The sequence below is a fragment of the Hyaena hyaena genome, unplaced genomic scaffold (genome assembly GCF_003009895.1).
Source record: "Hyaena hyaena isolate Hyena2069 unplaced genomic scaffold, ASM300989v1 scaffold_11, whole genome shotgun sequence".
Lineage (NCBI taxonomy): Eukaryota > Metazoa > Chordata > Mammalia > Carnivora > Hyaenidae > Hyaena > Hyaena hyaena.
In genome coordinates this window covers 7,772,882-8,061,239 of record NW_024080643.1, presented here as the reverse complement: position 1 = coordinate 8,061,239, position 288,358 = coordinate 7,772,882, and the positions used below count along the sequence as shown (strand labels likewise).

Below are 288,358 nucleotides of genomic sequence, written 5' to 3'. Positions count from 1 at the left end.
AGTCCGTTTATTACTTGGAGTCCATTTTATTCCTTGGAATACGTTATCTTCCTGGTTTAGTTTGTGCTGGAGGCTTCACAGTTGGTCCCTGATGTTCTGTTTTTATTGGGTATTTCCAGTTGCCTGGCTCTCTTTTTCTTTTACATTTCTTCCCTCTGTTGCAGACTCAGGTTTTTCTTGGAGTTCTCCCTTCCATAATCTCTCTCTCTCTCTGCTCCATTTTCTGTATGACAGTTACTGTCTTGGCCAGGTGTTAAATGTCATCTTGGGATTACTGTTGTTTCTCTTTTGGTTTGGATCCTCTTTCTTGTTTAATACTTTATTACTTTTTCCTCAATTTCATCCTTAATTAGCCCCCTTAATGTTTTTTTTTTCATTGTTTATTTCTGAGAGAGAGAGAGAGAGAGAGAGACAGCGTGAGCAGGGGAGGGTCAGAGAGAGAGAGAGGGAGACACAGAATCCGAAGCAGGCTCCAGGCTCTGAGCTGGCTGTCAGCACAGAGCCCAATGCAGGGCTCAAACCCACAAACTGTGAGATCATGACCTGAGCCGAAGTTGGACGCTTAACCAACTGAGCCACGCAGGTGCCCCTAATTAGCCCCCTTAAATCTTTCTGTGCATGTCTGTAAATGTGTAATTCTGTTATCATTCTTGGTTAATCATTTATTTGATTAGGTAAATAATTTTAAATTTAAGGTGTAACTTTCTGTTAGAAGTTTAAAAGCATTTCTTCGTGGTGCCTGGGTGGCTTAGTCGGTTAAGCGTCCGACTTTTGCTTAGGTCATGATCTCGCGGTTCGTGGGTTCGAGCCCCGCATCGGGCTCTGTGCTGACAGCCAGCTCAGAGCCTGGAGCCTGTTTCAGAGTCTGTGACTCCCTCTCTCTCTGACCCTCCCCTGCTCACACTGTCTCTCTCTCTCCTAGAAATAAAAAAACAAAAAAACATTAAAAGCGTTTCTTCATTGTTAGCTAGCATTGCAGCTGATTAGAAGTTGTCTAATCCTCCTCTCATCTTTATCATTTGTAGATGACCTCCGTTTTCCTTCCTCTGTAGCTGCGTTATTCTGAACTTTCATAATGGTAGGGTTGTCTCTTTTCCGCCTTCCTCCTAACCACTTGTTGAGTGGACCCCTCAGTTTGTTGTCTGTTGTTTCCTTTCAGTTTGGGGAAGTAGTATTAAGTTATTTCCTTGATAGTTTACTTCCTTCCTCTCTAGTTATGAGATTCTATCAGTTGGGTTTTGGACTTTCTTACCACTTCTCTTTCTCCTGTTTCATCTCTAGCTTTGCTTTCTTTGTGGGAGACTTTCTTATCCGATCCTTCCATCTAATTATTTTGTTTGTACATTTTTATTTTGTATTTCCAAGAGCACTTCATTGTCTCTGGTTGTTCCTTTATCGTTGTTGAGGGTAAGGGGAGCCTGTGGGGCGCTCTGTGGTTCCTTAAGAGCCCTGCAGTCTCCCCATCCAGCCGCCTTCCCAGCCCTGCCCCCCACGTGCCCTCCCCGAGTCCCAGTCTCGCCTGGATTCAGTGGGGCAGGAAGCTCTCCCTCCGGTGCCGCTCTCTTAGCGTAGCATTCTTCTCTCTGCCGGGTAAGTGGCCTGTCTCATTCTTCCAGAAGTTGTATTTGCTCGTGGAGGAAGGAATGGGAGACAAACGCGTTTGTCTCCAGCTGTTTTGAATCAGAAGTTTTGCCAGTTATTGCCAATTATGATGGAAGGATTTCTTCAGAGTGTTTTCTCTTTTCAGATATACAGTTCCCGTTTCTTTACCCATTTCAGATATGGTGTGTTTTTCTAGAAAAACTGGTTTTCTACCTGACCGGTTGCCTGCTTAATTTATAAATGAGTCCCTTACAACGTGTCCCTGTATGTGCACACAGTGCTCCACTTGTGTGTTGACCAATGTGTAATTCAACAGAATCACTATATCCTTTTTCGTGGGCATCAAACTGGTTGTAACCAAAGATCTCCTTGATTCGGGGGCAACCACCTCACAATAAATGAACTCTGTTTCTTTATCTTTAATTGTGCCAAATAGTATATATTATTTGTTTTACTATTCTTAAATCTAACTGAATTCTCTTAATGTTTCTAGGTATAAATATTAATTTTTAGTGTGTTTACCTTTTCAAAACTAATTATTATAATCATGTTTTTGCAACCTAGCAGTTGAGTGAAATTTTGAACATTTATCAAAAGCCAACCAGTTTGACTGACATTTTACACCAAATGTGTTTTTTAAAATATTTATTTTTAAGAGAGCCCAAGCGGGGGAGGGGCAGAGAGAGGGGGACAGAGGAGCTGAGGCAGGCTCTGCGCGGATAGCAGCGAGATTGATGTGGGGCTCAAACTCACAAAACCGTGAGGTCATGACCTGAGCTGAAACGTAAATTGGACATTTAGGGGCGCCTGGGTGGCTTAGTCGGTTAAGCGTCCGACTTTCGCTTAGGTCATGATCTCGCGGTTCGTGGGTTCGAGCCCCGCGTCGGGCTCTGTGCTGACTGCCAGCTCAGAGCCTGGAGCCTGTTTCAGTCTGTGACTCCCTCTCTCTCTGACCCTCCCCTGCTCACGCTGTTTCTGTCTCTCTCTCTCTCTCCTAGAAATAAATAAAACATTAAAAAAATTTTTTTTAATTGAAAAAAAAAAGGGAATCGGACATTTAACCGACTCACCCACCCAGGAGTCGTTAGGTTTTTCTATATAGAATATCATGTCATTTGCAAACAGTGAAAGTTTTACTTATTCTTTACCAGTTCGGATACTTTTTATTCCTTTTTCTTGTCTGATTGTTGTGGCTATGTACTATGTCGAATAAAAGTGGTAAGGATGACATCCTTTCTTTTTCCTGATCTTAGGGGGAAAGCTTTCAGTTTTTCACCACTAAGTATGGTGTTAGCTATGAGTTTCCATATGTGGCCTTTATGTTGAGGTACCTTCCCTCTAAATTTGCTTTGTTGAGAGTTTTTATCCTGAATTTGTAAGTGCTTTTTCTGCATTTATTGAAATGATTACATGGTTTTTATCCTTTCTCTTTTTGATGTGGTGTATCACATTGATTGATTTGTGAATATTGAACTATCCTTGCAATCTAGGAATACATCCCACTTGATCATGGTGAATGATTTTTTTTAAAGTTTATTTTTGAGAGAGAGATAGACAGAGTATGAGCAAGGGAGGGGCAGAGAGAGAGGGAGGCACAAAATCTAAAGCAGGTTGCAGACTCTGAGCTGTCAGCACAGAGCCCAATGCAGGGCTTGAACCCACAAACTGCGAGACTATGACCTGAACTGAAGTCAGATGCTTAACTGTCTGAGCCACCCAGGCTCCCCAAATGATTCTTTTTAATGTGTTGTTGGATGGGTTTGCTAATATCTTGTTGTGGAGTTTTGCATCTATGTTCATCAGAGGTATTGGCCTGTACTTCTCTTTTTTTATGCTGTCTTTTCCTGGTTTTGATAACAGGGTAATGCAGACTTCATAGAATGAATTTGGAATTTTCCTTTGTCGTCTATTTTTTTGGAATAGTTTGAGAAAGATAGATATTAACTCTTCTTTAAATGTTTGGTAGAACTCACCTGTGAAGCTGTCTGGTCCAGGACCTTTGTTTGTTGGGAGTTTTTTGATTACTGATTCAATTTCATTTGCTGGTAATTGGTCTGTTCAAATTTTGTTTTTTCCTACTTCAGTTTTGGGAGGTGCAGGTTTCTGTGAATTTAGCCATTTCTTCTATGTTGTCCAATTTGTTGGCATATAATTTTTCATAATATTCTTAATCCTTTGTATTTCTGTGATGTTGGGTTGTTATTTCTCCTGTTTCATTTCTGAATTTGTTTATTTGAGTACTTTTTTTTTTTGAGTCTGGCTAAAGGTTTATCAGTTTTGTTGATCTTTTCAAAGAACTAACTCCTAGATTCATTGAACTGTTCTAGTGTGTGTGGGGGGGGGGGGTGTGCGTGTGTGCGTGCCCACACACAGTTTTTTTGTGTGTGTGTGTTCGTTTTTTTTTTTTTTAGTTTCTATTTCATTTATTTCTGCTCTAATCTTTATTATTTCCTTTCTTCCATTAGTTTTGGGTGTTGTTGGTTTTTCTTTTTCTAGCTCCTTTAGGTATAAGGTTAGGTTGTTTATCTGAGATTTTTCTTCAGGTAGGTCTGTATTGCTATAAACTTCCCTTTTATAAACTGCTTTTGCTGCATCCTTTAAAATTTTGTCATTGTGTTTTCATTTTCATTCATCTCCATGTATTTTTTTATTTCCTCTTTGCTTTCTTGTTTGACCTACTCACTGCTTAGTAGCATATTATTTAACCTGGATGTATTTGCATTCTTTCCAGATTTTTTTCCTCATGTTGATTTCTAGTTTCATAGTGTTGTGGTCAGAAAAGATGCGTGGAATGACTTCTATCTTTTTGAATTTATGGAGACTTGTTTTGTGATGTAATATGTGATCTGTTGTAGAAATGTTCCATGTCACTTGAAAAGAATGTGTGTTCTGCTGTTTTAGGATGAATGTATCTGTTAAGTCCATCTGGTCCAGTGTGTCATTTAAAGCCATTGTTTCTTTGTTGATTTTCTGTTTAGATTAACTATCCATCGATGTAATTACTATCAATTATTTCTTTTATGTTTCTTATTAACTGTTTTATGTATTTGGGTGTTTCTCTGTTGGGTGCCTAAATATTTACAACTGTTATATCTTCTTATTGGATTGTCCCCTTAATGATTATTTAGTGTACTTGTTTGTGTCTTGTTACAATCTTTGTTTTAAAATCTGTTTTGTCCGATATAAGTAGTATCGCTATCCGGCTTTTTTTTTTTCACATCTATTTGAATGATAAATGCTTCTCCATCCCTTCACTTTCTTTTTTTTTTTTTTTCGGGTTTTAAAACGTTTTATTTGCATATTTAAAAAATTGTGTGTTCCAGTAATTAAAATAATTTGAGCAAAAAAAATGGCACTCTGATTAAACTGCATTTTATAGCCTGCAGGATTCCTTGGACCAGCTTGATTTATACTCCAGATTTCACTGTTGTTTTACACAGCTTCTTCCTTCACCAGAATGCAAGCTCTTTTCCTTCCCCGCTAGCCAGATAGACAGATGGGAGAGGCAGCCATGGCCTTCACTGTCAGTAGTTCTCTGTTCTTTGATGTGGAAAGGGCAACACAATCATTTAAACTTGATCCAACCTCTTTGTATTTTACAAAGTTAAACAGCTAAAAGAAGTCAAATAAGGCAGTGCTTGTGGAATGCACAGTGCATACTGGCGGTGCACACCTCACGACTCACCTGCTAGCTTCTCCTGTTTACCTGTTTCTTTTGAAGGCAGTGGATTTTTCTCTTGAATTTGTTTTCTTCAGTTTTGACTTAATTGTATTTCTCAACTTCAGTCATATTGACTTTGTCATACATGGTTGTAGAGAAGCTGAGCGAGGTGCACGAACTAGCAAAGTCCGGTCTCCACGGTGGCTGCCACCAAGTGTCCATCGCTTCACTTTCAATCCGCATATGTCTTTAGGTCTGAAATGAGTCCCTTTCTAGGCGGTGTATAGGTAAAATGAGTTCCTTTCTAGGGGGTGTATAGGTAGGTCTTGTTTCTTATTCATTCCATCATGCTTTGTCTTTTGATTGGAGTGTTTAGCCTATTTATATTCAAAGTAATTATTGATACGTATGTATTTATTGCCATTTTGTTATATGTCTTATGGCTGCTTTTATAGTTTTTCTCCATTCTTCTCTTGCTCTCTTCTCTCACTATTACTTGCCTTTCTTTAGTCATATACTTGGAATTTTTCTCTTTATTTTCTGTATATCTATTAGTGGTTTTGATTTGTGGTTACCATTAAGTATGTATATAACCTCTTTGCATATGGCAGTCTGTATTAAGTTGATGGTCACTTAAGTTTGAACCCATTCTTTTTTTTAGCTTATGTATTTATTTTGAGAGGGGGAGAGAGGAAGAGAGTGCAAGCCAGGGAGGGACAGAGAATGAGGGAGAGAGAGAGAATCCCAAGCAGTCTCCATGCTGTCAGTGCAGTCTGATGTGGGGCTTAATCTCATGAATCGTGAGATCATGACCTGACCCAAGATCAAGAGTTGGATGCTTAACCGCCTGAGCCACCCAGGCTCAGAACCCATTCTTTACTCCTCTCCTCCTTATGTTTTAGGTATATGGTGGCATACTTTACATCCCTTTATTTTGTGAATCCCTTAAGCGATATTTACAGATAACTTGTTTTATTGCTTTTTTGATTTCTACTTTTCTTATTCTTGCTTATGGTCTTTTCACTCAAAGAGTCCCCTTTAACATTTCTGGGAAACTCTGTATCTCTCCTTCTATTCCAAATGATAGCCTTGTTAGGTCTAGTGTTCTTGTCTGCACATTTTTTCCTTTGAGCACTTTGGATATATCATGCTATTCTCTTCTTGCCTGCTAAGTTTCTGCTGAAAAATCTGCTGACAGCCTTATGGGCTTTCTCTTGTAGGTAACTGATTTCTTTTCTCCTGGTACTTTGAATTTTTTTCCTTTCTCACTATTTTTTGCCATTTTAATTACTATGTGTCTTGGCGTAGACCTTTGGTTATATTTTGTTGGGAGGTCTGGATTTCCATTTCCTTCTCCAGATTCAGGAAGTTTTCAACTATTTCTTCAAATATATTTTCTGTCCCCCTTTTCTTTCTCTTGTCTTTCTGGGATCCCTTGAATGCCAGTGTTCTTACATTTGATGGTATTGCGAAATTCCCTAACTGTTCTCATTTTGCATAAATTTTTTCCCTCACCTGCTCATCTTGATTACTTTCACTTACTCCATCCTCTAGGGTCAGTGATTGGTTCTTCTGCTTTGTCTAGCCTACTGTTTATACTATCTAAGTATTTTAAATTTCATTCATTGTATTCTTCATCTCCAATTGATTCTTTTATATCTCATCATTAGGGGTCTCATGTCTTACACTCTTCTGTCAAATCCAGTGAGTATCTTTATGTTCATTACTTTAAATTCACTATCAGGCATATTACTTACCTCTGTTTCACTTAGGTCTCTTGCTGTGATTTTCTCCTTTATCTTTTCAGTTTGTCTAACTCTCTGTGTCTGTTTCAGTGTGTTAGGAAAGTCAGCCTGTGTCCTGTTCTTTAGAGTATTGGCCTTATTTTTTTTAATGTTTATTTATTTATTTTGAGAGACAGAGAGAGCAAAAGAGAGTAGGGGAAGGGAAGAGAGAGCGAGGGAAAGAAAGAATCTTAAGTAGGCTCTGTGCTATAAGACAGGGCTCGATCTCACAAACTGAGATCATGAGCTAAGCCAAAATCAAGAGTCAGATGCTTAACCCATTGAGCCACGCAGGTGCCCCTAGAGTACTCGTCTTGTAGAGAAGTGGTCTTATGGGGCGCCTGGGTGGCTTAGTCGGTTAAGCGTCCGACTTTCGCTTAGGTCATGATCTCGCGGTTCGTGGGTTCGAGCCCCGCGTCGGGCTCTGTGCTGACTGCCGGCTCAGAGCCTGGAGCCTATTTCAGTCTGTGACTCCCTCTCTCTGACCCTCCCCTGCTCACGCTGTCTCTCTCTCTCTCCTAGAAATAAATAAAAAAATATTTAAAAAAAAAAAAAAAAAAAAAGAAGTGGTCTTGTAAGCCCTGCCATGCAGTGTCCCCTATTTATGACAACCTGGTGCTTCAGAGCGCGTCTCCGGGTGTGTAATGCCCGTGCCCTGCTGTGTGGCTGAGCCACGTTCTCCTTCAGCCCAGCGTCTGCAACGGCTTTCTTTGCCTCTTACGGGCAGCTTTCCCCCTGTGGTGTAGTGGGCCAGTCTGGAGACGCCTTGGGCTCCAATCGAAGCAGAGCCAGCATTTGCCAGCAATGCAGTAGCACCAGACTGCAGCATGCTCTCCCTGTGTTGTCCCCTGAGCAGCTTTCACTGGTTTGTAGAGCCTGCAGGCGGACCAGTTGTCTGCCTCCAGCCCACTGCTGGGGCCTCCATCTGACGGTGTGTGCGTGGCGCACAAGTCGCCTTGGAGTGGCGCTGGCCACTGTAGCGGCTGCTTGCACGCTACCTGGCGTGGGGCGCCATCCTTTATGGGCCTGGCCGAGCGTGTATTGGAGAGGGCGGACGAGCGGGAGCGCAGCGGAGGGCAGAGGGGCAGGCATTCTAGCAAGCTTTGGGTGCCACAGTCGTCCGGGGGCGGGGCCTGCAGCACCCAGACCCCGTGGGGCCGGCTAGAGGGCTAGACTGGAGGCACCGCGTGCGGGGGTGGAGGCAGCGGCGTGCGCGAGGCCCGGAGGCGGGTGTGTGTTTGCGTTGGGGGCCGTGGAGGGAAAGGGCACCTGCCGCTTCCTGTACTCCCGGCGGACGGCTGGCCAGGTGCCGGCGAGGGCTGGAGGCCTGGAGCTGGGAGCTAGGCTGGAGCTGAAGTGGGGTGAAAGCTTGAGGACACACTGGTCACCCTGTGCCTAGGCCGCGTCGCACTGCCTGTGGGCGTGCAGGGCTGATTGGGAGCGTGGGGCCAACGTGCTGTCGGGTGCTGGCTGGTGCCAGGGTAAGCCTGGAGCCTGGCTTCGTGCAAGCCGGCGGGGAGCCCGAGGCCGCGAGGTTGCCTGGAGCCCCTGGAGCCTGCTGGTGCCCGCTGGGCCGGGGACTTCGGTGTGCGGGCGCCACCTGCGGCCACTAGAGCCAACCGGCACGGGGGCGAGCGGGAGGCTTGGTTGCGCGGGCTCTACCGAGGAGCCGCCGACGGACGTGGAGTCGCACAGGCACCGAGGTGGGCAGGGGCCTGGGCTCACGGGAGCCGTTCAGGGCGGTGAGAGCCCCCCTGGTGCTGGGGCAGGCTGGCCTGGAGTCGGCCGTGGAGTCAGACACTTCACTCAGCTTCTCTCACAGAAACGCTCCCTTTCTCCATGCTGAGGTGTCTGGGCTCCGAGGAAAGAAAAGAGGCCGTGTGAATCTAGCCATCCTCCTCAGTGTACCTTTTCTTATATCTCACCTTCATCCAGGTGGTGTAATCCCTCACCTAGAGTCCTTAGCTCTTGTGAACGTATTTTCAAGTATAGAGAGGTCTCAAAATTGATATTTCTGGGAGGGTACAGGCACTAGAAATTCCTATGCCACCATTTTGCTGACATCGATCCTCCAATATAAAACTAGTATAAGTAGTTTTCGCCAACAAGTACGGCGTTTGTAATATACTTCTTATCACGCTTGTTATAATCCGTGGGTATTTTAAAGACTCCATTTGTCACTTAAAATGTATTAAGTCATATTTCCTTATGTATTAACTAGGTAGGCATTCATTTCCCTAGATAGAACTTGGGCAGTTTTTAAAAAATTTGCCAGAGCTCAGGTTACATGAAAGCCCATGTTTCTAGTAACTTTGAAGAAAGTTGTGAAGCTTACATATTTTTCAGCAACTTTACTATATATGTGTCTGTGCATGTGGAGATGTATGCATATATGTGTACATTTTATGTGATTATATACATACAAAACCTATGTGTATATCTATCTATTTAATATATAAAAAATATAAAAATATATTTTTAAATGCAGGGCAGTGTTCTTTACAGTCAACATCAGAACTTCTGACTGAGGTTAGAAGATGCTTTATATCTAGGAAAACATTCCATAATGGTTATTAGTAGGTGTCGTACTCTCTCCATGTTCACTTTCTTCAAATGTCTTGTTCTAAGTAAAATATTAAAGAAGAGACTTTTTAAGACATAAATAACATCTGCTCAATGTTTGGATAATTTTTAAGACTTGAAATTAAACAAAAAAACATTGAAACTAAGCTGATTTCTGTTCCATTTCAATAATATTTAAATTACATCATGAAGACAAAACTCAGTAGAGTCTCTGTTTCACTTAGACCTATTGGCAGTTCCCTGTATTTTATTTTAAATTATTCAGTAAAAGGGAACCAGTTTTGAAGTTTAAAGACTATTATTTTTCTGTTCATTCAGACCCAGCTTTTTGAGGCTGATTTACAATAATATCATTTTTTAAATGATATTAATGTGGCTATTTAAAAAAAGTGATTGCGGGGCACCTGGGTGGCTCTTTCAGTTGAGTGTCTGACTCATGATTTCGGCTCAGGTCACAATCCCAGGATTTTGGGATTGAGCCCTATTTCAGTCTCCACACTGAGCATGCAGCCTGCTTTAAGACTGTCTCTCTCTCAATAAAAGAGATTCCCAGAGAAAAATGAAATGACCTCGTGATCACTAAACCAACCCTGCAAGAAATTTTAAGGGGGCTATTTGAGTGGACAAAAAACCAAACCAAACAAAGAAGACCAAAAGGAACAAAGATTACAAAGGACCAGAGAACATCACCAGAAACTCCCAACTCTATAGGCAACACTATGGCACTAAATTCATATTTTCCAAAAATCACTCTAAATGTAAATGGACAAGGGGCACCTGGGTGGCTCAGTCGGTTAAGCGTCCGACTTCAGCTCAGGTCATGATCTCACGGTTGGTGGGTTCAAGTCCCGCATCGGGCTCTGTGCTGACAGTTAGCTCAGAGCCTGGAGCCTGCTTCAGATTCTGTGTCTCCCTCTCTCTCTGACCCTCCCCTGCTCATGCTGTCTCTCTCTCTCTCTCTCTCAGAAATAAAAACATTAAGAATAAATAAATAAATAAATAAATAAATGTAAATGGACTAAATGCTCCAATCAAAAGACATAGGGTATCAGAATGGATTAAAAACATAACAAAACAAAACAAACAAGACCCATCTATATGCTGCCTGCTAGAGACTCGTTTTAGACCTAAAGACACCTGGAGATTGAAAGTAAGGGGATGGCGAACCATTTATCATGTTAATAGACATCAAAAGAAAACTGGAGTAAAAAAAAAAAAAGAAAACTGGAGTAGCCATATTTCTATCAGACAAACTAGATTTTGATGTTTATTTATTTTTGAAGAAGAGAGAGCAAGCCAGGGGAGGGTCAGAGAGAGAGGAGAACAGAGGATCCAAAGTGGGCTCTGCACTGACAGCAGCGAGTTCAATGCAGGGCTCAAACTCCCAGACTGTGAGATCATAACCTGAGCCAAAGTTGGATGCTGAACTAACTGAGCCACCTCGGTGCCTGCAGAGAAACTAGATTTTAAAACAAAGACTGTAACGAGATGAAGAAGGGCATTATATCATGTCTCATAATTAAGGGGTCTGTCTACCAATAAGGTCTAAGAATTGTAAATATTTATGCCCCCAATATGGAAAACCCAAACATATAAGTCAATTAATCACAAACATAAAGAAACTCATTGATAATAATACCATCATAGTAGGGGACTATTTATAGCAATAGACAGATCACCTAAGCAGAAAATCAGCAAGGAAACACTGGCTTTGAATGACACATTGAACCAGATGGACTTAACAGTTATACTCAGAACATTTCATCCTAAAGCAGCAGAATACACATTCTTTTCAAGTGCACATAGAACACAAATGAATCCTCAACAAGTACAGAAAGATTGAGATCGTACCTTGCGTATTTTCAGAGTACAACACTATGAAACTAGAAATCAACCACAAGAAAAAATTTTGAAAGATCATGAATACTTTGAGATTAAAGAACATTTTACTAAAGAATGAATAGGTTAACCAAGAAATTAAAGAGGAAATGAAAAAGTACATGGAAGCCAATGAAAATGAAAACATGAAAAAATGAAAAGTCTAGGATGACCTAGATGACCTCTAGGATGCAACAGAGGTGGTCATAAGAGGGAAGTATATAGCATTCCCAGCCTTCCTACAGAAGGAAGAAATGTTTCAAATACACAACCTAACCTTACACCTAAAGGAGCTGGAAAAATAATAGCAAGTAAAGCCCCCAAACAGCAGAGTAAGGGAAATAATAAAGATTAGAGCAGAAACCAATGATATTAAAAAAAAAAAAAAAGAAAAGAAAAGGAACAGATTAACAAAACCAGGATCTGGATCTTTGAAAGAATAAATAAAATTGATAAACCCCTAGCCAAATTTATTAAAAAGGCAAAGGAAAGAACCCAAATAAATAAAATCATGAAAGTGGAGAGATCACAACCAACACTGCAGAAATACAAACAATAATAAGAGAATATTATGAGCAATTATATACCAACAAATTGGACAGTCTGGAAGAAATGGGACAAATTCCTAGAAACATAAAACTACTAAAACTGAATCAGGAAGAAATAGAAAATTTGAATAGAGCCATAACCAGTGAAGAAATTGAATCAGTTATTAGAACTCTCCCAACAAACAGGAGTCCAGGGCCAGATGGCTTTCCAGGGGAATTCCATGAAACATTTAAAGAACAGTTAACACTGATTCTTTTGAAGCTATTCCAAAAAATAGAAAGGGAAGGAAAACATCCAAACTCATTCTACAAGGCCAGCATTACCTTGATTCCAAAACTAAAGCCCCCAGTATAAAGGAGAACCACAGAACAATCTCTTTGATGAACATGGAGGCAAAAATTCTCAACAAGATACTAGCAAACCGAATCCAACACTACATTAAAAGAATTATTCATCATGAGCAAGTGAGATTTATTCCTGGACTGCAGGACTGGTTCAATATCCACAAATCAATCAATGTGATATATCACATTAATAAAAAGGATAAGAACCATATAACCTCTTGATAGATGCAGAAAATGCATTTGACAAAATACAGTATCTTTTCTTGATAGAGACCCTCAAGAAAGTAGGCATAGAAAGAATTTGCCTCAACATCATAAAGGCCATATACAAAAGACCCACAGCTAGTATCATCCTCAGTGATATTAGGATCAGAGCTTCCCCCTCACGTCAGGAAGACAACAGGGATGTCCACTCTCACCGCCGTTCAACACCGTGTTGGCAGTCCTAGCCTCAGCAATCAGACAAAAAGAAAGAAAAAGCATACAGATTGGCAAGAAAGAAGTCAAACTTTCACTCTTCGCAAAGCGAAAACCCTGTTTTCCTTTTGGAAAACCCAAAAGACTACACTAAAAAAATTCTAGAGCTGAAACATGAATTCAGCAAAGTTGCAAGATATAAAATCAATGTACAGAAATCAGCATTTCTATACATCAATAATGAAGCAGCAGAAAGGGAAACCAAGGTATCTATCTCATTTACAATTGTACCGAAAGCCATAAATAGCTAGGAATAAACATAACCAAAGAGGTAAAAGATCTGTATACTGAAAACTATAGAAAGCTTATATAGGAAATTGAAGAAGACAGAAAAGAAATGGAAAAGCATTCCATGCTCATGGATTAAAAGAACAAATACTGTTAAAATGTTTATACTACCCAAAGCAATCTGCACATGCAGTGAATTCCCTATCAAAATAATACCAGCACTCTTCACAGAGCTAGAACAAACCATCTTAAAATTTGTATGGAACCAGAAAAGACCCTGAATAGCCAAAATAATATTGAAAAAGAAAACCAAAGGGGCCCTGAGTGGCTGTCAGTTAAGTGTCTGACTTCAGCTCAGGTCACGATCTCAGTCTGTGGGTTCGAGCCCTGCGTTGGGCACTGTGCTGACAGCTCAGAGCCTGGAGCTGCTTCCGATTCTGTGTCTCCCTCTCTCTTTACCCCTCCCCTGTTCGTACTCTGTCTCTCTGTTTCTCTCTCTCAAATAAACATAAACATTTTTTTTTTTTTTAAAAAGAAAGAAAACCAAAGCTGGAGGCATCACAATTCTGGACTTCAAATTGTATTACAAACCTGTAATCATCAAGACAGTATGGTACTGGCTCAAAAACAGATGCATAGATCATTGGAACAGAATAGAGAACCCAGAAATGGGCCCATATATATATAACCAACTAATATTTGATAAAACAGGAAAGAATATCCAATGGGGGGAAAAAAACAGTCTCTTCAGCAAATGGTGCTGGGAAAACTGGAAAGAGACTTGCAGAAGAATGAACCTGGACCACTTTTTTACACCATACATGAAAATAAACTCAAAATAGGTGAAAGACCTAAATGTGAGACAGGATACCATCATCCTATGGAGAAAATAGGCAACAATCTCTTTACCCTTGGCCACAGCAATTTCTAACTAGACATGTCTCTAGAGGCAAGGGAAACAAAAGCAAAAATGAACTACTGGGACCTCATCAAGATAAGAAGCTTCTGCATGGTGAAGGAAACCATCAGCAAAACTAGAAGCCAACTGATGGAATGGGAGAAGATATTTGCAAATGACATATCAGATAAAGGGTTAGTATCCAAAATCTACAAAGAATTTATCAAACTCAACACCTAAAAAACAAATAAGCCAGTGAAGAAATGGACCAAAGACATGAATGAACACTTTTCCAAAGAAGACATCCAGATGGCTAACAGATGCATGAAAAGGTGTTCAACATCACTCATCATCAGGAAAATACAAATTAAAACACACACACACACACGCGCGCACACACACACACACACACACAATGAGATACCAGCTCACACCTGTCACAATGGCTAAAATTAATGCAGATGTTAGAGAGGATGCAGAGAGAAAGGGGAACCCTCTTAAACTGCTGGTGGGAATGCAAACTGGTGCAGCCAGCCATTCTGGAAAACAATATGGAGTTTCCTCAAAACAGTTAAAATTAGAGCTAGCCTGTGGCCCAGCAATGGCACATTGAGGTATTTATCCAAAGGATACAAAAATGCTAATTTGAAGAGGCATATGCACCCCAATGTTTATAGTAGACTATCAACAATAGCCAAGCTATGGAGAGAGCCAAATGCATGGATACAGAAGTGATACACACACACACACACACACACACACACACACACACACACGGTGGATTATTACTCAGTAATCAAAAAGAATGAGATCTTGCCATTTGCAACAACAAGGATGAAGTTAGAGTGTATTATGCTAAGTGAAATAAGTTAGAGAAAGATAATATATGCTTTCACTCATGTGGAATTTAAGAAACAAAACAGATGAACATAGGGGTAGGGAAGGAAAAAATAAGTTAAAAACTGAAAGGGAGGCAAACCATAAGAGACTCTTAAATTCAGAGAACAAAACTGAGGGTTGCTGGAGGGGTGTTGGGTGGGCAGATGGGCTAAATGGGTGATGGGCACTAAGGAGGGCACTTATGGTGAGGAGTGGGTGTTATATGTAAGTGATGAATCACTAAATTCTACTCCCAAAACCATTATTACACTATATGTTAACTAACTTGGATTTAAATAAAATTTTTTAAAAATTCTCTTTCTCCCTCAGTCCCTCTCCCACTTGAGCACTCCATATATATAAATTTTTTTTTAATTTTTAAAAATTTAAATAAAAAAAGAAAAGTTCAGTCTTGGCATTATTTGGATTTTTCATAATAAATTATTCTGTCATTCTTACTGTATTTTTGTTATCTCATTTAATATGGGGTTAAATTATTTTTAACCTTGTGAAATATAAAGCACATAAAAATTGTACAAAATAATAACATCAGCTCAGTGATTTATCACACAGCAAACACCCATATCATTACATAGCTTAGTCGGTAACATTTAAAGAATAGAACATAGCACCTCAGACGCTCTGCTGTGCCCGTCCCAGACCCTGCCCCACCCACTCTGAAAAGTGACGGGTATCTCCATATAAATGATGAATCACTTCCTAGCTTTTCTACATACTTCAACCCCATAACCAGGCATCCCTAAACACTATAGTTTAGTTTTGCATTCTTTTTAAACATCGTATTGGTGGAATTGTACCGTGCCTGCTGTTTTGTGTCTGGCATCTTTTACTCTCTGTTTGTAGCAGTTGTTAGTGTTGTATGTAGCTCTGGTTTGTTCATTTTCACTGCTGTGTTGTGGTCTAACCATACAATGGGATATTACTCTTGACTCAAGAAACTGAGGTACGTTTATTACAGACCCTAGAGGAAGTACATAGCATACCTGGAGAGGCCACCCAGGGAAGTCGAGACAGGGTACAGGCAGAGGGAGAGGCAGGATCTGGGCACGTGCTTATTAGGGTCTGTGGTTGGAGTGTTTTGGGGCTCATGGGATAAGGCCAGATTGGTCAATTCAAACCAAAGAGTAGGGTCTTCGGTAAATTCCATGGGAGTCTATGTAGGGGGGTGCTAAGAGGAAGGCCTCGGGAGGTGGGGGAGACTGTTTATCATGAGGACTTTTGGGGAAGTCCTGTCAGGAACTTAGATTTGCTTCCATGTACCTGTGTTAGAGGCTAGTGTCCGTTTTCCGGCCCCATGGCCCCGTGGCCACACAAGATGGACGCCGAGGTAGCAGTGCTGCACAGTCGCTTAGTGAGAGTCTGAACAGTGTTTTTCAAATAATTTATTTAGTCAATTTCAATAATTTTCATTGAAATCTGATTATTAGGCAGGAGAGATCTGACATCTTTAAAATGTTTACTTTTCAAATAATTTCTCCGTTTAGTCTTTGTGATTTCTTTAAAATACTTTTTAGTTTTAAGTTGAGAGATCTGCATGTCTTTTTTTGCATTTATTCCCACGTGTTAGATGTTTCTGATGGCATACAGCATCGTTTTCAAATTTTGTTTTCTACTTGTGCTTTTCTTGTATATAGATAGACAATTGAATTTTAGATAGTGATATTTATCCACTGACCTTATTAATAAACTTACTTTTTCAAATAGTCCTCTGTATATTCTTTTGGGTTATCTAAATACACATTTATCCTATCTGCAGATAATGACTCTTTCTACACAATTTTTATGCTTCTTTCTGTTTGTTTTCTTGCTTCATTACACTGGCTGTGATGTCCAGTTCAGTGCTGAATAGAAGTGGTGATATAGTAGGCATTTTTGTTTTTTCCTGAATACACAGGGTCAGAACTTTTCACAGCCTGCCATTATGTATGATGTTTGCTATAGGATTCTTGTAAATACTCCTTATCAAATTAAGGAGTTTTTACTTTTGTGCCTGGTCAGACTATGAATTTTTATCAAAATCCATCAATCAAAAAGTCATGATTGAGGTTTGAATGTTAAATCATCTGAAATTAACTCCACTTGATTATGATGTATTAACCATTTAAAGCATCACTGGATTTGATTTGCTAACCACTCGCTAAGAATTTTCACACCTGTATTAATGAGAAGGATGAGGTTTGTATTCTTAAAAATAATGTCTCTGGGGGTGCCTGAGTGGCTCAGTCAGTTGAGCGTCCAACTTCAGCTCAGGTCATGATCTCATAGCTCATAAGTTTGAGCCCCACCTCAGGCTCTGTGCTGATAGCATGGAGCCCACTTCAGATTCACTGTCTTCCTTTCTGTCTGTCTCTCTCTGCCTCTCTCTCTCTCTGCCTCTCCCCCGCTCACTGTCTCTCAAAAATAAAACATTAAAAAAAAATAATGTCATTGACTTTGTTGACAAGGTTAAGCTGACTTTATATCACAAGTTCAGATGTGTTTTCCCCCTCTCGAGTTTATGAGATTGGTATTATTTCTTTATTAAACAATTGGAGAAATTTACTAGTAAAGCCATCTGCATTTAAAGTTTTCTGATAGGGTTTTATTAAACCTTTCTACTTTTTTAATAAGTATAAGATTATTTTGATTTTGTGTCACTTTTGATAAGGTGTTTTTTTTTAAGGAATTTGTCATTATATTCTTAATGATTTTTGGTTATTTTGGCTATCGAGAGAGGTGTGTTAAAAGTTTTTTTACTATAGAGGCGCCTGGGTGGCTCAGTCAGTTAGGCGTCCGACTTCAGCTCAGGTCATGATCTCACGGTTTGTGGGTTCGAGCCCCGTATCGGGCTCTGTGCTGATGGCTAGCTCGGAGCCTGGAGCCTGTTTCGGATTCTGTGTCTCCCTCTCTCTCTAGCCCTCTCCTGCTCACACTGTCTCTCTCTCTCTCTCTCAAAAATGAATAAAACATTAAAAATTTGTTTAAAAAAAAGTTTTTTACTATAGTTGTAGATTTCTCCATTCCTTCTTTTAGATTATTAACTTTTGCTTTATATTGTTTTGAAGTTATGTTACTGGTTGCATGAAGATTTAGAATAAGAGTGTATCCCTGGTGGATTAAGCCCTTTATCATTAAGATATGTTCTTTATTACTTCTGATAATGTCTCTTGCCTTAAAGTTTGCATTGTCTGCTTTCTTTTGATTAGTGGTATTTTTATTTTCACTTTACTTTTGATGATTCTGTGTTCTTAATTTAAGGTGTGTCTCTTGTAAGCAATACAAAGGTGAGTTTCAAACTGAGCGTAGATATCTCTAGAATACCCTGCCCCAGTCTGGTTTAGTCTCCACCGTGAATTCTTGTATTCCTTTATAAGAGTTCTTACTATTATATAGATATATACTGTAACTTAATTTACTGGTCTGTGTCCCTTGTAAGGCCATGAGCCATAGGTGGTTTTCCTTTTTTAGCTCCTGTATATTTGGGATATAATGTCTGAGATCTAGTAGACATTCAGCAAAAGTCAGTGGTTTCCAGATCATTATCTTGAAGCCCTCGCAGTCTCAAGAGCCAAGTCTCCAGGCTCCTTTCTTGGGGATGGGGCTGGGGGCAGAGGGGCCCTGGGCAGGCAGGGCTTCAGGCCCTCTCTCTCCACTGCAAGCAGAAATGCTCTTTTATAAGTCAAAGATAGAATGAAAGATTCTACCAGAAGAAAGGGATCTTGTACTTCAGTGTTTTTAAATTACTTGTCCAGGCCAATGGCTTTGCACCTCAGAACCAGAACTTCAGAAATTTATTTTACATTGTTTACAGAAACACGTTGCATGAAACAATCCTTGCCTTTGTTATGTGTGTTGCCCTTTAGTAGTTTTTGGTTCTCTCTTTTTAAATAAGGGTCATGATCCACTAAACTGATTTCAGTTGACCTCAATTTGAAAAAAAAAGTCTTGGTGAAGTGGGTTTTGCTATCCATAAAAATTGTTTTCAGATTTTCACTTGACAGTTTTCTAGCTGTGTGATCTCAGATCTTTCGTTTTCCTATCTATAAAACAGAGAACATGCCTATCTTTCAGGGTTGTTGTGAGGATTAAGTGTGATAATGCTGGGGTGCCTGGGTGGCTCAGTGGGTTAAGCATCTGGCTCTTGATTTCGGCTCGGGTCTTGCATTTCACAGGGTTGACCCCTGCATCAGGCTCTGTGCTGACATTGTGGAGCCTGCTGATATTCTCTCACTCCCTCTCTCTCTGCCCCTCCCCTGCTCATGTGCACGTGCTCTCTCTCTCAAAAAATAAGCATTAAAAAACCTATTAAGTGTGATAATGCTTATAAAGGAATTAATGCAGTGCCTGATATATAGTTAAAAACAAATGTTCTGTGTTCCTTGGGGAACAAAACTTAAACATACTCTACTAGGTCTATAGAATTTTTCTCACCACTAGAGCATATAAGATGAAAAAATATATAGAAATACTTTTACCTATTACAAATTAAAATTGTTTTAGTAGTTAAGTTAAAAATGAGACTATGGATATAAATCCAGTTTTATTTAAAATACCATAAATAATTAGAAGTGACAACAAGCTAATGAAAAGTTAGGTTAAAAAATCAGTTTCGAACTGAAGAATTTAGTAACTTACTGCCTACATTGGAAGAAATCAAGTGCTTAGCCTTAGATAGCACCAGGGACACTTTAAAAGTTTTTTGAAAATTCAGATTTAAGGAAGCAACCAACAACATAAATAGGCTAAAACGAAATAACTTTTTTTTTGCTTTATAGGTGTGTTGAAGTTGTGAAAGCCTCTCAGTATGTAGAGCTAGCGAATGATCTGGAAATAAACAAAGCAATTACATACTTGAGACAAAAGGATTTTAACCAAGTAAGTTTTTTAAAGTTTTAGATGTTTTGTATGTTAATTGGTCAAAGCAATAATATTGGGAAACCGTTTTTAGAGTATTATTTTCTGTGATTATTCTGAAGTTGAGTGGGATTTTTGTGTTAACATAATTTCCATTAATTTTACTACTACTGTTTGTCCCGTTTGTCCCAGTGCAAACGCTTTTCATGTAAAGCATGGTTCCTAAATGACTAAACCATATTCTAGTCCAGAGATCAGCTTTTCCCCTAGAGCTTTCCAGACTGTTGTCCAGACCTGTCAGGTGCTTTAGAATCAGGGAAGGCCAAGAGCCCAGCTAGCAGCGTGATGCTTCCTTCCTCCCGTCTTCACCGGAGAGCTTTCCTGCGAACCGTTTTGTATGTTTGGTTTGCTCAGGAACACCGCATTGGGCCCAGGAGGGTCCCCTGGCTGAGCCCGGTGACAGGCCTCCAGGGCCTCTCTGGCATGACTGCCGCCTTGCTGCCTTGGGCTGAGATGGACGGGTTGCCCCCCCTTCAGGAGTCTTTAAAATATTTTGTGTTCCATTTGTATTTTCAAGATTTTAATTAATTTACTTATGTTTTTAAAATGTAATTTCTGCTTTCTTTTCAACATTGCTGCTTTGACTTTGTGTTTCTTTTGTTTGTATATTGTAAGTATGATGAGGTGGGTATAATAAACCTTAGCAGAAAGGACCGCTGTTAGGTTAAAAGGGATTGGGTTGACATAACTCATAATGATGATTTGACGAGGACTACTTTATTTACAATTCAAGTAAAAGAGAAAAATATACACCTTCTAATATGAGGTTATAGTTCTGTAGCCACGGACAGATGCTGAAATCTCAGAGTATGGTTCTTTGTGATGATAGTTCTGTTTTGTAGTCACCTTTGTAGTAGAGAAGGAACCTGTTAAAAAGCCAAAGGTAGATGAAATGAAGCAGTGTGGTCTGAAGGCCAGAGAGCGTGTGTGGACAGATGCAGTGGAGTGCAGACACCAGTAGCTAGATGCCATCAGTCAGGAAGAAGGCCAAAATGGAGATACATCTGTTTTCCTCATCGTGTGTGTGGGGGGAAAAAAGAAAACACAACCCAAATTAACAATGTTTTTTTCATTATTTGTTTTGCTATTCATAGCTAAATATAATTTTATTAGGTACACTTTTATCAATTTCACTTGTAAAAGAATTGATGTATAATATTTTATTTTGATTAATTAATTTTTTAAAGATTTTTGTTCTTACATAATCTCCACACCCAACATGAGACTAGAACTCACAATCCCGAGATCAAAAGTCACATGCTCCACCAACTGAGCCACCCAGGCACTCCTGTAATCTATTTTATTTCTTTATTTTTATTTATTTTTGAGAGAGAGATAGAGACAGCTTGAGCAGGGGAGGGTCAGAGAGAGAGGGAGACACAGAATCCAAAGATAGGCTCCAGGCTCTGAGCTAGCTGTCAGCACAGAGCCCGATGTGGGGCACGAACCCACAAACCATGAGATCATGACCTGAGCTGAAGTCGGACACTTAACTGACTGAGCCACCCAGGCGCCCCTAATCTATTTTATTTTTAAAACAGTAATATTGGGGGTGGCCTGTCTAGCTCAATTGGTAGAGCATGTGACTTTTGATCTCAGGGTCATGAGTTCGAGCCCCATGTTGGGTGTGGAGTCTACTTAAAAATTAAAAAACAAATATTGCCTATGCATTCACTGAACATGTAAAAGAACAGTTTTAAAAACCACCCATTTCTGGGGTGCCTGGGTGCTTCAGTCAGTTAAGCGTCCAACTTCAGCTCAGGTCATGATCTCACGGTTCATGGGTTCGAGCCCCATGTCAGGCTCTGTGCTGACAGCTAACTCAGAGCCTGTAGCCTGTTTCAGATTCCATATCTCCCTCTCTCTCTGACCCTCCCCTGCTTATGCTCTCTCTCTCTCTCAGAAATAAATAAAACATTAAAGAAAATTTAAAAAAAAAAGAAAACCATCCATTTTAAAGCTAAAAATCCTGAGAATATTCCTTTTATTAGAATAGTTACATAGCACTTTTAGAATAGTTTAGAAATTTAAAACATGAAATATGTTTTTATTCTCTCAGATGTTTTTAAATGAATATTTTAAAGTTCAAAATATTTCTGGTATTTTAAATAATAGGGTTGCATTCTGTTTTATTTATTGTTTGAATTCATAGTAACCTTTTGGTGGGGGGGGAATAATTTGGCATTATATGTAGTCTTAAAGTCTTGTTACCAGTAAGCCACAAATTAATAAAGATGAAAAATTAAAATCTAAGATACTTTTAAAACTTTCTTTTTAAGTTTATTTATTTTAAGAGAGAAAGAAAGAATGTGAATGGGGGAGGGGCAGAGAGAGAGCGAGGGAGAGAAAGAATCCCAAGGAGGCCTTGTGCTGCCTGCAGAGCTTGGCGCAGGGCTTGAACTCGCGAGATCATAACCTGAGCCGAAACAAAGAGCTGGATGCTTACCCATCTGAGCCACCCAGGCGCCCCATCTGAGACGCTTTATTAATGATAGTCTGAATAGCTGTTTCTTAAAGGAATGATGTGAACTACTATATGAAGGTCACGACTGTAACGTTCCATTTTTTAAAAATTGTTGTTGTTGTTAGCTTGCTTTTGGTGATCTACTTATGGATTTCATAAATATCAGAAAACAGTATTTTTTTCTCTACACTTTACTTTTGAGAATTTAATGGATTCATGAGTTACATCTATTCATGTGCCTTATATTTTAAATTAACACATTTATTTTGACACAATCTAAAACTAAAATCTAAAACATCTCAATTCTTATTCAAAGTGAACTGCATCTCATAAAAGTTAGAGATTCAAAACAGCAGTGACTTTTACATTAATAGCCATGGACGTTGTATAAAGAGTTAATGAGATAACTGTTATAGGATGAGCAACGTAAGCAATAATTTCTGAGGCGCGTTTTAGGAACTTCTTGGCAAGTCTGTAGATCCTTCCAAGAAAGTAAGTGAGAAAGAGAATCTCAAAAGTGAGCATATGATGTTGGGGTCTCTTTTCTTCTTTGTGGAATTATGAACTAGTAGCCTAGAAACTTCCAGTGATTTTCTTTAAAGTCATAAAACCTTTGAAAAGACGGCCACCTAGGTGGCTCGGTCAGTTGAACATCCAACTCTTGATTTCTTCTGAGGTCACGATATCGTGGTCAGGAGGCTGAGCCCTGCGTTGAGCTCTGCACTGGGCATGGAGCCTGCTTGGGAGTCCCTCTCTCCCTCTCCCTCTTCCTCCGCCCCTCCCCTGCTCGTGTGTGTGCATGTGTGCTCTCGCTCAGAAAACAAACAAAAAACCTTGAAAAAGAGAATTACTTATATTGTAACCTATATATGTAGAAGTTAGTATTTTTGAAATATTTTATCCTTAAAAAAATTGAATCCGTGCACTTAATGGTGCTTTATGTGAGGCTTCATTTGAGGTCAGACATTTTCATGTCACACAGCAGCTTTTGAGCATTGTAAAAGCTAACGCTCGGTTTTTGGTTCGACTCAACTCTCTCTAAGAGCAGAAAGTGCCCAGAAGCCAAGCATTTTCTATTCAGTAAATGTATTTTGAAGGAAGGAAAGAAAACCCATTGCCTTCTAAAAGCAGAAGTTCTAGAATTATTTCATAAAGAGCAAATTTGATTGTGTCTTTTAGGTGAAAACCTCACTTACACCCCGTTATGCAGGATAAACACTAAACCGTGTCACAAGATCCATATTTACTACTCGCTGGCTGCCCCTACCCTGCCGTTAAACCTGTCGGTTATGTTCTTAATTTCAGTTCTTGTATTTTGAGTTTTGTTGTATCCTTTGATAAATTTTAATTCTCAAGTGAAATTCTCATTTTGTCATCTGTTTTCTTAAACATGTGAGCCTCCCCCTTTGTGCCCTTCCCTGGCATAACACTCAAGATACATCGATCTCTACCCTGACCCTAAGCCTGAATACTGTCATGTTACAATGGTAGTAACTTCCAGATATTTCATTTCTAGGCTGTAGAGACCCTAAAAATGTTTGAAAAAAAGGACAGTAGAGTGAAAAGTGCAGCTGCAACCAACCTCTCATTTCTATATTATTTGGTAAGTTTTGGGGTTTTTTTTAATAACTACGAGGGGATAATGTGCTATTTTTATGTTGCTCAATTTCCCCTTGATGAAAAGCACGGCTAGAGAGACTCTCTACAGAAGACTGGTAGAGAATGTTAGCAGAATGGGGTGTCTAGGGGGTCTGGTCATGACAAGTTCTGGGCTAGGGACTGAGTTTGTGGACATGAGCGAGAGGACCATCTCAGAAGAAGAAGGGAAGGAGAATAACTCTGGTGGGAAGCGTCACTCAGAGGATTGCACAGTGTGGATCTGGGAGGTAAGCTAGAGATCGCTTTCAGCACCATGTTAGCAGTAAAGAAAGTGATGGCTCAGGTGAAATGATTTACGTAAGGTACAGTGTCATCTGTAAGAAGCATACTTTGGGCATCTGCCGGATTCCAATCATGAGGAATTCCAAAAGTCTAAAAGCTCACTAAAAGGGAGCTTTCTTCATTTGGAACAAAGGAGACATGCGGGTAGACTTGGAGGGAAGAAAGAAAGGTGGGCTCAAAGTGGAGAACTATAATAAATTAATGTAGATAATAAGCGCTTCAGAAATTCAGAGGAGGCAAGTAACATTTTAATTTTGGGAGACTAAAGGAATGAACAAAAGCACAGAGAGGAAAGGTGGGAGGGTTTGGGAACATAAGGATCGCTATATTTAGTTAAACTACACTTGCAGTCCCTCTTGGAACTTCTGACTTGTGCGCCATCGGGAATTACTGTCGTGCTGAACTGCTGCTGACGGGAGATTATAGCCCTAAGGTGTCGTGATGGAAAAGAGATCAGGACCGCTGGTGAAGAACGACTCCGGTATTTTAAGTCTCCTGGCAAGAGAGTGCGGCCAGGTGCAGGTTTAGAGGAGGCTGCAGATTAGGGGAAAGATGCTGAGTTTATGTTTTTCTAAGATTTTTTGTAGCAACGGTGATATATTCAAATGGAAATGTCCAAGAAGCATGTGGAACTGATCTTAGATGGGAAATCAGGGTTAGAGATAAAATGTGATGATTGTCTCCATAGAGGCCAAAGCTTTGATAATAGATGTTCATGGGCTGATCGTCTATGTCCTCCTCCCCCAGCCAGATTTCTATGTTGAAGCCCGAGTGTGACTGTATTTGGAGGTAGGGACTTTGAGCGATACTTAGGGTTGGATGAAGTCATGAGAGGGGAGTCCCCTGATGGGCTTAGCGCCCTTAGTAGAAGAGAAAGAACCAGAGCCCTCTCCCTGTCATGTGAGGACACAGCAAGAAGTCTGTCTGCAAACCAGGAAGTGGTTCTCAGCAGACACCACATCGGCCAGCACTTTGATCTTGGATCTCCCAGCCTCCAGAACTATGAGAAATAAATGTCTGCTGTGTAAGCCGGGCTGCGGTATTTGCTATAGTGGCCTGAACTAAGACGGTAGAGGGCATCTCGAGGGGTGAGAGTGTAGCACAGAACTGAGAGCTGACTTGGGGATTCACATACATTAAAGGGCAAGAATAAGAATCTGATCAAGACGACAGGAAAAGAACTATAGCCTTTGAAGGAAAGGGGAAAAGAGGCACGAAGAGAAAGTATATAACACTGAACTCAGAGAGGCAGTACAAGAAAACGAAGGCTCAGAAGAGGCACTTTGGCTGGTGAGACAAGCTGGAGACCAGCCTGCATGAAGTTTACTGCGCAGATCTCTTTGGATCAGGACCTCAGTGAGAAGGGCTGGGAGCGTCACTGAGTGGAGGGGGAAATTGGGCTGTGATGCGGTCACCACAGTCCTTGGCCAGCCCTGCCAGACCCCCTGAATTGGAGGGACTGCTCAGCACGCTCCTCCCCTGCGGTGAGGGGACTGGGCCTTTGTACCCCTGCATCACGCAGTCACTGGAGGCAGCCTGCTCACCAGGAAGGGGGCGTGACTTTGGGCAACGCACCTCTTTCTCATGGGGCTCTAGTAATTCAGAGTGGACTGACCGCCGAGGCGGTGGCCAGCAGCGTCCCCGACGCTTCAGAAGGACAGGTCTTGGGGCTGAAGCACAGTCTCCATTACAGTCATTACATTTGAATTTAGAAAATCATTTGTTAATTTCATGAAAATGGTTTAATTAGTGACCAGATCTTTACCAAGTTTGATGAATGTATGGGAGGAGACCAAGAAGACTTTTTATAAAGAAAGAAAAGCATCTAGGTTTGGTTGACCTGGTAGAGCCGTCAGAGTATCTGATCAATAGTTTCTTGCACGTAGTTCTGAGGAAAATAGTCATTTTGAGGCAGAATAATGGGTCTGGTATGTGACATATATTGAACATATATCATTGGAACCTAGTGTGGGGGTTGTATCAGTTTCTATTGCTCTGTAGTAAGTTGCGCCAACGTGCAGTGGCTTAAAATAACTGCGTGTTTCCTCAGATTCTGCCTGAACAGGCCGGGCCCACTTGGGTGGTCCCGCTGCTGATCTGGCCTGGGGTCCCTCTCCTGCTGCCCTCACCTGAAGCTTGACTGAGGCTGCGTGGTCCACATGCTTCCCTCGCATCTGATGCTGATGTTGACCAGCATCTCATGCCTCCTCTCCCTTCTCTCGCGGGGGGTGCAGGCTTCTTAAACGGGGCAGGGTCCACGAGAGGAGGCCCTGGTGCGCTCAGGTGGCTCCCTGGCTCCTGTGTGCCTTGAATTTGTTGTTCCCTTACTGGGCAAAACCACCACGGGAGAGAACCATTCAAGGGCCTGAGTACTGGGAGGTGTGACCCTCTGGGGCCACTATTTTGACAGTCTGTCCCTGCCTGTATTCAGCGTATCCTTTCCATATGCAAAATGTACTTGGCCCTTCGAGGACTTTCATAGTCTCACCCGTCACAGCATCAGGCTCAAGGGCCATCGTCTGCGTGAGGTCTAGATAGAGACGGGCTTTCTCAGGTGAGGTCCTGTTGATCCTAAGGTCTGAGAACAGGAAAACACACCCTATCTCCCATACACTTCACATCCTCTGCTGGGATAAGAATGAGGTAACTGTAATAGATACTCCTGCTCGAAAGGGGCCAGAGGGGGGTGCCCCACACTCACTTGTCTGTGGTGGGTAAGAAGTCCAGCTAAGCACGTGTGCTCAGTGCCCCCTGAAGTGAGAGAAGGGAAATGACCTTGGGAGGGCTCAGCCCTGACCCCTAGGAGCCGTCCCCCAGGCCTTTGGTCTCTTGTGGCTCTTGGCTCTGCTTTCTGAGAACACTCTTCCTTTTACAGAAAAAATAACCTATATTTGCAGCTGATTAATGTTCTTAGCCTGCTTTCTGCCCTGAAAAATCGGGGACCTAGAGGCTTTCTTTCATTTTGGACTGTGTCCCTTTAATCCACTGGCAATACTTAAACTAGTACAACTCCCTTAAAGACTTGGCAGGTTTTTTAGAAATCTCATTTGGGGTGCCTGCGTGCCCCCAGAGCTACAACCACGATCTTCCCCAAGGCAGACAGACCCCTTTCCACTTCGGTGTATGAGGCTGCTGTGGAAGAGAGCCCCAAGGAGACTTGGAAGTTTTTGTCTACCTTAAAGAGGGCCAGGCCCTGCCTTCAGTCTTTCTGAGATGCTTCCAAAGGGGACTGCAGCCACACCCTTGATTCGATCTCTACACTCCTGCTGCTAAGAGAAACTAGAGACATGAAATGATTTTATTTTCCAGCCCAACACGTCCTGGTTTTCGATATTTCTGCCAAATTCTAGTTGGAAGATCTGAAGTTTTCTCTTAAGCTCCTCTCTCGCACTGTACCGTATCACACCCAGTTAAAGCAAATTAATTGGCACTTGTAGTGTCCTGCCTAGGAATCTCCTTGGCCACATGCACAGATTTACTAAGTACACTTCCTGTCTTCCAAGTCAGTGTAGGGGCCAGTTTTCCCTATTGTTTTATGACTGCAAAACATGACTTACCCTTTACCCAGCCTCTGATAACAATTCCTTCCTTCCTCTCCATCCTCCACGAGTGTGGTTCTCATGCTTTTCCAAACTTTGCCTGCCGCCGTGTCCAAAAGACAAGGTTATTTGTTTTGAGTTTTTATGACAGCAGCACCCCACTTAAAAATTTTTTAAAATATTTATTTATTTTTGAGAGAGAGAGAGAGGGAGAGACAGAGCATGAGTGGGGGAGGGGCAGAGAGAGAGGGAGACACAGAATCTGAAGCAGGCTCCAGGCTCTGAGCTGTCAGCACAGAGCCCGACATGGGGCTCGGACTCACGACCTTGAGATCATGACCTAGCTGAAGTCAGACACTTAACCGACTGAGCCACCCAGGTGCCCCATCAGCACCCCACTTTTAAGTATCAATTTTTATATCAGAGTTCAGAGTCCACACAAATACGTGAATGCTCATAACAGCATCGTTCATAATAAACAGAAGTGAGTGGGCACAACCCAGGTGTCCATCAGCAGTGAATGGATAAACAAAACGTGGCTTGTCCATACAATGGGGTATTACTCAGCTATGAACAGGAATGAAGTACTGATGCATGGTACAACACGGATGAACCTTGAAAACATATGCTAGGTAAAGAAGCCAGACATAAAAGGCCGCGTGTTATATGATTGTGTTTATTATGAAATGTCCAGAATGAACAAATCCATGGAGATGGGAAGCAGATTAGTGGCTGCCAGGGCTCAGAGCAGGTGAGAGAAGGGGGAGTGACTGCTGATGGGTACAGGATAATTTTTGGGGGGTGATAAAAATATTCTAGAAATAGATATTGGTGATGGTGGTACAATTTTTTGTGAATGTATTAAATGCCTCAAAAATGTACATTTTTATGACCTGTGAATTGTATCTCAGTTTTTTAAAAGTTCATTCGGAGAAGCAGTCACTGTGACTATCACGGGAGAAGGGACACGGGAACCAGAACGTACACGGTGGTGGAGGGGCTGTGGGTGACGCCGCAGGAGGGTCAGGGGCCGAGAGGGCCGCCCGCGGTGTGTGAGTGCGGCGCCGGGCACGACCAGCGGCCACGTGAAGGGGGACTTCTCGGAGAGACCTGTGGGAAGCGGTTGCCTCTGCACAGCTGCCTCCTCTGTGGGTCCAGAGCCAAGCCCCGTCAGGGGTCAGGACACTGTGGTCAGCAGGGACGGCTCGGTTGGGAAGAAGGGCCAGATGTGGAGTCAAAGTGAGTGAGGACAGGCTGGAGCCCACAGGCATTTCTGCATCAGTCCTGCAACTGATGACGAGAAAAAGGCCTTCCGAGAGTAAAAGCTGCCGCTCCGTGTGTGCATTGCACATGTCCTACAAGTTCCTTTCAGCCAACTCCAGACAGGAGCCATACACGGAGGGGGTTCTGGGAAATCTGGTTCCTAAGCTGAAGCAGGCTGGCGCAGATGCTGGCACAAAGGCTTCGCTGTTTGGAATTGAGAGGTCCGTGCATGGCGGCAAGGCCCTTTGGCAGAGGAGACAGAAGACGGCTCATGGCTAGAAATGCCAGACTTAGTAGGTGACGCAACCCATGAGATGGAAGGGCAGAAAGGCTAGTGACGCCTTCATAGCGAGCTCGGTGCTTTAGGTGTGGGAAGCACAGCACTGCAGTTGTGGTGTGACGTTGGGACATTCACAGTGGAGCCGTCTGACTCTTGATTCTGATTCAGGTCATGATCCCAGAGCGGTGGAATCGAGCCCTGCTTTGGGCTCTGCCCTGAGTGTGGAGTCAGCTTAAGACTTTCTGTCTCCTTCTGCTCCCCACCCGCCGCCCCCTCCCCAGCTTGCACGCACTCCCTCTCTAAAATTAAAAGCAAATAAACAAAAAAACCCAATAAAATAGAGCCACTTACATGAGGTGTTGTTATTCAAACCATGAGACTGTGGAGAAGTCAATCATTAGAAACTTGGGTAGCTGAAAGGGCATGATGATTAAAAATCTTTCGTACAGTAAGCCTGTCAAGACCAAGATATGTAAAATATTTCTGTTCATCATATTTGTAATCTCAGAAAATCTGCTTGTCGTGTCTGTAGTCCAGAACAGTCAGTAACGATATTTGATAGACCCCAAATAATTTGTGTGTGCTCTGTACTTTGTTTAGGAAAATGAACTTGCACAGGCCAGCAGCTATGCAGATTTAGCTGTGAACTCTGATAGATACAATCCCTCAGCTCTGACTAATAAAGGGAATACAGTTTTTGCAAATGGTGATTATGAAAAGGCAGCTGAATTCTATAAAGAGGCTCTGAGAAATGATTCTTCTTGTACTGAAGCACTTTATAATATTGGTAAGTAAAATAGGCAGAATCGCTTTGTTTTCTCCTTTACAATTTTCTTCTTTTCTTTTTTAAAATCGGCTTAAAGAGCTCCAGTCGATTAGTGGAGGAGACCAACTGACTTCCCAAATTCCTGCTAATACTAAATATCCAGCTTTTGCCAAACTGATAGGTGGAATAAAAACCATTTTCTTTATGAACAGTTTCAAACAAAAAAAATTGGACAGGAAAATACCTATGTCCCTTACCAACGATATTTAATACATTTTAACACTTTGTCATATTTACATCAAGTTTGGTTTTTAATCAACGAAATGTTATAAGGCCTGAAGGCGCATCTTACTCCCTTCCCTACCTGTCAAGGTCGCCTGAAATGGGCGTCATTCCTTCCTGTTCATGAGTTTGCACCGAGACAAACACATGTTGTGTTTCCGCTTCTTATCTCTTGGGTTATTAATGAAGTTTCTTTTGAAGTTTTCTCCCTGCATAGCTGTGTTTTGCTGGGTTTGGCTTGCTTGTTTGTTTTACCCTCTGTGTTTCATGTCATCAGCTTTCCTCGGATGTCTGTCTTCTCGAATTTAGGAGTTTGCAGCTAAAACCTGAGGGGGATCTCTGAGGCCACAAGTGAGATTGCTGCGTTGGCCTGCTGCCCCGGGGCCATCTGTCTGATCTGCGTGGTTGGGCAACTGCCCGTTAGCCAACTGATCCCACTGGATCCTTCCTCCCCGAGAAGAGTCTTTAATCTCCTGCCAGACACAAAAGGAAGACCTGGCTGGGTTGGGAGGAGAGGAGGCCGGGAGGAATTAGCCGTGTTAGATGGAGTCAAGGAGAATTTAAAGTCGTGTTGGAGCAAGGGAGGGTGTGACCGTTTGGGTATCTGGGGAAAGAGCAGAGGGAAGTGAATAGCAGAGGCCTTAATGCAGATTTCTTGCCTAGATATATATTATTTATTCTCGTTATAAGTTTTAAATACTTTTCCTCGTCCGTTGCTTAGCTTTTAACCAGGTCATTTCTTTTGTCAGACAGTTTTTCTAATTTTATAGAGTCAAATTTGGCTTTTTGAAAGTTTGTGGCTTGATTTGTTTATTGCTTTACAAAGCCCTTCCCTACCCCAAGATTATAAAATCATTTTCCTCTATTTTCTGTTCATATGTTTACATCTTTGTTTTTTCTGTTTAGTTTTAAAATAAGTTTTGTATTCAAAACAGGAATGAATTTAAAATAGGAATCTACGTGTTTTACTTCTTGTGCAGTCGGTTGTCCTGGTACCATTTCTTACCAGTCCCTTCATCCCGGTTGAGTTTCAGTGCCCATTAACTAGGTTCTGACCCGAGTCAGTTTCTTAACTATGCATTCTGCTCATCTGCCGATTCCTGTTTCCCCACCGCGCTTTAAAATCACTATAGCGTTACAGCATGTTTTGGTATCTGGCAAACATAGTGGAAAATCCCCTCCCCTGCCTTGTTCTTTTAAAAAAGAAATTCTCATCACCTTTCTCTTCTGGATGAATATTTACATATATTAAAAGATTTATCCTGTGACTTTGAGAAAATTACTACCAATAATAATGCTTATAGCTTTTCTTTTCCTTCTTTTTAAGGCCTTACCTATAAGAGGCTAAACCGGCTTGATGAAGCTTTGGACTGTTTCCTGAAACTTCATGCAATCCTGAGAAACAGTGCCCAAGTTCTTTACCAGATAGCAAATGTGTATCTTGTGTGAAAAACCCGAGGACAGCTATTAATTCACTCAGTTGGTGATTGAGTACCGGTCATTAAGTAACCTTAGCCAATGAGGTAATTGATGAGGATGATATTTTAAATTCTGTCAGATTAATATATGATAAAAATATTATTTGAGTGATACTGTTTTATTTTTTAATTTCAATTCTAGTATTTTATATTTTATAAGATTTTTTTATATTTTTAAAAATTAATTCCAGTATATATAACATAATATAATAATATTATAATATATATTACGCGAGTGTTATATTAGTTTCAGGTGTACAATATAGTGATTCAACAACTCTCTATATTATTCAGTGCTCATCATGGTGAGTGTACTCTTTAATCCCTATCACCTGTTTCACCCATCCTTCCCACCCACCTCCTCTCTGGTAACCCTCAGTTTGTTGTCTGTAGTTAAGAGTTTGTTTTTTGGCTGACCCTGTTTTAAAAGATCATTTGCATTATACAAGGAATTATTAAAAGATTAAAACTATTATTTCTTAATTTGGGGAGGAAATAACTGAAATACTAATTGAGTACAGATGCTTAGTACACATAAGCTGTTCATTGACTATAGGTTAGATTATATTATCTCTGAGTCTTGTAGTGTATTTTTGAAGCAGTAACTTACTGTTTAAAAGGAAAATATTTTTTATTACCGATTAGTACTGCTGTTTGAGTTTGGTCAATTTATCTTAATTATTTTAGCTGACACATAGGCTTAACCAGTATAACTCTCTGAAGGTCTTTACCCTACAAAATTAGCCAATAGTTTATGAGTTCACTCACTTATTCTGTTCATTCAGGAGTCATTTATAGGCTATGTGCTGTCTGTGCCAGTATTATGTTTAGAACTCTGGGGAATGTTGAAATAGAAAACAGTTCTCCCATGTCAATTTCTTCTACAACTCCTGGCTTTCTTTAGTTTGGGTTTTTTTCCCCTCTGCCTTTGGTTGGAAAAGCAGAGGTTTGTTAATGTTTTGAATGCCTTTGAAACTATTTGAAAAACATTTTAATTTCTGTATTTTAAAAATAATCTTTCAAAACAACATTTGGGAAGAGTTAAAATCTTCTGTAGGTTTTTAAGTTACCATTATCTTGATACAAGTTTTGTTTTTTTAATGTTTATTTACTTTTTGAGAGAGAGAGCGAGCGAGCATGAGCAGGGAAGGGGAAGAGAAAGAAGGGGACAGAAGATCTAAAGCATGCTAGACACTGACAGCAGTGAGCCCGATGTGGGGCTCAAACTCACGAACAGTGAGATCATGACTGGAGTTAAAATCAGAGACTCTCAACCAACAGAGCCACCCAGCCACCCCTCTTGGTATAACTTTTTACAAATGTTAGGGAAAAGGAAGTTATGGGGTATACCTAAGTGCTACCTGCTCTACTTTTGTTAGGGTGCATAAAACAGTTTTTAATAAAACTATTTTTAGAGCAGTTGATTTCATGCTTATTCCTTTTAGCCTTTTTGTTTTGTCCATTTAATCTCTCCGAAATTGCCACTATAATGATCTGATACTGCCCAATTCATGATCTGTTTGGATTCAGTTAAGCAATTGATATTTTTAAAGCTGTTTCAATCATTTTTTTATTTTTATGTTTCTTTTATGATATCACATTTGTCATCATTAAAAACAGAAGATTATTTTTCAATAAAGCTTTAGATTGGAATATGTTCATTTCATTGAGATATTTAATGTAAAAATAAATAGTAGTCAGTAAGTATTGGTGTGAATAAATTATTTGAGTGTATGCACAGGATTTACTGCACACTTGCTACAAAAAAAGAACACCCTACTTTGGGCTTATAATCTAATTGGAGAAAACGCAAAAGAAAATACATGGAAACTCTTCCCTTAATAATGTTCAACATATTAAGAGAAGTAGAATAATTGAACACAACATTCAGGCATTTTTATTGAAGACAAACTTTGTATGGTGCTTTGAGTAAAAGAGCAAACTATTAATTCTAGAAATTTGGGAGTTGAACTCAGTGGATAGTAATGAAGCAAAAGGAAGGGCAAGTTGTATGTGGAACATGAGTGTTATTTATGGTACTCCATTTTCATCCCCATCCCTGAAGAAGTCCAGAGTCTAACAGTATTAAATAGCACATGACTAGAGGCTAATACATATTTTCATTGTAATGTTGTTTTTAGGTTTGCTTATTTATTAATGAATTTAGAAAAATTGTGTTATCCTTAACTAAAATTGTCCCAAGATATGAATTAATGGAAGATCCCAATCAAGCTATTGAATGGTTAATGCAGCTAATCAGTGTTGTTCCAACTGATTCTAGAGTTTTGTCTAAACTAGGAGAATTATATGATAGTGAAGGAGATAAATCCCAAGCATTTCAGTACTACTATGAGGTAAGTATAATTTTACTTTCCTTTTTTACCTTTTAACCTTTTAAATATTGTTATAAAGCAGTCAGCAGAAAAGAAAACAAGTCAGCAGACCTTTTAGTTTTTAAAATTTAGAAATGTTTACTAGTCTTTAAATGAATAATGATTTACAATAAAATAAAGCATTTGTGAAATATAAAATTTTTTAATAATTTTAGTTAAAAATGAAATTAAAAGCACACATTCATTTTCCCTTGAAGCATGATTTTCATCCTTTTTAAAATTCTATTTATGGGGCGCCTGGGTGGCTTAGTCGGTTAAGCGTCCGACTTTCGCTTAGGTCATGATCTCGTGGTTCGTGGGTTCGAGCCCCGCGTCGGGCTCTGTGCTGACTGCCAGCTCAGAGCCTGGAGCCTGTTTCAGNCGCGTCGGGCTCTGTGCTGACTGCCAGCTCAGAGCCTGGAGCCTGTTTCAGTCTGTGACTCCCTCTCTCTCTGACCCTCCCCTGCTCACGCTGTCTCTCTCTCTCTCTCCTAGAAATAAGTAAAACATTAAAAAAAAAAAATTTTTTTTAAAAAAATTCTATTTATTTAATTTGACTCGGATCATCTATCAGTACATCAAAAAGTTATTTATAGATAATTAAAATGTATATCAAGTAAATGTTTTCTAAATCTTCAAAACATAAAGTGCTTATGACACCTCATGCTTTTTTGTTAAGAAATTTCGTATTGGATAAATTAACCATTCAATAGGTCAAATATTGAGGTATAAATTATACATTGCCACTGATGCTGTATTGTCATGTTCCATATTTTTTCTAGTCATATAGGTATTTCCCCTCCAACATTGAAGTTATTGAGTGGCTTGGAGCCTATTACATTGACACCCAGTTTTGTGAAAAAGCCATTCAATACTTTGAAAGAGCTTCTCTTATACAGTAAGTAATTATTCTGATTTCATGTTTACTAAAATGTCTTGTGTTGGGATTTGATTTTATCTCTAAATTAGAGTCTGATAAACGTATTACGTTCCTGAACAAATATTAATGAACATTCATGCATTATTTCTATTAAAAAAATGTTTTAATATTTATTTATTTTTGAGAGAGAGAGAGAGAGAGAGAGAGAGAGAGCGTGAGCAGGGCAGGGGCAGAGAAAGAGGGAAACACAGAATGTGAAGCAGGCTCCCTGAGCTGTCAGCACAGAGCCTGACACAGGACTCAAACTCATGGACCGTGAGATCATGACCTGAGCCAAAGTTGGACAATTAACCAACTGAGCCACCTAGGTGCTCCTTATGCCATTTTCTTGAATGATGTTCCATTTATTTGGTCTTTATTATGTTAAATATATTACTTTTTTATGCAAAAATTAAAAATATTTAAGTTATTTTTCTTTATACATTTTTCTTACATTTTAGCAAACAAGTATTATTTCTTTATCAGAAAATGACTGACTTGGTCCTAGGACAGGTTTCATTTCTGGAAGAGTCCTAATAGAAATCAGTTGAGTTGTTTCCAGTTTATAATCAATTCACATTGTATATTACAAATTAAACCTTTTTTAGAGCACGCAACTCTTTTTTTTTTTTTTTTTAATATTTTTTATTTATTTCTAGGAGAGAGAGAGAGAGACAGCGTGAGCAGGGGAGGGTCAGAGAGAGAGGGAGTCACAGACTGAAATAGGCTCCAGGCTCTGAGCTGGCAGTCAGCACAGAGCCCGATGCGGGGCTCGAACCGCGAGATCATGACCTAAGCGAAAGTCGGACGCCCAACCGACTAAGCCACCCAGGCGCCCCTCGTTTTTTTTTTTTTTTTAATGTTTATTTTTGAGAGAGGAGAGACATCATGAGTAGGGGAAGAGCAGAGAGAGAGGGAGACACAGAATCCAAAGCAGGATCCAGGCTGAGCTGTCAGCACAGAGCCTGATGTGGGGCACAAACCCACAAACCGCAAGATCATGACCTCAACTGACTGAGCCACCCAGGACCCCAAATAAATAAGTGTCCAACTGTGGCAGCTCAGGTCATGATCTCACAGCTGTAGCCCCATGTCAGGTTCTCTGCCATCAGCACAGAGCCTTCTGTGGATCCTGTCCCCCTGGGACCCTGCCCCACTCATGCTCTCTCTCAAAAATAAACATTTTTTAAAAATAATGTAAAGTTTATTTATTTATTCTGAGACCGACAATGTGCGTGAGTGGGGAAGGGGCAGAGAGAGATTTTTCTAAGTTTATTTATTTTGAACGTGCATGCGTGCAAGAGAGAAAGAGGGAAGTGGAAAAGATAGAGAATCTCCAAGCAAGCTCTGCGCTGTCAGCATAGAGCCCAACACAGGGCTGGACCCGACGAACCATGGGATCATGACCTGAGCTGAAACTGAGAGTCAGATACTTAACCAACTGAGCCACCCAGGTGCCCCAAAACCTTTAAAAATTTTTTAAAATAAAGTAGGAGTCAGCAACAACTCACTACCACCCGTTGCCTGTTTTTTATGGCCTGAGAGCTAAGACTGGCTTTAAACCTTATTAAGTGGTTTAGAAAATAAGAGTATTTGTGTCATGTGGAAAAAAAAAAGAATGGGGCACCTGGGTGGCTTAGTCGGTTAAGCGTCTGACTTTCGCTTAGGTCATGATCTCGCGGTTCGTGGGTTCGAGCCCCGCGTCGGGCTCTGTGCTGACTGCCAGCTCAGAGCCTGGAGCCTGTTTCAGTCTGTGACTCCCTCTCTCTCTGACCCTCCCCTGCTCATGCTGTCTCTCTCTCTCTCCTAGAAATAAATAAAAAAAAAAAGAAAAAAGAAAAAAAAAGAATGATGGAGAAATTAAGACATTTTCAGATAAGCAAAAGCTGAGGGAGCTTATTACCAGTACAACTACCCAACAAGAAACATGAAAGGGAGTCATTTAGTCCAAAATGAAAAGACTAGACAGTAACTAGTAACTCCAAGACCTAAGAAAAAATTAAAGAGCACTTGTAAAGGTAACTTCATAGGTAAATATAAAAGTACAACACTTTGTACTTTTGGTTTGGCTTATAACCTCTCTTTTCCCTATATGATTGAAAAGGCAAATACATGAAAGAATGCACAGAAAAGGAATGATGGGATTCAAAATAGTACACTACAAAAAATCAACTAAATACCAATAAAGGGCATTAACGGAAGAATTGAGAAACTAAAAACATGTAATACACAGAACAAGTAGCTAAATAGAAGAAGCAATCATTCTGTGTCAGTAATAACAAATAGAAATATATTAAACTTTTCCAGTAAAAGAAAAAGATTTACAGATTCAATAAGAAAATCAGTATCCATCTATAAGCTATCTACAAGATATTGAATAAACCCACAATTAGAAGAAGAAAGGAAATTATAAAGATTGTATCAGAGGGGAGCCTGGGTAGCTCATTCGATTAAGCATCTGACTTAAGGTCAGATCATGATCTCACAGTTTGTGGGTTCGGGCCTCACATCAAGGCTTTGGGCTGACAGAGTGGAGCCTGCTTCAAATCCTCTATTCTCTCTCTCTGCCCCTCCCCTGCTTGTACTCTTTCTCTCTCTCTCAAAAATAAACATTAAAAAAAAAGATTGTATCAGAGATAGAGAATAGCCAAACAATAGAGAAAATCAATAAAACCAAAAGTTGATTCTTTGAGAAGATTAATAGATTTGACACATCTTTGGGGCACCTACGTGGCTAAGCATTAGTTAAGCAACCAACTCTTGGTTTCAGCTCAAGTCATGATCTCATGGTTTGTGAGTTTGAGCCCCACATCAGGCTCTACACTGACACTGCAGAGCCTGCTTGGGATCCTCTGTCCCTCTCTCTCTGCCCTAACCCAGGTCACGCTCACTCTCTCTCTCAAAAATAAATAAATTAATTTAAAAAAAAAAAGACTTTACACATTTGTAGCTTAGATTGATGAGGAAAAAGGGAATATTTAAATTACCAGAATCAGAAATGCATGGTCATTACTACCAGTCATACAGAAATCAAAAAATTATAAGAAAACTCTATGAACAGTTGTATGCCAACAAGTTAGTTGACATAAGTAAACTGGACTAATTCCTGGAAACACCACAATCAACTAAAACTGACTCAAGAAGAAATAGAAAATCTGAATAGACGTGTAACTAGGAAGGAGATTGAATTAATTAATCAAAACTCTTCCAACAGGAGTGCCTGGGTGGCTTAGTCAGTTAAGCGTCCGATTCCTGATTTCGGCTCAGGCCATGATCTCATGGTTTGTGAGTTTGAGCCCTGCATTAGACTCTATGCTGACAGTGTAGAGCCTTCTTGGGATTCTCTGCCTCCTCCTTTTTCTGCCCCTTTCCCTCTTGTGCGTGCGCTCGCTCGCTCTCTCTCTCTCTCTCTCAAAAATAAATAAGTAAATATATCTTTTTAAAAAATACTCCAACAATGTTGGGGCACCTGGGTGGCTAAGTCAGTTAAGGGTCTGACTCATGATCTGGGTTCAGGTCTTGATCTCATAGTTGTGAGTTTAAGCCCCATGTTGCACTTTGTGTTGGGCTCTGCACTGGGCGTAAAGCCCACTTAAAAAAAAAAAAAAAATCCAACAGAGAAAATCCCCAGACTAGATGGTGTCACACTGGTGAATTCTACTGAGGTGGTTGATTCTGTGTGTCAACATGACTGGACACTGGCTGCCCAAATTAAGCATTATTTCTAGGTGTGTCTGTAAGAGTGTTTCCAGATGAGACTAACATTTGCAATGATGGACTCAGTAAAGCTGATTGCCCAGCTCAGTCTGATACTCATATGGAATCTCAAGGGATCTCGAATAACCAGAACAATTTGAAAAAGAAGAAAGTTAGAGTTCTCATACCTTCTGATTTCAAAATTTGCTACAAAGCTGCAATAGTCAAAACAATGTGGTATTGATATAAAGACAGACCTACAGATGAATAGAATCTAGAACTCAGAAATAAGCCCTTGTGTATATAGTAAATTGATTTTCAAAAAAGGTGCCAAGACCATTCAATGAAGGAAGGACAGTCTTTTCAACAGAAGGTGCTCAGAAACGTGGATATCCTCCTGGGAAGGAGTGAAGTTGGACCCTTGTCTTACACCATATGTAATTTAATTCAGGGGCATGCAGGTGACTCAGTTGGTTAGCACCCAACTCTTTATTTTAGCTCAGGCCGTGATCCCAGGGCTGTGGGATTGAGCCCGGGGTCAGACTCCAAGCTCAGCATGGAGAAGACTCTCTCTCTCTCTCTATCCCTCTCCCCTGCTTGGGTGCACTCTCCTTCTCTAAAATTAAAAAAAAAAAAAAAACCTTAAAAATGGATCAAAGACCTAAATATAAGACTTAAGTATGAAACTCTTAGAAGAAAACAGGGAGGAAAAGCTTTATGCCGTTGGATTTGACAGTGATTTCTTAGAAGTGACACCAGAAGCACAGACAATAAAAGAAAAAAATAGACTTCATAAAAATTTAAAACTTTTTTACATCAAAGGACTCTATCAACAGAATGAAAAGACACCCCACATATTTGCAAGTCTGTATCTGATAAGGGGCTATATCTAGAATATATAAAGAACTTCTATGATTCAATAACAATAACAACAAAAAACAATTTAAAAATAGGCAAAGGATTTGAATAGGCATTTCTCCAAAGTAGGTATACAGATGATCAATAAGCACATGGAAGTATGTTCAACATCATAAGTCATTAGGAAGATGCAAATCAAAATCACAGTGAGACACCACTTCACAGCTTTTAGGGTGGCTGTTATATTTGAAAACAGCAACAACAAAATAACATGTGGTGGGTGGTTGAGTACCTGGAGAAGTTGTAACCCTGTGTGTTGTTGGTGGAAATGTAAACTGGTGTTTTATGGAAGACCATCTGGTGATTCCTCAGCAGTCTAAACTTAGAATTACCATACGATGCAGCAATTCTACTGTCAAGTATATACGAAGGAATTGAAAGTGAGACTCAAACAGATATTGGTTCGCTCATATGCATAGCATTGTTCACAGTGGCCAAAAAGGGTAAACAATCCAAGTGCCCAACACTGATGAATGGACAGGCAACAAAATGTAGTTGTATACATACAATGGGATATTCAGCCATCAAAAGGAATAGCATTCTGATACATGCTACAGCATGGAAGGACCTAGAAAACATCATACTAAGTGAAAGAAACCAGACACAGAGGAACAAATATGGAGTGATCCCACTTGTATGAAGTGTCTAGAATGGGCAAGTTCATAAAAACAGATAGTATATTAGACGTTACTAGAGTTGGGGGGTGAGAAATGCAGAGTTATTACTTAATGGTTGTGGGGTTTCTGTTTGGCTAATGAAAAAGATTTTGAAATAGTGGTGATGATTGTACAACATTCTGAATGTAATTGATGCCACTGAATTGTATATTTTAATCATAATTTTTACAAATTAATAATGTGATGAGGTGCCTGTGTGGCTCAGTTGGTTGAGCATCTGACTCTTGGTTTTGTCTCAGGTCGTGATCTCACAGTTGATGAGTTCGAGCCCCCCATCGGACTCTGTGCTGATAGCATGGAGCCTGCTTAGGATTCTCTCTCTCTCTCCGTCTCTTTCTGCCCGTCTCCTTCTTTCTCTCTCTCTCAAAATAAATTAATAAACTAAAAAAATTAATGTGATATGCCAAAAACATTTGAATTATACAGTTTAAATGGGTGAATTATATGTTGCATGATTGTATTTCAGTACAACTATAAAGAGAGAATACCTACTATGATTTCATTCATGCAAAGTTCAAAACCAGCCTAGATCAGTATTAAAAAGTGAGGGTGATAGTTGCCTTTATAGATAAAGGAGGTAATGTTGGGTGTGTAAAGGAGCCTTCTAGGGTGTTGGCAACATTCTGTTTCTTGAACTGTAGGATAATTACGTGAGTGTTCACTTTATATCAGTTTTTTGAGCTGTATAGTTAGTTATGTTTTGTGTGCTTTTCCATATGTGTTATACTTAACAATAAAAGATTTAAAAATTAAAGAAAAAAGATAATATGAGCAAAGAAAGACAAGACAGCCCTACACTGAGGAGAGCCATTTGGAAATGTAGGGGGAGGGCCATTTTTAGGGTCATGATGGTGGGGAAGCACTGTGAGCACTAGGTAGGCAGCCACCAGGGTGGTAAAGAGTGATGTGTAGAGGCCTGTGCAGGGAGCTGTCTCACCCTAAACGCCAGTAGCACCTTCACCAAATGCTGCATTAGGACATGTTAATAGGGGGGCGCCTCGGGGGGTCAGTCGGTTAAGCATCCGACTTCAGCCCAGGTCATGATCTCACAGTTCATGAGTTCAAGCCCTGGGTCAGGCTCGGTGCTGACAGCTCAGAGCCTGGAGCCCGCTTCAGATTCGGTGTCTCTTTCTCTGCTCCTCCCCGGCTCATGTTCTGCCTCTCTGTCTCTCAGAAATAAATGAAAACGTTAAAAAAAAAAAGAACATGTTAATAGTATGATTTTGTTCCTGAGATTTAATCTTAAAATTCTGAAGTCTTTTCTCTGGGGCCATTCGGTGTATTCAGAGAAACATCCTCAGATTTGCCTCAGGCATATGTGCCTGGCTGCAGCCATTCCAGCAGCTCAGAGGCTGGGCTGAGGACCTCGTCCAGAAGCAGACTCTGCGTCATCCTGCAGTCCGGGCCCCTGGCTGGGGCCTTCCTGAGCAACTCCTGAGGCTGAGGGGCTATTACCTGGCTGTGCAGAGGGGGCATCCAGCTGCTTCTCAGTCACATTTCCGGTCTGTTTTCCTTGTTACAGTTTCATGCTTTACCCCTCCTTCCTCAGTGCTGGTGATCCCTGTTCTTGAACATTTCTGGTGATTTGCAAGGAAGATCTGAGCACCTCTCTTCTGTATGCTGTTTGCAGCACTTGGGTTTTACCTTTCTTTGCCCTCCTGAAGTCGGTTTCCACTATTTTTTTTTTAATCCTTCATCCGTCATTTGTATATGTTTTTATATGGTTTGAGTTCCATCTGAGATAGTGTTTGAGTTTATCTTTCTTATTCTCCTTTTTGGGGAAGGTTAATTTCCAGAGACGACATTGTGCAATAAAATCCAGAAATCATGGCTCTTATGGCATACTTATTCCAAATATGGAGATAAAAATTCTTCCCTGTGATAATTTTCAAACTGCATTCCTCATTGCTTCCTGGAAGTGTGACATAAGGGACTTATTCAGGATATTATGCTGGTAAATACTATTGGGAGAATTACCTTAGGCATAGGTTACCTGTGTCTCAGTTTCTTTTCCTTTTTTTTTTTTTTTTAAATATTTTTTATTTATTTCTAGGAGAGAGAGAGAGACAGCGTGAGCAGGGGAGGGTCAGAGAGAGAGGGAGTCACAGACTGAAACAGGCTCCAGGCTCTGAGCTGGCAGTCAGCACAGAGCCCGACGCGGGGCTCGAACCCACGAACCGGAGATCATGACCTAAGCGAAAGTCGGACGCTTAACCGACTAAGCCACCCAGGCGCCCCACAGTTTCTTTTCCTTGAAGGTGAACGGGTAGAATGAATTCCTATCTGAGGCCACTTCCACTTCTAAAATTTCATAATTCTGAAAAGCCAAGTCAATACAGATTTTAAATACATAAAATTTTTAGTTTTTTTATACTGTGGTAGGCAATTTATAACCAATTTGCTAGGTGGGGGGTGTTTTTTTTTTTTATCACTATGTCTTAAATGTGCTGTCTATAAAATAGTATTTTTTTTACTTTCAGGATTGAGGAGAGGAGTAGGCATTCATTGAAGAAATAAACTTGGCTTATTATTTATAAATTAGGCTCAGATGGTAAGACAGATAAAAAAGACAAACCAAAACAGTTAGGCTAGTTTGCTTTTGTGCAAAACTCTCCTGTCCTATGTTAATAGTGTCTGGCTCTCTCCAGTCCTATGAGTTTCAGTAGGAATGTGGCAGCTTAATTCTGAAGGTTAATAAAACAAACGTATCTCATGCCCTAAAGCCATGTCCTCATAGCTTTGTTACATTTATTATATATGAAAGCTTACAGACTGTAATAACGCATAAAATCCTTTGATGATCATACGCATAAAATCAGTGCCCGATTATGTATGCCAGTGGAAACAAGCAGCATCTGTAGTTACGATCCACTAGAATTAGTAACCCAGAATGTTTCCTAATACCTTATTAACACTAAGTCGCTGAGCCCTATTCTTCCTCTTTACCAGGCTACTTTAGTGGTTGAAAATAATTAATCCATTTTCCACATGAGGATACACACATATTCTTGCACACACTATTTTAACAACTGCTCTGGTGGCTGTTTTTTAAATTTCCCAGTAGGTGGCATTCATGAAATAAGGCTTTCCTGAGGAAGAGAAAAGAAGTGGTTGTAATAATAACTAATGTTTATTATTTAGAGACACTGTTATTTAATCCTCAACAACTACTTTACAAAGTAGGTGCTATTACAATTCCCACTTTGGAGATGAGTAAACCCAGGCATAAATTTAAATAACTTATGAAATTAACAGAATTAATAGTGTACCAAACTAAAAATCATAATCCCAACCTTTCAGGAAACTATAAAGATATGTACTTGAATTTGTAAATGAGGCATTAATGATTAATGGTCACCCCAGTATATATCAGGCATCATGCCAGGTCCTGCCCCCAGGAGTTTATAGTTTAATAAGGTGTTCGGAAACATAAATAATAACGCAGTATAATAAATGCGGTGCTAAAGAGATTCCGGGATGCGGGAAGAGGACTTGGAGCCGTCTAAACTAGTCTCGCAGGGAAGAGGCAACGAGGTTGGAACGAGCCTCCAAGTGGAGGTGACGATGTGTGCAAAGGCCGGAAGTGTAGGAAACACGGTGAATGCAGGGGGGTTTGGTCCCCGTTTGGATCTGCTGTAGCATGAAATGCTAGGCGGGGCCCCGGAAGTGGACTTGGCGAGGCGGCACAGGCTCACGGTGGATGGGCTGGATCAGGACCTTGGAGTTACCGTGCAGTTGGAGGGGAGGTGATGCGTTTTAAAGAGGGAAGTGATGTGGTTAGGTATGTGTTTTCTTTAGATTAAGGTGGATGGCTTTGTAGGGAGTGGATCTGAGGTTACGTAGCTTGACCAGGTAGGAGGGCTGTGATTTAAACAGTGAGGTAACAAGACTCCAGAGCTGGTAGGTGTGCCATCAAATTGAGTCCGAGCGAGGCTGTCTGTCTTTGAAGCCATCAGTAAATAGAAATGAGTCTAAAAATAAATGGGAAGCACATTCAATTATTCCCTAGTCTTTGACTTCTTCAAATCTTGTTTTTTTAGGTATTTGTAATGTAGTCTTTAGAAATCCTGGTCATTATTATTTATTTTAGAAAAGAAATTAGGGGCGCCTGGGTGGCTCAGTCGGTTAAGTGTCCGATTCAGCTCAGGTCATGATCTCACAGTTGGTGAGTTCAAGCCCAGCCTCAGGCTCTCTGCTTTCAGCCCAGAGCCCACTTTGGATCCTCTGTCTCCCTCTCTCTGCCCCTCCACTGCTTGCTCTCTCTCAAATAAACATTTTTTAAGTCTTTTTTTAGAAAAGAAATTCATTTCTTTTTAAGAGGAAAAAAGAATGAGTATAGTTCTTTTTTTACTCTATCTTTAGTTGAAGCCTAAGTGTTCAAACACAAGGTCAACAATTGCCTCATGGGTACGAAATTTGTAGGCCTAAATTTCCAAGCCTTAGGTACTAAGCCAAAGTATAAGATTATGGCAAAGGTAATGATAATGTTTAAAATAGAATGCAGTGGTCTTTAGCCAAACAGGTTAAGTGGTTCACACAAAATCTAAATAAAGGTATGAACCAGACTGAAGGACTCTTAAATTTTCTAAAATACATATGATAGGTAATAATGAAGGAAATTATATATATGCTATTTTCAATAATAAAGATTTAATCAAAGGTCAAAATATTTGGAAAAAACGTATTTGAAAGATAGTACAGATATGTAGCTTTAGAAAACTGATCGTCACAGATTATGTTTGTTTCATCTCTGATTTCGTGTAATGTATTTGTTTTCTAGGCCAACACAAGTGAAATGGCAGCTGATGGTAGCTAGTTGTTTCAGAAGAAGTGGTAAATGCTTTAATTTTATTCATTTTTTTAATGTATTTTGCTTCAGTCTTTGGGTAATTATGCATAGAACTGTGTTCCAACTGCACATTTGTTTATTAAAACATTAACTTTTGCTGACTAACGTATTTGAAGCCTTATATGAGAAACGGTAATTACTACATACAGAAACAAGTCATGCTTCTGAAATGGGTCTTAATCGTGGATTCCATCACCACTGTTAACAGATTCATTATTTTTCAAAGCTGACATGCAATCATTTGGATATGTTAAGTCCCAGGAAGATAGGCATTGTGTGCACATTAGTTTATATTTCCATTTTCTGTTCACCTAACTCTAAGCAGCCTGTGTGCTCTACCAGATCTCCATCTCCTACCGACAAGGCTGAGGAGGGCCCGGACTGGAACAACTGGGGCTGTATTTTTTAGACCAAATCCTATGGGGCATCTTCCTTTGTGCTTTCAGTTAACTTTTTTTTTTAATTTTTTTTTAATGTTTTTATTTATTTCTAGGAGAGAGAGAGAGACAGTGTGAGCAGGGGAGGGTCAGAGAGAGAGGGAGTCACAGACTGAAACAGGCTCCAGGTTCTGAGCTGGCAGTCAGCACAGANAGACTGAAACAGGCTCCAGGTTCTGAGCTGGCAGTCAGCACAGAGCCTGACGCGGGGCTCGAACCCACGAACCGCGAGATCATGACCTAAGCGAAAGTCGGACGCTCAACCGACTAAGCCACCCGGGCGCCCCATATTAACTTTTTATTACATCCTGTGCTGCCAACACTTGTCCTGAAGTGTTGGACTAACCGTGGAGTGAATGATAGTGTTGACTCTTATCAGAGATTAAGGAATGAGATAAACGGTAACAAATTTGTGATCCCTCTTGGAGAGGCTCCGAATGATCCAGGAAAATAAATTCCTCAGTCCAGGGGGAGCACAGATGGTGCCAGTGTTAGCAGCGTTCTCCTCCTGTTTTGTAGGAGGTTTCTTTCTTTATGAGCTCCTCTAGAAGGGCGTCAGAATATGTACACAGGCGTCCTAAAATCATTTAGCTCATTGATCTTTGCTGTTATTTCCTGTGGGACATACAACCTAACTATATATTATACATTTTATTTATATCAGCATGAGTTCTGAATTACCAGCGTTTGTTTCTGGGTCAGTCACATGTAAAGTGTGCACATATAAGAGGTGTTCTGAGTGATGTAAGATAGAAACTTCCTTGTGTTACTGAAGTACTGATTGGAAGATAAGCCGATGTAAACTGAGGCCTGCCTCTGTCACGTGGACTTCACACCGCACTCTGGGAGGGTCAGCGTGGCTGGCCCTCGTGTATAGTGGGGCCTGTTGAGATTCATCACTTGTTTACCGAGATCTTAGCAAAGATCTTTGATCCAAAATTATTTTCCTGTTCATTGTTGCTGTGAAGCTAAATTATTGTATTATAAAACAAAATGCTTTCTATAAATTTTTTAATGTTTCAAAATAAAAACTACGGAGAAAGATTATTTTTCATCTTTTCCAACTAAGTGAATGACGTTGAAATTAACGTTAATCACTTAGATTAGTTTTAAAATTGTCTGTTGTTCTTCTGAACTAATGTTTAATTTTTCGAAAGTTGAATAGATCTTAATTTTTGACACTGAAGTATTTATTTTAAGCAGTAGAACTGAGTTTCAGCCATCACCCATTTACTTTCGCTCAACCTCTTTCTCAAATTTCCTTTATCTGTACATTTTCTTCCAGAAGTTATATTAAGAATGGCTTATGTATGCTTCTGGCAAACATGAAAGTGTTTTTACTAAACCAGTTAGTGGTACCAGTGTATTGGATTAAAATTACTATTTTGCTGAATGTCATTAATTTTTATAATCTGTGAGTATGGTTTTTTTCTCTTTTTTTATTTATAGGTAACTACCAAAAAGCATTAGAGACTTACAAGGATGTTCATAGAAAATTTCCAGAAAATGTTGAATGTGAGTTTACATTTTGTATTTTTGAACCTATAGGTTCTAACTCTTTATTGCCTTATGTATAATGTTTGCTATGGAAATTGCATATACAGCTACCAGCCTATAATTTGTGACACATGTTTATACATGTGATTATACGATCAGAAAATTTGACTATGCAAGTACAAAAACATAGAATTCAGTTTTTGATGGATTTAAAAATACCACTGGGTTCTCTTCAGTAGTGAACAGATCTGTATGTCAAAGTTTTATGAAATTTGAAGAATAAATTTCGGTTTATTATTGATTTGTTAAAGTTCTTAAACTGTGATGTTTTTTTAAAAAGGCATTTTTAACTGGCTAGTATGAAACTTTTTGAGGTTGAAAAATACTTTTATTAGAGTTTATGAAAATAGAACAGTCATCTTGACGATATGGATAGCAAATGAATTTTAATGTTATTTTAAGTTTAAAAGATTATGTTGGTATTTTACTTATTTTCCTTTGGTGAAGTTAGCTTTGTAGAAAATAACTCTTTTCTTCCCCCATCTTGTTGCACAGTGGGTTTGATGTAACCTAAAGTAATGATGTGAAGTATTAATGGGAGTACCAACCACAAAATCATGATCAAGAAAAATACAAAATAACCATAGTCACATGCCACACACTCCCGCTAAAGGTATTTGGCTCTGAATAGCCTTGCAGCTAAAAGGAAGAAAAAATGTAATCACTTATATAATCTTTTCTATTTACGAGGAAACAAAAGTAATTCCTTGGGAAGGAGAAAACATTTTCCAACTCTTCACTTGTGTGGCGAAGCGAACAGAGACAGTAGATAAGATCGTTGGGAGCCGCAGCAGCGCCAGAAAATAAAATAACACGTTTGAAAAGACTTTTTAATTGTCCTTCAGTGACAGGGAACACTAAACAATACATTTCGTTCCACAAGACTAGCCTTTTCTGTGTCGAGCTATCCGGCAGCCCAGCCCGCCCCAGGGATGACATGTACTATTCCTTCCTTAATATTTTTCTCCGTTTGGCTTTTGTGAAAGGTCAACAGCACAGGGCTCAGAATTAATGGCCTTTGGTAGCAGCCTCAGGGCAAGGACTTCTCAAATGCTGATTAGAAGCAGATTTGTTAGCTGACAAATGCCATCAGGAAACAGGCTATGTGGAATTACTTGTAAAACTTTAAAAAGCACAGATTTCTAGCCCAACCTACAGAGATTCTCATTTAAGTTTTCAGTGGACCCAGAGAGCTTTCATTTCCTATTTCTTTCTTTTTTTTTTTTTTTTTAAAGCTTTTTATGTGAATCTTAATCTCAGTTACTTTGGGAAACTTGGTGATTTAGAGATTAAGTGAGAGGTAACAGTAATACCTTTCTATGAAAATGAAGCAACCGCAAGCAGTCTGCCAGGCAAATGTATCCCCTCTTTGGCACCACTGACATTTGGGGCCAGATAATTCTGTGTTGTGGGAGGCCATCCCACGGAGTATAGAATGTTTTAGCAGCTTCCCTGGCCTCTAACCACCAGATGCTCATAGCGCTTCCACCTCCTCCTTATGAACAACAGAATGTCTCCAGACGTTGCGGATGTCCCCTGGGGGACAGAATTACTGCTGGTGGAGAGACGCTGCAGCAGCTATAGCGCCTCTGCCCGGGACCAGCAGAGGGACAGTCTCTAAGCAAGTCCAGATTTCTTTCTTTCTTGTTGTTTTTTTTTTTTTTAAGTTCCTTGATTTATTTTGAGAGAGAGAGAGAAACAGCACGCACGCAGGGGAGGGGCAGAGAGAGAAAATCCCAAGCAAGCTCTGTGCTGTCAGCAGGGATCCTGACGCTGGGCTCAACCTCAAGAACTGTGAGACCGTGACTTGAGCTGAAATCAAGGGTCAGATGCTTAACTGACTGAGCCACCCAGGTGCCCCCAAATTACTTTCTGTATTGAGAATTTAAGATTCACTCTAAGGGGCGCCTGGCTGGCTCAGTTGGTAGAGCATGTGACTCTTGATCTTTGGGCTGTGAGTTCGAGCTCCATGTTGGGCGTAGAGATGACTTAAAAAATGAAATCTTAAAAAACGAAATTGTTTCATTCTAAAAATTAAATGAATAATCATCTATGCCATAGGGAATGTTCAAGATGCTTTTGGCCTGGATAATTTTTAAGACAAATATAATTAATAGTCTACCTTGACTAGAACTATTGAAAAAACATTTGCACCCATGTATGGTGTCATTTTGAGCACAGTAGGTTCTGATAAACCCAACAGGATAATACATTCTTAAAATATATTCTTCACTTATCAAAAACTGACCTGGTATAAAGAGTTGAGAAGGCACGCTAAGTTTCAGAGAACATCCACCAAGACAATGACTTTTATTTTACATTAAATATTCCTCAGGGACGTCTGGGGGGCTCAGTCGGTTAAGCGTCCAACTTGGGCTCAGGTCACGATCTCACGGTTTGTGGGTTCAAGCCCCGTGTCGGGCTCTGTGCTGACATCTCAGAGCCTGGAGCCTACTTCAGATTCTGTGTCTCCCTCTCTCTGCCCCTCCTCCACTCACACTGTCTCTGTCTCCCTCTGTTTCTCAGAGAAAATAAAGGTTAAAAAGATTTTTTAAAAAATATTCCTAAACGATTCTTTGAGGATGGGCAGGTACGAGACATAATTAAGCATTATTTGTACAGTATATGTAAATTACCTCCTTATTGTGAATTATTAAGACAAATGTACACATAGGCAATTTATATGATAATTAATCTTTATATGATATTTAATCTTTTAAATTATTTTAGTACTGTTCCTTTTGCAACATTTTAGTGGCCATGAATTGCTGACTAACTTACAGATTCTCACAGAGCAGAGCGATGCTACACTGTTGGTAGTACGGCGCTGTTCCAGCTCTGCGGTGTGGCCAAAAGTGAGACAGACGACAGCTCCTAGGAAGAGAAAGACAAAAACAAAAACAAATATCTAATGTATTAGTAGCTGTAGGTGGTGTGGCCCCTCCAGGGGCGGACAGTGGGGAGAGTCCTCCTTGCAGGTCCTCTTTGAGGGAAGCCCCGTTCTCCCAGGGCCGGTGAGTGAGTACAAAGTGTAGGGTAATTTTTGAGGGAAGCAAACACTGTGAGCATCATTCCTCCTTGTGTCCCAAAAGACTGAGTTCACTGACTTATACTTTCAACACCACATTAATATTTTTCTACAACTGTTTTTACCGTTTAGGTCTGCGTTTCTTGGTTCGTCTCTGCACAGATATTGGATTAAGAGAAGTTCAAGAATATGCAACAAAACTTAAGAGATTGGAAAAAATGAAAGAAATAAGGGAACAGGTATCTCATATGGTCCAAAATCTATTGTCTCTTAATTTTCAAAATGTCAACCTTCGGTAGCTCCGATGACTGATGCTGGGTTCTTCTATCAGTAAAAAAAAAAAAGTTGAAATTTTTTTTCTGCTGTGGCGTAAAGGAGAAACAACTAAAATTCTAGTTTGAGGATAAAATCTATCAAGAATCAATTTTTTTTAAGTTTATTTATTTTTGAGACAGAGAGTAAAGCAGGAAGGAGCAAAGAGAGAATGAGAGAGAAAATCCCAAGCAGGACAGCATGGAGCCCAACTTGGGGCCCATCACAGGGCTCGATCCCACAAACCACAAGATCATGTCCTGAGCAGAAATCAAGTCAGATACTTAACCAACTAAACCACCCAGGTGTCCCAAGAACCAATTCTTAATAGGAGGAAGTGCAATAGAGTCAACATACTGTAGTGGATGGTTACTCACAGACAAATCATTTCCACAACACAAAATAACTTACAGGTTAATTTATAGAATTAATTTCAATTGGAGGGCTCTGTGGCCCATGGAAATTAAGAGGAAATTATATAACAATAGTACTTTTTCTTTAAGCTATTTCATTATGTAGTAGACAATGGCTCTGAGAATAATATTAATATACACGGAGGCCTTTTAAATTTTATTTCTGTGTTTTGTGCAGTATGTGGAATAATAATGTTCTTAATTTTACTTTTTTTGATAGAATAGTCTCCCCTAGGTTTGAGCCTAGAATATTTAAAAATTTAACATAATCTTTGAATGTCTGCCTTAAATAGAAAGAAAATATATTCTTTAAGGTTAGACTTTTTCTAACCTTAAATAGACCAAATTCCATATTTGCTTTTAAATTATCAGTTATAAAAAGGTTATGAACATGACATAGATTTTTACCTTAAAAACCCTATAAAATACCAAGTTGATGTTAATGCCATGCTACGGTAGATAGTTGTTTAAAATCTGCTATGAAGATCAGTTTACTACCATATGCCCATTGCCAAATTAGGTAACCTGTGTGAGAGTTTTATAAAATTAAACAGGTATAAATGAAAGTTCCAGTTATAATTGTCATCATAATCACTATTAAATTTGTTTCATTAAGAAGAATCCAAGAGAAGTATATATCTCAAACCGAGAACATTCTTTGGAGCTTATCATTATTGTAAAGTTACTTAGTATAGAACCACGGAGGGATGTGGAAAGGGTCAAATTCTTCAGACTTCCTAAGTTTCACCATCGGGAGTTTAAGTTGATACTGAACAGAGAAGTGTACACAACTAATACAAGTTATGGGTCACACGTAACACACTCTCACAACTCTCACCACTCACAACCTTAAACAGGATGACTGGCATGTGCGCTACCATCTTAGTAGACTTTGGTGTTGACGCGCTTTACACAGTAAGTAGCAGCCTTCTAACTCCTGGGCCTTGCCTTGCACTTAGCTCACGAAGGGTCACAGCTCCAGCTGTAGGAAACCCTGATTCCAAGGAGTCCCTGGGAAATGAACTTGAGGGGTAAAGACCAAAATTGCCCCCTTTAAAGAGATGCAGAGTTGCTTTTACACAATTTTCTTATCGCTCAGGTTCCCCATGTTTACGTGTATCAGGTTGATATCCTGCTCTGGTTTTGGTCTTTACAGTGCTTCACCTTTACAGCGGCGGCCTGTCTCCCTCTGCCGTTTCTTCCCCCTCATCCTCTGTCCTTCATGCAGCCTCTCTCTGGGTGGTGTTAAACTCTTTCTTGCTCTGGCTGACTGTTACGGCTAATATTCTTGTGGACTGTTGGTTCTTAGGACTATGAATGAACATGTGAATTACACCGCGACTGCTTTTACTTTCTGATTAGTACTCAGCAGATTGATTCCTCTTCCATCAAAACATTTATATATAGTCTACTTGTATCTGTTTCTCTCATATATCTGACATCCCTACAGTGTCCTCACTAAAATAATTCCCTAATGACTTAGTTAAAGAGTAGTTTAGTAAAATCATATGAGTTACTATTGATGCATTTAGATCATCCAGTGTTTCTCTTACTTATTTACTCCTATTACTCATGTCTACCTGTGCTTGAGCAGTGCCTCTGCTCTCACTGTCCTCTGCATAAACCCCAAGGTCACTTAGATATCTTCTCTCATTATAGCTTCTTCTTAATATAGTCCCTTAAATGTTACTGCTTGGGGCACCTGGGTGGTTCAGTCGGTTAAGTGTCCGACTTTGGCTCAGGTCATGATTTCATGGTCTGAGGGTTCAAGCCCCACGTTGGGCTCTGTGCTGACAGTTCAGAGCCTGGAGCCTGTTTTGGATTCTGTGTCTCCCTCTCTCTCTGCCCCTCTCCTGCTCGCTCTCTGTCTCTGTCTCTCAAAATAAAATAAAGACATAAAAAAAATTTTTTTTTAAAGTTACTGCTTAATCTTTCTTGTGAGTCAAAGTCACAGTCCTCATCCACAGAGTACTCTCTTTTCAGTGCTCTTGAAATCAATTTCTCTATTCTTTAGTATTCGTTAAATCTTTCTCACTTACGTTTTGCTTATAAATACAAAGTGGAGGGACGCCTTGGTGGCTCAGTCGATGAAGCGTCCGACTTTGGCTCAGGTCATGTCTCACGGTTCGTGAGTTAGAGCCCCCACATCAGGCTCTGTGCTGACAACTCAGAGCCTGCTTTTGATCCTCTGTCCCCTCTTTCTCTGCTCCTCCCACACTTGCTCTTTCTCTCAAAAATGAGTAAAAAAAAAAAATCAAATTGGAGGAGAAAAAATAGTGGAAAAAGAAAGGTACTTGGAAGAAGAGACTAAAAGAATTCTCACTATTTGAATGTTAATTTCTCTTTTAATTGTTGTGTATTCCATTTCAGTTTGTGCTTCTTAGATTGTGAGCCCATGGGGCAGAGCATTGTGTTTCCTGGCTCGGTAGTACATAAAGCAGTGTTAGTGATGAAACAAATTATAATAAATAAACTTCTGAATTAAGAGCACTCTGCTTTTCTAAACTTGAACTTAAAATTTGTTACTTTTTCTGTGTGTTTCTTGTTTAGAATCTGTCCCAATGCGGAAACTTAACATTTTTCTATGTAGTTAGAATTTCTTAATGTAATTGTTGTTAAGGTCTGCATAATACAGTCTACTATTATACAAGTAGGTATGTCTTGATTTCTTGAGACACTTATGCAGTTAGATATCTTTCTTAAAGTTGGCAACTCTTCTATGAGCAGCATTTTGCTGTTTCTCACTGAAGAAGAGCACTTTCATATTGTGAACTTAAGACGGTTTGTGAATTAGACATGTAATTGAAAGCAGGGAGGGGCACCTGGGTGGCTCAGTCCATTAAGCCTCGGACTCGACTTTGGCTCAGGTCATGATCTCATGGTCAGGAGACTGAGCCCTGGGCTCATGGTCAGTCGGGTGCTGCCTGGGATCCTCTCTGCCCCTCCCCCGCTCGCTCTCGCGCTCTTTTGCTTGCTCTCTCTTTCTCTCTCAAAATAGATAAACATAAAAAAGGAAAAGGAAATCACATCAAACCTTTACCTAGAGCTGCTGATAGGAATACAAAGTTGACCCCCAGGCTTCACTGGAAGGACCCTTTCCTCTGGAAGTGCTGATAATGGTAGAGGTTCGGCAGCACAATGGGAGAGAAGTGAAGAGGCTGAATGAGTGTTTGTGAACGATGTTAGCACTCGTCATGGTTCTGGTTACAGTTTCCCTTTAATTCCACTTGAGAACCTCTGCTTGACTAGACACTAAAACAGCACCAGCTAACACTTACTGAGTGCATGACAAATACAGCCCCTGTTGTGAATATTTTATGTGCATTAGCTAATTTAATCATCTCAATAGTCCTATGATGTTGGGTATAGTTTTATTAGTACTTTTCTTTGACAGATGAGAAAACTGAGACCCAGGGTGGCTAAGCAACTTCCTCTAGGTCACACAGCTTTTGGGGGTAGACCTAGACTTCAAATCCAAGTTCCTAACTACTGGGCCTTACTCCTTTATGAAAAGTAGGGAAATGGATGATTCAGATAATTATATAGTTCTTATTTTTTCTGCACTCAAAAAGTTGGTAAATTAAAACGTACTTTGCCATCAGCTCACCCTAATTTGATAGGATGGAGCCTCCAAATAGTGCTATTCAGGCCTGGTCTGCAGACCAGTAGAGGCTCAGAGTCACTTGGGCACCTCTTAGAATTACAAAGTCCTGGGCCCCATCCCAGACCCACCCAAACCCTATCCCAGAGTTAAATTCTAGAATCTGTGTGTGTGTGTTTTAAAACAAATTCTCCAGGTATTTTTATATTCACTAAAGTTTGAAAAGCACTTGTCTAGAGTTTATGTTCCCACAGGGTCATCATGCAAATGATCAAATACCTGCTCAGGATATGGAATCTGATTTAAGGGAGGGAGGGCAGGAAATAGATATTAAATCAGATCATGGATTTCTAAAAATTGTCTAAAATGGAAAAGGGTTTATGTAGACCTAAGAAAGAAAGATGAATTAATTCAGGGTTATGTGAGCCAAAACAGAGTGTATCTCCCTGAGCCCCTAACTCCTGCTTTAAGATGTTCTCCTCTTTGTGCTTGGTGGACCTACATTCCTTAGAAGAATATTTTACACCTTGTGTATTCGTTAGTGCTGTCAATGAGCAATTCTAGAATGCTGGCTGTCAGCCAGGCAAGAAAGACCTACTCTGCCATGGCCGGCTGCTGTGGGCCTGCACAGTGTGAACTGGCCCCACGAGCTGGGAGCCTCTTAAAAGATGTTTTATGTTTCTTCTTCACTGAACACACACAAAAATTAGCTGCGAGGCATTCTGTCAAACTTGACTCTGTGTCTGGAAAAGAACCAAGTGGGAAGAGCAGGACTTGAAGACTGAGCAATCGAAATACGAAAAGGAAGAGAAAAATATCAGCCGAAATGCGAAAGATTAGAGAACAGAGCATACGAGGTTCGGTGTGGTGGAATGATTGGTTTTCAGCCGCAGTGAAAGAAAGGCAGATAGGTGTTCAGGTGGAAGAGAATGAAAAATCACATTCTCTTCCCACAGGAGGACAAGCAGAGCAGGGCCGTGAGCGTGAGGAGGGGTGTGGTGCTGGTGACGCGTGTGAGCAGCCACCTGGGTCACAGGGCAGTCCCCCTATGATGAGAGTGGAGTTGAGCGACAAGCGATGAGTGGTCGCTGGAAAGAAGATGAGGAAGGGTGTGGCAGACAACGCAGGAGGCTGGCACGTCCAAGGGGTGCAGGCTGCCTTTTATTCACAAAGTAGGAGGGCCAGTTTCCAAAGATGAAAAGGACAAAATGTGATATATAAAAATGCTTGCTCCATGGGGCGTGGGGGTGGAGGTGGAGCCAGCAGTGGGGGTCTGGCACCATCGTGTGCTTAGGTGACATGTGTCCAGCAGAGCTCAGTGTCCTGGGAACAGGAGAGAAAGAAGAGAAGCCATTGAATCAAGCCAGATTCTACGTTTCTCTTGGTGAGTGGAGCAGAAAGACAAGTGGGCAAGCAAAGGGTCCGTAGGTGCTGATGTGGACGTTCTTAAAGTGGTGGCTGTTTCTAGGCTAGAAATAAAGCGAGGACTTAGGGAGATTCATTAGGTAAAGATGGATGAGAGCCAAAAGATTGGGAAGTTCAGGATGGGAGCAAGGAATAGGTGGAATGGGGTGAAGAATGTGGTGATCATGGAAATTGCTCACTTTCCTAAATTGGCCTGTTCTAAATGTATGGTTACTAAAGCGGATGCAAGATCTTTTCTCACATTTGATTTGAAAAAGTTTCAAGTTACACAGGCATTTGTATTTATGAGTTTATTTTAATATTGTAAAGGTCTTTTGGGTATGCTAGAAATAATCTGCAAATAGATGAAAAACAAGTTATGACAAAATCTGATTATAGACATTAAAATTTTTATTTTGCTACATCATTTTTAGATTTTCAAAAGAGAAGGGCAAGAAGGAGAGATGGGGTTTCAAGGGAGGTTTCTTTTTAACAGAAAACATGTGAGCTTTTTTTTTTTATATTTTATATTTACATATATTTGGAAGCACTGAGTATTTGAGGAGAGAGTTTCATTTTAGAGAAATGAGTCTTGAGTTATTGAAAAGTTTTTTTTCTTCCTAGCAGATCACAATGTCCTTAACCTCTAATCATGACATGATAATTCATAAACATCTGGGGAGTTGTCAGGAATAAGGGAATAAATAATTTGTCCTTTGAATTTAATATGAAATTGTGTTTATATTATTGAAGACCTAAATAAATTACCAGTCTATGTTTAAAATTTTTAATTTAGTTGTAGAGTAAATATTTATCAAAAAGCGGTCAGATTCTGTTCGCTAACTACCCTTCTCTCTAAACACAACATTGGACATTAAGAGGATCTGGCCGTGTGGCTTGACACAGACTCAGTGTCAATATAAAAAGTATGACTCTTAAGAAAAACACAAAATAACTGTAAATTGCTTCAAAAAACCTAAAAATGTCACAGCTTGGAGATATTTCTTATGTTTTAAAGGTAGGTGTGTACCTAAGAAAGTGGACTATTGAACAGATCTTAAGTATTTTGTGAGATTTTAATAGTGCTTTTATTGTAGAAGTTGAATTTCAAAGTTTACCTTTTTTTCCCCCCAAAATAGTTGAGGTCCAGCCATTTACAAAGTAAATCGAATGCAGGATATAGCCCTTCTACAGACTCCCTTCTCCCCGCCTCCCCTCCACCCCCCTGAGCTAAGACCTCGATGTTCATGTCAGGACAATATTTGGTCCATGAGCAGTGGTTACACTGGGCCTATAAGTGAACTGCCGCGTGAGTATTTAGTGAGGACAGAGTCCCCTGGTGGAGGGCAGGCTGGAGCCCCTTGTCCACAGAACAACTCTCTTTTCTCCCATAGAATCAAGGTAAGGAGCAGTGTGAACCCAGCTTTCGGGACAGTAGGAGCAGTTAAGTCTTAAGAGCTACACGGTCATGTTAATTTTAAAAAATCAACGTTTAGGGGCCCCTGGGTGGTCAGTCGGTGAAGCATCCGACCGATGATTTTGGCTCAGGTCATGATCTCATGGTTCCTTGAGTTCGAGACCCGTATAGGGCTCTACGCTGACAGTGTGGAGCCTGCTTGGGATTCTGTCTCCCTCTCTCTCTGCCCCTCCCTTGCTTGCTCTCTCTCTCTCTCTCTCTCTCTCAAAAATAAATAAACTTTTAAACCCCTCCTCTCGTTGTAGCGCATGAAGTCTGGCAGAGATGGCAGCGGGGGCTCTCGCAGCAGAAGAGAGGGCAGTGCCAGCAGTGGTGAGTGTTTCCTATCCTCCAGGTACGGGGCTGGACGGCCATCTAGTACCTGCGCTTCTTGAAACAGCTTGAATAATCCAGAAATGTCTTTTGTTTGTTCTACACACCGTAAAACCTCACTTACTCTAATTAATGTTGTAAACAGCCCTTCTGATATGGAAATGACTAGAAGTGTCAGTGGATTTTACTTCCTAAGTAAGCATACCTGTTTTTGCTGAGTGATTAATAAGTTCATATTGGGTAGATGATCATAGATGCCTCTGCTAATGAGGTTTTACTGTGTTACATTTTGTTGATTTACCTTTTAAGGCAGTACCTTCTAAGGAGAAGTAAGATGGTCTTCTAGAATGCTGGCAGTCCTGAGTATACTTTTAGTGCAGAAATAGTGTCCATCTGGAAGTTAGGAGATGTGGACCTCATCCCTGTCTTGCTCACGACAGCCATCCATCTCCGGACCCTCCACATAAGTACTGTAGGCTTTTAGCGATTTCTAAATTTGTTTGCATCTCTCAGTTCCTGGACTTTGACCACTTGTCACAGCTTTACTTACTAACAAAGTGGTTAAGTTTTCCTTCCCTTTTTCCTCATCATCAAAATCTGCCTTCTCTGTCCATGTCAGGGGAGTGGGGGTAAGTTACACTTAGTAGAAATTTGGTGGTTTAAAGAAACCAATTGTAAAAATAAAGGCCAAATTGGGATGTGTAAATACAGGTACATCTCTCATATCCGTACTTAGCACTGCCCCGCATACGTGACCCAGGTCCGTGCCGCTACCAGCTTCATTCCCTCAACTCTTTGTGACCTAGCAGCCAGGACAGGGACAGTTGTGAGCCTTAGGTCAGGTAGGCCTTTATTTCATTCATTCACAGACATTTATTAGATGCACACCAGGTGCCAGATAAATACTGTGCTAAGTGCCAGGGACATAAGGGTGAGTAAGACACGGTCCCTGTGCGCAGGGACATTAACGTCCAGTGGGAGGACACCCAGGTCTCAGGTGCCGCTGGGGAAACGCACGTGCGTGTTCTCGCTTTCCTGGGGATGGAGAGTGTGGCTGGGACAGAGATTCTTTCCCGAGATCTGGGCTCAGCTGCCGGGTGGGTTTACGCAGTTACGACCGTCAGGGACGTCTTGTTCTAGCCAGACGGTTCAGTTCTCTGAGGATCAATCCAGCTTTTCCAGCTGAGCCTCAGTCCTCGCCTGTTTACCCTTAGGCCCCAGGGTCGCTACCCAGAGCTTCAGAACTTAGCAGCAGCCGCGTTCATCTGCGTCCCACGCGCGCCAAGGGCACTTTGCCACATCAGGGAGCAGCCGTTTACCATCTCGTCAGGCCTCCGCGGTCATGACGGGCGAAGTTTCCATGCCACCCCCTAGTGCTCACATGTCGCCTCGGTTCGGTCACCCCTGCCCTCCTGCTTTAGCGTGCTCGCTTACCTCTCTGCAGTGGGATTTAATGGGGTCCTGGGTCTGGAGGGCGTGTCCCAGCGGTCTTGAGAGCTGGCGACGGCCGGCAGTGCAGGCCCATAGCCCCTGGGCCAAGTGCACTGTGGGACCCGCGGGTCTGGGGCTCAGAATAGTGTCATGGTGCGTTACCCATCTATAACCCTCCCGGGTGCGTCTCATGACCAAACACAGCTATTACCGACTGGGCTGAACTCGTGGGTAATCACTCTAGGGGTAAACAGTGGCTAAAAATAGCTTCGGGTCAAGTCAGGCTCTACGCCCACGAAGTTTACATATTGCCACCCGAAACTTGCCATTCAGAGCTCTTTGGAATTGGAAGTTGTGACGAGGGACCATGGGCTTGTGTGAACCGAAGATGTCCTGATGGGGACGAGGCACCACACGAGGCCTTGTGCATCGGTGAAGAGGAGCTTGGGAGGCCCACGGGCCAGCTCCCTGCTGCTGCTTCATCCCTGCTCTCAGGAAGCAGGCAGTCTGTGATAGGGGCCTTTGCGGGACTGAGTGTCCCTTAAGGAGAAAGTGTCTTGAGTAAGCCCTGCGGAGGCACTAAATACCTGTTAACACTCTAGGACCGGATTCACTGTCTTCTAAGGTTTTTACACTTCCCTCTAAAAATCTTAAGTTCAGGGGCGCCTGGGGGGCTCAGTTGGTTGAGTGTTCTACTTCGGCTCAGGTCATGATCTCACAGTTCATGGGTTCGAGCCCCGCATCGGGCTCTGTGCTGACAGGTAGCTCAGAGCCTGGAGCCTGCTTTGGATTCTGTGTCTCCCTCTCTCTCTGACCCTCCCCTGCTCACACTGTCTCTCTCTCCCTCTCTCAGAAATAAATAAAACATTAAAAAAAATTTTTTTTAAATCTTAAGCTCAGAGGCACCTGAGTGGTTCAGTCATTTAAGCACTTGACTCTTGATCTTGGCTCAAGTCATGAGCTTACGGTTTGTGAGATTGAGCCCTGCACTCAGCTGTATGCTGACAGCATGGAGCCTGCTTGGGGTTCTCTCTCCCTGTCTGCCCCTCCCCCATGCACACATGCACATGCTCTCTCAAAAAAAACCATTTTTTTTAATGTGAGACTCAAACAATAAAGTTATTATAAACAAAATTAAAATCTCAAGTTCAGAGTAACCGACCAGTTCCTCCCAGAACAACTCACAACAGTCTTACATTAAGTTCTCAGAGCCTCCCCTGGGGATTTCTAAACTTGCAGAATGTCACCAGTGTTAACCTCTAGACCTGAGCCTGAGTTACCCGGGTGTCTTCAGTTTGAAATGTGCTTCAGAAACACCGGGACCTTCTCACAGAATGCCAGGGCGTGCCTGCTCGGCGGACCCAGAGCCCAGAGGACAGTGTCCACAGCTCCACCCCGAGAAAGTATTCCCAGCACCCTGTTGTTTGCCTCCCAGAAATGTCCGCAGGAACAGGGTGTGCCTCCGAGGCCCCTGGGGTGCCGGGGCCTCCAACACAGAGACCGTTGTTCAGCCTTGCGGGGTGACGCCTGCCCAGCGATGCTCCTCACGTCACGCCGTGGCTCAGAACACGCGAAGTGCCCCACCTGGGCCCGGCACCGCCCCCACAGTCAGGGTCAGGGTAGCAAAGGAAAGACTGGCCGTGCAGAGCGCTGAGGCTGCCGGGACCTGATACCTGAGTGCAGGGAAGGAGAGGCCTCGCTCTCCAAATCCGCCTCCTGTCCTGGCCTTCACCCACTGCTGTTTTCTTTTTTAATAATTTTTCCTTCTCTCATCCATTCCATTTCAGTCCAACACAAATAGTTCTGGTGCACAAACACGCCTTATTCTCACAGGAGGGAATCTGGAGGAAAACTGTGCCTTATTGACACATTTTTACAAGCCGGGTGTGGTGTTGCTTGGTTCTCTTGGCACAAGTGTAAAGCATTAAATACTTCCTTTTCCGGGTCCTTGCTTGCATGCTTTCCCCCCTTCCGTTTGACTTTTTGTTCCTTATTTCCTGATCCCTTGAGTTACGTGGCCTCCCAGGCCTCGTCATCTCCTCCTGCAGCCCAAGTTCCATGCCTCTTTCAGGACCGAGCTGCTTCGACCCTGACGCTTCTTCAAGAATTGTGTTTGTTGCCCTTTCTCTCCAGCCCTTGGCACATGCGCAGTGCAGGCTACCCTGGCTCTGAAGTCTGAATGCACCCTGCATGGGTGCCTCTCTCCCTCTTTCCTTTCAGAGCACCCTGCTGCGGGCACACCGAACACACCCTCCGCCAGCTGTCCCCTGCCCCTCCGCCAGCGCCGGCCCCTGTGTGCCTGTTTGTTAGGCCCCAGTATAAACCCATGTGGGACAGGCCCTGATCTCACCCGTCGTCCACCTCCACCTGTGAAATCGGGACACACATTTATATTCTTTATGTGGAAATATTTGGCACTTCGTCTGGCTTAGTTCCACAGGTCAGACAGTGGAAAAGAATTATTTCCTAAATGCATTCAAAAGAGGCCAGTCTTGGGGCGCCTGGGTGGCCCAGTCTGTTAAGCATCCTACTTCAGCTCAGGTCATGATCTCACAGTTTGTGGGTTCAAGCCCCCACATCAGGCTCTGTGCTGACAGCTCGGAGCCTGTTTCAGATTCTGTGCCTCCCTCTCTTTCTGCCCCTCCCCTGCTCATGCTCTGTCTCTCTGTCTCTCAAAAATAAAAAACATTAAAAATTTAAAAAACTAAAACAAAAAAGGCCAGCCTTCAGCTGCTAAAATAAATGCAGTGCCTACAACTAGATTTTTTAAAGTATTGCCCAGGAAAGAGGATCATAAGGAACTTACATATCAGAATTATTAGTTTACATGAAATAGCTATTTCTGAAATGCTTAGGGGTCCTTGAAAATTGTCCTTTTTTAGGGGCGTCTGGGTGACTCCGTCAGTTGAGCATCTGACTCTCAATTTTGGCCCAGGTCATGATCCCAGGGTCTTGGGACCAAGCCCCAAGTCAGGCTCTGTGCTGGGCATGGAGCCTGCTTGAGATTCTCTCTCTCTGCCCCTCCCCCACTCACTCACACCTGAGTGCACGCTCGCTCTCTCCTCTCTCGCATATAAAATTTTAAAAAAAGAAGAAAATGTTCCTTTCTTTGTGGATCAGGCTAGTCCCACTGCAGCCTTATTTTTGCTGCTGATTTGTTTCATAAGCCTCAGCGCCCATGCTCTTCGGCGGTTCCATGACTTTAGCCTGTGTCAGAGTCCCCTGGGAGGCTTGTGAAAACAGCCTGCTGAACCCCGGGTCCGCGCTTCTCAACCAGCCTGGGCCGTGCCCGGGAGTTTGCATTTCTGACAGGGTCTCCTCTGGTGCTGATCTTGAATGAGATATTGCAAGAGTGAATGCGATGTAGTGTACATACATTGCTGCTATTGCTACCACCAAATTTAACTTCTTAGTAGTGGCAGGTCATCAGCCTGTGGCCTCGTGCCCGAGCTCTGTCACTCCTGAGTGTATTTCCCAGGGGGGCGTGTGAGCCTGAAGCTACTTAAAATTACATGCACAGCCCGTGGAAGGGGCTCAGGGCAACGCCTGGCAAATACTCAGTGCTGAGTACTGAGTACTATCATTATTACTGGATATAAACTGCATTGAAAAGCAGTCGTGTCTGGTTTAGAATATTGAATATCCCTTCCAGGATTTTCAGTACTACGGTTGGTTTTTGTAGAATTAACTTGGAAGGAACTTGTTTTAACCAGTCGAAGTAGAAATGCATTACTCTTTTCAATGCCAGATTTCGGGTTCAAACAATTCAGAACAAGGCCTCCCTGAAATGAGCTCGCACAGAGAGCTGTACGTCTCCCTGGGCGGCGTCCCTCCGCTGCGTGCGCTGAGGGCGGGAGAGGAGGCCTGGCGCGCTGCCTGCGCTGCAGGGCCGGGAACGCTCCAGAACGCATCTGCTGCTCAGGGGTGCCTGTCCGGAAACGCCTGCTCCCGGGAAGGCGTCTTCCGCTGCCTCACGGTGGCTGCCTCGTGTGACTCGAGGACGGTGCTTGTCGTTAAGGTTTCATTTTACAGTCGTTTCCGTTTACTCGTATGCGATGCGCAATAGCTTGCTTCCTGCGTTTTTTCGTTCCATTTTTAGTACGTCTTGGGTGTGCACTTTTCCTGTGAAAATGTACCTCTTAATTTTACACTAAAAATAACTTTATAATGTAAATGGATAATACGACTCAGTGAACAGAAATTATCTTTAAGGTCAACTTTTTGAAGAACGCATCTTTTACAAAGTCCACCGTAACCATGTTTTTATCTTTCAAACCTGAAGTTTGAAGGCAGTAGTCCAAAGACGGGTAAGTGACCAGAGGACCTTCTCACGGTCTTGCGAGCCGCGGGGGTCGCAGGCAGACGGAGGAGCCCACGCTTGGCGCCCGCCGCCTGTCGTCGAACAGCAGGTTTCGGCCTGAGGCGGTGGAGGCAGCAGAAGCACATGCGAACGTACCCAAGTTCCAAGGCTCAGGTCACAAAGTGTCGCCAGTCTCCGGGAAGAGAGACGGCGGGGGTGCGCGGGGCAAAAAAGCCCGGAGAAGCCAGAGGGGCCGAGGGGGCCCTTGTTTCTCAGGACGCCTCTCCCGTCGCGTCCAGCCCCAGGGCGAGCGGGCTTTCACCTCAGAAAGGCGGCGGCGCGGGCCGGACGCCCGGGCACGGAAGCGCGCGGAAGCCGGTCCGACGCAGGCGCGCTCCGGGGCACTGGGTGCTGCCCGACCGCTGACGGCCCGCGCTCTGGCACCGAAGCATCCCGTGTGTCACATGCCGAAGAAGTCTGTGCCCGTCTGCCTGCCGGTCCCCTGCTCACCGATCACCCGCTCTGTGCTTCTGGAGCGCGGGTCGCGCGCTGTTTCTGTGAAGAGCCGGCGGCGGCCGGGCGGGCCGCGCACTGCGCCAGAGGCAGGGTGGGCCGCGCAGCAGTGACGTGCGCGCCTGGGCTCTTCATCTTGTGGGACCCTGAAATTTGAATGTCCTATACATTTCATGTGTCACAAAGTACTTTTCCCAGCCATTTAAACATGTATAATCTATTCTTAGCTCACCAGATTTCAAAAATGGGGATAGGCCAGGTTTGGCCCCCAGACTGTAGTTTGCTAATTTTTGCTCCAGGCAGACCCCCCCCATGAGTATTCCCAGGGGTGACAGGGGGAGACCTGGGGACTGTCCTCTTGCTCAGAGTACTGGTTTCAGCTGCCTAATCCACCCATCCAGCTTGTGCAGTAAGATTCGGCATCCCTGGACTTCTCCGCTTAAAGCTGCCTCGGCTGCCCAGCCGCCTCCAAGTGTGCGACACGCGGAGTAACAGTGCATGCGGTGGTGTGTCTTCGACGTAACACGCTGCTTTCCTCTGGCCGTTAACTTATTGCCCTGCATTTGATGTCACTGTAACTAACTCCCCAGTGTCTGTAGACCCCTTTTTCCCAAGTCACCTCATCTTACATCACCCTGAGCACGTTACTTAATCTTTTTGTCACAGTTTCCTTGTCAGTAAAATGGGACTGAAAATAGGACCTACCTAATAGGGTTATTGAGAGGGAGAGATGCGTTCATTCGTAGAGAGCACTTAAGACAGGGACACCTCGGTGGCTCAGTCGGTCGAGCATCTGACTCTTAGTTTCTGCTCAAGTCATGATCTCACGGATCCATGGGTTGGAGCCCCCACATTGGGCTCCTTGCTGACAGATTGGAGCCTGGGAATTCTCTGTCTCCCTCCTTCTCTGCTCCTCCCCCAGTCATGCTGTTTCTGTCTCTCTCAAAATAAATAAGCTTCAGAAAAGAAAGAAACCACTTAAGACAGTGTCTGACACAGGTAAGCACTTGCTAAGGGTGATTCCTGTTTGACAGGGAGAATGTGGGCAGTGTCTGAAATTCCATTGTCCACATCCGGGTGTAGTGAGGGGCCACGTTCTTACCTCTGCCCAACACGTGGTCTTGGAGTTTGTTATTCTCAGCATTTTTCCTGCCACAACAGGACCACGTTTATCTATGCATGAAGATATATGTCAAGTGTACCTCTGTCTTCTGTAGAGTTTATGAAAAGGGTTTTTTTCCCCTAACAAAAATACTGGAAATTGTATATACGAGTATTGGGTTTTGAAGTTACCAATTTGGAAAACTGAATATTTATTCTAGTAATGCTGTTAATTGAAACATTCATTTAAAAAAAATTCATGAAACTCTTCTTTTGGGATTCCATCAGAGGCAAATTACAGACAGCACAGGAAATCCAATCAAAATATTTTACTGATATATGTAATATATGCATTTAAATCAGATAAAATACATAAAACACATATATCACATATATCTGTAAAATATAGATGCACATTTTATATATATACATGCGCGCGTGCACACACACACAGATGTTCCATCAGTTCTGTTTTTCTTTCCTGTCTCTCTCTGAACGGATAAGTATGGACTAAGTTCCTGACCATAATAGTAGTCAATAAATACCAGTTCCCTTCCACTTCTTCTCCCATATGTTCTTAATATACCACGTACTGAGTTAAGCTTTTAGATATACAAAATATAGTTTTAAAAAAATGTAATACATGAGTTATCTGCTTTGCTCACGTCTTCACTGACTCCCTCCACAGCCGCCTTCAGCGGAGCGGTACCGTAGCTGTTAGTCACCTTTTCCAGCTTTGGTATATCCCTGTTAGCTGTCTTGTTGGGTAATAATACAATTAGCGCAATAGGAGTAGAGAATGAGGGATAAAGTTTTTTGTCACAGAAAACAAGAGAATGAGCTACATGTCAGCTGGAAATAATTCCAAGTTTAATTCTGTTCTCTACAGTTGTATCACTCTGTGGCAGTTATTACCGCCCTCCTCCACTCTGGAGACATCTGACATTACGCTTCATTGCCTAGTCTTTCAGGGAGTTATGTTGCCATTAGAAGTCCCAGAGCCTTTGGACATTTGATATAACAGCTTCTAGAGATGGTATAACTTTAAAATTTTTTCTTAATGTTTTATTTATTTTTGAGAGAGAGAGAGAGAGAGCGTGAGCAGGGGAGGGTCAGAGAGAGAGGGAGATACAGAATCCGAAGCAGGCTCCAGGCTCTGAGCTGTCAGCACAGAGCCCGACACGGGGCTCGAACCCATGAACCGTAAGATCGTGACCTAAGACGAAGTCGGACGCTTAACTGACTGAGCCACCCAGACGCCCCTGGTATAACTTTTTAAAAAGAATCTTATTTTCAGCTAGAGTGTAGTAAACAACAGTAATTATACAATGTGGTTTCTTTTTGCTTTTTTATAATTTATACAAAAGTGTTAAAAGCATACTGAAATCAATAAAACAGGAAAAAATCAAGAATATAGATATTTTGTTAGATTTTTCAAATGTGTTAAAGGTGTGGCATCATGGAAATTGTTGATAGTAACTGTTTGAGGTAAAAGTCACCCACAGCGGTAAAGGACCTGAAGGTAGTGGCCCTGTCTCCTTTCCTCTGCCACTGAGTGGAACACAGTTAAATCTCACCAGATTTTTAAAATATCATTGATGGTATGAAAGATAAATCTATATACTTATTTTTACATTATTCCTATAAATGTAGTACGGACTCAGTTTTGTAAAATCTTTGCCCTAACCTAATTCTGTTTAAAGAATTAACAAAACGAAGTATACTGTTTTTCATTATCAAGACTGCCATATTCTGTGGAGTCCGCTAAGCTGCTGAGCTTGGAATAGCGTATGGTCGGAATGCATATATGACTGTGGCCATACTTAACTCATGTAAACTTCTCACAGTATGGAGAGTGCCACACTTTACATGGATCCTATGCCACAGAGGCCTAATTGTAGAATGGGCAAGGACCAGGCTGGCAATCAGGAAACCTGGGTCATGCTGATGGCCTTGCCACTAACTAACCGTGAACTCTTGAACAAGTGACTTTACCTCACCTGACAACACAGAGCCTGCTTGGGATTCTCTCTCTTCCTCTCTCTGCACCACCCCCCTACTCTTGCTTTCTCAAAATAATAAATAACTTTTTAAAAAGTTGGTTTATGGCTTAGTCAGTTAAGCGTCTGACTTTCGCTTAGGTCATGGTCTCGCGGTTCATGGGTTCGAGCCCCGCGTCGGGCTCTGTGCTGACAGCCAGCTCAGAGCCTGGAGCCTGTTTCGGAGTCTGTGTCTCCCTCTCTCTCTGACCCTCCCTGCTCATGCTGTCTCTCTCTCTCTCTCCTAGAAATAAATAAAAATATTTAAAAAAAAAAAGTTGGTGTCTTGGGGCGCCTGGGTGGCTTAGTCGGTTAAGCGTCTGACTTTCGCTTAGGTCATGATCTCGCGGTTCGTGGGTTCGAGCCCCGCGTCGGGCTCTGTGCTGACTGCCAGCTCAGAGCCTGGAGCCTGTTTCGGAGTCTGTGACTCCCTCTCTCTCTGACCGTCTCCTGCTCATGCTGTCTCTTTCTCTCTCTCTCTCCTAGAAATAAATTAAAAAAAAAAAAAACATTAAAAAAATAAAAAGTTGGTTTCTTAATAAAATAATAGCAATACTCTATGTTGTAGAATTTTTATTTTATTAATTTTTTTTAATGTTTATTCACTTCTGAGAGAGAGAGACAGAGACAGAGCACAAGCAGAGGAGGGGCAGAGAGAGAGGGAGACACAGAATCTGAAGCAGGCTCCAGGCTCTGAGCTGTCAGCACGGAGCCTGATGTGGGGCATGAACCCACGAACTGTGAGATCATGACCTGAACAGAAGGATGCTTAACCAGCTGAGCCACCCAGGCGCCCGTATGTTGTAGACTTTTAAACATCAAGATAAAACTAAATTCCTGGATTGCAGTAACATTTACAGCAGTGATATAAGTTGTAATAGAATAAAGCATTCAAAGGCCTTGGCTTTGTTTGGGAGGAGAGTAAAGATACTGATTAACCTTAAAATTTGTTAAATGTACATATTAAAATGCCTAAAGTATTTAGTAAATACAAAAATAATTGAAACGGGATGTATAGCTTCTAAACTAGTAGAAGGGAAATGTTCAAATAAACAGGTAAAATGGATGTTGTGACTCCAGAAATGTGGACATCAGAAGTTTTCCTTTTGATAGATACATAGCAGTGTAACAAAATACAGTGTCTGGAAATAGACTCAAACATACATAATCAATTAACCTTTAACAAAAGTGCAAAAACAGTTTTATGGAAAGAAGATAGTCTTTTCAACAAGCAGGGCTGGAATAAGTGGACATCCACATGCAAAAATATTAACTTTGATCAACACATTATACCATATAAAAAAATGAACTCAAATGGATCATAGCCTAAATATAAAACTGAAAACTATAAACTTACAGAAGAAAACACAGGAGAAAATCTTTGTGACTTTGGTTTAGCCAAGATTTTTTTTTTTCCTTATTTTCCTTCCTCTATGATATTTTATTTATATTTATATTTTTTATATTTATTTTTTTATTTACATCCAAGTTAGCATATAGTCCAACAGTGATTTCAAGAGTAGATTCCTTAATGCCCCTCACCCATTTAGCCCATCCCCCTCCCACAACCCCTCCAGCAACCCTCTGTTTGTCTCCATATTTAAGAGTTTCTTATGTTTTGTCCTTCTCCCTGTTTTTATATTATTTTTGCTTCCCTTCCCTTATGTTCATCTGTTCTGTGTCTTAAAGTCCTCATATGAGTGAAGTCAGATGGTATTTGTCTTTCTCTGACTAATTTCACTTAACGTGATACCCTTTAGTTCCATCCACATAGTTGCAAATGGCAAGATTTCATTCTTTTGAATTTCATTCGTTTTGATTGCTGAGTAATACTCCATTGTGTGTGTGTGTGTGTGTGTGTGTGTGTGTGTGTGTGTGTTTGTACACCACATCTTCTTTATCCATTCATCTGTCAATGGACAACAATTGGACTCTCTCCATACTTTGGCTATTGTTCATAGTGCTACTATAAACATTGGGGTGCATGTGCCCCTGTGCATCAGCACTGCTGTATCCCTTGGATAAATACCTAATAGTGCAATTGCTGGGTCGTAGGGTAGTTCTATTTTTAATTTTTTGAGGAACCTCCATACCATTTTCCAGAGTGGCTGCACCAGTTTGCATTCCCACCAGCAGTGCAAAATAGATCCCCTTTCTCTGCATCCTCGCCAACATCTGTTGTTGCTTGAGTTGTTAATGTTAGCCATTCTGGCAGGCGTGAGGTGGTGTCTCACTGTGATTTTGATTTGTATTTCCCTGATGATGAGTGATGTTGAGCATGTTTTCATGTGTCTGCTGCCCATCTGGATGTCTTCTTTGGAGAAGTATCTATTCATGTCTTTTGCCCATTTCTTCACTGGGTTATTTGCTTTTTGGGTGTGGCGTTTGATACATTTTTTATAGATTTGGGATACTAACCCTTTATCTGATATGTCATTTACAAATATCTTCTCCCATTCCGTCGGTTGCCTTTTAGTTTTGCTGATTGTTTCCTTCACTGTGCAGAAGCTTTTTATTTTGATGAGGTCCCAATAGTTCATTTTTGCTTTTGTTTCCCTTGCCTCTCGAGACTTGCTGAGTAAGAATTTGCTGCGGCCAAGGTCAAAGAGGTTTTTGCCTGCTTACTCCTCGAGGATTTTGATGGCTTCCTATCTTATGTTTAGGTCTTTCATCCACTTTGAGTTTATTTTTGTGTATGGTGTAACAAAGTGGTCCAGGTTCATTCTTCTGCATGTCACTGTTCAGTTTTCCCTGCACCACTTGCTGAAGAGACTGTCTTTATTGCGCTGGACATTCTTTCCTGCTTTGTCAGAGATTAGTTGGCCATATGTTTGTGGGTCCATTTCTGGGTTCTCCATTCTGTTCCATTGATCCAAGTGTCTGTTTTTCTGCCAGCCAAAGATTTCTTAAGAAATGACATTAAAAGAATGATCCATAAAAATTTTTTAAATGGATAAATTGAACTTCATTTAAATTAACTTTTGCTTCTTAAAAGGCACTGCTATAAAAGTAAAAAGGCAGAATGCTGTGTAGCTCAGTTAGTTAAGCATCTGACTTTTAATCTCAGCTCAGGTCTTGAACTTAGAGTTGTGAATTCAAGCCCCACATTGGGCTCAATGCTGCATGTGGAAATTAGTTTTTTAAAAAAGTTAAAGGCAAGCCAGAATAGAAAATATTTGCAATACACATATCTGACAAGGGACTAGAATATAAAAAGAGCTCTTACAACTTAATAGTAAGTAGGAAAACGACTTTTTTTTTTTTTTTTTTTGGATCAGGAAAATATTTGAACAGGCACTTTACTGAGGAAGGTATATGGATGACCACATATCTGATAAGGGTTAATATTCTAAAATATATAAAGAACTTCTACAACTCAATGACAAAAAAAATAGATTTTAAAATGGGCTGAAGAACAACTGAATAGACATTTTTCCAAAGGAGGCATACAGCTGGTTAACAGACACGTGAAAAGGTGTCCAACATCACTAACCACCAGAATCACAATGACTTACTGCCTCACACCTGTTAGAATGACTGTCATCAAAATGACAAGAGCTAATGAGTGTTGGCAGGGATGTGGATAAAAGGGAACCTTGTGCACTGTCGATGGGAAGGGGAGCTGGTGCAGCCACCATGGAAACAGTGTGGAGACTCCTCAGACTTTTAAAAATAGGGGCGCCTGGGTAGCTCAGTCGTTAAACATCCAACTCTTAGTCTTGGCTCAGGTCATGATCTCACAGTGTGTCCGTTTGATGATCTCAGTTCAGGTCGTGATCTCAAGGTTCATGAGAGTTCAAGCCCCTAGTGGGTCTCCGTGCTGGCAGTGCAGAGCCTACATGGGCTTTTGTCTTCTTCTCTCTCTGCCTTTACCCTGCTTGCTCACTCTTTCAAAATAAATAAACATTAAAAAGAGAGAGAGAGAGATCTGCACTTCCATATTCATTGCAGCATTTTTCACAGTAGCCAAGATAGGGAAACTAAGTGTCTGTCAGCAGATGAAGAGATAAAGAAGATGTAGGTTATATATCCAATAGAATATTAATCAGTCATGAGAAATAAGGAAATCCTGCCATTTCCAACAACACGAATAGAACTTGAAGGCATCATGCTAAGTGAGCTAAGTCAGAAAAAGACAAATACTGTTTGATATCACTTCTATGTGGAATAAAAAAGCTGACCTTGTCTGAAAAGAGAGTAGAATCATGGTTACCATCGTTACCAGGGATAGAGGGAGATGTTGGATACAAACTTCCAGTTAGGAAATAAATAAGTTCTGGGATCGAATGTACAGCTTTGTGATTACAGTTATAATATAACTGTATTATAGGGGTGCCTGGGTGGCCCAGTTGGTTAAGCGTCCAACTCTTGATGTTAGCCCAGGTCATGATCTCACGGTTCGTGAGTTCAAGCTCCACAGCAGGCTCTGCACTGTCGATTTGCACTGACAGTGCAGAGCCTGCTTGGTACTCTCTCTCTCCCTCTCTCTACCCCTCCCTTGCTCATGCTCGCTCTCTCTCAATAAAAAAAATTTTTTAAGTTTATTAAAATTTTTTTAAATATTGTATTATATACTTAAAAGCTGCTAAGATCTTAAATGTTCTCATTGTAAAAAAAAAAAAAAAAAAGATACGGGGCGCCTGGGTGGCTCAGTCGGTTAAGTGTCTGACTTCGGCTCAGGTCATGATCTCACAGTTTGTGGGTTCGAGCCCCACGTCGGTCTCTGTGCTGACAGCTCAGAGCCTGGAACCTGCTTCTGATTCTGTGTCTCCCTCTCTCTCTCTGCCCCTCCCCTGCTCATGCTCTGTCTCAAAAACAAATAAACTATAAAATTTTTTTTAAAAAAAAGATACTATGTGACTGTGACGTGATGGGGTTGTTAACTAGTGCTGTGGTAGTAACCAAATTGCAGTGTATGTGTGTATCAAATCGTCACCTTGTATGCCATAAACTTACACAAGGCTATATGTCAGTCAAATCTCAGTAAAGCTGGGGTGGGGTTAATCTCCATAATATATGAATGTCAATATCCCCCCCGCCATTACCTCCACAACACCCAAACATCCACTCATTCTCTGTACTGCTAGAGATACTGTACAGATTTACTGTTATTCACAGAGATTTAGTAAGGGCACACATATATCCTCAACATTCTTGGAATAATGCACCATATTTAGTATTTAAAATAAACTCTAAGTTATCAAAGCATTTAACAAAGGGGGTATACAAATGAAAAATAAGCCAATGAAAAGGTGGTCAATCATGAGTCATTGGGGAAATGCAAATTAAGACTAGATACCCAGGAGAGTGACTAAAATTAAAGACTGTCTATACCAAGTGATGGTGAGGATGTGGGGCAATTGTGACTCTCATTCACTGCTGATGGGAAGGTAAAATGGTACAACCACTGTAGAAAGTAGTCTTTTTAAAAATTAGACATACACTTAAACCATACTACGGAGCCATTCTACTCCTAGGAATTTACCCAAGAGAAATTCAAGTATGTGGCCACACAAAGACTTGCACACAAATATTCATAGCAGCTTTATTTCAAATAGCCCCAAGCTGGAAACAACACATAAGGCATCGACAGGGGACTAGATAAAGTGACACGTGTGTACAGCTCCACAGCAGCTCAGTGGCAGGACAGGGACAACAACGTGGCCGCACCTCTGCTGAGTCCGATGCTTGTGGCTGGTTATCTGCGACTGGAAGTGGGGCACGGGGGCACCTGGGCGGCTCCGTCGTGAGCCTCCAACTCCTGATTTCGGCTCAGGTCGTGATCTCCCGGTTCATGATCAAGCCCCAGGTCAGGCTCTGCCTGTGCTGACAGCGCGGAGCCTGCTTGGGACTCTCTCCCTCCCTCTCTGCCTTTCTGCTGCTTTGCTCCCTTTCTCTCTCTAGATAAACATTTTTAAAAAGTGATTTAAAAAAAAAAGTGAGACCTTGAAATCTCTTACTGTTATTGTGTTACTACATTTTCTTCTTTCTCATCAAACTGAACTTTATTACGTGCCAGCAGTCGAAGCGGTGCTGTGTCGGCCCCTCCCTTCGCGTGCGCGGCCCCTCCCTTCACGTGCGCGCGCGGCCGCTCCCTTCACGTGCGCCCGCGGCCCCTCCCTTCACGTGCGCCCGCGGCCCCTCCCTTCACGTGCGCGGCCCCTCCCTTCACGTGCGCGGCCCCTCCCTTCACGTGCGCCCGCGGCCCCTCCCTTCACGTGCGCGGCCGCTCCCTTCACGTGCGCGGCCGCGTGCGAGGAGCAGTGATACTTCTGTGGGTGACGAAGGTGGACGGGCTGCTGAACCTGCTGTTGCACAGGCGGCAGTACCCGTGGCTGCCGGGGGGCGCGGGCGCTGGCGTCCCCTTGCTTGGGGTCTGGACGCCCTTGTCCGAGTGGGAAGGGGGCGTCGGTGGGGGCGGTGGCTGCGGCGGCACCGCCTCCGGGGACAGGGCCGGCGACGGGCCGGGCCGGGGGCTGCCGTCGGGGGCGCCCGGGGCCGGCTCCCGCAGCGACTGGCCACTGAGGCCGTCGCGGGGGCCGGGGGTGCGAGGGTGCCCGGGCGCCGGCGGGGGGCTGGCCCAGCAGCAGGCCGTGCGCCAGGCGGAAGTGCTCGAGTTGGGCGGGCAGTAGGGCACACGACGGCGTCGGCGGGCGGCGGGCGCGTCTTCGGGCGGGGGCGGGGGGCGCGGGGCGCGGGGGCGCGAGAACTTCTCGTGCGCCGGGCAGGCCTCGAGGCTGTGGAAGCTCACGCGGCAGGCCGTGCACTCGTGGTAGTCGTGTCATATATTGGTTGCTCTGCTGTCAAGGTGCGTATATAATTGTTCTAGCTTCCTAGTGAATTGGCCCTTTGATCATTATATAATGTCCTTCTCTTGTCTTTTTGACCATTTTTGGCTTCAAGTCTATGTTTGAAATATGTATGGACACTCCCGTTTTCTTTCAGTTCCCATTTTCATGGAATATCGTTTTTTATCTATTCACCTTCAGCCTATGTATGTCATTATATTTAAAGTTTGTCTCTTATAAATAGTATATAGTTGGGGGTTTTTTCCCCATCAGCCACTCTGTGTCTTTTTGGAGGGGGAGTTTAATCCATTCACATTTAAAATAGTTACACATAGGGTTACACAACTTCAATCACCTACAAAAACTTTACTCCTTTACATTGTCCCATCACTGTGTTATCCGTGTGACAAATTACATCTTTTTATATTTGTATTCTTTAACATATAGCTATTTTTATGCTTTTATATTCTATACCTGAATTTAAAATGATTTATGTGCTACTATGACAGTATTACAGGATTCAGTGCTTGTCTATATTCACCTTTACAGAGAGCTTTATATTTTCGTGTGATTTCCTGTTCCCATCTAGTGTCCTTTTGTTTGAACTTGAAGGATTCTGTTTAGCAATTCATATGAGGCAGAACTAGTGGTGATAAACTTCCCCAGCTTTTGTTTATCCAGGAAAGTCTTTACTTCTCTGTCTTTTTTGAAGGACGGGTTTTCCCAGATGTGGTATTCTTGGTTGGCAGATTTTTCTTCCAGTGCTTTGAATGTATCATCTCACTCCCTTCTAGCCTACAATGTTTCTGCTCTTAAATCTCATTACTGTATGCTTGGTCCCGTGTTTATGATGAATTAGCTTTTCTCTTGCTGGCTTTAAGATTCTTTGTTTTTGAATTTTTAGTTTGATTATGTGTCTCAATGTGGTCCTTTTTAGGTCCATCCTATTTGGAGTTCTTTGAGCTTCTTGAATTTGGATATTCATTTCCTTTCTCATATTTGGAAATTTTTCATCCATTATTTCTTCCGATAATCTCTCTGTTCCATTCTTTCCCTCTTCTCCTTCTGGGACTCCCATAATATGTATACTGCTTCGTTTATGCCCTTGATCTGAATTTTGTCCCAGAATTCTCTAGGCTTTCTTCACTTTTCTTTATTCAGTTTCTTCTTCATTCTTCTGATATAGTAATTTCAAATGACCTATCTCTGAGTTCACAATCCTTTATTCTGCTTGATCACATCTGCTTTTGAACCCTCTAGTGAATTTTTCAATTCAGTTATTGTATCCTTCAGCTCCAGAATTTCTCTTTGGTCCTTTTTTAGTTTCTATCTCAGTTGATAGTTTAGTTTTGTTTATGCTTCATGTTCTTGACTTCATTTATTGTCTACCTGTGTTCTTTTGTGGCACACTGACCTTATTTAAGACAATTATTTTGAATTTTTTGTCAGGTAATCAAATCAATAGATCTCCATTTCTTCAGTTTCTGAAGATTCATTTTGTTTCTTTCATTGGGCCATGTTTTCATGTTTTTCTGTGATTTCTTCATTCGAAGAAACAGCCACTTTTCTCTGGTTTTGCGGGGCTGGCGTGTACAGGGAATACTGTCACCAATCAGCCCCACTAGAGACTATGGGAGTCTTAAAAGTTTTTAGGGTATGCCCCTTATCTCAGCTTCTACCTGTAATTTCCCAAATAGGTTTCAGGATTTATAATCTCTTGCTTCCTCTGGTGTCCGCCTGTAAAGCTGCAACATCTCCAGCAGTGCAGTAAGCTCTCCGCAGCTGTTCAAGCTGTGCCAGCTCCGCGTCGGTGCGGAGTCCCGGAAAACCGGGCCCTCGGGACTCCCCCGCCCCCTCCTACAGCCGGAATATCGGATATATATTCCTCTCTCCTCTTTCTCTGCGGGGGAAGAAGCCGTAAACTGTGCCGGCTTCTGTGTGCGGTCGTGCAGTGGCGGGAGGCCTTCGGTGCTACAGCCACCCCACGAGCTCTCCTGTCCCCCCCAGAGCGTGCTGGTCCCTCGGCAGCACCCCAGCTCAAGGAAGACCCAAACCAGCGTCTCGGGCAGTGCCCTGGACGTATGCTCCCCTCTTCTTTCCCCCTCCCACAGGAGAGTCTGCATGCTGGGCCTTCTCCCAGCCCAAGTGATGCCGGCTTGCGGTTGGGGCTGACGCAGCTCACAGGCTTTTCTTACCTGTTGCAAGGCAGTTGTTCTTGGATTTGAGTTTTCCTGAGGTACTGCAACTTCCCAACTGGTTTCTGGAGTTCTCATAAAGGCCTTCGGGATTGTAGACTGTCACATTGGTATCTTTGTGAGGAAATAAGGTGTGAGGCCTCCTAATCCGACCCCAAAGTTGTTAACCGCTGATATACACTACTACATTAATCTCGGGAAATGTGTTCATTTCACTATCTAACCTAATATTTTTAAAATCTTGATCATTTTAATAGGCAATGTTGAATCTTACATTTAGAATTATATGAAGATTTAAGTTATGTAATACTTGATACCCACAAAAGAAGTAATGTAGCACTCTTCAGTTACCAGACATATAAAACTAAAATTAATGAAGCCATCACAAAACATTAGCACCAGAACATTACTGCTCTGCCCACCTGTGTGCTTTCCCCCTGCCTTCCCCACAGGGAACCACTGTGAGGGGTTTCTTTCTGCTTTATATATGTTCAGGTTTATACTTTTTTAGTTTCTTGCCTTTTCACATACAATTTTATCAGGTGTGTAAACATTATATTTAATTTTGCTTGTTTTTTACCTTTCTAAAAATGGTGTCAGTCAGTATGTAGTGATCTGACTTTTTTTCACTTAATATGTTTTTAAGGTTATACTTATTTTATTTATACGTTTAAATATTTTTATGTTTATTGACCAGTTATATTGTTTTCTTTGGGAGTTGTATATATACATTGTCCATTTCATAGGGGTATTATTTTTTCTGGTATAGGTAAGTTTCAAGAATCCTTATGAATTCTAAATGCATATGATTCTAAGGTTTTCCCTAATAAAAATAAAAGTATCATTTGGAAGTTTTAATGTTAATTGATTGATAATTCAGATAAATTGATCTCCATATTCTTCTTTTGGGAAGCTATGTTAACTTCTCTCTAGGAAATAGTAATTGTTATTTGTTGCTGTACTGAAATAAGTATAATAACTTGTTTTATTATTTAGGCATAAAACCCCACCTAGACTTACAAATGCTTATCGATCCATTTACACCTGCCCGTGCATGGTAGTGTCACTCTTTGAAATTGATTGAAAATGATGAAATAAGGACATTCACAATATATACCTGCTCTGGTGTGTATAATAGGAAATGTTTAAAAACTGTGTTCGTGGGGCGGGGCGGGGGGTACCTGGCTGGCTCAGTCGGAGGAACACATGACTCTCAATCTTGGGATCATGGCTTCGAGCCCCACGTTGGGTGTAGACATTACTTAAAAATAAAATGTTAGGGGCACCTGGGTGGCTCAGTCAGTTAAGCGTCCGACTGCAGATCAGGTCATGATCTCACGGTTCGTGGGTTTAAGGGAAAGAAGGAGAAACAATGGGGCTAGAGGAATGTTTCTTTAAAAAATGATAGACATTTAAGGTTAAGAATTACTACTACTGCTTCCTACTAATGTGAGCGTTCAGCCCTGTCTGAGAATCTTCCGTGCTCCGGACTGCAGGGCCCCCAAGGGCAGCCAGCCCGTATTTGGATGCTACCGTCCTTTTAGGGTTTCCTCATCCTGAGCCAAAATCGGATCTATCCAGGGCACAACTAATCCTGAAGAAAGGGACTACATGGTCCAGGTCATCTCCTACCTCTTCTGCCATTTTCCATTTGATGTGAGTTTAGGGCCACTCAGCAGCCTTGATAATGGGGTTGATGATACAGCTCATACTGATCCTAGGGCCTCCTCTTTGTCGTTTCTCCAGTGGCTCTTTGTGCTTTACTAGGTGTATTCATCAGCTGGTCTCTAACTTCTCACCAGTGAATCTATAACATTGAAATCTGTAACTAAGCATCCCTGTGAAAGATACATAGACAGAAAGACTACTTTTAAGTGATGTTCTGTCTATATTATAGATTCCCAAGAAGCGATTTCTTCTAAGTTTCAGAAAACAAGAATTCTATCCCTCAGAAGTTGGCTTCCAAATGAAACCTGTTTCTTGGCAAATAAGTATACTTAAAGATTCATAATGTAGTGTTGTATTTTCTCAGCGTGTTAAATGCATTTTTATCTTTGTGTTTTCAGATAGTGGCCAGAACTGTAGTGCCAGTAGTAAAGGTGAACGACTAAGTGCCAGACTCAGAGCTTTACCTGGGACAGATGAGCCTTATGAGAGTAGCTGTAACAAAGAAATAGGCAAGTGCTGGTGCCCCCGCCCACTTCCCACAGGCAGCCAGGTCTGGAGAAGACTTGGGGAGACACCCGAATGCGTACTTGGGCAATAAGAACTGTTTGTACACACACAAAATTTTATGATTTGGAAGAGCATTTCTGTTCACTCAAGTCAGTGTAGATTATGAGACCAACCGGTTTCACATTTGTTCTGTTTTTTTCCTCTATTATTCTAACATAACAATTTATTTTGAAACCTAGATGTCTCCTATGTGGATCCACTGGGCCCTCAGATAGAAAGACCAAAAACTGCAGCAAAAAAAAGAATCGACGACGATGATTTTGCTGATGAAGAGTTAGGAGATGATTTGCTTCCAGAATGATACACATTCAAACTGTTATTTATTAAAGGAAAGAAATTGCCTTATAAGATAATACTTATATGAAGCTTTGGAAGAAATACCCAAATTTTAATTTTGAACACCGTCAAAACTTTAAATAAATGTATTCTGTTCTATGAGGTGGGTCTAAGCTTTGTTTTACATGGAATAAAGACTTGTGAAACTAATACTTCAGGCTAATGACTTCCTTACTCTTGAAAACATTGACCATAGTGAGAAATATGTGTTGCAGCACTGCCTAGTGCCTGTGTACGTGTAAGTAGTGAGTGTGTTCACAAAACTGTACTCTTAGTACTGGAGTGTGTGCTAATATTTTCTGTGATTTCATTAAAAAGAGTGTTAGCAATGAAAACACTACATTGATTCCATGGTTCACAACTTGTCATATTTGGTGCTAGGACATATCATTGATGAATCTTTAGTTACACTGAATTACTTGGAGTTTAGAAACTGTTAAGTCTGGGGCGCCTGGGTGGCTCAGGCGGTTAAGCGTCCGACTTGCTTTCGGCTCATGTCATGATTTCCCAGTTCGTGAGATCGAGGCTGCCATTAGGCTCAGTGCAGAGCAGAGCCTGCTTAGGATTCTCCCTCACTCTCTTTGCCCCTCTCCTGATCACATTCTCTCTAAATAAATAAACATTAAAAAAAAAAAGAAACAGTTAAGTCTTTAGAAGTTTGGCTTCATGGGGGTTATAATACTATTAAAAACAGTTTTGTTTTTGAGGCAGTACAAAGTTGAGTGAGAGAAAATCTAAACCATAACCCTATTGCTCTTTTCCGTATTTCCTTTCTACCTTCAGTCCAGTCGCATGTACCAGTAGCACGGAGTAAGTCCCATTCTTGCCTTGGGGTTTGGGTTGGCAGCCAGGACTCCCTGCATTTCTCTTTAGCAGTGTGTTTGGCTGGTCAGTAATGTCCAGAGGAATTGCAACGATGGGGAGGTCAGAAGTGGCTCGTCTTTAAAATTCACTGGACAGGGTGGACCTATTCATCGTACTTCACATTGTCTCCACGATGTGCACACTACTGTCAGGTGCAGGAAGAGGGAAACCAAAATTAGATCACAGTCCCCTCTCCCAAGATCTAATGGGGAGGCATTCAACACATACACCAAACACCTATGTGCGAGATGCGAGGGATACAGCAGTGAACAAGACAACAAGGTCCTGCCTTCAAAGAGCTTAAACTCTGGTGGGGAAGAAAGACAATAAATATATATTTGAAAGGACTTCAGATGTTGCTAAATGCAGTTAATAAAATGGGGTAATGTAATCGTGATGGTGGTGGAGGGAGGGACTTATTACAAAAAACTTCTTTAGGGGCACCTGGGGGACTCAGTTAAGCGTCCAACTTCGGCTCAGGTCATGATCTCGTAGTCTGTGGGTTTGAGCCCAGCATCGGGCTCTGTGCTGACAGCTCAGAGCATGGAGCCTGCTTCGGATTCTGTGTCTCCCTCTCTCTCTGCCCCTCCCTCTCTCTCCAAAAGTAAACAAACACACAGACAAAAGTTTTGTGCAAGGAATAGGAATGATGTGATTTGATTTAACCTTAGAAACTGGCAATTGCACTAGGTGCCATGAAGACTAATTGGCAGCTGGGTAGGTTGGAGGGCAAGGGAAAGGCTGGAACTACTAGTAGCCTGGGCAAGAAATGAAGACCAGGTTTTTAGCAGTAGAAATGAGAGTTGGGGGGCACCTGGGTGGCTTAGTTGGTTAATCGTCCGACTTTCGCTTAGGTCATGATCTCGCGGTTCGTGGGTTCGAGCCCCGCGTCGGGGTCTGTGCTGACAGCCAGCTTAGAGGCTGGAACCTGTTTCAGTCTGTGACTCCCTCTCTCTCTGACCCTCCCCTGCTCACGCTGTCTCTCTCTCTCTCTCTCCTAGAAATAAATAAAACATTAAAAAAAAAAAAAAAGAAATGAGAGTTGGTCAATTCGGCATACATTTCGAAGGCAGAGCTCAAAACACTGGACTGGATTGGATGTGGGTTGTGAGGAAATGAGGAACAGATAAGGAACTGTGGCTGAGGAACTGAGTGGAGTGGATTGGGGGAACCCGTTGTGATTTAACCACCCTAAATTTGAGCTGTCTCTTAAGCATCCCATTAGAGATATAAACAATGCAGTTAGATTTACAAACTTAAAAATCAGAAGAGGTGGGGCGCCTGGGTGGCTTAGTCGGTTAAGTGTCCGACTTTCGCTTAGGTCATGATCTCGCGGTTCGTGGGTTCGAGCCCCGCGTCGGGCTCTGTGCTGACTGCCAGCTTTGAGCCTGGAGCCTGTTTCAGTCTGTGACTCCCTCTCTCTCTGACCCTCCCCTGCTCACGCTTTCTCTCTCTCTCTCTCTCTCCTAGAAATAAAAAATAAAATAAAATAAATAAATAAAAAACGTTAAAAAAAAATCAGAAGAGGTAAGGGCTGGGGACGTAGGGTGGGGAACCCTCAGTGTACAGATAGTGTTTAATACCACTGCAACTGAATGAAATCACTTAGGGAAATTGAGGACAGAGAAGCCTAAGTGACCGGCCCTGGAGGTCAAGAGAGAGGAAGTCAGCAAAAAAAAAAAAAAAAAATTAATTAAAATTTTAAAAATTTTTGAAAAGACTGAAAAGAGCAATAAGTGATGTAGGAGGTTTCACATTTGGGGGAGTGGGATTTCCAGTTCTAAGGAGGATGCAGTGGGTCAGGTTGGGCCCGTGCTCCTACTGTAACAACTAGCTGGGGGGTGGGGGCAACAAATCATTGCAAAAATCATGTTTAAAGTCACTGGAAAGCTGTGGAAGCAATAAAGCTAAACTAAAATTCCAGACTGGAAAGATCTCTTTCTAGCAGATGTGGTGATGCTGGTTGTCTTCACCTTGTCGGCTTTGCACTGAGAACTGGGGTTGGCTCTGGAAAAGGGGCTCTGCCAGGGAAAAGAGAAACTAGCAGAACTTTCCAGTGGCTGTGTGGCTGTGGCTGGCACAACAAACTAAAAACTTAGAGAAACTCCAAGTTTTAAAGGCCTGAGAAGATTTAAAGTTAAATCCCCCATAATCTTAGGGTCCTTAGGAAACAAAGTCCTGTTGTGGGGAAGAGCTTTCCACAAATACAGTTTGTCTACCCTCCAGACACTTGCTGTTTTGTGAAGCTGTGGGGCAGGAGGCTGATGATCTAAATTGAAAACCTCCAGGGGCTGACTTGACCATCTTGCCGTCTTTCACAGCTGAGGAGACAGATCTGCCAGGCTCTCAATCAAAAGCGTGGAAGACAGACATGAACCAGGGCTGGACTGGCTTACAAAAACTGCAGCCCAACCCCCACCCAGCTCAATCCCTGACTGCACTGACATCATTCGTCTGAGATCATCTCTGACTAGCTAAAGAAAGAACTTTCTCTGGTAACAATGTCATTTGTAGCCTCATATAACATCAGGCATACAGTAAAAAATAAAGATCAAGAAAATGGCCAACAAGCATAAAATATAAAACATAAGTAAAAGCAGACCCTCAGATAATCAAGATAATGGAACTATCAGATGGGCTTTAAAATAAAGCCCATGACTAGTATATTAAAACAGGAAGGATGGACAAAATGAATGAAAAGATGGAGAATTTCAACAGGATATTGGAATCTAGGAACAAGAGTCAAATGAATACCCTAGAATTGAAAGATACAATATTTGAAATTATCTTTTTGGATGGATTTAACAATATGCTAGACACAACAGAAATCAGGATTAGTGAAATGATCATTAGAAAATATCAAAATTGAAGCACAAGTCAAGTAAGAATAGGAAGAATAAAGCAGATGACAAGAGATATTTTGGACACAGAAGTTTAGATAAGTGTAATAGGAATCTCAGGAAGAGAGGAAAGAGAATAGGGTAGAAACATTTAAAGAGATAGTGTCTAGAATTATCTCAGATTGATGAAAGGCATCAACCCACAGATGTAGAAAGCTCAGTGAACACAATAAAAGTAGAGTCAAAAATTTTTTTAAAACTACACCCTAGAGATATACTCAAATGGTAAAAACCAAAGACAAAGAAATGCTTTAAAATAGGGGGGGAGGGGAAAGGACACACCATCTTAGAGGAACAATAATATGACTTAAGACTGCCTTTTCCATAGAAATTATGGAACCAAGGGGGCGCCTGGGTGGCTTAGTCGGTTGAGCGTCCAACTTTCGCTTAGGTCATGATCTCGTGGCTCGTGGGTTCGAGCCCCGCGTCGGGCTCTGTGCTGACTGCCAGCTCAGAGCCTGGAGCCTATTTCAGAGTCTGTGTCTCCCCATCTCTCTGACCCTCCCCTGCTCATGCTGTCTCGCTCTCTCTCTCCTAGAAATAAATAAAAATATTTTAAAAAAAAATTATGGAACCAAGATTTTACCATAGAAATTATGGAACCAGAAGACAGTAAGAATGACATCTTCAAAGTGCTGAAAGAAGGGGCACCTGGATGGCTCAGTGATGTGTCTGACTCTTGATTTCGGCTCAGGTCATGATCTGACGGTTCATGAGTTCAAGCCCCACATTGGGCTCGGTGCTGACGGCTCAGAGCCTGCTTCAGATTCTCTCTCCCTCTCTTCATGCTTTCCCCCTGCTCACGCTTTATCTCTCTTTCACACATAAATAAGTAAATAAAAATTAAAATAAATAAATAAAGTGCTGAAAGAAAAAACTCTGCCAACCAAGAATTCTATTACAGGGAATATATCTTTCAAATGCTAAGATTAAAAACTTCTCAAAATTTAAGAAAATTAATTACCATAAGACTACCTCTATAGGAAACACTTTATTTCTACAGGCTAAAGGAAGATTACCCTAGAAAGAAGCATGAAAAGTACCAAACAGTAACTGCTTAAAACAACAATAGGAATGATTTGTGGGGGTTTAATATATATATATGATACATAATATATATATATTAAAGACCATAGTTGCCCAAAGATTAGGAGAAAATATTAATCAGATGGCTCTAATATTACTGTATTGCTCAGATAGTGGCAGGCTGTAACAAACCAAAGATACATACTGAAGTCTCTAGAATAACAACTGAAACGAAAGAATATATGATTAAAAACCTAAGAGAACAACTAACAAATATAGAAAGAATGATAGAAAATCACCATCTTGCAACCACCACAATAGTAACTGATTCAAGAATCAGTTGTTCTAAAGCAAGTGGAGAAAGTTTGATGAGAACAGTATATTTACACAGCCCCCAAAGAATCTCCCCACAAATTACTCATAAGTTACAAGACGGGAAAATCCTACTTTTGGATAAAGTTGGTGGACACCCTTGTGGCCAAAAATAGCATGACTAATAATGAGACAAATTAACACCATATGCCTCCCGATGGGATGTTCTGAGATCACCCAAGATGTCTTAGCTGATATTCTTCCCCAAAACACCTAATCTGGACCTGCCCATGAGGAAGCATCCCATATTGAGGGACGTCCTCAACATCACTGGCCTGAACTTTTCAAAAATGTTAAGATCACGAAAGACTAAGAATGTCAGAGAAACTGCTCCAGATTGTCTCTCTAGAGACAAGTCAACAAAATGAGTGCATAGTCCTCATTCAAATCCTGGACTGGGGGAAATTTGCGCTAAAGGGCACTATAGAGACGGTTGCATGTGAATAGGTCTATTAGATAATATGACTATTAACTATAAAATTCCCTGACTTTGATAATGACACTGTGGTTACATAACTGAATGCCCGTCCTCCTTAGAAATACATCCTAAAGTATTTTGGAACAAAGGGTCCTGATATCAGGAAAAATACAATGATAAATGTGGAGAAATGTTAATAATTAATGGACTTGAGTGAAGGGTATATAGAGGTATTTGTACTTTTCTATACACCTGAAATTATTTCAAAATAGAAGTTTTTGAAATGAAGGACAAAACATAATAAAAGTACTTGATTGATCCCAAAAAGGCAGAAAAGGAAAAATAAAGGAATAAAGAACAGATGGACAAAGAGAAAACAAGTAACAGGACTAAACCCAATTATGTTAGTATTTACACTATATTGGTAATTATAAAATAGTAAACCCAATTATATGAATAATTATATAATTAGTAAATGCTAATTATATTAGTAATTGTTACATTATCAAATACAGTAGATGTAAGATTACATTTTCTAATTAAGTGACAAAGCTTATCAGACTGGATTAAAAATTAAGACCCAGGGGCCCCTGGGTGGCTCAGTCGGTTAAGCGTCTGACTTCGGCTCAGGTTATGATCTCACGGTTCATGGGGTCGAGCCCTGCGTCGGGCTCTGTGCTGCCAGCTCAGAGCCTGGAGCCTGTTTCTGATTCTGTATCTCCCTCTCTCTCTGACCCTCCCCTGCTCATGCTGTCTCTCTCTCTCTCTCTCAGAAATAAATAAAGCATTAAAAAAGTTTTTTAAAAAACCTAAGAACCAGGGGTGCCTGGGTGGCCCAGTCAATTAAGCATCCGCCTAACTCTTGATTTTGTTTCAGGGCATGATCTCACAGTTCATGAGTTCAAGCCCCAAATCATACTCTGCACTGCAGAGCCCACCTGAGATTCTCTCTCTCTCTTTCTCTCTCTCTGTTCCTCCCCTTCTTGTTCTCTCTCTCCCTCCCCTTTCTCTAATTAAATAAATAAAAACTTTTCAAAAAAAATTTTTTAAAAAGACCCAACTACCTGTTACTTACAAGAGACACATTTCGTTTTATTTTTTTTAATGTTTTATTTATTTTTGAGAAAGAGACAGAGTGCGAGTGGGGGAGGGGCAGAGAAAGAGGGAGGGAGAATCTGAAGCAGGCTCTAGGCTCTGAGCTGTCAGCACAGAGCCCGACGCAGGGCTCGGGCTCATAAAACTCAAGATCACCACCTGAGCCAAAGGCCGACGCTTAACCAACTAAGCCACGCAGGTGCCCCACAAGAGACACATTTTAAATATAAGGGCTCAGACAGGTTGAAAATGAAAAGACGGGAAAAGATACACTATTTAACAATCAAAAGGAATAAGGACTAGGCAGTGCTCAAGTATGTTAAAGGATGCAAAAAATGTAATAATTAGATCAACACAGTTGACTTTGGTGATTATTATACCTCATTTCAACCTTGTTAAGAGTTATCGCAGAGAAGCACTGGAGATAAATATCCAACTGGAGTAGGCTGAGCGGAAAATGCAAGAATAAAGACAGCTTGGAACATTTTGTTATAAAAGGAAGCAAATTAGATTGTTGATAGAGTGGGAACTGGAGTCAAGGGTTTATGAAATGTATCAGGAAAGGAGGCAGGTTATATGAAAGTGAGTGCAAGTAGGTGAGCATCCTTGGTGATAGAAAAAAAATAACAGCTCTCATCTGTGCACGTGGGACATTTGGTGAGGATGGAAAATGGGTAGTAGAGACTTGAGAGGGAGGAAATGTAAATTAGTGATCTTGGTAAAAGGGAATAGAAGTGGGGAAACGTAATAAATGTGTGTGTTGAATGCTAATCTGAGATTTGTGGTCAGAAATTAGAAGTGAGTCTTGTCAACCAAGTTGTATGATTTCAATGGAGTTGGGATTATTCTGAGCAAATCTTAAGAGGCAAAAAGGAACAAGGGATTAAGGGTGTTTGTAAGGATGTGGTAATAGACCTGAACCATGAACTCTAGACAAGGAAGCAAATAAGGACTCAAGAATGGAATGCGTAGTAGAAGAGTGGTAGGAGGAAGGTAGGCAGTTAGAGGGTAGATACGAGACCTGAGGAGATGAAAGACTTACACAAGTGAATAAAAATAGAAGGTGACTATGTCAAAGAGTAGGTATTTGAAACCATCTGTTTGCATGCGGTATAGTACCATACAATAGTTGAGATATAATGGGAGAAAAGACAATTGGAGTGAAGGTAGTCATTTAGAAGCTAGGGTATTGAAGAAATGATCCGTGTGGATGTTAGAGGTGCCAAGAATGATGAACAGAAGTAGTGGTAGAGCCAGGTTCTAACCAAGATGGCAGCAATAAAGAGAACAACTGGTGGGACGATGTGACAGTCCTTTAAAGGAGGGAAGGGAGCTTGGGGAGGTGGGTACATCAGTAACCTAAGAAGCCAAATATGGAAGCGGCCAACCTCGCACCAGCTTTTGGAATTTTGGAAAGCTTTTTCCCAACAGCTTGGTCTCTTAGAAGTTGTGTCTGGTACTGGAGTGGCTGAGTGAACGAGGGGTAAGAGGGAGGAAGACGACTTGAGATCATCTGTGACTACAAGGAAGGTGATACCTTCAGCGAAGAGCGCCAGAGAGGCATTAATTTTTAAGAGAACGTGAGGAACTTGGTTTTGAGCATTTTGTTGCCTTTTTCTCCTTTTTTAAAAAATTTGGATTAAAAACCTTTTTTTAAGGCTGGCTTCCTCATGGTAGGACATAGAGTCCAGGCATGCCACAGGAAGATCATGGTCTTTTTCTGTTGTGTTTAAATTTTTTAATGTTTATTTTTGAGGGGCGAGGGGAGAGCGAGAGCAGGGGAGACACAGAACCCGAAGCAGGCTCCAGGCTCCGAGCTGTCAGCACAGAGCCCAACGCGGGGCTGGAACTCACAAACGGCGAGATCATGACCTGAGTCGACGTCGCAAGCTTAAAGGACTGAGCCCCCCGGGCGCCCCTGGGTTTAATTAACATGTTTATTTCACGTGTGCATACATACAGATCTGACGGTGGCTGCGGAAACATTAGACGAAACATTTTGCATCTGTTTCTAAGAAATTTTCTCAACTCTAGTGTCACAAAACTGAGTTTTTTGTTCTAGCAAATAGGTGAGTGTTTTCAGGTGAAACTCGGGAAGTATTTTCTCTTTCCAAGGTAATCAAGGGAGAAGAAGAGAGGTTGAGATGTCATCAGAGAATAGACGGTATTTTGTTGACCACCACACAGAACCAACAGTCTGGCACAGGTAAGCTGCGGAACCTTACATAGGAGACGTTGTAACGAGACTTCCTGAGTATTGCTAGGAAACTACCCTGTAGACGGTCTCGCTCTCCGGGAGGACTCCCACGCTTTTTAGCAAATACATAATAAGCAGTGTTTGAGTACAGATCTTTATTCCTATTTTACCAGAAAGGTGACAGAGAACAGGAACAATTTATCTGCTAGTCAGAAAAAAAGTGTTTTATAACCTCAAAACAAACGTTCACTCACCAAGAGCTGTAAATGGCTTAAATTGCTTAAAATGGAGATTTCAGTGGGATTTTTAGCAGTAATTCTGAAACTCTTCGGTTACACAATGTTCAAGGCATGTGAAAGTGTTGTTTTTCTACACAGCATAACTGAAATGTAGTTTAATCAAGTAGACAAAGATTTTGTAGACGACCAACGTACTCAAATGCCAAAGCTTCAAACCATTTAGGGAGCCATAAATTACGTATTTTCTACACTTTCAGCTGGTATCAGTCTTTAGTTTTCATTTTCGAAGGACTTCTGTAAAATGGCGGTTTATGCATTAGCCTGCCACCTAAAAAGCATTATTTTGCAGAATGAACAACTGAGCAAGTTTTCTTGTGTTCTTGAAGTAGAATATAAAGTTCCTTCACTTAAGCATATTTATTTGAATCTACTCACAGAATATTAGGCTTATTTTACAAGACTACTTGCACTTACAGGTACCACGGAGTAGGAGTTCTCCCACATTGCGATGGACCAGGTGACGCCCACGCACAGACGTGAAAATACAAGTTGGGTTAAACATTCAGTGCTTTGATTTCGGAGCTGCTGGAAGAGGCACAGAGGTTCGTTCATGAGTGTTTACGCGAAGGGCAGCGCGGCCTCGCATCCTGTGGAAAGGAAGTGTGTTCGTCTCTCCGACGTTTGTTTCTTAGAACTTCGGAGTCTCTGAAGAGAAAGTCGTCCCAAGGAAGCGAATCCTTCTAGGTTTTAGCTCATTCGTTTTCCAGACGGTCTGTTCTATTCGTGGAGAGCTTCAATTGCTAGAAGAATCTTTTTTGCCCTGAGCCAAACTCTTTGTCCCCTAACTTCACAGCGTCGGTCCCACTTCTGGGCCTTCGGCCGCGGCGCAGCACACGTCCCGGGGCTCGGAAGCCGCGACAGTCTCCGGGTGCGGATGGGCGCGGCCGGCGGGTCCTCGGGTGACGGCCGGGGGGGGGGGGGGGGGGGGGGGGGGGGGGGGGGGCGCATCTCCTCGCGGGCGGGACGCGCTCCAGTCCCGCGCGCGCGGGGAGCCGCCCCGGCTGGGTCCCGGGGGCGCCGACCTCGTGCCGCCGGCCCGTCCCCGCGCGCGCGGCCGACGCGGACGCCCGAGGGCGCGCCCTCCGGCCGAGTCCCGCTCGCAGGCGGCCCGCACGCGGGGCTGTCCGCGCCCGGCCCCCGCGCCGGCCCCTCCTCGGCCGCGCGGCCCCCGCGGGGGGCGGGGGGGAGGCGGGCGGATGACGAGGGTGTGGGGGCGTGAGTCTGAGGGCGGCGGGCTCCGGCGTGGCTGGCGCGGGCGCCCTCGCTGTCCGGCGGCGCGCGGCGAGCGCAGCGTCGAGGTCGCGGCCGCGGGGCGATGGCGCGCGCGGGGGTAAGCGGCGCGGGCGGCCGTCACAGGCACTCGCAGCCCAGGGCGCAGCAGCCCGGCAGGCACACGCACACGCGCACCCCGCAGCCCCCGCCCGCGCGGCCCCCGGCTCGGGGCGGCGGCGGCGGCGGCGGCCCGGGGCGCGCGGGCCGGCGCAGGGCGGGGCCCCGGGGCCCCCTGGGGCGGCGGGCGGGCGGAGGCGGCGCTCGGGGGCCCGTCTGGTCCGCGCCCATCCTCCGGGCCGGCCTCAGGGTCCGCGGCGCGACGGGGGGAGGGGAGGCGGGCGGGCGGGCGCTGAGCGCGGCCTGTCTCGCAGGTCTGGATGCTGGCGGTCGGCGTTCTGCTGGCGCTGGCGCCGGGCCGGGCCGCGGGCGCCCTGAGGGCGAGCAGGCGCCCGGCGCGGCCGCGGGGCTGCGCCGAGCGGCCCGAGGAGCTCCTGGAGCAGCTGTACGGGCGGCTGGCGGCCGGCGTGCTGGGCGCCTTCCACCACACGCTGCAGCTGGGGCCGCGCGAGCAGGCGCGCAACGCGAGCTGCCCGGCAGGGGGCAGGCCCGGCGACCGGCGCTTCCGGCCGCCCACCAACCTGCGCAGCGTGTCGCCGTGGGCCTACAGGTGAGCGGCGGGGCCCGGGCGGGGCGGCCGGGGCAGGTGGGCCGGGCGGGCCGGGCGGGGCGCGGGAGCGGAGGGCGGGGCGCGGCGGGGCGGGGCGGGGCCGGCGGGCGGCGGCGGGTGGGGCGGAGGGAGCAGGTGGGCCCGGGAGGGGGACGGGGCGGGGCCGAGGGGGCGACGAGGGGCAGGTGCGGGGGGCGGGGCGGGTGCGGAGCCGGGGCTGGGAGCAGTTCACTGCCGCGAAGGCCGCGTCGCCTCCCTTGCAGGAAGGCTTCCCGTTACTTACCCTTTCACCCTCCGGTGTGGAGCAGACGTTTCTCGAGCTCCTGCTCTTTGCCAGGGGTCTAGTCCCACGGGTTACACAGGGGCCCAAGCCACGTGCTTCTTCATTCAGTTTTAGAGGGTTTTGTACGGGTTTTGTAGCGTGGCAGTGCGACGGACGGTTCTGGAACGCCTGTGGTGGGCCAGGCGCCGCTGGGCGTGGGCCCCTCGGAAGCCATCCTCCGAGTGCACGGGGGGGGGTGTACCTGGGAACGAAACCGTAGCACAGGGCGGAACACGATGTGACGTGAAAGCTGGAGAGTGTGACGTGGTGAGGGGGACCCAAACGGCACTGGACAGGTGTTTTGGAGAACGGCCGTAATTCTGAGATTGGCCTGGAAAGACGTCGTCCCGGAAGAGAGGAGCGGCGTGCGAAGCAGGGTGGCTGGGGTGTTCGGGGCTTGTGTGGCGGGAGCGTTCCCAGCACGTCTGTGAGCGTCCCTTCCCTGCTGTCGCGGCTGAGTTCCGGCACCGTCAGGGGCTCACAGGTGGCTGGGCAGGGAGGGAGCCTCCCCCTGCCGCACACACGGAAGAGGCCTCAGTGAAAGAGCCAGAAGAGGGTGGTCCAGGGGGCAGGAGTGCTTGGGGGGGGGGGAACCGGAAGTGCGGGTGGGCGTGGCTGGGGTGGCAGGAGAGGAGCCTGCAGGGGGCGAATCAGCAACGCTGCGAGTTTGGAGTGTGTCCTGAAGGGTGTGTTTTTGATCAAGGAAGTCGTGTGGCCGCACTGTGTTTGGGGGACACATCCCTGATGCGGGCTGGATTGCAGGGGGGACACCGGGCAAATGCAGGCCGTCCTTCCGGCAGAAGGCAGTTAGGGTGTGAAATCAGGCAGCAAATGAGATGAGGGTCAGTTTGAAAGATACTACTTACAGAAGTTAAAGCCACAGGGTTGGATGCATGATGAGTCTGTGAGGGAGAAGGGAAGAGTAGAAAAGGTGTAATGGCTCAAGGCTGTCGTCCACACAGCTGTTAACGTGTGCAGAGAGAGGTGCCTGGTGGCTCAGTTGGTTAAGCATCTGGTTCTTGATTTTGGCTCAGGTCGTGGTCTCAGGGTTCATGGGATGGAGCCCCCATCAGCTCCATGCTGACAGAGTAGGGCCTGCTTGGACCCCTCTCTCCCTCTCTCTCTGCCCCTCCTCCGTGCTCTCTAGATAGGTAGGTAGGTAGGTAGGTAGGTAGATAGATAGATGGATGGATGGATGCGGGGGGCTGTGAGGGGCACCCGGCTGGCTCAGTCGGTCGAGCATCAGACCTTGGCTCAAGTCACGGTCTCATGGTTTGTGAATTCAAGCCTCACATCAGACTCTGCTGTTCGAGGCCACTTCAGGTCCTCTGTCCCCCCTCCCTCGCTGCCCTCCCCTGCTCACACTCTCTCTCTCAAAAATAAAGAAGAAACCTTAAAAAAAAAAAAGATGTGCAGAGAAAATGTAATGATTTTGTCTCACACCAATCTAGGCTTCTCCCAGCCTCCATCTGCTGGTCAGTGGGTCTTCCCTCCCCCGGCCACTGTGCAGAGAACCAAGGTCACTTGTGGGGAGGTGCCCCCCCCCCAGGGTCGGTGGGCCCAGAACTCCCTCCTGCCTTCCTGTCTCTTCACTCACCTGATGCCCTGCGGACGCACAGGTTGAAGCCTTCCTTCTGGGGCCTTCCTCCACTTGCTTTCCCTCTTTCTTCCCGCATTCATTCCCACAGCCCGGAAGGGGGGACTTCCCTATGAGCCTGCCCCCGCCCGCCTCCCGCTACACCTCTGACGCTGTAGAGCATGAGGAAGATCTCTCAAAACGACAGCCTGGCCTCGCCAGACAGAAGCGCCACCTCTGCGTCTCCTACGGTGCCTCCCAGGCTGGGCTGTGGGTGGAAAGACAGCAGTGATTTTTCAGGACCTCCTGGGGGACATCGCCCTCGTTGCCGACTTGGATTGTTGACGGTATTTAAGCAAAATGGAAAAAGCGAATGAGGGGCAAGTGTTTTGGAAGGAAGTCAAGTCAGTACTAGACCTGTTGAGTTTTCTGTGCCCAGAGGGGCAGAGTGTAAATGAGTTGAACTGAGTTACCACCTTTCCTGGGGACTGACACCCCTGCCTCCTCGGAAAGATCCAAGAGCAACAGGGAGGAGGGAGCGGCTCCGGGAGGTCGTGGACAAGAACACGCGGCCGAGAGCGGCCCGGGCCCGGGGGCGGGGGCCCCGTGTGTGCCAGGCGCTGAGCCGGCATCTGCATTACTCGGCGTGGTCTTGGCACCGGCGAGTGGACGGGGGCTTGCACTCTGAAGGGAGGACAGTCTTCTAGGCATGGGCGCTGGTCAGGCCTGCCCGTCGCTGGGCGCTGACGCTGGCCCTGCCCTCTCCCGCCACAGCCAGGCCAGCGACCCTGCTCTCCTGGCCTCTGACCGCTTCTCACCAGCTCCCGAGTAATGGGGAGGCTGGGAAAACCAGTGGGCGTGGAAGCTCACAAGCTCTTCTGTGTAGGTGTTGGGGGGGGAGGGGAGGACAGGATTGGTGCAGGGAGGGGGGGGACAGGATTGGTGCAGAATGTATGCGGGAGGACAGGATTGGTTTCTCAGTGGTGACGCTCTAGGACCTGTGTATGGGGGGGAAGGGGGGAGCGTGGTCACCCCTGCAGCCATAAGCTTGGACGCAGACATGGTGTTTAAGGCTAAGAACAGTCAGAATTCTGAAGGAGGATGGACGGGGAAACGGACTGTATTGAAGTATTGAAAAGCACAGAAAGGACCACTTAGGTGGATAGGATAGAACGTAAAACAGAAATCTGGATTATAAGGTGGCTTTTTCCTTTTCGGGGAGAGTTGGATCATGCCATAAATAGTTTGGGACAACTGAGTGGCCAGCTGGAAAAAAATACAGTTCTATCTCACTTGTATATACAAATAAACTCAAAGATTTAAATGTAAAAATACAACCACAAACACATAAAAATCAGGGCCAATTGTACTTACAGTCTTGGAATGGAGAGTGGAGAGTAGCTCACAGACCCGCAAAGCCGTAAAAGACAAGACTGATAAATTCAATTACACGATTATGTGTCATTTCTTGTTGGCAAAATAAAAAGTAAAATAAAATTAGAAAAATACAGGGGCAAACTGGGAGATGTCACCCACGTCCCAAAGGGCTCATTTTCTAAAGAGCTCCTGCAAACCGGAAGAAAAACGTGTAAGGAAACGAGGAACAGAGGCTGGGCCGCTTGCCGGGGAGGGAGGCTGGGATGACTCAGGTCCGTGGGACACGGAGAGACGCCCAATTCAGGCACCGTAAGTGAACTGCGTATTAAAACAGTGCCGAGAAAACTATCTATTTTGGGGGTGCCCATCAGGCTCTCCTGGCAAGGGGGGGTCGTTCTCATAGAGCAGAGGTATGAATCGGGACAACCAGGTATTTGCTGTCTGCATTTTAAATTCGACCCAGCAGTTCCATCCCGACATCCACCGATAGGCAACTAGTTCGATAAAACGATGTAAGAACACCCAGCACGGGGAGGGGGCAGCTGTACGCCCGCCTCGGGCACACAGCCCCTCGCTGCGCACAGGCGGAGACGGCAGGGTGCCTGCAGTGTGGACGGCAGGATGCCGTTGTGTTACAAGACAAGGTGTTACATAACGTATACATATAAAGTGATACTTTAAAATGTACACACACACACACACACACACACACACACACCACACACCACACACACACATACTCTTGGGGCACCTTCGGAACCTGGAAACTGGCGACAGAGAGTGGGAAGGAGACTTACTTTTCACTCCTTTGTATCTTCTGAATTTTCTGCCCTGTGCATGTGTTATTTATTTCCAAAACATCTGAAATTTTAAAGTGAGAGAAGAAAGGGAAATTCACCAAGTATGAGGAAAAAGCAGACTGTGAAGAAACAAAATTCAGCAGGTAACAGCGGCCTTTGATCTGGGGGGAGCACTGGTCTGAGGAGAACCGGCTGCCCTGACAGGCTGTAGGGCCCGGAGCCCAGGCCCGCCCGGCCCCTGGGCCCCCACCGCTGGGCCTGCTGTGGTGAGGAGCCGGCCTGGGCAGGTGATGATACCGGGGTCAGGACCGAATCTGGACCTCTGCTGGCATCCAGCCCCGCTTCCCACCAGTGCGCCAGCAGAAAAGCAGCACTGAACTTCCAGAACATACAAATATTTTCTCATTTACTTAGTGGCATCATGTTTGCTTCTCTTAAGCTTTAGAAACAAAACGCCAGAAGTAAAATCAATGCAATTGCTCATTAAGCTTTTTTAAAGCCGCGTTGACACAGGAAGAAATGCATTGCAAGAACACTGAGGTTTATTAAGGTTGAAGGGACACAGCACTCATTTATGTTGAAACCTCAAGGATAAACACCTACCAACGCTCCAAGCAATTTTTAAGTTGTTTATATTTTTCAATTTTGGGTCGTAGTCTAAAGATAACTTTTTTCTAGGATGTGAGTAATGCACAGCAATTTAATTTTAGGCTCTACCACTTTTCTATATAACTCCTTTCCTCCTGGGGACTTAAGAGCCGAGGCCTAAATTTATGTTGCAATAAACAGCTCCGGGGAGGAGAGGGGCCGAGGGGAGAAAGGGAAGAGGGAACAGGGAGAGTAAGGAAGAGGAGAGAGGACTGCACGCGGGGAGGGCCACGCAGCCCTCACGCTGGAGCCGGAGGGCAGTGAGACCCCCCGCAGGGGCAGCCCCCCCCCCCCCCGTCCGGTGGCGAGCAGGGGTGTCTCAGGGGGGAGGGGAGACGGGGAGGGAGGAACCCGGGCTGGCCCCGCTCCCTAGCGCCAGAACTTTCAGCAGGTGACTGTTGGGCAGGGGGCGCAGCAGCAGCAAGAGCTGCGGGTCAGGCAGGGTCACCGCTGTCCCCCGGGCCGGCCCAGCCATGCCGTCTGCGGGACGACCTTCACGTTCCGGTAAAGCGATCGTCGGGGGTGGGGGTGGGGGACGGAAAGGCTGTGCCGGCCTCACCCCGTCCGGACCCCGTCTCCCCGGCGCCTCCCTTTCCTGGGGAAAGAAACGTCACGTGCAGCAGAGAAAGAGCGGGTGGGAGTTTAACGTTGGCGTTGTTACCCCCACCGCCCCCGCCGCCTTTAAACTCTCTCTCTCTCAGATGTCCCCTCGCCTGCGTGCACCCGCACGTTTGTGCCCCAGCACTAAGAAGAGGGGTCCCCGCGGGGAGGGGGGGGGAGCCGGACCACGGCGACGCCGCCGCGCCCCCTGTGACCGACAGGGGGCAGCACCGCGCCGCCCGCCGTCTCCCGCGCGCGCGACCTGGCTTCTCGCGGACGCCCGTCCCGTCGCGCGTGACCTTTGGAACTGGGGGCGTCGCATCTTGTCCACAACGTTTCCCCGCGACGAGTTCACGATGTCCAGGGGCCCCGCTTCAAGTCTGCCGAGCGTTCGAATGGCGCCAGCAGGGCCCGCGGGCCTCGGGCGGGGCGGCCCCGTCCAGAAGGAAGGGCTGAGGGGGGGGGGGCAGACAGGCGAGCCGCCCCGCCCGGTGGGGGTCTCGGGTCACCAAACTCCTTGTTGTCGAGGAGGGGACACTGTCGTTCAGAGCACCTTGTGCAGAAATGTTGGTATTTCCCCCCCAAAAGCTTTTCACGGATAAGTGACCTTTGATTAGCCAAAGTGCCGCCTAGATTTCCCCCCTGAGCTACTCAGTATAGCAGGTGCCACCGCAGCGGCACCGCTTCCCGGGGTAAAAATAAGAGCATTGTCATGGAGCATTGTCATGGGATTAAAGTCTCTCTTTCTGAAAATGGATACGTTCGTTTTGCTTTGATAGTTATTTTCTTCAACTGCCCGGGCTTTGCTCTGGCATTCTTAGAGTAGCCGGGGATGATGATAATATTTCATTCCATCCTCACCTCTTCCAGATTTCCTCACCTGAATACAATGTTTGTACCCTTAATACCAACAGAAAAACTGAGCCAAGTCCTGGAAGGAACACACATTCCACGAAGTGAAATTCCTTATGGTGTGTGCCTTCCAGAAATGACACATGAAGATTTTGAAGGACAGTAATGAGTACCCTGCTCACCAAATTAATGAGGTCAAGGAGACAGTCATCTACTTGAGGACTCTTCCAGAATTAAATAAAGAGTCTAAGCTAATGTTTTGATGTCAGTTATTCCTCATAACCAATGTGTGGCAACAGCTGGCCCGTTCCAGATCCAGGTGGGCTCCAGCCTTCTGCGCCCAGGCGCTTGGCCCGCCTGCCCCAAGGACGGACACATCAAAGATGGCTTTGAACCCAAATTCTGCAGCGTCCCCTGGACACATAGTTAAGCCAGCCCGTGGGCATGAGCTGTGTTTTCCCTTTGAAGAGATAGTTCCCAGCTGCACTGAATGTGTGGCATTGGCCTTGACAAAAGAATAAAACCCTTTGAGAAGCTCTGGCCCTCATTCTAACCTCTCTTTCTCCTCTTTCCTCTGGGAAAGCCTTTTTTTTCTAAATTACCTTCCAAATTCTTTTCCAAGCCATAGTGTCTCTCCAGTCTTCCCTGACCCCCAGATGAGCGGGTTTCACTGGTGTCAGTGGATTTCCTGGTTGTGGAGGTAGCACTCGCGACCGGCTGAGCGCTGAACACCCGCCAAGCGCAGAGCAGACCCCTGGTGGACGGGCCGAGCCAGGTGAGCAGGAGGACCCTGGGCAGCCCCTCGCCCTGCCGGTGCCTCAGTTTCCTCCTTGAATAAAGGGGGAGGACGGGCAGGCTGAGCCCTTCCAGGTTCCCAGGAGTCCGGAGCCAGCCCGGCTGGCAGGAGAGCCGGCTCAGTTCTGGAGCCTGACTCGCTGGCTCAGCTTCAGGGCCGACCCCGACGCCAAGTTCAGGATCACACCAAAGTCATCCTCAGTCCCCACTGGGGGGCGGGGCCGACCCCTAACTCTCCTTGGCCGGTGAAGAGGGCCAGGTGGAATCCGCTGGGACCTGACTCCCGTCGGTCTGTGCCAGCTCTGACTTTGCCCCCCCCCCCCCCACCGCCAGCGGAATTTTTCCATGTCCCCTTTCAGGAGAAACGCACAACTGATGTTTCCTCGGAGGGGCCAGAAGAGCATTTTTCAGAGTTCCTTGGCAGCGTGTGTTGAAGGGCTTGGCTCCCTCGGGCCTCAGGGAATGGAGAGAGGGTGGAGCTGATGGGGCTGCTGGCCACGGCTTTCCAGCAGAGGGAATCTGTGGTCCTCATGACCCCGGGTACCCCCTGGCCTGCGGACAGAGCCCTCCCATTGCGGTTCTGGGCCTCGTCACGCACCATGCTTCCCCCCGTGGCCTCATAATCGTCCCCCTCCCAGCTGTGGGGCTGGTTCCCAAAGGGAAAAAGAGAAGTTGGAAGGTTACACAAACCGCATGGCAGTGACTCATTATCTCTCTCAGACCCGGAGACGTAATCCTCTACCAGGGCTGCATTTTAGAATTATCCGGGGAGCTTGAAAAAAATGTCAACACCCTGGCCCCATGCCAGAGCCATGGATTGCAGATCTCTGGGGTGGGGGGACCGCGATCACTAGTTTTGAAAGCTCTTCTGTGTGTCCCCAGTGGAGTCCAGTTGAGATCTGCACACCATCCTCTCTGCAATGCCACTTGCTTGTTGGGTGAACGGTGACCTTCTGCGTTCGCTAGACTTCTCAGCGTGGGGGGTCCTGCGCTGGTGGCTTCATGAAATTTGGATGTATCTGGGAAAATGCAGTCACCCAACTGCTGGCTGCCAGTGTCAGGCGATATATGTATGGCTGACCGCCTTGCGGACTGTGCCGTGGGACGGGCTTCTGCTGACGGTCAGTGGGCTTCCCCACTTCAAGTGAGCAGGACAAATACTTGCACAGCAGCTGGCATGTGGGGCTCCTGATTCAAGGGTCAAGTGTGAGAATCTGTGTTTTTAACAGACTCTCACATGGTTCTATGCAGGTGGCCTGAAAACTTCTTGCTTATGTCTTCTATTTATTGCCTCTCTCCTGAGCAAAACAGCATTTTCCAGAGGAATCTTAGCTCTCAGGAAGGGAAATTGGTTACCCTCAGCTTTCCCCGAGGGCTGCCAGATGTCTTTATATTACCGTGGTTTCAGAAGGTCTTGATATCTGGTAAAGTGAGCCCCCCCCTTCTTCTTCAAAATTGTCTAGAGTCTTCTTGGACTCTTTCCTCTCTCTATGAATTTTAGGATCAGCTTGCCAAGTTCTACGAAAAATGTAAGGATTTTGCTTAGAACTGCACCGACTTCATAGATTAATTTGGGGAATTCTCTGATATCCCAGAAACTCTGTGGGTTACAGGTGTCCTTTCTAACTAGAAAACATTGATAAAAAATGTCACCTGCCATCAAGAAGCTAGGGGAAGTAGTCTGGCCATCAGACCCATGCCCTCTACCAAAGAACCAGGCAATGACCCGCCCGCTGTCACTCGTTGGTAACTAAACTGGACTGAAATTTTAAGTTCAAGACTCTTACTGACTCCATCCTGCCCTTTAAAAAAAAAAAGTCTATTAAGTTGGACTCTTTGGCCTTAACGATCTGGCAAAGCATGACTCCTGAGGCACTGTTGTTTCCACTGACACCTTGTCAGCCCTGTGGGCCTCCAGTCTGAACTGGAGAAGGCGCTTCCTCCAACTTTGTTCCTGGGCTTGGGGTCTTGGAATGGCTGTGAAGCAATCGTACGGAGCCTCGGCTGTTTTGAGATCAAAATAAGCTTATGTGTTTTGCAAAGCGAGAAGGTGAGCCCTGGCATCGAGTTTGTGCCAGCTCAGCCCACGGCTGCACTTGGGCAAGGGCTGGAGGGCCCAGCGGGCGGCGGCGGCCGTCCCTCTGCTGGGATGTACTCATTGTTCCCCTGGTGGCACAGTCCTCACGGAACCGCTTCGAATTGTTTCCTACCGAGTTCAGGGTCCCAGGGGCCGTGCTCGCTTCTGTCTCCTCTGCCACTTACATTCCTCTCCGAGCTCAGTTTCTGTCGCCTCTAATCATCCCTGGAGGACTTGTCCTTTGTTCTTGGATTAAGCTGGGCCAGCTGTCACTCACTGGAGCCAAGCTTCACACGTGGCCTCAGGGGCACTTTTGGATCCCATCAGAGGGAAAACTTGATTTGTTTCAAGTATGTTCCACGCCAAGCTTCCACAGAGCAGCATGCGGAAAATGTGAAGACAAAGGAATCATTGCTTACAAGGAAGCAAGACAGCCGTGCGGCTTCGTCCTGGATTGCATGTCCATGTTTGGTAAGAGTAAAGGATCCCTGTTGGAGTTTCTCATGTCTTGTTTTTGCGGCGCCTTTCTTTAACCAGGAAGCACTCCAAGCTGATCATTGCCTCCAAATCTTAAGGCAGGAGGTTCGGGTGAGGGGCTTTGGCTTTGTGCCTGTTCCCTGGCGGTCCTGAGGCTCCCGACCTTTTCTCCTGACCTCTTTTCCCTTCCCCAACTAGTGTCCTTCAGAATGTGTCCGTCTTGAGCTTTCTGTCTTCCCTGGCACTCGCTGGCATCGATGTCCACAGTATTGGGTGTCAGGGGTGTGATATGTATTGTATTGTAGCCCCTCCTTTGGTAGGTATTCCTGTTTTAAGAGAAACTTTCTGGTCATAAAGCCACACTTTGAAAACCATCAGTGCTTATGCCTTCTTATTGTTTTCTGTCCCGGGAACCAGGCGGGCGTGGGGGGTGGGGAGGGGGGTATAGCAGATGTCTCTGTCACAATGCCTTAGCCCAGAGGTCTCATTGTGACAGTGGAAATTTCAGTCTGGGGGGACTGACTGGCAGGGGTGGCGTAGATATTTTTAGTCAGATGAGCCTTCTGACCATCACAGCATCCAAGTGACTGTCAGCTCTACCTGTCATTAACAGATGGTACATGGATTGTTACCTGTGTGCTATGGCACGTAGAAAGATAAATCACAGTTGTTTGGAACGGAAAGGGAGGTTTGATGTCCCCAGGTCACATGAGCATTCCAGAGGAGGAAACGGAGTCTGAAGAGCCTGTGCCTGACCTTCCTGCTCCAACCTTGATCTTGTCCTATAATTGGGCCTACGCCACCTGATATCGGAATGATCTTTCTAAACATCCACTGATCGTGTCTCTACATGCTTCTGGTCCTTGTGTGGCTTCCGGTGGTCTGGACAGTACAACCCAAACTTTGTGCTCTGATCTTCAAGGCGCCTGTCCAGCTGTCACATTTCTTATTAAATCTTCACCCCCTGCACAGTTAGGGCTCCTCGGGGTTTCCCACCCACCTGGTGTCCTGCTTCCCTGCCCAGGGGTGGGTTGCTCAGCACCTCCTCCTCCCTTGTCCAACTCAGCCCTCCTTCTTTTTTTTTTGTTAAAATTTTTAATGTTTGTTTATTTTTGAGACGGAGAGAGACAGCACGGGGAGAGAGAGGGAGACACAGAATCTGAAGCAGGCTCCAGGCTCTGAGCTGTCAGCACAGAGCCCGACGCGGGGCTCGAACCCACAAACTGTGAGATCATGACTTGAGCCGAAGTCGGACACTCAACCAGCTGAGCCCCCAGGCGCCCCTACCCTCCTTGTTTTCTAAAGCCACCTCAGACTTCCCTGGCACAGTAGCCTTGAGCCACCCATGTGTTTGTGGTGGTCTTTGGGCTTTGTGTTGCTTTGTCTGCGGGGCTGGCTTGAGCATTCATGGAGGGGCCGTATCCTCCCCAGTGCCCACCTTCCTCTAAAATTCTGCTGAATTAATAATCACTACTGACCTTCCATTCGGCAAATTCCCAGGGCACTGTGTTACTTGACAAGCACTTAGCACTGTGTGTGTGTGTGTGTGTGTGTGTGTGTGTGTGTGTGTGTACCCTCATGCATTTCATGTGTATCTCAAAAAGATAAGGGCTCTGTTAAATAAGACCACACACAGCACCATTAATACACTGGAAGTTAGTATTCCCTAATATCTTCTAATATTCAGTCAGGTTCAAAATTCTTTGATTGTAAGTATTTCTTTTTAAACTTAAAAATTTTTTTCCTCTGTATTTTTTCTGTTATATTATTTAAGTCTATGTTTTGAAATAGTTTCAAACTAACAAAACACATTTGTGAAATTAGTACAAAGAATTCCCATGTAGCCTTTACCCAGATTCCCCAAATGTCAACATCGTAACTCAGCAGAATTATCAAGATGAGGAAACACGCACTGATGACAGTGCTATAATCTGAGAGACGTTATTCAGAGCCGCCCACGAATGCCCCCTTTCTGCTCCAGGATCCAACCCAGGCTCACATGTTGCCTCTGGTGGTCCAGGCCCTTTAGAGGCCTTCAGTCTACAGCAGTCCCTCAGGTCTTTGTCTTTTGTGACATTGAAGAGTGTGGTCAGTTGTTTTGTTGAAGGTCCCTCAGTCTGGGTTGGATGTGATTTTTAAGCAGCCATAATTATCATCCAAAAGGAGGCATTACAAGTAGAAGGTTGCGCAATTCGCAGCTGCGCCGGCCAGGATGGCAGGTGTCATGCAGGTCGGCGACGCCCCGTGCCCGGGGCTCAGGTCATTCTACTCGATGCTCTTTGGGGTTCCCTCCCTTTCTCTCTTGGAACAAACACGTGCTGAGTTTCCCACATTCTGTATGTTGTTGGTCATATCCTCATGGTGCCTTTGAACGTGTTCCTCTGTCCCTGTATTTCCAGTAAAGTAGCTCAGTCCGTCCCAGTTTTTGGCTAGTCCCTCGTTAGCACCTGCCTTCCTTGGCTCGGGGAGTGCCACTCCTGACTGGCCATCTCGACAGTGAGACATCTTCTCCTTCACAAGTTGGTTTTCTCTGTCTTTCATTTTGTGTCTCTCCATATGCTCTCCTGAAGGACCTTCCTTAACTACCACTGACTACATGCTAATGATTTAAAAATCTCCACCGTCAGCCAGGATCTCTCTCAGAATCCAGACCATCTTCTACCCTGTGGTCTGTCTGCGATTCCATCCGATTGGATCACTTACCTTTTTTAACATTCTCCCCATTGCCTTCAGGGTCAAATCCAAATCTGACTGTAAAATTGAGGCTCTTAATGACCCCGCCTCCACAGGTGGCCCCGTCTGTGGTTCCTCGTCTGTGCGGCAGCGCCTCCACTCTAGGCTCTGCCCTGTGCCCTAAGTACCCTCTCTCCCCTCCTCATCTGGATGAATCCACCCAGGAACCACCTTGGCCAGGAGGCCTCCCAGCGGCCATGGCTGGATGCACCCTGAGTGTTTGTACACCGATCTCCCCAGATGGTGAGTCCTTGCGTAGTAGATGCGTGTTTCCCCTACGTCCTCGTTGCCTGCCACGTCACCGGCACTCGGATGTTGCTGACTAAGTGTTGACGGCGACCGGAGATAGTGTGAATCCCTTCTCCTTCGAACTTTAAGTTGTGGTCTTATATGGACTTAAGGGTATGAAGGACAGGAAGCTGTGCGGTGCGGACCCGCTGTCGCCGCCCGCCGAGCCCTAATCCTCATGTTCGGGCACAAGGATGAGTAGACACACAGCCCGGCGTCTTCCCTCCCCGGGGAGGGCATCGAGCAGGCGTCCTCTCCCACCCGGGAGGCACCGGGCGGGGGATCTGGGGGACGCGGAGGCTAAATCTGACTCAGGGAATTTGAAGACTTAATGATTTGAACTGGACCCTGAAGTAGGGCGAGGGGTCGGTGAGTCTGCGTCCGGCTGGGGGGAGGGCGTCTGGAGCGGCCGCTCAGCGGGCACTTCGCGGGGGGGAGGGGCGGGCGCACCGGGGGCGTCGGAGGAGGTGCGGGGGGGGGGGCACACGGTGGAGGCCGTCGAGGCAAAGCAGAGTTTGGATTCTTGCTGACACGCACCCCCGCGGCCCACTGCGCCCAGACGCGGGGCGGGGACGAGGGTCTCCGGAGGAGGGAGAGGGAGCGGGGCGTGGGGCGGCGGCTGGATGCCCGCAAGCCCGGAGCTCGCGACGCTCCCAAGGCGCCGGACGGCAGAACGCAGCCAACACCGGCGGCAGAGGCTGAAAAACTGCGTCTCAGCTGCTGGCGTTCGAGCCGGAGGGAAGGACGAAGAGACCAAAGCGTAGGTTTGCGTGCTTGGGCCTCAGAGAGGACTTGCTCTGTGCACAGCCCCGCGCTGCCCCTCGGCGCACAGCAGGGTGAGCAGCCGGCACCCTGGACCTGCCCTCGGGGTGCGGCCACGAGTGGGGGGGGGTCTGCGCCGGCGCCCTCCTGGCCTCCCGTGACCTCGCCTCTGCGCTCGGACGGGGCCGGCGGCTTCGGGAGGCCCAAGCGGCAGGCGGCCCGGCCTCTGGTTTACCTCCGGGGCTCCTGCCTCCTCCCCGTCCACGGGGTGCTCCCCCCCCCACCCCGCTCGGCGCCCGGTTCTTCCGAGCCGTGTAAATGGCATGTGGCCGGTGGTAAGGCTGTTGCTGCGTGAAGATAACCGTTTCTAGACTCTTCCCCGCCCCAGCATGTTTCAGTCCACTAACGTCTAAAGATGTTGGGGCCAAACAGAAAGAGAAACCCAGGTGCTTTCCCTACACGTGTGGAGCCGCCCACCCTCGACCTCCACTGAGGGAGCGCGGGCCTCGCGGACGCGGCCTCCTCCGCCGAGAAGCCTCCGGGCCAGTCTAACAGCCGGGTCCCTGCAGGCTTCTGCGCCTCCCCCTCCCCCTGCCTTTTAGCTCCTTTCTGAAAGAAACCCTCAGCTCTGTTCTTGGACACCCCACTACTCGCTCACCTGCCCCCCACTTCTCCTAAGCCCCCCACTCTTTAATTGGATGGTCCAAACGTACTTCTTAACTGGCAGTGTCTCACTTCGTGGATGACTTTTCGTCATTACGGGGGGCCTGCGGGAGCACTAGTCACAGGGTTTCTGCCTGAAGGCCACGCCGCTTGTGCGGGAGGCTACGGAGGGCGAAGGCCAGCCCGGGCCACTGTCCCTCCCCACGGAGCCCCACTCTGCTCTCCAGAGCACGCATTAACAAAACCCGGATCAGAAGCCACATACACCTCAAGTTCTTGTCTGTAAAAACCTGTAGGCACATCTCATTTTTTAAAATGTGAGTCCTTGGCTCCCATCAGCCCCGCACACTGCCCCCCCCCCCCCCCCCCCCCCCCCCCCCCCCCCCCCCCCCCCCCCCCCCCCCCGGAGCCAGCTGAGCCCGCCAAGCCCTCAGACGCCTCTGGCATTGTGGCAACCGGCTGTTTTGCAGGTGTTGACATTGGCTCTTGGCATCTGACCAGGAAATAGGGAGCCTTGGAGGATGGAAATGGCCACGTTTAAACCAGCGTTCATTTCCCAAACGTCCCAGGCTGGCGAGCCTGCCCGCCCCGGTGCAGCTCTGGCCCCTTCGAGCAGGCCACACAGACCCTGACAGACAGACGGACACGCCTGCCTCACGGCCTTCTGGACTTGAGCAAGGTTCACGGCTCTGTCAGAGGCCAGGTGGCCAGTGTCTGCACCGTCTGGCATCCAGGCCACCTAGCTTCTTGCAGAGGTGGCCCCTCCCTGGGAACCAAAGTGACCAGCGCCGTCTGGGGCTGCAGAGCCTGGTGGCTGGAGGGGAGGCAGATCTGGGGCCCTGGGGCCACTGCTCTAAGGCTCAGAGCTGGAGTGGGCGCCGGGGCGGAGAGGCTGCTTCCCATCACGGTGGGTGCGTGTGGCCACCCACCAGCGAGCGTGCCAGGGGCTCACCCCCCTCCCCCCACCTCTGCCAGGTTGTCCTTGTACATCTCTTACCTGCTGATGCATTTCAGTCATGAGCATGAATATATATATTTTACTTTTCTACCTATGTTGGTGCAGGTGAAAGCACTTTTAGGTGAATGGCCTAAGAATAGCTATAAACCCTGTCTTCACCATTTAACGTAGAGTCACGTGCTTTATCTATTTCTTTCTTTTTTTTTTAATGTTTTATTTTTGAGAGACAGAGAGAGAGAGAGAGAGAGAGAGAGAGAAGATGAGCAGGGGAGGGTCAGAGAGAGAGGGAGACACAGAATCCGAAGCGGCTCCAGACTCTGTCAGCACAGAGCCGGACGCGGGGCTCGAACCCACGAACCGAACCGTGAGATCATGCCCTGAGCCGAGGTCGGACGCTCAACCCACTGAGCCACGCAGGCGCCCCGCTTTATCTGTTTTAGATCCGGGTGTTGCGTGGACGCGAACTGCCTGACCAATTAATTGTCCGGCCCCACCTTCCTTGCTGCGCCCTGATCAAGGCTTACTGGTCCCAGAAGCAAAACTTTCCCAGCACGTGATGTGTCCCGTTGCCCCAAAGCGTGGACTAAACCCGGGCTCTCTTCCCTGCAGGATCTCCTACGACCCCGCCAGGTACCCGAAGTACCTGCCCGAGGCCTACTGCCTGTGCCGGGGCTGCCTGACCGGGCTCTTCGGGGAGGAGGACCTGCGCTTCCGCAGCGCCCCGGTGTACGTGCCCGCCGTCATCCTGCGGCGCACGTCGGCCTGCGCGGGCGGCCGCTGGGTGTACACGGAGGAGTACGTGACGGTGCCCGTGGGCTGCACCTGCGTGCCCGAGCAGGCCAAGGAGGCGGACGGCGCCAACTCCAGCGCGGACAAGCGGGGCGCCAAGCTGCTGCTCAGCCCCGGCGATAAGCCGGGCGGGCCCTGAGGCCCTGCCGCTGTCCCGGGGGGGGGGGGTGCCCTGTCCCCGGAGCGAGCGCAGGGGCTGGGGGTGCCCTGTCCCCGGAGCGAGCATGGGGGGGAGGGGGGGCCTGTCCCCGGAGCGAGCGCGGGGGCTGGGCGGGGGGGGGGGGCTGTTCCCGGAGCGAGCGCGGGGAGGGGGGTACTGGCTCGGCCACCTCCTGGGAGAGAAAACGAAGAGGAAACGAGGAAACGAAACTCAGGTGACCCGGAGAGGTCCGCCGGCCCCGCCGGCCCCGCCGCTCACCCTCGCGCAGCGCCCCCTGGGGGTTCTCTCAGGCAAACGCACGGGGTCCGTGACCTCAGGTGGGCCGCACACGGCCGCGAAGGTGGCCGGAGCGCGGGGGCGGGGCGTGAGCGCGCCTTCGTGGCCCCCGGGCTCGGACCCTTGCCCCACGCAGGCCGCGGAGCCCTGGACGCCGCTCCAGGAAGCGGTGCGAGCCTCGCGAGGTAGACGGTAGCTTAAGGTGCTTCTGAAAGAAAAAGCGTTTTTAAAAAGTGGAATATATACCTACTCTTTTATTCAACCGTTTTCGATGGAGAAGAAACTATTTTTATAGAAGGAATTTTGAGCAATTATATTAAAATTGTTTGACTTAACATAGAAGGACTTTGTAACCGTTCTGTTTCACTTCCTCTGGCAAGACTGTTTGAGAAGCACAACTGGGAATCTTAAGGTGAACTTCAGGACGGCCCCGCGGCTGTCCCTGAATCCAGCCAGCCCCCAGTTGCCGCCCATGACAGAAAGGACAGGGCTAAATGGGACCCGGTTCCAGGGAAGCCCTTCACAGGCTGCTGCCCAGGGAAAAGGGGCCCCGCTTACCCAGACAGGCCAGGGATTCCAGAAGTCTCAAACTTGGTCTGTTCATCATGAGTATATACATGGTCACAGATTTATACAATTAAAGAATTTTTTCACTCCTGAAAGTTAAGTGGGGCCAAGTGAGAAGTGGAGGGGTAAGGCGACAGGTGGATGGGGACAGCTTTGCCACTTCTCAGGAATCCAAGTCTTAGCTTTAAGGGCCTCAGGAACTAGCCACGTGCGAGAAGCAGGCCAATTTACAATTTCCAGAAATCAGTACTGGGGGCCTTTTAACATCCTGCAACGTGAGCTAAATCCATACTCTCTTCTGTAGCTTGAAGGTCTGTCCTTGAACACAAGTATTTGTAAACGTGAGAATTTCTTTTTAAGTCATTAAAGCGACTGTAGATGAAGGGCATCCTGGCTGCGTGCATTCCTCTCTGAGCTTGGCCTTGATGGGCTCCACTGATTTTTAGAGGAAGCTAGGAGTCTTCACTTTATCTTAACTCCGTAGTTGACATTTAAATGAAGATTTCATTTGGTCTTTGAAAGATCAACTACTCATGCAAAGTGCCTCTCCCCTCTTCTGTGACACCCCAGCGAAACCAAAACGGAGAAGTGCATTTCACAGCTTCAGCTGCCCTAAAAATAATGGAGCTTTCGCTTCCTGGCTACCAAGTCTCAGCCTTAGTTCGGTCTGGAGGGAGGGGTCACAGAACTTTCAGCTAGTACTAAATATTAACAGAAGTTGTACGTGGAAAATACATTGCTGAGCAAAATCCAGATTTTCCAAAAATTCAGAAATTCAAAATTGAAAGCCCAGCTGTATAGTTCTATACAGTCTGGGAAGTTTTACTTCTCCATTCAACCTCTGAGGGGGTGGCGTATGTAGGGAAAAAAGCTATCCCTAGCGGTAGTACGTCTGGAGTACGTTCGTATCCAGAAAGCAGAAGGTTTGGAGCAATCTTTTATTGCTAGCTCAACAACATCAAATCCGTAAGTTAAAAGAAAAAGTGCTTTTCAAACCAGTGGTTTGGGTAATTGTTCAGTCATTGCCACTGTTGGGTAACATTTTCCAGCTACTCCTCAAATAGAAATAGTGCAAACATCAGAGGAGAGTAAACTTAAGGAGTAAACATTTGGAGAAAATAGCACTATTTTATTGTATTATTAGCTTAACTAAATTTAGCTTGTGAAAAGGTAGCACATTCCCAGTGGAAGAAATTAGCTTTCCATTCTGTAGAACCAGAAAAGCAACCTTTCTGTTTTTTCTCTGAATGGGATATTCTTCCACTTAATACTTGCGCACTGGCCGTGTTGCGGGTACAGAGCGCCTGGGAGACAGCCGTGAACCCGATGCAGTCTCCATCCTCAGCCAAAATACAACCTGCACTGGCGGTCAGAGCACAGGTAGGTGTCTGTGGGCCACTCCTCACAGGAAGTGCTGCCCCGTGAAGCTAAGCGACATGTTCCTGATAACTGGGTGGTGCTGCCTCCTTCAGTCACTGTGAAGACAGGACACCATTTGTAAAGCACCTGGTACAGTGCCTGGCACACGGGAGGTATTAGGACATATTGGACTCGTTGATTTATAAGCGACATTAAAAATAAGTATCAAGCTGGGGCACCTGTGTGGCTCAGACGTTTGAGCACCTGACTCTTGATTTCAGCTGAGGTCATGATCTCACGGTCGTGAGGCTGAGCCCCACACTGGGCTGGGCACTGTGCGTGGAGCCTGCTTGGGATTCTCTCTCCTCCCCCCGCCACTCCCCCAAGCACATGCATATGCACACACTCTCAAAATAAATAAACAACATTAAAAAAGAAGATACGATCATGTTTAAAAAAATACCAAGCTGTTCTTCCCCCCATGTTACGTTTGTTGCTTTAGTATGTATCATTTAAGTGACTTTTTGTATAAAAGTTTACAAAATCTATTACTAGGCAGCAGCGACCACACCCATAGCAGCTTTGCCCCCTTTCCTCCCCCACCCTCCATGAAAAAATAGGGTTTCTCTTCCTCATCTAAATGCTAGACTTACAGGAAAACTAAAATTCTTTATTTCTAGGCTGCTATGTGCCAACAATTCCTAAGTTACACGTTATATTTCCATACATGACTTGTTACTAAAATTTGTTAGTGGTTTCGGTGATTTTTAGTAAACGGACTCATGAGGAAATAAGGTAGGGGTTATTTTTTAAAGATCATTTACTGAATACTTCACATGTGCCAGGTGCTAACACGGATAAAAATATAAATGTCTCATAAAAATACCAAGTGATTTTTTAAAAAGTAAATTAAAATGATCCCACAGGAGGACAACAGAGGAGTGACCCGTAACAGGCCAGAGCAAGGCCCCCATATTTCCTGAGCACTGGCGCCGGGCACGAGGCTGTCCAGGACAGGCCGGGGGTCGCCGCAGTGAGGAACCATCCCCACGCTCTCTGGTTTTCGAGAGCAAACGTTTCTCTCTCTCTCTCCCTGCTGGTCAGCTGCGGGTCCACCGCGCCACTCCGGGAGACCGAGCGCTTCTGCCTGGAAAACTGCTGATCACGTCAGAGAAAAATACAGCTCTGCTCGCCAGTGACACACATCACTTCCTGTCACGTTTTGATAGCAAAGCGACTCGCGTGAGGTGGGAAAGTGTTATTCCTTTCCCAGAGGGGTTAATTATGTTTTTTTTACTTTGAAATTATTCTAGATGCAGAAGAAATTGCAAACTTACTTACTCCAGAGCGGTCTCGTGCGTCCCTTTCCCAGTTCTCCGCGGCGGTAACATCTTCCATAAGCGCAGGTCACGGCCGGGGGCCGGGGGCCGGGCACCGGTGCCGCCCACAGACCTTACTCTGCAGTTCCCAGTGGTGCGCATGCGCGTGTTGCGTGGGACACCATCTGCGGGGTTCTGTGCGACCACTGCACAGTCAAGACGCAAAAGGGTTCAGGGTCACGCCCATCCCCCGACCCCCCATCTTACCCCTGCCAACCACCACTCCGTCCTCCATTCAGGAATGTTGTTATCTAAGTGGAAACACAATGGGTTTCCTTTGGGGACTGGATTTTTTCACTTGGCACAGGCCCCTGGAATCCACCCAAGTTCCAGGTGTCAGCAAATCATCCTTGGATTGCAGAAGAGGAATGTTCTACGATGCGGACGCACGGGGAACAGTTTCTGAACTGGGACAGAGGCCAGCGGACTTCTCACCTCCGTTTTGCCGTAGCGTTTGGTTTGCGGGCGGCACTTCCGGTTTCTCGGGCGGCCTGGAGCCGCCGCTCATGCGGCTTTAGCCGAGGGTGCGTGGGGGCTGAGCGTCTGCCACCTGCGCTGTTCCTGTCCTCCCTCCGTGAGTCGGGACGAGGAGGGAAAATCCCAGAAGGCTCTAGTTCCAAGGATTTCTAAATTCATACTAGCTCCAAGAATTACCCACTTCTTTCGGGGAGGGAAGCTGGGGCGGGCAGGCGCGGAGCGGATGGCGGCCCTTCGCCAGTCCTGTGACGCCCCAGGAAAGCTGCTGCGAAGAACCAGCCGCCCCTCGGGCAGAGCCGGACGGGCCTGTTTGAAGGGGGCAGACGGCCTGCAGCAGAGGCCTGGGTCCTAATCCAGGCCTTAGCCAAGCCACTGAGCGGACTACACTTGGGTCCCTGCCTGTTGTTAGGTGAGGAGAGCAGACTGTAGGCAGGTTCTGAGGCTCCTTCCCACTACAGCTCCACAGCCTCCAGAGGGCAAAAGCACCCGGAGCTCCGGAGACCCCGGCGACAAGGACGGCATATGAGACGCTGTGTTTTTACCTGGAAAATCAGGCCAGGGCTAACCCCATTCTGCAGGGGAGGGGAGGAGGTTACAGCTTTCAGTCTACCAAGGAACTAGTGAGAGGGGAGTGTCACACAGGGCCCTTCACCGTGTTACAGAACTATCTACACTGAGATTTCACGGTCCAGCCCGCAATCATAATTCACGTAACAGCGAAACTCATTCCCCAAGGTCCGGGTGTGTGTGGGAATAAACTTGCACATCTTCACGCCAAGAAGTTTCTCTGCCTCTTCTTCCATGACAGCACCTGAAGGGAACAGACCCAGTGAACTTGAAGCCTGAAGCACCAACTACAGTTGGTGAGGGGTACTAGACTAGAATACGTGAGGTAATGAGATGACCCTATCACTCAATAAATACGTGGGAAGGTCAATTCTTTATATCTCTTTTCACTTTCTTCAACACATTTGCAAATTACCTACTTTATTCCTTTTTAACTATTTTTTTTGCTTTTTTAAGTTTTTCTTTTTTTTAAGTTCATTTTGAGGCAGAGAGAGTGTGCGCATGCACCAGAGGGGGAGGGGCAGAGAGAGACGGAGAGAGAGAATCCCAGTCTCCACGCTCAGCTTAGCACAGCGCCCGACTCAGGGCTCGATCCCATGACCATGAGATCATGACCTAGGCCAAAATCAAGAGTCGCTCGCTTAACTGAGCCACCCAGGTGCCCCTCCTTTTTAATTTCAAAAATAGTTTTCCTACCTCTGCAAAACTGAGACACTTGAAAATTCAGGAATAGAGTTATATTCCACAAAGTAACATAAGGAAAGGAAAAATAATGGCGAAGAACTAGTATTTTCCAAGTCTGAGTCCAGAACCCACTCTGTCATACCTAATTGGAGCTCATTCACACCAGCTTCTGGCTGATTGTCCCCGTGTCCCACCCACTGCCTGGCCCGCGGCCACCTCTGTGGACACAGCCCCAGGTGTCTCTGAGCCCCTCTCCTGAGACACCCCACTGCAGCAAGTGCTTCTCCAGCTCACACAGGCAGGAGACCCGGGATTCGCCCTGGACTCCTCCCTTCCCTCCACATTCTGAGCACAGCGAGCTCTTCCACCTTCACCTCTGAGTGGATCCTTACTCCACTCCCGCCGCCTCCTCACAGCCGCACCTCGTCCCGGCCTCTCTCAGCTGGACACACCCTCACCATCACGGGGGCCTGACTCCACCCGTGCCCTAAGTCCCTTTCAGCATAAAGTGAAAGTGCGCTTCTTAAGGCAAACTGGGTCCCGTCAGCTGGGGGCTGACGGCTTTAAATCCAAGTCCCAACAATGGCAGCTGTCACCTGTAAGGGACCCTCTCGCCCCTCCCCCCACTCCACCTGTGTCAGCTGCACGCGATTTGGGGCAGAGCCCCCCGCATCCCTCCAAGAACCAGGGACAGGAGGAGAACTCCAGGGGGCTCTCAGGCACTCTCGGCCACCCCCCGAGGGCTCCCCTGGAATGCTGCCCCTCCAAGAGCCCCTGCCTGCCCGATGGGAAGGATGCCCTCATGGTTCTCGGTGCCCGCCCAGCCCTTCTCTGATGCTGTCACTACGCTTATCAGAATCATCTCTTCCGTCTGCTCGGTTACGTTTTTTAACCCATCTCCTAAAACTAGAAGGCAGGCTCCATGAAGCCGGGGCCCCTGCCTGTCAGCTGGCACGAAGGGCTAGCAAACAACTGGTGAACTGATAAGCCTCAGGGAACTGTACTTGTGAAAACCAGGGCCACCGTCTTGACAATTCTCCAGCTCCAGGGAGAAGAGACTCTCTGCAGCTCCGCTCCTGGCTCGGCCCAGCCTGAGGGGCCCTGGGGGCTGGAGGGGACCCCAGGGGCCTGGACGCCGGCCACCTCGAGTAGACAGACCGAGTTAATGTTCTAGTTCCTCGCCAACCCTCCGTATGTCCACCTGAAGACAGTACATCAGTCTCACCAGTAAGAACACACTTCTGCTGGTTAGATCAATGTAATCCGCCGTCTAGCTCTGTAACCTTGGGCAACTCGTCTTAACGTTATCAATCCCACATTTCTCTCTCGTCACGTGTGGAGGCTGGATCCAACACTGCTACTATTCCTGATGAGGATGAGTAAAAATAACACTCACAGCACACTCTCCATGTGCCAGACCACACCCTGTGTGTATCATGTCACTTAATTCCAGTAACGCCGAAAGGAAGGCAGTGTTACCAGTCGGGTTTACAGATAAGGAAACCTGGCACAGGGACACTGGTTATGTAAGCTGTTTGGTCACACAGTGAGTGATGGATTTGGGATTCAAGTTCTAAGATCACTTCCAACTCCAGGAACGTAAGGCTGGAATACCTCCCGGTCCAGGTTCGCCGGCCATGCAATCAGGCACCTACCTGTGCACAGCAGAATCTTGCCCTGGGTCAGATACTTGATGGTTTCTGAAGTTTTTCTGAGACATTCCTTGGAGAGATAGGGGGGATCTGCTATTACGATGTCAAAACTGTGTGCAGCAATTTTTTCAGGTAAATCCAATGGATTGTTGTAATCATAGAAGATAAACTCCTCTCCGTATATAGCAAATCTTTTGTCGTATTCAAAGATGTATATAGAAAAGTCTTCTCTGTGTAGCTCTCTCAGTTTCTGGTAAACACTGGGGGCACTCACACAAGCTATTCTAGAAAACAAAAGGAAAAAACTCATGGAAGATCTTTAATGGAGAGCTCATAGTATCAGATAACAACTACTTCACTAAAAAAAAATATCGGTCCTCGTGTTCAGATCTTCAAAGGAATCAGAATGCAAGCTAATGTAAAGGCAGTAAATTTCAAGAGGAAATTATACAGCTTCAGTTTTAAGGAATCTGGTGTTTAAAAATCCTGCAAATCATAATTTTCAGGTATGAAAGAATAAATAAATGTACTTTTTAGAGTAAAAAGTATAAAATGTTAGGAACACATTAGCAAAAAAGTTAGATAGCCCAAGGCTTAACTATGCTTATGATTTACACATTGGTCCTCCTCATTTTAACATTTATTTCAAATACTTTGTCTCAAATTCATTTTTTTGAAGTTACTTTAATTTTTTTTACGTATTTAGTTTTGAGAGAGAGAGTGAGTGGGGAAGTAGAGAGAGGGGGACACAGAGGATCCAAAGCAGGCTCCATGCTGACATCACAGAGCCCGATGCAGGGCTCAAACTCATGAACTGCGAGATCACGACCTGAGCTGAAGTCAGGTGTTCAACTAACTGAACCACCCAGGTACCCCTGAAGTTACTTCGTAATATTCATAATCTAGAAAGAAAAACGCCAAATGACTGCCTCAATAGCTTCAGTTTTCTGCAAAGATATCTTAAAACTCAATCTCCATGCACACAAGCTGCTTTAAAACTACAAGATGCCTTTCTGAACAGAGACCATGTCCCATGGACAGGCTGGGTCCCCGAGCCCGGCTACAAAGGCTTCTCAGCCCCAGGGCACTTGAAGCTTGTGATACACTCTGGCGATGACACACATGCTTCGATGGGAAACATGCATGTCACAGCCCAGGGAGACAAGGGCCCTGTTGGCCAGTCCAGGCTGCTGGCAGGGCCGTGGCAAGCAGAGAGGGGCAGAGGACATGGAGCAATGTCCTCACTGTGCTCAAAGGTAACAAGCAGCGACCCAGGCTTAGATGTACAATGCAATTATCTTCCGAGAAAGAGGGTGAAATAGAGACAGTTCCAGACAGACAAAATCTGAGAGTTTGTCACCAGCAGACCTGCACCATGAAATTCCAAAGCACGTACTTTGGGCAAAGGGAAAGTGGTCTGAGGTGCACGAGGGACTGTAAGCGAAATGGCGATGAACTTGGGGAGACAGTGACGTTTATTGTGCAGCAGCGGGTGACCTTCCGCAGGATATGCAATCTTGGAGTCCTGGAGCCTCTCTTTACAATGAGGAGTATAACGGAGGATTAAACAGGGTGTCCCCGGAGAGCACGCACACAGTGGGGAAAGCACACAGTAAGTGCTCAATAAATGCTACTATTACTATTCATTTTGAATATTATGACAGACCTCCTAAAAGTACTGAAGGTACTTTTCAGAAAAAATAAAAAACTTCTTCCAAAGCCCTTTTATATTAGTGGAAAAAAAGAAAATATATGTAAACACTGTCATTAAGAAGAACCCAATAAACCTCTATATATAATGTTAAAAGAAAAAGAGCAGCAAAAACAAAACAAAAAACCTTAGGACTTCCACTTTAAGATGGCAGATATAACACATGCATTTACATTTGCTCCCTCATGAAAGCCTACTAAATAAAACATGAATAAAATGGTTTTGTTTTGTTGTTTAAGCATAAACTGCCAAGAGCAAAGAGAATTCAAGAGGAAGCCAAACCAAACAAACCAACCCCACAAAACCAACCAATCAACCAACAAAACAAAAACCTCTGGAGAAGCAGAAAAGCAGGGGCGCCTGGGTGACTCATTCAGTTAAGCATCTGACATTAGCTTCCGTCATGATCTCACGGTTCATGAGTTTGAGCCCCCCATTGTGCTCTGCGCTGATGGTGCCGAGTCTGTTGGGATTTTCTCTCTCTCTCAAATTCAATAAACAAACTTAAAAAAAAAAAAAAAGCAGAAAAGCAAATGGATGGCTGGTATTTGGCTCAGTGGACCCAAAAAGGCCAAATCCCAAACTGGTGTCACAGGTAAACTGAGAAGCTTCTGGTCTACACCCGAGCACCCTCAAAGGCTCCAGAAGCTCAGAACCAGGTAACCCAAGAAGTGGGGGTGAAGGTGGGGCTAAAAATAGGAGGGTTCACTGAAAGGCCCATTTAAGAAGCTCGTTCCCAGGATTCTCTTCCCCATCCCAAGTCTCTACTGTCTGCCCCTCTGTGACTGACAGAAAACGTTCCCCAAACTGAAGGATCCGAGTTAAAAGAAGGAAAGGGTTCTGCACCCAGTTCAGGAGACGGAAGCACCACAGCACGACATGACAAATACTGGGATTGAGAGAAACCCTAAGCTTGTAGTGGGCAGGGCTGGGAAAACACAGGTTTCCCACAAGAAATCAGGATGGCACCAGGTTTCTCCAGGGCACCTGAGGAAGCCTGGAGGCAGCGAAGCAATCCCCTTAAAACCTGGAGCAGATACCCAACAAAACTATCACAATCGAGAGGAAGGACAGAATAAAAGTATTTGTAGACATGAAAGGTTTAACCGCCTCCCTGCCAGGTACTTTTTCTGTGGAAGCTATCAAAGGACGTACCAAATACGGCTATAAACTAAGAACTAGGGCACAGGGAACAGGAATCCAGAACAAAGGAGAGGTCAAAGGGCTCTGAGGCGCGATGGTGAAGGGAGACACGAAGGTAAGTAAGACCTGGAGCAAAGCCAGAAATCAGGGAGTCCAGGTAAGAGCAGCTTGCAAAGCCCTGGGAGTAGCTTCTTTCACAGAATTGAAATAGGTCGGAATTTACTGATAGGAGAGCCACACAACTGGAGGAGAGTCTGAGAGTTAACTTGTGATATGGATATAGACATACATAAAAAATAAGAGATTTTCTTCAGAAAAATGAAAAATCATACAGAAAAGGAAAAGCATAAGGTTCAACTGTGCAGAACATTTATGTTGGCATAATATAAGCAACCGACTGCAGCTCAAGTCATGATCTTACAAGTTTGTGAGTTTGAGCCCCATGTCATCAGGCTCTACAGGTTGACAGCACGGAGCCTGACTTGGATCCCTGTCTCCCCCTACCCCCCCCCCCCCGCTCCTCCCCAGCTCACACATGCTCTCTTTCTCAAAAATAAAGAAATGTGGTGGGTTTTTTTTTTATGTTTTATTTATTTTTGAGAGATAGAGACAGCGTGAGCAGGGAAGGGTCAGAGAGGGAGACACAGAATCAGAAATAGGCTCCAGGCTCTGAGCTAGCTGTCAGCACAGAGCAGGACGTGGGGCTCGAACCCATGAACTGTGAGATCATGCCCTGAGCCAAAGTCGGCAGCTTAACCAACTGAGCCACTCAGGTGCCTCTCGAAACTAGAGAAATGTTAAAAAAAAAAAGTTTTTCTTTTTAAGAGGAAAACAAACTTTAGAAATATAAAGGTAAGAAACAGGTTAGAAAATGTTAAAATAAAGAAGAGGTAGGACATCTTACAGTGAATGGGTTTCTGACTGTTCCTACCCTCAACACTGCAGCAATTCTTAATTCAGCACGTTATGCAAACCATGAACTACAGCCTTGCTTCCCACTTCTTACAAACCATCGCTCATTCTGGAAGGACATTCTGAATATTACTTTAGATCAGAAGTCAAAAGAGAAACAAGCCCTGGGTCTTACCGGCCACGGTCTCCAGCGGCTGCAATGGCTTCCTCCGCGAGTCGCAAAGCGGTTTCCTGACTGTACCAAAACTGGCTCAACTGCTGTAACAGAGCAATGAGTGGAAATCATTTTGGAATCGCCATAAATTCCTTCCTTTTAATTTATAGCTACCATTCCGGTGTGCATAGATTTCAAGTTTTCTCTTTCTTTTTAAAACTAACTATTCTTTGGAATTATTCTAAATTAAAAGAAGACCTTAATTAATTACTGGAATCTAGGCACTGAGGTCAGTGGCTGCTGACGCCACAGGAGACAACCTGTGAATGTGTTGGGGAAGAACACACTCCAACCTTTGTGTGACTCTGGCTCAAAAAACACTGAACCTGCATCTGATTAAGCCTCTAGGATCAACTACCAATTGGCAGAACACAGCGGATGGAAGAACATGTTAAATACCACCACAGGGAGGAGAGGAGCGCAGTCCGTGTACTTCCTAATGAGTACTTCCTGAGTTACTGGGTTTTCCCTCGGGGCTAAGCTGTTTGCTCCTCCTCTTCATGCTGGTTAATGATTTTAAGTTTCTAGTGATCCTTAATTACCCACACATATTTATAAATTATATTTTAATGGGAAAAGTGGATTCTCCTGCAATGGAATGGGCCCATTTCCCCAACAGGCCTCTCTCCGAAAGGCCGTGCCGGGAGGGGGCGAGTGTGTGCAGCCAGTGTCTGCTGATGGCCCTTAAATCCAGCTTTAAAAATGTTTCCAAAACATATCGTCAACCGAACAAACATAAAAAGAAAAGCATTTAATAAACTTCAACACTGCTTCATGAGTTTTAAAAAAAAAACCCTCTTAGAAAATCAGGACTACTAAGGAACTTCTATTAAACTGATAATGGGTATCTAGGGAAAAAATGAAAGATCTATTTTTTACCCATAAGAAAGAAGGCAAGAATGCCTGCTTTCAATACTCTTACTCAACATTCTACCGCAAGATCTAGGCATTGCATTAACGTAAGAAAGGAAGTAAGTGAGTGACAAGAAAGAAGTACAGCTGCTGATACTTGCACATTGTGTGACTGTCTACCTAGAAAACCCCAGGACGGACAAACGTTGCCGAAGTCAGAGGCACACACTCACGCGGATACGCGTGCGCAGGAGGTCACGTCTGTCTAACGGGTCCCGGCTGCAGAGAAGGCCACGCTCCGCCCTCTGCGCAGCAGCCGGAGGAAGCCGCTGGCGCACATGCGCACGCAGTGCACATGCGCACACGGCGCGGGGGGCGGCGGGGGCGGCGCTCTGCCTCCCGGGGATCTGGGCGGTGGCCCGGGGCCCGCCGCTGGCCACCAAGCTGCCCTTGTCCCTCACTCCAGCACTGTCGGGGCCCAGCTGTGGGTTGCGGCTCTCCTCGTACCCTTCTAAAAAATAAAAATCTTCCTTTTAATCGATGTGTTGTATCCACAAAGCTTTAAGAGTCAAATGCACTTCTAGGCTCACAAAGAAAAACAGCCCCTGCCCGGCGCCTCCCCCCGGCGAGTTCCACTCCTCGGAAGCACCTTTCCACTCTCGGCTCTTCCTTTGATCATCTGTCCCCAGCTTTCCAAGTATTATGCTTTAAACGCTCATTTTAAGTTTATTTTTAAGTGATCTCTATACCTAATGTGGGGCTTGAACTCACGACCCCAAGACTGAGGGTTGCACGTTCTTCCAAATGAGCCAGGGAGGCACCCCTAAGTGCTCTCTCGAGTTTTCTACCTTATACTGTGTGGTTATCAGAGCCCCTGAGGGTTCTGCTCTGTCAGGCACACCCTCCTCCACCCCTCACGCTCCCCATATGGCAGGAACCTATTTTTGGTTAAAATCACTGTCAGTGTTTATTGTGGGGCCAAATGACACATTATGCTTCCGTTTCCTTCTAGGATGGAACTTTCTGTTTTCCCTGGACCTAATAAATGTGTCATCTGCTTGTTTCTCTGAGCCGACCTCCAATTCTTCCAACGTCCTCTGGCAGCTTCGGAGAAGCAGTGCGCCGAGGCCAGTACCATGAGATCTGCCTATGTTTTATCCCTCACACTGGAGTAAGCTGAAATCTAGGCTGAACAAAATTCTACTCCCAATACTGAAGGCACTGCTCCACTTTCTTATGGTTTCTAACAAAGCTACTGAGAAGTGCAGTGTGACTCATCCTGAGACTTGCAGGTGACTTGCTTTTCCTCTGGAAGGTTCTAAGATCTTGTCACCTGCATACAGAATTTCCAAAGTCATATAAACATGTGTCTTAGCGAGAATCTTCAGTTCTGGGAAATTTTCTTCAAAGAACATTTTTTTTAATGTTTATTTTTTTTTTTTAGAGAGACAGAGCTTGAGTAGGGGAGGGGCAGAGAGAGAGGGAAACAGAATCCAAAGCAGGCTCCAGGCTCTGAGCGGTCAGCATAGAGCCCTACTCTGGGCTCGAACTCCTAAGTCATGAGGTCATGCCCTGAGCAGAAGTCAGACACTTAACCGACTGAACCACCCGGGCACTCCCCGCTCCCCTTTTAAAAAAAAAAAATTTTTTTTTAATGTTTATTTAAGAGTTCTGAGAAATTTTCTGATATTAATCTTTTAAAATTTCCTCTACCCTTTATTTTCTGTTCTAGTTTTCTAGAATTCCATCCAATTAGCTAAAGACTAAGCCTCCTGGATTCATCCTCTAGTTGTAGAAAATGGTTTCTTTCCAGCACTTGCATCTCTCCCTCCCTCCTTCCCTCTCTTTCTGCTTCCTAGGAGATTTCCTCAATTTTATAAACAAAACAAAATAAACCAAAAGAACATATCAAAATTAGAAAAACACTTAATTCTAAGTAGTGGGATTAGGAATAACTCATTTTTGTATTCATGTTTCTACCTTTTTTCTACAACAACCATGGATTACTTTTAGAATCAGAAAAAAAAAGCACATAATGCTTAAAACATTAAGCAGAGGGAAAGGGGAAAATAATACAGTCCTTCAAGTTTCTGATAGTCACCACCTACAGAAGCATCGAGCTAGAAGACAAAAGCACCTGAAGAAGAGAAACTGTTAGAGGCTTTTGTGTAGGTGGAAAATTTAGTGTAAATGTAAAAAAACATTTTTATCAGTCAGTTTCAAACAGATGGTAAATAGGAGAATTTTAAACAACTTAAGGGATCCAAACTCAACACAAAATGTAAAAGCCTGTTTAAAAAAAAAGAAAAGAAAAGGCATATGAGAGCTTCCCTCTAGGTGGAAAGTGATGCACAGAGAGTGTCCAGGGGTAGGCAGAGACAGAAAGCCCAAGCTTCAGCTATTTCTCAACCGTGTCTTTCACATATTTACATTTCTAGGTTCTAGCTTACGTCAGTTTCCCTCCACTTTTATTTTCTTTCAATTCATGTTTTTATTTATACCATAAAAATACAATTTAAATACATACTATGCACAAGAACCTATTAATATCTTTTTCAGAATTCCCTTTCGTCTTTTTTTTCATTGCACGTTTAAATTAGTTACCCCATTTACTGCACTATTACATTTTACCCCCTCCCCAAGGATGACGGGCACCAGGAAAACCAACAGCAAGGGTCTGTGCACAAGTCTGTGCTGGTCATAAATGACATGCTGTCCCCCACCTGAAAAGTCCCCTTGTCTGACCATCAGAACCAGCCTGACCATCAGAACCAGGAACATCTGCACTTAGGAGTCTTAAATGTTCACGGACTGCTTTCTGGCTCAGCAGCACACACAGGCGTGAGGGACAGGTGAGACAGACGCGGGTGTGAGGGGGACGCAGACCGACAGCAGATCGGCTGGACAGGTGCAGACAGGTAGGGGCAGGTGCAGAATCAGCAAGCACCACACCACTGCTTCCTGAGAGACGTGGGAGGCACTGACTTACCCAGTTCTCTTCTATTATTCCAATATTATATTTATCATCCCCGCCTGGGTCGCTTTGTTGCTTCTGCTCAGAATAAAATTCCTGGAGGGCCGCTAAGGTGTGGGAAGACAGCCGGGGAATGTCGTCATCGTCAGAGGCACTCATTTCGCAAATCGTCTGTAACCTGCAAATAAATGAGCAAAGATGTTGTGGGATTATTTTTTCCCTTCCCATCAAATAGTGATTTAGGGGGGCACCTGGGTGGTTCAGTCATCTAAGCGTCTGACTCCTGACTGTGGCTCAGGTCATGATCTCACGGTTCGTGGGCTAGAGCCCTGTGTTGGACTCTGTAGGCTGACAGCGCGGAGCTTGCTTGGGAATATCTGTCTCCCCCTCTCTCCACCTCTCCTCCATTTGCACACATATTCTCTCTCTCTCAAAATAAACTTACAAAAATAGCAATTAAGAAATTTTTTACCTCACAGGAGGGATCCAAACTGAAAGTGAGATTTTTGTTTTTCATTAATTAAAAAAAAATTTTTTTTTTAATTTTAAAGAGTGAGCATGGGAGGGGCAGAGAGAAGGAGAGAGAAATCCCAAGCAGGCTCCCACATTCAGCGTGGAGCCTGATGCAGGGCTCACACCCACGTCTGAGAACCCTGAGACCAAGACCTGAGCTGAAATCAAGACTCAGAAGCCCAGCCGACTGACTGAGCCACCCAAGGACCCCTGGAAGTGGGTTTTCTAAGGGAAACTCATATTTAAAATTTCCGAGATCAAACATCTACAGAGGTCTCCTACTCAACCACAGCTTAACATATACAGGCTTTTCCTTTACATCTATCATTTTTACAAATGAGATTCTCCCATTTTTAAAACTCCTTGCAGAATGAATTTTTTTTTTACCATAAATATCTAAAGACATTTTTGCTTTCTTCAGGCACCCCAATGGCCATGTGCGGACATTCACTGTAGAGTCTCTGAATCAGAGATCCTTCCACGCCTGAATGTCAGTGTTCAGGTGATCTAAAGCTCAAGGGTGTTATTGACAGGGTAAGTGATGGATAGATAAAGGAGGGGCGTAGAAAGAAGTCTGGAAATGTAGAGGAATAACAAAGAGAAAGGGAAGAAGTAAAACACGGGGAGGGAGAAAAGAAAGGTGTCCTGTGGGAACTGATGGCCAGGCCAGGCCGCTCACTTCTTGTGGTGCCTCTGGAGTTAGCCAGACCGCCAGGTCAAGGCACGGGCTTGGTCCGGACAGCAAATCTGCCCAAGACTCCTGACCTCTCCAAGTTCAGGGGTTTCCCAAAACCACCCTCACATTCACTAATTTGCAAAAAGGACTCACAGAACTCACTGGAAGCAATTATACTCACAGTTGCATTTACTACAGGGAAAGGATACAAATTGAGAACCAGCCAAAGGAAGAGGTGCGTAGGGCAGGGTCCAGGAGAGTTCCAAACAGGAAGCTGCGTCGCCCTCCGGACGCATCACCCTCCCAGCAAGGATGTGGGACAATACTCATTGAGTCCTGCCAGCCAAGGAAGCTTTGCAGAGTGTCCGTGTCTGCATTTATTAAGGCTTCGTCACGTGGCCTGAGGGACGGAACTACTGCCTGGCTGAAGTGGGCCTCCAGCTCCCCCACCAAGAGGTTGGCTTGATCTGACCTGAGGGCCCTCCCGGAATAACTAAGACCTTCCCACCACCTGGGAGAGTTTAAGTGTTTCAAGGTTACATCCCAAGAGCGATGACAAAGGCCAAACCTCCCTTTGACTGAGGTTGTATTGCTTATTAGACAGGTGCGAAATTCATTTTTTTTGTTTATTTATTTGTTGAGAGAGAGTGGGGGAGGGGCAGAGAGAGAGGGAGAGAGAGAGAATCCCAAGTACGCTCCTCGCTGTTGGCACAGAGCACAACATGGGGCTCAAACTCATTGACTGTGAGATCATGACCTGAGTAGAGATCAAGAGTCTGATGCTTAACTGACTGAGGCCCCAGGCGCCCCTACCAAACACATCCTTAAGTCAAAGTGTCTAAGAGCATAACAACATCTTATTTGCTTTTTAAAATATCCTGTCTACATTTTACATCAAGTGAGGTGCTAAAGATCATTCAAGAAAATCCATCACGTTGCTCCCTTCCTCCTCCAAGGCCTCAAGGGGTGTATCTGATCGACAGTCTTGGCCTCCTGCCTGTGCTACCACCGAGGGCAGCTGGAAAAACACCATCTGAACCTGGAGAATTCCCGAGGCTCAAGAAGAGAGTTCAAAAGATGCGAGCAGCCATTTCAAATGAGAAATACCTGCTTGATGATGCTTTTATTCTCCTTTTCAAAATCAAAGAGCCAGTCATTCCTAAAAACAGTGATCCTAAAAACAACCACAAAACCAAAACCAAAAAACCCTTGTATATACCAACTACTGACAAGCAATACATTTTCATGAAGTCCAAATAGTTTGTTGATTCCTTCTTTCTTTTCTTCATCAAAGACTTGTCTGTAAAAGTTGACTAATACAACATCTGGTCACACAAATTAACCTAGAAATATAAATAAGCCTTCTATGAACAAGCAGTTTCCCCTCTGAGAAGGCGAAAAACACAAGGTATATACACTATGATAGACTTATAAAGTTCAAAAACAAGTAACATTAAATTATTTGTTTAAGGAACACATAGGCTTATATTTATCAAAGACGGACTAATTTTGTAACTAAAACCTTCCTACATAGAAGACTCCAAGCTGGGAAGAGTCACTAATGAGTTCTTTCAAACATTTAAAGAAGAAATGTTGATAATTTTATCATCCACAAGAGGAGAAAGGAATACCTCCCAACTTGCTTAATGAAGACAGACTGATTAAATATAACATGAACAGTGTCAGTATATAACTGGGCTCAACTCCCCATCAGATTTTGAGGGTGATCAGATGTCAAAGGGGGCTGCGGGCATTGATGGTCAGTTTCTGGTTAAACTGATTTAGCAGGGTTCTTGCTAAAACTAGAATTTACAAAGTGCACAGATGGGCCTAGAAGCTTCAGAAGCCTGACTCAAGGTTGGTCAAACAATATTAGCTACAGGAAACTATGGCTTGCAGGACAAATCAGGCCTGTGCCTTGTTTTTGCTAACAAATGTACTGGAAAACAGCCACACCCTTCTGTTTACATATTGCCTAAAGTAGTTGTTGTTGCTTTAAAGTTTATTTATTTTGAGGGGTGAGGGGCAGAGAGAGAGGAAGAAAGAGAGAATCCCAAGCTGGCTCCACACTCTCAGCCCAGAGCCCGATGTGGGGCTTGAACCCACAAATCATGAGATCACAACCAGAGCCGAAGTCAGATGCTTAACCTACTGGGCCACCCTGTCCCCCTTGCCTACAGTTGTTTTTAATGATAAGCCTAAAATATTTACTATCTGGTCCTGTACAAAACGTTTGCCGACTCCTGGTTTAACAGTCGGTATAAAAGAGAAAAGCTATGTGACCACGTGCATGAATCAAAAAAAGCATCTGACAAAATTCAGCAACTACTCATGTTAAAACCTCTGAGCAAACTAGCTATAACGGGGAGCCTCAGTCTGAAAATGGGCAGCAAAAAACATAAGCCTCTTACTTTCTTAGTGGGTTAAACACTGAATGCTTTTTAGGCTCAGGAACAAGGGAAGGATATTCACTGTCACCACATGCATTTAACATTACCCTGGCCTTTCCCGTTAATTCAAGAAGGCAAAACAAACAAAAACCAAAACAAACAAAAAGACAGAAACAAGCAAGCATAAAGACTGGAAAGGAAGAAATGTCCCTATTTGTAGATATGATTATTCACAGAGAAAATCCTAAGGAAACACTACTTCCATCCAGGTGACAAGGTCAACATCAGTGGTGATAATTCATGTCAATGGCATGTACCCTTGACATGTAGTGATGAAAATAGCACTTCACTTCAATGGTCCTCCCCTCAAAAAACATAATCCCAGTGTAAACACGACCAAAAATCAGACACACCCCAATTAAGAGACAACTGTTAAGGTTTTCTACAAAATACCTGACCAGTATTTGTCAAAACTGTTTGGTCATCAAAAACAAGAAAAGAAAAAAGAAAAACTGTCATTGCCAAGAGGAGCCTTAGGAAATATGATGACTACAGGAAAGACAGCATGGAGTCCTAGAATAGAAAATGAGTATTACATAAAAACTAAGGACATCTGAATAAAGTATGGACTTTGGTTAATAAAAGTGTGGCAATACTGTTCATTAATTGTGACAAATGTGCCATACTAACAGAAGATGTTAATAACAGGGGACACTGAGTATAGGTATATAGGAACTCAAGCCTCTATCCTCATAATTTTTCTGTAAATCTAAAACTATTCTAAAATAAAGTCTATTAAAAATTTTTTTTAAGAGAGAGAGAGAGAGAGAGAGAGAGAGAGAGAGAGAGAATCCGAAACAGGCCCCAGGCTCTGAGCTGTCAGCACAGAGCCGGATGCGGGGCTTGAACTCACAAACCGTGAGATCATGACCTGAGCCAAAGTCCAAAGCTTAACTGACTGAGCCACCCAGATGCCCCTATAAAGTTTGTTTTTAGAAAATTTTAAGGAAGCATCAGCAACTTCAACAACAAAAAGTACTAGAATAAGTGAGTTTATCAAAGTTTCAGAATACAAGGTCAATACCGAAAAATAAATTACATTTCTGCATTCTAGCAGCAAATAAATAAAAATTAAATTTAAAAGCAATTTTCAAAAAAAATAGCATAAAAATGCTTTTGAATATATTTAACATAAAGGCTGTAAGATCTCAGGGCACCTGGGTGACTCAGTTGGTTATGTGTCTGCCTCTTAAATTTGCTTGCTCTCTCTCAAAAATGAACATTAAAAAAAAAAAAAGAGGGGGAGGGGTGCCTGGATTAAGTGTCTGACTTTGGCCCAGGTCATGTTCTTGGGGCTCATGAGTTCAAACCCTGCATCAGGCTCTGCTGTCAGCATGGAGCCCACTTCAGATCCTCTGTTCTTTCTCTCTGCCCCTTCCCTGCTCACGCTCCCACTCTGTTTCTCTCTCAAAAATAAACAAACATTAAAAAAAACAAAGACTGTAAGATCTCAATACTGAAAATTCCAAAGCATTGCTGAAAGAAATTAGAAAAGGCCTAAATAAAAGGAAAGATACACAATGCTCATGAACTAGATGAACCAGTATTATTAAGGTATCAATTGTCCCAAACTGACCAATAGATAGATTCAATATATCCTAAACAGGGTGTGTGTGTATTTAAGACAGAAATTAATATGCTGGTTCTAAAATTTATTTAAACATTCATTCATTAAGCGATATTAAGACTGCTTCCACCTTTTGGTTATTATAAAGTCCTATGAACATCTGTGTACAGTTTTACATTGTTTTCTGAAATATTTATAGATTCATAGGAAACTAACAAAGGTCCAAGTATCCTTGACCTATTTTTTCCCCTCATTCCAACAACTCTAAAATCAAGACGTAACTTTAAAAATAATGATGTAGAAGTTTAACTGTGAGCATGTTTTCTTAAAGTGATGGTATTCTTATATATATTATTATATTTATATTTCTATATATAATTTATTTTAGATATTATGTTTATATTATAAATTATATTATATGAATATATATTATATATTATATATATTCTTTTTTTTTTAATGTTTTATTTATTTGTAGGAGAGAGAGAGACAGCGTGAGCAGGGGAGGGTCAGAGAGAGAGGGAGTCACAGACTGAAACAGGCTCCAGGCTCTGAGCTGGCAGTCAGCACAGAGCCCGACGCGGGGCTCGAACCCACGAACTGCGAGATCATGACCTAAGTGAAAGTCGGACGCTTAAACGACTAAGCCACCCAGGCGCCCCTATTATATATATTCTTATATAAATCCATGGCACCTCAGATTTGATGAAATAGTCATCACTGTATCAATTGTAGGCAATAATGCAGTGAGTCCTCCATGCAGCAGTACCATCATTTTACGGCATCAAAATAAAGTGGTCAGAAAGAGGTGAGGCTCTCCTGGGGGTTGGCACTTAGTGGTATCCATGGGAATGAGTGGTGAAAATGAGTGTATTATTAGAGGTTCTGGGGAGACTGTCTCCGTATGTTGGTAACTGTGCTGGCACAATCTGTCTGACGTGTTTAAATGCATGAAGGAACATTTTAAAAATATTTATTTATTTTGAGACAGAGACAGAAAGCATGAGCAGGGAGGGGCAGGCAGAAAGAGAAAGAGAGAGAGAGTGAGAGAGAATCCCAAGAAGGCTCCAGGCTCAGTGTAGAGCCCGACGGGGGGCTTGGGTGCTCAACGGACTGAGCAACCCAGGTGCCTCTGATGTAGCTATTTTAGAACTTTAGAGTCTATTCAAAGGCTTGCCGTTTCCCCCAAAGATGCAAATTCCAGTTAATTTCGGTTAATTTTGGTACACAGCTCAGCAGTGGCTACCTATCCCCTACTTCTTATTCCTGTGTCAGGAAGCTGTGCACATGATTCTGTTTTGTGTTTGGCCTTAATATCCAGAGGTGACTGAGGGTATGGCCAGGTCTATGCCAATAAGTGTTTCCTATTATTACAGTTCCCCTAGGAATGAGAGGCACAGTGCGCCATGAAGGGCCACACGAAACCTGTCACATGTGGGGACAAGGAAGCAGACAGAGAGACCTGGAACTCTGTCTTTACTGCTAAGATGGCTGGGAAGGAACTGGGTGGGGATGCCCCCTATTGCACATAAGGTAAAAACACACATTCTACAGTTTGTGGTTGGGAGCTTTGTGATATGGCTTTGATGTGCCCGTGAGAGCTGGTTTGCAGCAAAGATGTAAACAACTTTGACCACTAGTTTGGCCCTGCAGTTAACTGACACCAAATAGACAAATACAAAACCCAAGGACACACAATTTCAAAAGTTCCAGCAGCGGTGTGTACACAGCTCGTGGGAGCCGAGGTGTGCGGTAAGCGCTCTGTCCTTCAGATACTGGGGACCTGTGCTCTGATCACTACCTGGTGCTTCTGACTGTGGAGGCAGGACACACAGTCAGGCAGCCCTTACCACACCACTGTAGTCCTTACTTCCACCTCCAGCTGAAGCCACTTTGAGGGGATTTGAAGGGCAAACACCTCTCCTTGCTTTATTTTTCTCTTTTCTACTTTTGGGAGCCAGACATTTAAGGGCTAGATCATTATACAAAGCAGTTGTATGCACAGGGGAATTTAGAAAGTCACTGTACGTGGCCCAGGAAGAGGCGGAGACTCAGCAAAACACTGAGAAGACCTTAAGTTTACACCTCAGGCTGATACTCTGTGCACACAGCCCTACAGCAATCAAAAAACAAAAATAATAAACAAAACAACAACAAAAACAGCAAATCCTAGGGAAGGGGGAGAATCTAACTTCCAGAGTTCCCACATTACGAGATTCAAATATCCAGTTTTCAACAAAAAAATTACAAGGTGTACAAAGAAACTGGAAAATAATGCACATTCACAGGAAAACAACAGAAACCATCCCTGAGAAAGACCAGACGGTAGACTTATTGTCTCAGATGCTGTCTGAGAGTTAAAGGAAGGAAGATGTGTGAAAAACTAATAAAATGATGTATGAACAAAATGGAAATATCAACATAGATAGATAACATAAAAAGATATGAAAAGGGAATTCCAGAGCTGGAAATTACAATTACTGAAATGAAAAATCCACTAGAGGAATTCAAAAGCAGATTACAGTAGGCAGAAAATCAGCAAACTTGAAGATAATTGGTATTACTGAGTTTGTGGAAAAGACAGAAAAAATGACTTTCAGTGAACAGAACCCAAGGGCATAGTGTCAAGTGGACCAAAACACACATTTTGGGAGTCCCAGAAAGAGATGGGAAAGGACAGAGCAATTCTTTAAAGAAATAATGGCTGAAAACTTCCCAAATTAGGTGAAAGAGAACTATAAACATGAAAGAAGCATAATGAACTCTAATATGATAAACTCAAAACTCCCACACCAATACACATTATAATCACTATTAAAAGCCAAAGACAGAGAGAATCTTGAAAGCACCAAGAGAGGTGACTTGTCACATACTGTCACATAAAAGGGATCACCACTAAGATCATCAGTAGACTTTTCATCAGAAATTTTGGACACTAGATAGCAGTGGACTGGTATACTCAAAATGCTGCACAGGAAAAAAAAAATCAACCAGCAACCCTAGATATGATGAAAATGTCCTTCACAAGTGAGGAAGAAAGTAAGAAAGACATTTACAGATAAAGAAAAGCTAGGAGTTTGTTACCACTAGACCTGCCCTGCAAAAATTGGTAAAGTGAGTCCTGCAGGCTGAAATAAAGGCACACTAGGGGCGCCCAGGTGATTTAGTCAGTTAAGCATCTGACCCTTGATTCTGGCTCAAGTCATGATCTCACAGGCTTTGCACTGTCAGTGTAGAGCCTGCTTGTGATTCTTTCTCTTCCCTCTCTCTCTGCCCCTCCTCCATGTGCACTCTCCCTCTCTCAAAATAATAGACTAAAAAAAATAAAGACACAAAAAGACACTAGACAGTGTAAAACCATATGTACAAATAAAGATCTCAGTAAAGGTAAATATGGGCAATTATAAAAGCTAGTATTCAATTTATAACTCTACTTTTTGTTTTCTATATGATTTAAGAGACTGATACCCAAGCATCTATCAACAGATGAATGGATACACATATAAAGGAATATCATTCAGACTTAAAAAGGAAAGAAATTCTGATACATGGCTAATATATGGATGAACCTTGACATTATGCTAAGTGAAAAAAGTCAGTAACAAAAAGACAAATGCTCTATGATCCCACTGATATGAGGTACCTAGAATAGTCAAATTCGCAAAGACAGAAAGTAGAATGGAGGTTGGCAGGGGCTGAGCGGTGGGAAGAATAGAAAGCGGTTTAATGTGTATATAGTTTTAGTTTAACAAGATGAAAAGTGGAGACGGATGGTGGCAATGGATGCACAACAGTGCGAGTGTATTAACACTACTGAACTGCACACTGAAAACAGGTAAGATGGTAAATTTGATGTTACGTGTATATTCCCGCAATAAAAATATTGGGGGGAAATGTCATTACAGTGGAGATCAATTGCCTGTTAAGTAAGGTGATTAGATTGCTGTCACGGCTCTGGTTGTTAGAGGATTCCCTGAAGAAGTGATATTTAAGCTAGGCTCTAAAGAATAAGTTCTCCCATAGGCAAAGAAAGGTGAAAGAGCACTCAAGGAAAAGGAAACAGCATTTGCATCAAATGGTTGGCAAAGAACTGATGCATTATATGGTGTGAAATAAATTAGTCATAATTTCAAAAGAACTGCCTACTAATTCAGCAATAAAACAATGTCCACAATGAATTTTGTTTTATGGTTTTGTTTATATTGAATTTGAGAATGTGTTAAGTTCTATAGTTGTAGAAGAAATCAAAAGCAGAATGATTTATTTACTTCTGAGGTTTTAATTTAGAATAAAAATAACTTAAATCAACATTGAGGCGTCTGCAGCAGTCCCACTGAGGAATGGCATGAAGGTTTTAAATCAGTAATTTTCGTTTACTGCGAAAAGCACAAAGAATAAATTTTCAGGGAAGCATACCAGGAGCTATCAGGCTGGAGAACTTCCAGGTGGAAATTCCAAAGACTGGGGTGTATGCATGCCTGACCAAGAAAGGCTAAGAAAACAGAGCAAACTGATCTGCAAACTACTAAAAGGTCTTGTTTTGGTTTGGTATTTCAGGATTAAAAGTTCCTTTCATTCGGGAAAAGAATTGGGCAACTATTAAAATCCAACGTCTCCTGGCAGAGTTGAAGTGAACAACCAGTTTCTGATCAAATCTGTACCACGATACCAACTAGAAGAGGTAAAGGACAAAGAAAAGTACGTATGTGTTAATGTCTGTATGTACAGATATAAGGTCTGTGTGTACATCCATATACATTCCTACAGGCACATACACTCATATACCCTTGTCACAGACAGGAATATTTGATTTTTTTTTTATTAGTACTAAGCACTTTCCACAGCTGCATATGCGGAAAAGGGCTTTCAAACTGCAGCCTGAAATCTGTTAGCTAATCATTTACAAATAAAACATGAAAAACCATAAAAAGAAACCAGGTGACGTTAAGTGCAAAATAAAGAATTCCAAAAAGGAGTTTAAGAAAACTGTCTACTTTCATGGTTGTAAAAAGTATACACTTCAGTATTTTAGCATGAATTTTGTCTCAAAATAAAATTTTATTTTAAAGCAGATCAAATCCATTCATTTGCTAACGATTTACTGAGGTACTGCCCTGTACTAAGCATTGTTCTTGATGATGGAAATCAATACCCCAGTTCCCTTGGAGATTACATTCTAGTGAGGCACAGACAGACTATATGCAATAGAGTATGTGTTGGATGATGATAAGATCAATGAAGGAACATGTGGAGAATGGAGGGGCTGCAATTTTAGCAATCACAGACTGCTTCCTACATTACTAAAGTGAGTTCAAGATTGCATCACTTGTTATATGGGAAAACTGAAATCTGCTTATGTAATAAACATTGCTACAGATTAAATTGAATGAACTTTAGTTTTTAAATACTACTTTTTTTTTACTTAAGTCACTACTTCATCATATCTTTAATGTTGTTTAAAAATTTTCTAAGTGGGTTTATAAAATTGATGTGAAAGAGATTTTCAAGTCGAAAAGAGTTGGGAAGTGCTGTGTCATACATACTACTATCAAACTGATGCTGAACCACGTATGGCCCGTACCTGAGATCAGCGGTTCTCACAGGAGATTCCGCAATCCCCTACCCCAGGAGGGGAACATTTGGCAATGTCTGGAGATACTTCTGGTTGTGAGGACTGGAGAGGATGCTACGGGTAGAGTCCAGGAATGCTGGCAAATGCAATGTACAAGACAGTCCACCACAATAAGGAACGATCCAGCCCCAAATGTCTACAGGGCCATGGCTGACAGAGAGAGACCAATGACTGTGATAATGTTTCTCTTAGAAAAGCACCATTTGACGCCATGGGACCAAAATGGAGAGCATGCAAGGGCAGAGAACAGAAGTGAAACAGCAGGTGGCATTTTAACCTGGCCTTGAGGGAGAAGAAAAGATGAAGAATGAGGATTACAGAAGGAACAGCATGAGTGAAGGGCTGGACACATCCATGTGCAGCACCAGCAGGGATTAGGAGGCCCCTCATGTACTGTGGTTGCTTCCTATTGCTTTAAACAGTACTTAACTTAATATAACTAATGTAATCCTAAAAAGCAATATATAAATCTAATTACATTTCAAATGTATAAATTTCTACAATTTCCATAGATCAATTTTACTTAAAGCAAGCCACTCCCTCCCACACTGTATAAACTCACACAGTATCATTATTGCCTCTTCAAGTGACTTTGGTCAAGTAAGTGTGATCCAGTGGAAAGAGCATTAACTTAGAATTCATCCCAGACACCTGAGTAAATTGGGGCGTGCGGTGGGAGAGAGGGGAATTCCGAGGTAGCCTGTGAGGCTCCCTCTGCGAATAGGTAAGAGTAGCCTAGATGTTCCATATTGCCCTATGCTTCTACCTTTAATCTGATTTACTACCAGGAAAGGGCCATAATCTTTCATCTTCTTTGCATCTTTGCCTCTGTAGTTACCCTTGCCTAAAATGCTTCCCTCCCTCTCGCTTTCTAAAATTCTATTTATCCTGTTACTTTATCAAATTAATTTTAAAAAGTGAGGTTAAATTTAGCTAGAGTGAAGTACACACAGACCCTGAGTGTACAATGCGATGAACTGCTGTGTATACCTCCACGCCACCTCAACCCGGTCAAGGCGTCCTGGTCTTACACACCGGCCCCTCCCCACGCCGGAAGCGAAGCGTCCCGGCCCCAGGTGGGTCCCTACTCTGACCGTCCGTGCCCCACGGTACCGCCCTTCCGCCCAGCCCCCGGACCTCCCCCAGACGCCCCGCGCCCAGCACAGGAGCCGCCTCCGAAGGCCGCAGCGGACGGGCGTGGGGGCCCGACGTCCCGGGCAGGAAGTCAGGGTGGCAGGCCCCGTCCCATTTCTGGCCGGAGGCGCGTCCTCCTACGGCCGCGGCCCAGGCCCACGAGGCCGCGTCCCGCACAGCAGGAACCCGGCTCCTCTGGGCTCGCCGGCCCGCCCCAGACACCCTGAACTGAGCCCCTCCGCCCTTACTGCACGGGAGAAAGGGGGACAAACAGAAAAAGAACCACAACCGCCTCCGAAGCCGCAGACCAGCGCGGAGGCGACCCCACCTTCGCGCCCACGTCCGTCCACTCCGTAGCCACGCGTGCGCAGTCACCCTCAGGTGCGCAGGCGCGGGAGGCCGGCCTGCGTGGGCCCGCGCCGCGTCCGCGCATGCGCACACCCTCTAGCCCGAGGGCGCTTCCGGAAGACCCGGGACGCAGTTTCCTCCAGGCGCTCCAGTCGTGCTGTGATGGGGGCAAGGGCTTGCTCCTGATGGGCATTGTCCCCTCTCGTTTTCTCTAGCTTATAAATTACCTCCCAACAATGGTGGCAATTAAAAAAAAAGGGAGGGTAAGGTTTTAGTTAAATTCCCTTCAAGTTAAACGTATTCCAAGTAGCCTGTTTTGCACTCGAAACTACTACGTTTCGCAAACATTAAATTTAGGCATCTCTCTAGTTTACTCGGTCTTAGAGGAATTAAGACATTAAGTTGAGGCTTTATATGAGTTGGGTTAGGAAAACCCTCAAACCCTGCACTTTGGTCAGATTTCCTCCTCAGTATGGTTTGCCTACCCAAACTTAATGTGGTTACTGTAAGTCCAGCTGTATGCATTTTCATTTGGGGGTTAGCTGCAAAAAATACAAGAGATGTAAATGAGTGTAAGATCTGATTGGTAAACAGATGATGTAAGCAGATGTCTTCATGCTGAAAGAAGACCAGCTACTAATTTGGAAAGCAATCCAATCATGAGACAACAACATCCTCCATGAAAATGATGGATACTGTTTGGTCAGCTGCTTTGCCATTACTCTTTCAAAGCCTTCAGTGTTGAGTGTGTTCAACATATATGAAGACATCTAGCGCATAACAAGAACTTACTGTAAGAAGTGTTCCCTTCCACCTTCGCTGCTACCAAATCATGAGATACTTATTTTCCATTCCCCAAGGCAATCAATCTATATATTATGTTCCTACCTTCCTTTACTAATTTTATTATCTTGCTAAGTTTTATATATTCTGATGAATGGCTTTAAATCCGATCCAGGATAAGGTGAGGATATAAATGAATTGCTGAGCTGCCAAATGATGCCATTCAGTAGTTCATGAAAGAGGTTTATGGGGCGCCTGGGTGGCTCAGTCAAGGTTGGGCTTCCGACTTTGGCTCAGGTCATGATCTTGCGTTTGTGGGTTTGAGCTCCGCATTGGGCTCTGTGCTGACAGCTCAGAGCCTGGAGCCTGCTTCACATTATATGTCTCCCTCTCTCTCTCTGCCCTTCCCCTGATCATGTTCTGTCTCTCTCTGTAACATAAACATTAAAAAAAAATTTTTTTTAAAGAGGTTTACAACTTTGTGATTACCATGCTTTCTATTTTAAATACTGTTTCCAGGTCTGTAACAGCCCCTTTTTTTCTTTTACTTTGAAAGTTTTGAACTGATGACAAATCTATTAAACAGTATTTCAAAATCAGATGTAACTTAGCAAGAGAGCTGGAAAGAAAAATATAAAGCTAAAGCAAATCAATAACATGAACCAAGAAATAATTAATAACCAACTTTTATGGCAGTATATTTTTACAGAGGTAGTCATACAAGACTGCCTTGGCTTATCAATTAACAGAAAAGTTTATGCTAAAGAAAATTAGTTTTGGCTTGAAACATCTTTTTAAGCTTTCAAAGTTTTAATTGCTTTCATATCATGTGAGCTACAGTAGTTACCTTCATGTAATGTGTATGACATGTTTTTTTATAATTAAAGTGACTTAGATGTCAGAAAGTTCATATAATTATACTTCCACCAAGAATGTTGACTGGCCAGACAGCATGTCTCACTAATACATGAAGATTAGGATTTTCCTGGTGAAACATTTGCATTTTAATTTAATGGTTATTAAAATTACAGAAAAACATAAAACATCAAAAGCAATTTGATTGGTATTAAAGTGAAGTGAAGATTATTTGTCAAGTTAAACTAGTCTTGAAAGATGCTTTCAAATCAATTCAGGAATGACTCCTTTGTTTATTCAAGAATTATTTTTGTTCATCTCACTACTCTTCAGAAATGGTGCATAAAAGGAATGAAGATTATTCTGAAACATAATGAAGATTATTTAAGATGAACTTACACTCAGTTTTTCCTTTTCTAAAAAGTCACTAGGAATTACTTATAATGACAAGAACAGACTCTTCCATTTGTCAAGTACTGTATTGCTGAAGTTTTCTGATGTGCATTAGTGTAGCAAAGCTTTAACTTCACTTGGGGAAAAAAAAGTTTCATTTCTCCAATTTATTTGGTAACAGCTAAGCTATAAAGAATTAGTGATTGGGACACCTGCGTGGCTCAGTCAGTTAAGTGTCCAACTCTTGATTTTGGGTCAGGTCATGATCTCAGTTTTGTGAGTTCGAGTCCTATGTTGGGCTCTGCACTGACAGCAGAGAGCCTGCCTGGGATTATTCCTCTCTCTCTCCTCCTGCTTGCACTCTGTCTCTCGAAATGAATAAACTTAAAAAAAAAAAAAGAATTAGTGATTCATGAAACCTACTTTGGGAACCACTGCTATGATTTTTGTTACTGGAGGATTATGAGCTGAATATTCAACAGAAATTGGAACCACCAACTTAAGTAGATCAATTTTCTCATATAGAAAAGAAGAAACAGTAAGTAAGATGGTAAACTCTACCCCAATACCAACATGGTAGGTGTGGCTAGGTCACATTTTATTGATGTGGAGATACTACAGTGCTTAAAATTAATGACTATCAGATATTAGACTTTGTATCAGAACACATTGATGGATCAAAATGTGCTTGTAGAAACAATCTTTAAGTATCATGGAATCTCTTGAGCATCTACTATTATATCCATTACCATGTTTAAAATTTTCCCTTTGGGAAGAATTGACATTTATGGTCCTATGATATAGAGGATGTGGTTAGGAATCGAATTTAGGTCTCTCTGCCTCTCCCCTGTACTGTACCAGTTCGAATGGCTTTACCAGCTCAGTCCTCAGAAAGGACTATCCAGGGCAATGCACTTATAAGCAGGTACAAACGAATACTGCAGCCTAAGATCTCCGGACACTGGAAGACTGAGCTGGCAAAGCCCAAATGAACACTATCACAACTTAAAACCGCTAACTACTATGGAAATAAAAACATTTGTTAGTTTCACCCAACATGCCTTTGCTTCCACTTAGTTTCAATAGAAAGTCAAACTGAACTGCCATCTTAGATTACAAAGAATGCACAAGACTAATCTGGGGTGCGACGCTTAACCACAAACAAAAATGTCACATAACCTAATCAATGCACCAAAGGCATTCTTCACAAACCATTCAGTACAAAAGGACTATTTTTAGAGAGAACCATTACAGATAAATATTAAATTTATCAATACCAATTTTTATATATGGGACCTTTAAAATCATTTATGGCTCTCTTAAAAAGACAGGTGATCAGCCTGTGCTGGAGTCCCCCCTTAATGTAAGAGGGGAAACAAAAACTCCCCATGCGCTCTACTCACTGTGCCTCTTAACCTGCTTTTTTTTCCCCCCTACCCTTGGAACAGAATCATATTTCAACATAACCTAAGAAATACCATTATAAATCAATGAATGTTCAAAGCAAAATCAAGTTTAAAATAAATATATTTCAAAATGCATTTCCTTTTCTTAAAAATATTACTTTTCCACTGCACATGTTTACAAGATCTAAGATTGGGTCTGTAAGTCTCACACAGAGCAGGATGGTAATCCTCCACTTTTCCTGAAAAGGCTGAAAAGAAAGACCCAAACTACTAAAAATATTTACTACAAATATGCCCAAGTCCAGTGATTTAACTAGTAACTCTGAAATTATTTCGAAGACCAGGAGGTGAGATAAAAATAAATATGCTCAGTAGTACAGAATATAAACAAAATCTTTTCCTTCTGAATCCTGAATACTCTATTAAGGTTTGGGTGTTTTCCCAGAAGGTAATGCAGATCTTTATCTATACAGATTTGTCTCATGTTTTTATTTAAAATTATTTTATGACTGTGAAATGTCCCCAGTGTCAATCATCCTATGAGTGTAAATGAACTAGCACCATTTCAACAAGCTTCATAAAACACTCTAGCTAAATACCCATGAACAAATCACACATGGTCAAAACAAAAATGTAATAAAAATATTTAGTGAAAAGACACATTTTTAACTCCCATTTACGGATTTAAAAAATACAAATAAAATTTTATCAACTTGATATTCAGCTTGTAACTGGCTCAATACATAGCCTTGATTTACTTCCTAAAATCATATTGTAGCATCTTTTGCAAAATTAAATGCAACTTTATACCTTCATTAGTAATGTTAATAGAGGTAAATATTTAAACAGTATATTCGTCCCTGGGTCTCTTAAAAAAACTGAAAAGTCTTAGTGTAAGTTTAAAATTTTAATATTTATAAATTTAAAAAATTTTACACGTGCTGAATGGTAGCAGTGCTAACATTTTGTGACCATTAAACCACAAACTCACTGCATGGAGTTTCTTTCTTTGTACAGAGAACCAAATCACAATACCAGTATTTGCAATTTGTCATAATTTTGTGTGGTAAAAGACACCACGCCAGGAAGCCTGGGCTCAGAACACACTTGAGGTCAGATCCCCATCAGGTACATAGTGCGGATACAGTATTTTTATTTTCAGGCCAGGAAAATGAGCTATTAGTACATAGCTGACAGCTCCTAATAGCTAGGAAGACCGAGAAGGAGAAAACTTCTCTCTGCCGGTGAGGAGGCCTGGGATACGTAAGGAGTAAAGCCCCGGTGGATGTGGATGACGATGGTTTGTGTGTCTCCAGAGTGTAACGTGCAAGCTGCGCCTCGCAACCACCACCAAAGCCCTCGTGGCGTGTTTGTCCTTCCGAAGCAGAGAGCACTATGGGCCAGAAACAGCTCATCCGTCCTCTTTAAAACAGAACGGACGGCCGTGATTAAATTTGTGTCTTCGCGTGGACCAAACAGATTCTTTGGCTATGTCATGGGTTCCCAATATAATCAGTCAGGAATATCTCACATTTCTCACATCCAAGTTACACATCTAAAGTTCAGCCTGAACCAGGGCACTTCAAATCAATTTGAGCTCAGCCAATATGCTTAATTTGGACATTGGTTAATTTTAGAAAATCAGTTTTTAACTAATTCTTAAATGTAGTGTTTTGCCAAATCAGAGAATACCCACTTACATTTAAAAATAATTTAAAACATTATTACATCCTCAGATCAGCTATGCTGTTTTGTAGAAGAATTTATAGAAAATTATGTTAAAAACTTATATCCAATCAGTTCCTTATTCTCTGGTTTAAAAAAAAAAAAAAAACCAACACCACCACTAAGAAAGTACTTAGGTCCCTTCTGCCTTTAACAGCTAATATTTTACTCAGGAACCAATTATGATAATTACCCGTCAGAGACCGCTAACTTAGTAAGGTTTAATGGCGGCCACTTCTGGTGATAAGTGGCAAACAAGCAGAACTGTAACAGACAAGAGTCTGTCAAGGGTTCAACTGACACTTAATAGTAGGAGACTCCAACCCGAAACCCTTGAAACTGAAAGCCAGTTACCTTCAACACTCAAGGGATTCACACAGATATAAACGGAAACAGGATATATGGTGGTATTAGAAAGACAAAGACTTGACATCTTGGTAAAAGAGAAAGGTTCACTGAAGACATAAGGGGAGTGTTAAATATTGCTGACTGGGGGGAAATTATAGAGATGCTTGGTTTTGAAGTGAAAACTGAAAAAGGCAGTAACCATCATATCTGAACAGAGTAATGTAATGTAATTAGAAACGTGGTTTACAGGGAAGACTAAATTCTTTAAAAAATATTGCAAAGGTTTTTTTGTTGTTGTCGTTCTACATAAGATGTCACACTTTAAACCAGACAAAAAAAACTCAATGCAGTGACGTTAACATGCCCCCGTCTTCCAGCAGATCCAGAGACAGCAAGGCAGAAAAGACCCAGCTGGGAAGGACACGGTGAAATCCCGCCAAGCAGTTTAGCTACCCAGGCAGCCTCCCACTGAACCCAAAAAACAAACCAGTCCTTTGAATAGTTACAAGAATAGTTATAGGTGCTGTTATATGGATACAAATTGTGTAAGGACCAAGTCCTTAGTGACTGTGCCTTTGGGAAACAAATGGGCAAGGAAAATAAAATAAGAAATAAGTCAAAGAACTGAAAACAAGAAGTTAAAGGATGCTATACACGAACAAAAGAAATTTTATAAAACACAGAATTCTAAAACTCATATCCTTGACAGTGTCCCTTTAACACACAAAAAGGGGGGCACAGATGATGTTTTTGTTTTTAAAACTCTTTTAACAACTTAGTTTTGACAGTAAAAATCAATTTACTAGAATTAAGCCAGTGTTCTTTATATCCATTGGGCCAAGAACATGAACCCCGCCCCCCCCAAACTAGAGTCAAAACACACAGCCAAAGACAAAACCGGACGAGTATTCAATCAGGCAAACATTAACACAAACACCCTGAAAAGAAGTCTTAGCCGCTGCAATTAGAGTGGCATCCCCATTACCTAGAAAATGGGGGTTGCTTCTTCTTCCAGTTTGCCACTAATCAACGTTAAGGTGATACCAGAAACATTATTTGGTCCAATCTGAAGTAAGTCTCACTTTAACTGAAATGGATCTAATGAAATTGCAGTACTATAATAAAATCTGGACAAATTTATAAAATACATTTCTGTCTGGAAGAAGTTATTAAATACTGACACCTTTTTATCTACCAAGGTATTTCTTTCCTACTCATCTTTATTTATAGTAATAATTTGATTATAGTTTTGTCGTGGCAGACCTACCCACTCGGTTGTGTATTTCAGTGTCCTTTGTCAAAGGGACTATTCTTATCGAACACACAGATACACACTGCTCACAACTCTTAAGAAAGCGTGAGGGGGCTGGGAAACACAAAACACCAAGAAAGAATATTGCCACAAGTTAAGGGGAAAAAAGAAGAAACCTAAGAATAAATGCACTTGTTCAAAGTGTTCTTAAAAATACAATATGTGGATTTCATGAAGAGTGATAATTTTTTTTTCCTAGCTGTCTTTTAAGATGTTTTTGCTCCACCTCATTTATTAATCAGCAGTCATCGATTAGGAGTAAAGTTCCTCAAAAAGTTACGGCCTTCGGCTCTGCATTCACTCGTGTCTAACATCACATGGCCAGGCTGGCTGTAATTTAGATGCTCCGGTTTTGTTAACTGTTAGTAGCACAGAGTTACACACAGTTCTGCACAGCATCACGTGTGAAGGTGCGTACGCTAGACGCCATGCAGATGTGGAGACTACATTCGAGGGACAGCGGGGCGTGCCGGGGTCGAGGGCACGGCGGCGGGAGCAGGCCCGCCCCCTGGCTGTCACTGTGCTGTGGGCTCTGACCCTGCAGTCTAGAAGTCAGCCTGTCCGCTCCCACTTCCGCAGCAGGAGCCGGCACGCGGAGCCCAGGAGAGCACGGCAGCAGGTGCCAAACTCCTGATTAGAAAAATCAAACCAGAGGGACCTAAACAGGAATTTTTTAGTCTCTTAAATGAACTGTGCATGGCTCCTGTGAAATAAGGAGAACGTCCACTCCAGCGTAATTATTGCCCCAAATGCCCCAACGTATAATAGTCTGTATGAATCAGTAATTCACATCCTTTAAAGTAGTTATTGCTTAAGCAAGCCATTCAGAATAGATTACCAGCCATGGGCTCCATGGCTGAAGAGAAACATACCCAAAAAGTTAGACTACATGTGAATGAGACTTTCACTTCACTCTAAACCCAACATAAATACACGATCAAAAGGGCACCGGGTTCATAGCAGCTAACACCCTGAACCAACTCTGAAGCATCAAGACTTGATTTCTTACTAAAACAAATCTCTTTTTTGTATTTTCTTCTTAAAATTAAGGCAATGAAATGGCTACAGTTCCTAAAGTTCTTTTTATGGAACAAAAACACACACCCATTTTCCTCCTGAAGTTCAGGCATCAGAGTTTGACTAGAGACCTGTACCTCACAAACCTGCAGCACCAGGCTGACGTCACAGCGAACAGAGAGCGAGAGCGTGGGCCTCAAGAGGCCAGCCAACAACACTGCTGTCTCTTCTTCCTGCTGAGTGAGAAACCCAATCATCCCATCAAAGGGAGGAAAAGTCTGAAAGCACAAAACCTCTTAGGAGTTTCCAATGTCTTTTGCATTGATTCAAAACTTCTGGGGTGGCAGAAGGGAGGAGCCTGTTAAAATGAAGAGTCCAAGGCCCAACAAGAAGAAACTTTGACTTGGAGGGTCTACAGTTGGGCCCAGGAATCTACCTTTTCAACCAGCTCCTCGAGTGATGCAGGTGCTCTGTGGGCAACATTCTGAGAAACAATGCTAAGCATATGTCCATCTAATGTATTTAATTTAACAGAAAATCTAAACTTTGGCTAGCCACCGAATGTTCTGATAAAGGGGGAAAGGCACTGAATGTGCATTTCATGGTGCCCATATCTGTTTGCACACATACGGAATTGAAAATATTAAAATCAACATTTAAAATCTACAAGACAAATATGACAGACTGTGGCTAACGCCCAACAGTGGAAGCTGATTCAAAGGTGACCTCTCCTGTTTCACTGCGTTACGTATCGAACTTTCAGGCTCTCCGAAGTCCAAAATGGCCAAAGAACTGAAGAACAGGACAAGACTCAAGTCAGCTTTTAGCAATTCAGTGCACTTTGCAGAAAGGCTCTAAATTAAGCATAAAGTTTTGTTGTTTATTTTACACAAAGGAGACCACCAACATTTGCCATAAACTCTTCTAAACTCTTCAGGAAGGCCATCTTCTGCTTCCGGTCCAGCGTCGGAGGAGTGCTGCTTGCAGTGAGCTTGTTGAAGGCATCTGCTAATCTCTGGTAAATGACCGCGTCTTGTTGACTTGACAGTAATGTTTCAACCAATTCGGAATATTCAGCCTATCGAAGAGATAAAGTATAGACATGAGAACACTTAGCTTCCTCAAATGTCACACAAGTAGATCCTATCAGGTACTAGACTGTGGGATTCTGAAAGGCAGGTCTGACAACAGCTTTTTCTTTTACGTTAAAGTGCAATTGTCATACAACATCATACTAGTTTCAGGTGTACAACACAATCACTCCGTATTTGAATACATGATGAAACGATCACAACAGCTCTTTCTAATGATTAAGATTTACTGAAAGTTCACTCTCTTCCAGGTACTGCTCTGGTCCCTGACATCAGTAACTCACTGTTTATAACAATCCTATGAACGGCAGTACAAAAAGTTACATTCCTGATTCACACATGGAAATACATATAGTGAAATTAACTAACATGACTAAGATCACACTTAAAGTTTATTTATTTACTTTGAGAAAATAAGCGTGGGGGGGAGGGAGGGGGGGAGAGAGAGAGAAAGAGAGAGAGAGAATCCCAAACAGGCCCCACACTCCGCGCAGAGCCCAGCACAGGGCTTGATCCTATGACTGTGACATCATGACCTAAGCCAAACGCAAGAGTCAAACACTTAACCGACTGAGCCGCCCGGGCACCCCAAGATCGCTGCGCTTAAGCAAGATCCAGGCTGTTGGCTCCAGAAGCCAAGGGATTACCCGCCTTGTATTGTCTCTCTTCTGGTTTCAACTGCATTCTTCATATGTATTTGACAGTTTATGCACAGCCTAAGTCTGCAACCTGACTTTCAGGGGTTCTCCAGGGTTCCCCCAGGCGCCCTGCCAGCAAAGTTCTGAGAACGGCACACCTGCACGAAGGCGGGCAGGAGCTGCCTGGGAGGAGGTGGCCTACCGCGGGAGGGGGTGTGTCAGTCCTCTCTCCAGGCGACAGTGAACACTTTGAATGTGCAAGTGCGGCTCCGAACCAGCACTGGACCCAGCGGCTCTGGGAGAAAGGGCAGAAGGGGCCTGATAACAACAGGAAGGGGTGGGGTTCGTGAGGAGTGCTTCCATCTTTAATGCCCTCTATAATACAGCCCTGTACAGAAGAGAGGGTGTGGGGTTAAGGGACCTTCAATCGAAACAGCTTTCTAAGATAAGCTCTCCTGGGTGGGGGAGCTGGTCTGACGCTCCTTTTCATTAGCTTCTTGGGATATCATAACAGACAAAAGGGTGTAATGAGATGTTCATTACATTTGGAAAAGGAGAGCAAGGCATAGGATGCCATCTCAGACCCACAAGGACCCACAAGCGGGAGCCAGGGCGGCCGCCTGAAACACCCATCCAAGGGACAGACCTGCTCACAGACTCAACACCATTTCCCTATTCAAACCTAAAGCCTGCACTCTTTTTTACAATGTGTAAATATGTTTGTTTGTTTGTTTGTTTGTTTTTAAAGGCATCTGGAATGCAATGGCTTATACACCCGGGGACAAGAAGTCCATCTTCCCAGTGAGCAACAACGAAGTAAAATGACTGAAAAAGGCCACAGACCAGAGAATGGGCATCATCTGAAGAGAGGACACAGGGACCAGCAGGTCCCAGACTACCTTCAGCTTGGAGGGGACATGGTATAGAAGGTCTACAGTAAGGGAATCTTTAAGGAGTGTGAAAGGCCTCAAAACCCTATCTTTATTTAAGAAGGTAAATAAAATCAAGGCCCGAGTGCCACTAAGAGCAAATGCGATGGACTCTATATGCTTTAAGGGGGAAAAGAAAGTCAAAGCTTTTAACAAAAAAGTCGATCACTGAGTCACACTGAGGTGTGTGCATGTGCCTGTGGGTGGGGGTGTGGAGATCAAACAATGGGAAAGGGGTGCTGGGAGACAGGGCAGCTGACGAGCTAATGTGGGTCTTCTCATACACTTGACGGGCGCCTACTCCACTGGAAGCGGGAAGGGACAGGTGAGCTAGTGTAACTTTTCCTCCATTACATTAACCCCAAACAGCAAGTGAGTGCTTCAGAGTCTTTAAAGGCTCAACAAAATAAGACGAAACAACACACACCTTTCCACAGTGCAATATGAAGTCATACACTTCCCATACGGTGGCAGGAAGTAACACCCTGTCTGTCGACTTCCACGCCTTCTCAAGGCAGATCCTCTGGTCCCAGTCTTACTCCTCTGTCTCCCTCACAAAACCGCAGCTTCCTCAAGGACAGAAACTATGCCTCTACTACTCCCTCACGGTGACTCTTGGTTCCAAGCACACTTGTTTACAAGGACAAGCTCCAGGGCAGTGACCAGGGCAAAGGAGGGTCCGTAACAGTGGAGAAGGGAAAGCACGTGCTTACTCACTGGCAAACAGCTTGTCAAAAGAGCTAACGCGGAGGTGAAGAACTACGCCCTCACTGAAACAACAGAAGCGCTGAGTCACAGGCTCTTTAAGAACTGGGAGTATCGAAGGCCCACCACCTGCCCCAACAGTGTCCCGGCTGGGGGTGGGGGCGGAGTGGAGAGAGAGACTCGTGTCTGGTACCTGATGCAAGCACACCAACGTGTAGAAAGCTTCCCCAGCCGCAGTGGTCATCTCTGTGTTGTGCTTTTGCAAAACCAGCATATCAAAAACCAGCTGAAAGGACATAATACAAAACCTCTAAACAAAAATATATGATGATCCTACAGTCTCCCAGCCTGTCCCTATTCCAAAGAGACAAAGAGTTGGTAGGTGTTCTTATTAATTAAATAAATCTGCAAATGAAAGAAAACAGCTCTTTAAACACCCAAGGATTTTAATAACAGACGTTGATCCTTGCTGTGACATGTGAAATCATCAAATGACCAGACTGTCTGTTACAGGTGCCATCAATTTTCAAGAACACACAAATGGAGAACAAGGTGTCCAGGGAATCGGACTCCAGAAAGCACAATGCACAGAAAGTGATTCTTCTCTGCCCTATGAATACATGCACATCTCCTCATTCGAACAAAGATTCACGGGTGCTGACTGGACCCCGGCAGGTGGTTTCAGGACAGGCCACCCAAACATCTTACCTTGAGAAAGTGCCGTGTTGCTAGAAAAAGGGGTGACTCCGTGTCTCGCGCTTTGGCGCACTGTTCAGCTAATGGCGTCAATGCCTCCAGGCAGAGCTGGCAAACCTCCGAACTCATTCTGATCAGGAAGGTCAAGGAACAAACCAGGTATATTTAACTTATAAAAGATTAAAAAATTACAGCTATCATCAAATTCTAGGAAGGACTACAGAGAGGTGAGCAATTAGCGTGCAACATGTCTTTATGGCGTTACGAGTTAGGTGACAGAAGGTTTCCGGCGTTTCTGAGAGGACGTCAGACTGTAGACTCCTAGTGTGTTTCCGACCACGAGCACACAACTGATAAAAAGCCTTACTTCTCTCTACTACCAGGCAGCTGAGAGCAGAGACTCGGCAACAGCAGAGACTTTAGTAATCGGGGCTCTTAACGAAAGAGTGACTTTGGGACCACCAGGCACCAAATGCCTTTGGGATTAATCTGTGAAAGGAGGACACGATGAGGCAAACTAACAAGAGAAACGCAGAATTAGGGCAGTTTAAAATTAAACACAAAGGAAAATTTAAAAATACAACTTCTTCGGGGAAGATCCCCCCACGAGTGACGATGTTCACTTAAAGGATATGATGTCATGCCTAGTTCCAGAGAGCACATCAGACTTTTGAAAAGGTCTTCAGGGAGCTGTGGTATCTTCTCAGGAAAAATCTCACAGATAAATGTGATTAATTTGTAGTACTGATTACAAAGTGTTGGAAACTGAAAAAGAAATATTAAATATTTAGATGTTTAATGATATATAATTTCTATTTTCATTAATGCAATAAAACAAAGTAATAACCAACAAACTTGTAAACATAATGATTTCTTTTAAAACAATCAAGATATAGAAAACAAGACCTAATTAAATGTAAAAATGAGTTACAGAAAGGAAATATTTTAGTAATATGAAAATAATATACAATAGAAGCAATTATCTTCTGGACAGTTAATAAAAGCTACAGCCAATTCCAGATAGTCCTATTTACCTTGAAAAAGTAGACAAAGCAGCCAAATTTCAAATTATTAAATGACCTGTAATTAAAACCCTTTTACACATGTGTTTGATTTCCAGCATGTTAGAAAAATACAGGAAGGTAATACAGACTAAGATTATGCATGGAATAGAGTATTCACTTCTTCACACTTCCAAAAGTTGGTTGGAGAGTCCTGGAAAACTGAAGTAAAAAGTAGGCAATCTCCAGTTTAGACCCTCTTAAGAAAACACATGCCTAAATGTTTAATGGTTTATTTCATGAGAAAACCCCCTCAAAATCAAACACCCTAAAAGCAAAGCAACATCCAGAGCTTCCTAAACTTGCCCCTCCTACTTGTGGCCACATGACCAGAGGCCATCACGATCATCTCCCAAAGACACTTGTCAAGGAGAGAAGCACGCGGTCCCACCCCAGCCTGCAGGGATCGGACAGCACCTCCTACTCCGAAATGCAACCTCTAACCACTTCTCAACCTCTATTTTCTTCCTTCCCAAGACCGACCTCTCCTTCCCTCTCCCACTCTGCCTTATTCGTGTTCCACACACATGTGCACGCAGCTCCCTCTTCTTCCCACCATCACCCCCTCTGGGACTCCCACCTTGTGCGGTACTTAGAGACAGCAGGGCAGCCCCGTCACCACCACACTCGCAATACTGACTGAAGACACCAAGACACGACATCGTCAGGATGCACACAAATTTAAAAACTGTTAGTCTTGGTTTCTTACCATCCCATTTCTACATGGGGTTGCTGGAAAATGCCTTCTGCGGCTCAGTCCTTAAAATCTGAGAATGATGTTCAAAAGCATGAGTGGAACACACCTAAACACGTAACTTAATTTGCTTAATGACAAATGATGAGGGAATCAAAACTGCTAACAGTAGAAGTCAGTTTCTAAAAGAACCAGATTTCTTTCTGTCACTAATTATCAGTGAACACAGGACTGTGGGGCAGGATTACATGAGAGCACAAACCATGTACTGAGCTGCATGCGTGAGTGTGAAGGACACAAGGTGGGAACCTGTGCTCTTGATTTTCCTGGGTACTTAGCAGACGAGCAGGTACTTATACCCCTTAATTAGGCCAGGGGCATGTTCTTGTCTAAAACATCCCTGAACTCCAAGCACACAGTTTGGATTTTCACATTCACTGTCCTCAATTACCTTCAAAAGGTCCTGGGACATCAGGGGCAGGATGAGGTTCACGCCATAGAGAACAACGTCGGCTGCGGACACAGACCTGCTTGCCGCTTGCCCCGGCTCGTGTCCTCTGAACACCTCATCTAGTAAAACACAAAGGTAGTCTTCGAAGTGCAACGTCAATATACTTACAGAGTTGCCTGTATTCTACCTTTGTGAGAAAGTAACGGAAGATTAAAACCTCTAAGCCAAAATGTATCTATGAGTGGACATCTGGTCAGTCTTGCCTTGGATCATTCTTTTGTATTTCACTTTTCAGGGTGTTGATGCAGTATTCTGTGTTTACGTTATTATTCTACAATGATAAAAAACTAATGCTTCCTGTTTGGAAAAGCAAAATCTATTCTACTGACAACAGAAGCTATACTGTGGGTTAAATAATTTCCACAGTAATATCTATATTCTCTCTTAGGTGTGTGAAATTTTTCTGCGCTGAAGAGAAATAGGGGAAAACAGAAATTAAAATGTTACAGAAAATAGTAGTTAAAAAATAACCACCAATATTCAAAAGGCTTAATCCTTTAAAAATTCTTAATCCATAAAAATGCATATAAGTTTAGAATCCTAAGACCTAAATAGGTAAGTGAGCAAAATCCAGAAACATCTATCAAACCCAAAGCCCCATGAAAAACAGTTCATTGCAATCATTAGTGAAGCAATGAAAATTTTTAATGAATACTTGAAAAAAAAATTTTTTTTCAATGTTTCTTTTTGAGAGACCGAGACAAAGAGTGAGTGTGGAGGGACAGAGGAAGAGAGGGACACAGAATCTGAAGCAGTTTCCCGGCTCCAAGCTGTCAGCACAGAGCCCGACGCGGGGCTCGAACCCACAAACCGTGAGATCATGACCTGAGCCCAAGTCGGATGCTTAACCGACTGTGCCACCCAGGCGCCCCTTTAATGAATACTTCTGATTCATTGAATTAAAAATGACTTTTAAATGGTAACATTTACATGTTTTTAAGTTTATTTATTTTGAGAGAGAGGAGACCGTGTGCGACTGCACATCAGCTGAGAGAGGGAGAGAACCCCAATCTGCACACACCGGGAGAGGGGGCCTATGTGGGGATCTATCTCAGAAAGGTGAGAGTTGGGCGCTAAACTGACTGAACAACCCAGGAGCCTCCCCTCACTGTTATTTATTTATTTTTATCTTCCTTTGCTTTAAAAAAAGACACTACAGCTTACCTGTATCACTAAAATCTATGAATTCTTTTGACAGAAGGTTAGTGAGAAGTTCCATAATGAGAAGCAGGTCCTGGTACTGCTCTTCCTCTGCTGTTACATCTATTCTCTGCCGCCCTAAGTTATTCTTAGAATATACTTGCAGCAAAGTAAGGCAGGCTTCATAGAGGTTCATAGCTTTGGACTGCAAGAGAACGTGCAGAAGTCATACTTAGTTGGGAAAAAAATATAAACCCTAAAAGAAATTGAAAATTATAATCTAATAAATTTACTCTGGATCCCAAAGGTAGTTAAAATACAACTACGCTTATTTTAAACTATCACAAAACACTAAGAAAAATGAGACCTCATACATTAAAGACTGCAGTTATATTTTAAAAATTAGCAGTTTTCTAACAAAATTTGACAGCCAGTTTTTTGTTCATTTGATAATACATACTAGAGACATAATAAGATTTTGGCAACACAACTGTTTTACTTGCTGTTTACCTTTGTGTATAACATTTATTAAGACTTAAAACCATTTAACTTGCAAAAGCACAGACTACCAAACCATGGTCTTAAATATCAGAATGGCGATGGCCGGCTCTCTCAGTCATGCACCTGTGGCTACGTCTGCAACATTTATAAAACCATCTTACTTTCGAGCAAGGGCCTTTGATCTAACAACAACAACAAAATTACAACTCAGAAACCCACCTGAAATGATTTAAAACAAGAGTTAGGCTAATCTACACACAAATACAAATATATTCCTTTAAGGCAGTTTAAAAACAGCTTTCTAAGTAATTCCTAAATAAAAAGTGCACCTGTGCTTACTGATTATAAAAGAAGTTAGCGTGTCCAAATTATCCATTTGATTTATAAAGCAAAGATACAAAGTGTCATTTAAAATTTTAAGCCTCAAGATTTTCAACAGAAACTGGTTAAATTTTTCTATGATTTGTCTTACCGAACATTCCTCATTTGAATGACTTTGAATAAAATACTGTAATCTCAAAGGAATTACTGATTTTACTAACAGTTTTAGGGCAGAATTGACTTTCCTTCAATAAACCTTCCTCTGGGTTTTGAGTTCTTTTATTTTTACTTTAATTTTTTATGTTTTATTTTTGAGAGAGAGAGACAGCACAAGCAGAGGGAGACACAGGATCTGAAACAGGCTCCAGGCTCTGAGCTGTCAGCACAGAGCCCGATGCAGGGCTCGAACCCACGAACCGCAAGATCATGACCTGAGCCTAAGTCGGACGCTTAACCGACTGAGCCACCCTGGCGCCCCTGGATTTTGAGCTCTTTTGAAAAGTTCTGAAGTTTTTTTGAAAACTCCTTTGGAGGTTTAATATTTTATTTCAGACAATAGTCATTAAATTTAAAACAAAGTATCTGTTATTTTGCTAATCCTAAAGAGAAAAAATTAACAATTGCTTACCTCTCCAAGATAGCATATCTGTTTATGTGCAACTTCAACAAAAACTTCTATTATGAGATTGACAGTCTCTGGGGTATTTTTGTAAACTTCCATCAGTCCAATGCAATTGGTAAGGAAGTCCATCAAAAAATTAAAAAGAATCGCCACGTTGTCAATCTGCGTGGCCTCCGCAATGCCGCACAGGGCTTCCAGTGTGGCTGTGATTTCCTGCTTCACCTCCTCTTGCTGACACATCTGCTGGAAGTTTTCTTGATTTATCACTCTTAAGAATCGCTGCTGAAGGGGCTGAAGAACCTGCCAAAACAAAGCACAAATTTTCTAAAAGTTTGATTCACATGCTTCATTTACATCAACTTTACTTCCTCAACTTGGATAAAGATTTACTTTCTAAAGCATTTCTAAAAGCACTGAAAACAATGATCTGAACCACATGTAATACTCCCTGTTTTGAGGGGAGTCATAACTTCTAACCCACATACACAACTAGCACACAGGACACTAGTATTAGGGAAATGGGAATCAAAACCACAAGGTGACATCACCTCATGCCTTTTAAAATGACCACCATCAAAAGAACAAGAGATAAATACTAGCAAGGATGTGGAGAAAAGGGGACTCCCATGCACTGTTGGTGGGGACTGTACACTGGTGCAGCCACTATGGAAAACAGTAAGGAGGACCCCTCAGAAAACTAAAAACAGATTTACCGTATGACCCAGTAATCCCACTTCTGGGAATATATCCAAAGGAAACGAAGACAGTAACTTGATTAGATATCTGCACCCCATGTTCATGGAAGCATTATTTACAATGGCCAAGACATGGAAACAGTAATTCAGGTTCCAGAAACCACAAATCACAGAACACTGAGTGTCCGTCAGTGGATGAATGAGCAAGCTGTGGTTCACATGCAATGGTATACTTAGCCACACAAAAGAGGAAATCCTACCATTTGTGACAACATGGATGAACCCTGAGGGTACACATTAAATAAGTCTGACAAAGAAAGACAAATACCATATGATCTTACTTATATGAGGAATTTTCATACACTAAAATAATAAAATAAAATAACAAAACAAACAAAAAATCCCGACTTTCAGAAAAAGATCCGTAGTTACTAGAGGTGAGGATGGGGATGGGGGATAAGGGGGCTCTGAACTTGAATAAGACAAGGAAGTACCAGGAGTACAATGCAAACGTGAGGACGACAGGTAACTCCGCGGTGTGACGAATAGGAAAACTGTTAACAGAGTAGATCCTCACAGTTCTCATCACAAGAAAAAAAATGTTCTTTTGTTGTTTCTTTTTATTGTATCTATGTGAGATCCGGGATGTTGATGAAAGTTCTTGCAGGAATCACTTCATAACATACGTAAGTCAAACCACTGTGCTGTACACCTTTTAAACCTACACAGGGATGTATGTCAATTATCTCAATAAAAGTGGAAAAGGTATTATTTATGGAAATGCAACTCAGCACATGCTATCCTCTCACTTCCTGAAGTGATTCAGGTTCCAAAAACCACAAATCACAGAACATGACTTAGTCAATCAATTCCATTCACAGAATTCTGTCACTATCACCATCTCTTTCCAGCTGATTAACCGCACCACCCCCCACCTCCAAAAGATGAAATTTAAGTCTCCAAAGGGTCAGAGTGTAAATATAAACTTTGCAGAATATGTCAACTCTGGCCCAACGATCCAGTTACAATTGCAATGTAGTACAGAAGCAGCCACAGATAAAATGTAAACAATTGAGCATGACTGTGTTTCAATAAAACTTTACTTAGAAAGAGAGACAGAAAGGGCGCCTGGGTGGCTTAGTCGGTTGAGCGTCCGACTTTTGCTTAGGTCATGATCTCGCGGTTGGTGGGTTCGAGCCCCGCGTCGGGCTCTGTGCTGACTGCCAGCTCAGAGCCTGGAGCCTGTTTCAGTCTGTGACTCCCTCTCTCTCTGACCCTCCCCTGCTCACGCTGTCTCTCTTTCTCTCTCCTAAAAATAAATAAAACATTTAAAAAAACAAAAACAAAAAAACAAAAGAAACCAACCCTACCAACACCAGGATCTTGGACTTCTGGTCTACAGAACTCAAGACAATAAATTTCTGCCATTTGTGCCACTACGTTTGTGGCATTTTGTTACCGCAGCCCGAGCGCTAGTGGTTAATATGCACCTCTTTGTTCAAGACAAGGGGGTATTTCATGGATTCTTCAGACTTGCATTTGAGTTGTGGGCAAAAATGTGCCCAAACTACAGAACGTTTGACAGAGTCCTCACAGATGCAGATATGGACAAATTATGAGATAGTATTTGTAAAATAAAAAGCTTCAACCTATTCCATTACGGGGGGAAAATATCAGGAAAGGGACAGCTGAAATGTTTACGTCTCCACAGAGTATTTTATGCCACCACACAAGGTAAAACATTAGAAGGTCACTCAAAATAACGGAAACTATTACCTCTGTCCAATACTGCTGTTTGGTTTCCGTGTCCATATGTGCAAAACCACCCAAGACAAGAGCCTTCATCAGTGTCCTCTGCACAGGACTTGACAAGAAATTCAGAGGTGGGCTTCGACTTGCAAACTGCTTAGCTAAGTTCCACCAGTTTTCACACTGAATCACTAAGTTTGCTCTATAGGCGGAAATAACAAAACATAACATGTATTACATATATACCAAGTAAACAAAAATGGAAGGGGGGCACCTGGGTGGCTCAGTCGGTTAAGCGTCCGACTTCGGCTCAGGTCATGATCTCACAATTCGTGGGTTCGAGCCCCGCGTCAGGCTCTGTGCTGACAGCTTAGTGCCTGGAACCTGCTTCCAATTCTTTGTCTCCCTCTCTCTCTGACCCTCCCCTGCTCACACTCTCTGTCTCTCTCTCTCAGAAATAAATAAAACATTAAAAAAAATTCAAACAAACAGACATGGAAGGTAATTGAATTTAATTAGTTTTTCAAGTACAGTATATAGTAAACTGGTATAGACTTTGGAGTCACACAAGTTTGTGTTCAAATCCCGTTAGTTGTTTGACAATGTAAAATCTATTTACTCTCTCTGATTTAGTTTCCAGATCTGTAAAACAGGGTAACAATGTTAATAACAGCCTTAACTCTCATGGCTGATATGGATACTATAGTTAAATAGTTACAATAAAATTAAATACTATATATGAAATGATTGAAACAGTACCTAGTAAATTACACAAACTCAATAAATAAGAGCCAATACTAAGAGTAATAACAATGACATTCCTATGTAGTAAGAAAAATATTTAGGGGCACCTGGATGGCTTAGTCGGTTAAGCATCCAACTTCAGCTCAGGTCATGATCTCACGGTTCGTGAGTTCAAGCACCGCACTGGGCTCTGTGCTAGAGCTTAGTGCCTGGAGCTGCTTCAGATCCTGTGTCTTCCTCTCTCCCTCTCTCTGCCCCTCCCCAATTTGTGGTCAGTCTGTCTCTCTCTCAAAAATAACATTAAAAAAAAAAGGAAAGAAGAAAAACATTTCCAGAGTTTGTTATAGAAAACACTAAAACTCTTAATTTGCAAAATTATTAAATTATCAAGTTTTTCTCATCTTTATTTTTATTTTTTTAAGTTTATTTACAGAGAGAGAGAGAGAGAGAGAGAGAGAGAGAGAGAATCCTAAGCAGGATCTTGCTATCAGCATGGAGCCTAATGTGGGATCTGAACTCGTGAGTCACAGATCATGATTTGACCTGAGCCGAAATCAAGAGTCAGACGCATAAGCAACTGAGGCACCCAAGTACCCCAAGTTTTTCTCATCTTTAAAACAGAATAAAAGGATATCTGAAAAAACACGTATGTTCTTACACGACTCTTTGATGCCAAATCATTGAACAGTCAATGCAATCCTCAGTTGTACCAAGGGAAAGCTCTATTTGAATTTATAGGAGTAGTATGATATTGGCTGTTTGTGTTTTTGTTTTTTTAAGTACACTGGTCTAAAATTCAGGGTCTATTTGTACCTTAGGAGCATGTACTTGTTTGCCACTTGAAAGACCACACACACACACACACACACACACACACACACACACACACAGAATCAGCCTCCTATAATTGGCTTACCTTTCTCTTCTTTCCACCAAAGTGACAAGGAGCTGCACAGTGTCATTTGCAAGGTCCTGCTCACTACTCCACACTGAGAGGTTACTGATGACCTTTTGTAAGAGGTAGCCAATAATCCACTGAGAGCCTTCCGTGTCTGCTCCAAATGCTGTACTGAACGGCAGACTTATCTTAAAAGAGAAAACAAAATTGTTAAGGTCAGAAAGATCAGCTTAAAAAGAAATGCACAGAAAAATCAAACCAAAATTAGCATCTAAATCTGAAGTACTGCTTACTTCGCGTCAATTTTATAAATGCGTTCATTTCTGTAAGTCCGAAAGAAGATCTCCTCAACCACTAACATCTTCCAGTGTGCATTAACTTTACTCTCTTTAACACCCTAACATGATATTTACACCAAATACGAAGAACATAAATGAATCCATTCCCACTAGCAATGTGTAAATTAATATGGTTAAAATAAGCTGAATCAAATGATATGCTTGCTCTAAGGAGAGTTATTAAAATCGTACACCATTAATACAGTTCTCGCCAATGTGGAAGATGTTAAGCTCTTAGTTACATTTTGAGGAGACAATCACCAAGAAAATTATTCTCATTTCCACAACTGTCATCGGCATAAAACCAAAGTCTGTTTTATATTCTGACCTGATCATATAGTTTCTCATCCACCAGGAGGTAAGTCTTTGCCCAGCGTTTTAGAAACCACACAATGTCTTTGCCCATCTGAGGGCTTAGTAGGTGAGTGAGATCTGCTCTTATTGCTCGAGATTCAACTTCTGAAACTCTCAGAACGGCAGATAATAGCCTGTAGGTATAAAAGAGAAGTCATTTATTCTTTCGTTTATTTCACTAATATTACTTTTTTCTTAAAAGTCCTTTTTGTTTCATTTTTTCAACTCTCTGAATTTAGGCCAGCCTATAACTTGGAATTTCCCTCAGCAGGATGGTAGACGAATGCCCCAGTTTACTGCTGACCTATCAGGAAGCAGGAAACAAGACTAAGTGTCCCGGATGGAGACACCCTTCTGTGGAAGTCTCAGCACTATTATCTAAAGAGATTTTTCACATTCAAAATGGAGAACTATATACAATTAAAAGTTCAGAGTAACGGCTACATTCTTCAGCACTCCATCACTACTTAACTCTGTGCTTAGCACTGTTTATTTTTATACGTTTGTCATTTTATGGTGGATGATCTGGTAACTGATTTATCTAGAAATGCTCTGAATATTAAATCTTGCCTCTAAATCATACAGTCCTGTATACTTCCTAACTTGATTCTTAATGGTATTCTAAAATGAAAATCTTGCTAAAAAACTTATCTATGTAAGCATACATACTGTCCTCTCCTACACTACATAATTCATATGGCTGTGTGCTGTTAATAACAGAGCATGATATGTAGGCAAGTTAAGAAGTCTTGTTCTGGGGGCAGAAGTAGGAGAGAACAGACTCAGAAGTGATACATTTAACTTGACTTTAGCTAAAAGGCAAAGCAGCAAAGGATGGAATCCAAAGAATCCATTTGAACATAATTTTATAGATATCCTGCCAAGACAGGGATTCTAACCACCTGAAGTCTGGCTCCTGCTACTTCTCCTTACTGTTCTCAAGACGACTTGAGATAATTTCCTTGTAATGAAATCTTACATTTCAGTTCTTTGTCCACTAGATCTCTAAACTACTAGATAATGTTTATCACTCTGTCCTTTTGAAATAATTTCTTCCCTTGACCCATACAAGACATTGTTAAGTTTCTGCCTCCAGAACATCTTTTTCCCTTTATAATACATACTCCTTACACTACCAGTGCTCAAATTTTCAAAAATTATTTTAGGGTGGACATGAACGAAAACACCCCAGGACCTCACATTACATTTAAGTTAATGTATCAGATTTTTCCGGTAAGAATAGTTTTAAATGATATAATTTGCAGCCTAACAGAATCTGAATTAAATAATTACAGTAACTTTCTAAATTTATGCATAGGAATATAATTATCACTGTTTTGATACCCACCATCATCCATTTGAAAAATAAGTTTTTCTTTAACAGTTGGGAACTTAATACATTCTTTGTCTCCTTAAATTTTTATTTCATTTCCCCACAGATTATCTTACATTTTTATACTCATGTTATTGACCACATCACATACTTCTCTGAAACAGATATGTGTAGTTACTGAAATGTAATTTTTAAAAAATTCCCAGTGACCCTGACTTTGCTTTAAAATGTCTTTTGGATTGAGTTATCTACTGTTGCAATACTTATGAGTACACAATTGAGTGAAGTATAACACAAACTTAAATTATTAAACATAGGGGCGCCTGGGTGGCTCAGTTGGTTAAGCGTCCGACTTCAGCTCAGGTCATGATCTCGCAGTTCGTGAGTTTGAGCCCTGCGTCAGGCTCTATGCTGACAGCTCAGAGCCTGGAGCCTGCTTCGGATTCTGTGTCTCCCTCTCTCTCTCTGCCCCTCCCTCGCTCGCGATCTGTCTCTCTCTCACACAAAAAAATAAACATTAAAAAAGGTTAAAAAAATTCTTACACATAAAAGTAAAATTTTATGCATTTGTGAATGAGGTTAATGTAGCAGGATTTTGTTTTTCCAAATTAGTTCATGCATCTGTGAAAAAATATTACTAATTAACAAATTATTAAAAAACATTAGCAGCTATTAAAAACATGTATATATATTACTTATTCCCAGAATAAGACAGAGCTGAGCATAATTTGATTCCTTTTTCATTTTTATAGAAATAGAGAGAGCTTATTCACATAAATGGAAAAAGCATTTTTTAAATAGCAGGGTTCCTCAATTATTTGAACTTCTTCCTAGTTTTATGCAAAAAATCTCAAAGATCTACCATCAAAAATTATTTGTAATTATCAATATTAACTGACAACTTGATTTCTTCAATGTCCTTTAATGCAAAGGGCTAAATACCTCCTGACTTGTAAAATCAGTGGTTATCCATTACTCAGTCATTCACGCCCACCACCACGCTATTTGGCCCTGGCCCTGTATCTGGCCCTCTGCGCGCTGATACACCCGTCTGCCCATCTCGTTAGGTCTCAGAATGAGGGAGCGTTTCAGCCTTGCTTTCGTACAGCAGGAGCAAGGTAAAGAAGAGTAGCCCAGGAAGGCCCTTGTGGGCTCCCGGAGCCCGCCCCCGTCCCTCCCCTGCCCATCCGTCAGGCACTCTCTCTCGGGGCTACCTGACGGGCTACCTGACGGAGCCTCTCACATCCACCTGCCTCTTTCCGCTGATGAAAACGCTTCCTGACCCTCCTGGTCACCCTTTAGACCACCTTCCACGGAAGGATCCTGCCGCCTCGGGTTGACCAGTTCACTGCCCTGCCTCCCGTCCTCCACGCCAGTTTCACTCCTACCTCCTTGACCCAACCCAGCGCCATCCCCCTCCTCCATGTCCTCACACCCCTCCCCCTCCCCGTTCACTCGCGTGCAGGCCCTGCCTCTGCGCCCCTCGCGGCCTGGTGCACTCTTGGCCTTTTGCTGTATCTCCTCCTCCCTCAACTATGTGTCCAAATGCCGCGTCTCGCAAAGCACCCCTGGGTCCTTCCCTGCCGCCGGGCTGGGCAAACCCGGGCGAGCCTCTATCACTCTGAGCAGACTCCTACTGGATCCTCAGATCCTGGAATAGAGGGAGGGGAGTTGAAACAACTCAAAGCATTTTTTTAATTAAAGTGTAGTTGACACACAAGGTTACATTCAAAACCTTTTTTAATTGTTGGTATTTCCAATTTCTAATGCAACTTTAATTTCTTAAGTATGCTATCTAAACAAACATGCCTGGGTGGCTTAGTCGGTTAAGCGTCCGACTTTCGCTTAGATCATGATCTCGCGGTTCGTGGGTTCGAGCCCCGCGTCGGGCTCTGTGCTGACAGCCAGCTCAGAACCTGGAGCCTGTTTCAGAGTCTGTCACTCCCTCTCTCTCTCTGACCCTCCCCTGCTCACGCTGTCTCTCTCTCTCTCCTAGAAATAAATTAAAAAACATTAAAAAAAAAAAACATGCTTTATATTTCAAACAGCACTCACAGTCTCCCATACTGTACAAATCAATCTTGAATTACCTTTGCACTTCATAAACCAAAAGTCTGCAGAATGTGTCTAACAGAGCTTTTTAGTTTCTCACAACATCGACTATTATCACTCTGATTTAGACCGCTATCATCTTTCCCTTGGATTACTACAATTAGCCTCTTAACTGGTCTCCCTGCTTCCATTTTTGTCCCTCATAGTTTACCCTCAGTGCAGCAGAGTAACCTTCTTGCACATTAAGTGCTGCTCAAAACCTTACAACGGCATCCTACTTCATTCAGAGCAAAGGCTAAAGACTTTATCTGATATCCCTCTATTTTCCCTTCTATCTTCACCTCCTGACAAAATTCCACCTCACTCTGCTCAACCCACAATGGCAGTTCTTACTATTGCCTGAATATGCCAGATGTGCCCCAGGACCTTTGCATTACCTGTTCACTCTCCTGGAATGCTCTTCCCCAGGCCTTCATGGCCTCCCTTACCAACCTCAAGTCTTTGCCGACAAGTCCCCTTCTAAATAAAGCCTATACTGATTACACCATTTAAAATTATACACAATCCCAGGAATCTGTACTACTAATTCCCCTCACCCTCTTATCCAGAGTGCGTACAGTCTTCTAACATACTATTATTTTCTTCCTTCCTTCTTTGTCTCTCTCTCTCATTCATTCATTCATTCATCCATTCATCTTTCCCCCACAAGGAGCTTTAAAGGGGGATGATTTTTGTCGTCATCCCAAATGCCTAGAACAGTACCTGGTACTCAATTAATTACTTGCATAAGATAAATTCTTCAAGAAATGTTAACTTTTTTAGTCAAACAAGGAATGTTTCTCTCATACACCTTTCAATTTCACATTAATTCTTTGGACTTACAAAAAAAAAAAAAAAAGGCGATTTTTTGTTTTCCAAACCTCACCTCAACCCTCCATAGTCTGTGCTCTCAGATACAAAAATATTTTGCTCCCACATTGATACCTGAGACTGGCAAAAATTGAAAAAGCACTGAAAATACAAGGAAAGCATTCCTGATGGTACTGCCCAGGCAAGAAATATGACAAAAAATATAATATGACAGCACCCTGAAATGAATTGCTTTTGAAATTAGCATTCACCATGAATCAAACCAAAGCAAAGGCAATGATTTTCACAAGCAATTAACCTACTGCCTGTAGTAATCCCAAAAAAGAGATAAAACTTCTCCAAAAATAGAGCACTGATATTTTACTTCAAACAAGAAAATAAACAATAAAGGAAATAAATTCCTAAACATTTGATAGTTCATTTTTAAAAAATTCTATTTTCTACTGCACAGGTATAAACGATATCCATGTATTTTTGAATTAAATTAAAGTGATGAAGGGGACAGCACCCTGCTTGAGTTATTGATTCTGCAACTGACAAAAACCAATGTTATCTCCTTATTGGTGTATCTGCCTGCAACCTCACTTTAAAGATACTGAGATTTCAGATGTTGTTTTTAAATTCACTTTTAGGAGGATATTTGGTCTAGGTGTATCCTTCCTTAATTTCACCGTGAACAATTAATGGAAATTTTGCCACTACTCCTAGGAAGATCAAAATGACTTCTCATTTGAGGCACACTACTATCTTCTAACTTTACCTGACAGGACACTCAAGCTTCAAATGTTCAGAACAAATACTTCAATTTTGTAAGGTACGAATCACAGTTTTCCTTCAGAAAGCCGCTGACATGTAGCTTTAGCTCGTGAACAACAGACACTTGCTAGCGTTCACCGGGTGCCTGGGAGTGTCACAGGCTGTGTTTCGCTCGTCAGGGCGCCTGTGCCGCAGCAGCGCTGCACTCTGACAGCCAGGGACGCGGCCCTCCCGAGCTACCCTGTACTCAGAATAATGTCCCCTGTGTCTTCCTCAGTTCGGGATATAGCTGTCAATTCTCACCGGAGGGGCACTGCTCAAAACATGCCGAGTACTTGCCATCCTTGTGTATTTCAAGGCTTCTCCAAGTTTTATTTCCTTTCATGTGTCAGATTTACAACGTGGCTAACACAGGAGTCACCTACCCATCAACTCAGAATTTATAAAACAGTATAAATTACAAGAGCACAGCTATAGAGTTCATATTACCTAATCACAGAATCTGTTCTGTTGTACCCTGGGATGGAAGAAGCCTTTTCTCCTGGAGATCCCAAAATTTGAAGTGTTGTATTAATGTCAACTTCAGATGAATGCTTAATGGAATATTCCATTATTTCTGGAGGTATTAGCGGAGTCTCTCCCTGAGTATCATCAGCTAAGAGGTAGCCTTCAGTTTAAAAAAAATTAAAAATGAACACTTAACAAATCTACATTTATCAAATTGCACTATAAATGTTCTCAGTTTTATCTGATTTATATACATATTAAATTGATGTAAAAATAAATTATAAATGTTACTGTTAATTTCAAGTTTGATGAGTAGAAACTATTTCTCAGATAATTAACTCTCAAAATACAAAGGACATATGTTTTATTCACCAATTTTATAATTCATACTGACATGTAGGCTTTTTAATCTACTACCTTTTAATAATTTTTAGTACTATATTCTGTAAACTTAATAGGAATTCTATTATCTATATCAAAAAATCAATATTTGGGAATGCCTTTTCCAAAATTAAGATTTTTTTCCCTTGATTATTAAAAACACAGAAACACTGATAGTATGGTTATAAAAGAAGACCCTACAAGTCAGACTGCCTAGATTTGCATTCTGGCTCCAAAAATTAATAGCAGTGTGACCATGGGCTACTTTCGTAAAACTCTCTTTCAGCGCCTTCATTCATAAGATGAGGACAATAATAATAATGAAACCTGATAACAGTACTAAGTGGGCTGCAATGAACGCCACATAAGGTATTCGGTATGCAATAGGCATTAAATATACATGTTAGACAATATTTTTTAAAAATGCATCCATAGCTCTGTGATACACAGCATCTGTACTCAAAGTTCATCCAACACTATGTATGGAATTTATTTTAACATATGAAGCTTCTTCTAACATCTAAGAACTTTAAACTGCTCAGTTGTGGCAATTACATTTTACAAAGAAATAAACAACCAACCTGTAACTAAAATAAGCCAGTGAATATCTTCATAGAGATCATCAAGCATCTTGCTGTCTCTGGTGCTTGAGCCAGGTGAGGCAAGTAACTGCTGCTGCTGGCGCTGTAACTGACCATGGAGCCTGGTGACTCTTTCTTCTAATAAACTAAAAAGGGGGGAAAACCCAAAGTTTCATAAAGTTCACTAAACAAAAGCTAGAACAAATCATATACATAATTTCCATTTATTAGACAACATAAATTAAGATGTTAGCACAGAAGCACATATATGAAGATATTTATTGTAGTACACAACTGTTCTCAGAGCAGTTTAGGAACTGTGATTTATTCTTTATGACACAGAATTAAAACATTGCTTTACAAACAATCAAGTTTACAACAGGCATTTGAAAACTGGTTATTCCACGTTTTTATTGATACGGGTCAAACCATTCTCATACCACGTTTCCACAACTCTGCCATCTATGCTGTAGGGCCTGGGCCTGGGCTCCATGTGCACAAGCCAAGGAATGCAACCATGAGCATGTTTCTGTCCACTTGTTCCATGTGCTGGGGCACGGGGTGGGGGTGTTAAAGTCTGTAAACACTTAAAGTGCTCTCCAGGGAATTGTGAATAGAGAACATTTGCTCCATGGGGTTTCTTTGGACTGTGTGTACCTTGTCAGAAGAGGTATACAGTGCTCTGCAGCAATTCTTCCTAGCATTCCTACACTGGCTAGTTGATCTGAAAACTGGTCTCGATCATCCTCTTGAAGTTCACTTATTTCTTCTTCCTCGCGAGAGGCCACACCATTGGCAGTCTATTGTCAATGAAAGAAATAAAGAGTGAGGAGCTGCACTCCTTTGTTGAAGAAATCCCGCACGTCTGTTGCACCGTGACACAGCTTTAGCACTGCTCCCGAGGAGAGCTGGGCAGAGCCAACCCAGTGGTCCAGGCCCGCTATCTAACTGCGCTGACCGTGCTAGTTGTTCCAAAAAGGGGGGGAGGGGTACAGAAGACAAAGAAACAGAAGGTATCGCCCTACAGTGCATGTATGTAAACACAGCAAACTGCACTCACAAGCCACCTCCCACCCCAGAGAATTTAACTTCTGTCACTGAAAAGATTGGACGTCTTGAAGATTCACGATCCTTTATGTACAAGAAGTCATTTATATCACTCAGCCACTAGGAAGACCAGGCGGGTCACTGAACTGAAGAGTACCGGGGTAACTACGAGCAGCACCCCACCAGTATGAACTCACTTAGACAACAGGGTTACTTTTGGTCTCTAATGCTCTCAGCACATCTTCTCATGATGCTCCTCCTAAATTTCTAGGGTTACACAATATGTAATAGGATAAAAGGTGAAACAGAGCTGTGATGAAATACATTTGTACTGACGGTCCAGCTTGAAACTCACCAAATTCCTCGTGCCGTCTGGAGCAGCGAGGTGGCACTGGATATAGGAGTTGAAAACTTGAACTGCATGTTGGGTAAAAAAGCCTTTATGGAAATGTTTGTCATCTTGAACCAAAGTCAGCCAGGACTCCAGCAACTTGTCATACGCCTCCATGTACACCATGTCGTCTTTGTCAAGCTGAGAGAAAACAACACTCATAAAGCAAATGGCTACAGAAATAAGATGGGAATTATAACAAGAGTTACAGTTATACAGATAAATCATTTCCTGAGTTGTTCCTTCAGCAAAGGTTCCCAGTTATTCCATAATCTAGCTGAGAGCATTCTAAAATTAATCAAACACTGCAGTAAAAATGTGTAGGCTTTTTATTATACCTTCTAAAATCTTCCTAACTTAATCTAGATAATTCTTAAGCAAACAAAAATTAATGTTTACCTTTTTAGAAAACTAGCTGTTCAGTTCTTTGTGAAACATGTATTTTTCAAATAAAAATCATATTAACATTTCTTTGTAGTCAAGAGAACTATTAGAATAAAAATACTAAATGTGTACTTACTATACACTTTTAAATGATTTTAGAAAAAGTGAAGAATGATGAAAATAGACTGGCCTCATCAGCATATTTAAGAATATGTAGAGAGAACTTCATAGGCGTTAAATCCTTATTAAATTACCTTAGGACATTCTTTTCATTTCACCCTTCATTCTTACGTAAATTTTCCACAAAAATGACTTAAAAATTTTTTAAAAATTAATATTTACTTATATTTGAGAGAGACATACACACAAACACATGAGCAGGGGAGGGGCAGGGAGAGCTGGAGACAGAATCTGAAGCAGGCTCTAGGCTGTCAGCACAGAGCCCGACCCAGGACTTGAACTCATGAACCGTGAGATCAGGACCTGAACCAAAGTCCAACACTTAACCAACTGGGCTTCCCAGGCACCCCTATATGGTGATATGCTTAGGAGTAAAATAGGGAGTCCTAATACAATTGTTACTTAACACCTGGAGGGCGTAGGTGATACAGGAGGGAAAAGGAGTAAATGCAAATACTGGAAAGGAAAGTAAAAAAAAAAAAAGACAATTATTTCCAGATGACATTCAGAAAAAGAAATTCAAAGAAATTAAACTTAGAGGGGCGCCTGGGTAGCTTAGTCGGTTAAGCGTCCGACTTTCGCTTAGGTCATGATCTCGCGGTTCGTGGGTTCAAGCCCCGTGTCGGGCTCTGTGCTGACAGCTCAGAGCCTGGAGCCTATTTCAGAGTCTGTATCTCCCTCTCTCTCTGACCCTCCCCTGCTATGCTGTCTCTCTCTCGCTCTCTTAGAAATAAATAAAAATATTTAAAAAAAAAAAGAAAGAAATTAAACTTAGAACTGTTAGAATAGTTATTTGGTAAGGTGGTCAGATATAAAGAAAATAAACCCATTGTGACATTTCTTTTATACCAACAATAGTCATGTTAAAATTGGGAGAAAAGATCTCACTCCATTAGGGAAAAAAACTGTAGGAACAAATTATAGGGCACTTCAAACAGAAATTTAAGAAGTCAAATTTACTGTTGAATCCAGTAAGCTTATAGCCTGCATCTCTCAATTGCGGTTTTTCTCTAATCTTCAGTTACCACTCTTATTTCTGTCTTTTGCAAGTTTTAAAAGATTACTTCATTTTAAATGCCACCAGAAATATTCTACGAAACAAAGAAGGTAATGAAAACATAAAATAATCTCAAATATAGTTTCAACTGCTATGCTCATTACCCTTCCTCTTTCCTCTGGAACACAGCCACTGCTAAAGCCTGATTCATTCATGGAAGAGCAGCTGTGAAGAATGGCCTAATGTACAACAAGACACCATTTGAAGGGTTAACTGAAGATGAAACTGACTTAAGAAATGTCTATTTAACAGCAGAGTCACATGGTGACTTACATATAAGGATGTTTGGGATCGCCTGGGTGGCTCAGTCAGTTAAGCATCCAACTCTTAATTTTGGCTCAGGTCATGATTTCGCGGTTCATGGGTTTGAGTCCCACATCTGGCACCAACTTATAGCAGGGAGTCTGTTTGGGGCTCTCTCGTGCTCTCTCTCTCTCTCTCTGCCCGTCCCCCACTCTCTAGGCACGCGTGTGCTCGCTCTCTCTCTCTCAAAAATAAACTTAAAAATGTTTGCTTCAGTGTTACTTAAATCCATGCCAATAAACTTATGAACCATTCCCCTAATCATGATTTTTAACACTAATCAATAACATGAAATAGTGGTCATAATAATATAAATAAAAAGTAATGATTTTGTTTTTATGTAACAAGTTGAACTTCTATGCCTTAAAATTTGGAAAAAGTACATTAAAATTTTGGAAAAAATACATTAAAACATTAATAGTAACAAGTTTCAGAAAGTGAAACTATAATTGATTTGGTTTAATTCTCATTACTTGCTTTCCCCCCAAAATTTTTAAAAGCAATTATTGAATATTAAATGTCCATAATGGGGAGGGGGTTTATAAACCTATGTGTGAGTAAAGAGAGGCCAAGAAAGTGATAAGTAAAATAGGTTTTATGAAGAATTTTAATTTTATACTCTGTTTGAAATACTTTTACCAATTAGCATATTCCATTTTTACATTAAAATTGTATTCTGAAATGGTATTAGTTAACAAATTTAAAATTATAAATGTGAAGAAAGAAGTAGAAGTAAAAACTTAAAAATGGACACATTCCTAGAAAAAAATGTGACTTGGTATATGGACCAAGGAGAAAAAGAAAACTTGGATACTCCCACAACTACTCATTTAAAATTTTTAGTTGGTTTATGTAAAAGAAAACACCAGGCTCAGCAGAATTACAGGTGAGATCTACCAAATTAGAAGAAAATAAAACAATCAACATTATACAAACTAGTCCAGAGAAGAGAAAAACAGAAAGCACCGGAGAGTAATCAGTGGAGCTGTTATGATTCTGACAACAAACAAATCCAACTGTTCATAAAAGGCCATGATATGTGATCATCTAGTTCGATTCAACTCAGAAATGCAAGGGTAATTTTACTATTAGAAACAACTTAGTTCATTAACAGATTAAGCAGAAATGCATTTAATAATATTCAATACTCATTCCTGTTTTACAAAAGCCTATTAGCAATTTTGATAAAGGATAGCTCAAAAACCTAGAGCAAATATTATTCCTAATGATGAACCAGAAAAGATATCTTCTATAACCACTTGTATCTACACTGTACAAGAAGAAAAAGGAATGTATTACACTAGAAGAGAAAGAAATACAAATTGAGAAGTCTGAAAAGCAAAATTTTCATTATTCACAGATGATACAATTGTCCAGAGAAGACTGAAAAGACGAATTATTAGAACCAGTAAGAATTTAGAAAGGTCAGTAGATAGATATCAGATCAATATATAAACACCAACTCTATTTCTCTATGCCAGCAGCAATCAGAAAAATGAGGTTTAAAAAAGATACTATTCACAACAGTAATAAAAATATAAGGTACTAAAAAAGCTTTTATTTTACTTTGAGACAATGAATTATATTTAAATCAGTATAGAGATACCACATTTATGGACAGAATATAAGAGAGATATCCATTCTTCACTAAAGATTCCCCATAATCCTTACCACAATCCAACTTGAGAAATCCACAAATTTTATATGGAAGAATAAAAAGTCAAATACATCCAAGACTCTTCTGAAGAACTGGCAGGCAGTGGGGGTGTGGGTGGAGGTATGTCCTATCACATGTGTAGATATCCCCTTAGGTGCATAAATAGAAAACTGACCAATGGAAGTGATTAGAGAGCTCAGGAAACATCCACTCTTATGTGAAAACTGGATATGTGACAGCAGTAGTTGTGTACCTTTGAGATATGAAGGGCTGTTAAATAAATGTTGCTGGCAGCAAAAGAAACCAGCAACGAAGTGAAAAGACCTCACCTTACACCTGTTAGAATGGCCATCATAAAAAGGGCAAGAGATAATAAATGATGGCATGGGGGTGGGGCACCTGGGTGGCTCAGTTGGCTGAATGTTCAACTACTCTTGGTTTTGGCTCAGGTCATGATCTCACAGTTCGTGGGATCAAGCCCCACCTCAAGCTCCACGCTGACCGCAGAGAGCCTGCTTGGGATTCTCTCTCTCTCTGCCTCTCCCACACACACTCTCTCTCTCAAAATAGATGGATAAGCTCTCTTTAAAAAAGATTAAAAAATTAATAAATGATATAAATAATGACATGGATTAGGAGAAAAGGGAACTTTTATGCACTGCTGGTGGGATCATAAATTGATACAGCCACTATGGAAAACAGTATACAGAATCCTCAAAAAATTAACAGAATTACCATATGATCCAGCAATTCTACTTCTGGGAATATATCCAAAGGAAATACAAACTCAAAATGATAATCTGCAACTCCATGTTAATAGCACCATTATTTACAACAGACAAGACATGGAAACAACATAAGTGTCCATCGACAGATGATAAAGAAATTATGGTATAGATACACAATGGAATATTTTCCAGCCACTTAAAAAAAATGAGGAAAATCTGTCATTTGTGACAACATGGATGGACCTTGAAGGTATTATGCCAAGTGAAATAAGTCAGAGAAAGACGAATACTACAATGATCTCACTTAAATGTAGAACACAAAAAACACAAAACAAAAAATAACAAAACCCCAACAAACTCAGAAAAATACATCAAATTTGTGGTTAGCAGATGTGGGGAGGTGCTGAGGTGGGGTAGGGGAGGGTGTGAATTGTTAGAGGAAGGTACTCAAAAGGTACAAACTTTCAGTTATAAGATAAATAAGTACTGCAGAGGTTATGTACAACATGATGACTACAGTTAACATTGCTGTGTGATATACAGGAAAGTTATTTGAGTAGATCCTAAGAGTTCTCATCACAAGGAGAAAATTGTCTTTTTATTGTACCTATATGAGATGATGGGTATTAACTAATAAACCTATTGTGGCAATCATTTCACAGATGTGTAAATCAAACCATCATGCTCTACACTTTAAACTTACAGGGGAATGTATGTCAATTATTTCTCAATAAAACTGGGGCAAATCTGTTATCCATGAGGAAAAAAAGGAACCTGGATCCCTATTTGATACCATATTAAAAATTAACTTCTAAGATGGTAAAGTCATGAAAGGCAAACTTTTAAAACATTTAGAAGAAAACACAGGAAGGGTAGGTGTCTGAAACAAGGAACTAATGAGGCAAATCATTCTGTTAAGTAATCTCTATGCCCATGGAGCTCAAACTTACTACCCTGAGGTCAAGAGGCACACACTCTACTGACTGAGCCAGCCAGACACCCCTAATAAGACAAATGTCAGTAAGTCCAATTACACTAAGATGAAGAACATTTGTTCCTCAAAAGATACCATAATGTCTAAATACAATATGGTGTCCAGGATTAGATCCTAGAACAGAAAAATGACAGGAAGAAAACTGATGAAATCCAAATAAAGCCTGTAAGTTTAGTTAATAACAATGCATCCAATGTTAATTTCTTAGTTTTGACAAATGTACCACGATAATATAACATGATAATGATAGAGGAAACTACATAAAAAGAACTGTCTTAGCAATTTTTTGTAAATCTAAAATTATTCCAAGTTAGTAATAAGAAAAAAGATACCATAAAGGGAAAAGAAGAGCCACAAAATCAGGAAGATAGATCTGCAACAAGTAACTGAGAAAATAATTAGTGTACAGAATATATAAAAAATTTCCACAAAGGAGTAAGAAAGGGGTGCCTGGGTAGCTCAGTCGGTTAAGCATCTGACTTCGGCTCAGGTCATAGTCTCACACTTTGTAAGTTTGAGCCTCACATCAGGCTCTGTGCTGACAGTTCAGAGTCTGGAGCCTGCTTTAGATTCCGTGTTTCTCTTTCTCTCTTAAAAATAAACATTAAATTGGGGCGCCTGGGTGGCTCAGTCGGTTAAGCGTCCGACCGACTTTCGCTTAGGTCATGATCTCGCAGTTTGTGGGTTCGAGCCCCGCGTCGGGCTCTGTGCTGACTGCCAGCTCAGAGCCTGGAGCCTGTTTCAGAGTCTGTCACTCCCTCTCTCTCTGACCCTCCCCTGCTCACGCTGTCTCTCTCTCTCTCCTAGAAATAAATAAAAAATAAAAAAAATAAAAAAATAAATAAACATTAAAAACAAACAAACAAACAAACAAAAGCAGTAAAAAAAAAAAGAGAGAGAGAAACAACCTGATAGGGAAATGGGCAATGGACTGAACAAGCATTTCATAAGACTAACCATGGAAAAGATCTATATATTTCAATGTTAGATGTTCAACGTTATCAGCACCTGGGAAAGCAAATTAAGACCATATCATATACTACTTACAAGTTTGGCAAAACTATGATGGTGAAGACAATGGATCAATGAGAACTCACACACACCACTGCTGAACATGCAGTTGGTCCCATCAGTTCAGCAATCAATTTGAAACTGTCTTGTAAGAGTGAACATTTATAAATCCTAGCATCCAAAAATTCCACTTCTAGGCTTAGACCCTAGAAAAACTCTCACAAAACCGGCACCCTCCTACACTGTTGATGTGAATGTAAACTGGTGCAGCCCCTCTGGAAAACAGTGTGGGAAGTTCCTCAAAAAATGAACAATAGAACTCCCCTATGACCCAGCAACAGCACTGCTAGGAATTGACTCAAGGGATCCAGGAGTGCTGATGCATAGCGGCACATGGACCCCAATGTTCACAGCAGCACTCTCAACAATAGCCAAAACATGGAAAGAGCCTAAGTGGATCAAGAAGATGTGGTTTATCTCTACGATGGAATACTACATGGCAATGAGAAAGAATGAAATCTGGCCATGTGTAGCAACACGGATGGACCTTAAGGGTGTTATGCTGAGCGAAATAAGTCAGGCAGAGAAGGACAAATATCATGTTTGCACGTATAGGAGGATTAGGAGGAACTTAACGGAGGACCATGGGGGAGAAGAAGGGGGGAAATGGTGGGGGAGAGGGAGAGAGGCAAACCATGAGAGACTCTTGAATGCTGAGAACAAACTGAGGACTGATGGGTGTGGGGGGGGAGGGGGGAGATGGGCATGGAGGAGGGCACTTGTGGGGATGAGCACTGGGTGTTATATGGAAACCAAGTTGACAATAAACTATTTGTAAAAAAAAAAGAAGAAAAACTCTCACGAATACATACTAGGAAAACATGTGGAAGAATGTTTACTGCAATGCTGTTTGTAATGGTAAAAAAGGAAACTCAAAAGTTCACTCACAGCAGAATGGAGAAAAACTGTTGTAACATTCACACAACGATACATCTTATACATAGAAATGAGCAAAAATCTTTTTTAAAAAATTTTTAATATTTATCTATTTTTAAGAGAGAGACAGAGCGTGAGTGGGGAAGGAGCAGAGAGGGTGCGGGGAAACACAGAATCCCAAGCAGGCTCCAGCCTCTGAGATGTCAGCACAGAGCCCAACCTGGGGCTCGAACCCATAAACAGCAAGACCATGACCTAAGCCGAAGCTGGACACACAACCGATAAGCCACCCAGGCGCCCCCCAAAATTTTAAAGCAAGAGAATGACAACATCGAGAACAGTGGGCGCTTCTCTTGCAGGGGTGGAAGAAGGGAGCAGCTGGGGTCACGGGATTAGCCTGAGTGTGGTGGCACCATCAATGCGGTCCTGGTAACGTTCTTGGGATGGGTCATGGGTTCACTCATGATGATTTCATAATGTTTCAGAACATCATGTCTTAGTTTTTGTCTGTATCAAATATGACATAATAAAATTATCTACGGTGGTTTGAAGACTAAAAAAAAGATTTAGGAAATGAACAAAGACAGCTACGATGGCCATGCAGAGTGCTCAATGTGTTATTAGCAGCAGGAAAAAAGGGTGGTTTTACACCTTCAACAAAAATATGCTGAATGCTGAGAGCCCAGCATTGGAATACAGAGATGAATAAAATAGTTTCTTCCCAAAGAAACATCTGTGGCCTGTTTATATACTTAACAAAGCACGTGCTTTGCAGACATCATTTGTTAAGTCTTAACAGTTTATCTTGCCAAAATAAACAGACTGGTAACACATCTTAAGAGGAACTTATGGAACAGCATCCTCTGACCTCTAGGATCTCAAAAGGAAGAAGTGGGACATTTTCTAAAAACTATCTTAGTTGTTCTTTAGTACATACATAATGCATGTTATCATAGTATAATTATTCATATGTAAAAAGTAAAAATAAAATGTGAAAGCCACCTTTTAAGCCTTTTTATTATTGAAAGAGCAATAATCCCTCCTATAAAGCCAGAAGATCACAGACTGGTAAGAGCCCCTATTCACTGGATGGTGATTTAAAATAAGAACTAAAAACTTCTAGAGCCTTCTGGTTCCTTTCGGACATCAATACAAGTAGCTCATCAGGCAAAGTGTGAGAAACTTGGTTGATGACAAGTGGCAACTAAACCTTTCAGTCTAATCACGGAGAGCGGAACCCTAACCGAGGGCTTCTTCATGCATGATGCCTTGGCCCTGCTCCACGGCACTCTGGCCAGCACCCAGCAGCCAAGCCAGAGCACGTGCACAGGGATGACGAAGGAGCCCAAGCTAGACACCGTGTGCTCATGGCCTAAGCATCGTCAGGCCCGCTGCCAGAACGGCTTTGGAAAGGGGCTTAGAGCTTATGAGACTACTTGACCCCACTTTACTCTAGTTGGGACTGGAGGGTGGAGAAGGGAATCAAACTATGATAACAGCACTTACATTTCAACGCCCATTATTTAACTGAGAAGTGTATAGAGGAGTGAATCCGCAGCCCTTCAGCCACAGAAAAACATCTGCTTTTGTGTCTGGTAACTATGTGAATATAAAAAAACAGTGGTTACATTTATTTATGAAAATGTTACCAAATGAGGCTTTCTAAAAATATATGTGAACCTGCTCCCCCTTTTTGACACTGAGTTTCAGAAATTAAAGTCTACCATGATTATTTGATTCCAACTATATGACGTGCTGGAAAAGGCAAAACTTTGGAGACAGGAAAAGATCCGTGGTTTCTAGGGACGGGGAAGGAGGGATGAACAGGTGGAGCACGAGGTACTTTTAGGGCCACGAGACCATTCTGCATGATTCTGTCATAGTGAATACATGTTGTTACACATTTCTCAAAACCCACAAACACGTAACAGCAGGAGGGAGCTCTAAATTATGGACTTTGGGGGGTAAGGATGTGTCAGTCCTGGTTCATCAGCTGTAACGAATGTTTCCCACAGAGGTGGGGGGTTGTGTGCATTTGTAGGGGCGGGGGAGGGTGACGGGTGGGGTGTGGGAATTCCGTATTTTCGTTCAATTTTGCTGTGAATCTAAAACTGTCCTAAAAAATAATGTAAGTGTGTATACCTAATACGAGGTATTATAAACATACATAAGATAAATCTTGTATTGAAAATACATCTCAAGCTACAGTGGTTCTAAATTTTACTGTTACGTTGACTGCAACCAAGTCCAAACCTACTCCTAACTACAGCAGGGCTATGGTCACTACCGGGCAGCTGGTATGACCCATCCCACTATACTAGACCTTTTTTCTACAAACAACAAATAACCAACATGAGAACTCCAAATCTTTTCCATGAAATTGAAAAGCTCTTTCTTTGATCATCAGTATTTTCTTCATATGTAAACATAATTACATGAGTTAATAAAAAAAGCAGCATATGATTCAGACATTAAAGATCCAGTAAGATGGGTACGGACAATTCACTCTCACACAGAAAATTCCATTTCTAAGGAATAATCTTTAAGAAGTTCCTTAGCGTTCTATAACTCTGCATTCCATATTTCCAGCCTGAGGCTGCTGCTACTGTAATTACTCTTTCAAGGACTTGGGAGTGAAAACAAATTCAACAATCAGAGATTAAAAGTGGCCAGGAAAAAAAGTGCCAGCAACACTGACCAGGAAGCTCACTAGCAGTGTTTGTGTGCAAACATGATGGAAAAAAAAAGAAAAATCATTTTGCAGAAATAACTAATGTGACAAAATTGTGTCTTCAATGAAAGAAAGGGGCAAGAAAACTCCAGATAAATGTAAAGGTTAAAAAAGGGTCCTATCGGGGCGCCTGGGTGGCTCAGTCGGCTAAGCGTCCGACTTCGGCTCAGGTCATGATCTCACAGTTCGTGGGTTCAAACCCGTGTCGGGCTCTGTGCTGACAGCTCAGAGCCTGGAGCCTGTTTCAGATTCTGTGTCTTCCTCTCTCTGTGCCCCTCCCCTGCTCACGCTGTCTCTCTCTCTCTCAGAAATAAATAAAATGTTAAAAAAATTTTTAAGGAAAAAAAGGGTCCTATTAATGTACCATTTTTTAATCTGGATGGTTGGTATACAGTTGTTCATTATTCTTTACAACTTTTGTACACATATGAATGTTTTTATTTTATATGAATGAAATATTTTACAGTAAGTTTAAAATATACAGGCATTGGTACATTGGCACAGGCAAGTTCAGTGACAGATCAAATAATATATGGAGTGTACAGTGTAAAACATTAATAAGAAAAGACAAACACAAGATGAAAGACTGAAAGAACTGTATTAGTTTATGCTGTTATTCATCTGCTCTAAGTAGATTCTTTTCCTGGGGTCGTATTATTTAAGGCAATATTGAAAAGAATTATAGAAATGTCACAAATGAAACTTCATGAACTCTATTAAAAATTAGGAATTCTTTGAATGTTAAATGTAAAAGGAATTAATTCAGTCTGGTTTTTTTCCTAGCCAGTCGTGAAGGCACAGAATTAATTTAACTTCAGAACACCTATGCGGCTGACAGTACTCCTGGCTTCCAGCGTCCCTCAAGAGAAACTGATTTGGTGGACAAGAACTGCAGCTGTTAGAAGGACCCTATAGATAGATCACTTAAAAAAAATCTGCCCCCACAAAACCACCAAGAGTCCAAGCTGCAATTTTCTACGGCTCCACCACTGATGAACCTACCAGAGGCTGCACTTAAGACTTCCTACTGACAAAAGAAACCAAGAAACTGGAGTGTAGAGCTCAAGTCAGAGTTCAATTTCACTAAATTGATTCAAATGATGTACTAGTATTATAAACATCTGATGAAATAACTGATGTGATATGAACAATTACTGCGTTAGAATTTTGATTTTTAAGGCAATTATCCATCTCTATAGTCATTCTCACGTCTTCAGTCCAGCAACAGACAGTGACTTGATTTCTGGGGTGCAATGAAAAAATTCTTGGCCTCAGAAAGCCTCAAGTAAGAATAGGAAATTTTAACAGCCAACAGAACAATGTGGCTGAAGACTGGAATCACTCTTTCTGAGCACAGACTTTTAGTTTGCTTGCCAGTCAAGTAGCTACCATAAATAACAGTCCTCACACAGGCTAAAGCCACCCAGCAAGGACATACTTCATGAAATGCACATTAGTATCAAGAATTTCTCCTTCCACGTATAGATGTTTTTTCTTGCTAGAGCCACATAATCACCACCAGAGACACAGATTTCAAAAAAAGGAGACAATCTATATATATTCCTAAATAAGTATAGCTCTGAAAAAATATTCTCACAATAAGACAAAAGTGTATATGCAGACTCTGTTTCCTATTGTGGGGAAAAACCCCTTCACTTTAGAGAAAAGTAAACAATACACAAAATTAAAAGTATGAAGAAGAGTAATATTAAAACTATTGGCTTGCACAAAACAACAAAACTCAAAAACTCGTCTTGGGAAGATCAGTGCTCACAATACAGGTTCTGAGTAATAATAAATGCTATTATTGTAAAGGCTCATTTTTATTGCTACTCTCCCACATTTTATTGTGCATACTGTACAGGCACTCTCTACTGTTGACCTACCCTATAGAACATTAGAAGAAATTGTTATCCTACCTAAGATCAACATGGCCAAAAAAGGTTAAGCAGTACTGTCTCCTTCCAAAGTTCATGATCTTTCTTTCCGAATCACTGACTCTCAAAGCAGTTCTTTTTCGTCTCTATTTTTCTAGTTTTACTTAAAAGATCATTTACTATGTATTTTTCCATCTGAAGTCACCAACTGTGTATTCGGTACCAGTACGACAATCACTGGGCACCCAAGGAAACAAAGATGATAGGGCCTGTGTCCCAGAACTTCCACTCTGGTCTGGCGAGATCTGGCCGTGTACTTTGGTACTGGCTGTGCATTCCCCAGTCGCCCCTCCCCCAGCACACACAAGATAGAATGAAAACCGCAGGAGGCTGAGATGACATTTAGGAGGATTTGTCCAGTCTCCTGGGAGCTGGGCCCCTGGTGCAGGGGCCTCCCTTTTAGCCCTGGGCTTCACCAAACCTCGCCCACCTGGCTACTCGGAGCAATACAAAGCTTTAGACAAATCTTTCCCCGTTGCCTTTTCAAGGACATAACCAATTCTTTTGAAACCATTTTTAAATGTCAGAGCAGAGCAATGAAAAGAAGTTAATAAAACAAAGGAAAAGAACACTTTTCTTCAGTGAAACCTGTTAGGTATATGTAACCACAGCGCACCTTCTTGTGAAACACGCACAATACACATCTATTCTGAAAGAGAACCCAGACCTGCTGCTTTCTAAAATGTCTCGGCCGGCTGTGACAGAATATTGGTTTTCCAAGCTGCCAGTCCCTGGTAGAAATAAATCTACACTTAAAATCTGCAAAACAAGAATGTTATCTATCTTCTGGGAATTCTTCTATAAAATGTTCAGAAACCTCCTTATTAATCCACAAACAGAAACTAAAATATAGCTATGTTGCTAAATACGTGATCAACATACTGTTCGATCTGCCGGGTTTGGAAGAGACAACAAACCAAGGACGGAAAAGCACAATGAGACCATGTTAAATGAAACCTGATTTGATTCAGAATTTGTAACAACTGGAGAGGGTTTTGAATAAAGCGTAAATATTTAAAACTGACCTAGATTTCCATGCTTTGAACATAACTTTCCCCGAGAAATTCAAATCTGACGTGCGATGCCTTTCAACTTCTATTCCTTTACTACCTACATTTTTTTCCAACACACGAATATCTGCCTGACCTGGTTCCTTTCCTCAGCAAACCACCGAAGTGTCCAACTACGTAAATCACTCCCGAGTTCTCTATCTTCTGAACACCTTAAAGGGATACGAAAACGCACACAGACGTTGCCACACCCCCACAAGACACAGGATTTAACATGAAATTCTAACAGATATTGACAAATATTCTTTTTACTCTTACAGTCTTCGAAAAAAATTCACATACTGGTTCATAAAAAGAAAAATTAGTTTCAACAATTTAAGAACCACTATGGAGGAAAAAAATCAATTATTTCCCATGAGTAATGTAGTTATTCACCATTAACTGTTACAAACACAGCTGTGTTGTCAAGGAGTTTTAGTACATGTTTCCTAAATTAAGTTTTATATCTGGAAAATATACATTTGAAAACTTGTACCAAAAACATCTTTAGTACTGTTACTGGTCTTAATTTAATGAAAATTAAGTTCTACCAAGATACACTATTAAACCAAAAAAATTAAAAGACCACAGCCTAATCAAAACCAGCATGGTTACAATTATATAAACCAAATTATACCTACAGTTTCCAGATAAGTCCAAAATCTTTAAATTCTCAAAAATATAAAATTATAATCACAACCACACGATAGCAGCGTCCTTGAAAGCTTTCACTGTTAAAATGGGATTTCAACATAATCCTTAATACAAACATTTCATTCCAGTTCCTGTACTCAGATACTAAATTATCTCAAAGTTAAAATCTTGACACCAAGAAATTTAATATGCAAAAGTGATTTTAATCCACAAAAATTTTAAAGTGAGATTTCTAAACAGATTACCAAATATTTTTCACATATAAACAAAAATGCAATTTTAACAGTAGCTAGCATTTGCTTAATTACTTTTCATGAGAAACGTGGCAGAGGCATCGCAAATTTCCTTGTAAAAAACAGATACGATTTATTTTAGAATAGTCACTCACCACTTCTTCCAGTGCAGCACTTCGCCCAAAAGAACAAGTGAGGTGTGTGAGGCAGTTAACAAAGGACGAGAAAAGTTCATTTGGAATGGCAGTTAAAACATTTCGAGGGAACACAGTTATCAGGTTGCTGATAATGCTGGAGATCCCCACAGCTTCAGAATCTTCTATTTCAATTCTAGAAATCGAGTAATGAGTATTACTAAGTGGTCGAAGAAAAGTCCCAAGAACTCATTCCCAAACATGCAGATATTATCACCTATTCGCTTTTGAAGGCATGTCTCTGGGTATTAATTTCAAATTCCCATATAACTACACTTTAAAATATAAACAGGGAAGATCACCAGTATCTTTTTCTCCTCTACTGTTAAACATAAAGAAAAAAATGAAAGCTCTTTTTCCAGTTACAAAGGGCAAGTATACCTACCCATTGATAGTATTCAGTAATCCCTCAATGAAGTGTGCTAGATAATCAACTTGTGAGCCTTCATCGGGGAAGATGGGTCCATGAAGAGAAGCTAACTGGGCAAGGCACTGAAGAGAATCTTGTGCCATATCTGAATCTTCTCTGATTTTTCGATGTACCTGTTAGAAAGAATTACTAATCCATAAAAATAAATTCTTCTTTTGTAAGGGTCACGTGTCTATCATGCCGAATGAGGTAAGAGAAAAATTCTCTGTAGCAGTTATTTCTAGAAAATTAATTCCTGAACTTCACTAAATTTGAAAATTGTCCCTCAGTCCACTTTGCATTACAGGCCATGATTTTTTAAACATATCAAGTAATTTTTAACTGAGGGCTACCTACATTTTGAAAATTGAACTGTCTCCAGGATGTTATGACAAAGAGAGAGACAGATGCCAGCCAGTCAGACATACTGCTTCTTCTAAAAACAGCAACGACGACAGTCATCTGTATTATGCTAACTATGCCTCGCTACAGCTTCTTGCTAAAGTTAGCAAACAAGTTCAATCAAGAGTATATAGATGCTGCTTTAGTAGAAGTAAACAGTTGTACGCTTAGAAAATCAATTTACCTTTCAATCCCCAGATACTCATTCAACTAGTACATAAGCACACTCTTTCATTAACTCTGAGATTGCCCACAATTTGTCTGAATCACATTCTATCCTATACACACTGCTATTAACAAGGGCTAAATTTTTAAAAATTTTGTTTAAATTATATATAAGTCCACTTTAAACCTCATCTAGGTTTTATATCAATGATGCAGCACTAATGTGAAACACCTGGTACACAGTATTCTGTATAAAGGAAATGAATTACTGCTCCCTAATTTTACAGTGTTACTAATATTCTCAGATTTTTAAGATGTTTCATTTCTTTAATCAGATATAATGAAACATAATTAAGGAAAATACACTTAGTAAAGAAATTGCAGGGGCGTCTGGATGGCTCAGTCGGTTGAGTGGCCGACTCTGGTATTGGTTCAGGTCATGATCTCAGATCCTGAGACAGAGCCCGGGCTCTGTGCAGACAGCACAGAACCCGCTTGGGATTCTCTCTCTCTCCCTCTCTCTGTACCCCTCCCTCGCTCGTGGGCAAATTTAAAAGAAAAAAATATATATAGGTAAATTTTTATCTCAATCCACCAACCACATTTATGGCAGCCATTTTCTACTTTCCACAAGCATTTGACTTCTCCAGCCCTTCTGATCCTACACAAATTTCTTTGCTTTCTGAATGTGTCACAAAATTTTAAACATTTGTGCTCTACTTGTTTCAAGTTATGTTCACTTCGACCCTGCAAACCATTTATAAATTACTTGCAGTTGGAATATTTCTTGTAAATATTCACAGGTATACGTTTGGTACACGGTACACCACGAACAGGTAATAAATCCTTATTCACGGACTGATTTCATTAATCTTTAAACCTTGAGCTTCTTAAGGCTCTAAGAAATTTAAAATACTAAAAAGTTACAAAGTTAATTGAGATGCGTAAAATAAACCACCCTCTGTGGTCTAGAACAGGGTCTGGCCAACCACAGCCAACGGCCAAATCCCATCTCCTGCTCATTTCTGTAAGGCCTGTAGAATGGTTTTTACATATTTATATGGTTGGGAAAAAGAAAATCAAAGAAGAATAACATTTCAAGACATCTGACAATTGCACAGAACTCACATTCTGATGACTGTTAATACAGTTTTACAGGAGCACTGCCCCTGTCACGCTTGTTTGTTTAGGTCTCTGCCGTCCTACAAAGCCAGAGCTCAACAGCTGCCTCGAGAACATGACCTGCAAAGGCTGATATTGACTACCTGGCCTTTACAGGAAAAGTCTGCCAATCCCTGGTCTACAATAACACAAATGCTTCTCAAGATATATTCTATTACATTTTAAGTTTTATATAGGAAAAGTATAATACACAAATTCATATAATCTACATTGTCCAATTCATGAACTTTTGAACACAATTCATTCTTGAGTTGAGTCTGAAAACTGAAACTAAGTTTCGTCAAGCTGTTTCACCTAGTCGACATTAAGCACCTTACTCAGGGGCAGATGCAACCAATGGACACGATGCCACCTGGGACAATCGAGGGCTTCTCTTCTCCCTTTAGAGCCAAATGGTTGCTCGTTCTTGGTCCAGAAGTAAGGAATCAAAAGAAATGATGACTGAAATGGCTAATGCTGATCATGTAATAAAATAAAAACAAGAAACTGCCATAGAGGCTGCATGTACTGTTCAAACTTATGTTCTCTGAAATATGAACCATATAAAACTCATGATAAAGCAATGATTAATTCCTGCATAATACAGTATACTCCTGCCCTTCTTCCAACGTCAGTACTGCAAATGAGTTCTACCAAAACTGAACTATATTAAACAGATTGAAAACGGAATTCATCACCTGAATAGGGAAAGCAGAGGGTAAGGAAACGCAAAGCCTAGCAGAACACCCACGGAGGTGAATGGTGAAGCAAGACAAGGAATAAACAGAAGCAAGTAAGACGATAAATTCTACTGGAACACGCTCAATCTGAGATGTCTGCAGGCCATCCAAACTAAAGCACCCAGTAAGCACTTGGATTATAAGGCTCTGGAACTTTGGAGCAGCCCGTGCTGAATATAGATTTAGGAGTCATCGGAGCAGAAGTGGTGCTTCAAGTCCTACGTGTGGAAGAGATAATCCAAGGAAAGCGTATACAGCCAGCAAGGTTGAGAACTGAGATACAACACTAATATTTTTGCAATGAGCAAAGAAAAAAAAGAGAGACCATAAATGAGGTCAAGGATCAGCCAAAAAGGTAGGAGGAAAAACTAATGAGAGTGGCTTTTCCAATACCTTATGGAAGAAAGAAAAACTGAGACATTTGTAAACTTCTGATGGGCAGAATGTAACCTATAGTGTTTCTCCATTTAGACGTGACCAACATATTTAACGCTTCAATTCCATTCAATAGTACATTTACGTCTATACACTCAAATCTAAAGAAATGAGGATAATAGAAAACTGCTTTTTATTAGGTAATGAATTCACATGATCGAAAATAAATTTAACAAAAACTGAATGAAATAAAAAGATTAGCCAATGTCATTTGTGTAACAAATTACAAATTAAAATTGTTCATCAACTCCTTAAATGAAAGTAGCAGGCCACAAACACAGCGTCAAAAGGGTTAAGTCTCAAATTCAGAAGCTACTTGCATGTGGCGGTTCCCAGCTGCTGGGAACAGCTGTCTGGTTTGTCTAGACAGCTGTTCAGATCTGGGGGGTTGTTTCCAGTACTGCCAGCAAGTTTGTCACCTTTTCAGAAACTGCTAGAGTGGGTTCTTCTTTCAGTCAAATGAATAACACAAAGAAGTGAACTTGGATACATACCAAAACAATTTCTGTCAGATGTGGCAGGAGCCAGAATCTGTTTAGTTACAATTACCCCTTTGATACTGACAGTGCTTTTACTCATCACTGCTCCGATGTAAAGAATATACTGCAAGGTAATGAAGTCTGAGCATTTCTAGAGAAAAGATTTTTATGTGTATAACCATGGATGATTAACCTTATTCTAGGTATTTAAAAATATATACCATAGAACTACAATATTTTAAATGGTTTAATCAAGAAAGGAAGGCAGTTGTAAGGATAGTAAATAAGATTTTTGTAACAAATAAAAAGGTATGAAACAAATGGTTGGGATTGAGTAAAACAGCTTCCATTTTTTTTCTTCTTAACTGGTGTTTATCGGGCTTTTGCCTCAGTCATTATATCTAACTCACTTGTGCGCTTATGTTATTAACAACAAATCAGTATCCTTCTCCCTCCACACAATCTTTACCAGTCTCTGACTATTACACTGGGGACTCTCATGAACAAACATGGGAACATACAGCCTACCTCTTTTTTTTTTTTTTAACGTTTATTTATTTTTGAGAGACAGAGAAATCAGTAGGGGAGGGGCAGAAACAGAGAGGGAGACACAGAATCTGTAGCAGGCTCCAGGCTCTGAGCTGTCAGCGCAGAGCCCAACATGGGGCTCGAACCCACAAACTGCAAGATCATGACCTGAGGCCGAAGTCAGACACTTAAGACTGAGCCACCCAGGCGCCCAGAACCTACTTCTTTTTAGCAGATAATAAACAAGACTATTTGAAGTTATAACTGAAATAAATGGCTATTCAAACACACTAACTTAACCCATGGCTCATAAATGAGTACATGAAGTACATTCCTCTCTTCCAGTGGTTCTTGAAGTGTGGTCCAGGGACCCTGGACATTGCTGGACCACGTCAGGTCGTCTGTAAGCGCAAGACGGTTTTCACACGAATACTAACAGTATCTGTCTTCTGCATTCTCATGGTCACACGTGTATACAGTGGCGTTTCCTCAAGGTTACCTGACCTGCAATAGCACAACCGTCTGCAAAAGCAGATCTGAGAATCTGGCGGTCTTCAGTTAAGCATGACGTGAGAGTTGTACAACATGTAAAACAATGCCACTCTTTATAAACTTTTCTTCTTCCAAATATATAGCTATCTGTTCACTAAAATGTTATTTATGTTAATATGTAATGGTTTTGGTACTATTTTTTTTAGGATTTTAAATAATCTCCCCACCCAACATGGGGCTTGAACCCACAATCCTGAGATCAAGAATCACATGCTCCACTGACTGAGCCAGCCACGCATCCCTCACATTGCTATTTTTAAATGAATAAATTTTTTTAAGCTTTTTGTTTGAAATTTTACGTGGTAAATATTAATAGCTCTAACTCCATAAACAAAAGCTCTTCGGGGGTCTTCAATAATTTTTAAGACTGTAAGGGCTTCTGAGACCAAAGAGTTTGAGAACTTGAGCTCCAAGATATTCATATTTCTATAACTCTTTTATAAATTAGCAAGAACGTTTCTATATAATTTCTATTTAAGCAGATGTACCGTTAGAAGAGAAGGCTCTGGAGGAGAAAACCACCTGTCCCGCTGCACTTGAGAAGAACACAGAAGCACGTACTGTTTTCGGTGGCACCCCTCCTGACCTCAGCCTTCACCACCAGAACCGGAAATGACTTACCGTGAAGAACAGCTCCATAACTCTGCTGTCCAAAAGGGTCTCCCGCCAAGACTCCGTTGGCTTTAACAGCACGTTTTGTGAAGATTCAAACATAGCTATATAATGTCTGCCCAGTTATCTGGTGTCAAGGTCAACAACAACATTCTTACTTTGTCTAAAGTATAACTATATCCTAAATATAACAGGAGCCATCCAGAAAGAATGTAATGGAAACAGTTTAAGCCTCTTCACATATGCTACATAATTCATGCATGAAGCTAAGGAATAAAAGGCATTAAGTGCTTAAAAAAAACCTCTATAGAAATATAAGATAACAGTTTCATCAGAATTGCATGTCATGCTGCAGAGATATAAAAACTTTGATAATCAGAGATGTTAATGGTGGCAACAGAAGGAAAACATGAACGTAAAACAGATGTCAAAATACCTACAAAAAAGGAAAATCAATTTCTGCATATTTATCCCGCCTTCCCCCCCCCCCAATATCTTAAAACAGCTAAAACCACATATACAAAATGAGTCTCCTAATAGACTACTTGGAAAACTAGCATTTCCACAAGAAATATATTAATCAGGAAACAAAAAAAAGAACAAGAATATATAGCATACCGAAGCAGAAAAACTCCCACAGATTATTATGCAAATACCACACTTCCAGACAAATAACTAGTTCACACACAACTCTAAATTTTTTTTAATGTTTTATTTATTTCTGAGAGAGAGAGAGACAGCGTGAGCAGGGGAGAGTCAGAGAGAGAGGGAGACACAGAATCTGAAACAGGCTCCAGGCTCTGAGCTGTTAGCACAGAGCCCGATGCAGGGCTTGAACCCACGAACCGTGAGATCATGACCTGGCTGAAGTTGGACACTTAACTGACTGAGCTACCCAGGCGCCCCGAGTTCACATACAACTCTAAAGATGCTCATTTAAAATTCCCGCAGCCTAAAAATCCACTTTTCTGGTGTTTGAGTGTTTCAACATCAAACATACTTCAAATAGAATAGTATCTTTGCCATACGTAAGTTAACCAGTAATCATAATATGTTTATGACTGTCCACGAACATAATTCACTCAATGACACTGATGGAGAAACTGAGGTTTTTAAGGAAAGGGAGAGCTGTATGGGCATAAACACAGTAATTATGCCACTTCACTAATCAAATGTCCAGCTAAATATATCAACGAGGCAATATTTTCATTACTCACTGAGAAATTTCACCGTTATCCAAAACTTTAGCTTCCAAAAATTAGACACAAGTTCAAATGATGTATTTTCATTAAAGCCCAAATCATTAACAGAGAACATTAAAAGACCATGATAATGCTTTGGAAGCTATTTTATAAAAGATTATTACTTCACCCCCTTTTGAAATATCTAATATCTTGTCTCTGTAGAGCAAGGAGAAGACTGCGAATTGTTTCAAAGTCTGCTTATTTCTGAAAAACTGCCCCCCACATGTTCTGCAACTCCATTTGACTGATGAATAAAAGTGAAAACTCAAGTCAGATTCACTTAAATTTCACTGCTCTCTTCCTTCATCTGCCCCCTTGTGGAAGTGCAGGGAAGGAGCTGGAAGCCAGAAGAAGAACTGTTAGAACCGGGAACGAAGGAAGCCTGGATTTTGAAAAGAGGAAAAAAAAAATCAGCCCATGAATACTAAGAGCTTTTAGTATGTCAATAGTTGTTAAAATGATTTCGCTTTCTCACCAGGCACCTATTTGGGTCTTAGGTTATTAAGAGTATGTTCTGCACTCAGAACGTACTGACTGAATATTACGTATTTTATTTAACATGCTGTCTAAAAACAAAGGCTTGATAATCTTTTAGAGAAACAAACTGAAATATTCGTGAATGAACCCATATGATGTCTAGAATTTACTTCAAATTATCTAAGGATGGAAGAGTACAGATGAAACAAGAATTTAAAGCTGTTCAAGCTGGGTATTTTTTTTTTGTACATCTTTGAAATTTTCCACAATAAAAGGTTGGAGCATAAAAAAAGGAGGAGTCTTGAGTGTATGAAATAAAATACCTGAGTAAGGCAATAAATTCTCTGTACTTCATAAAAACTATTTCGCTTAATCTTTTCCAGTTTTATTTCCCTTAAATTTCAGTGTCCAATTTTATTAATAAAAAGGCAATGATTTTGATATATACTATTCAGTAATGAAAAATATTTATTACTTATGCTGAGTACTATGTCGAGTAGAGATGCATAAAGAAAATCCTGACAATCTAGTTCCAATTTTTTTAGGAGTCTGCAATCTTACATTAAAATGGTAACAAACTTGGGGCACCTGGGCGGCTCAGTCGGTTAAGCATCCGGCTTCAGCTCAGGTCATGATCTTAAGGTTCATGGGTTCGAGCCCCATGTGGGGCTCTGTGCTGACAGCTCAGAGCCTGGAGCTGCTTCACATTCTGTGTCTCCCTCTCTCTCTGCCCCTTCCACACTCGCAGTCCACCTCTTTTTCAAAAATGAATGAATGTTAAATTTTTAAAAAATGGTAACAAACTTATTTTGTTCAATATCCAGATCTAACAAACAAAATACATGTGTATAATTTTACTAAATATTTTCAACGAGAAAAATAACAATTTATTAATACTTTCTATGCTTATGTAGGGTATAAATTTATTTTTAAATTAGGGGGATACGAGACAAATTCATGTAATCATAGTACAATGGTTCATCTCAAAGCAAACCATTTGTCCATTTTCTTGTTAATATAGCCACCCTGGCAGCAAATGCAAGCTGCTCTGAGAAAGGCAAATACTTCAGGTGCTGGTAACTGCAAGAGAAAGTTAAAATCTAAACCCCTGAAGAACTGAGCTTAAGCGCAAAGGGGGCGCACTGAGAGAATACTGGCAAAAGTAAAGGGAGTAATATTTATAGATTCTGCTAGTCCTGGAAATAAGGCAAATCTCACTCCAAGAGAGTGAGAACCTCCCAAACCCTAACTAACAACTCAACAAGGGGTTGGCCAGTGTTCTTCAGTGAGTGTAAGGTGGTAACTTCAAAGATTAAGAAGTATCACAAAAGGAAACAAAACCTAACCAAGATACTTATTTAATTCTCTTTTCTACCTTTTTATTTAGAGAAAGTATATGCTCATAAATTCTTGTGGATATCAAAGATTTATATTAAGAGAAAATGTAAAGACATACCTTCAAGAGAGGGCTTTTGCCAGATATGAAATGTAATTAATTGCAATTGCTCGCCTAAACATAGGGTTCAAAATAATCCTCAAATATTTAATTTTTTTAAAATTCTGGTTTCAGCTTCCCTGATCCTGGTCTGTTTTAAACATACTTTTCCTGGTGCCCAGTATGTATGTCCAAATTTGCTCTAAAATATGACAACCAGCATATTTTTTAAGTAATGTTAATTCTTTACATTTTGCTAACAGCACATGGAGATCTGTGAGGTTAGTATCTGACACCTATCAGGAAATAATCCCCCCCCCCAATTATTTTAAATTTTATTTGAGTTTTGTTTTCCAACTCTAAACCTAGAAAGGACTTTTATCTCTGGCATGGTGTTTGCCTTCTATTAGAAAGCTCGTTTGTAACAGACTTTGCTAAGAGGTTACCCTAATTGTTCTTTGAAGAATTAGTCCACAACACTGCAAACTTATCCATTTTCTGTTTTAAGTCCGCCCAGCGCAGCCACTGACACCACTCTTCCTGATAAAAGTGCACATATACGCTTGTCGGCACAGTAAGACACAACCACATAACTTAATTACAAATAGTATCTCTACTGAAAGAACATGTAACCATTCCCAAAAGCATTTTAATAAAAGCTTAAACATAAAAAAAAAAGTGTAATAATGGATGGAGCAAATTCTTAAGAACAGCTATTCAGACAAGAAGGACATGTTTTAGTTGGGTTCTTCTGAGTACCTGAAATAGTTACTATGGATGTACAAGTATGACTTTGGGGAAAAAAAAAACAATGAAAAGCACATCATAATGTGAAAAGAACAGTCATATGGAGATCTGGACCACATCTGTACATTCAAAATGTAAAAAAATCAAGTATTTCAATTTTTAATTTGCTATTGCCAATTAATTGACTATTTCTATCTATCTATACATATACATATATACACACACGCATATATAAGACACCCCAAAATACCACTTCTCCCCCAGATAATTCATAGTGTAGCTTACTTTAAAAACAAAAGAAAAAAGACTACCTCTAAAATTCAGAGATCTAGTATTTCTCTTCTTAAGACATTTTAAAAAATGATGTAAAGTTTAAATAAAGCAATAGTTTCTTTTAAAAACAAGTTTCCTTTTCAAAAGTTTCAAAAGTTTTGATTTGTACTACTACATTAACATGTCATAATATCTAAACGTTTCACTGATGAAAGAGAAGTCTGACAATGAAATGATTATTTACTCATTAATCATTCATTTTATACACCTGTCAGATTTTAGAAGCCATACAAGTCACAATAAAGTGATACTGGTTAAATAGCCATCATTTACCAAAATCTGAATCAGATTCTAAATCAAGAATCTTCTTGGGCCATGGCTTTAAACATTTACCTGTGAGAAATACTGAACTCAAGTCATTCATATTTTGTATCAGAATAATTCTTTTGTAACCAAATAAAATAAAATTCAGTAAGACAGCCATACAGAGAGCTGCTTTCAGTCTTTTAATAATCCTGTCTTTTTAGAAAGAAAGAAATCTGGCCATGTGTAGCAACATGGATGGACCTTGAGGGTGTTATGCTGAGCGAAATAAGTCAGGCAGAAAAGGACAAATACCATATGTTTGCACGTATAGGAGGATTGGGAGGAACTTAACGGAGGACCGTGGGGGAGAAGAAGGGGGGAAAGGGAGGGAGGCAAACCATGAGAGACTCTTGAATGCTGAGAAAAAACTGAGGACTGATGGGTGTGGGGGGGAGGGGAGAGATGGGCATGGAGGAGGGCACTTGTGGGAATGAGCACGGGGTGTTATATGGAAACCAACTTGACAATAAACTATTTGTAATCATCATCATCATCATCATCATCATCATCCTGTCTTTTAAAAAATCTATCATCCACATCTAATCTTACTTTGCCTTCCCATATTTTCACCAAATTAAAAAATCACAATTTACAGCAGCACAATGACATTTCTGTCACTGTACCAAACATAAGTCTGCTCCCTTTTCAAGGGTCAAATTCTCAAGTGCTAAAACCCAGCCAGCCATCTAAGCTCAACACTATCTTATCCTCTAGAAAACCAGCTACAGCCAGATGTAAATTCAACTGCACCTCAGAACAGTGAAGAATTAGCTCTCTGTTCTCTACCCTGTTTCACAAGAATCCTATCGAGTTCTAAAATTCTCTTAGGAAAGCTCAGAACTCAGAGGCATATAAATGTACCACCTGTCCTAGTTTATAACTATATGACCAGAGACAAACATACTAGGCTAAGAGCCAAGAGGACAGAAATGACTCCCACCCTGATACTGATCATCACCGGATAAATCCCACTGTCTTCTGTCCCAAACAACAAGTCTTGAGGATTCAAACAGCAAACAGTATGATCATAAGCACATATCTTAGTATGAGAGGAGAAAAGGCATCTTCAGAAATACATGGGTCCTTACATATGCAAAAGAGTTCTTGTTCATCTAATGTCTTTATCAGAGTATCATTTTGTGGTGGGAGCAGACAGTAAAAAGATAATGAGTTATACAGTAACTACAAATCATCCTCAAGCAGCTACAGAGACTGAAAACTTCCACAGCTTATTCTTGTAAATACTTTATGATATAGGAAGATCTTGTAGCAACAATGAACATTTTAGAAAAGTAATAAAAACTTTCATTTCTCCCATATTCTTTTTAAGCTACCTCATTTGTAAAACCAGGTTTCAGAAGCATAGGGAACCCACGTTTTTCTTATTTAATCTCTGTCATTATAAATTTTTCTAACAACAGAAACAGTTATTGCTCTTTCTGGCACAACACAGAACCAATGAGCCCGGTCTTAAGAGGCAGCATTCTGTCCAAGTAATCAAAAGTCCTTTGAAATAAAGGAGAACTGACCTCACCTGAATGTTTTCCTAAGCCTTCCCTGCAAATAGTAACATTGGCTTTACTGGAAATCCTAATTTAGGTGAAGGCTTCTATAACCTATTACTATTTTATGATCCAGTTAACTTTCCCCAAGACACGGAGTTAAAAAATTTTTTTTTTATCAAAACCAAATCAGATCCACAAAAATAGAATATCAATAAAAAGCAGTGTAACTAAACTAAAAAAAGAAGTATTATTAAAGTCAACATACCAAACATACCTGCCAGGCATTCTTATTACAAAATGATACTGTCATTTACGATTAGCACTGCCAAAACCCTCAAGCATTTATGGACACCAGGTGAACTACTGGCTAAATAATCTTAGCAGCATAAACAAACATCCAAGAACTGAAATAACACTTCGGAATCAAATCACCTTACCTCAATAACTAAATAATATGTATTTGTTAAGCATCTATTACACATGCCAGAGTGTGCAAGGTGCTTAAACACAGTGAACAAAAACAACCCAAGCCCTCATGAGCTTCTAAATGAGTAAACAATTTACTCAAATAAGCTACAAATGAAAACTTACAGCTGAGAAGTGAGCCAAGAGAAGAAAATTGTATATAACATGCATATGAGAAACCACAGCAAAAGAAACACAAATGAGGCACAATTAGGAGGTGATCACGCAAAGGGGGACAAGTCCAGGCAGGAAACCCCACGTGTAAAAAGGTGCCACGGCAGACAGGAAACGGCCTGTGAGAACACCTCTAACAAATGAGCAAAGAAGAGTTTTGAGAAAGAGGCAGAGATCAGACCATCCAGGATTGTAGGGCCCGTTTTTAGACTGGGATGATGCCATGACATTGGGGTAAGGCAAGTCCTGTGATCACAGGACTAGGGACACTTTCTTTGGACAGCAGTGATCTGCAACCAAATGAAAAGCAGGTGGATTTTGTCTCAGTTTCCTTCAAAAGAGTGAGATCGGGGCACAATGGCCAAGTAATTATAATCAGCTCACTGCACTATAGGGGGATTCTAACATCTATCAAGTCCCAGGAGCTTAGTATAAGTTGCTCCACCAGCCCTGGGATGGAAGATACTTTCATAAATCACCTTCTCCACATATAAGACCTACCTGTAACGAGTCCTGAATAAAAAGGGTTTGTAGATGACACTGTATATATAAAATTATTTTAACCCACTAAAAATAATATTTGAGCTAATAAAAAATTCAGCAACATTACATGGTACAAGATTAACATTAAATATGTATTTCTAGGGGCGCCCGGGTGGCTCAGTCAGTTAAATGTCCAACTTCGGCTCAGGTCATGATCTTGCAGTCCGTGAGTTCGAGTCCTGCATCAGGCTCTGTGCTGACAACTCAGAGCATGGAGCCTGCTTCAGATTCTGTGACTCCCTCTCTCTCTGACCCTTCCCTGCTCGCACTCTGCCTTTCTTTTTCCCTCTCTCCCTCTCTCTCAAAAATAAACACTAAAAACAAATTTTAAAATGTATTTCTATACACTAACAATGAATATGAAAATAATTTTAAAATCAACTCCATTTATAATTGAACGAAAAAGGAATAAAGTTAACAAAAGAATTCCAAAAGTTCTATTCTGAAAACTGTAAAATATTGTTGGAAGAAGTTAAAGATCTAAATAAGTGGAAGGATATCCCATGTTCATGGACCAGAACATTTAACAATGTTTACATGACAATACTCCCAAATTAATCTACAGATTTAGCACAATACCTATCAAAATCCCAGCTGCCTTTCCTGCAGAAACTGATAAACTGATCCTAAATTTCATATGGCAATACAAGGGACACAGAGAAGATAAAATAATCTTCAAAAAAAGAAGAAAAAAGTTGGAGGACTCACACTTCCTGATTTCAAAACTTACTACAGAGCTATAATAATCAAGACATTGTGGCAGTGGCAGAATGACAGACATAAAGACCAATGGAACAGAATTGAGGAGCCAGAAATACACAGTCACATTTACAACTGGAAAATACTTTTTTTTTCAGCAAATGATATAGAAACAATAGGATGCTCAGCAAAAAAAAAAAAAAAAAAAAAAAATGGAGTTGGATCTTCACCTTATACCATATACAAAAACTAACTTAAAATAATGACAGACTAATGTATAACTGACCTAACTATATGGGCTAAAAAACCATAAAACCCTTAGAAGAAAATATAAGATTAAATCTTTGTGATCTTAAGAACAAGAACAAAATTAGGGCGCCTGGGTGGCTCAGTTGGTTGAGCATCCAACTCTTCATTTCAGATCAGGTCATGAGACCAGGGTCATGGGATCGAGCCCCACACGGGGTTCTGTGCTGAATGTGGAGCCTGCTTGAGATTCTCCCTCTCTTCCTCTGTCTCCCTCTCCCTCCTCCCTTCCTCTTTCCACCCTCCCCTTTCTCCTGCTCATGCATTCCAAAAATAAAGAACAAGAACAAAGTCAGAGGATTGACACAATCCAACTTAGCTTTAGAGCTACAAATATCAAGAGAGTGTGGTACTGGAAAAGGAATGGACAAATAGATAAATGGAACAGATAGAGAGGCTAGAAATAGACCCCCATCAACGTAGTCAAATAATCTTTAATAAAGAGGCAAAGGTAATGCAATGGAGTAAAGATGGCCTTTTCATCAAAAAGTATTTGAACTGGACATTCAATGCAAAAAGACAAAAAATGAATCTAGACACAAATCTTACACCCCTCATAAAAATTAACTCAGAATGGATAACTCAAATGGACCTAAATGTAAAACACAAAACTAAAATTCCTAAAATATAGGAGAAAATCTAGATGACCAATGATTTGACAATGACTTTACCAAAGTCACAATACATGACAGAAAAAATTGATAAGGTCAACTTCATTAAAATTAAGAAAACTTCTGCTTTGTGAAGGTCAATGTTAACAGAATAAGACAAATAACCACAGATTAGAAGTATTTACAAAAGATCATTTCTGGTAAAACTACTATATTATCCAAAATATACAAAGAATTCTTAACGTTCAACAATAAGAAAACAAACAGCCCGGTTAAAAAAAAATGGGCCAGACCATAACAGACACGTCACCAAAGGTATACAGATGGCAATAGGCACATGAAAAGATGCTCCGCATCATGGGTCACCAGAGATATGCAAATTAAAACAACGATAAGATACCACTACACATCTATGACACTGGCCAAAATCTGGAACAGACAAAACCAAATGCTTACAAGGACGTGGAGCTAAAAGAAGACTCACTCACTGCTGGTGGGAGAGCAAAGTGGTGCAGCCACTTTTGAGGTCAGTCTGGCAGTTTCTTATACTCTAAACATATTCTTTTTTTTTTTTTTTTTCTAGGAGAGAGAGAGAGAGAGACAGCGTGAGCAGGGGAGGGTCAGAGAGAGGGGGAGATACAGACTCTGAAACAGGCTCCAGGCTCTGAGCTGGCAGTCAGCACAGAGGCCGACACGGGGCTCAAACCCACGAACCGCAAGATCATGACCTAAGCGAAAGTCGGACGCTTAACCGACTAAGCCACCCAGGCGCCCCTACTCCAAACATATTCTTGCCAAACGATCCACCAATTGTGCTCCTGGGTATTTACAAAAAGGAGGTGAAAATTTTTGTTCACACACAAACCTGCATATGAATGTTTAATCATTACTGCTAAAAATAAGAGGGAAAGGATACAGGAAATCTCTGCACCTTGTGCTCAATAGTGCTATGAACCTAAAATTGCTCTTTAAAAAGTCTATTAAAAAAAAAATCTGATCTTGGGTTATACAAAGCTGTCTTATAAATATATCCAAAAGCAGTAACAAAAGAGAAACAGATAAATCAAAAATTTAAAAATGTCTATGTTTCAAAGGCCATTAAAAAGACAACCAACAGAGGGGCACCTGGGGGGCTCAGTCGGTTAAGTGTCCAACTTTGGCTCAGATCATGATCTCATGGTTCATGGGTTCGAGCCCCGCATCGGGCTCTGTGCTGACAGCTCAGAGCCTGGAGCCTGCTTCAGATTCTGTATCTCTCTATCTCTCTGACCCTCCGCTGCTCAAGCTGTCTCTGTCTCCCTCTCTCTCTCAGAAATAAATAAAAACATTTAAAAAAGACAACCAACAGGAGATTTACTTTAGATTTTAATAATATATACAGGATATTACAATTCAAAGACTTAAAAAAGATCAATTTGAAAACAAAGGACCTGACCAGACATTTCTCTAAAGATACACAAATGGCCAAAGAAACAAATGAAATGATGCTCAATAGCATTTATCACTAGGGTAAGGCAATTCTAAGCCACAACAGGTCACCACTTTGCATGAAACTAGATAATAATAAACAAAATAACAGAAACAAGTATTGGTAAGGATGCGGACAAGATGGAATACTCATATACTACAATGTTGCAGAATAGTGTAGGTCCTATGGAAAACAGTCCCACAGTTCCTCAAAATGTTAAATATACAGTTATCATATGACCCAGCAATTCCATTCCTGCATATACACCCAAGAGAAATGGAAACACACATCCAGAAGTATGGAGAAAGATATTCCCATCAGCATTATTCTATATTGAAAATTGTCTTTAAAAAATGGAAAAGAACTCAAAATGACCATCAACTGATCAGCAGATGAACAGAGAAATAAAACATGGGACTATCTACACAGCATATTACTTGGCAATAAAAAGGAATGCAGTCCTGATAATGCTACAACATGAATAAACCTCAAAAACACGGCACATGAAAGTGACAAAAAACCCACATATTGCATGGTTCCATTTATTTGTTTGTTTGTTACTTTTAATGTTTTATTCATATTTGAGAGAGAGCAGGTGGGCATGCACATGAGCAGGGGAGGGGCAGAGAGAGAGGGAGACACAGAATCTGAACCAGGCTCCAGACTCTGAGCTACCAGCACAGATCTCGACGCGGGGCTCAAATCCATGAACCTCGAGATCATGACCTGAGTCAAAGTCGGATGCTTAACTGATGGAACCCTGTATGGCGCCCCTGTATGGTTCCATTTAAAGAAAACATCCAGAATGACAATTATCTATAGAGAGAGAATGTAGATTAGTAGTTGCCATTAAAAGGGGGTGGCGGTGAGCGGGAACAGAGCGTGGGAATGTTGAAGGGTATGCTATGGGGCTTCTTATGGGAATGCTAAATATTCCCTAAATCAATGGTGCTGATGGTTGCACAACTCTGAGTGAACTTTAAAGAAAAAATTTAATGAACAGTTTAAATGTGTGACTTGTATGGTATGTGAATTATATCACAATGCCTTTAAAAAAACAGTATATCTTAGGCCTCAAAATTTATGCTCTGTCCACATGTGTCTTTTGTTTTAAAATGCCAAACATAAGTTTTCAAATATGAATTCAATTAGGAATAGTGTTGTAGGACTTTTTTTTTCGTTTGTTTTTTAATGATTTTATTTTTACACCCAATGTAGGGCTTTAATCCACAACTCCAAGATCAAGAGCCGCATGGGGGCGGCTCAGTCATTTGAGTTCCTGACTTTGGCTCAGGTATGATCTTGCAACTTGTAAATTTGAGTCCCGTCAGGCTCTGTGCTGACAGTTCAGAGCCTGGAGCCTGCTTCGGATTCTCTGTCTGTCTCTCTCTCCAAAATAAACAAAAATTAAAAAAAAAAAAAAAGAGTTGCGTGTTTTATTCTTGGTGCCCCAAGAACACAGTTGTTTTAAATGAAAGGACAAGACATACATAATGTACCAAGCCGACATTTTAGATGACTTCTAAAACATGGGTTTAAAAGCTTAAAGTCTTCCATATATGACAGTGCCCCACTTCCTTCTTGTGAAGGGAATCTGATACACAGTGAGGAATATTTACTATCCTAAGTGGATTAAAAAAGAGAGAGCCTGGGAACGCCTGGGGGGCTCAGTCAGTTAAGCGTCCGACTTCGACTCAGTCATGACCTCACAGTTCCTGAGTTCGAGGCCCACGTTGGGCTCAGTGCTGACAGCTGAGAGACTGGAACCTGTTTCAGATTCTGTGTCTCCCTCTCTCTCTATCCCTTCCCCTCTCGCACTCTGTCTCTCAAAAATAAATAAACGTTAAAAAGAGAGAGAGAGAGCCCAAGATTAAAAATGCAAAAGACTATAGTATATCATGTTTACCCCAATTAGATTACATTTCCATTACTTTTACACAGTAAATGCTACACATTTAGATGTGGATAAATGTTCCAGCAGTCAGGACAGAGAACGTTCAAAGGCTCTCTAGCGCTCTTCTGTATTCCATTGCCATATGTTGGCTACTCACCTATCCTAGTGTGGGGCTAGTCCTCACGGCAGATGTGAAGAGAGGGAAAAGGCCCAATTCCTTCTTACCAGGATGCCGTGGAACCACAAAGACAATACTAACCTCTGGAATGTCTCACAAGAACCGTCTAGGGCGTGGGGTCACGTGACCTTCACAAATAAAGATCACAATACCAGCCCACTGGCAGTAGAGCAATGACCTTGCATTAATGGTAACAGATTCGCAAAGGCAAACACTTTTTCCCAGTGCAAATAATGGCCAAATCTGCTCAAGACAAAGGATCAGAGTAGAGAGTAATAAGTACAGTTCTACCCATGGCAAAAACAGTTTATTTAACCGATAAAAAAAGATTAGGGGTGCCTGGGTGGCTCAGCCAGTGAAGCATCCGACTTCCGCTCAGGTCATGATCTCGCGGTTCGTGGGTTTGAGCCCTGCGTCGGGTTCTGTGCTGGCAGCTCAGAGCCTGGAGCCTATTTCAGATCCTGCGTCTCTCTCTCTCTCTCTGCCCCTCCCCCGCTCATGCTCTGTCTCTGTCTCAAAAATAAACTATAAAAAAAATTTTTTTTAAATTTTTTTTTAATGTTTTATTTTATTTTTAGGAGAGAGAGAGAGACAGCGTGAGCAGGGGAGGGTCAGAGAGAGAGGGAGTCACAGGCTGAAACAGGCTCCAGGCTCTGAGCTGGCAGTCAGCACAGAGCCCGATGCGGGGCTCGAACCCACGAACCACGAGATCATGACCTAAGCGAAAGTCGGACGCTTAACCGACTAAGCCACCCAGGCGCCCCTAAAAAAATTTTTTAAAAAGATTAAATTCATATGATCTTAATGTTCTCTCTAAACCACAGCTTTCTAAAACCAATCCTACCATCAAAATAATAATGTTTAGAAAGGCCTTCAAGAATTCACTTTAGATATTAATAAACAAAAATCCCTCTATACTACTGTACTTTTTTGAGTAGTCACTACTCACTCAAACCTAACATGTGGGAAAAACAGGGACTTGAGTAGCTAGCTCTCGTACCATTCCCAATATCACCTTGCAAATAATACAATCTTAAACTTGATGCTTCAGAGCACAGCACAGGACTACCTTCTAAGTAGTGGCAGTCATTAAGAATTTATTGAACTGATAATCTAGACAGTTCATGGAATTAAGAACTCAATGGATTTCCTTATAAATAATTAAATAATTTTCAAGAAAGTCATTTTCTAATGAGAAATCTTGCATTAAAATAATGAAGTCAGATGTGCCCCACAGACACCTACATAAATGACCTAACGGAGCCGGAGGGGCGCCACACGCCGCTGCTCCTGGCACGGAAGGTTCAACTGTTAAGTTGCCTGTGGCCCTTAAATTACTAAGCAATTAAGAGAGTTAAACAGTATGGAAGTTAAGCTTCCTCCTGGGGAGACTTTTTTCCAATGCCCATCCATTCCTCCCGGCTCCTGTATGGATCCAAACTGCATAAAGTAGTAAGGGGAAAATCCATGGGCTTAGGAAGAGAAAAAAAATAACAAACAACTCATCGGGCCTTCTCTTGTTCACACTCTAAACGCCTGCAGGCTGACATCAAAAAAGCAGTTTGTTAACTTTCTCCTACAACCGAAGGCCCTGCTGTGTATGGTAGTTACATGTAACCATGCTATGCATAATGGGATATTAACTACATGTAATAGAGGGGATATCACAGGCAAGAAAACATATAAAAACTACCAAGTTCAAAGTTCAACTACAAAATATCAATAATTCAGCATAATCAATCATGACCTAAGACTGAAGGACTCTCAACATAACCTTTCCTTCTAGTGGCCTGAAGTCAGAAATTCTTCTGGCTGGTTCCTCCTGGATGTGTTCCTTGTAAAGCAGAAACATACCTGGAAGGATAATACAACTACTTCATACACTGGTTAATGACTTTAGAGATCGACTTTCCTTTTTAAAGTGTGCAATACCAGGTACAAACAGAGAACACTTGGGGGAAGAACTAAAAAAAAAAGAAAAGAAAAAAAAACCTGAAGAAGAAACTTTACAATGATTTTATTCTCTTTCACATACACTCACTTAAAAACTCTATCAGATACTGATTTCTACCACTTTGTTCCTCTACTTTTGAACAACCTAGACAAAGCTGACGAAAGCAGCATATAAGAGCTGAGCAGCCTGGGTCCGATCGTGGTGGTAGGCGTGTCCTGCATCCTGACACTTACTATCTTCCTCAGTACCTGAACTGCATCCTGGACGATCTAAAACCCACATCATTGGCTTATCTAGTACTTGTAAGATCACATTTTCTTTCTTGCCTCAATTCTGACTTCTCCCCTTGGGCGTAGGTTCATCACTCCAAAGCATAAAGTACAAGACAAAACCAAAGGTTCAACTGTCTCAAATCCCCATTCCATTTCTCACAGTTCATGGTCTACAGAATGTCTACACTTTCTACCTCATCAATTACCAATCACTACTCAACTGCAGAAATGGCTTTTGCGCGATGCATAAACAGGTCTCCACGTGACTATCTACGTCATGATGCCCAATCCACATCTTCCCCGTCAGCAACACAGTAGGTCTACTGCCTTTATTTTCTGAAACACACCTCTATCTTTGCTTCCCAGAACACTTACCTGGTTAGCCCCTCTGTTTACCTCAACTGCCCACTGCCCAGCTCAGTCTTTTGCTCCTTCCTGGTTCTTACTACTGTTGTAGCCCAAGACTCTACCACTGATCTTCTCTGCTTCTCTTTTAATGATCTTTCTCAATCCTTTACTTCAGTGGCTCCATAATCGGAGTATCGCCCAAAACTTTATCCTCACCCTTAATCTCCCTCCATAATATTACACTGACAAGAGGCAGTTGATCTATATGGCAAGATTTCTAACCCCTGACAGGACTCATATTTTTAAAGCCTGAGACTTAATTCAAATACTACACAATTTACTCATTGACTGTACAAACTCAATGGTTTTTCGAGTTATGTGACTGTCACCGTGATATAATTTTAGAACATTTTCATCTCCAAAAAGAAGCCCCATGCACTTAAGCCATCACCTCCTATTTCCTCCCAACCACCCGAGCCCTAGGTAACCACTCAACTGTCTCCATAGATCTGGCTACTCTGAACATTTCCTACGAGCAGGACTGCACAACACGCGGTCTTTGTGAACGAATTCTTTCACTTAACATGTATGATGTTTCTAAGGTTTATCCATGTTGCTGCACATATCCGTACCAGCCTTCCTTTTTATTGATGAATAATATTGTTATGTGTGTAAATCACATCTATCCACTCTTGAGCTGATGGCTGTGTGGGTCATTCCTCTTTTCGCCCGTCATAAATGATACTGCTAAGTGCATTCATGTGCAAGTGTTGGCATGGACCACTACTGACATTTGAGCCCAGTGACTGTTTCTTGTGGGAGCTGTCCTGTGCACTGCAGGGTGTCTAACAACATCCCTGGCCCCTCTCACCACTGGCCTGAGGAGCACCCCCCTCGCTGGGAAAACCAAATATGTCTCCAGACATTGCCAAACATCCCAAGTGTGCAGAATCACCCCAACTGAGAACCACTGCTTATAGAGTTATGATTTCTTTAGCAAAACACTGTATGCACATTAATCTTGATCTAAGACCACTGCAAGTTATTAAGTATGACAGCACTAATACTCTTAAATAGTAATAAATATCTCAATAGTCAATCCATGTGTTCTCTTCATTAATGCCTCTCTGCACATCCTCGCTCCACTGCTGAGTCAACGTCCGCTGGCTTCACAATAGCATTTTTATGTCATAATCTACACACTTCTCTGTATGAAATTTCCAAAAGTTTCAGCAGTCAATTACTCACAATCTCCTTCCAAACAATCTAATATATATTTTAGTTTGGTTTACAAGCATGACCTTTCATTTATCAACAAACATTTAATATAATACCTGCTTAATACAAAATTGGTAGGCTGAACATGCACACCTCACCTTACAGATCAGTGATTCATATGAATAATTCTATCAATTCTTTTGGCATTCCAAATTAGAAACTGATGTTAGGGCAAGTAAGTTACACATTAACAGATACAGCAATCATTCACCACCATGACCTGTATCAGGTGCTTCCTACTTCTCCAGCCTCTTCTACCTTTCTAATCAACAGTCAAAACATCGGGTTGGGATACCTGGATATCCACATGCAAAAGAGTAAAGCTGGGTGGACCACTGTATCACATCACATATGACACGTTAACTCAAAATGGATCAAAGTCTTGAACGTAAGAGCTTATATGTAAGAAGCCAGTCTTAGAAGAAAACACAGGCACAAATCTTCATGACCTTGATCAGGTAATGATTTCTGAGATATGACAACAAATGAAAAAATAAACTGGACACCATCAAAATGCAAATTTTCTGTTTTTCAAAGGACAACATAAAAAAGTAAAATACGACTCACAGAAATGGAGGAAATATTTGAAAATCATGTATCTGTTAAAAGACTTCCATCTAGAATACATAAAGAACTATTACAACCCAATTTTAAGCAGACAAATACACCAATTAAAATACAAAGGATCTGAATAGGCATTTTTCCAAAGAAGATAAACAGTGGCCTATAACCACTAACCATCAGGGTAAAGCAAATCAAAATCACAATGAGATACTGCTTCATATGAAACAGGATGGCTATAAACACACAGATTATGAAGGGTTAGCCAGGATGTGGAGAAACTGGATTCCTCATATAATGAAGGTGGGAATGTAAAATGGTACAGCTACTCTAGAAAACAGCCTGGCAATTTCTCAGCAGGTTAAACACAGAGTTTCCATATGACCCAACAATTCTACTCCGAGGTATATCTCACAGAAATGAAAATGCAAGTCCAAACATAAACTTATAATGAATGCTCACAGCAGCAGCATTATTCATACTAACCAAAAAGTTGAAACTCCCCAATTGTCAATCAGTTGATCAGTCGATAAATTAAAAATGTGGCTTATTTTTACAACAAAAAATTACGTAGACATAGAAAGAGAGATAAGGAAAGGGACAAAATGTTTTCGAATCTTGGTAGTAAGGCATACAGCAATTCTTTGAATTACTCTCGTAGTTATCTCCAAATGTTTAGAATTACATCAAAATAAAAAGATGCAAAAGAGAAAGCAAATTATAAAAAATTATAAAGACTGACATTGACAATTTAATGCAGCCTCATTTAACATGATACCATTCTAAATAATCAAATATATTTGATACAGGGGCACCTGGGTGGCTCAGTCTGTTGAGCATTTGACTTCAGCCCAGGTCATGATCTCATGGTCCATGAGTTTGAGCCTCATCAGGCTCTGTGCCGACAGCTTGGAGCCTGGAGCCTGCTTCGGATTCTCTGTCTCCCTCTCTTCCCTGCCCCTTCTGTGCTCACACTCTGTCTCTGTCTCTCTCAAAATTAAACATTAAAAAGGAAAAAAAATGTTTAAGCCATCCACTTTATACTAAGTTAAACTTGTTCTATAGGCTCTCTTCAAGGTACAAAGCTAAATAATTATCCAGTTCCCTCCCTACTGATTGAATAGATCACCAAAGAATTCCTGAAGTTCAGAAATTATATCAGAACTGGATTCCATGAAACGGATTCCCTTTAATTAGCACTGAGAACGTAGCTTACTTTAACTCCACTGCCACGCTCTTTCTCCCACACTGAGAGCGAACCCATTTAAAGGAAGGAATCGGTGGCCTGCAAACTACGCTCATGTAAGAATTCATTTATAAGTCATGAAGTAGAACATCCAAAGGTCAAGATCAAGGTTTACTTTTCTGTAAACAAGGAATGGTTTCCTTTGGGAACACTGTAGCTGTGGTTATTATTTTCAGATGACAGGTTTTCCAAAGCTTTATCTAAATACTTTATAAAAATATTTTATGTGTGTGTATCTTTAGACAAACTTTGTTTCCAAACTCCCAGAGCACTGTTTCCCTTTACGAAAGTCACTCTTCAGCCAACTACATTTCCCCATAAAGCAGAGACTTTAAAATTGGCTCCAATATATGCAGTGTAACTTTTGTTGATTTTTCCCTACATATATAATTAATGTTTTGATAGCTCCATATGGCCTGTTACTTTTTAAATCTGTCTCTAAGTTTTTCAACATCTTTCCTTTTCTTACTAACAAAAACTGGAGCAAAAATTATATTCCAACACTCAAAGAGAGAATTTTTTTAAAAAAGCAAACTTAAGAAGAAAATATGTGCCTTTTAAGAACCCCAAAAAGAATATATTGAAGACACAAAATAAATTACTAGTAGAAAAATGATTACAGAGCAAGGGGAAAAGGGAAAGTACGGACCGCCACCGTGAGCCCTGCCCCATGAAGCAGCAGCTCACCATGGCCACCTTGGGGCAAGACCACTGGCGAACGAGGGTCTAGCTCAAAGCACAGGCTCACACCCTACACAGCACTTCAGAGTCAGTTTTCCACTACATGAATGTATTAACTTGAAAAGAGAAGGAAAAACTGTACTCACCCTACCTGACCAGCCAAAGCCTTTGGTGATCTCTACGTACGAGCGTAGCAGCGCTTGGCTCTGCTGGAGTAAGGAGGAGGCTCATCCTAAATCTCCGATACAGCTGAACATGTATTTCCTGTTTGCTTATCGTCTTTTTTCTCCCAAATAGATTCCCTCTCCCCACCCACCCAGGTCCCCAGGAAGAGACTGATCAAAGACACGTACAACAGATTAAATTTCCCATATATCAGATCAAGAAAAAAAGAGCATAACACAGACAGCTAGCTGATGAACTTCTTTATTCAAAGAAACTATTAAAAGCTCAATAAACAGTAGCTAACTCCTGAGTGTTTTAAATGTATTACTACATTTGATTCACTCAACAATCCATATCCCCATTTTACATTTGGAATAACTGAGACTCAGAGACTTTAAGTAATTTGCCTAACATCAGCTAAGAACTAAACCTTGATTTGTCTGATTCAACTATGAAAAAATTAAGAGACACTAGATAGTATTGCTTTCAATCTATCAACAGGCAGCAAATGTTCTAAAAAGCAAATCACAAACCTTAAACTAAGAACCTGCTTTATAAAATATAAATTTCTCTACTTCAATAACTGATTTTTTAAGAAGCAGATATATGTACCTACAATATAACTCACTTAAACTTATTCTGTATTACTAATAATTAGCTAGAAATGAAAGTCTTATATTTTTATATTTTAAAAGGTCCTCAAAGAATAAGCATATTACTTGCCTTGTTATCCACACTTGAAAAATATCTCCTTCCATAAAAATCAAATTAGAGCATGCCAAATTAGTCTTAGGATTAGCCAAAAAAAAATCCAATGTAATTACATGTTACACAGAGAAAATGATTCAGTTTCCTGATAAAAATGCACTTCCCTCCTAAGAAACACTGCTATTCCTTAGTTAGCAATGACCCTGCTATCCACTAAGTGCTTCCGTTTACCGAATTCTTTTCTATAAAGTTGTAAATGAAATTTTAAATCTTGGAAGGTGTCCATTACATTGCATATTATAAAATGAAAAAACTTATATTTCATTTCTTAAAAAAGCATATTTTCTTTCAACAACATGCTTTCCAAACCTGCAGAGATAAAATGTTTTAGCCATAATTAAGTAATCTATGAAAATCAGCACAAATAAACTATTCAGGTGTTAAAAGGATATAATTTGGAGGAAGAAAGTTCCAGCTCAAGACCTGATTGGCAAGTGCCAGGTAGCGCTGAAACACCGAAGACATTTGAGCACTGAGGTTTTCGCGCCTGCTGAATTCCTGAAGAACTTCAACCGTTAACATGAAGATCTGACGAAGGTCTTCTTCCTATAATAAATCAATCACACATATTTTTTGAGCAAAAGGTTATCCAAAATGTATTCCCATTTAAGAACCATAAAACAAAACAAACAAAAACTCTAAACCTTCCAATGGAAACCACTACCTCTTTAAGAACATTTTCCATTTTCAGGCCTGCTCATAATTTAGAGCACACTACGCTTTCCAGTGACACCGCTTTGGCGCATCTACCACTGCAGAGAAGTCGAGTCTTCAACAACCACTACGGGGCTGGAGGGTCAGTTGCTTTGGTGAAGAGCCCTCGGATTTCAGCCAATGCCTTCACATAGCTTTACTTCAGAGCCAAACAATACATATGAGACAAAGAGCCCACACCATCTGCAATAACATTTTAAATACATGGCCCTTGTTGGCATTCTGCCAGGCCTATTTTAAGGCCAGCAGAGTCCTACCAATTGAAATTAGTTCTATCTAAATGGAAGAAGAACAGAATAACTACTCTAAGGATGTTTGGAGGAGTATTTCCTTTTTGTGTTGTTTAAAGACTAGAATTAACAAGAAATCTTAAATTGTTAGCTATGTTCATGAAATCTTTTTCCTATCCTATCCTTTACCTTTTACTAAATACTATGAAATTGCGACACAAATCTTCAAAGTATAAACGAGATACAATAAGTGTTCTTACTCCATTAGGAAAAGATTGTGTTAGCAATCTAATAAAACGTAAAAACAAAAATACCAATACCTGAAAAACTCTTTTGCAGTTACCATGGAATTCCATACTGAGTCCAATGTTGCTAGTTTTACTTGAACTTGAGAATTCACTCAATAGTGCAGTTAGAATAGAACAGGCCAGAGTTTGCTGTAATTATTTGATAAGAAACAACTGTAAGGCATTATTTTTCCAATGTTTTGCTTCAATACAGCATTTGTTCAAAGAACACTTTCTATCTTTAGATCTTTCATCATCTTTAGATCTTATACCTACCAGTCAGAAAACTAGACACGACAAAGTAAAGATAGCTCTTCTAAGTAGCCTAGTAATTATTAATAGTAATTCCTCAACTTCAGTTCTACAAATCCATCTATGACTTGACCTCAGGACATACAACTATTCAATCATGGAGTGCAAATGACATTTCAGGATAATCAATGTTGAATGTATCATTTCATTTACTTCACACAACAATCCATAGTCCCATTTACAGTTGAACAAGTGAGATTAGGAGAGGTAAGTAATTAAGGTCAGCAGAGATCTGAATCCAGGTCTGTCTGACTCTATGTTCTCACGGCTGTAAAGTGTACAGATGAAAAATGAAACAGATTTTATAGCATGCAAAACATTAAAACAGGTAGTTCACAAAAGTTTTTTAAATGGAAAATGAAGATTTTCCTTCTTAACAGCTCTATCCAACAGGCTCCTAATATCAACTTGCTGCTTTTATTCATAGACTATTTAGATTTAGAGTCAAGGTGCCAAGGATGGAGAGGATACAAATTATTTTGGCAAGTTTCCAGGGGTTAAACAGAAATATGCACACTACCTCTGAACAACCGAAAGATTAAAGTCAAGACGATACTATTTCTGCGAGCTTATACAACAGCTGAGCGCTGTCTTACCCACCCACCAACTGCAACATCTTTGTTCAGAAATGCTTCTGATGTCAGTACCTTGACCTTACAGATGCTTATCTTGGCAAATCTTAGCAAATACACATAAAATTAAATTCCTAATGGCATGAGTTGATATTTGCTAAAGCTGAATGAAGGATGGTTACATGGATGACCAATATACTGTATGTCTATTTTTGTATATGTCTGAAACTTTCCTCTAAAAACTCTATATAAAGAAATAAATTCATATCTGCCTCTTAATCGCCACTAAAATAAGCATGGCTGTATAACTAATATTTATGGATGGCACACTAGCTCATACAATTAAGCAGTTTCTTAGACTTTTCCACACTACGAAAGCCTGATAATGGAGAATATATGCAAATTCCTTCAGGAATCTGGGGGTATAGACCAAGGTGCCTTCAACAATGGTAAAAGTACTCTTAATATGCCCGTTTTAGTGTAAACATACACATGCACACATACACACATTCTCTCTCTCTCTCTCTGTAATTTTACTTCAAAATATAAGTCTCTTCGATTATGAAAACATCTTCCCTTCGGCAAATCGTCAACAGCAGTATACATGCCCCAGGCACATGAGGAGAAACCTGGTCTGAGAAACCAAGCACTGAAGAGCCTCTCATAGAGAAAACAGTTGGTCACATACTCACTTCACTTTACACATTAAAGGGATCTTAGAAACTCAACCAGTACAATCTCCCCCCTTTTTTTTAGTTAAAAAAAATTATAGTTTAAAATAGGACTTTCTTGTAAAATGGTGACTAATAAAAGTATCAACAATCAAAACCTCACAGATATATTTAAGGAACACTGGGATTGTGAACATTTTAAAAATTTTAAAATAAGGTTTTTAAATATACCTAGGCCTTAGTGGGGGAAAGTAGGTACTAAATTCAAATTAATAAAATTCAAAGCGAAACGTTAGCACACAGAGAGATCTAATACAACGGATTACAAGGATCCTGATTCTGGAAACATTTCACAGATATATAGTTTATATCTTTTAGCCTTGACTTTTCTCTCCTTTCTAAATCAGACTTCAGCAAATAGAACTTTATGAACCCAGAAGCTCTCATTAAACACAAACTTATCATTATTACAAACATATTATTATCTATTTAATTTTCCACAGGTAATTTACAAATTGCCACAAACTATTACTGTCAACCTCTATTCACCACATAATGGCATATTTTTAAACTATGACCACATTCAAATTTTCAATAACACAACTCAAATTAAAGAAATATATGCTCACAATGAAGCTTTATTTTTATGTGAAATAAACATTTCCTAAGAATACATGCACATGTCTGAAGTCAAGATATGAAAAACTGAGTGAAGGAAAGGGCCAGGAACAACGAAAGCTGCGGACTTTCTGAGGCTAATGATGCAGGAAGAAGGAAGGAGTTTTAAAAATAAAAGTCTCCTTGGGGCGCCTGGGTGGCTTAGTCGGTTAAGCGTCCGACTTTCGCTTGGGTCATGATCTCGCGGTTCGTGGGTTCGAGCCCCGCGTCGGGCTCTGTGCTGACTGCCAGCTCAGAGCCTGGAGCCTGTTTCAGTCTGTGACTCCCTCTCTCTCTGACCCTCCCCTGCTCACGCTGTCTCTCTCTCTCTCCTAGAAATAAATAAAACATTAAAAAAATAAATAAACAAATAAAAGTCTCCTTGAACTACAGACCCCATGAGACAGACGAGCAGCCCTCAGTGGGCGGGACGGCTTCGTGGGCAGCAGTAAAGATGGTCTCCTCACAACAGCTAACTTGCACACAAATGAAGTAAATTCACCCATAGGAGACAGTATATTCTTAACACATGATAATTCAGAACAAACAGTCCGATTATAGACTCAGTTCTCTGAACAGAAGAATATTTTGTTTTTAACTTTTTCCTATAAAAAGATCTTAATCTTAGAAAAACTAGAAAGTACAGAAAAGTACGAAGAAACTTGGCCACAATCCTATTATCCAGAGATTATCACTGCAGATATTTGTTCACTGCTTCCTAATTTTTAATACACAGGTATACATCATTTATATGCCATTTCTATCAGCTTAGATGTATTGTTTTCCACTTTATACTTGTGAAATAGAAAGATAAATTTTTAAAACTAAGTTCTTTTCAAATTACTGCCAAAGACATACGAAATACATAAAAATAAATTATGCAGGATGGTTACAAGTATATCAGAAACCAAATTTTCTGATGTTAAAGTACCTAAAATTACTAGCTTTCAAAGAACTGTAATTCAGTAAGACAGTCTCATCATTAAAAGATTTCATTTTCTGCTCTTTAATTTGGAAATCCTGTAAGGTTTTGAGATTAGCATCATAAATATTCAATATACCATACCACTATGGCTCAAAGGGGCCAAATTAATAGGAATTCCCAAAGAACGATGAATTATAAAGCACTGAGTGTACAGCAGGAGAGCAAAGCACTTCTATACATATCAACACAGTATTTCTCCCTATTCACAGATCACATATCACACTGTGACCATGACTCAATTCCCAATATGGTTACTCATCTTCAGTATTTGATTATCAGTTAAACCTCATTACAACAGGTTACCTTCATGGTAGGTGCACTGCACTGTAATGAAAACAGCGAGGGAAGCAAGCCCAAACTGAAATCCTACAGGGAAAAGAGCACAGCTTCTCCTCAGGACACGGGGGGGGGGGGGGGGGGGGGGAGGGCATCAAATCTGCCTCTGAGAGATCACAATTTTTTGTTTTTCTTACCCTTGTAGAAGGTCCCTGTCTGCTCGCTTCAGACTTTTTGGTCTCCAAGATCATCCCAAGTGCATACCTCTTAACTCCCCTGTACTGATCAGTACCTTCAAGTGCTGCCTCTCTGCCCTCTGTCACAGTCAGGGCTAGATATTCTTTCTGTACTCAAGACAGAGACTCTGATACTTAAGAGGGTCAGAAACAAAAGCTGTTGTAAATAATTTAGAGTGGTGAATTTCAATGAAATCAGATCAAAGTTGATTGATGAGGAGTACACTAAGACTGTCAAACTAAACAGTGATTAGACCAGTATAAAATACCATTAGTACATATCTTACAAGTATAAGAGGTTAACACAGCAATGCTTCATTTCTCACAGAATATAGAGAAATAAGTTAACATCTCTTAATTTTCCAAATGCAGCCAGCAAATATTTTTAATGCAACTTTCTTCATGTAAATTTCTCCAGAAGAATTAATTCTTTTTGAATTTTTTAATGTTTTTTTTTAAATTTATTTCTGAGAGAGAGCAAGAGAGAGAGCGTGAGAGTGTGAGCAGGAGAGGGTCAGAGAGAGAGGGAGATACAGACCACGAAGCAGCTCCAGGCTCTGAGCTGTCAGCACAGGGTCCGACGCGGGGCTCGAACCCACGAACCATGAGATCATGACCTGAGCTGAAGTCGGAAGCTTAACCGACTGAGCCCCCCCAGGCGCCCCTAATGTTTATTTATTTTTGAGGGGGGGGCAGTGCGAGTGGGGGAGAGGCAGACAGGGAGACACAGAATCGGAAGCAGGGTCTAGGCTGAGCTGCCAGCCCAGAGCCGACACTGGACTCGAACTCACAAACTGCAAGATCACGACCTGAGCTGAAGTTGGATGCTTAGCCGACTGAGCCACCCAGGAGTCCCCAGAAGAATTACTTCTAAGGCAGTTATTACATGATGTTGTAATAAAGACTTGCGATCTATCCACTAAACATAGAGGCTTTACAGCCCTGACAAAGTGGCACCAGAGGCCAGTGCCTTCTGATTTGTTTGTTCCAGTTTCTCTCAACCATCCTTCGCTGGCATCCAGCACTCTCTGCCGCCAGCAGTCTGACTAGCACGAACAAGTAGTCCTAAATTGACCTTTTATTTTCAGCATGTTAGAAGCCAAATAACAAAAGTTACTGAAATTATGTCCAAAATAAATTCTAAATTAAAATACTCCACATGACTCTTTCTGGAGCCTCAGTACAAGGATCTTACTGTTTGACAAAGGAGTCAGAAAATATGGGTTTTAAGAGTCCAAGATTTACCGTCTCAAGTAACTGGGGGCAAACTGCTTCATCTATCCTGGCCTCAGTTTTCTCATCTACAAAAGGGGTTAATACCCTCTGCCCTACCTAATTCATATGATTGTCTAAAGGTTCCAATTAGATACTACATATAAGAGTATAATATATATACATATAGCAGCTTATGATGTGATAAGGTAAAACAACAGTATTTTTATCATTATCATTAAAAAATACCTATTTTGGCTTTTTTGGTCCCACTTCTTGATTACTATCTACATTCCACCAAATTAAAGTCACAAGATAACTCATCAATTAAAAAAAGAAAGCCATAACGAAAGCATCACTAAAGCAATGTAGTAGATGCTCAGTAAATCTTAGCTGGATTAATGAATCAACGCTTACTTCTATCCTAACACTGTATTAACAAAAACACACTGGAAAATGAATACATGATGTGTTCGCTGTTCTTTCAGCACTTGTTAATTTCAGAGAGAATATTTAAATACATAGAACAAATAGAAGAAATTCAATGAGGTCTCAAGGCTAGAAGTGGAGTTTTAATATGTTTTCTTTCACTTCAGTACTGAAAACTCACAAGTTAATTCACTAACAACTTAAGTAACTGTTGTCTTCACATTACAAGTCCTGGAGCAGCATTCTCATTTCTAGTGAAAGCCATTAGTTTCATGACAGTGAAAAACACCCTTCAGAGATGGCTTGCTTTACTCATCAGCTTACTGTCACAAGCACAACATATTCAAACACTAACTCCAGCTGACAAAATAAAACACTCTTGTTCAGAGACAGGACTGTCTCTTATAATAGCCTGGCTCTTACCCCAGGAGATTTATTACCAAGAATAAGCTTTATGAAAGGCTGCCACACATAAAGCAGACTTCCAGCTGCTCTTCTAAGCAAACATCAGTGAGACGTGTGAGAAGAGGGATCAGGCCGACTGCACAGCCAGGGCAGCGGGGCTGCACACAAGGGCACTTCTCACCCGCTTCTCCCCAGCACAGGAAACAGGAAGACGGGAGGCTTACATACTAAATTAAACAGCTTTAAAAGTGACTTAATACATGCCTACTGCTTTCAAAGGAAATAAACATGAAATAGATGAAAACTGTAGCTGAAATGTTAAGATAAAAAATTTAGCTAATTTCCTTAGGAAGTAAAGTCTCCATTTCTGTCCCTCTCAAATCAGTCCAGGGGGTGTGACTCTAGGACACACCGCGCTGAAGTAACCGTGGCTACTTTTATAACCACAGACGGAAGACAACACCTGCCCACAAAGACACACACGAAGCAACGTACTTGCACAAACACAATCACTCTGAAAATATATCATACCTGGAAAAGGCACTGTATTTAAAAAATATAATCTCCTTAAGAAGTGCTTTACGAATTAGATATTTTTCCATAAAACCATCTGTGAAGAACACACACTAAGAAACTTAAAGCATTTGAAGTTATTATGTTGGTTATGTGTATTTTTTAAAAATACACAATTAGTTTCCACGCATGAATAAAAGCATAAACTCTTTCTTCTGATTTTCATACTGAATATATTATCTGGCAGAAAAGAGGTGACGTAATATAGTGTAGGTCCCAAAGTTCTTAAGCAAGAGGGCGTTAGGCTGTTGGGGAGATGAAACACACACTCGCTGAACGCTCACTAAATGCACTTAACATTGTCTTTGCCTGATCTGGGGAGCCCCAGACGTGGACATTATGACATTTATTTTATAAACAGTACCAGCAAATCAGAGCCTAGAGATGGTCAATAATTTGTACAAGTTAGTAAGGTAATAAAGGGCAGAGATGGGATTGAAGCCTAAATGTGAATCCATCATCAGAATCAGTGCTCTATTATACTATACTGCGCCCAAACTTATTTGAACATGTACTAGTACATGGGGATAGACCACCAAAAATATACTCTTAGAAAGGGAAGAGGGAAAGCCAGACTACATAGCTTCTGACCAGTGAAGGTTGATGGAAGCCTTATTCTAGAAGACGTATGATGGGAAAGTTAGTTATTTAACTTAATAATTATTCATGACGTCAACTCTTTCATCTGTAGAAAACCATCAGTCATTTATCTCTTAAAATCTCTAACCTTAAAATCACCTGTATAAAGAAAGTTTCAGGGACACCTGGATGGCTCAGTTGGTTAAGATCTCATGGTTTGTGACTTTGAGCCCCACATCGGACTCTGTGCTGACAGTGCAGAACCAGCTTGGAATTCTCCCTCCCTCTCTCTGTCTCTCTCCTCTCTCTTTCTCTCTCCCCCTTCATCCCCCCCTTTTCACTCTCCCCCCCCGCCCCTCCCCAACTCTCTCAAAAAAAAAAAGTTGCAGTGTTCTGATTTTATCATTCTACTTCTTTTTTTTTTTTTTAATGTTTTATTTATTTTAGGAGAGAGACACAGCGTGAGCAGGGAAGGGTCAGAGAGAGAGGGAGTCACAGACTGAAACAGGCTCCAGGCTCTGAGCTGGCAGTCAGCACAGAGCCCGACGCGGGGCTCGAACCCACGAACCGCGAGATCATGACCTAAGCGAAAGTCGGACGCTTAACCGACTAAGCCACCCAGGTGCCCCTCATTCTACTTTTTTTAAATCAAAGGTTCTCCCACTGATATTTATGTCTCTGAGACTAAGAAAATTCTTAAGTAAGAATGCTTAAGACTTAAGTAAATTCTTAAAGCATTCCCCCAAACTTTTAATGGTCTCAGAAGAAAGTAAGAGAGAAGTGTATACATTAAAATGTTTTACTGGTCTGTAACCTCATTTTTTTAGACCTGCCAAACGAGCTAGCCTCAGGCTGCCGGGCAAGGGCACACAGGGGTGACCACACGGTGGCATGGTGGGCACTTCACCTGCTGTGTACATGTAGAAGTGCTTTTCTAGTTAAATGTTCCAGCGTGCTCACCGAAGTAAATCCATGCAGCAATCCCGAAATTAAATTCTATCTCCCACTACACATTCTCTACAATTATAAAAGTTCTTAACCCTACTAGTAGAAATTCAACTTAAAAAAAAAAAAACTTCCTGTTTTGGAATATTTCATGAGCATATTAAATGTATCCATTATTCTCAGAGTGTATGCACCGTGAAAAGAACAAAATCTTCTCTAACTCAATAGTTACATCTGTTCCAATCATTCTCAAAACATCAGTTATCTCAGTGACTCAGAAAGATCCAAATGCCAGGTTCCATTGGGACTACTTTTTGTGGAGGGTCAAATTACCCAAGGGGAAAGAAAGGGAAGAACGTAATTCCTGAGAATGTGCTCATTCCTCAGAGGCAAGGGACTCCTGATCTTTTGCCATCAGCGTCCGGAGCCTAGAAGCTGCTTGTGGGGGATGAGGACAAGTCACAGAAATTCTACCTTAACACTGGAATCCCAGCTGACGCGATCGCCAAACTAGCCAGGGAGAGAGCATCAGTAATAAACATACAGATCCCAGAATTACTAGCTAAATTCCTAAAGTTTAAATCCTGGTCAGTCACATGAAGTGTCCTCCTTTACCGCAGACTGGCAAATGAAACAGTATGTCCTCAGGCAGAATCTAAAATATGAAGAGTAACTTGATCCAGAATAGTAAGGGGTAGGATAACATCTCTAAGTAGCAGCCTCAGTTCAAACCTTTTCCCTACGACTTCTGGCTAGTTATGGTCTCCACGTGTTTTTCCTTCAGCCATCAATGACAGCCACCACTGGACTGCAACAAACGCTAACAGAAACCCATGCAAATAACAAGATGAGCGTTACAAAACAGACGTAGATCAGCACATCAGGGGCAAAGCTCTTCTTCAGAAATGGAGACCATGCCTACTAACAGACATTCTCAAAATATGAAGATTAATAAATAAGTAAAAAGTAGCTTCCCAATCACTTTTACCTAAAAATTTTAAATGGAATCTTGAGGGCTATTTTCAAGATAGCTTCTCACTACACAAAACAAAGCCAAAATGACTCATAAAACGCAATGACTCAAACATGCAAGCTTCTACTTTCTTTAAGATTTTATGTCCATACCCAACGTGGGGCTCAGACTCACAACCCCAAGACCAAGAGTCAATTGCCCCACTGACTGAGCCAGCCAGGCGCCCCAAAACATGCACATTTTTAAAGTTCTTAGTTTTATGCAAACAGCTAAACTTTATGCAAACAACTAAATGCTAAGACTAAGTGAAAAAAAAAAACATAAAATTAGATCTTTGGATTATCAGAGTGTCTAGGACTGCAGTGTCCAACAGGGTTGCCACTAGCTACGTGGGACTATTTGAATTTCAGTTAGAAAATAAAATAAATTAAAGATTCGGTTCCTCAGTTACACCAGCCACATTTCAAATGCTCAAAAGCCACAAGTATCTGGCACAGTGGCTTCATACTGAAGTCTTGATCTAGAACAGTTACATCAAAACAGAGAATTCTACTGGAGAGCAGTACTCCTGAAGAAATCTGCCACAAAAATGGCAAAGAACACAATATCCATACAATTAAAAATCAAAACAGACACTGAAACGTTCTGGGGTGCCTAGCTGGCTCAGCTGGGGGGCACGCGACTCGCAATTTTAGGGTCGTGGGCTTGAGCCCCACATTAGGTATAAGAGATTACTTAAATAATTCTTTTTAAAAAAGAAAGAAATGTTCTGTATCTTGACTGTGGTAGTTCATGCGTAACTGTCACAACTCACAGAAATGTACACCCCTTCAATCGATGCGGTAACACATGTAAATTATTCCTCAATAAAGTTGATAAGGAAAAAAAGGATAGATATATGACCCCTGGTGTATTCCAAAGGAAAAATAAAATATATTTTGGGAATGCAGAGGAAGGTCCAAAATCCTGACTTGCTTACATGGTCCTTCAGCTGAGACCCCGGTGCATCAGCCTGGGGGGGTCCCAGCCAGAGAGGAGGGCAGGCGGCTATAGAGAGGAGAGTGCATATCTGCCCACGGCAAGAGGTGTGAGGAGCCAGAGATCCACACACTAGGGAAATTAAGGGACATTGTGTAGATTCCTCCAAAAATGTACCTACATCCTATCCTCAAATTGTCAAGTTAATTATTAAGATCACATCACTCACTGAGGGGCCACTGAAAGATGTAAAGTAATTCATGAAGAGTTGTAAGGTGTACAGCCTCATATGGGCATCTCTCAATTAAAGAAAAGAAACTGGTACGATGAAAAAACTACCCAAAATATTTAAAGATTTAATACCTGAAAATCAGAGCAGCCAGGATTACCATTCCCAATTCCACAAAACCCTTCAGCTCTCACCAAGGACCACAGCTGAGCACCCAGCACCAACTCCGGCTCCTCCTGCCTGTGACCGAGTGGCTGCTACCAGTCACTCTCCCAGGCCCAAGTTCTCAAGAGACAGACAGGAGATTCAAAGGGGAAAACACAGGCTCTCCAGAGCAATTCCATCAAGAACAACGGGTCTCAAATCTGTTTGGTTAACACCTGGTAGTCACAGTATATATACCTCGGTGCCTTAGTATAACAACATTAAATAATTTTTATTATGTTATATATCATTTTACTCAAACATTTCTATTATCACTAGCAGTTGTCAAAGGTTTATTAAACGGGGGAAAATGCTCAATGGAAAAGAAATGGTTACGTATCTTATGGTGTATTAGCTTATAGTATTTTGCACCATTAAAATGAGGATTATGAACACTGGCAACATAGAAAAACAGAATCAAACGAAAAAACAAAGCCACTATATCTACAGTATGTAAACATATAAAAAAGGACTAAAAGAAAACATGAACAATGGGAAATTGCTTGATTCTTAGACTGTGCACTTTTTCTTTAATGTAGCTATCATTTGTGTTGCTATGTTATTTGTATAACACAGAATAAAATTTCTAAATATTTATAAACACAGAGAGCACACTTACCACAGTGGGATTGCCACTACTTATCAACTGGCTGACTTCATGAAAAATGCTTTTGCAGTCAATTGATTTATCTAAGGATCCGCGTTTTACAATTACTGCTACTGCTAATAGAATCTGTTCCCGAACATACTTTTGGAGGCTGTAAAACATAAAAATCATTGTGAAAACCTTTACATGATTCTAATATAAAACTACTCCCAAATTTCTCCGTACGCCTGAAGCTACTGACAACACAGCTTACACAGGAGAGCAGTATAGCCCACTGGTTACACATGGTCTCCAAAGCCAGAAGATCTAGACTTCAATCTATGCTTCACTATGTATCGGCTTTGTGACCCTGACCAAGATAGTTTCAGAGCCTCAAGCTTTCTCATCTGTGAAATGGGGATAACAGTAACAGGGCTGTAACAAGAATCAAATGTTCTTCAAACTGCACCCAGTGCATATTAAGTGCTATATAAGTGTTAACCGCTTCAGGGAGTGTTCAATAGATAGAAGTCAGTTTACTAAGACCCAGATTATGATTCTACCAATAAAGAAATTCTGATCTAATATCCATCTCCAAACAGCAGTATATCTTAAATCCATTCCCTTAAATGTGAAAAGGCAACAGGCTAGCTACCCAAAATATATTACGGACACATACACATTTAAAAAAAATGCTTAGGGGCGCCTGGGTGGCTCAGTCAGTTAAGCACCAGACTTCAGGTCATGATCTCACAGTTTGTGGGTTCAACCCCCACATTGGGCTCTGTGCTGACAGCTCAGAGCCTGAAGCCTGCTTCAGATTCAGTGTCTCCCCCTCTACCCCACTCACACACTCTCTCTCACAAATAAACACTTTAAAAAAATTTTTTTTAAGTTTTAAATTCCTTGTCTAAACTGTGCTCTTCAGTGTTATGGCAGGAGCACTGATCCCAGGTGAAGGTATTCTACAAAGTCCACAGAGATTTAACTGTCCTTTCACAATCTTTTCTTAAAGGTAAGGCTCAGAAAACATACCGTCAGAATCCAGCTTCTAGAATGCCACAAGGATGCAACCATGTGCTCTTGGGATAAACCCCAAATTCTTTTAACATGGCTTACAAGCAGTGGGACCCAACCCAGTTTTCTTTGGACACTACCAATTTACCTATTGTTTTATCTAATTACTTACTAATCAGGTTTTCTTTTACCCTGCAAAGTGTCCCCATCTGGACATAAATGGTGCAGTCACCCACTTCAACAGCCTTTCACAGTCGGGACCTCCTGCCCTCTCTGACCCCACCCTTCCACATACACCCAAAACCGCAGACGTCCTGAGCCTCTTTAAGTCCCTGGCACGATGCACACTTCCAGTCCTCTGCCAGGACTGCGCTCCCACCTTCTCCAGAGGGATTCCCTGAAGCTCCCTGAACACGATGGGCCATGACTAAGGAGGACTCCCCCAACACATGACAGGCATTTACTGGACACACAAACAAACATGCCTTGTATGTCAAGACTGAAGTGAAAAATATTCCTTCAAAATACAGACTTGAAGCACTCATTAAGCAAATAAATGCAGAGATCGTATTAGAAGAATAGGAGGAATAGGAGTTAACCAAAAGGAATTTTTGTACGTTTGGGGAGACACAATAATTTCACACACATTGACTACTACCAGAAAATGTACATAAAGCTAGCTTTAAAGACCTCCATTGGCAAGAATTATAACTTACTAGGAAAATAAATAATAGCTAACACTGGTTGGTGTTTATGTTACACAAGGCTATAAACTAACTTCACAAAAATTAATACATCCAATCCTCACAAGATTCTTTTGAGTAAAATACTATTATTAACTCTAATAGCTAATTAAGTTAATAACAATAACTTTTTAAAGATTTTTTAAATGTTTTTATTTATTTCTGAGAGAGAGAGAGAGAGAAAGAGAAAGACAGTGTGAGCAGGGGAGGGTCAGAGAGAGAGGGAGACACAGAATCCGAAACAGGCTCCAGGCTCTGAGCTGTCAGCACAGAGCCTGATGCAGGGCTCGAACCCACAAACCGTGAGATCATGACCTGAGCTGAAGTCAGGTGCTTAACCGACTGAGCCCCGCAGGCACCCCAATGACAATAATGTTAAAACCGAATGCACTAACAGGGTAAGTACCCGCCCATGCACACAGAGTCAGAAGTAGATTCTTAACCACTCTGCTATACTGTCAAGTGCACCTTGCATTTCACTCTGTGAAAATGTCATCTCCATCAGGAGGAAAAAACGAGAAAAGAGAAAACTCTGGGTACCAAACGAGAAGTATACAACGCTATGCATGCAGCATTCACAGTATTCTCCCTATACAATATACCAACAGTATTCACTCGCCCCTAGTCCATACTGTAGGAAATTTTACAAGATAAAAATGTCTGTGTCATGAAAGACAAAAAAACAGTACAACTATTCTAGATTAAAATGAAGAGACTAAATACAATGTATAATCTATGGTTAAACCTGGATCAAACAAATAACCTTTAAAGGAGGAAAGGAGATCAATAACATTATTCAGACAACTGGGAAAATGAGAATATAGAATCAAAACTATATTCGCTTAACTTAATATGCCAATTATATCGAGAGTGTTGAGGGAGCCTGGGTGGCTCAGTTGATTAAGCATCTGACTTTGGCTCAGGTCATAATCTCATGTATCATGAGTTCGAGCCCCGCGTCGGACTCTGTGCTGACAGCTCAGAGCCTGGAGCCTGGTTCAGATTCTGTCTCCCTCCCTCTCTGCTCCTCCCCTGCTCACTCTCTCTCAAAAAATAAATACACATTAAAAGTTAAAATAAAAAAAGGATGAAGTACCATGATTTCTGCAGCATACTTTCAGGTGATTCAGGGAAAATGCATATATGTGACAGAAATCAAATGTGACAAAATGTTAACTGAGCCTCTACAAGGAAAAGAGTACGTGGGTGTTCACCGTTATTATTCTTCCAACTGTGCTTAAAGTGTTTTTTAAAGTATTTGGGGGAAAATATGTAAGGGAACTATTTCAATGTAGAACCTTACAATCAACTCCAGAATAGCTTCTGAACTAATGAAAATTAAATTTAAGAATGATATTATTTTTGGGGGTACCTGAGGGGGCTCAGTCGGTTAAGTGTCCAACTTTGGCTCAGGCCATGATCTCACGATTTGTGGGTTCGAGCCCTGCGTCGGGCTCTGTGCTGACAGCTCAGAGCCTGGAGCCTGCTTCAGATTCTGTGTCTCCCTCTCTCTCTGACCCTCCCCTGCTCACGCTGTCTCTCTCTCTCAGAAATAAATAAAACATTTAAAAAAAGGTTAAAAAAAAAAAGAATGATATTATTTCAGATAACAGAAGAGATCACCTGCATGTGTGCTTGCACACACAAGCGCGCACACACACACACACACAATCAATATCTACCGCACAGTTAAGTCTACCCAACTCTCCAGAGTCCAGCCGTTCCTACATGGGGAGGGTGGGAAACTGGGATCAATGAGCAGCTCCAGTAGCACCCCCAGATGGCCTCATGAAACAACAAAATTTCTTTAAAATTTCTTTAAAATTTAAAGAAAGAAAGAAAATCAGCATGAAGGAGAAGACAAAGGTTTGAAATTGGGACAATTTTTCCTTATTCTATTAAAACCAGAAAAAATTCCCTCCCTTCATGTACATCCTATCCACTCATCCTATAGCAAGCATTACCCATTATACCTGTAACGTTTGTTTATAGGCTCAGTAAATCTTACCTTTTTTCTCTTAAGCATTTTTCTACATGTAAAGTGACTAGCACTTACCTGTGTGCTAAATTCATGCCAGTAACTATTATTAAATATTATGAGCTCAGAAGACTGCTAATGAACAATCAGTAGAAACAAAATTGTGTTCTAAATTATAAGCTTATGCATATTTATCACCATTGATCAACATGCCTAACTAATGTATTTCCAATTACAGAACATTCCTTCACTGAATTTGAAGTGCACATCTCTGCAAAAAGGATTCAACTGGTCAAGTGCACAAACGGCATGTGTACGATGTGCAGTGCCTCTTCTTAAAAGAAGACTTGGTGTTTGAGGGACTTAAAAAAAAAAAAAATCATACCAGCAATGAATGTACAAATCTTGTAAAACGTTCAAACAATACAATGTGTAACACAAAAAGAAAACTAACTTCTACCCCATTTCTTAAAACGGATCCATTTTCCAAAAGAAACGATGAAAAGAATTTGGTCTCTCTCTTTCCAACCTTCTCAACGTGCCTCAATGTGCCTTTCTGTGTACGCACAGATAGAATACTCGGTCTGCTAACGGTGCCTGATCTCCCTCTGCACCTCTGTCCTGGGGAACTCACCCACGTCTCTAACGACACCAGGCACCCACAGAAGAACAAGTAAGTACAAAGGATTTTCAATGGCGTCCAAAATCAACTTTGATTTATAACCAAAATCTTAGGAATTAAACGCCCACCAAAAAACCTTACTACCCAGCACCATCTTTTCAAAGAAACAAAACCTAGTATCAAAACCTTAAAGTAGTGTTTCTCTAAGCAGAAGAACAACCCATAACCACGTGTGTGTGAGTTTTTAAAATATGAGCCCCAAGCAGAGCCTAACCATAAACATCAATCCTCAAAAACGTAAAGGAAAGAAGGTTTGAAGAGAAGCGGGCAGAGGGACTCTGGCGGCGTCTCGCCGTGCACGTACTTGGGCCTCTGTAAGACGTAGGTTAAGAGGAATGTTCTCAGAGACTCGATGCTTCCTTTTTCCAAGAGAATCCACTCCCGGACGACCGCTTCCATTATGGCCGTGGCAGCTTGAAAGAGGACATAGTCCACTTTACTTGTTTCTGAGGAGAAAATTAGAAGCTTTCTTTAAACAGCAGTTCCTCTTTCTTCGAACATTTTGCATTTATCAATTTAAAAACAGAACTTTTCAGACAAGGAATAAGATGGTTACCTGTTCTTTTTTTAATCCAGTGACCTTGCTCTAGCACCACAAAGAGGTTAGTTCCTCTCAGAAGACACCCCAGGCAGGTGGCAGCTAATCACCGATCACAATTTTCACAAACTTTCCTCACCTCTCTTCAACTGTTACTTCCAAAGCATGAAGAACTAAAAAATAACACAGCTTTAAAAAAAATAAAATAAAAATATAAAGCAATCAGAAAATTTCCTCAGAGATTCTCACCCTGTGCAAAATAGAGCTTTGCATCTGCAAAATATCTTAGTAAATCAGTCTTTGAACGTTACTATTTGTGATGAGCCATGGTGCTAGAATATTTTCTAAGTAATTAAGCTTCCAGCAGGATGGCCCATCTCTAACAGCAAGTTCAGAAATAAACACAATTATGTTCAGGTTATTTTTCTCAAAATGTTAAAAAATACGGGAGTCACATTTACACAAGGTGAGAAGTTCTTGTGAATTTTCTGATTGCAATACTGATCAAACTGAGTAAAATTCCAAAGCTACACTTAGAACACCCCAGCCTTAACTAGCAAGTTACAGTATCTGAACTAAAAACTGAATCAGGAGGGAAAGAAAAAACAGAAAATTAACATACCTAAGAAATATTTTAATTTTCTATTTTTTCTTTTATTCACCAATACCACTACAATCAGTTTCCAAACAGCATTATCAAAAGGGAGAAACAGTCAAAATGAAGTCAAGAAAAAGTAGAAATTTTCTGAAGTTCTAAAAAATAACCATCATGTGAAATCCATGAAAAGTCTCTGATTAGACTGCAGGTTATTTGCCAAGATCACTAGACATGAGTATCCGAAAGCCCTGAGAAATTAACTCTAGGCATAGAATGGCACCTTCAAGAATTTACCAGAAGAGCGTGAAGATATAGTGAGGCACATCATTTTCTCTCCTACTCAAGCTCAGGTCATTTAAAAATCTTGAGTGATCTTGACACAATAAGCTATAAAAATGGGTGAGAAAAGGTACACCCTGCATAATTTCCATCAATTAGAGTACTAAATAGGAGTTTTGAACATAACAAAACTAATAAGAGGGCCAATTTGGACCTTTTGATTCCGTGCTTTCTTAACATGAATTCTAATTGAGATGATAATCAGAACTCACAAAAGTTTAGAAACCTTAAAATATTATCAACAATAAAAGCAATAGCTGCCAAAAATGTAAACCTATCCAAAAAAGATGTATTTAAAGTTCCAGGAGAAAAAAAATGTTTTACTCGAAGAGGAATTGAAACAAAAACTAGCTGTATCTATTTAGATCACTTAAGGAGAAATATGTACTGCTCACAAAGGTAATTCAAGTAATCTCTCATTATAAACCTCTTCTTGAAAGTAAACGATGGTTGACTGCCTAGCTTCATTTTCCACTGCCATACTAAACATTTTTAGGGCAAGAAATCTGAATTCCTTAATCATGGATTTTAACAAAACCCTAACAAAATCTTAGGGACTCACAGAATTTTAGAAATAGAACTCCAAAGGTCACCTAATTCAATTCCTGCCTTTTACAGTTGAAAAACATGCTGATGCACCAAGGGATGAAAGGAAAAGAACCCATATCACACGGCTGATAAATGTTCCTTGAGCAACACTATAACTCCCCCCCCCCCAAATGCACGTGCTGATGAACAGAAGACCAAACAAGCACCTCCTGGTTTTCATAAGCAACAAAACATGCTCATTTCTAGCCATTTGTGCTTATGTCCAAGCCATCCGTCCTGCCTCCCCTGCTGTTTGCAAGGGACGAGGGAGGGAATAACTGCAGAAGGCGAATGACATTCAGAAGTTTCCAGAGTAACTCTTTCTAAATACCTCTGTTTGGTATTAAATGGGCATCTCTAAATTGCTACTCCCATAAGAAGCTTCTCTGAGAATGGAGGAGTCTGAAAAAAAGAAAGCCAAATTCCAAATTTAAAAGAAGGAATTCTCCTAACCTAATGAATTACACTCCACCTTCTCCTGAAACTTAGCGGTCTTCATAAAGCGCACCTTCACACATCGCAGGGGTGCACAGACGCCGGACGGAGCCCTCGAAGCTGCGGGCAGGAGAGCAGGACTCTGCATGACAAGCGAGCCTCATCCCTGCTCCCTGCTCTAAAGATGCTTGAAACTGCAAGGCCTTCATGAGGAACTCACAATTCATCTAGAATTTCTGATACTTTCCGGTTGATTCTCCGCGGACCGGGGCACTACTGTCTAGACAATAAATTATTTTAGGTCATTTCAGCAGCAAGCTTTCACTTCTTACCACAGCGACTTCTTTTAAAAATTATGTGACTAAAATTCATTTCTATCCTGTCAGCCATCTGGAACTACACAGAGCCACGAAGACAAAAATTAAAGTGAAGTAAATGATGAGAGGCAGAACACTACATTCGGATCCAAAAATATTCATGAAAGAAACGAAAACCACAGCAGTCAAGGCCCAGGCGTTCGAGCGCTAGCCGGCTCTCTGGCCCCGGAGACGTGGGGCCGCCCGCGTGGCGCTGCCCAGGCACACCAGTTGATAACAAGCCTCAGATTTCATTCCGTTTTGTTCCAACCACTTCTGAGGTAACAAGTTAAAGACGCCCATTTCTCCCTCCGAGAAGGACAGAAGAACACCCGCGGCAACCTTAGCTCCGGAAGCCCGGACCCAACCTCTCCCAGGCCGGGCGCGTCTGTAACAAGGACAGAACTCACGGGGCCTGCGAAGGCGCATGTGACCAAACCAAACTAACCAACTCCTACGCCAGAGACACGGGTGCGAGGTTAAGAAATCTACAAGTCCTGTGCTGACACAAGGCACCGGCATGCGACACGCGCACACAAATGCACGTGTACACACATGCCGGGCGGGGAAGCAAACCGAGAATGCCAACAAAGGGATGAGAAGGAAATGAGGAAAAACAAGAAACGTAATGAAAACTTAGGTCAGAAGTGGGAAGGAAGAATTTTAAGAGACCAGAACAGGGAAGCATCAGAGAGGAAGTCTCCCCGTCATTAGAACAAATCACCCCGACACTGTATAAAAATGGCACATTATCCCTACGTAAGAATGTGAAAATTCTGAACTGCGATTGACTGCCACTTGTATGAGAAGTCTTCTTAGAGGAATTGACCCTTCTGGGCTGGTGGCAACTGAGTAAGGGGTGGAAAGATTCTCTGTGAAGTTTAGATGCAAACATTAATGTAACACAGGGCGTTGCAGTACATTAATGATTAGATTACAATACATGCACTCGACCTTTTAAATAGTTAATGTCTCAAAACCCAAACCGATTTTAAAAGCACAGCCAGAACTAACAATACTATTCTTTAGAAATTTTTATCAGGAAAACAAAAGTATTCCAAAACAAGCTCAAATCATAACAAAGCAACAGTACTTCATAATGTATACATACTCTAAAAAGGAAAGAGTCGTATAAACAAATACACTCTAATAAAATACTTACAACTTAGATCAACTATTTCCCAACTAGTACAACTAGTGACAACTGAATTACAATAGGAAGTCAGATGAAACTGATGGGATCCTAATTAACGTACTTAAGGCATAGGCCATAAACACCAGACTCCGAGTTATTTTAGGTGACTAGTTTCATACAATAGTTTTCTAAACTATTAATGCTGAACAATTTCAAGGCAGTAAAGATGAAAGCTCCCTTGAATTCTTAATGCTGATGTTTAGCTTTGCTTCTTGTGATTTAACTTTGAATTAGATATTCTCCATAGGCATGAGAGAACAAATTTTCTTAGTGCCAGAAACAAGTTCACACAAGGATAAAACCTGATCGCTAAAAAAAAATAAAATAAAAACTGCCTCATTTCAAATTTAAAAGGTGGTTATTAAAACTGTTCCTCTAACAAGAAAATCTAACTCCTGACTGAGACAGAGCCACCTCACCACCACTGCTAGCTCCTTGCGAACAGAGAACAGAGCACTGTGTTAAGGTTATCATGTTTTTAAAACGCCATCTGAAGTCAGGTAACGGGGTTACATACTTTACTGTTTACAAAGTGGTTTTATATGTTACTACATTTGTGCCTCATGACAACTTAAGGCAACGAAGCCCATTAAGGAAAATGGCACCACTGTTCCCATTTCATATATGAAAAAAGGCTCCGAGAGGCTAAGTGACTTCCTCAGGCTGACCCCATGCAAGACACACCACCAGCAGGCAGGCCGCACAGGCCCCACAGCAGTGCTCTCTCTGTTCCCATCTAACAACTCATTTGTAAGCCCTTAGACAGAAAGCATTTTTAACACATAAATTTAATTGTAGGCCATTTTGATGTGGAAATCAGAGTGCTGGTGGCTAACAGGTAAGTCTTACTGAAAACACAAGAATTAAAGGTCAGACATTTTAGTTCCTAATATGCTACTAACCAATTTTATGGCCAAGAATAACTCAAATAGCCTTTCAGAGGCTCAAATATGGGTTACAAAACATGGCTCCAATTAAGAAAGAGTCAATAAGTAATTAAGTTTTCAAATAACAATAACCAATGAAATATCTCTTACTATCACTGAAAAATATATAAGAGGCAGAAGACTGTGTGTGTTTGTGTGTGTGTGTGTGTGTGTGTCATAGAAACACCATCTTTGGACAAGACTTATAACTTTAGTGATTATTTTTAATGGAAAGATTGTTTCTGTACATCTATCAGATAAAAGGTACTTGTAAAATATTTTTACAAGAGTAAAAATTAATGTTTCATTTTCCAATATACAGTGAAAATCTACATAGAATATTTATTTGCTAAGCAAGCTAAATATAAACTATATGATTAAAAAATTTTTTTGAATAGAAGAAAAATTGTTGAAACCTCCAAAAATAATCATAATTAAAGCACTAGAGTAAGATATGGTGCATTTCATATAATCTGTGATAGCACTCTCTTGAGAATAACTGAAAAAATATTAGATTTCCCCCCACAATTAACATACTTCATGGTATGGCCAATAATAAAACAAATTATATATATATTTACTATATTTAGTAAATTACTATATTTACAAATTACTATATTTTGGGAAAGAAAATCCAAAGTAAAAACAGTTTTCTGCCTGGCTTTATGGAGTATCTTTAAAGCCACTTCAAAAGAATGATTATTAATGGAAAACTGTTAATTATACACACCTACTTCTTTGAAAAGGAATTTAAAATACCTAACATTCAGGATAGAAAAATTATATTTGATTCTGCAAAAATACTTTTAAAGTGAATACTTACCCAAAATATGCTTGCAAACTGCAAATGGTGACTTTGACTTCCTAAATGATAAGAATATGTGCTCTGCGTGCTGGCGTTGTTCATTATTGACCATGGAAGGTGGTGCCTTGAGAGTTAAAAGAAGAAAAGCAAAACAAAACAAAAAACAGAGTACACTTGTTTAATAAGACAGCTTGAACAACAGCAAACCTTTTACCCACAATAAGAGAAAATACTTTCACTTTCGGGGGGGGGAGAGGAATGGGAGGTCAAATTACTGCTTGTTATTTTACAGAAACTGTAGTATAAAACTTCATAATAAATATTTAAAATACGGTTTCAGGAAAAAGGAGAAATTCCTGGCAAGGTTTAAAGTTGCCTACATTTTAGAAGACAGATGCTTATATAACATTTTTTGTATCTTTTAAACATAGCTAACTTATTGCTTTTTATTCCAAAATATACCACTTCATCTAACTTGACTAAGTGCAAATTATCTCTAAAGTTTTCAGCACTGGTGCAACCAAATCCAAAGTTACTAAAAATTGATTTCTCACTGCAATCCTTTAAGATGAAAATACTATCAGATAATTAATTCCACTTCAAGTTTCCTAAAATCACCATTAAGCCAGAAAAAGTACAGAACAGTGAAGTTTGGAAGGTACAAAACTTTTCTGAATATTAAATGAATCCGGAGAAAAGCCAGACTTCTGGCTTAACAAGAACACCTTCTAAAGTCAGCCAGGTATTTAAATTCCATTTTGTTCTAACAATCTTTTCTCTAAAGATATTCTTCTGAACCTAAAATATACCCACCTAAAGTACATCTTCTCATTGCATGGCTTGGTTATCTTTGACTCACTGAGACCCATTTGAAGAGATTGCTTATGCAGCCTACCAACTTAAACAGCAGAATTCTCAACTTGGGAGGGGAGAGGTAGGAAAACAAACCTTTGCTACTATGACCAATATGAAATGGGGAAATCAAAATTTGAACTATATTTAGGGGTGCCTGGGTGGCTCAGTCGGTTAAGCGTCTGACTTCGGCTCACGTTGGGCTCTGTGCTGACAACTAGCTCAGAGCCTGGAGCCTGCTTCAGATTCTGTATCTCCCTCTCTCTCTGACTCTCCCGTGCTCAGGCTGGCTGTCTCTCTCTCTCTCTCTCTCTCTCTCTCAGAAATAAATAAAAACATTTAAAAATTTTTCAACAAATTTCAACTATATTTAAACAATCTGGAAGATAAAAACATTTTGCAACAAAGTATATTGTAAACTATATTATTGAAACAAACTACATTATAAACTATAAACTATATCAATTAAGTATCATCATTATAAGCTATATCAATTATGCATCACTGGTCACTATTTTAGTTAAAATAGTAAGCAAAAATGTATATCTAAGAGAAATTAACCAAATTTGATAGCCTAGCCTAAAGATATAATTAGCCAAAACCAGTTCAGACTACTATTCCTAATGATACAGCACCCTCTACAGCTCTCTAGATAAAAATGAAAATATTTTCATCATAAAGAATTACGTTACATTCTTTTTATTTTACTTTATTTTTAATGTTTATTTTTTTAGAGAGAGAGCAAGAGCATGGGGAAGCAGAGTGAGAGGGAGACACAGAATCCGAAGCAGGCCCCAGGCTCCAAACTAGTCAGCACAGAGCCCGATGAGCGGCTCAAACTCATGAGCCGTGAGATCATGACCTGAGCCGAAGTTGGACGCTTAACCAACTGAGCCACCCAAGTGCCCCGAATTGTGTTAAATTCTTTAATACATTTTTTGGAAAAGTCTTTATTAACACTGTGAACAGCTAAACTATGCTAAATATAAATATTTTTGTTCTTCCATTTGCAAATTCTTCGTTCTCACCATTTTCCTTAATTCAACAAGTTTCTGTTTTTACAAGATATTTCATCCTTAATACCTGCTGACTGTACCCCCCAAATCCAGCATATTAGTAAACACTATTACAACATGTTATACTGCTATGAACACAAATCAAAAACTATGGATTACCCAGATAATTCTGATTTATATTTTCTTTCTTCTCATCACCCTTGAAAGGGAGTACATACATAATTTTGCAAATACTTAATTATGCCATATTCTACAAACAAAAATAGTTTCTAAAGCTAATGATCTTTGGACACCCTGATCCACATACTTAAAATACAGGTCTCAATATAACTTTAATATAACAATATTTCACTTATAAAGCATCAGATTTCATTAAGTAATGCAGTGTAATCTAGAAGTTGGTTTATATTAACCACCTGGTCGAACATTATCATACAAACAATAAAATCATCAATTGATTCATTAAATGCCAATATGGTATTCACTTTAGTTTCCCAAAGCCAAAACTTTTCTTTTTTAAAATGAATGATTTGGCAATGGTTTGCAAACAGCACGTTATGTGCATCCGCAAGTTCTGAGAAGATTTTTTGTTTAAAAAGACAGATGGGGCGCCTGGGTGGCTCAGTCGGTTGAGTGTCCAACTTTGGCTCAGGTCATGATTTCACAGTTCGTGGGTTCAAGCCACACGTCGGGCTCTGTGCTGACATCTAGCTCAGAGCCTGGAGCCTGCTTCGGATTCTGTATCTTCCTCTCTCTCTGACCCTCCCCTGCTCACGCTCACGCTCTCGCTCTCTCTCTCTCTCTCTCTCTCAGAAATAAATAAAACACATTAAAAAAAAATTTTTTTAAATAAAAAAAAAGAAAAAAAGAAAAACATATTCCCAGCCCCGACAGATTTAACAGGCTCAGCTTCTAAATAAAAAACAGCATCTTTCCCACAAAATTCCCAACTCAGGACTGACCCATACCTACACCTCTGTCAAACTCCTTCCTGTTCAGAAAGCGGAACTCCTCCTTCACACACAGCTTCAGTTTCTCCTCCGTCAGCCTTCCTGGCCTCCCGCCCGTGGGCCTGAGCACAAACGTCCCCCCTGTGCAACCACGTGTGTGTGTCTCTCTCACCCAACTCCCCGTAACGCACCGCACGCACCTGCTTGCCCCCTTTTCTTTTTCGCTGGGATTTTTCTGACACCGGAAACCTTATTTTACTCATCTCTACATGCCTAGAGCCCTGCACCCGCCAAAAGAGAGGCAACACAACAATAACCGACATTCACGGAGTCCTTGGCGTTGCAAGGCATTCTCTGCCACAGACGGACGGACACACACATAACCTCAGTAACCCCGATACCCTTATGCGGCGGCAACTATTATGATCCCCGTTTTACAGATGAGGAATGGAGTGACCCATCTGCCGAAGGTCAGGTAGGAAGCAGAGGTGGAAAGTGACCTCAGGGCCCTAACTCTTTAACAGAAACGACACTGAGGTGGTTCAGGACCGTGTAAGACTCCCCACGCTTACAGCACGGGGGTGGAAAGGAAGAAACCCCCCGTCAAAGTCCTGAGGCCCGATACAGACACGAGAGTGTTCCACGTAGTAGCCCGAGCAGCGTCAGGAAAGGTGGAGTGAGAGCAGAAGAGCGTTTCTGTGCGGCCCGCTTCTGTTCTCTCATTTCACGGACAGCAAAGCTTTAGAAGAGCTCACACTTCCCGGGCAGGGGGCAGTCGGGCGGGCCGGCAGGGCTGGAGGCAACAGGAGGCGGTGGCGGAGCCTTGTGATGCTGAGGGAGGGAGCAGCCGAGCGAGCGACTGCGACTCCGACGCCGACTCCGGGTGTCTTTAGGAAAATGAAGGCGGTGACAGGAAAACGCTGACCGGTGTTTTTCTAACGCTTATTTATTCACCGGCGGGGGGCGGGGGGGGGGAGAGGACGCGAGGAGAAACCCCAGCAGGCTCCACGCCGGCAGTGCGGAGCCCTCCAGAGCCGGGGCATCTCGTGACCTGAGCCGAGATCAAGAGCAGGATGTCTACGCCGCTGCACCCCAGGCACCCCGAGAGGGGCTCTACGGAGCCACACTGGCGAGAGGCCTGAGGCTCACAGATCGCTGGGCCAATATCCTGGGGTCTCTGGCGCAGTGCACACACCCCACCGCCCGGCCGGACCACCTTCAATGTACAAACACGTGCTGAAGAAACGGGGCGCCCGGCCTGGCCGTCTGAGGCGGGGGCTCGAGGTTCACTGAAAAGTGGGTTACATGACGTATTTACTATGGGGGGGTGGGCAGGAGAACCAGAAGTACTAAATTATTTAAATTATTTCTGTTTACTGAGGGCTGACTGTAACCCAAGCACCACGCCACAAGCTAGGGGCACAAAAGCGGGCAAAGCCGCCCCCGCCCTTCCGGGGTTCCGAGTCTTATGAAGACAGCCGTTAACAAATCTCACACACAAGTGAGTCTCTCACTCCCCCCGCCGCCCCCCGACCTCGCATGCAGGCCGCTTCTCCCTTCACGCTAAGCCTGCCCTCAGCTTCAGAAAGTCACGCTCCTCGCCGGGGGGGGGGGGGGGGGGGGGGGGGGGGGGGGGGCGGGGGGGAGATGACACGTGGGCTCATCGAATCGCAGCCTCGGCCCTGTACGAATTACTGCATCTCTTTCAACACGTGGAGACCCTTCGATTCACATACCCAAGATCACAGTCTCGGAGCCAGAATGTGCCTTAAGTCTGTGTAACATCAAAGCCCCTGATGTGACTCTCTTTAAGTACTACTAATGAGGAGGCATAGTTGAGTAGGCTAATTTCTGTCAGATAACCCTTAAAAAAGTTCAGACAATATTCCTGGCTTACTATAAATATCATTATTTACAGGATATTCAGGGGCCCCTTTTTAAAGATTTATTTTTAAGCAATCCCTTGCAACCAAAGTAGGGCTCGAACTCCCAACTCTGAGATCAAGAGTTGCATGTTCCACCAACTGAGCCAGCTGGGCTCCCCAAGGATAAACAATTTTTAAATTATGGTTCTCTCCAGGGATGAAGCAGCAGAGTCTGGAGTTATCCAGAAGGGTTCCAGGGCTCCTGGGAGGCTCAGTCAGTTAAGTGTCTGACTTTGGCTCAGGTTATGATCTCACTCATGCAGTTTGAGCCCTGCATTGGTTTCTATGCTGTCAGCACAGAGGCTGCTTCAGATCTTCCTCTTTCTCTGCCCCTCCCCCACTCTTTCTCTCAAAAATAAACATTAAAAAAAATCTTAGGGAGCACCTGGGTGGCTCAGTCTGTTAAACATCCAACTTCGGCTCAGGTCATGATCTCACAGTTCATGGGTTCGAGCCCCACATAGGGCTCTGTACTGACAGCTCAGAGCCTGGAGCCTGTTTCAGATTCTGTATCTCCCTCTCTCTCTGACCCTCCCCTGCTCACCCTGTTTCTCTCTCTCTCTCTCTCAGAAATAAATAAAACATTAAAAAAAAAATGTTATAAAAGGGACCCAAAGGTGGGAATGCAAACCGGTGCAGCCAGTGTGGAAAACAGTATGGAGGTTCCTCAAAAAATTAAAAATAGAATAGGGGTGCCCGGGTGGCTCAGTTGGTTAAGCGGCCAACCTTGGCTCAGGTTATGATCTCGTAGTTCATGAGTTCAAGCCCCGCATCGGGCTCTGTGCTGACAGCTCAGTGTCTCCTCTCTCTGCACCTCCCTTGCTCACACTGTCTCTCAAAAATAAACGTTAAAAAAAATTAAAAAAAAAAAAAAACAGAACTACCCTATGATCCAGCAATTGCACTACTAGGTATTTATCCAAGGGATACAGGTGTGCTTTTTTGAAGGGACACATGTACCCCAATGTTTATAGCAGCGCTATCAACAATAGCCACAGTATGGAGCGAGCCCAAATGACCATCGATGGATGAGTGGATAAAGATGTGGTGTATATATATGATGGAGTATTTACTGAGCAATCAAAAAGCATGAAATCTTGCCATTTGCAACTACGTGGATGGAACCAGAGCGTATCATGCTAAGCGAAATTAGTCAAGAGAAAGACAAATATCATATGACTTCACTCATATGATATTTAAGTTATCAAGATACTTTAAGATACAAAACAGATGAACATAAAGGAAGGGAAGCAAAAATAGTATAAAAACAGGGAGGGGGACAAACCATAAGAGACTCTTGAATATGAAGAACAAACAGGGTGACTGGAGGGGGGGACGGGCTAAATGGGTGAGGGGCAATAAGGAATCTAGTCTTGAAATCACTGTTGCACTACATGCTAAAAAGATAAAAATTTTTTAAAATTAAAAAAAGGGACCCAAAGGAGACTTCAATAATGTTTAAGATTATATGCAAAATGGCCACATTAACAATTGTTAACTCAGGAGATGAGTACATGGTTATGATTTGCACTGTTCTACTTCTGCATTTATTTGAAACATTGCCTTTTTTTTTTTTTTTTTTAAATGAGAGAACCCTCCATTCTTCACAGTTCTGCTGACTGGATACCCTGAACAACTAACTCTTCTGCTAAAATCAAATAAAAATGGTGGATAAAAGACTTCTACACGTTTTTAATGTACTGCTGAGCTGACAAGAAATTAAAGACTCCTGAGAAACTTAAAAAAAAAAAAACCAAAGCAGGGAATGAGAGATGAAAAGTGCCACTCATGCATTTACCCTAGAGACATTTGCCAACCTCAGGTGGCCTTGAGCTTCCATTCCAATAGCTGCCCAAACAGACAGAGGACACAAGACATAGTCAGGAACCTTCTAAGATGGGGATCTAATAGGACATCCCTCCACATAAAGCTGGGGTCCTCAGTGAAAGCATAACGCACTAAAAACAAAAACGGAGAGAGAGAGGAACAGAGGGAGAGAGAAACTTGCTAGTCTGGATCCTACTGATAGATACGAGAAGGAAAATTACTTCAGGCACCTGATGACCAAGACAGGCCTTCAAACAGGTTTCCTGCCTCATTTCAACAGAACCCATGTGGCTACAAACTTCAAGCCAATAAACTTAAAGCAGTCCTATGTTGGTCATTCACCTAAGGCACCTGGAATAATGCACCATAATCCAGGCTTCAGACTTTTCCAGGAACATTTCCAAGAGCTAATATTCAAAAAATTTTAAGCACATGAGGAAACAAGCCACCATAGGTCAACAGAACAATAAATTAAAGAATCAAATCAACAAAACTCACAAATACTGGAAACATTCAGAAACATGAGACAGAACGTTCAAAAGAACTAAATATGTATGAAGCAAATAATCAAATAAAATCTTTTACATATCAAATGATACTATCAACAGAATAAAAAGTCAATTCACAGAATGGGAAAATTTTTTTACCAATCATATATCTGATAAGGGATTAATAGCCAGAATCTATAAAGACTCCTAAAACACAACAGAAAAACTAAAACCCAATTTAAAATGTGCAAAGGCCCTGAATATACTTTTCTCCAAAGAAGACATACAAATGGCCAGTAAGCAAATATAAAGATTCCTTCCCAACTTCACACTAATCATTAGGGAAATGCAAATCAAAACTACAGTGAGATTCTACTTTACATCTACTAGGAGAATGACTAACATAGAAAAGAAAGAAAGAAAAAAAGAAAGAAAAGCAAATAACAGTTGTTAGCAAAGATGTGGAGAAATTGGAACCCTTGTCCATTATTAGGGGGAATGTAAAACATGCAGAATTTTTTTTTTAATGCAGCCACTATGAAAGACAGTATGGCAGTTCCTCAAAAAATTAAACATAGAATTACCACACAAGACAGTACTGTACATCTAGGTACACACTCCCAAGAATTGAAAGCAGGGCTCAAACAGACCACACACCAATATCCACAGCAGTATTATTCCCAACGGCCTAAAAAGATGGAAACAACCACATGTCCACTGATGGATGAAAGGTAATAAATATACACATACAATGGCATATATTCAGCCTTAAGAAAGAATGAATTTTTGATACATGCTACAACAGGTGTGAATCTTGGAAACATTTTGCTAAGTCAACTAAGCCAGACCTAAGATAAATGCCCCATGATTCCACTTATATGAGGTACCTAATATAAACCAGAAAAAGAAAGAATAGTGTTTACCTAGACGGGGAGGGGAAGAGCAGAAATGGGGAGTTATTATTTAATGAGTTGTAGAGTTTTAGTTTGGAATAATGGAAAAATTCTGGAGACAGCAGTGAAGGTTGTACAACAATGTGAAAGTACAGTAAAACCCTGGATTGTGATTAACTTGATCTGCGAGTGTTCCACAAGATGAGCCAACATTTCTAATAAATCTTAACTTAATAAACAAGTCATGTCTCGCAATACGAATAGTATGTGATGCTGAATGTCAATGATCACAACTGAGCCAAAGGTCCTTCCTTCTCTCTCTCTCTCTCTTTCTCTCTCTCTGCCCCTCCCCCACTCACGCTGTCACTGTCTCTCTCTAAAAATAAATAAACTAAAAAAAAAAAAAAGATTAAGATTCTGGACAATATATAGCATGTAAATCAAGAGAGGTGGTTTTAAGTTCTCGTACTGTTCTGAGACAGTATACACAGATGAAACTAAAGCAAGTATGCATGCTAACATGTCTGCCATGGCAATAAAAGAATAAAAATAGAAAATAAAGAGCATGCACATTATGACACCCAAACTATAGAACAAGGAACAAAAGATTATCAAATTCTAAAAGAAGGCAAAAGGAAGAACCACACACACACAAAGATAACAAAAATATATAATTTATCAGTAATCACAAATAAATATAGATAAATTAAACTGTAGATAAGAAACTGAGATGGTCAGGCTGGTTAAAAAAGAAAATACAACTTCATGCATACAATAAAAACAAAGGCACAGAAAGGCTGAAAACCAAGACTGGAAAAAGACATAACAAGCAAATTCTACTCAAAAGAAGTTAATGAAATTGATATAACTATGATAACAGCAGGAAAAAAACAAAATTTAAGATAAAATGTTACTAAAGAGAAGTGGGTCATCTAATAATCTTTAAAGGGTTAACTGAAGTAGCATGTAAATGACACACAGTCTCATATATCAATTAAGCGAAAATGAGAATACTACCAACGAATCCACTAACGGCTCTCTTGGTAACTGCTAGCTAATGGGGGCAAAAAGATTTGACAAGCTTAACTTTAGGGACATATATAACTTGCATGTTTAACTGGATATCAACACATTCTTTTCAAATACATGCTGAACAAAAACTGAGAATATACTAGGCCATAAGCATATTCAAACAAACTTTAAATAACTGAAACATGCATAACACATTCTCAGAAAGCAATTAAGTTAGAAAAATCCAATGATGAAGGAAACAATCATGGAAAACATTTAAGATGGACCCAAAAATACTTATTTTTTTTTTAAAGTTTATTTATTTTTGAGAAAGACAGAGACAGCATGAGCAGGGGAGGGGCAGAGAGAATCCCAAACAGGCTCTACGCTGTCAGCACAGAGCCTGATGCAGGGCTCAAACTCCTGAAACCATGAGATCATGACCTGAGCCAAAATCAAGAGTCAGATGCTCAACCCACTGAGCCACCCAGGCACCCCTGACCCAAAACATTGTGTGCCAAATATGTGTGATATGCAAGCTGAGTGCAAGAGGAAAATGCATAGCTTTAAGTGCTTGCATTGGAAATGAAGAAGTTTAAAACCACTAAACCAAACTGCCAGCCTAAGAGCTTAGAAACATAGCAAAACCCACCCAAAGAAAATAGAATGAAGGAAATGTTGAAACAGAAATTAGATATACAATATAGACAATAAAGATAAACAAAAAGCAAAAATAAAAAATAAAACAAACCAAAGGTCTTCTGTGGAATGACTAATAAAATTGATTAAAACAAGATTAATCAAAGGAGGGGAGAACACAAGTTTTTAAATAGGCAAGATTTAAAAACCTGTACCTACCTCAGTCTTGAATAATAAAGAGATATTGAAAGAGTAACAAACAACTTTATGGTGATAAGTATAAAAATATGTGTTATAGACAAATTCCTAGGAAAATATAACAAAACTTAACAATAGAAAACTTGAGCAGTCCTGCAACTATTAAATAAACTGAATCAGCTTACAAGTTTTTCCTTTAAGCTCCTGATCCAGATGATTTTACCAAACTGCAGGGAATAAATCATTCCATTCCTACAACACAGATTTCAAGAGAATACAAAAGACCACACATTCTTCAACCCATTTGAGCACACATTCTTCAACCCATTTGAGCAAGTTACCATATCATTATAATACGCCGATACCAAAATCAGATGAGAACAGTGTGAAACTTACAGGCCAACCTTACTAGAGATAGAAAAGTCTTAAGAGGTCACATACCAAATACAACAATGGAATGTTTTAAGAATAAAAATAATAATGTACACTGTGACCAAGTTAAGTTATCCCAGGAATACAAATCATGTTAATACAAACCATGTTTTAACATGTTAAAAGAGAAAAGTATGTTATCACAAAAAATGCACAAGCATGTTTAATAAATGATTCATAGCTAAACTTTCCACAAAGAATAGTAGAAACTTCATTAACCAGATAAAAAGAATTCACAAAAAACCGTAACTAACACCACACTAATGTGGAGACAATGTAGGCATTCCCTTAAACTATCCATAAGTGTTAGTATGCCATCAGGGTTCAGTGGGCTCATTTTTTTGTTTAAAGCACCTTCTTTTTAAATTATTTTTTATTTTTTTTTTCAAATTTGTTTATTTTGAGAAAGAGAGCGGGGGAGGGGGGAAGAAAGGGGCAGAGAGAGGAGAGAGAGAATCCCAAGCAGGCCCCAAACCATGACATCCTGACCTGAGCTGACATCAAGAGCTGGGCACCTGGGTGGCTCAGCAGGTCAAGCGTTAAGCGTCGGACAAAATATTTTTTTTTTATTTAAAAAAAATTTTTTTGGGCGCCTGGGTGGCTTAGTCGGTTAAGTGTCCGACTTTTGCTTAGGTCATGATCTCACGGTTCGTGAGTTCGAGCCCCGCGTCGGGCTCTGTGCTGACTGCCAGCTCAGAGCCTGGAGCCTGTTTCAGAGTCTGTGTCTCCCTCCTTCTCTGACCCTCCCCTGCTCAAGCTGTCTCTCTCTCTCTGTCTCAAAAATAAATAAAACTATTAAAAAATTTTTTTAATAGTTTTATTTATTTTCTGGAGCCGAAACAGGCTCCAGGCTCTGTGAGAAGGAGGGAGACACAGACTCCAAAACAGGCTCCAGGCTCTGAGCTGTCAGCACAGAGCCCGATCCAGGGCTCGAACCCACAAACCGTGAGATCACGACCTGAGCCGAAGTCGGACGCTCAACCGACTGATATTTTTTAAAAACCGACAAAGTATTTCAAAAAATAATTTTTTTAGTTTACTTATTTTGAGTTAGACAGAGCACGAGTGGGGAGAGGGGCAGAGAGAGGGAATGAGAGAATCCTAAGCAGGCTCCATGCTGTCAGCTCAGAGCTCCATGCAGGGCTCAAATTCACAAAACTGTGATGTCATGACTGAGCTGAAATCAGGAGTCAGAAGCTTAATCAATGGAGTTATCCAGGGGCCCCTCTGAGAGGTATTTCAAAAATAAAGAGAAAATTTACTTTTTAAAAAACAGAATAAAACTCATTCTAATTTGAAGTCACTTATGAACCTACCAGACCCTTTTATAAGACTAAGATTCATAATGAGATCTTAGCAATCTTTTCATTATTTTCTTAATGTTTATTTTTGAAAGAGGGGAGGGGCAGAGAGGAAGGGGGACACAGAATGGGAAGCAGCTCCAGGCTCTGAGCCGTCAGCACAGAGCCTGACATGGAGCTCAAACTCACAAGATGCAAGACCTAAGCCAAAGTCAGACACTTAACCCACTGAGTCACCCAGGAGGCCCAGCAATCATATTTTTAAATATCTTGAAATATTTTGTCATTTCACCTTTCTAAGGACTATGTCATCAGAACTCATCAATTATTCCCAACTATCTTAAGGCTAAAATAAGAACAAAATTAAAAAATAAGAATGACGAAATCACCTAGAAAAGTAATGCAATAACAAAATAAACCAACACTATATCAGCCTTTTTTTTTTTAAACTACTTTGCTCAAAGTATAGCATGACCTTTCAAGAAGGTGTAAAAGAAATCTGGAAACACCATCTTAATAGTCTTTATTTTATTTTAGGTTTCATTGAATAGTGCTGAGAATTCAGAATTCTTTATTTTCTACCATAATGAGAAAGAGAAGAAACCTGACAAGACACGATTATGAGGCGAGTCAGAAGGTGATGCACAAAGACAGGAGAAGAGCACTCTAGGCCTACGCTGCAGCACGGCAGCCACTGGCCACACGGAGTGGCTTAAATTAGCTTAACGTAAAGTTGTAATTCCTCAGGTGCTTTAATAGCCAAATGTTACTAATGGCTATCACATTGGAGAACACAGACATAGAAAATACTATCACTGCAGAAAATCTAATGGACAGACTCTATTAATGATGATGAAATTGACCGTATAAATGTAATCCAGAGGCAACTGGGTGGCTCAGTCGGTTAAACACCCAGACTTGATCTCTGCTCAGATCACAACTTCAGGGTTCATGGGACCAAGCCCCACATCATGCTCTGTGCTGAGAGCAGAGAGCCTGCTTGGGACTCTCTCTCTCTCTGTCGTCCCCTGCTCCTGCGTGTACACTCTCTCTCAAAATAAATAAATAAACTTAAAAAAAAAAAACCATAATCTCAAGATCCTGTGTCTATAAATGACAATACTCTAGACCACTGGTTCTCAACTAAGGCCATTTTGATCCCCCAAGGGATGTCTGGCAATGTCTAGGGACACTTTTGGTTGCCACAACTGGGAAGTGCTATTGGCAACTAGTGCATCAAGGTTAAGGATGCTGCTAAAAATACCTGATGCATATGCCAGACCACAGCAAGAAAGAATCATCCAGCCCAAAATGTCAGTAGTGGCAAAGATGAGAAAACTTGTCCCAATTTTCTAAAAACACAAGAATCAAGGAATGACCTATATACTTCCAAGAACAAAAAGGAAATGATAGTGTTCTCCTCCAGTCATTACACAAGAATTACCACTCATTATCCAATATTCTGTAATAAGAACCTGGATCAACTTGTTCTGCTAAGAGGGTTTGTGACACTATCCCCACTACTCTAGAAGAAATTTAATTACCTCAACAAATATTTATTGAGTGCTTACTTGTAAGCTCACCTTGACTTATGTGCTTGGATGCAATGTTATTTGATACATTAAAGTTGAAAATAACAGCTAACACTTGTATAAATAGCAGCTAACACTTGTATCGAGCTTACCACGTGCCAGACACTCACTATCCTAAACACTTTCCTTTTAATGTAAATAAAATCATTTAATCTTCACAGTAACTGCATGAGATAGACATTATTTTTCTATTGTAGAGATGAAGAAACAGATACACAGAGGTTAAATGATGCCAAAGGTCACACAGCTAGTGGGAGGCAGGGCCAAGAACAATGCAAACCTGGCTCCAGAGCTTCTGTTACCCTCATCCTCCAAATTTCAATCATTGCCAAGTGTCTTACTAAGAAAGCTACAGGGTGACATGTCTCATCCGAGTAGCTGACTGTCACACCACCATTGTACTCATTAGTCCTCCAGCCCCAGCCACAAACCACAGAATACAGACAGACCAGCTTTCTAACATTAACTTTATTAAAAGAGTGGGGTCAAAAACCTTTATATTAAAACAGAGACATATTACAAATCACAATGAAATTTCTATTAACTTTTAAGAAAAGAGTTGAAAAATCTGAGGCTTCTATAAGCTATTGTAGGATAGTCCGGGCTTCACTGAAATATTTATTCACTCTCCTTTATAGTAAGAATCACTGTGGCATTAAACATTTTTTTTTAGAATAGTAATGTCCCTCCCTCCTCCAGCGTTTTGCTCACAATCTCATCATCTCTTTGCTGCACAATCTTAACAGCCTCCTAACTGGCTTCCTACCTCACTTCTTGCTTCCCTCAATCAGATTTTCACGTATCGAACCATAGATCTGACAAGTCACGCTACTGGGTGAATTCAAGCTAAATTATTGTGGCAAATAAGGCCTTAAGATAACTCAGCCCCTGCCTGTTTCCCTAGGCTCATCACAAAATACTCCCTTCCTCATTTATTTGTGCATTTTTTTTTCATTCAACAAATATTACCGGGCAAATACTATGTGCAAACACGTAGCTAACACACAGTAGAGTCTAGCAAAGGAGACCAACATTTATTTGTTAATCACACAGATAACCGTAAACTTTCAAATGTGGTAGGTGTTATGAAAAGTGTAGGACACATAAATCCACCTTTCAGGGAAGCTAAAGAAGGCTTTCCTGAGAAAGTGACTAGGAAGAGACCTGAAAGGATTAGATGAAAGAGTGAAGAATATTCTAGGCAGAGGGAAAAGTATATGAAAGGTCCTGAGGCAGAACAGGAGAGAGAAAGATTAAAAGGGAGGTGATATGGCTGATGCAAAGAAAAAGCAGAAGACAGTTTCTAAGAAGCTGAAAAGACAAAAATTTACTCAAAGCCTTGCAAAGAGCAAGCGCTAATAAAACCTCAATTCAAACCTGGGTAATCTGTCTCTGAAACCTACTATAGCATAGGTCTTCCCCTACAGCAGTCTGTTCATGTATTTCAGTCCATAAATTACCACCAAATGCCCACTATATGCCAGGCAATGTGGTAGTGCTTCAGACACAACCACGAGCCAATGATAAGCAAACACAAACACAGCCCCTGTCCTCGTGAAGCTTACAATCCAGCAGAGAAGTCAACTGTATAATCAAATAAATAGCATAAAATGGCAGGTGTAAAAAATGTTACTAAACTAGATGGAAAAAAAAAGTAGGTGATGCTATGAAAAAATAATTTACCCTAAGAGTGGTGAGGCTACTTCGATAAAATAACCAACTACATTAAGATCTGAAATTAAACGTGAACTCGGCAGAAAAGGGAGAAGGGTGTTCCAAGCTAGAGAATACACACCCGTCAGGGCCTGGGGAGGAGGGAGCGTGTCAGATGGGACGGCCTGAGGCCTGGCCTGCTAAGGCCCAGCCCGATGGCCAGCTCCCCAGCTCCATGAGTGCGCGCCCTGGGCTGCCTCCTAGGGGCCAACTCTCAACAGGGCCCCTGGCCCAATGTGATACGCTGCTGCCACCATCCCAAAATTCTTAATAATCTTATTTCCCAAGTTGGGTTTCGAAGCCCAATTTTATTTGCTCCAACATTATGCTGAACTAGCACCGATTAAACACATCTGCAGAAATGGGATGACTTGACTTAGAGTTTTTATTCAGCCTGAGCCATGATATAGCTTTTAATTTTCTTTGAAATAAAAATGGAGAACAGTCAAGAAGGTGGTCATAGATTTTAAAAACACATGCAACATTCAAATGTATCAGAATGAAGTATTAATTATATGTGATTCAATGTTTTCTACTGCAAAAAATTCTATACTGAAACATAGGAAGGACTCTTGCCATGTCCACCCCCATCCTCTAGACAGCCATTCTCACAACTGTAGCAGATGTGGGGCGCCTGGGGGGCTCAGGCAGTTAGGCATCCAACTTCCGCTCAGGTCATTACTTCTGTGCTGGCAGCTCAGAGCCAGGAGCCTGCTTCGGGTTCTGATCTCCCTCTCTCTCTCTCTGAGCTTCCCCTGCTCACGCTGTCCCCCTCTCTCTCTCTCAAAAATAAATAAAAATTAAGAAAAAAATGTTTAAGTTTGGTATACATATTCCAATTGTTTCTATACATATGCAAATATGCAGTTTTTTTTTTTTTTTTAGGGAAAAAAAACCACCAAGACCATATATTCTGTTTTATACTTTCCCTCCTCAGTTTGAGGTTTTTTCCAGGTCCATTTGGATGTTTCCATTAAAAACAAATAAATAAAACACTATCACATATTAGATCCATATTTCTTGAGCGTTCTATAAATTCCATTATATAAAATACCACTACCTTAATAGTCGCATTGTTTCAGTTCTTTTCTACAGCCAGGTATATATGAACTACAATAAACACCCCTGTGTGTGCGCGTGCAAGTATTTCCAGTGGCCACGCGTGAACTAGCTGAGATGGAAGAATACACAACACAGGTTTTTAAGGCTTCTGTAACATACCACCAAACTATCTACCAAAAAGTTGTCTCTTTTTATAACTCCACTCACATTAAAACATGATCTGTTCTTCCATTATCCGTTCCCTTTACAGCGTGAAATATCACTTTAATCTGAGTTCTGTTTCTGAACCATTCTTTTTCAGTTTTCTATTCTTCTTCCATGCCAGCATTACAATGTTTCAATCACTGTAGCTTTTGAATAAATTTTAATAACTGTACATCAAGTTCCCCAAATCCTTCATTTTCCTTTTTTAAAATGCTCTTTGGGGGCACCTGGGTGGCTTAGTCGGTTAAGCGTCCGACTTTCGCTTAGGTCACGGTCTCGCGGTTCGTGGGTTCGAGCCCCGCGTCGGGCTCTGTGCTGACAGCCAGCTCGGAGCCTGGAGCCTGTTTCAGTCTGTGACTCCCTCTCTCTCTGACCCTCCCCTGCTCACACTGTCTCTCTCTCTCTCCTAGAAATAAAAAAATAAAATAAAAAAATAAAAAAATAAAATGCTCTTTGTTATTTTCATACAATTATTCTTCCAGATATATTTTCTAATTAGTCAAATTTTCCTCCCACCTCAAAAAAGGCTGAGGAAAAGAGAGATTTTGATTGACATTACATTCAGTTTATAGATTAAAGACTAAGGAACTGCCACCTTAAGCAGATTCTATGAACACAGCCTCCATTTAATTCAGATTTCCTTTTGTATTTTTCAAATAAGCTCTATAGTTTTCTTCATAAAAAATTGCATGTTGGAGCGCCTGGGTGGCTCAGTCAGTTAAGTGTCGACTTCGGCTCAGGTCATGATCTCACGGTTCGTCGGGCTCTGTGCTGACAGATCAGAGCCTGACCTGTCTTCGGATTCTGTGACTCCCTCTCTCTCTGACCCTCCCCTGCTCATGCTGTCTCTCTCTCTCAAAAACCAATAAAACATTAAACAAAGTTTTTTAATAAAAAATAAAAAGTTGCATGTTTAGGGGTGCTTAGGTGGCTCAGTTAAAGTGTCTGACTTTGGCTCAGGTCATGATCTCACGGTTCATGGTTTGAGCCCCGTGACGGGCTCTGGGCTCACAGGTGGGAGCCTTGAGCCTGTTTTCAATTCTGTGTCTCCCTCTCTCTCTGCCCTTCTCCCACTCACACTGTCCCTCTCTCTCAAAAATAAATAAGCATTAAAAAAATTTTTTGTTTTAAAGCTGCATGTTTAGAGCACTTGGGTGGCTCAGTTGGTTAAACATCTCTGACTTCAGCTCAGGTCATGATCTCAGGGTTTGTGAGTTCAAGTCCGGCATCAGGTGAGCCTAAGCCCCGCTTTGGGCAAGGATGAGCCTCACTTCGCGTGAACCCTGCTTCTCTCTCTGTGCCTCAAGGGTTTCTCTTCGTCTCTCTCTCTCTCTCTCTCTCTCTCTGCTCCTTGCTCACTTGCATCCTCCTCTCTCTCAAAAAAAAAAAGTTGCATGTTTAATAAACAGTGCCCTATAATTTATTCCTACAGTTTTTATTCCTAATGGAGTGAGATCTTTACTTCAATTTTAACCTGACTATTGCTGGTATAAAGGAAATGTCACAATGGGTTTATTTGTCTTATATCTGGCCACCTTACCAAATAACTATTCTAACAGTTCTAAGTTTAATTTCCTTGAATTTCTTTTTCTGAATATCACCTGCAAATAATTTTTTTTTTTTTTTTTTTTTTACTTTCCTTTCCAGTATTTGTACTTACTCCTTTTTCTTCCTGTATCACCTAGGCCCTCCAGGTGTTAAATAACAATTGTATTAGGACTCCCTATTTTACTCCTAAGAATGTCACCATTTAGGGGTGCCTGGGTGGTTCAGTCAGTTAAATGTTAGACTGGCTCAGGTTATGATCTCACGGTTCATGAGTTTGAAACCCATGTTGGGCTTTCTGCTGACAGCTCAGAGCCTGGAGCCTGGAGCCTGCTTCACATTCTGTGTCTCCTCTCTCTGCCCCTCCCCAGCTCGTGCTCTGTATCTCTCTCAAAAATATATAAACATTAAAAAAAAAAAAACACCAAAAAAAAAAAAAAGAATATCGCCATTTACTAGTAGTTTGAAAGAACTATTTTTATTGTGCTTTTTTAAATTCCTAGTTTATTAAGTTTTACATAAAATGGTACTAAACTTTATCAACTGTCTTTTAGGTATCTATGATTTCAAAGGTCTTTTCACATTTCTCTGGCTCACTGGCTATGTTCCAATTAATGGAGTTTAACACAAGTCCAACTGCAAAATACACATTTAATTGAATTTTAAATAAAAATTCCCCACGAACTAGTTTTTTGGAAAAAAAATTGTATTAGTGCCAGTATTCTAATGTCTAGTGCCACAGCAGACAAAACTGAAATAAAAATGCTTAATATAATGCATCTTTTCAACAAAAAAGTAAATACTACAATCAAAATTCTTAAATTATAACATGTGCATCACTTATCAGAAAAAAATAAAAGCCCTGTACCTTACACATAGGAGGGGCTCAGGAAATATCAACTAAATAAATGTTCAAATATTCCCTACATGGCATTTGGTTCTCTCAGACCTTCATACAAATATATCCCTCTACCTGGGACACCCACCCCCACCCAACTGGAAACCTCCAAAGTGTCTGTCATTGACCACTCAGCTTAAGGACTACCTGTTCCAAGCCCTCCCGAGGTCCCCACCTCAGTCTGAGACAGATGTCCCTCCTCTGTACTCTGACAGAGCGCTAGTATATGCTTTCATTATGTTACCTATCAACACTTAACAGTCTGCCTTTCTCCCTCATTAGACTCTGCTGTCCTTTCTAGATAGGTCTTTCTCCTATCTCCTTAGCATACACAGCATTATGCCTAGCAATACCTACGGAGGAATGCTCCAGGTGGATGAACGGCCAGTAACTTAACTCCAGATCCAAACCAGTTCTGTGACCACAGGCAAATCACTTCCCATCTCTGAATCTCAGATTTTCTTTATAGAGTTTAATATCTCTTCTATTTACTTCACAGGATTGATGTGAGAGTCAAGTAAGAATTTTTTGTATTGCACTAAAATTTTACAGATGCCTTCAAAATAGTAACTAGATTCCACTACAATAAAAACCATGAAAACTAGTCATAAATCTCTCATGAAAGCTGCATTTACATTTATTAAATCCATTTGGCTTTAAAACAAATGTAGTAAATTATTTTTCTGTGAAGTATGATACTTCAGTTAACATATGTACTCTGCACTTTCTTATATCAGCACTATGCACACTCACGAAGGGCAATCCCTAACAGCTCAAGCGAGCCAGGAAAACAAAACCAAGGAAATTCAAGAAAATAAACACATAAAGCACTTTTTGGGTTTATTGCTCAAATGAATATGATACTAGAATTTAAAGAATACTAAATTTTTCCATTATGATATCTCTAAAATCAAAACACATCTTACATTTTATATCTATTCATGCACACACACAAAATGGAAATAAACTTCCTTTAAAATTCATTCACAATTTAAAAAAATTTTAAGTCATTCACAATGAAGTGAACAAAGAAAAGCATAGAAAGATATGGATTATACAATTTTCATTGATGTCAAAAAATACATTTTTTTTATTTTGAGAGAGAGAGAGAGAGAGACCCTATATGCACATGAGCACAGAGGGGCAGAGTGAGGGTGGGGGGGGCAGAGAGAGGGAGGGAGGGAGGGAGGGAGGGAGAGAATCCCAAGCAGGATTCATTGTCAGCACAGAGCCCAACACGGGGCTCAATCTCATGAACCGTGAGACCATGACCTGAGCGGAAAACAAGAGTTGTACACATAACCAACTGCACCAACCAGGCACCTCAATACATGTTTTAAAAATACCTTTTAAAAATGTTATGTGTCCTTCTTTGGGGGGAAGGGGTTGGGGGTAGAGGAGAGTTATGCAGCCTCAGACAGACCATGGTCCCGGCCACAAGGTTCAGATGTGATTTTGTTATCCCTGGGGCCTACCAGCTCTACGTATTCTGCGTGTTGGGTGTGTTTACAAATGTAACATTGCTATCAGCATTGTAGAGGCTATGTCAGTCTTGTGCTGGTCCCACTGATTCATGATTACTCACAAATAAATATTTACATGTTGGAAGAGACACAAAAAATAAAAAATAGACACGATGTATGCTGTTATATGCCTACAGATTTTTCATGTATGTACCCAGGAAACAGTCCTGTCTGAAGAGATGGAATGGAAGCTTAGGGAACTTCTACTTTCCCCTTACACTCTTCTGCACGGCATGAATTTTTTAATATTCAGAAAGGTACCTCCAAGATTTTTTAAACGAAGAATATTTATAACATACTAATTAATATACATAAAAAAGAAAAACTATATAGGGGCGCCTGGGTGGCTTAGTCGGTTAAGCGCCCGACTTTCGCTTAGGTCATGATCTCGCAGTTCGTGGGTTCGAGCCCCGCGTCGGGCTCTGTGCTGACTGCCAGCTCAGAGCCTGGAGCCTGTTTCAGAGTCTGTGACTCCCTCTCTCTCTGACCCTCCCCTGCTCACGCTGTCTCTCTCTCTCTCTCTCTCTCTCTCCTAGAAATAAAACATTAAAAAAATTTTTTTAGAAAAAAAAAAGAAAAACTATATAATGGGTATTATAAAAGCACCGGAAAAAAAGTATATTCAAATTTAATATGGATTGCTTAGGGAGGGGGACTGAGAGTGGGGAAAGGAAGAAGACGGAGACTCTATTATTCCGTGCATTTGTGTGCTGTTGCTATATTTTAAAATATGTTCCAGTATAGCTGTTATAATCTTAAATAACAGAAAATGTGTCTACAACATCAGATTTTCAGGTCTGTAATGTAACCTGCTAAATTCAAGCAGTCAGAGATAAGACTCTTCCTGATAAGAATGTTAGCACAAAAGTATGATCCACATAACTTACTCTAGTGTGCATTTAATATCCTCTCAAAAATTTAGGGTTGGGTACCTTAAGCAAAAAGCCAATAACTGAAATCTTTTTTGGAGAAATGCTCAGTGTTTCTTTAAATAGTTTTCCATTTGCACATTGTTTTTGGAATGACTTCACCTGCACAGTTACTAACTTACAAAAGTCCATTCTCTAGTTTCTTCGCCTTCAAATTTATTTTCTAGCAAGTAACCTCACTGTCTTGAATCAGAAGATTAAGCAGTATTTACAAGTACCTACAGAAAATACTCCCTGTTACTATTTGAGACAGGGGGAAATCATTCTTTATGCTGAGATCCATAAAATTGATGAATATATTTTTTATTCTAAAGGTCTAATACACAATTTGGCAGCTTATCCAATAAGCTAAATAGGACTGAATATAGATGTTTACAATGAAGCAACTGCAATATCCAAAAACATATTTCAAATTTTCCCATCAAGCAATAAAATGTAACATTTATGGTATTATAATACGTTGACTTTAAAAAGCAACATGGTTGAATAAAAAAAAACTTAACTTCAGAAATAGGGAGTCAAGTGATCTAGGTTCTGAATCACTCTTATTACTAATTTGTTCAGTGACCTACCTTTGGCAAGTCACTTCTACCTCTTTGAACCTCAGTTTCCCCATCTGTAGAATGGAAGGGAGAATGCTTAGACTAGGCTCTTATTTTTCAGGGTCTCTATTTCCTTAGAAATGTTGATAAGAGCTATAAACCCCATTACCAAAAGATGTATGTTGCATCCAAAAATTTGTTTACAATCTCCTTCTGATATCCACTGTGGACTCTCTAAGACCTGTGTACTAAATAAAGAGGTCTTGAGATTGTCCTGCACACTAAAATTCTATGCCAATTTTCAGAGAAGAAATCTGTGGACTACCAAATGAAAAAACTAAGCAAAACGACTCTGAAAGACACCACTAATTGCTTTGAACCCCAAAACATAGTAACAACTAAAGTATATAGCCATTTCCTATAAACAACATTTCCTCAGATGGATAATGCTAAATTCTTTTAAAAGATGTCTTTATGCTTAGTAATTGAAGATTTAACAATCTTAACTATTGCCAAGCGAATTAATATATTAGGTTTCTAGTCCCACTTCCCTTTAGGTTAAGAGCCACAAACTGGTAACACACAGACCTGAGTTGAAGTTCCCACTCTACCACTTTCCTTGCAAATTTGGGTAAGTTACTTAGCATCTCCACGTTTGAGTCTCTTAGTCTATAAAAGGAAAATGAAAGTAATAATAACCATCTCATTGTTCATAATGACTAAAGGAACATACAAAAAGCGCTTGGCATAGTGCCTCGCACACAGTAAGCACTTAATAAACGTGAAGTGTCATTACGAGTAATAAACTGGAATACAGCTTTCATATGAGAAATAACGCAGTAATTGTTACTCTTATACGTTTGAGAATAGTAAGTGGAAGCTTATATATATTTCTATATAATATAAAACAAATTTCCTAATTTTAAAAGCTTTTTTTCAATACTTTTCTCTGGAAAGATTAAAAAGTATGTAAACGGATATCTACACAACACATGTAAGAGGTGGTGACATACGGTAGGAAGAGATCCAACTTCAGAGCCAGACAGATGTAAGATATGAACCTAAATCACCAAGTTAGTAATACGGTACCCGTGCCACTTAAACTTTCTCTCTGAGCCCTGTAAAGCTGTTGTGAGGATTAACAGAGTGTGTAAAGCAACACACACAGTATCTGGCACATAGTCCACACTAATAAACAGTACTTACTACTATTTTTCTCAGCTACTCTGTTATAGATGATAAAACTAGCTCTGCCAAGGAGGAGGGAAGGTACTGACAAACACAACCATTCAGGCCAGTGATGAAAGACCCTAATTTTATCTTATCAATGTAAGAACTAAAGCAATATTTTGGGGGGTCACATACTCCTTCCAGAGTCTAATAAAAATAGAGTCTGGCGCCTAGAAAGTTCTCAGATATTTCAGGAAACACCATGTCAGGGCTTTTAAGAACCTTGCATTAAGGGGAATGCTTGCTAGTTTTTTCTGGACTTAAGTTGCAAGAGTCTGAAAACTGTATCTACTCAGTTTTGTGGCTAAAGGATTCACTTAGCTCATAATGAAGCAAATATACCCTACTTTTATTAGACTTCTCAATATCGTTAGCTAAATTTCAGGAGCTATCTGGTGTGTGAGAAAACAATACTTGATGAATGGAACTACAAACTATGCTGAAAGTAGTTCAAATCCTTTTAAATTTGATGTTCGAACACACAATCCAAGCCCTGAACCAAAAGGGGGGGGGGGGGAGTCCAAACGAATAACGAAGCTAGCTGTATTAGATTCTTAGAAAGGCTGGATCAATTCAAGCCATCTACCGAGCCTCTCACTTTCAACAAACATCTACAAACACGGAAATCTAAAATTACAAAAACAAAACTGAGCCAAAAAATACAAACGCAGTTGAGGGGCAACTGAATACAGTTTACCCTTCCTTCTACTCCCGGCGTGGAATATAGGTATTTTTAATCCCATTACGCAGCCTCCTCAGAGTCCCTGGGTAAATAACTTACTCATCACACTGCTCACTGTACAGTGTTAAGGACGAAGCCAACGAGCACCTTAGATTCAGCTCTCCTTAACGTGCGACCCACAGGGAGCTTGGTACCTAATAAAGTTTTGCCCCAATGACCTTGGTCCCAAAGATTGCCCTCCCTCCCTCCCTGTCCTTCCACGTGCCGGCGGCTGCAGGTCGGAGAAGGCACCCGAACGCTCGGACGGAGCAGGCGCTGCGAGCCGCGCCCGGGCTGGGCCATCCCCGCGGGTCTGGCAGCAGCTGCCCAGCGGCGGACACTCTGCCCGCGACCGGAGCCGCGCGGGGATGACCCGCACCTCGCTCCCCGCGCCCTGCTCCCGACCCCGTCTGTGGGGCAGGGTGCACGGCGAAGACCGTGGCGCAGGAAGCCCCCTTTCCTACAGCACCGTATTGCGTCGCCCGGCTGGGGTGCCAGACCCCTGGGGGGTGAGGGCAGCCCCGGGAAGAGGGGGAGCGGAGGCGAGAGGAAAGTAGGATGGAGAATCCTGCGCCACGCCACCGCCGCCGCCTCCGCTTCCAGGCTCCCTGGAGGCCCGCGCCGGTCGCCGGGCAGCGGGCGGGAGGGCCCGGCGCGGCAGGGCCGGCCAGAGGCCCGCGGATGCTGGGGTGCGGGGGTCGCGGCGTACTCACCATCAGAACTTTGGCCGCGTTCTCCAGCTGAGCGATCACTTCTGGGGGCCCCAGCGCCGCCGCCATCATGGTCTCTCTTCAATGACGCGCCATGCGCTGCATTATGGGAGCGGGCGCCGCGGCCGGCCAATCGCCGCAGCGACCCCGGAGCCTCACGCGCTCCCAGAGGCCGCCGCAGCCGCGGGTGACGCCGGCGTCGCGGCCGCCGCGGGCCAGGCCGGGCCGGGCCGCCGGCCGTGCGGGCCGTGGGAGGGAGAAGAGCGTGAGCCGGGCCGCCTCGCCGGGGCTGGCGGCGCCCGCAGTCCGGGACCGGGCGAGGCCTGGGCGGTCGGCCCGGACGGCGACGGCCGCGCGGGGCGGGCGCCCGGGGCTCCGGACGCGCGCATGCGTGCTGGCCGGCGCCCCGGCCTCTCGGCGTCTCCGGCCCTGGTGCCGGCGACCCGCTCGGTCCCCTCCGCGGTGAGCGCACCCCGCCCCTGCGCGAGGCGTCGCCGCGGCCGCCGGTCTGTGCTCTGCCCCCGGCGCGTACCCCCGACCCCCCTTACCTCTCCGCGCTCCGCGCCGGGTAGGTTCCACTTGGAACCGGTCTCCTGAGAGAGACCCCGAGGGGGCGCCTCCCGGCAGAACCCCGCGCCCCCCGCGCCCCCCCGTCGGTCCCTGCTTGCGAGGAAGAGGAGCCGCTCAGGATGGAGCGGTTCCGTTTCTCGGCGGAGGTTCCGCGGCACATTCGTCCACCTGTGTTTAGCCAGCAGACCGTTGCGAGCTCTTTCCAAGGGCGGTGTCCTGCCGGAGAGAGGAAAGGCGGGAACCCTAACCTTGACTACCAGGCTTCTTGAATTCGGAAAGAACTCTTTGTCACCTGTTTTGCCGGCGTTGAGGGACCCGTGACAGTCATGTTAGTTTCGGAATCCACGTTGACCGGGACGTCAGCGAATGTGGGAACCAACGGTCCCCCGGCGCCCCCGCCTCCTTCACCACGTTCCAGGCAGGTAGTCCTGAAGCAGCGATGTCACTATTCAAACCGGGTTCAACTAGTAGAAAAGGTGTTCGGACGAAGGCGGTTATTTTGTTGTGAGCTGACGTCTCCTTTCCTGTAACTCACCTTTTGGTGCTGGTCTGCTTCCTGGGGCTACGCAGAAAGTCCAGTTCATTGCAGTGTTAGTAAGTTTAGTCTGTTGGAATCTTGCCATTGTTTATTCCTAGTTATAAGTAAGCCGTACTTTTGAGATGTGTGTGTGTTTTCAGAAAGGTATGATTTTTCTCCATTGAAGAACAGGTTATGCCTTGTATTTGGCATCTCTACAACTGGAAGTGGAGAAAGTGAATGAACCAGGTTTATATTGCTTGAGAAACAAAGGAAGTGCCTTTTATCTCATTACAAAAGGATAAGGTGAACCAAAGTGCAGGAAACGACCTTTTTTTATTGTAAGAATAGTGTAAAAGTAAACAACATTGTGTCTGACTTCTAGTAGGCACTGAATAAATATTAGACTGAGTATAGCAGTCTGAAAAATGATTGCAAAATATAGCTGCTACAAAGAGTAATTACTGCCAATCAGTGATATCTGCAAAAGTGTAGTCAAACGAATAGCTTATGACATTAAATGTTTGAGGCCTATAATGCTTCAAATTGGGCCTTGTGTTCAAAAGATTTGTGTAATTACAAAAGAACTTTTCATCTAAACGCGTTTTTAAAAGGGGAAGAAGAAAAGGCGTTTTATCAAATGTGGGGTTGAGTATGCTTCTTTTCAAATTAAGTATTTTGAATTTAGAGGCTTTATAAAGTGAGTTATAGACGTCCCACATTTAACTGGGAGCCTTGAATTTTAGGGTAGGGTGAACAAGGTGTGGAATCTCAATGTTGGAAAACAGTGGAATTTACCTGCTAGTTTAGCCTCCCCTCCAATACCTGGCTATTATTTCTTGATTTATTCAACAATAACACTCTCCTGGGGAGGGTTAAAAAGTAGATTTCCAGGGGCGCCTGGGTGGCTCAGTCAGTTAAGCATCCAAGTTCACCTCAGGTCGTGATCTCACAGTTCATTGGTTTGAGCCCCCATAGGGCTCTGTGCTGACAGCTTGGAGCCTGGAGCCTGCTTCAGATTCTGTGTCTCCCTCTCTCTCTCTCTGCCCCTTCCGCATTTGTGCTCTGTCTGTCTCAAAAATAAATAAACATAATGGGGCGCCTGGGTGGCTCAGTTGGTTAAGTGTCTGACTTCAGCTCAGGTCATGATCTCACAGTTCATGGGTTCAAGCCCCACTTCCAACTCTGTGCTGACAGCTCAGAGCCTGGAGCCTGTCTTTGAATTCTGTGTCTCCCTCTCTCTCTCTGACCCTCCTCTGCTCATGCTGTCTCTATCTCTTAAAAATAAATAAAACATTCAAAAAATTTAAAAATAAACATTAAAAAACTTTTTTTAAAAAAAGAAGTACATTCCTGCCTACTCACATATTCTTCATATCCTGAAGTAGAATAGAAGGAAGTCTTGCAGATTCCAATAATTTCTAAGAGAGATGTTAATTGTCTAAGAAAAGGTTGATGTCTGGCTGAAACAAGAACATTTTACAAATACATCCCTTCTACTTTTAGAGTACTTCTTTAACACCTATGTTGTGGGAGTCAAAACTATTCCTACTTATTCTTCACCAAAATTAATTAGTAAAGTATATGACATACTTTTCTTTAGAAAATAGATGTTTGGTTTTTGTTTGGTTTTGTTTTGTTTTTATGGAAACCAGTGGGATTTGTTATATAGCCAGTGTTACTAAATGTTATGTCTTTCCTAAATTAGAGGCTTTCGGGGCACTTGGGTGGCTCAGTCGGTTAAGCGTCCGACTTCAGCTCAGGTCATGATCTCACAATGGGTTTGAGCCCTGCGTCGTGCTCTGTGCTGACAGCTAGCTCAGAGCCTGAAGCCTGCTTCAGATTCTGTATCTCCCTCTCTCTCTGACCCTCCCCTGCTCATGCTGTCTGTCTCTCTCCCTCAGATATAAGCAAAATGTTAAAAACAACAAACAAATAAAATTAGTGGCTTTCCAGGAACATTGTTAAGTGAGACTATACTTGCTGACTATCTCCACTGTTGACATTCAGTGCAAAAGAAAAAGCAGCTGTTGTGGGTCACAGCCAATGATATTTTAAAACTAGAAGACAATTTAGAGATTATAGAATCTTAAGATTTTGGAAATGAAAATCATTTAATGATCCCGTTTCTCAGATGGAGAAAACAAGAGAAATTAGATGATTTTAGGGCCATGCTAGATAGAACCAGTCACCTATCTTACAGTTTAGTATCTTTCGTGAAGTGGATAAAGGTTGGAATTTAAGTCAGAAGAACTGAATTTGTGTTATATCTCTGCTTCTTCTAAAATGTGTTATGGGATAAGTAACTTAACATCTCAGGACCTCAGTCTGATCATCTGTAAAATGTCGACCATCACAAGTGTGTGAGATTCAAAGAAGATAATTAATCTGAGACAACTTTGTAAAGCTGTGAAGCATTCTATGAATGCACGGTAGTACAGTTACCATTGAGTACTTACCCAGCACCATGCTTGATACTGTAAGACAATTGAAATTAAGTCGTGGTGTTTCCTTCTGAAGAGTTTGAGGTCCAGTTGAAAAGATATGACTATGAATTTAAAATAACAATTTTCTCTCCTTTCCAACTGCAGTACAATAAAAAGTACATCTGGTCGTTTTTCCTCGTTCCTGGCAATCTGAAAGCTCCTAAAACCCTTGGATTTCCTGAGTGATAGGAGTGTTTTTCGTCAATCATAACAATGATGGTTCCAATCCACCTGAGTTTATGCTAATGAGGTAACAGGGTGGGGGCCCCCAATGGCCCATGACGGGGCTGGTCTCCCGAAAGAGCAATGAGTAGAAACCTTTGGTTCCTTTGTTTTGGGGCCCACTCTCCAACCTCCAGGGAGAAGGGGTGCTGGAGATGTTAACAACTTTAACAGTGAGATTTGCTAAGCTTCCAAGTTGGTCAATGTATCCACCTCCTCCATGAGACAGAGGCTCCTGCGCTTGAGACCCTTCTGGACCTTGTCCCATGTACCTCTTCATCTGGCTGTTCATTTATATCCTTTATAATAAGCTGGAAAATGTAAGTAAAGTGTTTCCCTGAGATCTTTGATCCATTCTAGCAGATTATCGAACGTGGGCAGGGGATCGTAGGAATCACTGATTTATAGCCAGTGGGTCAGAAGTATGCGTTGTCCCTAACACTCATAACAGCCATCTATGATTTTTTAGAAGTTTATTTATTTTGAGAGAGAGAGAGCAGGGGAGGAGCAGAGAGAGAGAGAAAGAGAGACAGAATCCCAAGCAGGTTCCACACTATCAGCGCAGAGCCCAACATGGGGCTTGAACTCATGAACTGTGAAATCAGACCTGAGCCAAAATCAAGATTCAGGTGCTTAACTGACTGAGCCATCCAGGCACCCTGAAACAGGCATCTAAAGTGGAGGTAGTCTGGTGGGACTGAGCCCTTAATCTGTGGAGTCTACACTAATTCTGAGTAGTTAGTGTCAGAATTAAGTGGTAGGACACAGTTGGTATCTGAGAATCAGACCAACCTATGGATTATATAAATATATAAGAATTTGCATATTACGAAATAACAAACATTCCAAATAATTTGAGAATACTACAGAATGATAGTTAATGTGTACATACAATTACCGCATGAAGGACACTAAGTTGTTTTCATCTATTAACTAACTCCATCCAGTAATTCTGTGATATAATAATTATCTATTATTATCCCAAATTGAGGAAACTGAGGCATATAGCAACTTAATTACTTGCCTCAGAAATGGTAGAACTGGGGTTTGGGCCCAGCCTTCCTAGCCCCATACTTCATGCTTTTAACTCCAGGATATTACTTCTGGGTAAAGACTAAGTCTCTTGGAATTATTATAGCTTAAGGAGATAAATTTCAAGCTATCATGGCAACTTTTCCAGTTATGAAACTGTAAAGACTGTATTAAAAAAATCTATGTCATACTTGATATATGTAAGACGTAAAGTAAAACTGCCTATAGAAAGTTTGAAGATTTTCCTTTTTAAAAGCTTATTTTAGAAATGTCTTGAAATTTGCTATATCAATTGATAAACGAGGGTTTACAGATCAAAACTATTTTCAGATGGCAATAGTAAGTTCTTCCCCTTAAGTAATTACTTTAAATATAAATGAATAAAAGTCCCCAATCAAAAGACACAGATTGGCTGAATGAATTATAAAAAAAAAAAAAAAAAACCAAAAAACAGGATCCAACTATATGCCAACTATCACCACTGCTGTTCAGCATCTGTACTAGAAGTTCTAGCCAGAACAGTTAGACAAGAAAAAGAAATAAATGGCACCCAAACTGGAGAGGAGGAAGTAAAATTATCTCTGTGTACAGATGTTATGATCTTATGTACAGAAAACCCTAAGGATTCCATAAGAATTTCTTAGAACAAATAAATGAATTTAGCCAAATTGCAGGACACAAAATCAGCAATAAAAAAAAAAAAATCAGTTGCCCTTCTATGTACTAACAAAGAACTACCTGAAAAGGAAATTAAAAAAGAAAACAACTTCATTTGCAGTAACGTCAAAAAGAAAAAAATAATTAGAAATAAACTTAAACAAGGAGATGAAAGATTTATACACTGAAAACTACGAAACATTGCTGAAAGAAAGCAAAGAAGACACAGATAAATGGAAAGACTTCCCATGTTCATGGATTGGAAGATCAATTATTGTTAAGATGTCAGTACTACTCAAAGTGATGTACAGATTTAATGCAATCTCCATCAAAAGCCCAATGGCATTTTTTTGCGGAAATTAAAAAACCCATCCTAAAATTAATTTGGAGTATCAAGGGACCATAAATGACCAAAACAATCTTGAAAAAGAAGAGCAAAGTTGAAGGACTCACGCTCCTGATTTTAAAATATCACAAAGCTACAATAATCAAAACTGTGGTACTGGCATAAAGACAGTCATAGACCAACACAATAGACTAGAGAACCTAGAAATGAGCCTTCCTGTGCACAGTCAAATGATTTTTGACAAGAGTACCAAGACCATTCAACAGGGAAAGGATAGTGTTTTCAACAAATGGAGTCGGATAAACTGGATGGAAAAACATGCAAAAAAAAAAAAAAAAGGAAGTTGGACATGCACGCACACACACACACAGATTAAAAGTATGTGAGGGATGTGTTAAGTAACTTTATTGTGGTAATCCTTTTGCAATATATACGTAAATCACCATGTTGTACACCTTAAACTTGCACATGTTATATGTCAATTATATCTCAATAAAGCTGGGAGACAAAAAGAATCAGGTTGGACCCCTTTTTTTTTTTTCCCAAGTTTAGCATTCTTTTTTTTTTAATTATTTAAAAATTTATTTCTGAGAAAGAGAGACAGCATGAGCAGGGGAGGGTCAGAAGGAGAGAGAGAGAGGGAGATACAGAATCTGAAGCAGGCTCCAGCCCCAGGCTCTGAGCTAGCTGTCAGCACAGAGCCCGACGCGGGACTCGAACCGACGAACCGTGAGATCATGACCTGAGCCAAAGTCGGATGCTTAACCAACTGAGCCACCCAGGCGCCCCAGGTTGGACCCTTTCTTATACTATAAACAAAAATTAACTTAAAATGGGTTGAAGACCTAAATGTATAAAACTCTTAGAAGAAAGTGGATTCATGGCTAAACAAAATACAGACATCAAATAGAATATTAATCAGCCTTTAAAAGGAAGCAAATTCTGATAAATGCTATAACGTGGATGAACTTTGAAGACTATGCCAAGTGAGATAAGCCAGTTAGAAAAAGAAAACTCTGTTTGATTCCACTTAGAAGAGGTACTTAATAAAACTCATAGAAAGTAGAGTGATGATTGTCTGATGGTTAGGGGCATAGAGTTTCTGTTATTTAAGATTGAAAAGTTCAAGAGACCTGTTGTACAACACTGTTAATACTTAACACAACTGAATACTTAAAAATGGCTACGAGGATAAATTTTGTTACTGTAGTTTTTTCAACCACAGTTAAATTTTTATATTTTTAAGGGTTTCCTTTTTTAATGTTTATTTTTGAGAGAGAGAGAGAGAGAGAGAGACAGACAGACAGACAGAGCATGAGTGGGGGAGGGGCAGAGAGAGGGAGACACAGACTCCAAGCAGGCTCCAGGCTCTGAACTGGAGAGCCCATTGCCCGGCTTTAACTCACCAGCTGTGAGATCATGACCTGAGCCAAAGTCAGATGCTTAACTGACTGAGCCCCCCCAGGCGCCCCTATGCTGGTCCTTTGAAAGCCTCCGGGTCTCCTAGGCACTGAGAAGGACCTACAACAAAGATAGGGTTCTTTGAACAACACGGACACAAAGCAGTTGATATCGGTTTTCTGATAGACGCCCAGGAGAGTGGGGAAACCCCTCAGCTGACTCAATTAGCTTCCTAAGCAACCTCTTAAGTGGAGAGAGGCCCTCTTAGCTTTCAGTGGGTCCCCTGTGAATACTTTTTTTTAAGAATGTGGAGGCATCTGGGGCGCCTGGGTGGCTCAGTCAGTTAAGTGTCCGACTTCGGCTCAGGTCATGATCCCATAGTTTGTGGGTTCGAGCCCTGCGTCGGGCTCTATGCTGACAGCTAGCTGAAAGCCTACAGCCTGTTTCAGATTCTGTGTCTCCCTCTCTCTCTCTGACCCTCCCCTGCTCACACTGTCTCTCTCTCTCTCAGAAATAAATAAAACATTAAAAAATTAAAAAAAAAAAAGAATGGGGAGGCATTTAAGGGATACCTGGGTGGCTCTGTTGGTTGAATGTCTGACTTCCACCCAGGTCATGATCTCACGGTTCATGGGTTCAAGCCCCGTGTGGGGCTCTGTGCTGACAGCTCAGAGCCTGGAGCCTGCTTTGGATTCCATGTCTCCTTCTCACTCTGCCCCTCCCCGGCTCGTGCACTTTGTCTCTCAAAAATAAATAAGTAAAAAAAAATTAAAAAAGAAAGAATGAATGTGGAGGCATTCCAAAACAAAAACTTTGAGAACCACTGCTTCAGAGAATGCATCTCTTTGAAACTGCATCCTCTGACGCTAGTGCAAAGGAATATGGTATTTGGCAAGAGCTGCTTTGCTTGTTTTTGAACTACAGAAGTCACAACCTACCTCAGCCAGGCTGGGCTGAGAGACCAGCCCACACCAACTGCATTTGGGCTTCTGCCCTCTGACTGTCATTCCCCTCACCTGTCATACCATCTCTGCCTCCTGCAGTGATTTTCATTCTGTGTATCTTCCAACAAAGCTCAAGCCCACTTCTTGTCCAAGACTGCCCCAACCAGTCCTCTTTACACATTTACTTAAGAGAAGGAAAGAAAGAAAGAAACAAAGAAACAGTCATATCTGAAGTAAACCTGTGTCTTTCTATAATGTTAGAGTAATTCTGTCTCCAAAGTTCTAAATTCATCTAAATCTGGAAGTTATTACTTCCTACAAATTTCAACTTTCTAAAAAAAATCATTTGTTTAAAGTAATCTCTACACCCAGCATGGGGCTTGAACTTACAACCCCGATATCAAGAGTTGCATGCTATACTGACTGAGCCAGCCACGTGCCCTACTAATGTCAACTTTGATGAAAGTAATGGCCTTAGAGTTTATGAATGGAATCTGAAAATCCTACCTGCCTTATTGTGCTGTCCTGCAAAGGCTTGTGATAAATTTATGTAGAAATGCCCAGGGGTTTTACATTCAAGCTTTGACTTTAAGCATTCAATCAATGTATGTACAATGATGCTCAATACATATATTGAGCATAATATTGTTCCATGTATTTTTGTTGACTCAGTAAGGAATGAACAAATATTAGGTGTCCATAATGGCTCAAGAAAAGAGTAAGTCATGCCATTCAAGGGCTCCCTCAACAATTCTCCATGTTTGTTTGTTTGTTTGTTTGAGTGGGGGGGGTAGCATATACTACAGATTTGCCTTAACGTTATAGAAACCTGCTCAATATTTGTTTCTGACTATGTAGGTTCAACAGCACCTTTCTAGAATATACAGATATAGGGGCACCTGGGTGGCTCAGTCTGTTAAGCGTCCAACTTCAGCTTAGGTCATGATCTCATGGTTTGTGGTTTCGAGCCTCGCATCGAGCTCTGTACTGACAGCTCAGAGCCTGGAGCTGCTTCAGATTCTGTGTCTCCCTCTCTCTCTGACCCACCCCTGCTCACATGCTCGCTCTCTCTCTGAAATAAATTTTTTTAAAAAACATTAAAAAATTTAAAAATAGAATATACAGATATAAAAGGAAAAAACTAAAAGAAAGTATTGCAATTTATAGGTGATTTAAGAAAGAATTCTTAGCTTCCCCTCCAGGTAAATAACTTGCCGAGAAATTTTGTGGCCCCTCAGAGTGAGCTTAGGTCTCACTTGCAAAAGCACTTCACCAGCTCCCTCTGCTGTTTGCTGGTTTGATTTGGAACTCCAGGCAGCTATGGTTAGCCACAGACAAGTATATCAGTATCAGTATATTCTGTACTATATTCTAGAGTAAAGGAAATCACACCACCAAATATTTGTATAAGAGTATTTCCACAAGTATTCTTATTATCTTAGTAGCTCTTTTTGTTTCAGCTATGATCATGTAACCCATTATTGTGAAGAAAAAAGGCTTGCAACAGTTATCTATTTACATTAATTTGGTATAAACTCTCTCTAAATACATACATACATACTTTAAAAAGAGAGAAACAAGTAGCATTAAGTGATTTCTGTAGCACTCACAATCATTGATTGTCAGACAAACATTTTAAGGTTTCTTTTATGAGTTAGATTGATCTCTCTTTTTTTTCTCAAATAACCATTTTAATCTAGAAGTGATGAAGGAAAAGCCTCAAGATTAGGCTTAGGTCTCTAGAAAGTAAACTTTTTCTAAAACCGTTTTTTTAAGATTTTATTTTTTAAGTAATCTCTATACCCAATGTGGGCCTCGAACTCAACGACCCCAAGATCAAGAGTCACATGCACAACCAACTGAACCAACCAAGTGTCCCTAGAAAAGTAAACTTCTAATTTTGCTTTTTATTGTTTAAAGTTTATTTATTTATTGTGTGAGAAAGCGAGAGGTAGGGAGAGAGAGAATCCCAAGCAGACTCTGCACTGTCAGCATGGAGCTCGACAACGGGACTCAAACTCACAAACTGCGAGATCATGATCGGAGCCGAAATCAAGAGTTGGACGCCCAACTGACTTAGCCACCCAGGCGCCCTGAAAGTAAGCTTCTAATTTTAAAAAATGAATTTGACCTACTGAAATCTAGAGGAGCAGAAGATTCCAGTTAGCACAATAATTGGCCCTTCTGCCTGATTACTTCAAAAGTAATTAACACATTAATTTCTTAGAGAGATCCTAGGAAGTAGTGACATTTTGAAAGCTTAAAGAGGTTCATACAAAAGGAAACTCATGGAAAGAATAAATATAAATGACCAGTAATCATATGTAAAAAATAATGCCTACCTTCACTAATATTCAAACAACTGGTATTTTTCCCCTATCAAAGTAGCATGTTTTTAAAGATTATATTTAAAAAAAGGTAACATACATTGGGTGCCTGGATGGCTTAGTCAGAACATGTGACTCTTGATCTCAGAATTGGGTCTCACCCATGTTGGGTGTAGAGATAACTTAAAAATAATCCTAAAGATAATATCCAAACTTGGCACAAAGGTAATAGAGACTAAGTCTAAGAGCTCTGACCCTGAAGGCATTATCGAGTGTGTGGATTTGGGCAGTTAATTAGCCTTTGAGTGTTAGTGTCCTCATCTATAAAACAGGAATATATTACGACTGCATCATAGAGAATTAAATTCATTAATATATACAAAACCTAGAAGAGTGCTTGACACAAAGTAAAATTCAAATACATGTTAGCTATCATTATGTGCATTCAATATCTCCAGGACATACAAGCAATAAGTATCTGTAGTTGCCTCTCTGGGTGAGAACTTACTGTCAGGGAGAGAGACATTGAACTGTTGTACTATTGAACATTCTAGTCTGTGTATTCTAATGTCTCAGTAATATTTTCTCAGTGCCCCTATGCCAACAGAACTACCTAATACTTCCATTTATTATGTAGTTAGGTCTAAGCAACTTAATATTTGTGTCCTAAAAACCTAGTAGCCATTTGGAAAAAAAAAACATTTAAACTGAAAGAAAAAAATGCAATGTTTATTTTATTTTATTTTTGCAATGTTTATTTTATCGTTAAGTAACCACAACTGCTAATGGGATGTGTGTGCTTGTTGGGCACTGCACAATTCCTCAAATCCTGGAACAAGACTAGATGCTGCTGCCACTCATTTTCCAATGAGTGACCTTCACTCATTGCTTTTTATCATGGCCCCTGCAAAATCCCAGCTGTGCAAAGTTAGATGCCATTGCAAGGAATGCAGTGTGATCCAGTGTTGAAACTAGGAGCTGCCTGGAGTTAGCAGAGTGGTGTCCAACAGACATTCCTTCTGTTTTCCTACAGATTTGTAAACTAAATAGGAACAAAATTTAAAACATCTCTTACTGTCCTTGTGAGTTGACTGTGCACAGGACACCTCAACATACAATTTGAGAACCACAGTTATACACCCTTTTCATAATGAAGTTTGTTAATGTTTGTTTGTTTGGAGAGAATATGGGTGCACTCATGCTAGGGAGGGGCAGAAAGAACCAGGGAGAGAGAGAGAATCCTAAGCAGCCTCCTCTGTCAGTGCAGAGCCCCATGCAGGGCTTGATCTCCTGAACCAAGAGATTATGACCTGAGCCAAAATCAAGAGTTGGATGCTTAACCAACTGAGCCACCCAGGCGCCCCTATACCTTTCCATAACTTTTGAATCTAGTTCATTTAAATCCATTAGAACATAACATAAAATACAGTATATATCTCCCTCCCCCAGTAATTTTTTCCAAAATCAAGTTACCTTTTCCACTGGGTCGCTAGTCCCTTGAAGACATTTTGGGCAGATTCTTTACTTTCAACACATGCTGCACAAATGCCTTGGTACCGGAAATGGGCGGTGGGTAAATTAACGTCCCCACCCTTGCCTCTTTCCTGGCATCTCTGATGCTGGACAAGGAAAGAAGAGTCTCCACATGTGATGTCTGTCAGGTGCAGACCCGGGATTCAGTGCTAAGGCTTACAGACATTTAGGAAATGTTGGAGACACCGGAGCATTCTCGTGCGGGTGAGGGGCCCGGGGGCTTCGCTGCGTTGTCTCGTGCCAAGTTCCTCCTCCTGCTGCGCATCCCTGTCTGGCCAGTCCCGGCTGACAAGGGCTCTGGGAGGCGGTCCCCCAAATGCCGGAGCTTCCGCGGGAGCCTGGGCGGGTCGTGCGGAGCGAGCCTCAGGCCCCAGGAGGAGTGAGTCTGCGCACGACCCTGACTTGGCAGGTGCAGCTCCCATCTGGCCTCTTGAACAGGCTTCCGCCCCCCTCGGCCGCACACCGCCTGCACCGTCCGGCCGCGGCTGTGGCGGGTCCAGCCGCCATCCACGCATGCGCTCAACTCCCACCATCCACTTCAGCGGAGGCGGCTCTAGGCCCGCGGCTACTGCGAGCTGCGTCTCGCCTCGCGTCCTTCGCCCTGCGTCGCTCCCCTGCCGTCCTTCCCTGCGTGGGCGGCAGTCTCCCGGTGACCTGGGGGGTGAGGGGCTTTGGAGAGCTGACTGGTGGCGGGGGGCTGCCCCTGGCCTGTCTCGGGAAGTCCAGAAGGCTCTCGAAGGCTCCCTGAACGTAGAACGCGAGTGCTGAGCCCCCTTTGTCCGGGGCTGTGGGGGTCGGCCGCAATGCTAGGATGAAAAACAGACCCACGTGGAACATCGTGCCGTAGATTTAGTCAAAATCCAGAACTGAAATATTTAAAGAACAAGATAGAGACAACATTCACAAGACGTGTTAGGAAGGTCACACTCTGATGGGAGTATACATCAGCACAATCCTTCTGGAAAATCAATTTGAAAAGATGTGCCAAGAGCCTTAAAAATGTTCTTAAGGATATAATTAGAGATGCAGAAAAAGATGTGTACAGAGATATGCTTTTTTCTGCTTTTTAGAAACTATTTTCTGTTACCCTTCTATTTTCTGTTTAAGAGCCTGCGGGAGAACAGCTCGAGGTTCTCAGTGGTTATTCCCGCCCCTGCGGCGGGCTGAGCAGGGGGGCCTGAGCAGTGGGGGGTGAGCAGTGGGGGTGGCGGCCTGAGCAGGGGGGGTGGCGGCCTGAGCAGTGGGGGTGGCGGCCTGAGCAGTGGGGGGTGAGCAGTGGGGGTGGCGGCCTGAGCAGGGGGGGTGGCGAGCTCGGCAGTGTGGGGGGTGGGCTGAGAGCTGCAGGCTCCCGTGGGGGCGGCACAGGCTGGGCGGGCACAGAGGCGCCTGTGCCTTCTCGCTAGTCCGTAACCTGCCGTGGAGGAGCCGTAAGTACCAACCTGTCACAGAGGAAGTGATGTGACCCCAAGACGGAGCCATCGTTGCCCAGGAGGAGAGAGGAGCCCACGGCGGGGACACGGCAGGGGACTGGTAAAGATTTGGGGTCTGGTTTTAAGGGATCATCTGAAGACTGCTGCGAGAGACGACAAAGAAAGGCCCCTGGTGTAGTAAGATACGAGAGGACGGGGCAGACGGAGAGAGACGGAGAGAGAGGAGGAACAAATCAGGAACTGCTGAGCTGGGTCACCAAGGGCCTGGGACAGACACCAAGACACTTGTTCCAGAACCCACCCCCAACCCCCCCGTCTTGAATGTGGGGGCAAAGAGCAGCATCACTGTGAGGGACAATCGTCAAGAACTTGAAGGGCTTTGCCGCTGAGGCCCACCAGGTCCTGACCGAGTGCCCTGCTTTGACTTAAGCAAGAGCCACCTGAGGAGCCGGCCCAGGGCCTCAGCCAGTCCTTCCACAGTGACCCATAGAAGGAGATGCTTGTCCCGCAGCTAACTGCCAGAGACGGTGCCCTGGAGAGTTCCCTCTCCAGCTGGGGGACCTCCTACCCTTCCCTTGAGCAGACTGGAGGCCCGGAGGTAGGACTCCCCATTCCCTCCTTCTGTGCACCTTCTCCCCAGGAGGGAACAAAGGACAAGAATTGGGGCGTGACAGGCACGTGGCCACACATTCACACGCAGGAGTTTATACCTGTTTATCATTCTGAGCAGACTGGGTTTATCTCCTTGGCTTACATTATTACAAATGTTATTATAATATAGTAAAATTAAAACATCTCTTGGATAATTAATGGCTGCATTAACTGTTATACTGTATATGTCACATTTACAAGTAAAACTTTATTATCTTCTACTTGTATTACTATCTTAAGGATCAATCTTCTGGCAGCATTGACAAACTTCTTAAAAGATCACAATCTTGCACGTCAGTTCTACAGACAACATTGAAATCTTGTCCAAGATTTAGAAATCTCAGGCAATGACATGCCAAAACAGCATTGCAAGCTTGTAATATACTCGGTTATTATCAGTGGGATGTCAACAAAGCCTAGTGATAAGAAAGTACTCTGGGGATGCCTGGCTGGCTTAGTCAAAGGAGCATGCGGCTCTTGATCTCAGAGTCTGAGCCCCACACTGGGCGTAAGGCTTACTTAACAACAAAAACAAACAAACAAACAAAAAAAAACACTGGGAATTATAGCTCAAAGTAACCTAATGACCTTAGAGCCCAGCGTCCATTTTACCTTCCTTGGTTTTTTTATGTTTGTTTTCTTTATTTTGAGAGAGAGAGGGTGAGCAAGTGTGAGCCGGGCAGAGAGAGGAGAGAGAGAGTCCCAAGCAGACTCCATACTGGCAGCACAACCCAGATGCAGGACTCGGTCTCACAAACAGAGAGATCATGATCTGAGCTGAAATCAAGGGTCGGGCACTTAAATGACCAAGCCACCCAGGCAGCCCACGTTTTTACCTTCTTATATAAAGCATCATACTTTCATTGTACAAAATTTAGAAACATATAGAAAATATAAAGGAGGAAGAAAAAAAGCACCCACAATTACACCACCCAGAAAAGGCAACCATTTTTTAACTTTGTCATATTTTGTTTTAGACATTTACAATTTTGACATATTTCACTTTCTTTTTCTCTCTACCTTCCATGACTGAGATCACAGTATACATATAGCTTTATTTTACATATAAATAAATAGATATAGCATTTTTTAAACTTTACATTATATAATGATTATTTAGCTTGTCATGAAAAACTCTTTGGAAACAAGATTTCTAAGGATTCATAAAATGTCAATATGGCAGTAAAATACATCATAATATTGTTCATTGTCATCATATTATTGGACATAAAATTGCTTTTTAAAAATTCTGCTATAAAAGTATTAAATACTTATGTGCATAAATATTTCTCCCCAGTTTTCAGTGACTCCTTAGAAATGATCACCAACTCATTCTCCAGAAAAGTTGTAACCATGTTTATTTTTATCAGCAGCACAAGAGTGTCCATTTCAATGTAACCATATCAGAATGTCGTTTTTAGTCTTTGCCATAAAGATAGGTGGAAATGGTATTTTAGTGTTTTAATTTGCATTTGTTCGATTCGTGGTGAAGATTAGGTTGAGTATATGTCATATATATATTGGTGCCTTGTTTTCCTTCTGTGAACTTCCTGTTCATAATCTTCACCCATTTTTCATTATCAGGTCATTGTTATTATTCTTATCACTTTGTCGGTGTTCATTGTATACTAAACACATAAGCTCTTAGAAAAAAATTAAGTCAGAGTGTCTTCTCACATCATACATGAGAATATGTTTCAGATGATTAATGAGTTAAATGTAAACATGAAAATTAAACAACACTAGAATGATTAAAGATTAATATTTAATTTCTGGATGGATGAGAACATGTATTTAAACAGCTCAGAGGAAATAATATCACATTTGGCTTTATAAAAAATTTAAAAATTTTGTACACAAAATTATTCATTTATCCTTCCAATAAAAATTAAAAGGCAAATCACAAAATATTAAGAACGTTCTTCATTCTTTCCATAATAGCCTGGTTATTTTATCTTATTTTATTTTATTTATTTAAAAAAATCATTTCTTTCTTTATTTTGAGAGAGACAGAGAGAAAGAATTCCAAGCAGGCTCCATACTATCAGTGCAGAGACTAATGCAGAGCTCAAACTCAGGGACTGTGAGATCGTGGCCTGAGCCAAAACCAAGAGTCCGATGCTCAATCAACTGGGCCACCTGGACGCCCCGGGCCTGATTATTTTTATCCCAGAATTTATTACATTAAAAAAAGTAGCTGTCTGGGGCACCTGGGTGACTCAGTTGGTTAAGCGTCCGACTTTGGCTCAGGTCATGATCTCACGGTTCGTGGGTTCGAGCCCCGTGTCGGGCTCTGTGCTGACAGCTCAGAGCCTGGAGCCTGCTTCGGATTCTGTGTCTCCCTCTCTCTCTGACCCTCCCCTGCTCATGCTGTCTCTCTGTCTCTCTCAAAAGTAAATAAAACATTAAAACAAAAAAATTTTTTAAGTAGCTGTCTGTGTGTTTGTCTTGCCCACAGTGTGAGCTCCGTGATGGCAGAGCTGTGCTTTAGTTATTTTGTTTTCTTGTCTCCTGCACAAGGCCTGGCACTAGTGGGTGCTCTGTGCAGGTTTGTTGAAGGAGAGAAGGAAGTGGGGAAGGGGAGGTGCAGAGAGGGGAAACAGAGGAGGGAGGAGGAGCAGGAAGATGGGGCAGGGGGAGAGGAATGAATTATTTTCCGAGAAACAGGAGGCCTGTTGAGGACTGAGCAAGTCTAGCAAACAGTCACTCCCCATTTACTGAAGGGGGTGGGTTGGCACAGAGCAATTGGACCGGGAGGGGGTGACCCAAGTCAGACCAAGGGGCACTTTACTCCTTGGGGCATCCGTAAGGGGACCCAGGTTCTCAGCCACAGGGGAGAGTAGGCTCACTGGTCCCCGACGCAGGCCCGGCAGTGACCTTGGAGCGTCTTAAAGACACGGCTGTCCGGTGGCCACAGTCCCCCCGCTGTGGCCGCTGCCGCGGGCACTGACCCTCCCTGGACCGCAGCGCGCCCCGAGGGAAGGGCCGGGGACGGGAAGGCAGGAAACACGGGCCCGTGGTGTCTCCTCCGAGCGAAACTTCCCTTCTCGCCCAGCCCCTCGTGCAGCCGTGAATCCCACGTCCCCTCCGTCGTGCGGGCCGGGTGCCGACTACTTCAACTCACCTCTGTTTTCACTTCAAGACTGTGATTTGCGCTGAACGTTGGCCAGGCTGCTTTCTATTGAGTGTAGCCCCCTGGTTCGCAGGGTTGCGGCGGCCGTGGGGACGGCAGCAAGACTACGCGCGCGAGAAGCGAAAAGGAGCCGCGGATACAGCCGCCTTGGAAGACGGTGGGGCGGTTTCTCAGCAGGCGGAGCACAAATCTGCCGCAGGAGGCAGCGGGTTCGCCCCCAGGCATTTGCCCGGGAGAGATGAAAACGTAGCTCCACACACGCTCTCCCAAGTGAATATTGAGAGCAGCATATGCCTAATAGCCAAAAAACAGGGAAAAAAACCTAAAAATCCGTCAGCTGGTGAATGGACAAAATGTGACATACTCACACAATGGAATACTATTCAGCAGCGAAAAGGAAGGAAATACTGTGTCACTGGCGACACGATGAATCTTGAAAACACGATACTGAGTGAAAGAAGCCAGTCACAAGGGGCCACATATTGTATGATTTTATTTAAATGTCTAGAAAGGGTGAACTGCAGGGACGAAAGCGGATCTGTGGTTTCCTGGGTTTGGGGTCGGGGTTGGATGCTAGGGAATGAGTGTGAAGGGTCTCATTAGGGTAATGGAAATATTCTTTTAAAAACATTTTTTTAGGGGCGCCTGGGTGGCTTAGTCGGTTAAGTGTCCGACTTTCGCTTAGGTCATGATCTCGCGGTTCGTGGGTTTGGGCCCCGCGTCGGGCTCTGTGCCGACTGCCGGCTCAGAGCCTGGAGCCTGTATCGGTCTGTGACTCCCTCTCTCTCTGACCCTCCCCTGCTCACGCTGTCTCCCTCTCTCTCTCTCCTAGAAATAAATAAAACATTAAAAAAAATTTTTAATGTTAATTTATTTTTGAGAGCAAAAGCAGGGGAGGAGCAGAGAGAGAGGGAGACACAGACTCGGAAGCAGGCTCCAGGCTCTGAGCTGTCAGCACAGAGCTCTATGTGGGGCTTGAACCCACAAACTATGGATCTTGACCTGAGCGGAAGTCAGACGCTCAACCGAATGGGCCACCCAGGCACCCCAGGTAATGAAAATATTCTAACACTGGCACAATTAGAAACACTTACTTAAAAGCACTGAAGGCTCTATTTTTTAAGCGTGAATTTTATGACATGACAATTGTATAAGTGACATCTCAAGGTTTTAAAAAATTTTAATGGGATAAATAAAAACTTAAAAGGGAGAATTCTTTATTTCTCCTTTGTTATGTAAAATGTTTACTAGATAAACTTGAGCCAATGCACAATTTTACACAGATTCCTTTAAGGATAGAGACTTAATATTTTGCGAGATTTCTTTAAAGTTTATTTATTTTGAGAGAGAGAGACAGCGCGAGGGGAGGAGGGCAGAGAGCACCCCAAGCAGGCTCCACCCGTTCCGTGCAGAGCCCGAGAGGCGCTCAAAGTCACAAAGCCATAAGACCATGACCTGAGCTGAAGCCACAAGTGGGACACTTAACTGACTGAGCCACCCAGGTGCCCTGTATTTTGAGAGCTTTGAGAGAGGCCGAGCGCCCTGCTCAGTAAATAATCACACTCTGGAGAGTAGAAAAGATTGTCACTTTGCGAAACCCTAAGGCTTTCTCAGGAGACTGCAGCGTCAGAAGCTGATGTTTTCACTTAATCTTGTCACTTAGAGTCGAATGAAGTGACAAAAGTACTAACGAAAAATGCTGCTCTTCGGAAGACCGTTTGGTCGGTGTTGAGAACACGGGGAGCCGGCCGGCTCGGCCTAGAGAACCGCCGTGCTGAGCGGCGCCCAGCAGGGCCCAGCACGCCTTCCGCTCCAGCTCCTGCGTGGTCTGCAGAGAGGCCTGACCCCCGCGGTCAACGGCAGCCAGGAGGACAGACCTGTGTCTGCTCGCTCCTAAGTCTCATTGGCCCAAGGCCGACCCCACGGGCTTCAATGTCCTTCCCCTCTGGGTTCCCCAGTGTGGGGGCCAGAAGTCCCAGGTGCTGGTGTGAGGCAAGGGCCGTCGGTGGTGCCACACGGGGCCGTGGAGTCCACACGCAGCTGGTGTCCTGGTGGCGGCACAGGGAACACATGCCCGAAGGCACCCGAGACAGTGAAGGGCGCGCATCGGAGACACGGAAGTTGGACACGCATCGGAGGGACACGGAAGGTGGGCGCGCGTCGGAGACACGGAAGGTGGGCGCGCGTCGGAGGGACACGGAAGGTGGGCACCCATCGGAGGGACACGGAAGGTGGGCGCGCGTCGGAGACACGGAAAGTGGGCACCCATCGGAGGGACACGGAAGGTGGGCGCGCGTCGGAGGGACACGGAAGGTGGGCGCGCGTCGGAGGGACACGGAAGGTGGGCACATCGGAGGGGCACGGAAGGTGTCTCCTACAGCCACACAAGTGGGAGATGCTGGGCCTTCAGAGCAGAGGCTGGTGGGAAGACCGGTTCGAGCTGAATTGATGCTCCACCTCATGTGGCTCCGAGCCACTGACTCGTCCACGTTCTGGGGTGTTTTGGACGCTTGGGAAAACACGCTGCTCTAGTCCAGCCGGTTCCAACTTCTTGAGCTCATGACCCCTTTACACCCTTAACCTTCAGTGAGGGCCCCATAGAACTTGGTGGGTGTGGAGTGAGGGCGTGGAAAAGGGTCACATCTATCAACGTTTATCATGTAGAAATTAAAACTTAGAAATTTTAAAAAATATTTTTTTAAATTGAAAAATAATTGCATGTTAACATAAACAACATGCTTTTTGCCAAATAACCATCTTTTCCCAGAGGAAAAAACCCAAGAGTTCGGAGGTGGGGCGAGTATCATTGTTCTACATTTTGCAAGTCCCTTCAATATCTGCTTGAATGGAAGGCAGCTGAATCCATACCTCTTCCTCCACTTTCAGTCTGTTGTGATATGTTTTTCGGACGGCAGAGATGACACGCAGTAGGGAAAGGTCCTGGGTCCCACGGACCACACTTTGAGAACTACTGCTTTGGCCTAAAAGTCACGGATTTTTCAATCATGTGAACAGTGCTCCTGCTGGAAATCCATGCTGTTGGCTGTTGGCACTCAGCAGGGATGAGAGATAAATTCTGTTTGAAAACGGGTGTCCTGGGAGTTGCTATAAGCACACAACTCCTTGGAACGTTTTTATTACTTTGAAAATTGCTTTAGCGCTGCAGCCTTTTGAAACCAAAAACGTTTTGCCCAGTTAAACAGCCAAGTCCGCACGGCCCTGACCACAAGGGGGCTCCCAGCCCAGCTTTTCTCGACAGACGACCCCGGCCTTTCTTCCTTCGTGGTGCATGAACTGCTGAACTCACTGAGGAGATCTTTCTTTGGGGGGACGGGGCGGGGGGGGGGGGGCAACACAAGAAAAGAGTCTGGGTTATGAGGAGGAGTTAACTGCAAAACTAGGGAAGTTAAGAAAGACTAGAACTATTTTTTTAATGTTACATTTATTTCTGAGAGAGAGAGAGAGAGACAGCGTGAGCAGGGGAGGGTCAGAGAGAGGGAGACAGAATCTGAAACAGGCCCCAGGCTCTGTTTCACAGAGCCCGACGCGGGACTGGAACCCACGAACCGTGAGACTGTGACCTGAGCAGAAGTCGGGCATTTAACCGGCTGAGCCACCCAGGTGCCCCTAGAACTATTTCTTAACATGGGTGGGGGGAGGGTGGGGAGTACGTAAAAAAATCCCAAAGTGGTGTTCTAAATATTGGAAGAAGTACTGTTTGGCACGTTCCCTCTCTTACCAGCAAGGGTGGCTTTCTTCTCTTATTTTCAGCTGAAAGTAATGCTTGAATGCTGTATCACTACCTCTACTAAAATGATTGTCGAAGCAAGGGACCGTCCTGGAAAACACGTGTGATAAATGGAGGCAGTGGGGGGAGGCACTCCACCCTGAGACACTGGAGGCCTGACTTTTGTCTTCACTCACTAAGATATGAGCCGGGTTGCGCGTTGTCTTCTTCATGGGTCTTCTCAGTGCATAGCATTCTTTCTAGGTACACAAGAAAATATTTATTAAATGAACAAAGAAAGAAAGGGAGGACGTCTTCCCTTGGGTGATGCCAGTCACATAGTAGGTGATCATTAAGTACTTGTTAAACTGGAACTGAAAACACGAATGTCGTTAAAATGATATTTTAAAAAGCAATAGATGAACAAAGATACTAAATGAATCCTGATGATAGAGTGACTCCCTTCCCATGAGAACAAAGAAGGGGCAGATCTGAGATTTGAATCAAAATATCCTGGTTCCAACGTCTTTAATAATTTTGTTTAGAAAGGGAAACTGCTTCCTTCTTTACACAGACACAGCCTTAATAATCGCGTCCCAGGACACGTAGTGAAGAACAGACTGCTATCTTGCGATCAACCCCAAGGAAAGAGCAAAGGACACAAGGAGAGACTGAGGAAGGACGGCTGGACAATTAGATGCTAAGATCAAGGCGAGGAGGTGGGGAGACTTTTCCGACACTGCAGTCAGAAGAGGCACTGCCTGATTGGAAAAAACAAAAAGATGAACAGACTGAGATATCCTTCGCCTGAGCGTAAAGCACCCCCCTTGCCCACGCACGTATTCTGTTGGCTCTCTCTTCTTCCTCTTGCTGCCCACGAAGCCTGGTGAAGTCACAGCAGATGGGTCCCCATTCGCGCCCACCGGTGTGAGACGCTCCCCTTGCGTGGCTGTTGCACAAATGTGGTCGGAGCTTCCGAAGGGGCCTGGGCGTGGGACTGAGCAGCTCAGGAAGACATGGCCCTTCAGTGTTAGACACCAGAACCCAGCAACGCCGACGCGCTGACACGGGAGGCGGGGGCCCACTGAAGGCTCCTGATGAGCGCGGCCCCTGAGCAGGTGGCCACAACTCCTCCTCCACAGGCCTGTGTCCCCTGGTGGCTTAGTTATTTTATTTCCGCTTGTAATCAACCACACATAATATAAATTTCACCACCTTAGTCATTTGTAAGTGTACAGTTCAGTCCCCTTAAGCACATTCACATGGTTATGCATCCATCATCACCATCCCCCTTCAGAATATTTTATCTTTCCAAACTGAAACTCTGTACCCACGAGGGACAGCTCCCCATTTCCCCTCCCTCTAGGCCCTGGCAGCCACCAGTCCTCTTTATGTCTCCACCAGTTTGTCTACTACAGGCAAATCCACTTATGACAGTGGATCATACAGTATTTGTCTCTTTGCATAATGTGTTCAAATTTCATCTATTTTCAAAGCATGTGTCAGAATTTTTTTCTTTCTAAGGCCAGAATAATAGTCCACTGTATCTGTATACCACCTCTTCTTGGTCTGTTCATCTATCGATTGCCTCTATAGTTTGGCTACTGTAAATAATGCTGCAGTGAACATAGGGGTGCATATATCTTTTTGAACGAGTGTTTTTGTTTTCTTCAGGTAAATACCCAGAAGTGAAATTGCTGGTTCACATAGCATTTCTACTTTTAGTTTTTTGGAGAAACTTCATACCGTTTCCTACAGTGGCTACACCAATGTACATTCTAAACAAAAGTGCATGAGGCTTCCTTTTTCTCCACATTCTCATCAATCCTTGTTATTTCTTGACTTTTTGATACAAGACATTCTGATGGCTGTGAGGTGCTATCTTGTGGTTTTGGTTTGCATTTCTCGGATGATTAGCGATGTTGAGCATCTTTTCATGTATCTGCTGGCCACCTGGATGTCTTCTTTGGGGAAATGTCTATACAGGCCCTCTGCCCATTTTTTAAAAAATTGGTTTGCTTGTTTTTTGTTGTTGAGTCATATGGGTTCTTTATATATTTTGGATATCAACTCATTATCAGATATATCATTTGCAAACATCTTCTCCCATTTAGTAAGCTGTCTTTTCATTTTGTTGGTGGTTTCCTTTGCCGTGTTAACATTTTTTAGTTTAATGTGGCCCCGATTGTTTATTTTTGCTTCAGTTGTCCTTGCCTGAGAAGACAGATCCAAAAAAAAATTGTTTAAAAATTTTTTTAATATTTATTTTTGAGAGAGAGAGAGAGACAGAGTGCAAGTAGGAAAGGGGCAGAGAGAAGGAGACACAGAATCTGAAATAGGTTCCAGGGTCTGAGCTGTCAACACAGAGCCTGACGTAGAGCTTAAACTCACAAACCATGAGATTATGACCTGAGCCGAAGTCAGAGGCTCAACTGACTGTGCCACCCAGGCGCCCCAATATTATTAAGACCTATGTCCAAGAGTTATTGTCTATGTTTTTCTTTTAGGAGTTTTATGGTTTGGGGTCATACATTTAGGTCTTGAATCCATTTTGAGTTTATTTTTGTATATGGTGTGGTAAAGCGTTCAAGTTTTATTCCTTTGCATGAGGCTGTCCAATTTTCCCAGCACCATTTATTGAAGAGACTGTATTTTCCACATTCTTGCCTCCTTTGTCATAAATCGGTTACTGTATAAATGTGGGTTTATTTCTGGGCTTTCTGTTCTGCTCTACTGATCTATGTGTCTATTTTTGTGTCAGAACCATACTGTTTTGTTTACTGTAGCTTTGTAGTACAGTTTAAAATCTGGGAGTGTGATACCTCCTAATTTGTTCTTTTTTCTCTAGATTGTTTTGGCTATCAAAAGCCTATTGTGTCACTTTTGGCAAATGACATGATACTCTACATAGAAAACCTGACAGACTCCACCAGAAGCCTACTAGAACTTATCTATGAATTCAGCAAAATCATAGGGCACAAAATCAACATATAGAAATCGGTTGCATTTTTACACACCAATAATGAAGCAACAGAAAGAGAAATCAAGAAACTGATCCCATTCACAATTGCACAAAAAACCGTAAAATACCTAGGAATAAACCTAACCAAGGATACAAGAGATCTGTATGATGAAAACTATCAAAAACTTATGAAGGAAATTGAAGAAGATACAAAGAAATGGAAAAACATTCCATGCTCATGGATCGGAAGAATAAATATTGTTAAAATGTCATTACTATTCAAAGCAATCTACACTTTCAATGCAATCCCAATCAAAATTGCACCAGCATTCTTCTCAAAGCTAGAACAAACTATCCTAAAATTTGTATGGAACCACACAAGACCTTGAGTAGCCAAAGTAATATTGAAGAAGAAAACCAAAACGGGAGGCATCACCATCCCAGACTTTAGCCTCTACTACAAACCTGTCATCATCAAGACAGTATGGTATTGGCACAAAAACAGACACATAGATCAAAGGAATAGAATAGAGAACTCAGAATTGGACCCACAAATGTATGGCCAACTAATCTTTGACAAAGCGGGAAAGAGTATCCAATGGAAACAAGACAGGCTCTTTAACAGATGGTGCTGGGAGAACTGGACAGCAACGTGCAAAAGAATGAAACTAAATCAATTTCTCACACCATGCACAAAAATAAACTCAAAATGGATAAAGGACCTGAATGTGAGACAGGAAACTATCAAAACCCTAGAGGAGAAAGCAGGAAACAACCTCCTTGACATCAACCGCAGCAATTTCTTTTTTTAACGTTTTATTTATTTCTGAGAGAGAGAGGGAGAGAGACAGCGTGAGCAGGGAAGGGTCGGAGAGAGGGGGAGATACAGAATCTGAAACAGGCTCCAGACTCTGAGCTGGCTGTCAGCACAGAGCCCAACACAGGGCTCAAACCCATGAACCGTGAGATCATGACCTGAGCCAAAGTTGGACGCTTAACCGACTGAGCCACCCAGGCGCCCCAACCGCAGCAATTTCTTACTTGACACATCCCCAAAAGCAAGGGAATCAAGAGCAAAAATGAACTCTTGGGACCTCATCAAAATTAAAAGCTTCTGCACGCCAAAGGAAACAATCAATAAAGCTAATAAGCAACTGATGGAATGGGAAAAGATAGTTGCAAATGACATATCGGATAAAGGGCTAGTATCCAAAATCTATAAGGAACTCACCAAACTCCACTCCCTAAAAACAAATAATCCAGTGAAGAAATGTGCAGAAGATATGAACAGACACTTCTCCAAAGAGGACATCCAGATGGCCAACAGACACATGAAATGATGCTCAGCATCCCTCTTCATCAGGGAAATACAAATCAAAACCACACTGAGATACCACCTCACGCCAGTCAGAGTGGTTAAATGAGCAAATCGGAGAACTCTAGATGCTGGCGAGGATGTGGAGAAACGGGCACCCTCCTACACTGTGGGTGGGAATGTAAACTGGTGCAGCCGCTCTGGAAAACAGTGTGGAGGTTCCTCAAAACATTAGCAGTAGAACTCCCCTATGACTCAGCAATAACACTGCTAGGAATTGACTCAAGGGATCCAGGAGTGCTGATGCATAGCGGCACATGGACCCCAATGTTCATAGCAGCACTCTCAACAATAGCTAAAACATGGAAAGAGCCTAAGTGTCCATCAACGGACGAATGGATCAAGAAGGTGTGGTTTATGTATATGATGGAATGCTACATGGCAATGAGAAAGAATGAAATCTGGCCATGTGTAGCAACATGGATGGAACTCGAGGGTGTTATGCTGAGCGAAATAAGTCAGGCAGAGAAAGATACCATATGTTTTCACTTATAAGTGGATCAGTGGAAAAAATAGTTGGGGAGAGGGAGGGAGGCAAACCATGAGAGACTCTTGAATGCTGAGAACAAACTGAGGGCTGATGGAGGTGGGAGAGAGAGGAAGGGGGGGTGATGGGCATGGAGGAGGGCACTTGTGAGGATGAGCACTGGGTGTTATATGGAAACCGACTTGACAATAAACTATGAAAGGGGGAAAAGAAAAAGGAAAAAGAGTCTATTGTGATTCCATACAAATTTTAGGATTTTTTTATTCTAGCTCTGTGAAAAATACTACTAATAATTTGATAGAGACTGTAGTGATTCTGTAGATTGCTTGGGGTAGTATGGACATTTTAACAATATTAATTCTTCCAATCCAACAGCATGTTATATCTTTCCATTTACTTGTGTCATATTCAATTTCTTTCAACAATCTTATAGTTTTCAGAGTACAGGTCTTTCACTTCCTTGGTTAAGTTTATTCCTAGGTATTTTATTATTTTGGGTACAATTGTAAATGGGATTATTTTCTTAATTTCTCTTTCTGCTGCTTCATTATTACTGTATAGAAACACAATGGATTTTTGTATATTGATGTGGCATCCTGCAACCTTACTGAATTCATTTATCAGTACTAGTAGTTATTTGGTAGAGTCATTAGGGTTTTCTCTATATAGTTTCATGTCAACTGCAAATAATGAAAGTTTTGCTTCTTGCTTACCAGTTTGGATGCCTTTGATTTCTTTTTCTTGTCTGATCACTATGGCTAGGACTTCCAGTCCTATGTATAATAAAGTGGTGAGAATGGACATCCTTGCCTTGACCTGATCTTAGAGGAAAAGCTTTTCACTTTTCACTGTTGAATATGATGTTAGCTGTGGGGTTTTCATATATGGCCTTTATTATGCTGAGGTATTTTCCCTTTATTGTTGAGAGGTTTTTTTTAATCATAAATGTATGTTGAATCTTGTCAAATGATTTTTCTGCATCCACTGTTATCATATGATTTCTATCCTTTATTTTGTTAATGTGGTGTATAATGGTGATTGCTATCTGGATATTGACCCATCCTTGAATCCTTGGACTAAACCCCAATTGGTCATAATGACTGTTTCTTTTGATTTATTGTTGAATTCATCTTGCTAATATTTTGTTGAGAATTTTGCTTCTACATTCATCAGGGCCATCGGCCTGTATTTTATTTTTTTGTGTTAGCTTTGTCTGATTTTTTGTTATGAAGATAATGCTGGCCATGAAAAATAAAAGCAATCGTTCCTCTTCTACTTTTTGGGATAGTTTGAGAATAGGTATCAACTCTTCATGTGTCAGTTGGCCATCTGGAGGCCTTCTTTGGAAAAGTGTCTATTCATGTCTTTTGCCCATTTTTCCATTGGATTATTTGTTTTTTGGGTGTTCAATTTGATAAATTCTTGATAGATTTTGGTTACTAACCCTTTATCTGATACATCATTTGCAAATATCTTCTCCATTCCATTGGTTGCCTTTTAGTTTTGTTGATTGTTTCCTTTGTTTCGCAGAAGCTTTTTATCTTGATGAGATCCCAATAGTTCATTTTTGCTTTTACTTCCCTTGCTTCCAGAGACATATTGAGTAAGAAGTTGCTGTGGCCGAGGTCAAACAGGTTTTTGCCTGCTTTCTCATCTGGGATTTTGATGGTTTTTGTCTTGCTTTTAGATCTTTTATCCATTTTGAGTTTATATTTGTGCATGGTGTAAGAAAGTGGTCTAGGTTCATTTTTCTGCATGTCACTGTCCAGTTTTCCCAACACCATTTGCTGAAGAGACTATCTTTATTCCACTGGAAATTCTTTCCTGCTTTGTCAAATATTACTTGGCCATATGTTTATGGGTCCATTTCTGGGTTCTCTATTCTGTTCCATTGATCTATGTGTCTGCTTTTGTGCCGATACCATACTGTCTTGATGATTACAGATTTGTAATACAGCTTGAAGTCTGGGATTGTGATGCCTCCAGCTTTGGTTTTCTTTTTTAGGATTGCTTTGGCTATTCAGGGTTTTTTCTTGTTCCATACACATTTTAGAATTGTTTGTTCTAGCCCTGTGAAGTGTGATGGTGTTATTTTGATTGGGATTGCATTAAATATGTAGATTGTTTTGGGTAGTATTGACATTTTAACAATATTTGTTCTTCCAATCCATGAGCATAGAATACTTTTCCATTGTTCTATTTCTTCAATTTCTTTCATAAGCTTTCTATAGTTTTCAGTGCATTAATTTTTTGCCTCTTTGGTTAGGTTTATTCCTAGGTATTTTATGGTTTTTGGTGCAATTGTAAATGGGATCAATTCCTTGATTTTCTTTATGTTGTTTCATTATTGGTATGTAGAAATGTAACCAATTTCTGTGCATTGATTTTATATACTGCCACTTGCTGAATTCCTGGATCAATTCTAGCAGTTTTCTTGGTGGAATCTTTTGATTTTCCATATGAAGTATCATGTCATCTGCAAAGAGTGAAAGTTTGAATTCCTCCTTACAGATTTGGATGCCTTTTATTCCTTTGTGTTGTCTGATTGCTGAGACTAGGACTTCCAATAGTAGGCTGAATAACATTGGTGAGAGTGGACATCTCTGTCGTGTTCCTGACCTTAGGAGGAAAGCTCTCAGTTTTTCCCCATTAAGGATGATATTAGCGGTGGGTCTCTCATACATGGCTCTTATGATCTTGAGGTATGATCCTCCTATCCCTACATTCTTGTGGGTTTTTATCAAGAAAGGATACTGTATTTTGCCAAATGCTTTCTCTGAATCTATTGAGAGGATCATGTGGTTCTTGTCCTTTCTTTTGTTAATGTGATGTATCACCTTGATTGATTTGCAGATATTGAACCACCTTTGATCCCAGTTAGAAATCTAACTTGATCATGGTGTATAATTCTTTTAATGTATTGTTGGATCTAGTATCTTGTTTAGAATTTTTGCATCCATGTTCATCAGGGAAATTTGTCTGTAGTCCTCCTTTTTAGTGGGGTCTGATTTTGGAATCAAAGTAATGCTGGCCTCATAGAATAAGATTGAAAGTTTTCCTTCCATTTCAATTTTTGGGAACAGCTTCAAAAGAATATGTTTTAATGCTTTAAATGTTTGGTAGAATTCCCCTGGAAAGCCATCCAGCCATGGACTCTTGTGTTTTGGGAGATTTTTGATTACTCACTCAATTTCTTTACTGGTTATGGGTCTGTTCAAATTTTCTATTTCTTCTTGTTTCAGTTTTTGTAGTTTATATGTTTCTAGGAATTTGTCCATTTCCAGATTGTCCAATTTATTGGCATATAATTGCTCATAATATTCCCTTATGATTATTTGTATTTTGCAGTTTTGGTTGTGATCTCGCTTCTTTAATTCTTGATTTTATTTATTTGGGTCCTTTCCTTTTTCTTTGTGGTCAATCTGTCTGGAGGGTTATCAATTTTGTTAATTATTTCGAAGAACCGCTTCTGGTCTCATTGATCTGTTCTACTGTTTGTTTGTTTTTTTCCTTTGATAGTGTTCATTTCCATTTTAATCTTTATTATTTCCAATCTTCTGCTGGTTTGGGGTTTTATTTGCTGTTCTTTTTTGAGATCTTTTAGGTGAAAGGAACCCTTCTTCCCTCTTTAGGAAGGCTGGGAATGCTATATACTCCCTTCTCTGACCACCTCTGCTGCACCCAGAGGTTTAGACTGTCATGTTTTCATTTCCAATGGCTTCCATGTACTTTTTCACTTCCTCTTCAACTTCTCGGTTAATCTATTCATTCTTTAGTATGATGTTCTTTAGTCTCCAAGTATTTGTTATCTTTCCAAATTTTTTCTTGTGATTGATTTCAAGTTTCATAGTGTTGTGGTCTGAAAGTATGCACAGTATGATCTCAATCTTTCTGTACTTGTTGAGGGCTAATTTGTGTCCTAGTATGTGATCTATTCTGGAGAGCGTTCTATGTGCACTGGAGAAGAATGTAATTCTGCTGCTTTAGGATGAAACGTTCTGAATATATCTGTTCAGTACATCTGGTCCAATTGCTTCCTTATTGCCTAGATGATCTGTCCATTGCTGTAAGTGGTGTGTTGAAGTCCCCTACTATTATGGTATTAACATCAATGAGTTTCTTTATATTCGTGATTAATTGATTTATATATTTTGGTTCTATATATTGGGGGCATAAATGTTTACAATTGCTAGATCTTCTTGGTGGATAGACCCCTTAATTATGATATAACTCCCTTCTTCATCTTTTGTTACAGTCATTATTTTAAAATCTAGATTGTCTTACATTCGTATGAAACGCTAGCTTTCTTTTGGCAACCATTAGCGTGATAGATGGTGCTCTATCCCCTTACTTTCAATCTGAAGATGTTTTTAGGTCTAAAATGGGTCTCTTGTAAACAGCATATAGATGGATCTTGTTTTATTATCCATTTCTTTACCCTGTGTCTTTTGATTGAAGCGTTTAGTGCATTGACATTTACAGTGAGTATTGAAAGATATGAATTTATTGCCATTATGTTGCCTGTAGAACTGGAGTTTCTAGTGGTGTTCTCTGGTCCTTTCTGTTCCTTGTTGCTTTTGGTCCTTTTTGTTTTGTTTTGTCTTTTCTCCCCTCAGAGAGTCCCCATTAAAATTTCTTGCAGGGCTGGTTTAGTGATTACGAACTCCTTTAGTTTTTGTTTGTCTGGGAAACTCTTTATCTCTTCTTTTATTTTGAATGACAGTCTTGGTAGATGATTAATTCTTGGCTGCATGTTTTTCCAATTCAGCATGTTGAATACATTTGGCCACTCCTTTCTGGCCTGCCAAATTTCTGTGGATAGGTCTGTTGGGAGCCTGTCTTTCCTTACAGGTTAAGAACTTTTTTTTCCCCTTGTTGCTTCTGTAATTCTTTCCTTGTCTGTGTATTTTGTGAATTTGACAATGATATGCCTTGTTGATGGTCGGTTTTTGTTGAATCTAATGGGAGTTCTCTGTGCTTCCTGTATTTTGATGTATGTTGCCCCTGTCTCCCCAGGTTAGGAAAGTTTTCCACTATGATCTGCTCACATAAACCTTCTACCGCTTTTTCTCTCTCTTCATTGTTGGGGACCCCTATGATTTGGATGTTGTTTATTCTAAATGAGTAATTGAGTTCTCTAATTCTTATCTCATGCTTTTTTTTGTCTTAGTTCCCTTATTTCTTTCTGCTTCATTATTCTCCATAAATTTGTCTTCTATATTGATGACTTGCTGCTCTGCTTCATCCATCCTTGCCACCATGGCATCCATTTGAGATTGCGTCTCAGTTATTGCATTTTAAGTTTCATCCTGAAGTAAAATTCTAACCCCTCAGAAAGGGATTCTATGCTTTTTACAATCCCAGCTCATATTTTTATTATTGTGACTCTAAATTCTGGTTCACACATCTTGCTTGTATCTGTGTTGATTAAGCCACTGACTGTCATTTCTTCCTATTCTTTCTATTGGGGCAAATTCCTTCATTTCATCATTTTGGAGGAAGAAAAAGAATTAATACACTAAAAAGTAAAATTTTAAAAATTAAAAAACACAAAAACAATAAAATAAAGGAAGCTAGATCCAAGGTGTGTTTTGGTCTGCTTGTTGAAAGATGCTTGATAGATTAAGAAGAAAGGGAAAGAAATAAAAAGGAAAATAAATGGAAGAAAAAGAAAAAGAAAATGTTAAGAAAAATTTAAAAGTATACAATAAAATAAAATGAAATGAAGTAAAATATACTAAAATATTTGCAAAAAATATTAAAACATGTATTAGAAAAAAGGGAAAAATCTTTTCATAAAAATAGAATATAAAAAAAAATTTTTTTCTTTCTGCATCCAAGAATAAGAAAAAAAAAAGGATAGATGGGCCATTGAACAGAATGAATTGTGATTGAAATTATATCCAGTTTCCCCTAGAATTCAAACTTTGAAGCACTTTATAGTCTGTACACTAAGAAGGGGGAGACACTTGTGGTCTTGGTGTAATGGCTCTGTTCTCCACTAGGTGGCGCTGCATAGCTTACTGGGGTGGATCAGTGTGTGTACATGTGCTTGTATGCACATGCGCGGGGGAGGTGAAAATGGCATCACCCAGCTACCCCGTGTCTAGTATCAGAACCCTGTGCTCTCTTGACCAGCAATCAAGCACCTTTCCTTTGTCTCCAGCTTCCATCCACTCCCCACTTCTACATAGTCTGCAACCAATCCATCAGCTTGCCAAGCGGTACCTTCCTCCCAAATTTTATCTCAGTTGGGGCTGTGTTTCCAAACACCTCACTTCTGAAAGCCCTGCAGCTTGAACCCACGCCGACCCTCTGGGGGATGGTCTCCCTGAGCAATGGCTGGGTCCCGGCCCGTTGTGGTTGTGCTCGTGCAACCACACTGCTGCGGAGGCCCAGAAACTGCAGCCAGGTGCCAGCCCACCCCAGACAAATTTTGTGTGATCATGTAGCAGCAGCGGTTCAGGGATTCTGGTAAATCACAACACACATCTGGCACCAGGCTTCACTGCACCCTAGGGTTTTTGTTCCAACACCAGCAAACATGGTTGTAATCTGGAGTCCACTGGGACCTTTTCCTGTGGGTAGGCTGCACAGCCTCTACCAAATGTCCTTCTGGCAGGAAAACCCCCTCTCCCCTTGTGGCCTGAGGACCCTGAGGACCTCGCTGTCTGCTCCTGGGGATTCCCTTCCCACCAGAGCACCACCAGGTATCAAGCTGCGGAGTTTCTGACTCTTCGCTCCCCTGTTCGTAGAGTTCTAATGGTAACGAAACTTTCTCCCTTTCTTGTTCAGTTCCTTATAGGTGTTTTCTCTCCAGCTGCTTTTGGGGGAGTGCTTTCCCTGTACTCTCCCCCATCCCCATCCTCTCTCCACAAACAAAAATAGTTCCCTACCCTCTGTGGCTTCTCTCTCCCAGTTCACCTTTCCACCCCATGTACCTGCTGACTCACGGCTCAAGTTATGCAGGCTGTTGTGTTAGTCCTCAGATCAATTTTCTATGTGTGCAAAATGGTTATTGTGCTGAGATAGTGCATTTCAGGGATGAAAGAAGCAGTGAATTTCCATGCTGCTCTGCCATCTTAGTCCCTCCCCTTTTGAATGCTTGACTATCTGAAATGTCTTTATTCTACCCTCACACTTGATTAATAATCTGGGTATAAAATTGAAAATTGGAAACAATTATTTTTACAAAATTTGAAGGCCTTGTTCCATTATTCTCTAATGTCTAGAATTGGTGTTAAGGTCAAAGCCACTCTAGTTCTTTTTTAAAATTTATTTTAAAAATGCTTAATGTTTATTTTTGAGAGAGAGAGAGGAAGACACAGAATCCGAAGCAGGCTCCAGGCTCTGAGCTGCCAGCATAGGGCCTGATGTGGGGCTCAAACTCAAGAGCTGTGAGATCATGACCTGAACCAAAGTGGGACATTTAACCAACTGAGTCCCCAGGCACCCCAAAGCCATTCTAATTCTTGATTCGTTGTATATGAACTGTTTTCTCTCTCTAAAAGCTAGTAGAATTTTCTCTTTGTTCCAAATATTTTGAAATTTTATGATGATATACATTTGTATGGATCTATTTTTATCCGTTGTTCTGGGCACTTCAGGTCCTTTAAATCTAGAAACATATTGTTTAGCTCTAGGAAAATGTCCTCAATTATTGCATTGAGGAATTCTTCAGCTCCATTAAAAAAATTTTTTTTTCTCTTTCTGAACTCCTATGGTCCAGAAATTAGACATGGACTTATCCTCTAACTCCTAATGTTTCACTCTTATTTTCCATTTCTTCATTTTTGGGCTTTTGGTCTCCCCCCCCCCCCCCCCCCCCCCCCCCCCCCCCCCCCCCCCCCCCGCCGGAAGAATTCCTTGACTTTACTGTTCGAACTTTCTACTGAGTTTGAGATTTTTGCTATAATTCTTATTTTTTTTACTTCCAAAGAGCTTTCTTATATTCTCTGAATTTTTTAAATATAGTTTCATCCTTGTTCTTATTTCAAGGTTGCAAGATCTTTTCTTATCATTTTGAAAATATTAGTGATAGTTTGTGGGAAATTTCTTCTCTTCACACAATCTCTTATTTAGGTTGTTTTTTTGTCACACAGACACGTCTGTTTTGTCTGCATCTTCCAAATTAGAAGCTTTCTTCAGGTTCTCATTATTCTTCAGGGGTTCATACTTGAGAGCTAAACACTGAAATGCTGACTGGAAGCTCTGAGTGTGTGGTGAAGCTTCATTGTAATCTGGCTTGGTTTTCTGGTTGGAGAATCTTGATATCAATATTTTCAAGTCTCTCCTTCTAGGTGTTCAGAGGACACAGAGAAGACCACCAACTTCCTGCACAGAGGATAATGGCCTTGTGGCCAGTATTCCGAGAACTGAATGAGAACAGAACATACACCCACTTCATCCTACTGGGGATGGTCCCATAGTTCTGTCCAAAGTCATGCCTTGTGACCTACCAATGCTCTAGCTTGTCATACTCAGAGAATAATTTTCTGACTTTTTCCAGTTAGGAGAAGGGTGATTAGGAAAATGATATGTGTAGCTTCTAAGATAAACCTTCGGTCAATCCTCTTTATTTCAGCATTAAACATTCTTCAAAATAGACCACAATCTGGGCCATAAAACAGACTTTTATACATTTAAAATAATATAAATGATAGCTCTCAGATCACAGTGGAATTAAACTAGAAATCAGTAACACAAAGATAGTTGGAAAATGGCTAAATATTTGGAAATTAGGCAAAACACTTCTAAATAACATAAACATCAAAGAAGAAATCTCAATAGAAATACAAGCATATTTCTGGGGCGCCTGGGTGGCTTAGTCGGTTAAGCGTCCGACTTTCGCTTAGGTCATGATCTCGCAGTTCGTGGGTTCGAGCCCCGCATCGGGCTCTGTGCTGACTGCCAGCTCAGAGCCTGGAGCCTGTTTCAGTCTGTGACTCCCTCTCTCTGACCCTCTCCTGCTCACGCTGTCTCTCTCTCTCTCTCCTAGAAATAAATAAAACATTAAAAAAAAAAAAGAAATACAAGCATATTTCAAAGAAAATGAAAATACAAACTATCAAAATTTGTGGGAAGCTGCAAAAGCAGTGATAAGAGGGAAATGAATGGTATTGAATGCATGTATTAGAGAAGGAAAAAGTATAACACCAACAACCTCACCTTAGGTTGTTGATCTTAGGAAACTAGAAAGAGAAGAGCAATTCAAAGTAAGCAGAAGAAAATAAATAAGTACTAGATAGAGCAGAAATCAATGAGATTGAAAATAGGAGATCAGAAGAGAAAATAAAACCAAAAGTTGGGTTTTTGAAAAATATCAATAAAATCAGTATGCTTCCAGCCAGAGCAATTAAGACAAAAAGAGAGAGAACATAAATTGCCAATATCAGAAATGCAAGAGGGGACATCAATAGAGCATGGACATTAAAAGAATACATTTGGTAACCTAAATGAAATGGACCATTTCCTTGAAAGACACAATCTGCCAAAACTCACATAAGTAATTGATAATCTGAATAGGCGTATATCAATTAAAGAAATCAAATCAATAGTAACCTTCCAAAATGAAGGCCACAGGGGTTCACTGGTAAGTTCTGCCAAACATTTAAGGAAGAAATTATACCATTTCTGTACAATCTCTCCTAGAAGATAGAAACCAAGGACTATTTCCCATCTAATTCTATGAGGCCAGCATTACCTTAATGCCAAAATCAGACAAAGACATTGTAAGAAAAGAAAACACAGACCAGTATCTCTCATGAACACAGATGCAAAAATTCTCAATAAATATTAGCATATCAAATCCAACAATGTATAAAAAATTATACATCACAACCAAGTGCGATTTATCCCAGGCAGGCAAGGCTTATTCAACATTCAAAAATCAATTAAAGTAGTCTATCACACAAACAGGCTAAAGAAGAAAAATCACATGATCATATCAATAGATGCAAAAAAAAAACAAACAAAAAAACCCACTTGACGAAATCCAAGCCCCATTCATGATAACAACAACACTCAGCAAAATTGGAATAGAAGGGAACTTCCTCAACTTGATAAGGAACATCTATGAAAAACCTACAGTTAACATCATATTTAATGGTAAGAAACTCAAAACTTTCCTGCTAAGATCAGGAAAAGTTAATGATCTCTCTTCTCACCATTGGTTATCAACATCATTAATGAAAGTTCTAGCTAATTCAATGAGATGAGGAAAGGAAATACATTTATACTGATTGTGAAGAAAAAAATTACTTGTTCACAGATGACACAATTGTCTATGTAGAGAATCTGAAAAAAAAATCTATACAAATACTCCTGGAACTAATGGCAATTATAAAAGTTTGCAGAATACAAGGTTAATATGCAAAAGTCAATGAGTAAAAGTGACCAAATGGTGAAAACCTCTCAGTTCTAAGATATATAAGTCTTGGGGATATAATGTACATCATGGTGACTATAGTTAACAATATTATATTGTATATTTTAAAGTTGTTAAGATAATAGATCTTAAGGGGCGCCTGGGTGGCTTGGTCGGTTAAGCGTCCGACTTTCGCTTAGGTCATGATCTCGCGGTTCGTGGGTTCGAGCCCCGCGTCGGGCTCTGTGCTGACTGCCAGCTCAGAGCCTGGAGCCTGTTTCAGAGTCTGTGTCTCCCTCTCTCTCTGACCCTCCCCTGCTCATGCTGTCTCTCTCTCTCTCCTAGAAATAAATAAAAATTTTAAAAAAAATGATAATAGATCTTAAAAGTTCTCATCACAAGGAAAAACATTTGTAGCTATGTGTGGTGATGGATAGTAACTAAACATTTTGTGTTAATCATTTCTCAATATATACATATATCAAATCATTATTTTGTAACCTAAAATGAATACAATGTATAAATGTTAGTCATATATATGGATATATATCAATTATATCTCAAAAGAAGTCAATGGCTTTCTTATATGCCAGCAATGAACAAGCATAATTTGAAACTTGTAATTTGTAATTTAAAAACACATTACTATTTATAATAGGACCACAAAAAATGAAGTACTTAAGTATAAATCTAACCAAACATATCCAAGAGCTACAGAGGAAAAACTACACAACTATGATGAAAGAACTAAATACATGGAGAGATATTCCATGTTCATGGATAGGAGGACAATGTTATCAAGGTGTCAATTCTTCCCGACTTAAGCTATAGATTCTACACAATCCAAATCAAAATCCCAACAAGTTATTTTGTAGGTATTGATAAGTTGATTCTAAAGTTTATACAGAGAGGTAAAAGACCCAGAATAGCCAACTCAATATTGAAGGGGAAGAACAAATTTGGAGGACTGACACTGCCTGACAAGACTTATTATAAAGCTACAGTAACCAAGCAGTATGATATTGGCAAAAGAACGGACAACTTGATCAATGCAAAAGGATAGTGACCTTGGAAATAAGTCCATAAATATCATCAACTGATCTTTAACAAAGATGATTGGAGCAAAGATAGTCTTTTCAACAAATGGTGCTGGAACTGGACATCCTCATGGCAAGAAATTCTAGACACACACCTTACACCCTTCGCAGAAAATGTTTTCACAAAAAATCATGGACCTCAATGTAAAACACAAAATTAGGAAAGTCTTAGAACAGGAGAAAACCTAGATGAGCTTAGGTATGGCAATGACATTTTATTTATTATTTATTTATAACATTTTCTTGGAAATGTTCATTGTTATGGCTTAAATTTCTTTTTAAAAAATAACTTTCTACAAGTTACAATTAGCATTTTCACAAATACTAAGTTACTAAATGAAATATTAACAGCAAAACAAAAAACATGATTAATGAAGAAGTTGAATGTTTTGTTGTTAAACTATTTATCTTCCTGCAAGGTTGTTGCTGCATTGTATAAAAATGGCACCAGCAGGTCACCTGGTGGCTCAGTCAATTGAGCATCTGACTCTTAATTCTAGTTCAGGTCATGATCCCAGGGTCATGGGATTGAGCCCCTCATTGGGCTCCATGTTGTGCACGGAGCTTGCTTAAGATTCTCTCTCTCCCTCTTCCCCTCTCCCCTGCTCATGCTCTTTCTCTCAAAAATAAAAATAAACAAAAAATTTAAAAATGGCACCAGTAAGCACAGTATATTGCAAAATTAAAGACAGCATTGCTCTTTAGCTGACACTATCCAGCTAATGAACATTTCTCCATGGCCAGTTATTTCCAAGGGGTAAGATCATTTAAATATTTCCACGCCAATCCAGGATAGAGGTAAGCAAATTACAATATTCCCTAAGGCTTGAGATAATAATGTTATCCCTGAATTACATAATTTTTATAACTAGCTTTTAAGCATAGATAATTTTAGGACTCTGAATAAGTGTAACCTAGCCTAAAACTCACAGGGTTTGGCAAAAATAGATGCACATTGTGTTTATCTGCAATCATTAGAGAGTTAAGGGGTGCTTTCTTCCATTAGCATTGCTGCAAGTAGTTTCCTTTTCTGTTGGTACTGTTAAAAATTGCTATCTTAAATCCTCCATGTACCACTAATTTAAGACAACTATGCTAGATTAGGCTGTCTCATAGTAGTTTATTTAGGGGTTCCATTTCCCCTCCTCAGTAGATTTTATGCTTCTTCACTCCTTACTTACCCAGTTCTGAAGGATTACTGAGTGTCATCTTGATCAGCCAACCATCTTCATAACAAGATTTGTTGACAACTCCTGGATTTTCTGCACGAGCATCATTAATTTCAGTTTCTCTGCTCTGTTTTTTAATTAATTTTTAAATGTTTTATTTATTTCTGAGAGAGAGAGAGAGAGAGACAGCTTGAGCAGGGGAGGGTCAGAGAGAGAGGGAGACACAGAATCTGAAGCAGGCTCCAGGCTCCGAGCTGTCAGCACAGAGCCCGACGTGGGGCTGAAACCCACGAACTGTGAGATCATGACCTGAACTGAAGTCGGACGCTTAACCGACTGAGCCACCCGGGCGCCCCAAGTTACTTCTCTTGATAGAGGAGAATAGAGCTCACTAGCAGCTTTCACACTTTCTAAAGCACTAAACTCCTCTTTGTGTGTTCAGTTTGGTCCCAACTTTAGGCAGACAGCCGTAAACCGCATCTCCCAAGGCTTCCTGTGCAAAATGGCTGGTCCCCCTCTTCCAGTACCATTTTCTATTGTTACCCACTCATGTTTGTCTGTGGATTTATGCTCGGAGAGCAGAGCGGAGCTTGCACACGGCTTCCAGATGGTACCAGCCCTCGGCCCCCAGGGCCGCAGCCCCCAAATTTCGCATTGCTCTTAGTGCCATGTTCCCGTGTTTGCAGAAGTGTGAGGGTCACAGTCTGGGAATGACATTTTATTTTATTTTATTTGAGAGACAGCATGTGCATAGGCAGGGAGAGGGGGAAAGGAGGAGAATCTTAGGCAGGCTCCACGCTCTAACACGGGATCCCATGACATTGGGATCATGACCTGAGCTGAAATCAAGAGCCAGATGCTCAACTAACTGAGCCACTCAGGTGAATTTTATGGATTTATGTGAATTATATTTCATTAAAGTGACCTGTTTTTAAAGACTTTAAGTAATCTCTGCACCCATTGTGGGGCTTGAACTCAGAACCCCAAGACCAAGAATCACGTGCTCCACTGACTGAGCCAGCCAGGTGCCTCAGAAGCTACTTAAAAAAAAAAAAAAAAAAAAAAAAAAAAAAAAAAAAAANAAAAAAAAAAAAAAAAAAAAAAAAAAAAAAAAAAAAAAAAAAAAAAAAAAAAAAAAAAAAAAAAAAAAAAAAAAAAAAAAAAAAAAAAAAAAAAAAAAAAAAAGGTCAGAGTCAGAAGGAAAGCTCCCAACATGAAAGAGAAAGAATAGAATAAATGAAGAAGCAGTCAGCAGAAAGGCACCCAGAGGCAATTTAGAAAACCCTGAAAATAATAAGAGGGCTAATAAACACTAATATTGAAGACATAAAACAAGAACAGACCGGTTAGAGAGTCAGAACGAATTCTTGGGAATTGAAAGGCTCTTGCTTGCCGCTCCACTCCAAAAAAAGTTTCATATGAACTCTGCAAGATAAAGGCAACAAAATCTTCTAGAAAGTGCAATAAAAAAGACACGATGGTAGCATATAAATGAGAAAACTGTAGGATAAACTGAGGAGACCCAGCACACTGGAGTTCGAGAACAAAGTGAATAAAATTCAAAGCAACACAAGAAAATTTTCCAGAACTGAAGGGCGCAAGTCTCTAGGTTGAAAGCTCCGTGTGTATTCGGGATAATAAATAAAAAACAATGTGTATCAAGGAACATCATCATGAAATGAAGAACACTGGGTACACACAGATGATCCTAAATCCTTCTAGAGAGAGAGAGAGAGAGCGATAAAAGGCCACTCATATAGGACTGAGAATCTGAATGGCATCAGATCTCTGGCAGTCACAGTAGAGGCAGGGAATAGGGGACCAATGCCTTCCAGACGCATGTGAATTTTCATCCTAGAATCCGATGCGTACCCGTATTTTCAACCAAGTAGAAAAGGGATATTTTCAGACAAGGAAGGACTCCAGATTTTTACAGATATACATCTCAAAAGAGGAAGATACAGCTTTTGGCCAAAACGAGATCCAACACAAGAAAGTGACAAAGAGAGCTCCCAAGATCACAGCCGCTCGTGGGGTTTGGAGAG

At 42.0% G+C, this 288,358-nt stretch overlaps 5 protein-coding genes and 1 non-coding gene across 21 annotated transcripts in view; 3 read left to right on the top strand and 3 right to left on the bottom strand.

Annotated features, from left to right (window-relative positions):
* IFT88 (intraflagellar transport 88) overlaps positions 1-78,870 on the top strand; it is a 111,090-nt gene extending 32,220 nt beyond the window's left edge. For 3 of the 4 annotated variants that reach the window (XM_039255407.1, XM_039255432.1, XM_039255423.1), the window contains 12 exons: positions 19,659-19,758; positions 23,778-23,864; positions 29,885-30,071; positions 31,660-31,768; positions 34,014-34,164; positions 34,965-35,080; positions 45,173-45,225; positions 47,128-47,193; positions 50,396-50,502; positions 57,716-57,782; positions 78,216-78,326; positions 78,564-78,870. In XM_039255407.1, the coding sequence (XP_039111338.1) occupies positions 19,659-19,758; positions 23,778-23,864; positions 29,885-30,071; positions 31,660-31,768; positions 34,014-34,164; positions 34,965-35,080; positions 45,173-45,225; positions 47,128-47,193; positions 50,396-50,502; positions 57,716-57,782; positions 78,216-78,326; positions 78,564-78,685 (1,276 nt within the window). In that variant the 3' untranslated portion in view covers positions 78,686-78,870. The remainder of the gene's footprint in view (positions 1-19,658; positions 19,759-23,777; positions 23,865-29,884; positions 30,072-31,659; positions 31,769-34,013; positions 34,165-34,964; positions 35,081-45,172; positions 45,226-47,127; positions 47,194-50,395; positions 50,503-57,715; positions 57,783-78,215; positions 78,327-78,563) is intronic. The other variant, XM_039255418.1, reaches the window with a different exon arrangement.
* LOC120247490 (thymosin beta-4-like) lies at positions 5,277-5,462 on the bottom strand. The gene is given in 3 exon segments (XM_039255446.1): positions 5,277-5,343; positions 5,345-5,367; positions 5,369-5,462. Coding segments are annotated over 3 exon segments (132 nt in total). The 5' UTR covers positions 5,411-5,462.
* TRNAK-UUU lies at positions 21,353-21,425 on the top strand. The gene has a single exon. It is a non-coding gene; the product is annotated as a tRNA-Lys (tRNA).
* Positions 78,871-88,697: 9,827 nt separating the features above from the next.
* On the top strand, positions 88,698-105,695 carry IL17D (interleukin 17D). 2 transcript variants are annotated; one of them, XM_039255484.1, is made up of 3 exons: positions 88,698-89,221; positions 89,535-89,830; positions 105,368-105,695. In XM_039255484.1, exons 1-3 carry the CDS (start codon positions 89,207-89,209, stop codon positions 105,684-105,686), a joined length of 630 nt encoding a protein of 209 aa, XP_039111415.1. In that variant the 5' UTR covers positions 88,698-89,206; the 3' UTR covers positions 105,687-105,695. The 2 variants fall into 2 exon arrangements, with proteins under 2 accessions (XP_039111415.1, XP_039111421.1); XM_039255490.1 differs by lacking the exons at positions 88,698-89,221; positions 89,535-89,830 and adding an exon at positions 102,238-102,330.
* Positions 105,696-108,711: 3,016 nt separating this feature from the next.
* On the bottom strand, positions 108,712-132,849 carry EEF1AKMT1 (EEF1A lysine methyltransferase 1). Of its 9 annotated transcripts, none has more exons than XR_005532263.1 (6): positions 132,775-132,849; positions 120,490-120,652; positions 116,610-116,692; positions 112,672-112,952; positions 109,247-110,576; positions 108,712-109,121 (listed from the first exon to the last, which is right to left on the bottom strand). XR_005532263.1 is itself a non-coding variant. In XM_039255154.1 (5 exons), the coding sequence occupies exons 2-5, from the start codon at positions 120,631-120,633 to the stop codon at positions 110,434-110,436; spliced, it is 651 nt and encodes a 216-aa protein (XP_039111085.1). In that variant the 5' UTR covers positions 120,634-120,652; positions 132,775-132,849; the 3' UTR covers positions 108,712-110,433. The 9 variants fall into 9 exon arrangements, 4 of the variants coding, with proteins under 4 accessions (XP_039111085.1, XP_039111122.1, XP_039111093.1 ...); XR_005532265.1 differs by having other exon boundaries at positions 109,251-110,576; XR_005532258.1 differs by having other exon boundaries at positions 108,712-109,434; positions 109,724-110,576.
* A 4,274-nt stretch (positions 132,850-137,123) lies between these two features.
* On the bottom strand, positions 137,124-260,295 carry XPO4 (exportin 4). 4 transcript variants are annotated; one of them, XM_039254867.1, is made up of 23 exons: positions 259,857-260,295; positions 223,699-223,804; positions 218,205-218,346; positions 213,514-213,652; positions 202,692-202,808; positions 201,820-201,973; positions 181,779-181,891; positions 176,672-176,829; positions 176,248-176,422; positions 162,203-162,379; positions 161,458-161,600; positions 160,801-160,946; positions 159,821-159,998; positions 154,295-154,454; positions 153,647-153,816; positions 152,014-152,188; positions 149,549-149,842; positions 148,123-148,303; positions 146,899-147,017; positions 145,327-145,457; positions 144,705-144,822; positions 144,190-144,282; positions 137,124-141,711 (listed from the first exon to the last, which is right to left on the bottom strand). In XM_039254867.1, the coding sequence occupies exons 2-23, from the start codon at positions 223,790-223,792 to the stop codon at positions 141,514-141,516; spliced, it is 3,375 nt and encodes a 1,124-aa protein (XP_039110798.1). In that variant the 5' UTR covers positions 223,793-223,804; positions 259,857-260,295; the 3' UTR covers positions 137,124-141,513. The 4 variants fall into 4 exon arrangements, with proteins under 4 accessions (XP_039110798.1, XP_039110790.1, XP_039110817.1 ...); XM_039254859.1 differs by lacking the exon at positions 259,857-260,295 and adding an exon at positions 247,885-248,046; XM_039254886.1 differs by lacking the exon at positions 259,857-260,295 and adding an exon at positions 218,457-218,627 and having other exon boundaries at positions 223,699-223,774.
* Positions 260,296-288,358: the final 28,063 nt, after the last annotated feature.

Excerpts from the sequence above, each read along its gene's own strand:
- IL17D (XM_039255484.1), top strand. Across the intron at positions 89,831-105,367 it reads GTGTCGCCGTGGGCCTACAG|GATCTCCTACGACCCCGCCA; the intron begins GTGAGCGGCGGG and ends TCTTCCCTGCAG.
- EEF1AKMT1 (XM_039255154.1), bottom strand. The coding sequence starts at position 120,633 with ATGAGTGCCTCTGACGATGACGACATTCCCCGGCTGTCTTCCCACACC. Across the intron at positions 112,953-116,609 it reads GCCGCTGGAGACCGTGGCCG|AATAGCTTGTGTGAGTGCCC; the intron begins GTAAGACCCAGG and ends TTTGTTTTCTAG. Across the intron at positions 110,577-112,671 it reads CAAGATTCTGCTGTGCACAG|GTGCTGTCATGGAAGAAGAG; the intron begins GTAGGTGCCTGA and ends TGTTCCCTTCAG.
- XPO4 (XM_039254859.1), bottom strand. The coding sequence starts at position 247,953 with ATGATGGCGGCGGCGCTGGGGCCCCCAGAAGTGATCGCTCAGCTGGAG. Across the intron at positions 223,805-247,884 it reads ACGCGGCCAAAGTTCTGATG|GCACCACCTTCCATGGTCAA; the intron begins GTGAGTACGCCG and ends TTAACTCTCAAG. Across the intron at positions 148,304-149,548 it reads AGATATGCTATCTTGGAGAG|TCCAAAGCTATGAACCTCTA; the intron begins GTAAGCAATTGT and ends GTTCTCTTGCAG.